The 255,477-nt window shown below is 51.8% G+C and overlaps 9 protein-coding genes and 1 non-coding gene across 23 annotated transcripts; 7 read left to right on the top strand and 3 right to left on the bottom strand.

Moving 5' to 3' along the window:
* Positions 1-12,904: 12,904 nt before the first annotated feature.
* On the top strand, positions 12,905-23,109 carry Sirt6 (sirtuin 6). 3 transcript variants are annotated; one of them, XM_004654718.2, is made up of 8 exons: positions 12,906-13,043; positions 15,310-15,437; positions 16,356-16,538; positions 18,910-18,969; positions 20,852-20,947; positions 21,026-21,106; positions 21,970-22,093; positions 22,165-23,109. In XM_004654718.2, exons 1-8 carry the CDS (start codon positions 12,978-12,980, stop codon positions 22,489-22,491), a joined length of 1,065 nt encoding a protein of 354 aa, XP_004654775.1. In that variant the 5' UTR covers positions 12,906-12,977; the 3' UTR covers positions 22,492-23,109. The 3 variants fall into 3 exon arrangements, with proteins under 3 accessions (XP_044991343.1, XP_004654775.1, XP_044991345.1); XM_045135410.1 differs by lacking the exon at positions 15,310-15,437 and having other exon boundaries at positions 12,915-13,043; XM_045135408.1 differs by lacking the exons at positions 20,852-20,947; positions 21,026-21,106 and having other exon boundaries at positions 12,905-13,043.
* A 16,459-nt stretch (positions 23,110-39,568) lies between these two features.
* Positions 39,569-53,867, top strand: Tle6 (TLE family member 6, subcortical maternal complex member). Of its 3 annotated transcripts, none has more exons than XM_045135176.1 (17): positions 39,569-39,681; positions 40,169-40,255; positions 41,447-41,529; positions 41,687-41,732; positions 42,317-42,358; positions 45,845-45,910; positions 46,006-46,261; positions 46,369-46,391; positions 47,175-47,244; positions 47,331-47,398; positions 47,479-47,516; positions 49,168-49,426; positions 49,510-49,760; positions 51,209-51,350; positions 52,013-52,166; positions 53,414-53,490; positions 53,642-53,867. In XM_045135176.1, exons 2-17 carry the CDS (start codon positions 40,205-40,207, stop codon positions 53,744-53,746), a joined length of 1,731 nt encoding a protein of 576 aa, XP_044991111.1. In that variant the 5' UTR covers positions 39,569-39,681; positions 40,169-40,204; the 3' UTR covers positions 53,747-53,867. The 3 variants fall into 3 exon arrangements, with proteins under 3 accessions (XP_044991111.1, XP_044991112.1, XP_044991113.1); XM_045135177.1 differs by lacking the exon at positions 39,569-39,681 and adding an exon at positions 39,763-39,887; XM_045135178.1 differs by lacking the exons at positions 39,569-39,681; positions 40,169-40,255; positions 41,447-41,529; positions 41,687-41,732 and adding an exon at positions 42,030-42,064.
* On the bottom strand, positions 50,440-50,541 carry LOC123455179. Its single transcript, XR_006633734.1, has one exon. It is a non-coding gene; the product is annotated as a U6 spliceosomal RNA (small nuclear RNA).
* A 4,571-nt stretch (positions 53,868-58,438) lies between the features above and the next one.
* Positions 58,439-77,308, bottom strand: Tle2 (TLE family member 2, transcriptional corepressor). Of its 5 annotated transcripts, none has more exons than XM_045134806.1 (20): positions 77,118-77,308; positions 76,899-76,996; positions 76,374-76,437; positions 75,934-75,978; positions 73,971-74,033; positions 71,383-71,457; positions 70,978-71,170; positions 70,692-70,711; positions 69,934-70,062; positions 69,149-69,193; positions 68,535-68,684; positions 64,038-64,164; positions 62,440-62,564; positions 62,101-62,174; positions 61,764-62,013; positions 60,826-61,073; positions 60,588-60,735; positions 59,809-59,959; positions 59,443-59,519; positions 58,439-58,728 (listed from the first exon to the last, which is right to left on the bottom strand). In XM_045134806.1, exons 1-20 carry the CDS (start codon positions 77,139-77,141, stop codon positions 58,621-58,623), a joined length of 2,214 nt encoding a protein of 737 aa, XP_044990741.1. In that variant the 5' UTR covers positions 77,142-77,308; the 3' UTR covers positions 58,439-58,620. The 5 variants fall into 5 exon arrangements, with proteins under 5 accessions (XP_044990741.1, XP_044990739.1, XP_044990740.1 ...); XM_045134804.1 differs by having other exon boundaries at positions 62,404-62,564; positions 77,118-77,306; XM_045134805.1 differs by having other exon boundaries at positions 62,404-62,564; positions 70,978-71,167; positions 77,118-77,306.
* Positions 77,309-90,510: 13,202 nt separating this feature from the next.
* Tle5 (TLE family member 5, transcriptional modulator) lies at positions 90,511-98,077 on the bottom strand. Its single transcript, XM_004654950.2, has 7 exons — positions 97,993-98,077; positions 97,131-97,228; positions 93,558-93,621; positions 92,780-92,824; positions 92,412-92,474; positions 91,442-91,516; positions 90,511-91,354 (listed from the first exon to the last, which is right to left on the bottom strand). Exons 1-7 carry the CDS (start codon positions 98,017-98,019, stop codon positions 91,133-91,135), a joined length of 594 nt encoding a protein of 197 aa, XP_004655007.1. The 5' UTR covers positions 98,020-98,077; the 3' UTR covers positions 90,511-91,132.
* An 18,956-nt stretch (positions 98,078-117,033) lies between these two features.
* On the top strand, positions 117,034-140,359 carry Gna11 (G protein subunit alpha 11). Its single transcript, XM_045135052.1, has 7 exons — positions 117,034-117,215; positions 134,567-134,751; positions 135,436-135,590; positions 136,563-136,691; positions 137,644-137,773; positions 137,861-138,014; positions 138,170-140,359. Exons 1-7 carry the CDS (start codon positions 117,080-117,082, stop codon positions 138,358-138,360), a joined length of 1,080 nt encoding a protein of 359 aa, XP_044990987.1. The 5' UTR covers positions 117,034-117,079; the 3' UTR covers positions 138,361-140,359.
* A 6,608-nt stretch (positions 140,360-146,967) lies between these two features.
* Gna15 (G protein subunit alpha 15) lies at positions 146,968-177,793 on the top strand. Its single transcript, XM_004654948.1, has 7 exons — positions 146,968-147,112; positions 164,387-164,571; positions 167,471-167,625; positions 168,294-168,422; positions 170,826-170,955; positions 172,137-172,290; positions 177,591-177,793. The coding sequence occupies exons 1-7, from the start codon at positions 146,968-146,970 to the stop codon at positions 177,791-177,793; spliced, it is 1,101 nt and encodes a 366-aa protein (XP_004655005.1).
* A 5,992-nt stretch (positions 177,794-183,785) lies between these two features.
* S1pr4 (sphingosine-1-phosphate receptor 4) lies at positions 183,786-184,974 on the top strand. The gene has a single exon (XM_004654947.3). The coding sequence runs from the start codon at positions 183,804-183,806 to the stop codon at positions 184,959-184,961; it is 1,158 nt and encodes a 385-aa protein (XP_004655004.1). The 5' UTR covers positions 183,786-183,803; the 3' UTR covers positions 184,962-184,974.
* A 4,189-nt stretch (positions 184,975-189,163) lies between these two features.
* On the top strand, positions 189,164-204,724 carry Ncln (nicalin). Of its 2 annotated transcripts, none has more exons than XM_045135162.1 (14): positions 189,164-189,438; positions 192,346-192,536; positions 192,750-192,894; positions 193,192-193,286; positions 193,989-194,069; positions 195,415-195,518; positions 197,690-197,778; positions 197,857-198,175; positions 200,968-201,055; positions 201,135-201,173; positions 201,264-201,424; positions 203,045-203,098; positions 203,191-203,269; positions 203,347-204,724. In XM_045135162.1, the coding sequence occupies exons 1-14, from the start codon at positions 189,255-189,257 to the stop codon at positions 203,404-203,406; spliced, it is 1,689 nt and encodes a 562-aa protein (XP_044991097.1). In that variant the 5' UTR covers positions 189,164-189,254; the 3' UTR covers positions 203,407-204,724. The 2 variants fall into 2 exon arrangements, with proteins under 2 accessions (XP_044991097.1, XP_004655003.1); XM_004654946.2 differs by having other exon boundaries at positions 201,261-201,424.
* Positions 204,725-215,907: 11,183 nt separating this feature from the next.
* Positions 215,908-252,063, top strand: Celf5 (CUGBP Elav-like family member 5). 5 transcript variants are annotated; one of them, XM_045134812.1, is made up of 12 exons: positions 215,908-216,095; positions 224,283-224,365; positions 235,835-235,883; positions 236,668-236,796; positions 237,783-237,862; positions 240,357-240,503; positions 242,661-242,802; positions 242,913-243,059; positions 244,523-244,585; positions 245,361-245,444; positions 249,803-249,905; positions 251,008-252,063. In XM_045134812.1, exons 1-12 carry the CDS (start codon positions 215,951-215,953, stop codon positions 251,021-251,023), a joined length of 1,188 nt encoding a protein of 395 aa, XP_044990747.1. In that variant the 5' UTR covers positions 215,908-215,950; the 3' UTR covers positions 251,024-252,063. The 5 variants fall into 5 exon arrangements, with proteins under 5 accessions (XP_044990747.1, XP_044990745.1, XP_044990746.1 ...); XM_045134810.1 differs by having other exon boundaries at positions 249,762-249,905; XM_045134811.1 differs by having other exon boundaries at positions 235,835-235,886.
* Positions 252,064-255,477: the final 3,414 nt, after the last annotated feature.

Genomic DNA, 255,477 nt, shown 5'->3' with positions numbered 1-255,477 from the left:
CCGGGGACCTAGACCCCTCACCCCCGCCCTCCATCCGCTCCCAGCAGGCCCTGGGCGGCAGGCGTGTCCAGGCTGGACCTGCCCAGTGTCCCTTGCCTGCGAACTCTTATTAAATCCTCATTCAGTCGTTCTCCCACCAGCCCCTGCACGCACTCAACTATGGTTCCTGAGCTAATTCATTCCCTCCATCCCTCCATCATTCATTCATTCACTCTTCCCTGATTGGTTCACCAACAGAGCCTCTGCACTCTCTCTGAAGTGAACTCTGTACTCCACCCTCACCCCAAGGTGACAGGCCCGTAATCACCTGTGCCATGCATTCCATCTGAACAGGTCCCACCGCAGAGCACTGTGGGACAAGCACTGTCCCAACCCACTGCAGGTCTCAGGTGAGAGTGGGGGGCGCGGGAGGACACAGGATAGAGAGGGCACAATTGGTTCTGTTAGACATACTGAGGTGTCCTTGCCTGTGGCCTTGCGCGTGCACTGGCATTTTAGAAGGCACCTCAGGGACAGGGGCACCAGGTAAAGAAAGGATGGAGTGGGGCAGGAGCTGAGGCAGAGAGAGGGACAGGACAGGAGTAGTTAAGATGTGGGGTACTCAAGAGAGGCAGAAGATGGAGTGATTCTGACACTCCACCCCCGCACCCCCTTCCCAGTGAACCTAGGGACTCGCTGGGGAATGGACGTTGCCCACAAGAGTTCCAGGTGCTGTTAGCACAAAGTTGCCCCCAGCCCTGACCTGCTTTGTGATCCTGTGTGACCTTCATGCCTTTACCACTCAGAGCTGCAGTTTTTCCTCTGTGAGTGTAAAATGGCATTGGAAATGATGGTCACTCTACTACAGGAGGTCCTCTGTCCCTTGGCTCTATTGACCCTGGGCTGGGTGACCTGGGCTCAATGGACCCTGGGCTGGGGGTCGTTGGCTCTATGGACATTGGGGTTGGTGTCCTTGGCTCTGTGGACACTGGGCTGGGGATCGTTGGCTCTATGGACACTGGATTGGGTGTATTTGGCTCTATGGACACTGGGCTGGGGGTCTTTGGCTCTATGGACACTGGGGTTGGTGTCCTTGGCTCTGTGGGCACTGGGCTGGGTGTATTTGGCTCTGTGGACACTTGGCTGGGGGTCATTGGCTCTATGAACATTGGGCTGGGTGTATTTGGCTCTATGGACACTGGGCTGTGGGGGGTCATTGGCTCTAAGGACACTGGGGTTGGTGTCCTTGGCTGTATGGACACTGGGTAGGGGTTGTAGGCTCTGTGGACAGTGGGATGGGTGGCATGGGCCCTCCAGGTTGCAGAGCACAACCTCTGGCTTCCATTCGCTCCATGCCTGGAGCTCACCCAGCATGACAGCCACACGCATTGGTGAGACCCCTGGTGTAGACTGTGCATGGTATTGTCTGCCATGATTCTCATACACCCCTAGGCAGGTTGGGAGTGGGTGGGGCAGGGAAGGTAAATGGTGTCTTTGTTGGTAAGTAAGGGCTTTCTTCTTGTGCCCACGGGAGACTGAAACAAGTTGTCCCTCATCCCATAACCCTAATCTATCTTATGCCAAACCTGCCTCTTAGAGCCTGTTGCAGGCTACCTCCATCAGTGAACATGTTCACGGGACCAGAGGTCCCTAGCATTGTTGAGACAGAAATGCAGTTTAAGGCCAACTATGGCTACAGTGACACCCTGTCTCAGAATAAATAAATAAAATTTAAAGTTGTTTTATGGGGATGCAATGAAGCCCATTCACTCATGGTGGTTGGTGATTGATCACCACTGTGGCAGAGAGGACCAAAGTCAAACATACCTACTTGGTGGCCAGGAGATGACGCAGTGGCTAAACAATTTACTTGTAAAGTCGTCCAGCACAGGTTCAATTCCCCAGCCACCCACATAGAGTCAGATGCACAGAGTGGTGTACATTTACAATGGCAAGTGACCTATCTATACTCTCACCACCACCACCACCCCCGCTAGCAAATAAATAAAAATATTTAAAAATTTAAAATCTACCTGGGTGTGGTGGTGCACACCTTTAATTCCACAAATCAGGAGGCAGAGGTAGGAGGATTACCATGAATTCGAGGCCAGACTGAGACTATATAGTGAATTCCAGGTCCACTGGGCTACAGTGAGACCCCATGGCAAAAAAAAACAAAGCAAGACAAGAAGAAAAAAAAAAAAAAAAGCCCAGCGTGGTGGCACACACCTTTAATCTCAGCATTCCAGAGGCAGAGGTAAGAAGATCGCCATGAGTTCGAGGCCAACCTGAGACTACATAATGAATTCTGGGTTAGCCTGGGCTAGGAAAAAAAATAAACCTACTACAACAAAAAATAAATGTATTTTTCTGGCACTTACACTGGCCTGTGATCTGAAAGGTACTCTGTCTCTGACCCCCTCAAACATTTTTTTTTTCCGAGTTACGGTCTCACTCTGGCCCAGGCTGACCTGGAATTCACTATGTAGTCTCAGGGTGGCCTCGAGCTCATGGCAATCCTCCTACCTCTGCTTCCCGAATGCTGGGATTAAAGGCGTGCACCACCATGCCTGGCTCCCTGCAACAATTTCAACAATGTTTCCCTTGCTGCCAAACACCCTGCCCCAGCCAGCTCCAGTAAGGTCCTCACACTGCTGTCCCAATGCCAGGACTTTCCCCTTACGATTCCATTCACTTGGAGCACCAGCCTGGAAATGCCCAGGACTGATCCTCTCTACAAGATATGTGTGGGGATTGACCTCCAGGGAGAGCAGCCAGGGGCCTGACCTAGAGAAAGAGCCCTCGCCTAGAACCTAAATGAGGTTCAGGGGCGTGGTCAGCGGTAGAGTGACAGCCTAGAACCCACAGTGAGGCTGGGGGTGTGGTCAGAGGTAGAGTGACAGCCTAGAACCCACAGTGAGGGCTGGGGGCGTGGTCAGAGGTAGAGTGACAGCCTGGAACCCACAGTGAGGCTGGGGGCGTGGTCAGAGGTAGAGTGACAGCCTGGAACCCACAGTGAGGGCTGGGGGCGTGGTCAGAGGTAGAGTGACAGCCTAGAACCCACAGTGAGGGCTGGGGGCGTGGCCAGAGGTAGAGTGACAGCCTAGAACTCACAGTGAGGGATGGGGGTGTGGTCAGTGGTAGAGTGACAGCCTGGAACCCACAGTGAGGGCTGGGGGCGTGGTCAGAGGTAGAGTGACAGCCTAGAACCCACAGTGAGGGCTGGGGGCGTGGTCAGAGGTACAGTGACAACCTGGAACCCACAGTGAGGGCTGGGGGCGTGGTCAGAGGTAGAGTGACAGCCTGGAACCCACAGTGAGGGATGGGGGCGTGGTCAGAGGTAGAGTGACAGCCTAGAACCCACAGTGAGGCCTAGGGGCGTGGTCAGAGGTAGAGTGACAGCCTAGAACACACAGTGAGGCTGGGGGCGTGGTCAGAGGTAGAGTGACAGCCTGGAACCCACAGTGAGGGCTGGGGGCGTGGTCAGAGGTAGAGTGACAGCCTGGAACCCACAGTGAGGGCTGGGGGCGTGGTCAGAGGTAGAGTGACAGCCTAGAACTCACAGTGAGGGATGGGGGCGTGGTCAGCGGTAGAGTGACAGCCTAGAACCCACAGTGAGGGCTGGGGGCGTGGTCAGAGGTAGAGTGACAGCCTAGAACCCACAGTGAGGCCTAGGGGCGTGGTCAGCGGTAGAGTGACAGCCTGGAACCCACAGTGAGGCCTAGGGGCGTGGTCAGAGGTAGAGTGACAGCCTGGAACCCACAGTGAGGGCTGGGGGCGTGGTCAGATGTAGAGTGACAGCCTGGAACCCACAGTGAGGGCTGGGGGCGTGGTCAGATGTAGAGTGACAGCCTGGAACCCACAGTGAGGCTGGGGGCGTGGTCAGAGGTAGAGTGACAGCCTGGAACCCACAGTGAGGGCTGGGGGCGTGGTCAGAGGTAGAGTGACAGCCTGGAACCCACAGTGAGGGCTGGGGGCGTGGTCAGATGTAGAGTGACAGCCTGGAACCCACAGTGAGGGCTGGGGGCGTGGTCAGAGGTAGAGTGACAGCCTGGAACCCACAGTGAGGGCTGGGGGCGTGGTCAGATGTAGAGTGACAGCCTGGAACCCACAGTGAGGGCTGGGGGCGTGGTCAGAGGTAGAGTGACAGCCTAGAACCCACAGTGAGGGCTGGGGGCGTGGTCAGAGGTAGAGTGACAGCCTGGAACCCACAGTGAGGGCTGGGGGCGTGGTCAGATGTAGAGTGACAGCCTGGAACCCACAGTGAGGGCTGGGGGCGTGGTCAGAGGTAGAGTGACAGCCTAGAACCCACAGTGAGGGCTGGGGGCGTGGTCAGAGGTAGAGTGACAGCCTGGAACCCACAGTGAGGGCTGGGGGCGTGGTCAGAGGTAGAGTGACAGCCTAGAACCCACAGTGAGGCTGGGGGCGTGGTCAGAGGTAGAGTGACAGCCTAGAACCCACAGTGAGGGCTGGGGGCGTGGTCAGATGTAGAGTGACAGCCTGGAACCCACAGTGAGGGCTGGGGGCGTGGTCAGAGGTAGAGTGACAGCCTGGAACCCACAGTGAGGGCTGGGGGCGTGGTCAGATGTAGAGTGACAGCCTGGAACCCACAGTGAGGGCTGGGGGCGTGGTCAGAGGTAGAGTGACAGCCTAGAACCCACAGTGAGGGCTGGGGGCGTGGTCAGCGGTAGAGTGACAGCCTAGAACCCACAGTGAGGCCTAGGGGCGTGGTCAGAGGTAGAGTGACAGCCTGGAACCCACAGTGAGGGCTGGGGGCGTGGTCAGAGGTAGAGTGACAGCCTGGAACCCACAGTGAGGCCTAGGGGCGTGGTCAGAGGTAGAGTGACAGCCTGGAACCCACAGTGAGGGCTGGGGGCGTGGTCAGAGGTAGAGTGACAGCCTGGAACCCACAGTGAGGCCTAGGGGCGTGGTCAGAGGTAGAGTGACAGCCTAGAACTCACAGTGAGGGCTGGGGGCGTGGTCAGAGGTAGAGTGACAGCCTGGAACCCACAGTGAGGCCTAGGGGCGTGGTCAGAGGTAGAGTGACAGCCTGGAACCCACAGTGAGGGTTGGGGGCGTGGTCAGAGGTAGAGTGACAGCCTGGAACCCACAGTGAGGCCTAGGGGCGTGGTCAGAGGTAGAGTGACAGCCTGGAACCCACAGTGAGGCCTAGGGGCGTGGTCAGAGGTAGAGTGACAGCCTGGAACCCACAGTGAGGGCTGGGGGCGTGGTCAGAGGTAGAGTGACAGCCTGGAACCCACAGTGAGGGTTGGGGGCGTGGTCAGAGGTAGAGTGACAGCCTGGAACTCACAGTGAGGCTGGGGGCGTGGTCAGCGGTAGAGTGACAGCCTGGAACCCACTGTGAGGGCCGGGGGTGTGGTCAGCGGTATTGTTTACCTAGCCTGCATGAGACCCTGAGTCTCATGCCCAGCGCCCTCAATTCTCTGTAAAGCCCAATTTTCCCACTGGTGGGATTTTCCTCAAAAAGTCCTGAGACAACGTCACAGGTCCCAGTATTTCTCCTGTCTGATGGACGGAAAAGGACGCTCAGAGCTGCTGCCCCACAGCGCCCCTGCCGGTGCCTCGCCGAGCAGCGCCCCTCCGCCCGCTGCGCCCCCTGCTGGGCGGGAGACACGCCGGCCAGGGCAGCACGGCTCGGGCTCGGGCTCGGGCTCGGCTCCGGGAGGGGCCCGGGACCAGAGGCCTGGGAAGCCTCCTGGCAGCCGCGGGTGTTCCCTTTCTTCCCTTGAGGCTGCAGAACAAAAGGTGAACTTGATTCTGGCTGCTGCGGGGAAATGGAGAAGGGCAGGGAGGGAGGGGTGGAGGCCGGCCGGGTACTGAGGACAGGGTCACCCGTCTGAAGCAGCGACATCTCCAACCGAGGATGGCCCAGCCCCAGCGCCCCGCGCCCTGTCTGTCACCCCCGCCCTCCCACCGTGACTGCTCCAGGCCCCTGTAAATACACACCTATGGCCCAAGCAGCCATTTATTTTGCCCTCCCCTCCCCTCTCTTCTCTCGTCTCAGTTTCTCTCAGGGTCTCATGCAGCCCATACTGGCCTCAAACTCACTATGTATCCAAAGATGGTTTGCAACAACTCATCCTCCTGCATCCACCTCCACCTACTGCGTGTGTGCTGGGATGACAGGAATGCACCACCGCTGCAGGTGCATGTGGTCCTGGGGAGGAACCCAGGACTCTGGGCTGCCAGGTGAATGCTATCTGCTGAGCCTCAACCAGCACCCCTCTGCTCTGCCTTTTTTGTTTGTTTGTTTGTTTGTTTTCTTGAGGTAGGGACTCACTTTAGCCCAGACTGACCTGGAATCCGCTCTGTAGTCTCAGTGATCCTCCCACCTCTGCCTCCCGAGTGCTGGGATTAAAGGTGTACGCCACCAGGCCCCTCCTTTCTTTTCGTTCTTTTTAAAAAATATTTTATTCATTTATTTATTTGCAAAAAGAAAAGGAAAGGGAGGGGAGAGAATGGGCACACCAGGGCTTCCTGCCACTGCAAGCGAACTCCAGATGCATACACCATTTTGTGCATCTGGTTTTTATGTAGGTACTGGGGAATCAAGCCTGGATGGCTGAGCATTGCAGGCAAATGCTTTAACCACTGAGCCATCTCCCCAGCCCCGATCTGTCTTTTTAATCAATGTGGCATCCTACCACCCCCCCCCACATACACACACCAAACAAGCAAAAAAAAAAAAAAAAAAAAGGCTAGTGAAATGGCTTAGTGGTTAAGGCATTTGCCTGTGAAGCCTAAGGACCCCAGTGTGATTCCCCAGGACCCAGCACAAGAGGGCACATATGTCTGGAGTTGGTTTGCAGTGGCTAAAGGCCCTGGCACACCCATTCTCTCTTCCTCTGTATCTGCCTCTGTGTCTCTCAAATAAATGAATAAATAAATATTAATAAAATTAAAAAAATAGAATATCTAAACTGTATATTGTGGTGCATGCCTTTAATCCCAGCACTTGGGAGGCAGAGGTAGGAGGATCACTGTGAGTTCAAGGCCACTCTAAGACTACATAGTGAATTCCAGGTCAACGTGGGCTAGAGTGAAACCTTACCTCGAAAAACCAAAAAAGAAAAAAAAAAAAAAAGACTATCTAAATTCAAAGAAATGGAAAGCTGGGCATGGTAGCTCATGGACTTTAATCCCAGCACTTGGGAAGCAGAAGTACCTGGTGTGCCATGAGTTCGAGGTCACCCTGAGACTACAGAGTGAATTCCAGGTCAGCCTGGGTTACAGCAAGACCCTACCTCAAAAAGAAAAAAAAAATAAAAGAAAGAAAGAAGGAAGGAAGGAAGGAAGGGAGGGAGGGAGGGAGGGAGGGAGGGAGGGAGGGAGGAAAATGAACAGCAGGGCGGCTAGGGGTGTAGGTCAGAGGTGGAGCACATGTCCAGCTTGTGTGAAGTCTTCAGATTCTACCCACAGTAATGAGAAGAGAAGCTGGGGCTGGAGAAATGGCTTAGTGGTTCAGGTGCTTGTCTGTAAAGCCTAAGGACCCATGTTCAACTCTCCATACCCCACACAAGCCAGATGCACAAAGGTGAGGCAAGTGCAAGGTCGCACTTGCCCACTAGGTGGTACAATCGTCTGGGATTAGATTTCAGTGGCTAAGGCCCTGGGGCACCAATTCTCTCCCCCCCCCACACACACACACCTCTCTCTTTCTCTCTCTAAAAATAATAAGAAAGCCAGTTGTGGTGGTGCATGCCTTTAATCCCAGCACTTGGGAGGCAGAGGTAGGAGGATCACTGTGAGTTCAAGGCCACCCTGAGACTACATAGTGAATTCCAGGTCAGCTTGGGCTACATAAGACCCTACCTCAAAAATCCAAAATAAATAAATAAGAGAAGTTGGCCTCAAACCAGCAATCCCGCTGCCTCAGCCTCCTGAGCAATGGGGTCACAGGCATGTCACCATGCCCAGCTCCTGAGGTCCCTGCCCTGTAAGCTTTGCACCAGCCTCCCCACCAATGCCCTGTGAGGCAGAAATTCCATGAGAACTGGAAATGTCAAAATAGAGACACCCATCACCAAAGGGTCACAGTCTACAATGACATGCAAAGGGAGCCAGCTCTATCCTACCCCAGGGCCTTTGCACAAGCAACACCCTCCAGGCAAAGTGCAGTTTCTGCAACAGACCTCTCCCACCTCCTGCAAGGACCCTCCTTAGCCAACTCTCCTGAAAATCACAGCTATCTCTCCTGTTCTGGAGACCCCCATTCCCTGCCTGGACGTGTTTGTCTCCATGCTGTAACACTGACACTGATGACGAGTTTGTCCTCACAGGAGGCCAGCCTCAGCCAGGGGAGTGTTTGTCAGCTCTACTCAGGGTGTGTGTGTGTGGGGAGGGGTGGACACAGGATTCAGTGAGTGTGGTTGCGGAGGGCGGCCAGGAGGGGCGGCAGAGAGCAAAGGGGAAATGGGTGGAGCCTGAAGTCAGTCTGGAACTTGTAGGTACCAGGGGAGCTGGGGAGCAGATTTGAGCAGAGGTCCCATTTCACCAAAGCTGCCAAAATGCGAATCTGATAAGGGGCAGGGCGAGGGGGAGACCATGGGCTTTCAGCCAAACCCTAGAGACCAGAACCTCCATAGTGGGGGTACCAGGTGACCCCAAAGTCTTTGATTCTCACCTCTGTCTTCTTAAACCGAGCCCGAAGAGTCTTCATGACCAGAGCCTGGTGCTTCCTGTCCCCCTGGACTACCTGGGGTTGGGGAGGGGAGGAGGAGCTTGAGGGACAAAGGTGCTCGTGGTTAGGAGGCTAGCTAACTCCTCCTCCTTACTCTTTCGTCCCAGCTTCCCTGGCAAGAAGAAGGTCTGGGGTCCACAGTCTAAGACAAGATACAGGTGTCCCATCCCAGGACCTCTCCACCAGCGGTTCCCTCCACCCTAAGTGCAGTTTCTGCAAATATACCCAGGACTTCCTAGATATACATTTCGTCTCTGCTGTGCCGCCTCCAGCAGGTCCCTTGCCATCTCTGGGTTTTACTGTCCTCGTCTATAAGTGAAGGGAGACAGTTCAGTAATGATCAAGTAAAGGGTGAGTTGTCAGTCCAGTCCGAAGAAGATCCTGGCAAACAGTAGGTGCTCAGTACATGCACTGCTGGCATGGTTACAGGCAGCGACATTGTCTGTAACCTCTCATCTGTGAGGTTGCTGCTGCCAAGAACACCTGTTTCTTTCTCTTGGAACTCCTCACCTCTTATATCCCAGCTACAAAATCCCTTGTTCAGATCAGCATTCCCGTGACCCCTACACAGAGCTCTAGTCCCACGGCTCCTGCCTCTGCCCTGCTTGAGCCTCAGGCTGTCTCTGTCTGTCTTCCTCCCTTCAACAACTGCCTGGGGACTGGGCCCAGGGCTAAGAGCCCTCTCTTCGACAGTCAGAGAGGATTCCCTTATAGTACAGCTTTGTCACAAAAGGCTAGTTTCTTGGTGAGCAAGAGTCAGTTACCCAGCCTGGATCCCACCATCCACCCACCCAGCCACCCATGCATCCATCGGCCCATTCATCCACACATCACTCCACTAACCCACCATCCATCCACCCATTCACCACGCACCTACCCACCCACTTATATGCACATCAACTCATCCATCCATTCACACATGCATCCACCATCTACCCATCCATTTATCCAACCATGAATCCACCCACAGACCCAGCCATATATCCACAGATCCATCAACCCATGCGTTCATCAACACATGCCTCCACACATCATCCATCCATCAATGCCTCCACCAACCCACCAATGCGTTCACCCATCCACCCACACACCCATTCATCCAGTCACACATCCACCCATCCATTAATCCATCTACCCACCCATCTACCTACCGTCCCACCCATCTATCCACTTATCTATCTATCCACCCATTCACCCTTTTATCTGCCCATCTCTCCACCCACCATTCACCCCCTCACACCCATCACTGCACCGGGGCTGGCTGAAGGCTCAGTCACACCTGAAGAACCTGGTGGGTAACAGGACACCCAGGAGAGGAGTCCACAGGTTGCCTGGCAGGAGGGAATTGTGGCGTGGGGGAGGGGAAGGCCCAGAACCTCTAGTAAGAGAGGCCTGGTGGCCCTGGTCACCTGCCACACAAGGGTACGGAGAGCAGGGTGCACACTGTGCCAGGACCAAGGCTGGCACTGAGCAGCGCGGGGAAAGCAGATGAGTATGTGGTGTGTGTCTGAGTGGCATGACCGGTACTTCCTCCACAGCCCAGCAGTCAGCCCCATCTCTCCTCTCCTCTCCAGGTCCCAGTGGGGCTTCCACCCCAGGTCCCTCAGCCTCCCCCTCCCTACCTTGTGAAGCTCTAGGCCCACTGGGCCCACAGTGGCCTCTCCAGCTGGACTGGAGCTCACAGCAGCAGTCCCCGGCGTCCTTCCGAGGTGACACCTGATCAGCTCTGGCCAGGCAGGTGGCAGGGCGGGCGCTGCAGGGGGCCGGGATGAGCTGAGGGAGGGGACAGGCTGGCAGCCTGACAGCTGTTGGCCATTGGGCCTGGGTGAGAATATGTGAGCACTCTGCACAGCCATCCTGGACCCATTTCAGCTTCTGTAAGGAGCTCTGCTCTGCCTGGCCTCACAGGACGGTCCCCTGTTCTACATAGCATCTCGCACAGCTCAAGTACACCTAGCACTGCTTCCTCCAGGAAGTCTTCCTCAGAGACTCCAGACTGAGTGTGGAGTCCCCTGAAATCCCACTCCTGCCTGCACTCTCTACATTCTGCACTGTACCTCAGTCACATCACACTATGTCACCAATGCCTGGTCATATGTGTCCACCACCAGACACAGAGCTCAAGATCATATATATATATATATATATATATATATATATATATATATATATACACACACACACACACACACACACACACACACATACATACATATGACTGGAGAGATGGTTTAGAGGTTAAGGTGCTTGCCTGCAAAGCCTAAGGATCCAAGTTTGTCCCAGTACCAGTGTAAGCCAGATGTACATGGTGGTGCATATGTCTGGAGTTCGTTTGCAGTGGCTGGAGGCCCTGGTGTACCCATTCTCTCTCTGCCTCTTTCTGTCTCTCTCTGAAATAAATAATAAATAAATGAAATAAAACCTACTTATTTGCAAGAAGAGAGGGAAGGTTAAAATATGACTAAGAAGGAGCACACCCCTGCCAGAGCCTCCTGCCACCACAAACGACCTCCCTACATTCACACTCATCCACACGTTGTGCATCTGGCTTTACATGGGGTCTAAGAATTGAACAGGGACCAGTAGGTTTGCAAGCAAGCCCTGTTTTCCTCATTAATATATCCATATATTAAGCTGGAGATGGCTTAGCAGTTGAGGCACTTGCTGGCAAAGCCAAAGGACCGAGGTTCTATTTCTCAGTGCCCATGTAAAATCAGATGCACAAAATGGCACATGTGTCTGGAGTTTGTTTGCAGTGGCTGGCGGCCCTGGTACACCCATTCTCTCCCTATCTGCTTCTTTCTCTCAAAATAAATAAGAAAAGAGAGAATGGGCACAACAAGGCCTTCAGCCACCATAAATGAATGCCAGACACATACACCACTTTGTCCATCTGGCTTTATGTGGGTCCTGGGGAATTCAGAATATTTTTGGCCAGAGGTGTGCCGGCCTGCAGCACAAGTCGAAACAGACCCCAAAGGAGGGAGTGGGAATGAATCTGAGAGAAGAACACAAGGAATGGAGCTAAGACAAGTTCTGATCAAGGGTCAGGTTTATTCAGGCAGACACAAGCTTATATACAGAGTAAAAAACTTTCTTGACGATGCCTACATGCCTAAAGGCAGCTTCACCAGGGCCATAGGGTAACTAATGTCTCTGTGTCTGTGTCTGTCGCCTGCTTATTCTAGGCCCTACGATAAGGCCTCCGTGCCTGGTGCCTAGCTCACGTTAATTGCCTCTGTGTCAAGAGGTCAAAGAGCAGCTGCAGCTCCCAACACAGAGAGGTGGTGCACATCTTTAATGCTAGCACTTGGGAGGCAGAGGTAGAAGGATTAGCTGGGAATTCGAGGCTAGCCTGGAATAGTGAATTCCAGGTCAGCCTGAGCTAGAGCGAGACCCTACCACAAGCCCCACCCCGCCTACAATTTTTTTTTTTTTTTTTTTTTTTTAACAAGAGACAGAGAGAATGAGGCTGCAGGGGTGTACCAGGACCTCTTGCTGCACTGCAGATGAACTCCAGATGCATGCACCTTGTTGCAGACAGCTTCAGGGTCGCTGAGATGCACTTCCAGACCAGGCACAGTTATGGAGGAAGGGATATTTATTGAAGTTTACAGATTGAGGGAAAGCTCCATAATGGCAGAAGCAGCTGGCCTGCCTTCACATGACCAAACACAGAAAGAAAAGCCTCAAGCCAAAAGCCACACAGCACAGCACACTTCAGGAACTCCAGCAAGGCACACTTTGCATATTTTTAGATTGGAGTCTCACACCCACCACCACCACCACCCCACCTTAGGGCTGGACCCTAAGATCCACCCAGTGACCCTGCCTCCAGCCAGGTGGATGCAGATACAAACCACAAACTAATAAAACACTGAATACATTGGGGGCCATCTATTCAAACTACCACACACCACTTCAAGGGGCTTTTATTTGGGTACTGGGGACTTGAACAAGGTCTGGCAGGTTTTGCAAGCATGCTCTTAACGACTGAGCCATCGCTCTGGCCCTGCTGCCTCCATTTTTGAGGTCAGAGGAACGTTCCCACCTAAGTGCCCACCCAGTTCCTGCGCAGGTCCCTGGACAGCCTCCTCTCTCTTCCCAGAAGGCCATACGTGCGCGCTGGAAGTTCCTTGACAGTACTTAAGATGGCGTCAGCGGCGTCACGATGGAACGCATGCGCCTCGGCACAGGCGGAGGAGCTTCCCAGGAACGAGTCTCGGGCCGCTCCGCTTCCGGCGGAAGCGGCTGCAACAAGGGAAACTTTATTGTTCCCTGCACGACGGCGGCAACGATGTCGGTCAATTATGCAGCAGGGCTATCGCCGTACGCGGATAAGGGCAAGTGTGGGCTCCCAGAGGTGAGCGCGGCCGGCTGGTGGTCCCGAGGCTTGTCCCAGACACCGGGCGGAGCCGGGGGCGGCAGCGGGGCATTGTGGGAATAGCAGGAGGAGAGAAGGCTAGACAATGGGAGGGACTTCCCTGGAAGGAGGGAGCGGGAAGTGACGCCCCCTGGAGCGTCTGGGGACCCGGACGCGCTAGGCTTTGGGGTGGCCAAGAGGGCCCGGGGGCGGGGTGCGTCGGGATGACCCCTTCAGACGGTGAGAGCTGTGTGCTCCACCCACAGGGCGGCCTGAGGTGGTGTCAGTGCTTCTGGGGGGCATCCCTGGGTGCACACCTGCGGTAAAGGCCACTCACCCTCAGCCATATGAAAGAAGTGATGGTTGTCCCATTAGCATACAGAGATCCCTACAGAACAGCTCGGGGGGGAGGGGCATATCTCAGGGGTGGCATCTCAGAAGTGACAGGTGAGAGCTGGAGAGATGGCACAGTGGTTATGGCGCTTGTATGCAAAGCCACGGGACCCAGATTCGATTCCCCAGTACCCACATAAATCAGATGTACAAGGTGGCACATATGTCTTTCTGCCTCTTTCTCTCTCAAATAAATAAAGATATTTTTTAAAAATAAATGACAGGTGAACTCATCACACATGTCAAGGAGGTATAGGAGCCAAGGCCATGTCTGGTGGGAAAGGGATTGCACTGGAGGAAGAGGGCCCAACCCGTGTCCCGGTCCTCAGACTGGACAGAGCCTGCTCTGGTGGAGGAGCAGCAAGCAGTGGTCAGGGCCCTGGAGATGTTGGAGCCCTGGAGGGCTGTGGACAGGAAGGTGTGGACTGTCTTTCTGGCAAGAAGCCACACCTGGGTGATGGAGTCAAGGCTGATGAGAACTTATGTGGTGGTGGACAGAACACTCTAACTCCCTAAAGAAGCTTCCAGACTCCTCAGTGGGGACAGTGTTGCAGCTCCAGAGACAATTTATCTTGGGCCATCTCACTCCCTTAATGGCTATTTATTGTCCACCTCCATGTATGACCTAACATCTTGTGACTGTTAGGTAAGTCCTTTAGGATGGACAGATCGCTAACTTCCACCAGCTCAAGGACTGAGAATGTCATCAGACAGCACTGAGGCCTGTCACAGAGATGTCCCCACTGTGCCGTAACCCTCCCAGCCTGATGTTTCCACCAGTAGATTTGAGAAGTGTTCTGACTTGTGATTGTCTTTTGTTCTGTTATTGTTAAAACTTCATGAAAGCAGGGCGTGGTGGCGCATGCTTTTAATTCCAGCACTTGGGACACAGAGGTAAGAGGATCCCTGTGAGTTTGAGACCAGCCTGAGACTGCAGTGAATTCCAGGTCTGCCTGGGCGAGAGCAAGATCCTACCTTGAAAAAACAAAACAAAACTTGATGAAACTGTTACCAAGATGAAACATGGTACTTGGAGCATGGGGGTCTGTGTTCCTGGACCCTGGTCCCTCACGTCTGGCTCTCTTAGGCTGGGCGTGGTGTTGCATGCCTTTAATCTCAGCATTTGGGAGGCAGAGGTAGGTGGACCACCTTGAATTCAAAGCCACCCTGAGACTATGTAATGAATTCCAGGTCAACCTGGGCTAGAGTGAGACCCTACCTCAAAAAAAAAAAAAAAAAAAAAGAATAAACTTATTACCTGTGAGATGAGATGAGAGTGGTATGTTTTTGGTTGACAGGGGTTTAGGATTTTCCAATCCATTTTCCTCCTCTGGACAAGAGGGCTGCACTCCTTGGGAGATTTTTTTTTTAAATAAACTGGCTTTTTGTTTTTGTTGTTGTTTTATTTTTATTTATTTATTTGAAAGTGACAGACAGAGAAAGAGAGAGAGAGAGAGAGACACGGAGAGAATGGGTGCGCCAGGGCCTCCAGCCACTGCAAACGAACTCCAGACGCATGCGCCCCCTTGTGCATCTGGCTGACATGGGTTTTGGGCAATCAAGCCTCGAACCGGGGTCCTTAGGCTTCACAGGCAAGTGCTTAATCGCTAAGCCATCTCTCCAGCCCAACTTTTTAAAAAAATTATTTATTTGCAAGCAGAAGTATACAGAGTGAGTGAGTATGGGCATACCAGGGCCTCTAGCTGCTGCAAAGTATCTCCAGCTGCATGCGCCACATTGTGTATCTTGTTACATGGATACTGGGGAATCGAACCCAGTTCATTAGGCTTTACAGGCAAGCGCCCTAATTGCCGAGCAATCTCTCCAGCCCTGGGGGACATATTTAGACTTCTCGTGCTTTCTGACCCCACAGATCTTCGACCCCCCAGAGGAACTGGAGCGGAAGGTGTGGGAGCTGGCAAGGCTGATGTGGCAGGCCTCCAATGTGGTGTTTCACACAGGCGCTGGCATCAGCACCGCCTCAGGCATCCCTGACTTCAGGTCTGTGAGCGAGGAGGGGAAACTGAGGCAAACTTCACCAAGATCACTACTGAGATAGAAGGGGACTTCTTTTTCCCATATGTCTCTAGAAGTTACAGTAAACACCCTATGCTCCCCATCAGTCAGTACTGGGTCACCTGATGTCCTAGCTGCAAGAGAAGCTGGGAAATGAAGTCTTTTGGCAAATAAGCCTGCACATTGGGTGTTAATTTATCTGCAAGGACAGAAAGAGAGAGAGAATGAATGGGTATGGGCACACCAGGGCCTCTTGCCACTGCAAACAAACTCCACATGTATGCACGATTTTTTGTGGCTGACTTTATGTGGATGGATACTGGGGAATTGAACCTGGGCCCTCAGATTTCACAAGCAAATGCTTTTAACCTCTGAACCATCTGTCCAGTCTGGGGTTCTGGTACTGTAGGAAAAGTCAGTATAAGCAATAAATCACATGCATTTCTATTTCTGAGATCTCTTGGGTCCCAGTTCCTGGGTAATGTTGAGATTCTAAGGTCTGACCTTCCCTCTGATCCAGTACCTGCAGCGACTCCCCACGCAGGAAAGCAGAGCCCTTCATGACTCTGCACTGAGTCCTCCCTCTACCTCGGCCGCTCACCCTTGTTGCACCCCCAGATAACTGGTATTTCTCCAGACGCAAAGGCTGTATTGAGCCCTTGTTTACCCTCTGCCTAAGCCCACACTTCCTTTCACTGTTAAAGAATCTCCATGGCCTCTTCCCTGAAGCCTTCACCTACCTGTCCACCTTTGTCCCCACAAGGTCCAGAACTGCAAGGAAAGGATGGGTGTCCCTTAGGGCCCCAGCATCACCCAGTAGGGGCAGAGCCTTATCTGTGTTCAGTAATGAAGGTTTGTCCTCCTGGGCCTCTTTCTCCTTGCCCACACTGCTCATAACCCCAGAGGCCCCCACGGCGTATGGACCATGGAAGAGCGTGGCCTGGAACCCAAGTTTGACACCACCTTCGAGAGTGCGCGACCATCCAAGACACACATGGCCCTGGTGCAGCTGGAGCGAGTGGGCTTCCTGCACTTCCTGGTCAGCCAGAACGTGGATGGGCTACACGTGCGCTCTGGCTTCCCCAGGTACCTCCTTCCTGGCCCTCTGGGAACAGCCTTGCCCTCTTCTTGGGTCCCATTCTTGACATGGTAGGCTTTTAATAGGGACTGGTTGAAGATGGATCTCAGGGTCTGGTGAGTGCTGAGACAGCCATCTATTCCCAACCCTCACTGTGGGTTCTAGACTGTCACTCTACTACCGACCATGCCCCCAGCCCTCATTGTGGGTTCTAGACTGTCACTTTACCACTGACCACGCCCACAGCCCTCACTGTGGGTTCTAGGCTTTTGATTTACTTAAGGTAGGATCTCACTTTAGCTCAGGCTGATCTGGAATTCATTATGTAGTCTCAGGGTGGCCTCTGGGATTAAAGGTGTGTGCCACTACACCTGGCTAAATATTTATTTTAATGGTGAGTAAAAATAAGAGGGCTATAGAGATGGCTTAGCAGTTAAGGCACTTGCCTGCAAAGCCAAAGGACACAGGTTCGATTCCCCAGGACCCATGCAAGCCAGATGTATAAGATGGCACGCATATGTCTGGAGTTCATTTAAAAGTAAATAAATAAATAATAATACAAAGAAAGTCAGGCATGGTGGTGCACGCCTTTAATCCCAACCCTCGGGAGGTAGAGGTAGGAGGATCACCATGAGTTTGAGGACACCCTGAGACTACATAGTGAATTCCAGGTCAGCGTGGACCAGAGTGAAACCCTACCTTGAAAAGGTAAGCAAAAACAAAAAAGAAAAGAAAAGAAAGAAAGAAAAAAGAAGAAGAAAAGCTCCCAAGCCAAGAGGAGTTCTTCCCCTCCTGCCAGGAGAGGAAAATCAGGAAATCTACCTTTAAAAATATATTTTTTTTATTCATTTATTTATTTATTTAATGGAGAAAGAGAATGGGCACACCAGGTCCTCCAGCCACTGCAAATGAACTCCAGATGTGTGTGCCCTCTTGTGCATCTGTCTAACATGGGTCCTGGGGAATTAAACCTTGGTTCTTTGGCTTTGCAGGCAAATGCCTTAACAGCTAAGATATTCCTCCACCTTTAAAAAAAATCCCCCTTTAAAAAAAATATTTGTCTGTTAAGGTACTTGCCTGCAAAGCCTAAGGACCCATATTTCACTCTCTGGGTCTGACATAAGCCAGACACACAAAGTTGAGGCAAGTACAAAGTCACACAAGCCCACTAGGTAGGGCAAATATTTGGCATTTGATTGCAGTGGCTGAAGCCCTGGCATACCAATTCTCTTAAAAAAAAATATGGGCTGGAGAAATGGCTTAGGGTTAAGGCATTTGCCTGCAAATCCAAAGGACCTTGGTTTGTTTCCCCAGGACCCACATAAGCCAGATATACAAGGTGCCACATGTGTCTGGAGTTTATTTGCAGTGACTGGAGGCTGTGGCACACCCATTATCTCTATCTGCCTCTTTCTCTCTCAAGTAAATATTTAAAAAATATATATCTATATCTATCTATCTATCTATCTATCTATCTATATATATATATACACACACACATATATTTATTTATCTGTTTGAGAGAGTCTGACAGAAAGGGGCAGACACAGAGAGAATGGGCATGCCAGGGCCTCCTGCCACAACAAACGAACTCCAGATACATGCACCACGTAGTGCCTCTGGCTCTATGTGGATACTGGGGAATTGAACCTGGGCCATTAGGCTTTGCAAGCATGCTCATTTAACCACTCAACCATCTCTCTATATCCTGAGAAATCACCTTTTTTTCAACCAAGTGAAACCTTTATTTACTTATTTATGTTTTTTTCTTTTTTTATTGACAACTTCCGTAATTGTAAACAATATCCCATGGTAATTCCCTCCCTCCCCCCACTTTCCCCTTTGAAACTCCACTCTCCATCATATCCCCTCCCCCCTCAGTCTCTTTTTTATTTTGATGTCATGATCTTTTCCTCCTATGTAGGTAGTGTCAGGCACTGTGAGGTCATCATTTCCAGGCCATTTTGTGTCTGGAGGAGCACATTGTAAGGAGTCCTACCTAAGTTGGTCTGTAACTCATGACAGTCCTCTGTCATTGGTCTCCTGAGCCCTGGGATTAAAGGCATGAGCCAGAATGCCCAGCTTTCTCTGTATTTTGAGACTGGGTCTAACTGAGTGCCCAACTGGCCTCAGTCTTCCAGGCACAGCTTCCCTAGTGCTGGGAGGCCAGGCTGGGACACCACATCCCAAAGTGTGGTAATACTATCTGGTTGCCTGGCTCAAGTGTCAGTCCCTGGGGAAGGAACTCTCCTGGTCTCTAGCATTTGGGGCCACAAGCCGGACAGGAGAAAGCTTCACAGGGGGCTTCCTGGTGGAGGAGGCGGGCAGAGCCCCAGATCCAAGAGCGACTCCACCACACGGCCCCTTCTCTTCCCTCAGGGACAAGCTGGCTGAACTGCACGGGAACATGTTTGTTGAAGAATGCGTGAAGTGTAAGACGTGAGTGTCTCCTGGGGCGAGGCTTGGCCAGGTGTCGCAGGTGGGGCCCCTCAGTTGTCCCCAAGGTGTCTTCACTGCCCTAGGCCAGCTCTGCAAAAGGGCCTGGTCAGTCCAAGCTGGGATCCCAAAGGCCAAAGGCAGCTCAGGCATGGCTTCCTGGGGGAGGTGCATGGAGGGTGTGCCTGCTTCCTCGGGTCAAGGTGACAGATCACAAAGAAGCCAGAGCCCGAAACCACAGTGAGCAGACAGCACCCCTAAGGAACCCACCTACCTCCTGAGCGGCCACATTCCTAGCTGTTTCTCTTGTCCCTGGGCAACTTCCCACATCTCTGTTTTCTGGTGCTAGGTCTTGAACTCAGACCTTTGCATACAATAGGCAGGTGCTCACCACTGAGCTACACCCAACCCTCATTTTACTTAAGAGAAAATTATTTATTCATGTGTGTTTATGTGTATGGATGTGCTAAAGTTTCTTTCCCCTGCATACGAATGCTCATCCAGCTTTTTGTGGGTGGCTGGGGAATTGAACCTGGGTTGCAACCATTGCAAGCAAGTGCTTTTAATGGCTGAGCCATCTCCCCAGCATCATGATTTTACTTTTTTATTGCTTTTTTTTTTTTTTTCCAAGATAGGGTCTCATTCTAGCTCAGGCTGAGTTGGAATTCACTCTGTAGTCTCAGAGTAGCCTCAAACTTATGGCCATCCTCCTACGTCTGCCTCCTGAGTGCTGGGATTAAAAGCGTGCACCACCACAGCCTGGCAGCAATTTTTTTTTGTTCATTTTTATTTATTTATTTGAGAGTGACACAGAGAGAGAAAGAGAGAGAGAGAGGAGAGAGAAGAGAGAGGGGCAGATATATATAGAGAGAGAATGGGCGCACCAGGGCCTCCAGCCACTGCAAACGAACTCCAGACGTGTACACCCCCTTGTGCATCTGGCTAACATGGGTCCTGGGGAATAGAGCCTCGAACTGAGGTCCTTAGGCTTCACAGGCAAGCGCTTAACCGCTAAGCCATCGCTCCAGCCCCCAGCAGCAATTTTACTTTTTTTTTTTTCAAAGATAGAGAGGGAGAGAAAGAATGGGTATGCCAGGGCCTCTAGCCATTGCAAATGAACTCCAGACTCATGCACCACAATGTGCAACTGGCTTATGTGGGATCTGGTGAATTGAACCTGTGTCCTGAGGCTTCACAGGCAAGCGCCATAACGGCTAAGCCATCTCTCCAGCCCAATTTTACTTTTTATTCTTAGACGGGTTCTAGCCAACTCGCCTGTGCTGGCCTGGAACTCTGTAGCCAGGCTGGCCCCAAGCATACCATCCTCCCGCCCAAGAGCCTCCCAAGTGCTGTAATCACTGGTATGTCCACCTCACCTGCTGGACTGTTGGTGTTGACCCAGGGTCTTGCTACGGGGTCCAGGTGTCAAGCTTGTGTTCTGGGTCTCTAGGCGTGTCATAGTTACTTAGTGTTACTTACATAGTGGCTTCCGCAGAACATCTTACCCAAACAGCCAATGGAGAAATGGGTTTCTTGTCACTTACAGTCTCAAGGGGCAGCTTGTAGAGCCGGGGCTGGACGTCACATCTGCCACAGCAGCTGGCAGGAACCAGCAAGTGTGAGCTGACCTCTGGCAAGGGGAAGCTGGTTACAAAACCCCCTAAACCTGCCCACAGCAACACTTCCTCCAGCAAGGCTTCAATTCTCACATTGCCGTGAGCCGGGGACCGAGCTCTCAGAACATGAGTTTATGGGGAAATACAGATCCAATCCACCACAAGGTGTTATCGCCCAAATTCATCAAAGGAACATGTCCTAAGAAAATTCTAAGACCCAAATGTGGGCCATCAGGGAGAGCTCTCAAACCCCTGTCCTCCCAACACAGGCAGTATGTCCGGGACACTGTCGTGGGCACCATGGGCCTTAAGGCCACTGGCCGACTCTGCACTGTGGCCAAGGCAAGAGGCCTTCGGGCTTGCAGGTGAGTCCTCTTCATGGGCCTCATTTTTAGCACCCAGGGGACGTGAAGTACACCTGACTCTTCTGGTCCCCTTCCCAGGGGGGAGCTGAGAGACACCATACTGGACTGGGAGGATTCCCTGCCTGACCGCGATTTGGCGCTCGCCGATGAAGCCAGCAGGTCTGAGCTCATGGGCCCTTTGAAGGGGATGGGCAGATCCCTCCGACACATTGGCTTTCTTACAAGGCTTAGACTGAGAGGGAGGGGCTCAGTCTGGAACAACACCATCCCTTGTGGTGGTGGTGGAGGAAGGCTGCAGAGACCAGAAGCTCACCAAGGGCAACTGGTGGTCTAGCAAAGTAATTCAGGGTATCTAGTTGACTGAAGTACTGGGACACAGGGACTTGGACAGGTGAGGTTGTCATCAGAGCCCTGTCCCGTCCCTTACTGTGGGTTCTAGGCTGTCACTCTACCACTGACCACGCCCCCCCCAGTCTCACTCTAGTCCAGGCTGACCTGGAATTTACTATGTAGTCTCAGGGTGACCTCAAACTCATAGCAGTCCTTCTACCTCAGCCTCCAGAGTGCTGGGATTAAAGATGTATGCCACTATGCCTGGCTCTTCTTTTTTTTTTTTTTTTGTTTGTTTTTTAAGATAGGGTCTCACTCTACCTCATGCTGACCTGGAATTCACTATGTAGTCTCAGGGTGGCCTCGAACTTACAGTGATCCTCCTACCTGTGCTTCCCAAGTGCTGGGATTAAAGGTGTGTACCACCACGCCTGGCTTTTTTTTTTTTTTTTTTTTTTAGTTAATTTATGTGTTTGCATGTATGTAGTGGGGAAATCTGTTGCTACAAAGGATGCCAGACACAACTACCTCTTTGCCTCTGGCTTTATGTGGTGCTGCAGAGTCAAACCCAGCAGGGTATGCAAGCAAGCATCTTTAACCTCTAGACACTAGAGCCCACTGCCTGGCAAGTGGGCAAGGAGGGCTGGGCAACAGGACGGGAGTAAGTCCTGGCTCCCTGCTCCTGTCTCCAGGAATGCTGATCTGTCCATCACCCTGGGCACCTCCCTGCAAATCCGCCCCAGTGGGAACCTGCCCCTCACCACCAAGCGCCGGGGAGGCCAGCTGGTCATCGTAAACCTACAGCCCACCAAACACGTGAGTGCCCCAGCCAGTTACCCGGCACTCCTTCACGTGCCTCTGGTCTGACATCCCTTTGTCCCTGGCAGGACCGTCATGCTGACCTGCGCATCCATGGCTACGTGGACGATGTCATGACGCAGCTCATGAAGCACCTGGGACTGGAGATTCCCCCGTGGGATGGACCCTGCGTGCTCGATAGGGCCTTGCCCCCCCTGCCGCGCCCACCTATGCCCAAAGATGAGCCCCTGGCCCAGCTCAATGGTTCCATGCATACAGACCCCAAGCTGGAGCCCTCTGAGGAGCCCCACATCCAGCAGAATGACTCTAAACCTGACATCCCCAAACGGGAAAACACTGATCACCCCATCCCCCAAAGGCCCAAAAAGATGAAGGTGGAAGTGGCCCCCAGCTGACCCTGGTGCTCAGAGGGCGGGACATCTGCAGAAATCACAGGTCTTATTTTGTGTGCAGGGGACTGGTCTCAGAGCCTGTGATGCTACAGCCTAGCCCTCTTATTTTCATTTACAGAAAGCCTCACTACATTGCCCAGGCTGGCCTGGAACTAGCCATTCTCCTGCCTCAAACTCCCCCACCCTACATGAGAGGCCAGGCCTTGCCACCCAGCGCAGCACAGTTCTGTCTTCTTACCCGTCAGTCTGTCTCTGGGTTTGTCTCTGGGTATCTGTGAGGCGGTCTCTAGGCCCTGGGTCTCATGTGACCTGTACCTGTGAGGGTCTCTTTGGGACTTGGAGAGGTACCTGGGCTCTGGAACCTCCCACCTTGCTGTGTTTCCGGCTGACTTAGGATGTTGGGGAAGGGGTGGCCAGATGCTCCCTGTCACCTCCCACTATGTCCCATGCACACCCCAGGCTCTCTTTGGGCCACTTTCTGCCTGTTCAAACATCTCCAGGGACATTCTGATTGCAGAACCCAACCTCTTAGATACCCCATAATGGGGCTAGAGGAGGTTTATGTGGCCTTCTTCAAGCTGTGGGAGTCATCAACACAATAAACACAGTTCCTGTGCTGTATTTGAGTGTGAATTCACAGTGTGTGATTTTTGTACTATGGCTCTAAAGTTGACCATGCCCCCAGCCCTCACTGTGGGTTCTAGGCTGTCAAGCTACTGCTGACCACGCCCCCAGCCCTCACTGTGGTTCTAGGCTGTTATTACTGCTGACCACACTCCCAGCACTTTTTTTTTTTCTAAGCCATCTCACCAGTCCTTACTTTTCATTTAAAGAGACAGGGTCTCTAAGTTGCCCAAGCTGGCTTGACACTGGCAATCCTCCTGCCTCAGCTTCTGGAGTAGCTGGGGGGATTGGCCCATCTCCTGCTGCCTTCTTGATAACTGCAGCAGGCAGTTCTTGACCCCAGGTTCAAGTCACTCACGTCCCTTCTGGGTTTGTTTCATGTCTGCCCGTTGCACCCAGGCTGGACGTCCCTTGAGAAGAGAAGCCCTGGTGCCTTGGGTCACTGGCACTGCCCACATGACCAATACCACCATCGTCTTTAGGTTTTGACCCTGTGCTGGTCCCTTCTGCCTCAGTTTCCTCATCCGTGCATGATACAGGCAACCAGCTCCATGTGCCCACTCAAGTGATCCTCAGATCCCCAAGACCCGGCTTCTCTGCCCACTGTCACCCTCTGAGGTGCTGAAATCACCCAGGGTGGGGACCCCATCCCAGGCTGCCTTGTCCCCAACTCCAAGAAGGTGGGGATCCCCAAGCTTTGCTGCGGTGTCTAGCACTATTCTGTACCCAGGCGTCTGTGTGTCTTGCCTACTGGTGTCCCTCCCTCTGCCAGGTGTCTGAGGAACAGCTTTGGCGTGGGCCTTCATCAGTCATCAGGTTGTCATTGTTGACCCTAGGGCTCCATGTCCCCTCCAATTCTGGGCCTGTCATCATCCACAGCAAAACCCCTAAATTGATCCTGGACAGAGGTACCCCGAGGCTCAATGGCCCCTAGAATTGCCACAGCTCTTCCTTCACCACTTCCAGCCCCACACATCCTGGGCTGAGCAGTGGCTCTGGGGCCACCCAGTCCAGCAGGGCGGCCTGACCCAGGTCCTTCGTGGAGTTGGCCAGATCCCCTGTTAAATTGCCTAGCATGGGTATTTCCAGAAAGTTCCCCAAGACTGCCTGGGAGAGACCCTTTGTGGGTGGGCCTATGTCATGCCAAGGTCCTGGGGCATCCCCATGTCACAAGCAAGAACACTGAGGCCCAGGTCAGTAAAGGATGGCAACTGAGCTGTGGCACAGGCTCTGTCCTTTTCTCTCTTGTTTTTTTTTTTTTTTTTTTTTTTTTTTTTTGCTGCAGGGTCTCAGGCTGACCTGGAATTCACTGTGTAGTCTCAAACTCATGATGATCATCCTACCTCTGCCTCCTGAGTGCTAGGATTCAAAGCATGCACCACCACACCCAGCCTGTTTTGGAATTTTTAGTCAGGGAATCACTCTAGCCCCAGTTGACCTTGAATTCGTGGCGATCCTCCTGCCTCAGCCTCCCAGATGTAATGATGTAACAGGCATCAGCATCAGCCAGCATGCCTGGCTCCTTTCCCGACATTTTTGCTGGGTATCTGAAAGTTTCCATCACTCTTATGGTGTTACCTCAATCCTGTAAACGCCTAGGCGGCCATCTAAATGAGCATCTTGGTGCAGCATCGCCATCTGGTGGCTATGCCGGGAAACAGCACTATTCCCTAGAGCTAGGTTGTTTAAACAGTATTCGTCATGAGGGAGGCTGATGTGGGAGGATGGCTGTGAGTTCAAAGCCACCCTGGGGCTACAGAATGAGTTCCAATTCAGCCGGGCTTGAATGAGACCCTGCATTGAAAAATACTTAAATAAATAAATAATAAATGGAACTCCTGAACCAGGCAGATGTGCCTATGCACACTTACAGCACCAGCACTTAGGATCAGGGGCCTGAGGCTTGTCTTGGGCAAATATAGGCTCATTTGTAAACTGGGCCTCTCCTGCTTTCCTCAAGGTCAGGAGAGACCATCTTTGCTCAGCGTGTTGGTCCATGCCTTTAATCCCAGCATTTGGGAGGCAGAGGTAGGAGGATCGCTGTGAGTACGAGGCCAGCCTGAGACTACCCAGTGAATTCTAGGTCATCCTGGGCTAGAGCTAGACCTTACCTTAAGGGGGAAAAAAAAAAGGTCATCTTCACTGCTTCTCTCATTGCTATGACAAAGTAACAGAAACATTCAATATAAGGAAGGAAGGGTTAATCTGGGCTCCCAGTTTGAAGGTCCAGTCCACCCATGGTAGAAAACATGATAGCAGGGTTATGAGGCAATTGGTTCCATCATACCTGCGCCAGGAAACCAAGATAAATGCTGAGGCTCAGCTCACTTTCTCACTTCGTTAGTTCATTCAGTCATTCATTCTTTCTTTTTTAAATTTATTGGGCTGGAGAGATGGCTTAGTGTTAAGGCTCTTGCCTGCAAAGCCAAAGGACCCAGGTTCGATTCCTTAGGACCTTCGTAAGCCAGATGCACAAGGTTGTGCACACATCTGGGATTTGTTTGCAACAGCTATAGAGGTCCTAGAACGCCCATTTGCTCTTTATCTGCCTCTTTCTCTCTCTTTCAAATAAATAAAAGGAAAAAAATTTATTTATGGGAGGGGAGGCAGATAGAGAATTAGTGCTCCAGGGCCTCCAGCCACTACAGACTTTAGATACATGTGCCACCTTGTGCATCTGGCGTGTTATGTGGGACCTGGGGAATCATATCTGGGTCCTTTGGTTTTGCAGGCACATGACTTAACCGCTAAGCCATCTCTCTAGCCCAGTTTTTTCTTTTTTATTCAGTCTGTAACAGCAGCTCATGTCAAGGTGCCACTGCACTCAGGAAGTTTATTTGATTCTCAATGGATCCTCTCTGGAAACACTCTCAGAGCCTCTTGGGGTGTGACTCAAAATCTAGGCAAGTTGACAATGACCATGAACTATCCCTCCTTGCATGAGTAGACACCTTTCATAGACTCTGTTTGGAACAGCCCACATCACGTCAGGTTGTATGTGCTCACACCATGCACACGTGTTCACATTGGCATGCACTAATTCTTTTTTAAAATCCCAACACTTGGGAGGCAGAGGTAGGAGGATCGCCATGAGTTCAAGGTCACCCTGAGATTACATAGTGAATTCCAGGTCAACCTGGGCTACAGTGAGACACTACCTCAAAAAACAAATAAAAAATTTATTTGTGGGGGCTGGCAGTTTGCTCAGTGGTTAAGGCACTAGCCAGCAAAAATAACTTGGGTTTGATTCCCCAGTACCTACATAAAGCCAGATACACAAAGTAGCATTTGTATCTGGAGTTCATTTGCAGTGGCTAGAAGCCCTGATATACCATTCTTTCTCTCTCTCCCCCTTTCTCTCTCTCTCATAAATAAATGAATACACTTTTCAATATTTTATTTATCTGAGAAAGAGAAAAAGCAAGCAAGGAAAGAAGGAAGGAGAAAAAGGCAGATAGAGAATGGGCATGCCAGGGCTTCTAGCCACTGCAAATACATTCCAGATGTATGTGCCACCTTGTGAATCTGGCTTACATGGGTACTGGGGAATCAAACCAGGGTCCTTTGGCTTTGCCAGCAAGTGCCTTAACTGCTAAGCCACCTCTCCAGTCCAACAAATATATTCTTAAAAATACTTATTTATAGCTGGGCATGGTGGCACACACCTTTAATCCCAGCACTCGGGAGGCAGAGGTAGGAGGATCACCGTGAGTTCAAGGCTGTCCTGAGACTACATAGTGAGTTCTGGGCTAGAGTGAGATCATACCTCAAAAAATTAAAAAACAGAACAAATAAAAACATTCATTTATAACCAGGCTGGATGTCAATTCTCCTGCCTCAGCCTCCAGTGCTGGGATAACAGCAAATTATTAAAGCTTTACTGGAGAATTGTTCTTTTTTTTTTTTTTTTCGAGTTAGGGTCTCACTCTAGTCTGACCTGGAATTCAGGAATTCACTCTGTATTCTCAGGGTGGCCTGGAACTCACGTTGATCCTCCTACCTCTGCCTCCCCAGTGCTGTGATTAAAGGCATGTGCTACCAAGCCTGGCTCTATTTTTTTTTTTTTCAAGGTAGGTTTTCACTGTAGCCCAGACTAACCTGGAATTCACTATGTAGTTTCAGGGTCGCCTCGAACTCACAGTGATCCTCCTACTTCTGCCTCCTGAGTGCTGGGATTAAAGGCCTACACCACCATGCCTGGTGTTGCAAACAGATTCGCATTGCTGGTAGAAATCACCCCACCACACCTTGTGGTGAAAAAGGTTTATTTTGTATTACAGACTCAAGGGGAAGCTCCATGATGTCAGGGAAAAACAATGGCATGAGCAGAGAGTGGACATCACCCCCTGGCCAACATCAGGTGGACAACAGCAACAGGAGAGTGTGCCAAACACTGGCATGGGGAAACTGGCTATAATACCCATAAGCCCACCCCCAACAATACACCGCCTTCAGGAGGTGTTAATTCCCAAATCTCCATCAGCTGGGAACCTAGCATTCAGAATACCTATGTTTGTGGGGGCACCTGAATCAAACCACCACGGGTCCCCAGAGCTCCTCCTGAGGACAGTGTGGGGTACCACCCCACCACGCCCTCTGGCACCCTACCCTGTCATCCTCTGCAGAAAGGAAGCCTTCTTATGCAAGTCTGCAGCTGCTTGACAGCCTCAAGGGCAGAATTTTCTGGAATCCTAGTCCTGCCACTCAGCCTTATTGCTACATTGTATTCACTTGTGTTGCAGAGACCTTGGTTGCTTGTGCCCACGCCCCATCACTCTGGTTTTTAGAAAGAAGGAAGATGGGGCTGGAGAGATGGCTTAGCGGTTAAGCGCTTGCCTGTGACGCCTAAAGAGCCTGGTTCGAGGCTCGGTTCCCCAGGTCCCACGTTAGCCAGATGCACAAGGGGGCGCACGCGTCTGGAGTTCGTTTGCAGAGACTGGAAGCCCTGGCGCGCCCATTCTCTCTCTCTCTCTCCCTCTATCTAGCTTTCTCTCTGTCTCTGTCGCTCTCAAATAAAAAAATTTAAGGAAGATGGACGTCAGAGCTTTTGCCTCTGTAAACCGACTCCAGATGCATGCATACTTTGTGCGTCTGGCTTTACGTAGGTACTAAGGAATTGAACCTGGGCTAGTAGGCTTTTTTTTCCCCCCGAGGTAGGGTCTCACTCTGGCCTAGGCTGACCTGGAATTCACTATGAACTCATGGCGATCCTCCTACATCTGACTCCCGAGTGCTGGGATTAAAGGCGGGCGTCACAACGCCCGGCTCACAAGCAAGGTTGTTTTTAACCTCTGAGACATCTTTCCAGGCCAGGTTTATTTATTTTTTATTTTTGAGTTTTGAGTTTTGCAATGTAGCCCAGGCTACCCATGGACGCGGGGCAATCCTCCCCCTCCTTTTCTGTGACGCTGCCACCATCCGCGTGTCACCCACCCTCAGTCACTGTCCTCTGCTTTCAGTATAGGACTCTGATGCAGGGACCCGGGAAACGCAATGTCCCGCCCCCAGCCCCTGATTGGGCAGTGCCTCTGCGAGCTCTGCTGTGATTGACAGTTCTCCTAGGATCCGCCCCCTGCAGCCTGTGCTGGCTTCAGGCTCACAGTGACAGAGGGGACTGACTCCTGCGGGCCGGCAGCCCTGCTTCTCAGTGTGCCAGCGTCAGAGTTATTCCGGTTCCACAGGGATAGGCAATCCGTGTGTGGGACCTCCTGACTGAGTTTACCTCGGGGACAGAATGGGAGCGGGGTGCTGCAAGGTCAGGGATTAGCGTTGGCCTCGAGGTCACTCCTGCTCTGAGACAGCCAACAGCTGAAACTGCCGGGTGCCGTTCCTGAGAGTGATAGAAAATCATTGCCCATCCCTTTATGGGTGTCCCCAGGGAAACTTGCAAAGGGAAAGGCTGGGCTGCGGTGAATGCGAATGCGCCCGCACCAGGGATTGCACCCTCCGTGGCTGAGATACCACGCTCGGGGGATGGAGGCAAAATAGGGCGCTGGATGGTGTCCTGAGCTGCACAGTGAGACCCCTCCGCACAGGCCGACCATACCAAGGGCTCTGCCCCCACTCCCGTCAAAATTGACGACGCATGTGATGACTGGGCATGGTGGTGCATCCTCATCCCAGTACTCTGGAAACTGAACTAGGAGGACCACGGTGAGTTTGAGACCAGCCTGGGCTACATGAGACCAATTGTCAAAACAACTAACCACTGGCTGGGAACATGGCTCAGCAGTTAAGGCATTTGACTTCAATGCCTCGGCCTGGGTCTGATTCTCCAGTACCCACATAAAGCCAGATGCACAAGGTGGTGCATGCATTTGTCCCTGTCTCTCTGCTTGCAAATAGATAAAGTTTAATAATATTTTATTCATTTGTTTATTTGCAAGCAGAGAGAGAAAGAGGAAGATGCACATCTATTTAGACTGGGTGTGCCAGGGCCTTCAGCCACTGCAAACGGACTCCAGATGCATGCAACACTTTGTGCATCTGGCTTACACAGGCACTGGAGAATCGAACTTGGATGCTTAGGCTTTGTAGGCAAGCACCTTAACTGCTAAGCTTTTCTCCAGCCCCCAATGCTTTTTTTTTTTTTTTTTTTTCCCCTGAAGGTAGGGTCTTGCTCTAGCCCAGGCTGACCTGGAGTTCACCAGCCTTGAACTCCTGGAGATCCTCCTAGCCCTGCCTCCCAAGTGCTTGGATTAAAGGAATGTACCACCACACACGGACAATTTTTTTTTTAAATATTCAACTTATTTATTTTTTAGAGAAAGAGGCAGATAAAGAAAGAATGGGTGTGCCAGGGTCTCTACCCTCTGCAAACTCCAGATGCATGTGCCACCTTGTACATGTAGTTTACATGGGTGCTGGGAATCGATTTTAGGTCCTTCACAGGCAAATGTCTCAACTGCTAGGCCATCTCTCCAGCCCAGAAAATATTTTTTAAAATTTGTTTTATTTTGAGGTAAGCCCAACAGACTGGCTTTTCTTTTTTATATGCAAGAGAAAGGAGAGCGAATTGGTGCACCAGGGCCTCCAGCCACTGTAACTGAACTCCAGACACAATGACCCACTTTGTGCATATATATGTAAACCTTGCATCACCTTGTGCAACTGCCTTACATAAGACCTGGAGAGTTGAACATGAGTCCTTAGGCTCTGCAGGCAAGTGCCTTAACAGCTAAGCCATCTCCCCAGCCCAGAAAACAAAACAAAAAAACAAATTAACCAACTAGGGGGCTCAAGAGATGGCTTAGCTGTTAAGGCACTTGCCTGTGAAGCCTAAGGACTCGGGTTCAATTCTCCAGGATCCACGTAAGCCAGATGCACAAGGTGGCACATGTGTCTGTAGTTCATTTGCAGTGGCTGGAGGTCCTGACATGCCCATTCTCTGTCTCTGTCAAATAAATAAATAAAAATAAAAACATTAAAAAAAAAGAAATTTGGAAGTCTTTAAAAATATTTTTTAATTGATCAACTAAAAATATCAAAGATTAACCAACTAAATAAAAGACCTAGGAGCTGGAGACATGGCTCAATGTTTAAAGCACTTGCTTGCAAACTCTGGTGACCCAGGTTCGATTCCTCAGTACTCACATAAAAGCCAGTTGCAGAACGTGGTGTATGCATCTGGAGTTTGCAATCCCAGGAGGCCATGGCAAACTGGTACGCAATCTCTCTGTCAATTTTTTTTTTTTAGATAGACCCAGTTGGAAACCGGTCTTCTTTCTTTCTTACACTTTTATTTATTTATAAGACAGAAACTAACTCCAGACACATGTGCAGACAAACACCTTAACCGCTAAGCCATCCCTCCAGCAAGAATAAAATATTTTTAAACAAGAAACGATCTAATAATAAATAAGTCACAACGTGCATGCGAGCTGGGAGTGCATCTTGAGGCGTAAGACTTCGCGTGGCCCCGCCAGGCTTGATTCTATCCAACATCTCAAAACAAAACACGTGTGTGCACCAACTGTCATTTTGCTTTGACTCAGGCATCCCTGGGGTCTGTGTAGGCACGGCCCCGGGACCTTTGCAGACCCATCTCCTATGCATACGGCCCTCCTTTGCCCAGCATGCGAGGGCCCGGCGCTACGGGGCTTAGAGGCGATGAGGGCGGGTCAGTCAGTACAGTGCGACACTCTTTTTTTAAAAAAAAGGCTTTTCTTTCCTTGAGGCAGCGCTCATGTAGTTCAGGCTGGCCTCGAACTCCTCATTCTACCTCCACCACATAGGGTTCAGAATTTCTTTGCGCAGATGCGGAAACAGGCGCTGACAAGGGGAGGTCCCGAGCCTTCCGCGCCCCATGAGGCGCAGGCGCGGAGCAGTGATGGGCGGGATCCGCCGGAAGCGCCGCTTTAGTTCCCACGGAAACGGTCCGCTGTGACCCGGATGGACTATGAACCTCAGTCAACCGCGCCGCGCTTCCCTTTCGCTCCACGTCCTCCGGCAGGACCCTCACAGGCCCCAAATTTGACACCCCTCGACTCCACTGGGACTCCACGTCCTGAGGCCTTCAGGCCGCCACTCCGGAACTCCGCCCTTCACACGAGTCCGCCCCTTGACCTTTGAACTGCGACCTCCGACCCTCCACGCGTGCGCCCGCCCTGACCGAGACGCGGGGACGAGCGCGGACACAGGAGGTACAGCGCACAGGGGAGGAGGGACACCGCTACGGACGGCTGAACGAAAGAACGCGATTTCCGGTTTCCGGGCAGGGCAGCTTCCGGCTCCGGGTTGCCTGAAAGCGGAGGTTGAGGTGTCCTGGTTCTGGGATTGGTGGAACAGCAGGGGGCGGGGCTTGCTTCACTGACGAATGGCTGAGCTCAGAAGTCGTAGCTCCCGCCTCACCTCGGAGACGATTGGGTGACGTCGCCCGATGCGCTTGTCAGAGGGTGTGGTCTAACTGTCATCTCCCCGGGGGCGTGGCCACAGTTAGAGTGACCACCGGCGAGCCTCCCGTGCCAACCCACGTCTGGAATTGCCCTGGACACCGAGCACGGGGTGCTGCGGGGACGCGCGGTCCTCCCTCCCCGCCACGCGTCTTCGAGATGCCGCGTTCCGCACAGCGACGCGTTTGGCCTTCCTGCTCTCTAACCCGATGCGTTTGCGAGCGCGTGCTGCCGTTCCCGCTGGGGCCACCAGATGGCGGCCGAGCTCACGTGTGCCCGTGGGAACCCCGCCCTGATCCGGGTCTCGGGCAGCCCTGACAGCCCCTCCGCGACCTGCCGGGACAGGACGCCGCCTCGAGAGCTTTCTCTCACGAGCACCCACTCGACCTTGGCTCTGGGCAGTGCTCCCCATGCTGGAGGACGCCGGCGTCAGTGGAGACCCACACTAGTGCTCTGGCGCGTTGGCTGACGTCCATGATGCCGGCACCGAGGAGGCTGAGGCAGGTGAATTGCCATGAGTTTGAGTTCAGCCGGGGCTACCTGAGACCCTGCCTCAAAATAAAATCCATGTACTGTGCATATTTCATTTTTCGAGGTAGTGTCTCACTCTAGCCCAGGCTTACCTGCAATTCACTCTGTAGCCTCAGGCTGGCCTCGAACTCATGGCGATCCTGCTGCGTCAGGCTCCCGAGTGCTGGGATTAAAGGCGTGCTTTAATAAGTCCAGTTCAAGTGCAGCATGTTAGGAAACAGCAGATATTAGAGTTAACATATACCCTAATGTGGGGCAACGAGCCAGGGGCTAGCAAATGGATGAAGAGAAAGACTGGCATTCCGTCCTTTCTGCGGCCTCCCAACCTATCCAGCTACTTGACTCCCTGTCATTGACCTGTTGCCCCACCCTCCACTTCTGGGAAGCCAGCTGCAGTTCTGGCACAAAAGTCCTGGTGTTCCTGGTCCAAGCGAAATGCAGCCATCACTCATGATTGCACTCTTTGAAGGTTTTAGGAGATGGGTATGGTGACCTGCACCTGTCACCGCGCACCAAAGGGCTTGAGGCAGGAGGACAACACATTTGTCAAATCAAACAAATAAAATAAAATGCCTGTGGCTGGAGAGAAGTCTGTGGTAGAGCGCTTCCTTAGCACACGCTATGCTTGACCTTGGCTTCCAATGCCACCACGGGGGAAAAAGTAAAATAAGATGAAATATGAAGAACAAACTGAACATTTAAAAAATTTTATTTATGCATTTGAGAGAGGAGGCACATGGCATGGGCATGTCAGGGCCTCTAGCCACAGCAAACAAAATCCAGACACATGTGCCACCTTGTGCATCTGGGTTACGTGGTTGGAGAATTTAGACTTGGGTCCTTTGGTTTTACAAGCAAGCTCCTTAACCACTAAGCCATATCTCCAGACCAAAATGACAGCTTTTTTTTAATAGGCCGGGTCTCGTTGTACCCAGGCTGACTTCTAACTAATTTAAGCTGTAGCCCGTGCTGGCCTCTCTAACTAATTGCAATTCTTCTGCTTCAGCCTCCTGAAAGCTGGGGGGAAAGACATGCACCAGTACGCCAGGCATCAAAAAGGACATCTTTCTTTCTTTCTTTCTTTCTTTCTTTCTTTCTTATTTTTATTTATTTGTTTTTTTATTTTTCAAGGTAGGATCTCACTTTAGTCCAGGCTGACGTGGAATTTACTATGCAGTCTCAGGGTGGCCTTGAACTCACAACGATCCACCTACCTCTGCCTCTGGAGTGCTGGGATTAAAGGCGTGCACCACCACGCCCAGCAAAAAGAACATTAAAAATTTTTTGTTGTTTATTTTATTTGAGAGCGACAGACAGAGAAAGAGGCAGATAGAGAGAGAGGGGGAGAGAATGAGCGCGCCAGGACTTCCAGCCCCTGCAAACGAACTCCAGACGCGTGCGCCCCCTTGTGCATCTGTCTAACGTGGGTCCTGGGGAATTGAGCCTCTAACCGGGGTCCTTAGGCTTCACAGGCAAGCGCTTAACCGCTAAGCCATCTCTCCAGCCCAAAAAGAACATTTTATGGTGACATAACAATAACATTTCCTAAACCGCGTTGTGGTTGGTGATGATCGATAGTTACTGAAAAATCCCTGAAGGCTGACCTTCAACACGTGACCTCGTTTTATGTAAATTAGTTACCTAAGTTGTAATGACAGATACCAGCCACCGAGGGCGCCCGAGACCACGAGTTGAGCTCAAGTGAGTGCCTGTTCGAGGGAGGACGGAGAGGGCACGGCGCGCGGAGGGGGGGAGGGGAGCAGGCCTAATGGATTTTTTTTTTCCCCCTCTTGGACGTTCTTCCTTCCAGAGAGTGAAGATGACCCCAGGGATGTACTCCATCCTTGACAGTCTCACTGATGATGCCCAGCAATCAGTAATCACCTGGGCTCAGAAAAGTGGCTCCGTGCTGGGTAGTGACCTGGCTGGGGCATTGGCCCAACCCTCCGTCCCCAGCGCTGCAAAGCAACAACGACAGAGCTGTACTGAGAAAGGAAACCCACTTAAGGAGGCGCTACTACCTGTCCTTGCTGAGAGAGACAGTGTGTATAGTCCAGACGTCCATGTCCAGTGTTTTTCTTCATCACTCTCCACCATTAAATCCCAGCACTCAGGAGGCTAAGGCAGGAGGATCACAGTGAGTTTGAGGCCAGCCTAAGACTACATGGTGAATTGCAGGTCAGCCTGGGTTACAGCAAGACCCTACCTCAAAAAATAAAAAAAAAGAGCCGGGTGTGGTGGCACACGCCTTTAATCCCAGCACTTGGGAGGCAGAGGTAGGAGGATCCCTGTGAGATGTGAGATCTAGGGCACCCTGAGACTCCATAGTGAATTCCAGGTCAGCCTGGGCTAGAGCGAGACCCTACCTCGAAAAAACAAACAAACAAAAAATAATAATAAATAAATAAGAAAAAACATATTTATTTGCAAACAGAGACAGATAGAGAGTAGGGGAGAGAGAGTATGAATGTGTGTGTAGAGGCACACCAGGGCTTCTTACTGTTGCAAACCAATTTCAGATGCATGCACCACTTTGTGCATCTGGCTTTATATGGGTACGGGGGAATCAAACCCAAAGCAGCAGGATTTGCAAGCAAGTGATTTAACCACTGAACCATCATCGCTATCCTTATGTTTTCTTTTTCTTTTTTACAATATTTATTTGCAAGCAGAGAGAGAAGGGAGAGAGAATGGGCATGCTAGGGCCTCCAGCTGCTGAAAATGAACTCCAGATGCATGCGCCCCTTTGTACATCTGGTTTTATTGGGGACTGGAAATTGAATTCAGATCTTTGGGCTTTGCAGGCAAGTGCCTTAACCACTATACCATCTCTCCATCCCCTATTCAATTTTTTTTTTGTTGTTGTTTCAAAGTAGGGTCTCACTCTAGCCAGGCTGACCTGGAATTCACTGTATAGGCATAGGGTAGCCTTGAACTCATGGCAGTCCTTCTATCTCTGTCTCCTAATTGCTGGGATTAAAGGCCCACGCCTGGTTTATTTTAATTTTTAATTTTATTTAAGAGGCAGGTAGAGAGAGAGAGAGAGAGAGGGAGAGAGAGAATGTGTGTGGCCAGGGCCTCCAGCCACTCTGAAAAGAACTCCAGATGCAAGTGCCACCTTATGCATTTGGCCTACGTGGGTCCTGGGCAATCAAACCTGGGTCCTTTGGCTTTGTAAGCAAGCACCTTAACCACTCAGCGAACTCTCCAGCCCCCCCCCCATTTCATTTTATTTATTTACTTTTGTTTGGACTTTTTATTTTATTATTAACAACTTCCATAATTATATACAATAAAACATGATACCTCCCTTCCCCCAAGTTTTATTCCAAATCACATACAAGCCCAAACATTCGTAGCTAGGATCTACATATGAGAGAGAATATGCAGTGCTTTTTATTTCTACTTTATTATTTATTTATTTTTGGTTTTTCAAGGTACGGTCTCACTCTAGCTCAGGCTGGCCTGGAAGTCACTATGGAGTCTCAGGGTGGCCTCGAACTCATGGTGATCCTCCTACCTCTGCCTCCCAAGTGCTGGGATTAAAAGTGTGTGCCACCACACCCAGCTATTCATTTATTTTTATTTTTATTTTTCTGAAGTAGGATCTTACTCTTCTAGCCCAGGCTGACCTGGAATTCACTATGTAGTCTCAGAGTGGCCTTGAACTCACAGTGATTCGCCTACCTCTGCCTCCTGAGTGCTTGGATTAAAAGTGTGTGCTACCACACCCGGCCTGGGTTTATATTTTAATTAATTAATTTGACAGAGTGAATAGGCATGCTAGGGCCTCTTGTCACTGCAAACAAACTGTACAGACATACACTGCTTTGTGCATTTGGCTTCATATGGGTCATGGGGAATTGAAACCCAGTTGTCAGGCTGTATAGGCAAGCACCTTTAACCACTGATCCATTTCTCTGCACCCCACTGTCCCCCCCCCCTTTTTATAAAGCACAGTCTCAAGCTGGGCATGGTGGTGCACGCCTTTAATCCCAGCACTAGGAGGGCAGAGGTAGGAGGATCCTGTGAGTTGGAGACCAGCCTGAGACTATGTAGTGAATTCCAGGTCAGCCTGGGCTAGAGTGAGACCTTACCTCGAAAAGAAATAAAATAGGGCTGGAGAGAGGACTTAGTGGTTAAGGCGCTTACCTGCAAAGCCAAAGGACCCAGGTTTTTTGTTTGTTTGTTTTTTGTTTTTCAGGACCTAAGTTTGATATCCCAGTACCCACATAAAGCCAGATGCACAATGTTGCAGTAGCTAGAGGCAGGCCCTGGTGTGCTCATTCTCTCTCTCACTCTTTCAAATAAAAAAGTATTTAAAGCATAAAAAATAAGCAGGTTGTCACTCTAGCTCAGACTCACGTGGAATTCATTGTAGGTCAGCCTCAGCCTCATGAGTGCTAGAATTCAAGGCAGAAGCTCGAGCTCACTGATTGGGCTCCAGGGATCTTCCTGTCTCAGCCCTCCCTGGCAGGCGCCTCCTCACCTGACATTCATGTGGGTGCTAGGGACCCAAACTCAGGTCCTTGTGTCTGTGTGGCAAACCCTTTACCCACTGAACTATTTCCCCAGTTGGATTTTTTTTTTTTTTTTGAGATAGGGTATCACTACATAGAGCTGCCTCGAAGCCACCTTAATCTTCCTGCCTTAGTGTAAGAACTAGTTAAATGACATGTATGTACCATATGGTGTCATTTTTATTTTCTTTCTTATTATTTATTTATTTTTTGTTTTTTAAAAAAATTATTTATTTATTTATTTGAGAGCGACAGACACAGAGAGAAAGACAGATAGAGGAAGAGAGAGAGAATGGGCGCGCCAGGGCTTCCAGCCTCTGCAAACGAACTCTAGACGCGTGTGCCCCCTTGTGCATCTGGCTAATGTGGGACCTGGGGAACCGAGCCTCGAACCGGGGTCCTTAGGCTTCACAGGCAAGCGCTTAACCACTAAGCCATTTCTCCAGCCCTATTTTTTGGTTTTTTGAGGTGGGGTCTCACTCTAGTCCAGGCTGACCTGGAACTCACTATGTAGTCTCAGGGTGGCCTCAACTCACGGCAATCCACCTACCTCTGCCTCCCGAGTGCTGGGACTAATGGCATGTGCCACTTTGCCTGGCTAGTTTTTTTTTTTTTTTTTTTTAATATATTTTATTTAGTTAGTTATTTGAGAGAGAGAGAGAATGGGCAAGCCAGGGCCTCAAGCCACTGCAAACGAACTCCAGATACATGCCCCCTTGTGTGTCTGGCTCATGTGGGAACTGGGGAATTGAACCTGTGTTCTTAGGCCTCGCAGGCCAATGCCTTAACTGCTAAGCCATCTCTCCAGCCCCCTAGAAATTTGTAGAGGTAATTAACATGAAATACCTGTGATCACTTGCTGCACCAGTGATGTCTGTCCTTTCTGGAACAATGGAATATGGACCCAGAGACCCGCAGGGAAGACTAGGTATTCCGAGGCTGAGGCAGGAAGATTGTGAACTTGAGTTCTAAACCAGTCTGTATGATGGAGTAGAGAGAGAAAGGAAGAGAGTAGAGGCCAGCCAGTGGTATGAAAGCCTGCTTGGAGGTGCTGGGAGAGGAAGGACAGACCTCTTGGAGCTTGTGAAAGCTCAGCAGTGGACACATCTAAATTCCAACCTCAGCCTTGAGCTGCGGCCATTCTATTTTAGCATTTAAGCCTCTGGATTGGGAGCAGCTGTCCCAGCAGCCTGGAACCCAACAGGAGTGTTGACAGAAAACACAGTCACACCCAGGAGCTGAAGAATTGAACATGTTCCTGGGTCCCTCCAGGTTCTCCTCACCTGTGACTTGGCTACTGTCACCATCCCCCATGGAAAGGCCCCTGGGGCAATCTGAGGAGGAATTAGTGTCTGCTGTTCCCAGAGAGGCCATGCCTTGTCTTTAGTTCCGCCAGAGGCCTCAGCTAGGACCTGCAGAACCCAGGGATCCGTCCCATTTCAACCCAGAAAGGAAAACAATTTCAAATTGGATATTTGGGGGCCGAGGAGTATGGAAGGATTTTGTTGTTTTGGTACAGGAATGACCCAGTACTTTATGATGCATTCTGGGCAAGAGTTTTACCGCTGACCACGCCCCCAGCCCTCACCTTGGGTTCTAGGTTGTCACTCTACCTTTGACCACACCCCCAGCCCTCACTGTGGAGTCTGGGTGGTCACTTTACCACTGACCATGACCCCAGCCTTCACTGTGGGTTCTAGGCTGTCACTCTGCTGCTGACCACACCTGCAGTTGTCCTTTTACTGTAGGAGATAGGATGTGGCTAAATTGCCCAGGATGGCCTTGAACTCGTTCTGTGTTCCATGTGAGCACTGCGCATTAATCCACTGAGCTTCTGAAACTCCTCACTGTATTTAAGCTCAGCCTCCAACTAGGGATCCTCCTGCCTCAGCGTCCCCTGATTCAGCCAGGCTTACAGGCCTGTGCCAGCATGCCTAAGCTTTCTGCAATCTTCCCAGGAATCAGTAGGATTGTCAGGATGTCTGGAGAAAAGGAGGCGTCAAGCTTCACCTGCACCTTATTGAAGGAGTGACCTAATGGAGCTGGAATGCCAAACTCTGGTCCCAGCTAGCGATTGGTAGCTGCTGGGCTAAGCAGAAAAATGACTATAGAGTTTTCACCAAATAATGCAATTAGAAGTAACCCAGCCCCCCTTGACCTTCACCCTCTGTTTCTCCAGCCCCCTCAAACCCTCCTAAACATCAAGACCCCAGCCGAACACACAAGAGGCTGCAGCTACGCGCAGGGCCCTCGGCGGTGCCTCAAGGGTTAAGCGACCGCCGACGGCCCCCCCCCTCCGCCACCCCAGCGCGCTTTGAATGACAGCCCAGGCGAGGGCTGGACAAGCTGACCAATCAGCAGCAGAGACCGAGACCCACGTGTGGATGCGGCCTTCTGATTGGCCGGTGCTCCCAGGCCAACTCGGCGAGCCCACGTGCATCTGCCACACAGCCAGAGGCCCCTTCATTGTGGGGCTTTGGGGGCGTGCAGGGGGCGGGGAGGGGCGGGGCCGACGCGGGAGGGGCGGGGCCAGCAGGTCAAATGGCCCAGTGTGCGGGAGGAGGCGCTTCCTCTGGACCTGAACTTGGCAAATCTTTGCAGTTTCTCTGGGCCTTGGCAACGTCGTGGTGCGTGGGCAGGCCTGCTTCATGCAAGGGGGAACTTGGGGAAGGGGCTCCCGGGTTAGGGAGGGGGCTGGAGAGTATTGAAGAAAGCTAACCTGAGGAAGGAGCGATGGGGGAGGACCAAGGTCTTCTTTCTCCTGGTTGACAAATCTTAATCGCCCCTGTCCTGCAAAGCCTTTTGCCATTGACTTTCTTCGGTGCTCTCCGCCGTATGTATCTCAAAATGAAGGTTCAGATGGGGCGACCTTCACTGGGCCTTCCACCCTTGATGTAGTTATGGGTACTGTCTTCCCCTCATCACCAAGGGGTGCTGGACTCAGTCTTTCCCCGAGGCCAGGTCCCTCTAATCAGTTCAAGATGGACACACTGATGCGTGGATGTGGGGCGTGTGGTGGGGTGCTGTGCTGTCACTCAGAGAGGGCCTTTGGAGGTCCAGGGCTGCATCCTGGAGATGGGGGTGGCTCAGCACAACCCTGCCTTCTCCACTCAGGACTTGCCATGTCCTTCTGACTGACTTGGCCTGAAGATGACTTCTCTAAACCCGCCCAGCCCCGGGGGCAGCCTCAATGGATCTTTGGTGAGGACACGGGGCGGGGAGGGAACGCAGGTACTCAAGCTGAATTCACCTGTTACTTTTTCTGTTGTCAAAGCGTTTAAAATATTTTGTTTTTATTTCTGAGAGAGAAAGATAGGGAAATAAGTAGGTACAGAGAGAATGGGCACACCAGGACCTCCAGCCACTGCAAGCAAACTCCAGATGCATGTGCCCTTGTGCATCTGGTTTACATGGGTCCTGGGGAGTTGAACCTGGGTCCTTTGGCTTTACAAACAAGCGCTTTAACAGCTAAGCCATCTCTCCAGTACTTTTCCTGTTTAGTTTGTTTCAAGGTAGGGTCTTGCTCTAGCTAAGGATGACCTGAAATTCACTATGGAGTCTCAGTGGCCTTGTATTCATGGCGATCCTCCTACCTTGGCCTCCCAAATTCTGGCATTAAAGGCCTGTGCCATCTCACCTGGCCTTTTTCTGGGTTTTTGAGACGATGTCTCACTCTGTAGCTTGAGCTGGCTCCCTCCAAATAGCAGCAGTCCTCCTGCCTCAGACTCAAGTCTTGTGACCACAGGTGTGAGCCAGCCTGGTGCCCCTTGTTGACCTTGATCACACCACAACCTCATGACCTGGGCTGCCTGGCTTTGCAGGTGGAAGCCATGGGCTTAAGTGCTTAGGAAGGACAGGTGCACACCTTTAAATCATGCTCAGTCAGCTGTCAAGGATATTCTCCCTTCACCTGCGGCCTCTCCCATTCAGCCCTAATTGGTAAAGAACCTCATGGTGACCATTTTAGACTTGGGGCCAAGCCCTCAGGAGGTTTCTATGCCACAGGCTTAGAATAAAATGTCATTTAGATAGTTGGGGCTGTGGCTCAGTGGGTGGAGGGCTTGTCTAGCACTGGCAAAGACCCCAGCATCTCATAAATCAGGCACCCCTGTCATCCCATCATCTAGGACGTGGAGGCAGGAGGATCAGGAGTTCAAGGCCAGCCTGAGCTGCATGAGACCCTGTCTCAAATGAGTGTAGGGAGTGTTTGAGGAACAGGTGTGTGTACTAATTGACCTCAGGGACTAGAAGCTTCCACTGCACCATCTGTAAGGTTGGGTATTTGCCCAAGAGCTGCAGGTTCTAGGTTGGTTGGGCTGCAGTGGGTACCTGGGGGGTTGGGCATCTTGGCCAGGGCTTGGGCTCCATGGATACAGTGTTCTGACCTTCCAGCCTCGTCCGGGGGCTGCTAACCACACCGACCCTCCAGTCCCACCACTGTGCCAACTGGACCAACTGCGGGACCAGTTCTTCAGGTGAGGATGAGGGTGGACCCATTGGGAGAAAGGTGGGAATGAAACCCCTCACCTTGAGAGCTGACCCAAAACATAAGACCAGCCACCACAGGGACTCTTAGGACCTGTGTTGGTCAGCTCCCTAGAAAGCTCTTCCAGAAGCTCTTTTCTTCTGCAGGGTTGTTCCTCATCTGAAGGATCAGTTGGATAATATCTTCTGTCTGGTAAGCCAGACCCTGGAGGCAGCCCCTGCTTGGAAGAGGGGGCAGCTATGACCAGCTGAATACAAGCTGGGGTGGAAGTGAGAGGTCCCTAAGCCCTCCTTATCCATGAGGCACAGTGCACAGCCTGTGCAAAGGCCCTGAAGTGGGTACAGAGCCTGTTGTGTTGGAGGAGCTACAAGGAGGCCTGTGTGTCTGGAGCTGGGAGGAAGGAACAGGTCAGAACAAGTTAAAGCAGTTTCTTTAGCCCTCGTGGGTTAAAGGAAAGAGCTGACTTAATCTCATGTTGAGAATTATACCCAGGAGCTCCCAGAGCAGCCCCCGTTGAGAGTATGGTAGGTTCTTATTTCCTTTAAGAGTAAAGGATCAGCCGGGCATGGTGGAGTGCTCCTTTAATCCCTGCATTCAGAGGCAAGAGATAGGAAGATCACTGAGTTCGAGGCCAGCCTGAGCTAGAGTGAGACCCTACCTCAAAAGACAGGATGGAGAGGTAAAGTGGCTGGCTCAGGGTCACAAAACCTTGGAGGGCAGCCGTCTCCTGCTCTGAACCATGCCCCAGAATAACTCTGGCCCTCTGCCATTTTCAGGTCGGCAGGATTCGGCACAATCTGCAAGAGCATCTCAAACAGGTGTGTGTGTGCCCACAACAGACACTTGGGGGACACAGCCTTCCCTAAGGAGGGGCTGCACTCTTCTGGGAGCCTTTCCCCTTTGCCTGGAAGGACCCTTGGCAGTTCCACTGCCTCACCAGCCACCAGGTTGTGGTGTGAGGTTGACTTGAACCCAGATCACGTGTAGGAGGGGCAGGTCTGGATGGAGTGCCAGGTTCTCACCACCAGCTCAGGGCACCTGCCCGAGTGCCAGTGCTTGCTGCTTCTGTCCCTGCTTGTGCCTCTGCCACCTGGCTCTTCTCTCCCCAGCACTGGCAGGAGATTCTGCCCAGAGCCAGATGTAGCTGGCGGGGAGCCAGGACTGGGGTTGGGGAAGGGGTGAGGGGCCAGGAAGCAGCAGGAACATGGGATCCACTCAACAGACATTTAACCACCTCCAGCTTTGCCAGGAAGAGAGCCAGCAAGGAGGACCAGTCTCCTGCCCTGGGGGCAAGGAACTACTGAGCAGGTGTAAGGGCCAGAGGTCAGAAAGGAGCAGCTGGAAGGGAAATGGGGAAGCAAGATGGCCCCATGCGTGGGCTGCAGTCCAGGGTGGGCAGGGAGGCCCAGGAGAAAAGCAAGACCTCTGAGCAAACGTGAAGGTAATGAGAGACAATGAGTCTGGTAGTGGGCATTGTGGTCTAGGTAAAAGGGACAGCCTGGGCTAAGACAGCCTGGGCAAACTCCCCTTAAGGAGGCAGGATGGAGCCCAGGTGGTGGAGGAGAGGGAGCAGGTAAGACCTGGTGGCTTGGGGAAGGACTTGGGCTCTGACCCTGGGGAGGGGGGAGCCATGGAGGGCTGTGGGCTGAGGGAGGAGAGCTTCCAAATACATGAAGAATCTGGATAGTCTCGGTGTGGAATACCAGTTTCTAAGGGATCTGATGTCATGGATGGTGTTTGGGCCAAGAGCTGACAAGAATACCTTAGTGGGAAACCAACCGCCACCCCCCCCCACACACACACCCAGGCCCTTGATCCCTGTGACCTCCCAGGTGGGCCAGCTCCCCGTAGCTCTCGGCTTTCCCAGCCTCCTGCTGTGCTTTGAAACCCTCCAGGAGCAGCAGCCCCTCCTCCCCTTGCACCAGCTCAGCTCTCCCAGGGGAGCCCCTGGCAGCAGTGGAAGGAGGGGGGGAGGGAGCGAGCGCTCAAGCGAGCACGTTACAGCCCCGGGAAATTGCACATTAACGAGGCAGGGGAATTGGAGAGGGCTCCCCCGGGCTTGCAGGCTGGTCTGGCTCAGCCAGGGGGTCCATCGCTGTCTTCTCACAGGGGAGGGACCTAGGGAGGGGGCACTGGCCTCAGGTGGAGGGCCTCGGGAGAGAGAGACACTCGCACACATTTATATTCTCTGTCTCACTGGAAGAGCTAGAATGGATTTCTTTCCTCCCGGATGGTGGAATGGTGCCTTTGAGCTTCTGGGCCTCAATTTCCTATCTGCAAAATGGCAATGTCAGGCATGCCTTCTATCTGTCAAATAGCACTGACTAAGGAGACAGGATGCCCAGGACTCACCCAGCAAGTGCTCTACCATTGAGCCATACACCAGCCTTGGGTGTGTGTGTTTAATTTTCAAGAGCTGGGTGTGGTGGTGCACGCCTTTAATCCCAGCACTTGGGAGGCAAAGGTAGCATGATCCCCATGAGTTTAAGACCATCCTGAGACTACATAGTTAATTCCAGGCAAGCCTGAGCCAGCGTGAGACCATTCCTTGAAAGAACTAAATACATAAAATTATTTGAGAGAAAGAGGCAGAGAGATGGGTACTCCAGGGCCTCCAGCCACTGCAAGCTCCAGATGCATGCACCACCTTGTTCATCTGGCTTACATGGGTCCTGGGGAATCAAACCTGGGTCTCCTTTGGCTTTGCAGGTGTGCACCTTAACCACTAAACCATCTCTCTGGCCCTGTTGTATTTTTTTTAAATGGTTTTTTTCCTGATATTTTATTTTAGAGAGAAAAAGTCGTAGAGAATGGGTGTGCCAGGGTCTCTAGCCACTGCAAACCTTGTGCATCTGGCTTACTTGGGTACTGGGGAATCAAACCTGGGTCCTTAGGCAAGTACCTTAATCACTCTACCATCTCTCCAGCCCTGTTGTATTTGTTTTTGAGGTAAGGTCTTGTTCTGGACCAGGCTGACCTTGAAATCACTCTGTAGTCTTAGGGTGCCCTCAAACTCACAGCAGTCCTCTCTGCCTCTGAGTACTTGGACTAAAGGTGTGGGCTATCACACTCAGCTGTATTTTGTTTTGGCTTTTTAAATGTATTTTATTCTCTCCCACCTATCCTCGTAGGGTCTTGCTCTGGCCCAGGCTCACCTGGAATTCATAATATAGTCTCAGGGTCTCCTTGAACTCAGTGATCCTCCTACCTCTGCCTTCTGAGTGCTGGTATTAAAGATGTGCTACCACGTCTGGCAAATATATTTTATTTGTAAGCAGGAAGAGAGGGAAACAGAATGGCATGCCAGGACCACTTTTTGCATTTGGCTTTACATGGGTACCAACAGAATTGAACCTGGGCTGGCACACTTTGCAAGCCAGCACCTTTTAACCACTGAGCCATCTCTCCAGCCCTTCTTTTGGCTTTCTGTGACAGAGTTTCATGTAGCCCAGGCTGGCCTTGAACTCCTGATCCTCCTGCCTCCACCTGACCCAGTTTTGCTTTTTATTTTTATTTTATTATTTTTGTGGGTTTTTAAGGTAGTCTTGCTTTAGACCAGGCTGACCTGGAATTCACTATGTAGTCTCAGGATGGCTTTGAACTCACAGAGATCCTCCTACTTTTGCCTCCTGAGTGTTGGAATTAAAAGCATGTGCCCACTATGCCTGGCTCAGTTTTCCTTTCTTTTAATTTTAATTTTTTTGAGGTAGGGTCTCACTCTAGTCCAGGCTAACCTGGAATTCACTGTGTAGTCTCAGGGTGGCCTTGAATTCACAGTAGTCCTTCTAACTCTGCCTCCCAAGTGTTGGGATTAAAGGTGTGTGCCAGTACACCTGACCAGTTTTGCTTCTTGAAGCTGCTTTCTGTATTTTTGTTGTTTCCTTATGAGACCTCAGGGGGAGGGGGATGGGCACACCAGAATCTCTAGATAAATAAACTTGACACATGTGCCATTTTGTGCATCTGGCTTATGTGGGACCTGGAGAATCAAACCTGGGTCCTTAGGCTTTGCAGGCAAGCGCCTTAACTGCTGAACCATCTCTCCAGACCCGGCCCTCTGTTATTGACACAAGGGCTTACTGTGTAGCGCAGGATAGCCTAGAACTGTCAATCCTCCTGCCTCAACTTCCCAAGGGCTGGGGATGAGAGAGTGGCGCTTACCTCTGTTCACCAAGAGCTCACCATGTACCCCCAGGCATGGCCTCACATGACCACTTCTTTCCCCTCCAGGCTTGATGACATGGGTTCATGTTGGCCCACCCCCACCATCACTGTAACAAGGTTTCACTCTTAACATTCTCCAGGTGGAAAGCTTCTTGCAGCTTGTCGAGGCCTGCAGTAAACACGCAGATGCCATAGAGTCTGCAAAGGTGGGAACAGGCTAGGGAAGGGATACAGGGCTGGTCTGCCTGTGGGGACAGGGGGTGAGCTTGCCCGTGTGTTTCATGTGGTCCCTTGTTTGCAGTCCCAGGCAAGCCAGGTGTCACCTGGGGAAGAAACCAGGCAGACCCCAAACGTAAAGCCCCTTGAGGACTCCAACTTGAAAGCCATTGTGGTGTCGTGGCTGTCTCAGCAGCCAGTGTTCACCGCTGAACCCTTAGAGTCGCTGGAGCCACGACCATCATGGGATAGAGCACCTGAGTTTTGGCAAGATCTTCTCGCTGACGACCTGTGGAAGGTCTTTGCAGATGTCCACAAGGAAAAACTGTCAACACAGGGAAGTGAGTGTCCCCAAGGAGGGGAGAGGGCAAGGGGACAGCGCCATGGCTGTCACTGTGGTGATGTGCCAACCTTGTCCTTCTCTCTCCATCCGTGTTGGTTGTCATAGTGACAGAGCAGACGCTGGAGCTGGTAAGTGGATGTTTTCGGGTCCCAGAAGTGCTGGGGTGTGGCTGGAATCTGCCCCTCACGTTTCCCCGATTACCTGTAGCCTGGCCTTGCATAGTGTCTGCATCCTGGGTTCTCTAGGACTTCATGTTTATTTACCTGCATGAAAAGACAGGGGCTGGGGATCAGATAAAGTGCTTATCTCTCAAGCACGAGGACCTGAGTTTGAATCCCTGGAACTCATGGAAAATGTGGGGCCTGGTGTTATGTGCCTGTCATTCCAGTGCTGGGTAGGCAGACACAGGAGGATCCCTAGTGCTCACTGGTCAGCCAGTCTAGCTTGTCTGGGGAGCCCCAGGTTTAATAAGAGACCATCAACAAACAAATGGGCTGGAGAGATGGCTTAGCAGTTAAGGCACTTGCCTGCAAAACCTAAGGACTCATGTTTGATTCTCCAGATCCCAAGTAAGCCAGACGCACAAGGTAACAAGCTCATAAAGTCGCACATGCACAAAAGGGGGCTCACGTGGCTGGAGTTCCATTGCAGTGGCTGGAGGTCCTAGCATGCCACTTCTCTGGCACACCCATATTCTGTCTGTCTCAAAAAAAAAAAAAAGAAAAAGAAAAAAAATCAAAGCGGTGGATGGTGGATAGAGCCTGAGGATGAGACCTGAGGTTGTCCTAGAGCTTCCACCTGTACCCACACAAATCAAAGCAGGACCCTGAACAGCATCGGGGTTCTTGGGCTTGTCCTATTCTCACACCTTGAGTGTCAACCACCCCACTTCTTGCACTTGCCCTGGGCAGGAGAGCAAGGACCCGGGACTGTGTGGCTCCAAAACAGATGGAGACTCTGAAGGCATCTTGAGCCATCCAGGTAGGAAAGAATAGCAGTGTGGAGGGACAAAGGGGGGGGGGGCTGCATGCTCTGGGGACACCCTCAGCCTCTGTTGTCCCCTCTAGCTCCCAACTTGGCCGAGCCTTTGTCCAGTTCCCGTGGGGCTCTCCAGGAAGAGACCAGCGCACCCCAGGTGAGCAACACCTTCCCACAGAGGCTGGGGTGCGGCGGGTGTGGGAGGATGTGGGTCAGCTGTGTCCTCCTCTTCCCCAGGAGCCCGCCAGGTATGACTGTCAGCTTCTGAAGCTCTTGTAAGTACCTGCTGCAGTGGCTGGGCTCTAGGGAATGGGGTTCAGGAGTTTCCCATGGGGTGGGATTGTGGAGAGGGGTCTGGATCTGATGCTCTAATCTGTGTGGGGGACAGAAGGCTTTTTGTTGTTTTTCAAGGTAGGGTCTCGCTCTGGCCCAGGCTGACCTGGAATTCACTATGTAATCTCAGGGTGGCCTTGAATTTGTGATCCACCTACCTCTGCCTCCCGAGTGCTGGGATTAAAAGCGTGCGCCACCATGCTGGGCTTTCTTTCTTAAAACATATCTATTAGCCAGGCGTGGTGGTGCACGCCTTTAATTCCAGCACTCGGGAGGCAGAGGTAGGTGGATCACTGTGGGTTTGAGGCCAGCCTGAGACTACAAAGTGAATTCCAGGTCAGCCTAGGCCAGAGCGAGACCCTACCTTGAAAAAACTAAAAATAAATAAATAAATAAAATATACTTATTTGCAAACAAAGGGGAGAAAGAGAATGTGTGTGTGTGTGTTGGGGGGGACGGGACATCATGGCCTAGTGCCACTGTCAATAAACTAGACTGTCCAGCCCCAGAAGGCTGCTTTTTTATGTGTCTTGGGCTTGCGTGTGTCCTGGCAGTTCAAACCGGGGTCCTTAGACTTCAGAGTCAAAGGCTCTAACTTCTAAGCCATTTCCCGCTTAAGGCTGCTTTAAAAAAAAAAATTAATTATTTGAGAGTGACAGACACAGAAAGGCAAGTACAGAGAGAATGAACATGCCAGGACCTCCAGCCATTGCACACAAACTCCAGACACGTAAGCCTCCTTGTGCATCTGGCTAATGTGGGTCCTGGGAAATCGAGCCTCAAACCAGGGTCCTTAGGCTTCACAGGCAAGCGCTTAACCACTAAGCCATCTCCCCAGCCCTGCCTTTTTTTTTTTTTTTTTTAAAGAGGTAAGGTTTCACTCTAGCCTGGGCTAACCTGGAATTCACTATGTAGTCTCAGGGTGGCTTCGAACTCACGGGGATCCTCCTATCTCTCTCTGCCTCCTGAGTGCTGGGATTAAAGGTGTGTACCACCATGCCTGGCACTTTTTTGTTTGTTTGCTTTTGTTTTTCAAGGTAGGGTCTCTAGCTCAGACTGACCTGGAATTCACTATGTAGTCTCAAGATGGCTTCAAACTCAGTGATCCTCTTACCTCTGCCTCCCGAGTGCTGGAATCAAAGGCATGTGCTACCAAACCCAGCCCAGAAGGCTTCTTTGAAGGAAGGGCATAGGAGTTAGGGCCCTAACGGGTAAAGAAGAGTTTGCTGTCATAGTGCAAAGTGTTTCAGGAGGTTTGATTTCCCCAGTACCTATGTAAAATGTAAAGCCAGATGCACAAGGTGACATTATCTAGAGATCTTTTGCAGTGGCAAGAGGCCCTGGTGTGCCCCCCCCCATGTGTATGTATGTGTGTGTGTGTATCTGTTTACAAATAAACATATTTAAAAAAAAGGGCTGAGAAGAGGCATAACTGAATTGCGGAGTGGGATATGGTGGGGCACACTGTTACCCCAATTCTTGGGAAATGGAAGCAGGAAGATCTGGAGTCGGAGGCCAGCCTGTGGTATGTTGGGCTGGACAAATACCTCCCACGGGGAACAGGCGAGTCACCTGGAGCATTTCCCTCCTGAGCTCCTGGGACCCCGAGGACTTGGAGGACAGCTGGAAGAGGCCGGGCGGGTCACTCTGGCCCTGGCAGAGGTCGGTGGTCCCCCATGCGCTGCAGAGCATGTGTGTGTTGAAGCAAGGAGAGCTGGTCCTGGATGCAGCAGTGAGCAGCTTCTCGCGCCACGCCTTCACCTGCAGCAGGGGCGGCATCAAGGTGTGGAGCCTCGTGGGCCAGGTGGCCAAGGACAGGTTCCCCGAGAGCCACTTGCAGCCCAGTGTACAGGTGATGCGCGCAGGGCCCTGGGGACAAGGGACAGCCGCCAGCTGGTGGTGGAGCCCCACTCAGTGACTGCCCTCCCTCCGCAGGCCCCCGGGGCCTACCTGCGCACCTGTCTGCTGTCCTCTGACAGCCGCTCGCTGTTAGCTGGTGGCCACAACCTGCCCAGCGTGAGCGTGTGGGACCTGGCGGCACCCTCGCTCTATGAGAAACAGCAGCTGCCCTGCGAGGGGCTGTCCTGCCAGGCTCTGGCCTCCAGCGTGGATGAGAGCCTGGCTTTTGCTGGCTTCAGCGACGGCACTGTCAGGGTGTGGGACATGAGGAGCCAGAAAGTGGTCAGGTGCGTGGATGCCCTCCTGCCCTCCACCTGAGCGAGAGCCATGTACTCATGTGCACTGGGAAGGAACTTGGGGTCTCCTGCATGGGAAGCAAGTGCTGACCACTGAACTATACTCCCAGACCTCACTGTGGTTTCTAAGCTGTCACACTACAACTGACCACACCCCCAACCCTCACTGTGGATTCTAGGCTGTCATTCTGCCGCTGGCCACGCCCCCAGCTAGGCAGGAGCTCCCCCAGACAGGGTGTCTCTAGCCCAGGCTGAACTGGAATTCACTCCCAACTCATAGTAATCCTCCTACTTCTGCCTCCTAGGTGCTGGGATTAAAGGTGTTTTTTAATTTAATTTTTTTTTTTTTTTTGAGATAGGGTTTCAATCCAGCTCAAGCTGACCTGGAATTCACTGTGTATTCTCAGGGTGGCCTCGAACTCACGGTGATCCTCCTATCTCTGCCTCCCATGTACTAGGATTAAAGGCATGCACCACCACGCCCTGCTCAAATTATTTTTTATTTATTTGAGAGAGAGTGGGAGCGCCAGGGTCTCCAGCCACTACAAACAAACTCCAGAAGCATACATGGCCCTGTGCATCTGGCTTACATGGATTCTGGAGAATGAAACCCAGGTCCTTAGGCTTTCCAGGGTAGCACCTTAACTGCTAAGACCTTTCCAGTCTCCCCATTTTTTCTTAATATTTTACAAATTTGTATGCCATCCTTGTGCATGGGCCATGCTAATCTGTATTGTTCCAATTTTAGTATATGTGCTACTGAAGCAAGCACTATTTTATTTGAACAGCGGAAGAGGCAGAGAGCATGCGCACATGCACTCAGGTGCTCCAGGGCCTCCTGCCACTGTAAGCGTACTCCAGACACATGTGCCACTCTGGGCATCTGGCTTTACTTGGGTACTGGGGAATCAAATCTGGCCTGTCAGCCTTTGCAAGCAAGCACCTTAATCACTGAACCATCTCTTTGGCCCCTCTTTTGCTTTTTGAGACCAGGCTTTGCTTAAACTTGCCCAGACTGGCCTTAAGCTCTCTCTCTAGCCCAGGCTGCTTTTGAACTGCAGACCCTCCTGTGTCAGCCAAGTACCTGAACATGAAGTGTGAACCACCATACTACCTCTAGGGCTAGTTGAGGTGTTTTTTGGTTTTTTTTTTTCCCAGTTATTTTTTTTTTTTTTTTCTACTTTGAAACCACATCTGATGATGGAGCCCATGTTGACCTGAAACTTGTGGTGGTCCTCCTGCCTCAGCTTCTCCAGTGCTGGGATTACAAGTGTCTACCACCACACCTACACTGTTTAACATATGGATGAATTTGGGGTGGTGACACTGTCCCTTTAGGGTTCACTGCAGGCACATGACCCAGAAGGCAGGTGGATGTGGGAGCCAGGCTGGGGATATCTTCCATAGGACATATCCTGCAGCCTCCTTTGTCTCTCTAGGGACCTATTCAGCCACATCAGTGGAGTCAAGAGCCTCGTGGTCAATGACCACAACTTGTGGACGGGGGGTCTGGACGCCTGTCTGCGGTGCTGGGACCTGCGGGTGGTGCAGGATCCCCTGGAGTACATGTTCGAGTCCCAGGTAGGCTGGGCTGCCTCAGGCCTCTGGGTTATGGGGTGAAGTGGGTTCTGGGATGGACAGTGGCTAGTCTGAGTCACCACAAATGACACCTCCAGCACATAGGAGTTCGCTCAACGTATTCTGTCATGCCAGGCATGGTGGCTCATATCACAGTCCCAGCTCTTAAGCTAAGGCGGGATGATTGCCAGGAGCTTGAGGTCAGCCTGGGATACAGAGGAAGCACTTGTCTCAAATTTTACCTTTTTGTTTGGTGTATATGATGTATGCACATCTGTGTGTGTGCAGAGTCTAGAGGAGAAGGTCCAGTGTCTGTCACTTTATACCCTATTTCCCTGAGGCAGTCTCTCCTCGAACCTGGAGCTGCTGTTTTCAGTCTGACTGGCTGACCAGGGAGCCCCAGTGATTCTCTTGTCTCCACTTTCCTCAGTGTTGGGTTGCAGACATGCACAGCCCAGGCCTGACTTATTTGGGTGCTAGAGATCAAATTCAGGTCCTCAGGTTCCTAATTTTGCTGTCAGTACCCGTGCCCATTCCCCAGATCAGCAAACAGAGGCCCAGCAATAGTGAATTCTGTAGACAAGAACCAGCCTTGCTTTGGACCTTGACTGTCTCCTGGGCCAAGCTGGAGTCTGATCACACCCCTCTCTGCTGTTTGTCTCCAGATCATGAGCCTGTCACACAGTCCCCAGGAAGACTATCTGCTGCTGGGCATGGCCAACGGTCAACACTGGCTCCATAGCATGGACACCCCAAAGCAGCGGCTCATGGTGGCCTCTAAGGACAAGACAGTACTCGGGGTCAAGTTCTCACCAGATGGTAAGACAAAGCTTTCCCGTTTGTCCCCAGCCTCCCCGAAGGTGCCACCCTGGGACCAGTACCTACTCGGCTCCCACTGACACCCCGGGCCACTCACTGGCATGACACGATAGTAGTGCCGGTCTTCTGTTTCTGTTTAAAATGTCTTACATGTAAACTGGGCATGGTGGTGCACACCTTTAATCCCAGCACTGGCAGGCAGAGGTAGGAGGAGCGCTGTGAGTTTGAGGCCACCCTAAGCCTACATAGTGAATTCCAGGTCAGCCTGGACTAAAGTGAAACCTCACCTTGAAAAAACAAAGAAAAAAAATTTTTAACAAGAGTGTTGTGTGTGCGCGCGTGTGGAGGCAAGGACACCTTAGTATATGAGATGGGGTGTCTCAGTGAGCCCAGAGCTATGGATTTGGCTTGGCTGGATGGCCAGGGCACCCCGGGGTCATCCTGTCTTCACTCACCCCATGCTGAGATGACAGACTCTTACAGATAATGCCTGATGTTTACATGGTTCTGGTGATTCAAACTCAGGTCTTCATGCTTGTTTGGCAAGTACTTTACCCACTGAGCTACCTGCTCAGATCCCCCCTTCTTCATATTTTTATTTGAGGGGGGGGAGATTGGTTGTGCCAGGGCCTCTAGCCACTGCAAATGAACTCCAGATGCATGTGCCACCTTGTGCATATGTTTTACGTGGGTCCTGGGGAATTGAACTTGGGTTCTTAGGCTTCACAGGCAAGTGCTTACCACTGAACAATCTCTCCAGCCCCTAACAATATTTTTATTTAAGACCAAACACTTTCTGCATCTAACTTTACATGGGTACTGAGGAATTGAAACTCAGCTTGCAGGCTTTGTAAGCTAGCAGTTTTAACTGCTAAGGCTTCCCTCCAGCACCCCTCTTTCTTATTTGGATTTTATTTTTTTGAGGTAGAGTCTTGCTCTATCCCAGGCTACCTGGAATTTATGTAGTCTCAGGGTAGCCTTGGACTCAGTGATTCTCCTACCTCTGTCTCCTAAGTGTGGGGATTAAAGGAGTGTGCCACCACACCTACCCTTACTTTTATTTTTGTTTTGAGGCAGGGTCTTACTCTGTAGTCACAGGCTGGCTTAGAACTCAAATCCTCCTGCCTCAGCCTCCCCAGTGCTGGGATGACAGCTGTCCCCTGCCAAGAGGGGCTACAAAGATATTCTAGCAGCAGGGGCTCAGAAGATGGTGGCTCCTGTGACCCTCAGCCCTTTGCTTCTTGCAGGCCAGTGGTTTGTCAGCGTGGGCATGGACGACCTTGTCTCCATCCACAGCATGCCCACGGGTGCCAAGGTCTTCCAGGTACTCTAATGGGACCAGGGCAGACCCTACAAGAGCTTAGTTGCAGCATGACCCTGGGTGTCCCCTAGTGTCCATCCCTGTAGACAATGGGGGTAGACATCCTGGGGTGCTCTGCATGTCCTGTGGGCTCACTGTGCCACTGCCTATCCAGGTCTGTGAGGCCACCTCCATCATGTGCTGCGATGTGTCCTCCAATGGCCGACTGATCATCACAGGGTCTGGGAACCATGCCTCAGTGTATCAGGTCACCTACTGAGGGTCATGACAGTGTTGGCCCAGCTCTGTCTCCTCATCACCTGTGTTCCTTTCTGTCCATGGTAGAGGGCTGCATTCTCTGGGTCCTTGTCACATATAATAAAGCAAGCGACAAAAGAAAAGCTGATGTGTTCTGTCTCCTGAGAGGTGCGGTCCTGTCCACCTGCATAAGGCAGCCTCACCAAGATGCTCTAGGGCAGGGGGGTTCAGGGCATCCCAGGTTCCTCACCCTTGGAAAAGTGCAGGGACCGTTGCGAGCCAGAGTATCTGGGGTCGAATCCTATTGTGCCAGGGACTCACTCGGGAGGATTGTGGCACATGCATTTAATCCCAGCACTTGGAAGCTGAAGCAGGAGAATCACTGTACAGACCAGCCTGGACTAGAGGGGAACCCTGCCTCAAAGTGGTTTGGGGGCTGGAGAGATGGCTTAGTGAAAAAACTAAAGGCCCAGGTTTTATTTCCCCAGGACCCACATAAGCCAGATGCACAAGGTGGCACATGCATCTGGAGTTCGTTTGCAATTGCTGGAAGTTCTGTCATGCCCATTCTCTCTGCTTATAAATAAAATACAGAAGAATGTTAAAAGTGGTTTGGGATGGAGAATGGAATTTCAAATGGGAAAGTGTGGGGGTGGGTGGGGAGGGAGGGAATTACCATGGGATATATTTTATAATCATGGAAAATGTTAATAAAAATTTAAAAAAAAAAAGTGGTTTGGGGGCTGGAGAAATGGCTTATTAGTTAAGGCACTTGCCTGCAAAGCCTAAAGACCCAGGTTCCATTCCCCAGTCCTCATGTAAAGCCAGATGTACATGTGTCTGGAGTTTCTTTGCAGCAGCTGGAGGCCCTGGTGTGCCCATTCTGTCTCTACTTGCAAATTTTATCTTGTATACTGCTTATTTTTATTTTTGTTTTTTCCAGGTAGGGTCTCACTCTAGTCCAGGCTGACCTGGAATTCACTATGTAGTCTCAAAGTGGCCTTGAACTCAGTGATTCTCCTACCTCTGCCTCCTGAGTACTGGGATAAAGGCATGCACCACCATGCCTGACTCTGGCTGCTTTTTTTTTTTTTTTTGAGAGAATTGGCATGCTAGGGCCGCAGTCACCACAAACTCCACACTTGTGCATATGCGTCAGCTGGGTGCATGCATCACCTTTTGCATCTGGCTTATATGGGACTTGTTCTGGGGAGTTGAACCTGGGTCTTTAGGCTTCACAGGCAAGCACCTTAACCATTAAGTCATCTCTCCAGCCCTACAAATAAAGTGATTTGGAACCAGACATGGTGGTAAACACCTTTAATTCTAGCACTCTGGAGGCAGAAGTAGGATTGCCATGAGTTTGAGGTCACCCTGAGACTACAGAGTGAATTCTAGGTCAGCCTGGGCTACAACAAGATCCTACCTTGAAAAACCAAAGGAACAAAATCTTCTGTGAAGGTTTATAGCTACAATCACTTCATACCCACAAGATAACTCTGTGGATATCCCTCGGACAATACTGTTGTCAACAAAGATGTTTTCAGAGACCCAACTCTGAAATGGGAGGCCAAGGTAAAGTTTGAGGAGCAATACAAAACTGGCTTCGGTTTTAGATGTGCTTTATTTCCTCATCATTAAAAATGAGCTGGGCATAGTGGCTCACACCTTTAATCTCAGCACTGGGGAGGCAGAAATAGGAGATTAGTGTGAGTTTAAGGATAGTCTAGGCTAGAGTGAGACCCTACCTTGAAAAAAGTGGTTTGGTAGCTGGAGAGATGGTTCAGCAGTTAAAGTGCTTGCCAGTGAAGCCTAAGGACCTAGGTTTTTTTTTTTAATATTTTTTTTTGTTCATTATTTATTTATTTGAGAGCGACAGACACAGGGAGAAAGACAGAGGGAGAGAGAGAGAATGGGCGCGCCAGGGCTTCCAGCCACTGCAAACGAACTCCAGACGCATGCGCCCCCCCTTGTGCATCTGGCTAACATGGGACCTGGGGAACCGAGCCTTCAACCAGGGTCCTTAGGCTTCACAGGCAAGCGCTTAACCACTAAGCCATCTCTCCAGCCCAGGACCTAGGTTTGATTCCCCATTATCCACGTAAGCCAGATGCACAAGGTGGCACATATGTCTGTAGTTCATTTGCATTGGCTAAAGGCCCTGGTGCACCGGTTCTCTCAAACTATTAAAATTATAAAATATTTTTAAAGTGGTTTAGGGATGGAAGGATGGTTTAGCGGTTAAAGCGTTTGCCTGTGAAGCCCAAGGACCCAGTTTCGGCTCCCTAGAACCAATGTAAGCCAGATGCACAAGGTGATGCCTGTGCATGAGGTCCCTCATGTGCACAAGATGGCAAACACATCTACAGTTTGATTGTAGTGGCTGAAGGCCCTGGCATGCCAATTCTCTCTTGCTCTCCCTCATAAATGTTTTGGGGGCTGGGGAAATGGTTCATCAGTTAAAGGCACTTGCTTGCAAAGTCTGCTGTTCGATTTCCCCAGTGCCCACCTAAAGCCGGATGCACAAAGTGGCAGATGGCTCTGGAGTTCATTTGCAGTAGCAAGGGACCCTGGCACACCCATTCTCCACCTCTTCCTTCTCTGTGGCAGGGTTCCCTAGAGGAATGGAACCAACGGAATGAATTGTATTAAAAGGGAATTTAGCCGGGTGTGGTAGCACACACCTTTAATCCCAGCACTCAGGAGGCAAAGGTAGGAGGATCACTTTGAGTTTGAGGGCACCTTGAAAGTACATAGTGAATTCCAGGTCATCCTGAGCTAGAGTGAAACCCTACCTGGGGGGGGGGGGAGGGGGAGGAATTTATAGAATTAGTTGTCGGCAGTCCAACAATAGCAGTTGGAGGCCCGAGAGTCCAGGAACGCTATAGCTGCACAGTCCATGAGGCTGGCTGCCTCAGCAGTCACAATCTGGCACTGAAGGCCTGGAGGCCTTCTGGAGAGCCACTGGTCTTCAGTCCACGCTGGAAGGCAGCAAGCAGCACCACAGCCAGGTGGGAGGAAGGGATTGTTTTCTCCCAGAGCTTCCTTAGGTAAAGCCCCCCTCTGAGCAGGGCCACTCACCCTGGGGGAAGGACTTCTTCCGTCAATTCCTTATAGAAGCATCCTCTCAGACCCACTGAAGAGTGTCTATGGATTCCTAAATAGATCAAGTTGACAACAGAACCTAACCATCACACACACACTGTCTTGCACACATATATATATATTTAAAGTGTTTCCCCCCCACCAAGAGGAAACAGCCATGTCTGTGGGCATGTGTGGCTGTCACAATGTGGTTGACCCCTGTCATGAAGAGGGTGGAGGAGGCTGGCATTGCTGAGCACCCTGCAGGGTTCGGGATGCCCCAGAGGCACCATGCCCAATGGCATCTGATACTCAGTTCCCTTTTTTTTCTTTTGGTAATTTTTTGGGGGCATGGGCAGGGGGTGCTTTCGAAGTAGGGTCTCTCTCTTACCCAGGCTGACCTGGAATTCATTATGTAATCTGAGGCTGGCCTTGAAGTCTCAGTGATCCTCTTACCTCTGCCTCCGGAGTAAGAGGCGTGCACCACCAAACCCAGAGGTGTTTTGTTTTTCTTTTTTTTTCTCCTAGGGGTAGGGTCTTGCTCTAGCCCAGAGCTGAGCTGTAATTCACTATGTTGTCTCAGGGTGGCCTCAAACTCATGACGATCCTCCTACCTCTGCCTCTGAAGTGCTGGGATTAGAGGCGTGCACCGCCATGCCCAGCTAATTTTTTTTTTTTCCATACAGGATTTCCTATAGCCCAGGGTAACCATAAAGTCACTATGTAACTGAAAATAACCCTAAACTTGATCCTCCTGCTTCCACTCCCTTAGTGCTGATGTGACAGGCCTGAGCCACTTCCGTGCCCAGCTCTGAACATGTTAGAAAGGATCTAGAACACCCCTAAGCCCCCAGGTGTTGGTGCTTGACTCCCCACCTGCAGGTGCTATTGGGAGATGGTGGGGTGGCATTAGGTCCTTGGGGGATTCCTGAATTGTTTCCACTCAAGCCTGGTGGCCCAAACCTGTTGTCCCCAGCACTGGGGAGACTAAGGCAGGAAGATTGCTGAGTTTGAGGCCCGTCTGGGTTCCAAAGTGAGATTCTATCTCAGAAGAAGGGGTCTGGGAAGATGGCTCAGTGGCACAAGCATGTGGACCTGAGCTCAAATCCCCAGAACCAACTTAAGAGGCAGATGTGGTGACAGGCACCTGTAATCCAATGTTGGGTGGTGGGAGACAGGATTCCTAGGGCTTGTTGGCCGGCCAGCCAGTCTAGCTGAATTGGTGAGCTCCAGGTTCAGAGACACCTTGACTCCAAGAAGTGTATGAAAGCCAGGCATGGGGGAAACCAAGGCAGGAGACATGAATTGAAGGCCAGCCTTGGCTACACAGTTCAGGACAGGTGAACTGAACTGAGCTGGGCATTGTGGCACACACCTCTAATCCCAGAACTCGGGAGGCAGAGGTAGCAGGATCACCATGAATTTGAGGCTAGCCTGGGCTACAGAGAGACCCTACTATGAAAAACAAAAAACAAAACCCCCAAGTTAAATAGAATAGGGTGGGGAGGAACTGAGAAGACAGCCACCCTGTTTTCTCCACATACATTCCCTCTCTCTCACAGACACACACATGAATATGCATATACACAGGCACATATGCAAAATATATACATGACAACGAAAAAGCAAGTGTGCTAAATACATTTATTTCCCCAACACCTTCTGTCCACTGTCCCCTCTGCAGCCGGGAAGAAGGCATTAGGCCAGGGGATGTACTGCTCTCAGACCTAGCAAGGAAGGAAGGGCCTGACAGCATCTCTATCCTGACGTCTGGATAGGAGTCGAGTTGGGGACACGCCCCCCCCCCCAGCTTCAGTAGACGACCTCGTACACGGTGGCCTTCTTGTCTCCTGAGCCCGTCACGATGTACTTGTTGTTCCTGGAGATGTCGCAGCTCAGGACGGAGGAGGACTCCTTTGACTGTGACAGGGACAGAAGACAGGGAGGTGAGGCCATGGCAGCCACACCGCCACCTTGAAGATGCACAGGAGAGGAATCAAGGGGGCTTCACGGCCAGTATGAGCCCTTGGGGACGGGTAGGTCAAGGCTGAGGCAGGGCTGGGATGCTGCTAGCTGGGGAAGGAGGAATGTTCAGCTTTCCACAGCAGCAAGATTCATGGTAGCCAAGGGGTGGAAAAACAGAGCAGTTGGACAGATGCCCTTAATCACAGCACTCCAGAGGGAGGCGAAGGACTGCTGTGAGTTCGAGGCTACCCTGAGACTACATAGTGAATTCCAGGTCAGCCTGGGCTAGAGTGACACCCTACCTCGAGAAAACAAAACAGACACACCAAGCATGCTCCAACTATATGCTGGAATGTTACTCCACCACAAACAAGAGTGAGGCTCTGACGCCACAGTGTGGAGCGACTGGATGACAGTGCTCAGTGAGAACCACACACATAGCCACATGGTGTGGCATGCCATGACTGAAAATGCCCAGAACAGGTGGTGTCAGACAGTGGTGGCTTCGTGAATGCTGGGGGGCAGGGAGATGATGGGACAGCAACTGCTGGGGCCAGTGCAGGTGTGGGATGGGTGACGGGCAGGCAACCCCTCTGCCTGAACCCAGCACACTACCCTGCTGCCCCAGGAACATGGCCCCTGGCAGGTCACGGGCTGGGGAAGGAGCACCTGGAAGATGCTGGCCCCATAGGGTGTCCTCCAGGCGTTCAGCAGGTTGTCCTTGCCTGTGCTCACGAACCAGCGCCCTGAGGGGGAAGGGCGTGAGGTGAGGAAGGTGCCCCCCCCCACAACACCCAGGGCAGGGACTGAGCCAACCTCACAATGTCTTTCCAGGATCCCTGGCTGTCATCATCTTGGGGCACCTGAAAGCCCTCCCAGCACAGAGACGGGATGTGCTCCGTGTTTGCCACACAGTTATGTGAACACGGGACCCCTTGGAAAGTGGTCAGACAAAAAATCCTGGACATCTGGCTATGTTAGGTCTCAGATGAGCCATAGACAGGGAGGGTGAGGCAGGAGGATTGCCACCAGTACCGCAGGATGCGAACTTGAGGGCCAGCACGCAGCTCTCGTGCAGGTGCAGCTGGTATTTCTCCGGCTTGCGAACGTGCAGGATCTCCACGTGGCTGCTCTCCATGCCCACGGCCAGCCAGTCCTGGCTGGGGCAATGTCCCAGGGAGAAGACCTAGGGGGTAGGGGGAGAGTAGATTTGGGGTCTCAGGCCCCTGGATGTGGGGGGACGCCCACTGAGTCCCACAGGGAGAAAGAGGCAGCTGGCAGGGGCCCTGGGTTGCGGCAGGTGACTTATGTAGCGTCATTAATATCAAAATCACACACGAACTTTGACTTTGGCTCCCTTGCCTAAGCTTTGCTTTAGCTTTGGTTTTTAGGGGCCCCACTTCCATGGCCTCACTGTGAGCCTCCCCCATTCCCTCCCAGACGACAGTATGATGATGGCCATGAATCCCTCACTAAGAAAGATGCCTGGAAGTCTTCAAATATGTGTTCGTGGCAACACAGCAATGTTCTCACATGAGCCAGGTGTGCTGCTGGCCCAGTCCAGCACTGGTGGGTCAGAGGCAGGAGGACCTTTGTGAGTTTGAGTCTAGCCTGGGCTACAAAGTGAGTCTCAGGCCTCAGTTACATAGGGCGACAGACCTTTTTCAAGAAAGATGAGGACGCAACAGAAAGGAGGTGGAGAGGGTGGCGTGGGCGTGGGGTGTCCTCCCAGCACTGGGGGGGGGCGGGGTGGAGGCTGGATAAGCACCGGAAGGTCCCAGTAGCCCTATGCCCAGGACGCCCGCGGGTGGTACCTGGGAGCTGAAGTCGTGTTGCTGCAGCTGGCGACCCTCTCGCAGGTCCCAGCAGCGCACCGTGTTGTCCAGGCCCCCTGTCCACAGCCGGGTCCCATAGTCCGAGATATCGATGCAGCTGGCCCCATCGGTGTGGCCCTGGAACTGCCTGCCAAGGGAGGGAGACAGGAGGGAGGAGGAAGGGAAGGGAAGAAGGGCGGTGTCCATCCCGCTCCTGTAGCCCCGTCCACACACGCACCTGACCATGGTCTGGTTCTGCAGGTCCCACACCACGATGTTCCCGTCGCTGCAGCAGGAGAAGCAGACTTTGGCGTCGGGGCTGACGGCCAGAGCATAGCAGGCCGGGGCCGAGGAGGTCAGCTCGGCCTTGATGCGCGGCGTGGGCGCCGCCAGGTCCCAGATGGACAGGGTGCTGGCCTCGCCGCCCACGATCAGACTCCGACCGTCCGGCAGCAGCTTACAAGAGCGGATGTAGTTGTCTCGGTTCTGGAGATAGGGAGCAGCCGGGTTGGGGTTGGCGCTGGCGAGGTAACCAGGACACCCACCACCCAGTCACCGCAGCCCCGCCCACTGCCCTGCAGGTCCCGCCCGAGGTCACTGCCCCAGTGTCATTAACAGCCCCATCGCAAAGCCACGGCAGGCCCCGCCCATCGATCTACAAGCCCCGCCCCGTGCTACCGTAGGCTCCGCCCACTGCCTACAAATTATGCCCCAGCTGTACTGTAAACCCCGCCCGTCTCCCTACAAGCTCCTCCCCAGTGCCACGTAATCCCCGCCCCTCATCTGACAAGTCACACTCATCATCCTACAAGACCCACCCAAGTTTACTGCGAGCCCCTCCCCTGCCTGCGGAGCCCCGCCCCGTCCCCCGCCCTTCCCCTCCAAGGCTTTGCACCATGCAGGAGCCCCGACCACACTGATAGGCCCTGCACACACCCACCCCACCTGGCCCCACTCACACTGACAGGTCCTCGCCAGCCCAACCCTCTGGGTCCCATCCTCACAGGCCCCGCCCCACCCTCACCCTTCACCTGGCCCCATGCATAGGCCCCGCCCCCAGGGGCCATGCCCCCCCTCACCAGCCCCTCTCACTCACAGGCCCCGCCCCATACCCACAGCTCCGCCCCAGGTCCCATCCTCAAGGCTCCGCCCACCCTCTCCAGGCCACGCCCTCACCAGGCAGTCCAGCTGGGCCACGGGCGTTTTGGCGCCGGGCTGGCCCACGTCCCACACCTTCACGCAGCCCTTGCCTCCCGTGTACACGTGCTGCGTGGAGCCACTGATGGTGACGGCGCACACCACCTCGCCGTGGGCCAGCGTGTGCAGCTGCCGCGCATGCCGGGGGATGCCCGCTCCCACCAGCGCGTCCGACGGGAAGGGCACCGGCTGCATCTGGCCGTCGGCCGCCACGTGGAAGGAGTAGGCCCTGGGGAGAGCCCATTGCACACGCGTGACGCCAGGCTTCTTCAAGGGACCCTGGGGAACCCCCGCCCTCTCCAACCCCGGTACTCACGGCTTCCCTCCGGGAATGCTGGGCAAGGAGGGAATGGAAGCGCCTCGGAGGTGGGGGTGGGACTCGAACGCCATCTGCAGGAGGCCAGAGAGGGTGTCCAGGCCACCCTCCCTCCCCGGGTCCCATCCCCACCTCTGCTCATCCACCAGTGGACAGGTCAACTCCAGACCGGACCACTGTCTGGTTGGTTCTGCAGGGAAATGACCTCTACTCCCCATGATATGGTGTCCTCACAGCTGACCCTGAGACAGCCCCCCCCCCCTCCTGCCCGCAGGCTTGCTGTGCCCGGACTCCAGGACTCACCAGGGGCGAGCGTCCGTACACCGCAGAGCTGCTGACCTGGGGGGACAAGTGCAGGCTGACGTAGGAACTAGGCATGGAGAGGTCTCCGTTGAGAGTGCCATGGGAACCCAGGCTGAAGGACGAGGTGAAAGGACTGGACAGGGTCAGCGGACTCCTCAGAGCTGCAGGAGAAGCACAGGACGAGTTCGGATACCCCGAACCACAATCCCTTTTAGGAGGGCTTCCGTGGTTTGGTCCCTCTGGACCTCTGTTTTTTTCCCTTCCTCAGGCTGACGACTCCCTACTTGTGCTTCAAACCCCAGACCCAGGTTGGACCGTGATGCACGTCTTTAATTCCAGCACTCAGGCCGCAGAGGTAGGAGAATCACTGTGAGTTCAAGGCCACCCCGAGACTACATAGTGAATTCCAGGTCAGCCTGGGCCAGAGTGAGACCCTACCTTGAAAAACACAACACAACAAAACAAACAAACAAAAAACCCTAAAAAGCCCAGACCTAATGCCCATGCACATCTCAGAAACCTCCCTAAGCCTCCTCAGCCCTAGCCTCCAGTCCTTAGTCATGTGGAGTCCCTTCTCCTACCACACCCCTGGACATTTCAGCGTCTGGGTTGGCACCCCATCACTTGGAAACTCCTAGAGGAAGAGCTCAAGACCAAGTTCTCCCAGAAGCTTCTAAAGACAGTGTCATCTGTCAGACTTGGTGGGTGCTTGGAGAGGTGGTGTCATCAGCACAGCCTAAACCCAGAACATGTCTGACTACAAAAATTTCTGCCCCACAGTGACCTTGGGACAACTCAGAAGGTATCATAGTGCTGGAAAGAAGTGACTGGAGTACTGAGTAACATCTCGATCACACCTTCCAAGGCTCAGGGTCTAATGCGGAAGAGGTGGCAGAAAGAATGTAAGAGCCAAAGGAAGGGTAGGACTCCTTACAACGTGCTCCTCCAGACACAAAATGGCCTGGATATCCATGACCTCACAGTGCCTGACACTACCTACACAAGACCATCATAATAGGAGAAAAAGATCATGACATCAAAATAAAAGAGATTGATTGAGATGGGGAGGGCCTATGATGGAGAATGGAATTTCAAAGGGGAAAAGGGGGGGAGGGAGGGTATTACCATGGGATATTTTTATTTATTTACTTATTTATTTATTTGAGAGCGACAGACACAGAGGGAAAGACAGACAGAGGGAGAGAGAATGGGCGCGCCAGGGCTTCCAGCCTCTGCAAACGAACTACAGACGCGTGCGCCCCCTTGTGCATCTGGCTAACATGGGACCTGGGGAACCGAGCCTCGAACCGGGGTCCTTAGGCTTCACAGGCAAGCGCTTAACCGCTAAGCCATCTCTCCAGCTGGATATTTTTTATAATCATGGAAAATGTTAATAAAAATTGAGAAAAGTAAAATAAAAAGACCCCCCAAAAATTTCTGCCCCAGTACACCAGACCTAGGAAGTCACTGGTATCTTGGTGCCTCAGTTTCCTCATGCATCAAGTGGGGACAACAAGAAAAAAGGGGCCCAAAGAGAGGCAGGCCTTGGTGGGGATCGAGAAAGGTCCGTGGGGTCCTAGTCTCCCGCCTCTTCAATTTTTGGGAGCCATCACCCCAGGAATAGAGGTGCTTACCAATGCTGTCTGTGGACGGTGTTGGCTTGGCCGCCAGCTGGCACAGGTGACTGGCTGAGCTGGGTCCTGGGGTGGATGCGTCCTGAGGTGGGGACGAGTCACAAGACTTGGAGGCAGGAGGATCGCTCTGTGGAAAGAGCAGGACTGAAGGCACCCTGCAGCCCAAGGAGGCACTCATGGTAGATTTGTGCCTGGGCACATGCGCGTGGGCACACAGTGCATGTACTCAAGGGAAGTGACACACACCTGTACTTCCAGAGCCTTGCGCACATGCAACATGTATGTATACACACACACACACACACACACACACACAATGGTGGGAACACAAAGGGACAATGAGGTGTCCAGAGTGACAGTTACAGGTAATCAGTGCCCACAAGGAATGACAACTGGACACTCTGGCAAGGATGGCTAGGCCACAGCAGGGTCCATGGTCCCCTGGGGGTGATGCCATTCACTTCTGTCCCTCCCTGTGGGCAGACTCGATGAAGGGGACCTCTAGCCTGACTTTCCCCTGGGAATAGACCTAGTCCCTGCATTTATCTCCCTGACCTTTCTTTTTCAAGCTATTTATTTATTTACTTACTTATTTATGAGAGAGAAGTATGGGCACGCTAGGACCTCCAGCCACTGCAAATGAACTCCAGACATGTGCATCACCTTGTACATATATGGCTTTATGTGGGCACTGGGGAATCAAACCTGGGTTGTTAGGTTTTGCAGGCAAGTGCCTTAACCACTGAGCCATCTCTCCAGCCCATCCCTAGCCTTTCTTTCTTGGGTTTGGGGGTAGGTGCCATTTATTTCACACAGGGTGTCAGGTAGTCCAGGCTGGCCTTGACTCACTATGTAGCTGAGGCTGACCTTGAACTCCTGATCCTCCTGCATCTACCTCCCAAATACTGGGAGTGACACCATGCCTGGTTCCCCTGGATTTATAAGTTCTTGGCATCAAGCCAGGTGTGGTGGTGTCCATCTATAATTTTAGTACTCAGGAGGCTGAGGCAGGAAAATCACCAGGCTTGGCTACAGAGTGAGTTCCAGGTATGCTTGGGCTAGAGTAAGACCCTGCCTCAAAAAAAGGAGGAGGGATGGAGAGATGGTTCAGCAATTAAGGTGGTTGTCTGCAAAGCCTAAAGACCCAGGTTTGATTCCCCAGCACCCCTGCAAAGCCAGATGCACAAGGTGGCACATGTGTCAGGAGTTTGTTTGCTGAAGCAGGAGGCCCTGGTGCATCCACTCTCATTCTCTGTTTCATAAATAAATAAATAAAATCTTTAAAAAGAAAAACAAAAAACCCCCAGGAGCCAGATAGGTGGTTCAACCATTAAAGGCTCTTGCTTATAAAGCCTGTTGGCTCAGTTTGATTCCCCAGTACTCATATAGAGCCAGATGCACAAAGTGGTATATGCATCTGGAGTTTGTTTGCAAGGCCAAAGGCCTGGTACACCCATATTCATTCTCTCTCTCTCTTATAAAGATATTTTTCAAAAAGCCAGGCATGGGCTGGAGGGATGGCTTAGTAGTTAAGGTGGTTGCCTGCAAAGCTAAAGGACCCAGGTTCGATTCCCCAGGACCCATGTTAGCCAGATGAACAAGGGGGCGCATGCATCTGGAGTTCCTCTGCAGTGGCTGGAGACTGGCTCACCCATTCTCTCTCTCCCTCTTTTTCTGTCAAAATAAAATAAAATGGGCTGGAGAGATGGCTTAGTGGTTAAGCACTTGCTTGTGAAGCCTAAGGATCCTGATTTGAGGCTTGAGGCTCAATTCCCCAGGACCCACGTTAGCCAGATGCACAAGGGGGCATACACATCTGGAGTTTGTTTTCAGTGGCTGGAGTCATTGGCGCACCTGTTCTCTCTCTCTCTCTCCCTCCCTCTTTCTCTCTCTGTCTGCCACTCTCAAATAAATAAGAATAAAACAAAAAAAAATTAAAAAAATACTTTTTAAAAAAGCCAGGGGCTGGAGAGATGGTTTAGCGGTTAAGCGTTTGCCTGTGAAGCCTAAGGACCCCGGTTCGAGGCTCGGTTCCCCAGGTCCCACGTTAGCCAGATGCACAAGGGGGCGCACGCGTCTGGAGTTCGTTTGCAGAGGCTGGAAGTCCTGGCGCGCCCATTCTCTCTCTCTCCCTCTCTCTGTCTTTCTCTCTGTGTTTGTCGCTCATAAATAAAAAAAATTAAAAAAAATTAAAAAAAAAAAGCCAGGCATGGGGGCTGGAGAGATGGTTTAGGGATTAAGGCACTTGCCTGCAAAGCCAAAGAACCGCAGTTCGATTCCCCAGGACCAATGTAAGCCAGATGCACAAGGTGGTACATGAGTCTGGAGTTTGTTTGCAGTGGCTGGAGGCCCTGGCATACCCATTGCCTCTCTTTCTCTTTTTTATCTCTCTCTGCCTCTTTCTGTCTCTCAAATAAATAAAATAAAATATATTTTTTAAGAAGCCAGGCATGTAGTGCACACCTTTAATCCCAGCACTTGGGAGTCAGAGGTAGGGGATCACTCTGAGTTTGAGGCCAGCTTAAGACCACATAGTGAATTCCAGGTCAACCTTGAAAAAAACCAAAACAAAACAAAAAGATAAAAACCCTCAAAAAAATTTTAAAAACTTTAAACGCTATCTTGGCATTTTGTGTCTGTCTTCCAACCTGGGGTGACAGCTGTATCTTGCAGAGGAGAGGGTGGCCATGACCCCAGCAGGGTAAGGGAGGCCCTGGTGCAGAGGTTCTACAGCAGAGGGGAGCTGCCTCACCCCCCCTCAAGGTCTCCTCAGACTGGGAGGGAATCCAAGGAGCAAGAGCCCCCCACCCACTTCTAGTAGTTACCACGGCAACCTGCTGGGAAAGGGAAGCCTAGAAACCGACAACCTCTCCCTGTAAGCACAGGGCAAGAGATCTGGGGAAGACTCTGTGGGAGGGGAGGGAAAGGAGGGGTGCAGGACTTCAGGGACATCTCAGCTTGGGCGGATAGACCTCTACAGGCCTGGGAAGAAAGTCCAAGGCCAGCCAGGACCAGTGAGTTTCCCTTGGTTTGAGCTGTTTATTTCCTTGGCCTTTCCTATGAATTGCAATACTGAATGTAGGCTGTGGTTGTCAGTTTCCTCTTTGTGTTTCCTCACTGTGCTCTTTGCTAATGATTCTTGGGGTTCAAATCCTTATAGGAGAAATGAGGGGCAGAAAGAATCACAAAAAAACCTGTCATCCCCAAACTGGGAGGCTGAGGCAAAAGGATGGAGACTTTAAGCCCATCCCAGGCTATATAGCCAAACCCTCTGTCAAAAAAAAAAAAAAAAAAAAAAAAAAGAGGGAGCGGTGGCACACACCTTTAATGCCAGCACTTGAGAGGCAGAAGTAGGAGGATCACTGTGAGTTCAAGGCCACCCTGAGACTATATACTGAACTCTAGGTCAGCCTGTGCTAGAGCAAGACTCTACCTTGAAAAACCAATAAATAAATAAAATAAAAAGGGACAGGAGAGATTGCTCAGTGGTTAAGTTTCCTTGCCTGTAAAGCCTAATGACCTGAATTCAGTTCCCCAATGCCTACATAAAGTCAGATGCACAAAGTGCTGAATGTGTCTGGAGTTCGTTTGCAATGGCTGGAGGCCCTGGTGCACCCATATTCTCATTCTCTCTCTCTGCCAGGCATGGTGGTGCACACCTTTAATCCCAGCACTCGGGAGGCAGAGGTAGAAGGATCACTGTGGGTTTAAGGCTAGCCTGGGACTACAAAGTGAATTCCAGGTCAGTCTGGGCTGGAGCAAGACCATACCTTGAAAACCCCTACAAGTAAACAAAACCCTAAAAGAAGGGCCAGGGCTGGGCTCAGTGGGCAGTGTTTTCTGTCTTCACCCCAGGACTGCATAACCCTATGTAGCGGCACATGCTTGTCATCCTAGCTCTGGGGAGCTAGAGGCAGGAGAATCAGGCATTCCAGGCCAGCCTGGGCTACATGACACCCTGTCTCAAAAACAGAACAAAAGAATCTTGAGGGCTGGAGAGATGGCTTAGCCATAAAGGAACTTGCTTGCAAAGCCAAAGGACCCAGGTTCAGTTCCTCAGGATCCATACAAGCCAGATGCACAAAGTGAAGCATGCATCTGGAGTTTCTTTGCTGTGGTCAGAGGCCCTGGCGCACCCATTCTCCCTCCCTCCCTTCTCCCCTCTTTCTCTCTCTTTCGCGTGCATGTGCTTTCCTTCTCTCTCAAATAAATAATAATAAAAAGAATCTTGAGAAAGCTGGGTATGGTGGCACACACCTGACATCCCAGCAAGCACCCAAGGGGCTGAGGCAGGAGGATGGTGAGTTCCAGGCCAGCCAGGGCTACAGAGTGAGACTCTTGTCTCCAAACTAAAAAGAAAACAAAAAACAAGGCCAAAGCAGAATAATGAAAAAATGTACTTGACATCAGTCTCACTGGTTTATTTGGTGAACTATATCTGTTTCCAGCCTCCTCCCAAAGTGAATAAAGTGAGTTTCAAGGCCCACTTTTCCTTACCAGGACGAGCTCCTTGTTTCTGGGGAGTGGTGAGCCCAAACTGGAGGCCAGGGAGGCTGGACTGTCCACAAGGTCCCTCCGGGCAGGGACACAGATGGGTGTTTTTCCACAGGGGGTAGTAGCTGGGCTGGGGGGCTCTGAGGGCTGGTCCTGAGTGCGAGGAGGTGACGTTGAGTTGGGGTAAAAGGGGAGCGGAAACAGGGTGTGTCTATATTCCTGACTCCCACATCCATTCACCTCTAGACTGGTGCCTACAACCCACATTGGCGCCTCACTTAACTGTCTGTGAAATGGGTCTGATGGTACAACCCACTCCACAAAAGACTCACAGCTGAGGAAGCCAACAGGCCAAGCTGAGGCCAGAGAAGTGGATGTCACATGGCCCACTTGGAGCCACTGCTGACGCTCACTTCCAAAACCCACTGGGACTCAGTTTCCCAGCCTGTGCTGTAAGAGGCATCCAGTGTTCCCATTCTTTCTGGATCTGTTTGTCACCATCCCAGGCACCCCAGAGATGGGAAAGAATTCCCACTTCCTTCCAACCTGGCCCCATCGCCATTCCCGGTAGTCACTTTTTCTGTACCCGAGTAGAAGGAAGGGGTGCCCAGGCTCACCTCGTCCACCACGAGATTGTAATCACTTTTGTCCTCGTCACTTTCCTGAGGGAACAGAGATCAGACAGCCTTGGTCATGCTCCTGCCTCCATATCTCCCTCCTAGCCTCAATTTATTCCTTCCACAAAGTCAATCTCTGGCAGATCTGTCTGTCTCACCACCAACTCATCCTTCAGCCCCAAACAGATCCCATCCCTTCCTTAGACCCCTGGTTTCCAGCTTTTGCCGCCTCCAGGAAGCTCTCCACGCTGTCCACACACAGGCCTTCCTAAGGCTAGTCTTCACCTCTGCCTATGGCTCCCCTGTGCTTCTGGTATAAAGACCAAGTTCCAGCCCCATTTGTGACATAGAAACAGCCTTTCCTGACAGAAACAGGGGTGGGTTACACATCCTCTTGCTGGGAAGTCCCAAGGGTGCCTCAAACCCGGAATTGAATACAATTGCTTCTCTCTCATTTCTGGCTCTGGAAGTTTCTTCCATCGGTGGTACTGGGGTTGAAACCCAGAGTCTCCCTCTGCTGCTGAGCCCTATTCCCAGCCAAGCTCACAGTTTGGGAGACAGACACACAGAGAGTCCGAAGGGCTGCTTGGCCCAGAAGACCCCAGACCTTAGCCGTTCAGACTGACAATACTGGCGCCTCTCATGTGACAGGCTGTGAACAGCAGTGAGCTACAGAGCGAGCCTGAGGGACAGAGATGGGCTCTGCCCTGTTCCCAAGGGTCAGGCTGGGGACAGAACAGGGCCATCTGTTCACATGACCCGCTAGTCTGCTGGTCTCCACTCACATAAGGTCCTGATGCCTCCTTGTCTTCCAGTCTCTGCTGCTCTCCACCATCACCTAGGCCGCTGGGCCTCTCCTCCTCCACCAGACTCTCTGGAGGAGAGGGGGACGCGCTCTGCAGAGAGACAGGGGCCTGGCAGGGAGGAGAGACTGACTCCCCGCTGCCTTCTGGTCCCAGCCTAGGCTGAGAGTTCCCTACACCCGCGCTGCAATCAGGGTGTGAGCCTCAAACTTCCCAGCTGCGACCTTGTAAGGGAAGACCTGTGCAAAATTCTTTTCAATTTCTTTGAGTCAGGGTCTCATGTAGCCTGGGCTGGCCTCGAACCCCCTATGTAGTTGAGAATGACCCTGAACTCCTGATCCTCCTGCTTTCACCTCTTGAGAATCGATCACTGACCACTGGGATGTGGTCGGGGCTCGGTGGGTAGTGCTGGCCTGGCACACACAAGGCCCTGGGTCCATCCCCAGCACCACATGAACCAGGATTGGCAGTGCATGTCTGTCATCCCAGCACTCGGTAGGCGGAGGCAGGAGGATCAGTTCAGGGTCATCCTTGGTTACATAACTGAGCTTGAAACCAGCCTGCGCTATAAGAGACCCTGTTGTAAAAAAAAAAAAAATACATACACTCTTGTCATAGGGCTGTGTGAGCCATACAGAGGCTCCCGGGGACACAGTTTGGTATCAGGTTGTGGGTATCATGCTGAGCCCCTCTGGGCTGGTGGCAACCAGCTTTGGACACATCAAGTTTCCTCAACTTACCCTGCTCGGGGCTCTCTCCGCTGGTGATTGGTAGGAGACAGAGGAGGAAAAGGAACATGACTTCAGGTTCATGGAGTGGGTGGTGTGGCCTTCCACCCAACATATCACCCCATTCCAGCTTCTCCTTCCAACATGCCCGTAAAGACCAGCTCTCTCTTCCCTCCCCATTCAGAGAGGATCCAGAGAGGGTAAAGTGGTATCCACAGCCTGCAGTCCCTCCCTTTGTTCCTCATGCTCACCCAGCTCCCACACTCCCTGCTGATGTCACCCTGGGTCGCCCCCTCACCTCTGCAGCCCTCCACCTCCACGCTGACGCGATCGCGATCTCGATCATCTTTCGTAGCCGCTGACAGCTGGGCCTGTGCAGCCAGTGCCCCAGACAGGGCAAGCAGCCCCGTGGCACTGCCGCCTACCAGCCCGGCTGGGCGAGGGGTGAGGGGCACAGGGGGGGTATGGTGGCTCAGTGGCTGGAGCTGCTGCTGAAGAGGGGAGAGGCTGGCAAGCGGGCAGGCAGGCCAGTCACATCAGGACCCCAGAGGCGGACAGTGGGGACAGGGATGAGGACAGTAGGTGGGGCTCCAGGATGGCCAGAGCCCAGATTGGATGCCCACCTAAGAGCCCCAGGGTACCACCTCGCGGGGCACCTGGAGTTAGGAGTGTCCCCTGTGCAGGCAGGGCCAGGGAGACTCACCCCAATGAGGCTGTTCAGCTCCCCCACTGTCACCTGCTTGGCCCGATCCACTGCCTGCAGCACCTGCTGCTGATGCTGCAGTGAGGACATGGGACAGATGGAGGGACAATCTTGGACCCAAATCTCAACCTTTCTCTGTCTCTCTCTCTCTCTCTTTTTTTTTTTTTTTTTTTTTTTTTTTTTGAGGTAGAGTCTCACTCTAGTCCAGACTGACCTGGAATTCACTATGTAGTACCAGGCTGGCCTCTAGCTCACAGTGATCCTCCTGCCTCTGTCTCCCAAGTGCTGGGATTAAAGGTGTGAGCTACCACATCTGGCTCTCTTTCTTTTTGAGACAGGGTTTCCTATAGCCCAGGTTAGGCTCGAACCACCTATATAGCTGAAGATGACCTTGAACTTCTAGTCCACTGCATTCGGCTTCTCCTTTATTGTTTGTTTATAAGCAAAACAAGACACACAGGGAGAGAGAAGGGGTGCACTAGGGCCTCCAGCCAAAACAAACTCCAGATGCATGTGCCACTTTATGCACCTGGCAATACATGGGTACTGGGGAATTGAACCTGGTCAGCAAGCTCTGTAAGTGAGTGATGTTTAACCGCTGAGCCTTCTTCTAATTTTTTAGGTAGGGTCTCACTCTAGTCCCACCTACAACAAGCACTTGCAAAGCTTGTTTCCAATGGGAAAACTGAGACCAATGAAACAGGAGGATGGTCATGAGTTCCCAGCTAGGCTGGGCTACACAGTGAGACCCCTATTTCAAAAACAAAAACAGGGGCTGGAGAGATGGCTTAACATTTAAAGCACTTGCCTGCAAAGCCAAAGGACGTACGTTCAATTCCCCAGGACCCACATAAGCCAGATGCACAAGGTAGCACATGCATATGAAGTTCATTTACAGTGGCTGGAGGCTCTAGCACACCCATTTTCACTCTCTCTTTGTCTATCTGCTTCTCTCTCTTTCAAATAAATAAAAATAAGATATTTAAAAAAGTTTGAGGCCAGCACAAGACTACATAGTGAATTCTAGGTCAGTCTGAGCTAGAGTGAGACCCTACTTTGAAAAAAAACAAAAATCATCGGAAGGCCAGGTGTGGTAGTGCATGCCTTTAATTTCAGCACTTGGGAGGCAGAGGTAGGAGGACTGCTGTGAGTTTGAGGCTACCCTGAGACTACATAGTGAATTCCAGGTCAGAAAAAAAAAAGAATCACCAGATATTCATAGCTTTGAAAGCCATAGTTATGGTTATTGGTTATATAATTATTGGTTATGACTACTCAACAGATATGGGTGTGATTGTGTGCCAATAAAACTTTATTCACAAAATCAGATGGAAGGCCAAGTTGAGCCTATCTTCTGCAGTTCGTTGATTACTGACCTAGGGAATGGAGTTTGAAGGAAGGGAGATATGTGTGCCTTTAGTCACTCTTTCCAAAAACCCTTTCACTTCCATTTTTTATAGTTCTTTCCCCCACTCACCCTGGACCACCTTATCCCCACCATCTATACCAGAAAAGACTTCCTCCCCGTGTCTACTTTCCAGAACCCTCTGATTTGGTGGATGGGTTCCAAGCCACTTTGAACATTTCCTATCTGTATGTGTGCCGCACTGTCAGGAGGGTTCTCCTCAGTGTGTCCACTCTGAGGGAGGACCTGTCCTTGAGTCTCTTAGAGACACAATGTTCCAACAGAAATGGATAGCCAGTGCCAGGGTCCTGCAGCCACAAGGAATGAAAGGCATTCCCACGAGAACTCGCTTTTGTAGGCTGCCTGGATAACGTGTTCCTACTGGTGACCATGACCGCAGGTGTGTGCTGGTTTTGTGGGTTTTTAAATTACTGCACTAATCTTACCTGACAAATTTTACTTTTATTTTATCTTATTTTTTATTTTGAGGTAGGAGCTCATCTAGCCCCAGGGTGACTTTGAATTCACTCTGTAGTCTCAGGCTGGCTCGTAGTGATCATTCTACCTCTGCCTGCTGAGTGCTGGAATTAAAGGCATGGGCCACCATGAAAATTGTACCATTTTAACTAGCTCAGCACCATGAAGTTTATTCCATGGCTGTGCAGCTGTTCCCACCATCCATCTCCAGAACTTTCCATCTCCCCACACTGAAGCTCTGTTCCCATCCAACACTAATTCCCATGCCCTCCCTAGACCCTGCCCCTACCATCTACTTCCTGTCCCTGAGGACACTGAGGACCTCTTGGGAAGGGGACCTTGTGGTGTGTGTCCTTCTGAGTCTGAATTGTGTCACTGAAGAATAAGAATAAGATTTATTTCTCTATTTTGATCACCTAAACTTGAAGGCACACTGACAGAAAGCCCAGAGAGGCATCTTGCCCAAAGCCACACAGCCAAAGGTTAGACTCAAGAGGTCCCGGTGACAGGTGGTGGGTTCCAGATCTATTCCTTGTTAGCCTTCTAGAACAAAATATTCCCAGTCCTCAGCCTCAGCCTATATCTCCACCCTCTCCCCACAGCCCCAGTCCCTTTGGGGTCACCTAGTGCTCAGCATGGTAGAACCAGTGATGCCCCAGACACCTAACCCAGCTAGTCTACTGAGTCTGTCGCAGAGGCCACTTACCTCCTGGGTGAGGAATGGAATGATCTGCGCGCAGATCCCGCTGAGCCGCTTCACGATCTCAGCCTGGCAGGAAGCAGCGAGAAGAGGTGGAGTTGGAGGGGGCAGAGACCCTCACCTGACTCCTAGGTACAACAAGAATTTGCAAAGCCTCGTGGACTTGGTGGCGCACATCTTAATTCCAGCACTCAGGAGGCAGAGATAGAGGATCGCAGTGAGTTCGAGGCCAGCCTGGGACTACATAGTGAATTCCAGGTTAGCCTGGGCTACAGTGAGACCCTACCTCAAAAAAAAAAAATTGCAAAACCTCCTGTTTCACAATGCAGGAGCAGAGGGAGTCTTTGCCTGGGATGTCCTGGAGCCCAGAAAACTAGGGCTGACATCCTATGAATTGGAGCAGTTGCAGACATGCAACATGGACCTACACAGTGGTTCAAAGTCACTGGGTTCACTATAGATAAGAGAGGGGTTCCAAGAATGTGCCCCACCTCACATCCTTCCTCTCTCAGAAGGGGGTCTATGCAATGGACCCATGGGGCCACACTACACTCCATGTAGACCAGCCCCATTCTTGTCCACACCAGCATGGGCAGGGCCCATACGTATGAAGGAAAGCACCGTTGCTCCACACTCCCAGCCCACCCTGCTTCCTCCCACCCACCATGAAGCACTGGCATAAGGCTGTGTGTGCCTGGGACTAATATCCTGCTGAGTAGAATCCAAGCCTCCATCCACCCTGCCAGGTTCTCAGAGCCTACAGAAGGCCTTGAGCCACTGCTCAGCCTTAGGATCTCATGGACGCCTGGAGTTCATCCCAGAACCTTTGGCTCTATCCCAGAGACTTGACTACACACTTAGAGGCCTCGAACAGCCTCGGAGTCTCATAATGCATCCCAGCTCACAGGAGACCATCTCCCAACCTTGAGGACTATCTCAGAACCCTGAAGGCTATCTCCGAACCCTGAGCGCCATTTCAGAACCTTGAGGGCTATCTTGGAAACTTCAGTCTCTGAACCTGGAGAGATATCTTGAAATCCGGAGGGCTATCTCAGAAACTCAAGGTCAATCTCAGAACCTTGAGGTCTACAGTCTACCTCATAGCCCGAAGGGCTATCTCCAAACCTTGAGACCTATCTCAGAACCCTCTGATCAGTTTCAGAACTTTGACATCAAAGTCAGAAGCTCGGGATGCCTCAATACTCACAGGCTACATCACACTATTGCAGTCCATCTTACAGCCTTGAGGGCAACCACAACCTTGTATGCTATCTCAGAAACTTGTGGTCTATCTCAGAAGCCTCAGAAGGCAGTGTCACAGACCTCACAGCCATGAGATCCATTTCAGAGCCCTGAAGACAGCCACAAAACCTTGCGATCTATCTGTCTGAGCCACAGCCCCACACATCAGATCCAGGGGCTAGAGTGAGACCCTACCTCAAAACAACAAGTATTATTTTTTACAGGCTGGAAAGGTGGCTCAAGGGTGAAAGGCACTTGCTTGCCTGAGTTCAGTTCCCCAGTACCCACATAAAGTTGGGTCTTGAGTACCACCTTGGGACCTTCTCATTGATGCCACCAAGAAAAACCTTTGAGCCTTCCAAATAGCAACAGAATCATGGGTCCACTGTAAAACTTGAGTCTCTAGGCTGAATGGGCCTCCAAGATGGGCTGTCTAGCCCTTCCTGGGACCATTCTGGCCCCATTGATGGGGAAACCCCACTTCTGCACACTGTCTGCTTCTCTGTTGGTGAGTTCCAGCCACAAGCCACCTTTCCCAGCAGTTGAAATTTTGGTTATGAGGCTGTGCCCCTGTTCCCAGGGTGGTCCTCAGAGTAGCTTCTAGAGATTTCAATGTAAGACCCCTACATCACAGAGCTGCTTGGTTCCAAATTGTCCACACTGGGTTCCTCTCCCAGTTTCTGGATCCCAACCCTCCACACAGATACCCTGGTCCCCAGCCCCTCACCTGCTTATGCATTTCAATGTTGAGTCCATATGACATCTCGTAGTACTGTAAAGAAAGCCATTGGGACATCGTGGCACATAGCCACCCTATGCTGTGTGACACAGGAGTCTCCCAAGAAACCCCAGGGTGGGGGACATCCAAGCCGGACACAGAAAACCCTCAGCCCCACAAGGTCCCAAGACGGGAGCCCAGGAGGACTCCAGGAGTCGGCCAGGGGTCTGCCAGGGGTGCTGTCCCCAGAGGATGGAACAGGTAGCAGGTGCCCAAGACCAGAGGACTGTAGAGCTGCCCCCAGGGAAGGGTTCCCCTAGAAAGTAAGTCTTCCAACCAGACAGTCCACTTTCCCAGTAAGAGAGTAAGGAGGAGGGAAGTAACCAGGACTCAGCAGTGACAGTCTCACAAGCCCCACTGCCCCTCCCCAGGGGACAGTGACCCCTCACCATGACGTAATGTCGCTGCATTTCAGTCTTCTCGCTGGCTAGCTTCTCACACTCCAGTTTGAGGCTGACCAGGAAGAAAGGACATGGAGGGGTTCCTCGCCCCACAGATTGAGAATGCTCCTGCCCGCATCTCTTGGTGACAGCCCTTCCCTCCTAGATCAAACCATGCATCCTCTCCACCAGACCCAGGCACCTCCACCTGGAAGCCCTCCTTTGGGAACTCCACCCCTTTCTCTGGAGCCCCTCTGCTACCCTCTCAGAGGAGGGTCCCTTTTCTGAGAAGGTTCCTCCCTAGAGCCCCTACCCCCTCACCCAGAAGGTCCCTTCCCCTTCAGGGGCTCCACCCCAAGTCTCTCCCTTTATCCGCAAGGCACCCCCCTTTCCCGGTGGCCACACCCCTCTCCCCACAAACCCCACCCACTCCAAAAAGCACCGCCCCTTTCCCTGGAGCCCCACCCCTTTTGCACAAGGGTCTCAGGAAGCCACGCCCCCTGGAAGGTGCCCCGCCCCCTGGGGGGTCCTCACCTGTGGTACTGAGCCTGCAAAAACTGGAATTCCTCCTTGATGCGGTCGCAGATCTCCAGGATGGAGAACTTGAAGGGCTGACCCGGCTGCAGCGGGGTCTGTGGAACCCGGGCAGGGTGATGGCGAAAAGGAAGGAGGACGGCAAGGTGTGAGGTCGGGTCCCAGGGCCAGGAGTCAGCGTCCTCCGCTCCCCCTCTGCAGGGAGTCCCCCTCACTCACCGGGTGCCTTCCCTGGGGGTACATCCTGCCGGCGCCCCGCGGTGTGGTGCGGGAGGGCGGGCCCGGAGCCGCCGGGGTGCGGGGCGCGGAACCCGAGGGGGCGGCACGTGGAGCCCCGGGATCTCGGTCCAGAAAAAGGGATGGGGGCGAGAGAGCGCGGGGCAGGGTCCTCGGAGCCCCCGACCCCCGCCGAGCCCCCGCCAGCCAGCCGGCGCAGGAGGTCGCGGGCCGCAGCCCGGCTTCGGCTCCGGTGCAGCGGGCGGGCGGGCGGCGCGGGGACCCGGGAGCCTTCCTCCCTCCCTCTCTCCCTCCCTCCGGCGGGGCTCGGCCGGGAGCCGCGGGCTCAGCCTCCTTAAGGTGGCGCCGCCGCCCCGCCCCCACCCGCCTGCGCAGCTTTTTGCCGCCGGGGAAACTGAGGCTCACCCGTTAACTCAGTGTTCCCTGCCCCCACACCCAAAAATAAAAAGAGAAAAATCAGCTGTCGGTCAAACACCTCCTGGTACCCTTCAGGAAGTCCTGGGAGGAGAGGGGACCCCTGCGGGGGGGTCACAAGTGGCTTTTCTGAGCCGGTGACATTGGGCCCGGATGGACAGATCAGAAAGATGCAGCCTTGCCAAGAGCAAGACAGGGCGACTGCCAGGGAAGGGATGGGGCTGGGGACAGAGCCAGGTTTGGTTTCCCAGCTGAGGCCAGCCCATTGCCCGCCCCACTCCGGGGAACTCGGTAGTGAATGGCAGGGGCGGGGCTGGGCTTCAGTGAGGCTCCAGACGTGGGGACCGCGACTGACACCTCCACTAGACTAGGCAGCTTCCGCTGTCAGACCGTAGGCTGCTACGAGGCAGGACCACCCTTCACTTAGCATCCAGAACCACAGCTCTGAGACCCAGGACCTCCTGCAGGCCAGGCAACCACTTGACCATCAAGTCTCGCCACTAACCTGCCTTTGGGGGATTCTAGGTGTCACTCTACTGCTGACCACGCCCCAGCCCTCACTGTGGGTTCTAGGCTGTCACTCTACCGATGACCACGCCCCCAGCCCTCACTGTGGGTTCTAGACTGTCAGTCTACTGATGACCACGCCCCCAGCCCTCACTGTGGGTTCTTTATTTATTTGCGAACAGAGAGAGAGAGAGGAGAGAGAGAGAGGGAAAGAGAATGTGAATGGATGCACCAGAACCTTTTGCTGCTGCAAATGAACTCCAGACGCGTGTGCCACTTTGTCCATTTGGCTTTACATGAGTACTGGGGAATTGAACCTAGGCCAGCAGGCTTTGTAAGCAAGCACCTTTAATGGCTGAGCCATCTCCTATCCCTTACTGTGGATTCTAGGCAGAGCCTTCCGCTCTGCTTCACCCTAAACTTTGAGTCGGATCTGATGGCAATAGTACACACACCCTCTTACGCTAACCCTGCATCTTTCTTTCTTGCCCTTCCCTGGGTCATTGCGGAGATTTGAATGTAGACTGCTCCGCAGCCTCATGGGTTTGTGAGGAAGCCTCAAGTGTTATCCTCAGCAGGTAGATCCTGGGGGAGATCCGCCTTTCGGGAGGAGGTGTGTCTCTGTGGGCTGCATCCAGCTTAGAATCTCTTCTCTCCCTGCTGTCCTGGAGATGTGAGGCCTGACTGTGTGCTCCTGCCATGCTTTCCCCGCCAGGATGGGATGTCCCTTCCAAACTGAAAGTGAGAATGAAACCTTTTCTTCTGCTCCTGGTCACTTGTTTTGTCCTAGCAATGAGAAGGTGACTTCCACAGGCACCCACTCTGTCCCTCAGGTTTTGTCTGGAAGCTAGTCTTCTCAGACTCTCTTCGGTACACCTCAGTGAGTTAAGGCGAAGTCTCACTCTAGCCCAGGCTGACCTCAAAGTCAGGATGATCTTCCTGCCTCAGCCTCCCGTGAGTTCTGGAATTGACATGAGCCACTTGCCTGCCTTTTTAAATTTATTTTTTACTTTTATTTATTTAGTTGTAAGGAGAGAGAGAGAGGGAGGGAGGGAGGGAGGGAGGGAGGGAGGGAGGGAGGGAGAAGGAGACAAGAGAAGAGAAGAGAGACAGAGAAGGGGCATACCAGGACCTCCTGCCACCACAAATGAACTCCAGATACATGCACCACTTTGTGCATCTGACTACATGGGTACTGGGGAATTGAATCCTGGTAGTTAGACTTTGCGGGCAAACACTTTAATCGCTGAGCCATCTCTCCAGCCCTTAAAATCTTTTTATGTGCACAGTCCTGAGATTACCAAGATGTTATCTGTGGTGTGTGGCTCTCGGGAGGCTGATCAGAGAAGGGTCGGGTAGACTGTCCCTTATCTATCCTGGTAGCTCTGACGTGTAGGACATACCCACCCACTGAGAAGTGTGGCTGCTCATGAAGGCCCCTGTCCCCTGTAATTGGCTTAGCTCACTTCAGAAGGGCAAGTGACATAGGACAGTTTCTTCTCTCTCTCTTTTCGAAGTAGGGTCTCTCTCTAGCCCATATTGACCTGGAACTCACTAAGTAGTCTCAGGCTGGCCTTGAACTCATGATACTCCTACCTCTGACCCCTGAGTGCTGGGATTAAAAGTGTTGCACCACCACGCCCAGCTCAGATTCTTCTCTTCTTTGGTCTCTTGGCTCCAAAAATGAGAACTTTTTGTGTTGCACAGTAGGCATATTTGGTGATTGACAACAATAGATTCAGGTGTCCCAAATGCAAAATGGGAACAAGTCTGTTGTTGCATAGGAGCTGAGGGCTGCTCACTGGGGTATGGGGGTGTGGAACCCTTGATGTGAGAGTTGCAAGAGAGACTTAAGTCTGATTCAGTGCTGGGCTGAGGCATAAGGATACCAAGTTTAAAGCCTGCCTGGACAACTTGGTGGGACCCTATCTCAAAAAATAGAAAGCATGGGCCCAGCATGGTGGTGCTTGCCTTTAATCCCCGCACTTGGGAGGCCTAGGTAGGAGGATTGCTATGAGTGTGAGGCCAACCTGAAGCTACATAGTGAATTACAGGTCAGCCTGGGCTAGACAGTGAGACCCTACCTCGGAAAAAAAAAAAAAAAAAAAAAAAGCAAGCAAGCAAGCAGGAGTGGCTTGGCAGTCAAGACCCTGCCTAGAATCCACAGTGAGGGCTGGGGGCGTGGCCAGCGGTAGAGTGGCAGCCTAGAATCCACAGTGAGGGCTGGGGGCGTGGTCAGAGGTAGAGTGACAGCCTAGAGCCTTAAAATCTACAGTGAGGGCTGGGGGCGTGGTCAGCAGTAGCCTAGAAACCTCAGTGAGGACTACAGGTGTGGCCAGGGGTAGAGGGACAGCCTAGACCCCACAATGAAGGCTGTGGGTATGGTCAGTGGTAGAGTGACAGCTTAGAAACCACAGAGAGGACTAGAGGCGTGGTCACTGGTTGAGTAACAGCCTAGAACCCACAGTGAAGGATGGGGGCATGGTTAGTGGTAGATCCCCTTCATAGCATACTTGATGCATTGAATTCCATTCCCCAGCCCAAAATAAATAAAATCTAAACTACAGTATTCTCTCTTCTCATTATTCTTTTTACAAACCCACACACCCAGTTATTCTTTCCAGGACCCCGCTCCCTAAACTTGCCCTCCCTCACTGCCTGCAGCACCCTGGTTTCACATACCCAGTCACAGAGCCCTAGGCCCCATCCTTGCAAGGTACTTACTGTCCTTTTCTTCCTATCATATTGTTTTCCCATCAAATGTCCCTCCTCAGAAGCACCCCACATGCCAGGCGGCTCATCTAAGCGGCTTTTGGGCTCTGGCTAGTCAGTGCCCATTTCTTATCAGAGGCTTTGGTCTAAAAGTACTGATTACATTGATTCTGAGGTTGTTCTGTTCTGTGTGTGCTACCCTTCCCAGGCCAGGCGGCACAGGGGCTGAGCCTGACCCCATGGGGCTTGGCACGAGCCAGTGACCAAAACATGAGCGGGCAACATGGTGAGGGAAAATACCGGGGCAGAAACCCTGGGCACACTCCCTGATCCCCAGAAACCTGTGAAACAGGGTGTTCCCCATGCCTTTCCACTACTAAGAGTCCCTGCTTCCAGACTCCTGTGGTCTGAGTGGATATGCTTCCATACCCTTTCCAGGAGGCCCCTGGAAATATCTCCTTTCCTTTCCCTGGTGCATACACCAACACCTTTATATGCCCTATTCATCCATAACTTCTCTGCAACTTTGTCCACTCTCCTCATCTTCCTAAGTTTGAGCACCGTCTTCTTATGAGATATGGTCTCACTATGTAGTCCAGGCTGTCGTGGAACGCTAGTCCTCCTGCCTCAACCTCCCCAGAGTTGGAGTCAGAGGTGTGTGCCTTCACCTCCTAGCTTGACCCGCAGCTGCAGGTGGAGCTCTGCCACCTCTCTGCCACCCCTACCCCAGCACCCTTCAGGGCTGTGAGCCTCCATTCCAGTTTGGCCCTCCCATTACGCCACAGACACCTTCCTAACTCCTCAAGCTGGCAGGAAACGGCCTTCAACTAACTGAGCCTGGGCAGATGACCTGTGTGAGTGTGTGCATGTGTGTGTGAGAGAGAAAGAGGGAAAGTTTTCTTGGGCTGTTATAAATTTCTGCAATTCTCACCGCCCCTCCCTCCCCCTCTCTTTTCTGCCTTCTTTTGCAAGGCCAGCCCAAAGCCACCTGTCCAGGACTCAGGGCAGGGAGCAGGGTGAAGCCTGAGGGCCTCTTAGAGCACAAGGGGCTTTGCCCAGGAAGGAGCCTGTGCTTCTTTTGCCTGGCACTGTCCCCAGAAGGTTAAAAAGGAAGCCCCAAGACCACACTCTTGGTCTGTGAGCTTGGTGTGTGAAGGCTACTGGAATGTGCATATTTATCTATTATTATTATTTCGCTCTGGGAAACACCATCCCAGGCCTTGGGAATCACAGATAGGGTATGGGGGAGCTCAATTTGAGATCCTAGGACTGTCCCCTTCCTGGAGCCTGAATCCCTCCTGAGTATCTGAGTATATGATCAGACGACAAAAACAGATACAGAACCCGCTGGAGTCAGGGAGGGGGAGTTCACAGTCTGGGCAGAATCTAGCACTGTCTAGAATACTACTCCAAGTCAATGTTGGTCCAGGTCTCAGTTTCCCCTTTTGCAAAACCAGCCACTGTACACAAAGGCTCAGTCCCTGGTTTCTGGCTGAGGTTGTGTGAAGTGCATGTGGTTTAAGAAAAAAGAAAGGAAGGAAGGAAAGGAAACGAAAAAGAAAGGAAAAAGCCTAGACACAGGGCTGGGACTCCGGATTGTTCAGACCACCTTAAATCAGCTCGGCCACCCCAGCTACTGTGGAAATTCCTTTCTCTGCGGTGGTTGGTTGGATGCGCCAGCCAATCATCTTGAGGTGCTCCCACATGGGTCCCTGACGTCACAGGGAGCGCTGACCAATGGAGACCAGGGAGGCAGCGACCAATAGTAGCGCACTGTGTGCTGGGCATGGACCAATAGGAAAGCTCCCAGCGAGCGCGGCTTTTTCCCCCCGCCCCTCCCCGCCCTGAGCGCCGCGGAGACCCTCGTGGACCCGCTGTACTGCCGACGTGTTGGGGACTTTGGCTGGGTCCTGGCGGGTCTCCCCGTGGAAACAAAAGTCCCCTAGTCGGGCCGATGCGGAGGCTTACGCCTGTCATCCCCGTGGAAGTAGAGGTGCGAGGCTGCCTTGAGTTCCGGGCCAGCCGGGGATAGAAGGAGACTCGGCCTCAAAGCAACAAAACGGAGATTCCTCAACGTCCCTGACCTTTCTCGCTATCCCGCCAAAGCCCAGTGAGCCCCCAGGGCAGACTTTTCGCCCTGTTTTGCAGATAGGTAAACTGAGGCAAAGAATATCTAAGTCACGTGGGGCGCCCAGGGGAATAGCTGAGACTTTTGTATCGTCGTCTCTATTAATTCAGAAAGGATCAGGTGTGTTGACATGGAAGAGGGAAGTGGAAGGGGGTGCCTCAGTTTCCCCCAGAGCGGCGAAGGCGCGAGCAAGAGATCTGCGAGAAAGAACTACATCCCCCAGCAGCGCCTGCGCGGCGGCAGCGGGCTGTCAATCAAAGTAACGTGGGTCCAGCAGCCCTGAGCTCCCGCTGCCAGCTCTGGGCCGCGCGGTGTAATTACAGCCCATTGATCCGACCCGGGCCGGGAAAGCGGCTCCCTCGGGGAGGCCGAGCCTTTGGCTTCCGACACCGCCGTCCGCAGCCGCCCGCGCCCCCCAGCTGAGTTGCCGGGCCACCAGCCAGGCCGGTCCCCCCCCTCTGCGGGTGACCTCGGAGCCTCGGAGCTTGGCACGGAGCACCCCCTGCAAAGAAAAACCACACACACATTGCTTTCTACCTAAGAACACTGGGAGCCCCGGGCCCCCTCCCTTTCGAACTGCACCTCCGTGCCTCAGTTTCCACGCTTGGATAAGGTCATGCAGCCAATTCGCTTGGCTGCTGTGCGTGTGATCACCTATGGCTAGTCTACACTGGGGCGACGGCGTCAAGGAGGGGACCCAAAGTTCTAAAAGAGTGGGAGACAGAATCCCAGCATCTCTGTGTAGTGGTGGATGTGTGTGGGAGGACCAAAGGGGACAGGGACAGGGCAAGCAGAGTCTGAGGGTCTCTGTGTGTCTTTTTAAATTTAAATTAAATTAAATTAAATTTTGTTTTTTTGAGGTAGGATCTCACTTTAGCCCAGGTTGACCTGGAATTCAGTATGTTTTCTCAGGGTGGCCTTGAACTCACGGTGATCCACCTACCTCTGTCTCCCAAGTGCTGGGATTAAAGGTGTGTGCTACCTTTAATTCTTTTATTTAAAAAAATTTATTAATTTATAATTTTATATATTATTTTTATTTTTATATATTATTATAATTTTATATATTAATTTATAATTTTATTTAAAAAAATTTCACATATTGGATCGCTGTAAGTTCGAGGCCAGCCTGAGACTACGTAATGAATTCCTGGTCAGCCTGGTCTAGAGGGAGACCTTACCTAGAAAGAAACCACAAAAATATTTCATTTATTTATATATTTGAGAGAGAGAAGCAGGTACAGAGAGAATGGGCACACCAGGGTCTTTAGCTACTGCAAAGAAAATCTAGACGCATGAGCCACCTTGTGTATCTAACTTACTTGGGTACTGGGGTATTGAACCTGGGTCATCAAGTGCTAAGGCCATTTCTCCAGGGCCCCCTACATAAGGGTCTTTAAGGTGGGGTGTTGCAGAGAGCACAGGAGTTGCATCATTAGGATGATCACCTTAAACCCAAAGTTGGCAGAGTAAAAATGAAGAGTTCTGACATCTGAATTTGATTGTGGGTCTCTGCGCATGCCCAGGGCCTGCTGGGAAACATTAAGGTCCTTCTGAGTGTCACAGCAGTGGCATTATCTTGCTGGGCAAAACAGTGCAGGGAGGTGGACAAAGAGGGTGGCTATTACCCTGGGACTCATGCCTTCTCTATTTCTCCTACATCTTTGCCCACAGACTAAAATGTGTTTCATATCAGCCCCTCCCCAGCTCAAGAACCGTCCATGGCGCCCCATTGCCTTCAAAAGGAAACCCAAGCTTTCTGAACCCTACGGAATATGACTGTTACCTCAGTCAGCAGCGCCTCAGGGCCTTAACACCTGTCAGGCCAGGCTTCTAGGGTCACCCATTGGGGGGTCAAGATTGCAAGTTCCCTGGCCTGTAAGAGTCCCCAGGGCCAGACCTCAGACCACCCTGGGCTGGGATGGTAACTCGGGGCTGAGGCTGAGTCCAAATCCTTCTTCTGCCACACTTGGGTGACTTACAGCAGAAATGGCAAACTTCCTTACCCACCTTGCTGGAATCCCGTCATCACGGCACTGCGGAGAGCGAGGCAGGAGAATCACAGGACTGAAGTTGAGGTAGCTACACCCTGTCTCTAAAAGTGAAAGCTATCTGAGGGCATGGTCAGCCGTAGCGTGAAGGCCTAGAACCCACAGTGAGCTCTGGGGCGTGGCTCATTCACCAAGCAGGAGCCTAGCGCTAGCAAGGCCCTGGTGTCCATCCTGGAAAGAGTCCAATGTGCACAAGGATCCCCACAGCAGCCTGGCTCACTGCACTATGCATCAGGCCCCATCCTGTCCTAGCTTTTGCCCTCTCAGCTCTTTCCTGTCTACCTTCCTGTGTCCATGGCCAGCTCCCCAGGGCCTTTTCACTGTCACTAGGTGTTAGCGAGGCTGTCCCCTCCTCATCTCCTGGCCATCCACTGCCACCTGTCCCTGCTGGGTTTTTTCTCGACCACTTGCCCCTGAAATCACCTCTCTTGCTTCTTGCTGTGTTAATTTACAGCCTCGCTTCCTTAGGGGCCCTGAGGGTGGAAAGGCAGTGGCACTGAACCCCAGCCTGGGCTATAAGAAACCTCCTAAGGAATAGTGAATTTAGCCAAGCAGGTGTGGTGGTGTGGCACATGCCTTTAAAACCAGCACTCAGGTGGCAGAGGTAGGAGGACTGTTGTGAGTTCGAGGCCAGCCTGGGAATACAGAGTAAATTCCACATCAGCCTGGGCTAGGGCAGGACCCTACCTCGAAAAAAAAACAAGAGAGAGAGAGAGAGATAGAGAGAGAGAGAGGGAGAAGATGAGAGAAGAGGAGAGGAGAGAAATATTGAGGCCAGTTGTGGTGATGCACACCTTTAATCCCAGCACTTGGGAGGCCAAGGTGGGAGGATTGCTGTGAGTTCCAGGGCACCTTGAGACCACATAGTGGATTCTAGGTCAGCCTGGGCTAGAGTGAGACCCTACTTTGAAAACTCTCCCACTAAAAAAGAAATAGTGAAATAGTGAACCCAATAAAGAAATGAAAAAGAATGTTCCTTTGCGTATGGTTTGTATGATTTGTAGGTTTTTTTTTTTTTTTTTTTCAAGGTAGGGTCTCACTCTGACCCAGACTGACCTGGAATTCACTATATAGTCTCAGGCTGGCCTTAAACTCAAAGCGATTCACCTAGCTCTACCTCCCAAGTGCTGGGATTAAAGGCATGTGCCACCACACCAAGTTTGGTTGGTTTGTTTTTGGGATGGATGTCGATAGAAGCCCTTTACTCCTGAGTCAGGCCCCAGCCCTCTCTTTTCTCTTTACTTGTTAAAATATTTTATTTATTTTTATTTATTTCACAGAGAAAGAGGGAGGGAGAGAGAGAGAGAATGAGAGAATGGGTGTGCCAGGGCTTGCAGCCACTGCAAATGAATTCCGGACACATGTGCCCCTTTGTGGATCTGGCTAACGTGGGTCCTGGGGAATCAAACCTGGGTCCTTTGGCTTGGCAGGCAAATGCCTTAACTGCTAAGTCATCCCTCCAGCCTTCTTTTCTCTTTATTTTTTGAGGTAGTGTCCTGCTCTAGCCTAGGCTGACCTGGAATTCACTATGTAGTCTGAGGCTGTCGTTGAACTCATGGCGATTTTCCTACCTCTGCCTCCTGGGTGCTAGGATTAAAGATGTGCACCACTGAACCTGGTCTATCTTCTCTTGTTCTCCGGAGACATGGTCTTACTCACTTGCCCACTCTGGGCTTGAATTTATCATCCTCCTATCTCAGACTCCAGAGCAGCTAGGCCATCTTGCTTGCTTTTTATTATTTATTTAGTGACAGTCTCATGTAGCCCAGGTGCTTTGACAAGGACCTGGAACCCTGATCCTCCTGTCTCAGTGCTGGGGCTACAGGCGTGCACTACCATGCCTAGTTTTATGTGGTGCTGGGGACAGAACCCAGGCCCTGTGGGTGCTACAGCCCCAGTCCCTGGAGGGAGCCCTTCCCTCCTTCCTCTGGTTCTAAGTGGTCCTACTTGAGGGCTGGGAGGTCCAGAGATGCCTAGGGATTGGCCTGGGGCTACACAGCAAGGATGTGGCTGTTATTCTGGCTCCTGGGGACCAGGAATCTCCATATCTCAGCTGCAATGTTCGCTTTCTCCAGGCCACAAATAGGAACCCATGCCATTAGCCACAAAGCAGGCCCAGGGTGTAACCCAACAGGCCCAGGCAGGCCCAGCAGGCTTGGAGGAGCAGGAAGGAGAAGTTGGTGGTGGAGGAGGAGAAAGAGGAGGAGGAGGAGGAATGAAGGGTACAGAGGGGAGGAGGAGGATAAGAGGAAGTCTGCCGGCTAGAGGAGCATCAAGGGCACATGGGGCCTGGCCCACATCCAGCAGCTGAGCCCAGGGGCTCTGGTGGGTGGGAGAGGTTTGTTGGAGGCCAAGGGGAGGAGGCTCAGAGCCTGGACTTCAGAAGAGGAGGAGAAAAGAGAGACAAACAGCCCACTGGAGCAGGGTCAGAGGGGGTGGAGAGAGAAGAAAGCCGACAAGGAAAGAGGGAAACACAGCAGCTGTGGGCACAGAGCCTGGGTGGAGACAGTGCCAAGGGGGAGGGGCAGGTCAGGCTCCTTGATAATAGAAGAAGGCTACCTCCCACCCAGGCCTCCTCTGAGGACCCACCTCAGTGTCCCTCTCTCTTCTCCCTTGGGTCCCCCACCATACTCCTCAAAGGACCTTGTGACCCTTACATCCCTGAGCGCCCCTCTCCTGCTCAAACTGCACTCACAATGCCCAGTCCCTCTATTACTCCTGAACTGACCAGAAACACCTTCTCTCACATCTGTGCCTCCTCTGCTCCAAACCTGTCTCTTTGTGGAGGACATTTTGGACACTTGGGAAGCAGCAGACCTCTAAGAGACAAAGTCATGTCACAGAGCTCCTATCACAAGTGTGGAAGGAGGGCTGGAGAGATAGCTTAGTGGTTAAGGCACTTGCCTGCAAAGTCAAAGGACCCAGGTTCCATTCTGCAGGCCCCACATATGCCAGATGCACAAGGTGGTGCATGCATCTGGAGTTCATTTGCCATGGTTGGAGGCCCTGGTGCGCCCATTCTCTCTGCCTCTTTCTTTGGCCCCCTCAAATAAATAAATAAATAACTTTTTTAAAAGAATGAGGTAGGGGGCTGGAGAGATTTCTTAGTGGTTAAGGCCCTTGCCTGTAAAGCCTAAGGACTTGGGTTCTATTACCCAGCACCCTCTCAAATAAATAAATAAATTACTTTTTTAAAAAGAGGGAGGAAGCTGGGCTGGAGAGATGGCTTAGCGGTTAAGCGCATGCCTGTGAAGCCTAAGGACCCCGGTTCGAGGCTCGGTTCCCCAGGTCCCACATTAGCCAGGTGCACAAGGGGGTGCATGCGTCTGGAGTTCGTTTGCAGAGGCTGGAAGCCCTGGCGCGCCCATTCCCTCTCTCTCCCTCTATCTGTCTTTCTCTCTGTGTCTGTCGCTCTCAAATAAATAAATAAATAAATTTAAAAAAAAAAAGAGGGAGGAAGCTGGGCATGGTAGCACATGTCTTTAATCCCAGCACTTGGGAGGCAGAGGTAGGAGGATCACCATGAGTTCAAGGCCACCCTGAGACTACATAGTGAATTCCAGGCTAGGCTGGGCTAGATCAAGACCCTACCTGGAAAAAAAAAACAAAAAAAGCAAGTGAGGAAGAGCCCCACCATATCCACACCCACCAACCCTGCTTTTCCTGTCTTTCTGAACCCTAGCTCTTGAATCCTTCCTCCCCCATCTCCCTCCCTTGACATCAAATGGTTAAAACATCAGGTTTTCCCTTGGCTAGGTGACTGAATTCCTTTGTGGATATTTGGAAGAAGTACAGCATTAGAGAGATGGATTAGAATTTTAGCACAAACTGAAGGAATCAGTGACACCCAGCAAGGCACAGCTGCTCAGTGTTGTTGTGGTTAGAGAGTTCATTTAGCCAGGCGTGGGGGACACACACCTTTCATCCCAGTACTTGGGAAGCTGAGGCAGTAGGGTCACTGGGAACTCCTGGGACTACAAAGTGAGTTCCAGGTCATCCAGGGTTCAGAGTGAAACCCTGCCTAAAAAAAATAAAATGAAAAGCTCACTTGTTCTTGATGGGGTCAACTCACAGACTGCTGAACTGGTGCCCCAGAGGGAACTCAGGCCTATTTAGTGACCTTGGGCAATTTTCTGCCCTTCCGTAGGCCATTAGTTTCCCAATCTACACAATGGGAAGGAAGGTCATTTCTGTCCCCAACTCTACATCAGTCCCATGACAGCTTTTAGAATGCAAGTTCCCAGACCCAGCAGAGAGGTAATGCTGAGTAGGGGTCATGCTAACCGCACACCCAGGGCTCCTGGAGCATTTGGTCCTGACTGGGATCCTCTAACCGTGATGGGCCTGACCCTGCAGCAGGTTATCTTAGGTCCCCAAGATGCAACAGATCTGAAAACCAGTGGGAAGATGGGGGCATAGCAGTAGAGAGGGGATGCCACACAGTCAAGGACTCTTGACCCCCCCCCCCCTTGAAGGATAGGAATGTTCCTGGGAAGGGCTGGGGCCTGAGGAAGGGAAGGGGTTACAGGTGAAGGGTGGGGCCTTGGAAAATGGGGCTTTCAGATGTGGTTAGGGCCTTGGTGAGAAGACAGGGCCTTGGAGAGGGGTGGGGTGGAGCCTACAGATAAGAGTGGGGTTCAACAATAAGTGTGGCCTGAAGGACTTGTATGAATGGGTAAGGCTTGGGAGGGGTACGGTCTCCATAAGCGGGTGGGGCCTCCTAGGTGGTCACAAGATGCTGGGCTCACTGGGTCCCCACTACTCTCTTTCCCTGCATCAGCTCCACAATGCAGGGGAACATTTGAGGCCTTATGATACAACCTCCCTGTGGGAACACTGGAGCAATAGTTAGCGTTTCTTCCGCTCCGGTGTTCCCACACTCCCTGGTCTCCCAGGATCAGAGGTGAGGATCTCATACCCCCGAGCCCAGTGACCCTTCACAGTATCCTGGAGAGCAGAGCCTGGAGCTGCAGGGTAGCTCCAGATCCAGTCGGAACCATCTTATGAGAGATGGGTGGGGTGAAGGCTTCCCCAACGGTGGTCTGGCTTGGAACTGCATGTGAGAGTCTTTTGCAGGAATGAGGGGCTTCGCTGGTAGTCTAGCCCTTGAAGATGTGGGACCCAGAACCAACCTGTCACTTGGCAGCTCAGTGACCTTCACCTCCTGGAGCTGTCACGGAAGCTTGAACCTGGAGCTTGGTGGGGAGTGCTACGTGACCTCACATTGCCAGCTTACCCTCTCTGGGCTAACCATCAAAAGCAGACGAATGACGCAGAAGTCTGACCTAGCTGTCTTGTCCTGGAACACAAGGTCCCCTGGGTTGGAAGCTTGTGTCCACCCCCTTCCCCCCAACGCAAGATAGAAGCAGGGAAACGGGACTGACCTTGTCACATTTTATTTGAAAGGCACAGGGAGAGCCCTCTCTCCTTACAGCGTTTTCCCAGATCAAAAGCTCACTCAATACAGACACAGGAGGGGTGCCCTGTTGTTTTTTTTTTAAACTCCCTTTCGTAGAAGACAAGCTAGTGTACTGGGAAAAATAAAATAAAAGCCAAGACAACATGAGAACCCTCAAGTTTATTGGGGAAGGGATAGAAGAGAAATTGTGGGGTGCCCATATCCCCCCATCTGCGGTCCCAGTCAAGCTTGCTGCTTTCCTCTCTCCGTCCCCCCTTCTTTCCAGGGGACAAGACCAGGTGGGCTGGGGGTGTCTGGAGTTAGCGGAGCAGGTGTGTAGGAGGGGAGGAGGAAGGAGCATCGAGGGATCCGGGGGACAGGTTTGGGGTGCCCAGGGTGGGAAGGGGCATTGTGTGCATTCTGGGCCAAGATGGGTGGCTGTGCAGTGACTGTCAAGTTATGGGCTATGCAGGTCGGGAGTGGCAGGGTATAGAATTTCTGGAAGCTTTGCTCCACGGTGCGGGGTCTCCCTTTGGACCTCGCTCACCTCACCTGGTCACCACCCAGGGTGGAAGCAAGCCGACTGGAGCCAGGGGTGGGGGGTCAAGCTAAGGGGGGTGGCTCGTGACAACAGGCTGTGGTGACCATAAATACAACTGGAGTTTAGCCAATCCTGAGCTATGCTGTGTGTGGCCCACTGAACGTAGCTCCCTCTCTGTGCCTTTATCTCCCCAGGTCCCTTCCCACCCTCCCCAAATCTCCCGGTGCCCCCACCACTGGAGGCCCGCTAATCTGACTTCTCGCCATCGTCCTCCTGGTGGGTGTCCCCGTCATGACCGTTCTTGTCCTCCTTAGAGAGGTGAGCCTGGGAGCCCAGCGCCGACAGTGACAGCAGACCGGAGCCCGCACTGACTGCAGGCAGCGATGGCGGCTGCAGCCCCACGGGCAGGGGCGTCAGGGGCAGGGCCAGCGCCTGCAGCTGCGACAACTGGTGAGCTTGGAGCTGCTGCTGCAGGAGGCAGGGGAGAGAGGCGGGTCGGCCTGGGCTGTGGTGGGTCCATGGCCACCTGTCCACCCAGGCCCTAAGCAGACTTACTCGGATGATGGAGTTCAGCTCAGGAGCGGTGACTTGCTTGGCCCTCTCGATGGCCCCCAAGACCTGCTGCTGGTGCTGGAAATGGGGTCGGGGGTAGTGTCAGGAGGACCCTGCCTGCCACATGGGGCCACTGGAGAAGCACAGGAAACTCAAAGGGTTTGGGGACAGATGACACTTAGGAAAAAGGCTCTGCTTGAATCTGCACCAGCCCTCGACCATGACCCAGTGCCTGTGCCAAAGCTTTGTGCAAATAAGTAACAGATGTGGGGTTCTGGGCAGTGTACAACGTGCTCAACAGTATACAAAAGTCCTGACCCTAGGAACTCAGTCTATGGGCCAGAGACATGGCTCGGGGGTTAAGGTGTTTGCCTGCAAAGTCTAAGGACCATGTTCGATTCCCCAGCACCCATTTAAAGCTAGATGCACAAGGTGGCACATATGTCTGGAGTTCGTTTGCAGTGGCTGGGGGTCCTGGTGCACCCATATGTTCTCACTCTCTCTCTCTATCTGGCTCTTTTTGTCCCTCTCAAATAAATAGTTAATTTAAAAAAAATACTAAAGGCCAGGCGTGGTGGTGCACGCCTTTAATCCCAGCACTTGGGAGGCAGAGGTAGGAGGATCGCCTTGAGTTCAAGGCCACCCTGAGACTACATAGTGAATTTCTGGTCAGCTTGAGCTCTACAGCAAAACCCTACCTCGAGGAAAAATAAAGAATAAAACAATACAAATTAAAAACAGCTCAAGTGACGGTTTCAAGGCACTGTTCTGCAGCCCCCTGCCTCTGCCTCCTCAGGGCTGGGATGGCAAGCGTGTGCCACTGCACCCTGGCTGACACAACCCACGGGACTCCTCTACCAGCGCTTTGCAAAGTCCCGAGAGAGCAAGCGTGTGCCCCGGGGCACCCAGTGATGGCTCTTAGCAGGGCCAACTATGATGGGGAGCCCCCCCACCCCTCAGGTGACCTACTCACCTCCTGGGACAGGTACGGCAGTACTTGCGCACAGATCCCATTCAGCCGCTTCACAATTTCCGCCTGAAACACACAGCTCGTCCCTCAACCCCAGTGGACATGGGCAGGGGCAGGTGGGACACAGGGACAAGTATTGTGGGTGAGGAAGGGGCTTTCTGGGGTTTCTCAGTCTGTGAGCGTGTCACCCTCCCCCACTTCTACCACACAGGGTCAAGGGACAGTACTGTCCCCTCACTGAGAAAGAAGGGGCAGGTGTCCAGCTTACGGGGTAAGAGAGGGACAAGGTGACCTCAGCACTCAGGTGGGGGTGGGGTCTTCTTGGTATTCAAGTGGGTGGGAAGTAGATGAGGGAGTAAACTGAGGCTCACCTGTTTATGCATCTCAATGTTCAAGCCATAGGACATCTCATAGTACTGTGGGGAGGAGAGAGAGATGGAGGAGGGAAGGGAGGGTCCAGGACAAATGAAAGGGTCAGAGAGGGATAGCAGGGAGCAGAGCCTGAAGCATCCTGCCTCTCCCCCACTCCAGTTCTCACCATCCTCAGGGAAAAACCCCAATACACAGGCCTGCACACCTGACTGCCATCTCCGACCCTATCCTCTCCTAGAGGGAGCCAAGTTCTTTCCTAAGACCTTGTCCACAGGCTCCTACGTTCTTCAAGACCCCAGCTACCATGCCCCATAATTCCTGCACTCTCCCTGGTTGGGAATCCAGCTCTACCCAAAGCCAGAAAGACTATCTCTGGAGGATCCTGGCCCTGTCTGGCTGAGGACCTAGGACAGACAGAGAGGTTTGACTGAAAAAAAAAAAAAAATCGCCACCTACTGGTGGTAGGGTGGACGAACCAAGGAGGAAAGGATGAAGTCACAGCTGAGAGCTGTCCCAGACCTCCAAGGGTTAAGTGAGAGGGAGGAGGAGCAGGGGGTGGGCGGAGGAGGAGGCAGTTCAAAGCTGCCACTTTAGTTCTGGGCGGCTGGCTAGGCCTTGAGGACAGCGGACCTAGCAGGGAGCTGGCAGGGCGGGCCCGTGGTTTGGCACCTCGGGCCCCCAGCTGGGCAGCGGCCTGGAGGCCCTGGCAGGTGCTGGCATCAGGGCTCGGGCATCCCCTCCCTCCCCAGTCCCACCCCAGGGCCCAGGGGACTTTACCATGACGTAATGACGCTGCATCTCGGACTTCTCGCTGGCCAGCTTGTCACATTCCAGCTTCAGGCTGAGGGCGCACAAGGGACACAGGGCTTAAGTCCCCCACCCCCTTACCCCGGTTAGAAGGCTTCCAGGGCCTGAGGTCCCATTCTCTGAAGGAGGGTTTGGTGTAGTTTTGTTTTGTGACAGGATCTCATGTGGCCCAGGCTGGTTTGGAGCTGGCTATGTAGCAGAGGATGGTCTCACACCCGAATCCTCCTGCCTCTGCCTCCAAGACTCAAACCCAGGGCCTAGCTCATGGGCAGTAAACAATCTACCCACTGAGCCATAGCCCCAGACCCCAAACTTGCAAGTGGCTGAATTCATTGGCACAGTTAGGCAGCAGGCGGGGTGGGGGAGACCCTCAGTTTCTCTAACTGTACAGGATTCTGAAAATAGTGTTCAATGGGGCGGAGGAAGAGCAGGAAAGGATAAAAAACACAGGAATCAGAGCCTGGGTCAGCAGCGCACTGGGCACCCAGAGAGGGCGCATGCATGGCTCAAGGTCACACAGCTGGGCAGTCACCCAAGAGCTCAGAGGCTGCAAAGAATTCTTCAGTCATGAATAGAAGCTGGAGAGAGAATGAGAGCTTGGGAGGGGGGAGGCGCCCCAAGGGAACTGGCTTCAGCTATGTAAATTCAGCCATGAAGAGGGTCTTTCAGGTCTGTAGCCTCTTCACTCAGACCATGGAAGACTGCTCAACCACAGGCCTGGGTTCAAGACTCTGCCCTGCTCTCTCCAGGCTGGATGACTCTGGTCTGGCCTTTCTACCTCCCTGGGTTTCCTCCCTCAGTTTCTTTCTCTTTGAAATAGCAACCTTCCCAATCTGCAGGTGAAGGCAGGGGATCAGGAGTTCAAGGTCACTCTCAGTTACATAGCAAGTCTGAGGCCAGCCTGGGCTACATAAGACTTTGTATCAAAAAGAAAAAAAAAGAATAAATGAGTAAATAAAAAATAATAAGCCGGGTGTGGTGGCGCATGCCTTTAATCCCAGCACTCGGGAGGCAGAGGTATGAGGATTGCCGTGAGTTTGAGGCCACCCTGAGACTACATAGTGAATTCCAGGTCAGCCTGGGTTAGAGTGAAACCCTACCTCAAAAAAACAATAATAAGTAGCTGGAGTCTGGGTGTGGTGGTGCACACCTTTGATCCCAGCACTTGGGAGGCAGAGGTAGGAGGATCACTGTGAGTTCAAGACCACCCTCAGACTACACAGTGAATTCCAGGTTAGCCTGGGCTAGAGCAAGACCCTTCCTGGAAAAAAACAAAAAGAAAATAATAATAATAATTAGCTGGGCACAGTGGTGCATGCCTTTAATCCCAGTACTTGGGAGGCAGAGGTAGGAGGATCACCTTGAATTCAAGGCCAGCCTGGGACTACAGAATGAATTCCAGGTCGGCCTGAGCTAGAGCAAGACCCTACCTCAAAAAAACAAGTAAATATCAAAATATTGGCTGGGGCTGGAGAGAAGGTACAGAGGTTAAGGCACTTGCCTGCAAAGCCTAAGGATCCATCCAGGTTCAATGCCCCAGTGCCTATATAAAGCCAGATGCACTCACTAGGTGACACATATGCCTGGAGTTTGTTTGCTGTGTCTACAGGCCCTAACATGCCCATTCTCTCTCTCTCTTACTCGAATAAAATATTAAAAAAAAAAATAGCTGTGTGTGGTGGCACATGCCTTTAATCCCATCATTTGGAAGGCAGAGGTAGCAGGGTCACTATGAGTTAGAAGGTCAGCCAGAGATTACATAGTGAATTCCAGGTCAGCCTGGGCTAGAGTGAGACCCTACCTTAGAAAACCAAAATAAATAAATAAATAAATAAAAAATAATACACACACACACACACACACACACATATTTGGGGAGGCTGGAGAGATGGCTTAGCAGTTAAGGCGCTTGCCTGCAAAACCAAAAGATCTCAGTTCAATTCTCCAGGACCCACATAAGCCAGATGCACAAGGGAGCGCATGCATCTGGATTTCATTTACAGTAGCTAGAGCTCCTGGCACGCCAATTCTCTCCCTTTCTCTCAAAAAAAAGAAAAAATATATATGTATGTAAAATGTAACCACTGAGGAGACAGCTCAGCAGGGGTAATTACCTGTACCAGGCCCTGAAAGAAACAAAGAACGAAAACGGGCAACTTAACCCTGAATCCTGGATTTCTGCTGCTTCTTGATGTTCTCAGTGACCTGATCCTGTCACCCTGACAGAACCAGTGTGTGATGAGACCTCCCCAAACAGCCAGGACTCTGCAGTACACAGTGAAGACCCAGGTCTGCAGGTGGGGACCCAACTCCAGAGCTCAGAGAGGCCATGGGGTGACTGGAAGCCACCCAGCACAGTATGTCCAGTCTGACCCAGGGCCAGTGAACCTGCTTAGCAAGCCTCACCTGGCCACAGCAGGGTCAAAAACCAAAGTCCTGGTGCCCATGATATCAAAGTCTTACTTTCTTCGTGTTTTTTTTTTTTCAAAGACAAGGTGTCATGTAGCCCAGGCTAGACTCAAACTCACTATATAGCTGAGGCTGACCTTGAACCCTTAGTCCTCCTGCCTCTACTTCCTGAGAGCTGGGATGAAAGGTGTGCTCAGCCAGCACCAAGACGAGTTTCCGTGGATTCTGGGGATCGAATTCAGAGCCTCCTGTCTGTTAGGCAAGTGCTCTATCCACTGGACCACAGCCCATTTTAAAAAAAATAAGATACTGGGGATAATGAAACAAGGACAGCACAGCAGGGAGAACTCAAAAAGACTAGAGTATTGGTAACAAATACTGGGGAGACCCTAATGGCCCAGGGTTTGAGTCCCCAGTACCCACATAAAGTCAGATGCACAATGTGGCGCACACATCTGGAATTTGTCAGCAGTGTCAAGAGGCTCTGGAGTGTCCATTCTCATTCTCTTTCTCCTTACAAATAAATTTTAAAAAACTAATTAAAATAAACTGACATTTCCTTTTATTCTTGGAGAAAACTTAGGGTCCTTTAAAGAATACTTTAATACTGTTATTAATTTTTGGCGTGTTTTATTTTGAGACAGGGTCTCATTCTGCAGCCCAGGCGGAACTGGAGCTCGCCATCCTCAGCCTCCCAAGTGTGCCATCCCCTCCTGGCTCACACAACACTTTGGGGTACACAATACCCTAGTTCAGGAAGGGCCAATCAAAGACTTGTCTTTCTCCTCCTTGCTGGGCAGCCCCCTGGGAAGCTGGTATGTCTGTGGGCAGGGGGACAATGACAGTTCTTCCCTCTGAGAAATGGGAGAGGCCTGCAGGATAGAGGCTGAGTGTTGAGTTGGGGGGGGGCACCAGAGACCCTTCCCGGAAGTCAGGTAGAGAGATGGGGTTCAGGCTGTGGACTTGCTCTTGGGGGTGTGTGTGGAAGTGGAGTTCTCGGGGACAGAAACAACCAGACCGGTTGCTTGCCTCAGTTTCCTCACCTGCATGGTGGGACTGTTTCCAAAGTCCTTATCCTTTATGAGTGTGCCGGGGGTAGGGGCTGGGGTGGTCAGGGGCATGCGCCCCCCTCACCTGTGGTACTGGGCCTGCAGCAGCTGGAACTCGTCCTTGATCCTGTCGCATGAGTCCGAAGTGGTGAACTTGAGCTGCTGGGGAAGGTGCGAGGAGCCCTGCGGGGCGCGGGGGTCAGGGGCACCCCGGCCTCAGCGCTTCCGGGAGGGGACCCCGCGGGCCGTCCCCAGCACCCCGAAGCTGCCCGAGCTAGGCTGGGGAGGCCAGGGTCGGGGCAGGCCGGAAGCTGGAGCGCGAGGCTCCCGGATCTGGGGGGAGGGGACACCCAGCCAGCACCGAGACCTGGGTGAGGGTGGGTGGCAGCTTGGGGGGGGCACATCCGGGCTCCCGGGGGACGCGGGGGGGGGGGGCGGCGCAGAGCCCGGATGGGGGGCAGGGCGAGCGGGCTGTGGGGGGCAGGGCGGGCGCGGGGTGCAAGGCCCGGATGAGGGCGAAAGACGCAGATGGGGGGTGCAGGGCCTTGGGACGGGCCGAGCTGGGTGGCGGGGAGCGCGGGACCCGGATGGGGGCGCAGGGCCCGGATGGGGGCGAGGAAGGCCGGATCCTGGCTGGGGGGGGGACGCAAATCCGGGTTCCCGGGCGTCTAGGGGACAGCCGAGATGGGGACTGGAAGGGTGCGGGGCGAGCTCCCGGGTTGCCAGGCCCAAGGTGGGGGTGCAGGGCCTGGGCTGGGGGAGTGAAGGACCCGGATGTGGGGTACAGGGCGAGCTCCCGGGGTGCAGAACCCGGATGGGGGGGTGCAAGGTGAGCTCCCCGGGTGCCAGGCCTAAGGCGGGCGCGGGGCCCGGATGGGGGCGCGGGCCGAGCTCCCGGGACGTGGGGCTACGATGGGGGCGCGGACCGAGCTCCCGGGGTCCCTTACCGAATGCCTGCTTTGTGGAAACATCATGTCAGGCGCGGCGGGGGGCGCGGGCTGCGCCCCGGTCGTGCGCCCCGGCTCGGGCGGCTCGGGGCGCCGGGCGGCCGCGCCTTTGTCCCCGCGGCGCCGATCGGCAGCTCCGGGGCCGCCGCGTCCCGCCCCGGCCTCGCCCCGGGCCGCCGCCGCCGCCGCTATTGTGACGCGCTCGGCTCCACCTGCTCGCGCGCCGCCGGGACAGCACGCGCGCGCCCGCCGCCGCCGCCCGCCCGCCGCGCCGCCGTGACCTTGGCCCGCAGCCCCGCCCCCCGCCGCGCCGCCGCCGCGGGCCTCAGTTTCCCCGCCTCCGTCCCAACCCCACCCCACCCCACACGCACGCGGATCCGCGGGGAGGCCGCTCGTCCACGTGCACTTATGCAGCGCCCACAGTCTGCAGGCTCCCGGACTGAGGCAGGAGGATTGCCAGGGGCCAGCCTGGGCTACAGGGTGAGGCCTCGCCTCAAATCAAGTGAAAGGACACTCAGCTGCAGCAGGAGGATTGCTGCTTTTTTTGGTGGGGAGGCTTGGGTTTTTTTCTGGGGGGGGTAGGGTCTTGCTCTAGCTCAGGCTGACCTGGTATTCACTATGTCGTCTCTGGGCTGCCAAGGCCTGCCCTCATACCTCTGCCTCCAGAGTGCTGGGATGAAACGCCCGGCCCGAAAAACAGTTTAAAGTATCAGATTGAGGAGAGGTGGGTGGATGGATTAACCCAAACTAAAGACCTTATGCAAAACCATATGGACACTTACTTCTTTCTAGCTAATTAAAAAAAAAAAAAAAATATATATATATATATATATATATATATATATATATATATGGCTGGGAGGTGGTTTAGCGCTTAAGACGCTTGCCTGAGAAGTCTAAGGACCTAAGTTTGACTCCCCCAAACCCACTGTAAACCAGATCGCATGATAGCGCATGCATCTGGAGTTTGTAGTGGCTAGAGACCCTGGCATGCATTCTGTAGCCCCCCCCCCCCCGAAAATAAATAAATAAAACGAAATCTTTAAAATAATAATAATTTAAAACCGGGCGTGATAGCACACGTCTTTTATCCCAGCACTGGGGAGGTAGAGGTAGGAGGATCACCGTGAGTTCAAGGCCACCCTAAGGCTACATAGTGAATTCCAGGTCAGCCTGGGCTAGAGTGAGACTCTACCTCAAAACAACAAGTATTATTTTTTACAGGCTGGAAAGGTGGCTCGGGGTGAAAGGCGCTTGCTTGCCTGAGTTCAGTTCCCCAGTACCCACATAAAGCTGGGTGCATACATCTGGAGTTATTTTGCAGCAACGGGACACATGTACACCACAAATAAATGAAATTAAAAAAAAAAAAAAACATAAGCAGGGTACATGTCTTTAGTCCCAGCACTTGGGAAGCTGAGGTAGGAGGATTGCTGTGAGTTCAAGACCAGCCTGAGCTACAGAGAGACCATACCTTGAAAAACCAAAAAGTGAACTAGACATGGTGGTGCACATCATTAATCCCAGCACTCAGGAGGTAGAGATAGGATTGCCATGAGTTTGAGGCCACCCTGAGACTACATTGTGAATTTCAGGTCAGCCTGAATTAGAGCAAGACCCTACCTCAAAAAACTAAAGAAGCCGGGCGTGGTGGCACAGGCCTTTAATCCTAGCACTCAGGAGGCAGAGGTAGGAGGGTCGCCATGAGTTCGAGGCCACCCTGAGACTACAGAGTTAATTCCAGGTCAGCCCGGACCAGAGTGAGACCCTACCTCAAAACAACAACAACAACAAAAAACTAAAATAAATAAATTGGGGGCTGGAGAGATGGTTCAGTGGTTAAGGCACTTGCTAGCAAAGCCTAACCAACTGGGTTCAGTTCCCCAGTACCCACATAAAGCCAGATGCACAAGGTGGTGCATGCGTCTGGAATTCATTTGCAGCAGCTGGAGGTTCTGACACACCCATTCTGTTTGTCTTCTCTTTGTCTCTGTTTGCATATAAATTAAAAAAAAATTAAATAGGGCTGGAGAGATGGCTCAACTCGTAAAGGCACTTGCTAAGAAACCCTGACAGCTCAGGTTCAACTCCCCAGTAACCACGTAAAGCCAGGTGCACAAAGTGGCACATGTATTTGGAGTTCACTTGCTGCATTAGGGGGTCCTGGTGTACCCGTAACCCCCCTTTCTCTCCTTGCAAATAAATAATAAAATATTTTAAAGTCTAAAAATTAAAAAAAAATATTTTAAAAAAGGCTCAGTGGAGCTGGGCATGATGGTGCACACCTTTAATACCAACACCTGGGAAGCAGAGGTAAGTGTATTGCCATGAGTTCAAGGCCACCCTGAGACTACATAGTGAATTCCAGGTCAGCCTGGGCTACAGTGAAACCCTACATTGAAAAGCCAAAAAAAAAAAAAAAAAAAGTGAAAAAGAGGCTCAGTCTGCAAAGACTGCTGATCTGAGTTCCATTGCCTAATACCCACGTAAAGCCAGATGCACAAAGTGGCAAAACACCTGGCATTTGTTTGCAATGGCAAGAGATCCTGTTATGTACACACACACACACACACACACGATTTTTTTGAGGTCTCTAGCCCAGGCTGACCTGGAATTCGCTCTGAAGTCTCAGGCTGGCTTTGAACTCTCAGTGATCCTTCTGCCTTAGCCTCCCAAGTGCTAGGACTAAAGGTATGTGCCACCACACTTGGCTAGATTTTTTTTTTTTTTTTTTTTGGTTTTTCGAGGTAGGGTCTCACTGTAGCCCAGGCTGACCTGGAATTCACTATGGAGTCTCAGGGTGGCCTCGAACTCACAATCCTCCCACCTCTGCCTCCTGAGTGCTGGGATTAAAGGCATGCACCATCACGCCCGGCAGGCTAGATTTTTAAAATATATGTATAATAATAAAAAGCATCAGGTGACCTAAACTAGTCATGCCAACATTCAGCAAGCTGAAGCAGGAGGATTTTTTTTTTTTTGTTTGTTTGTTTTTGTTTTTCGAGGTAGGGTTTCACTCTAGTCCAGGCTGACATGGAATTCACTATGTAGTCTCAGGGTGGCCTCCAGCTCACGGTGATCCTCCTACCTATGCCTCCAGTGCTGGGATTAAAGGCGTGCGCCACCATGCCTGGCCGGAGGATTTTTTTTTTTTTTTTAATTTGCAGCAGATGATTAGTGTGTGTGTGTGTGTGTGTGAGAGAGAGAGAGAGAGAGAGAGAGAGAGAGAGAGAGAGAGGGAGGGAGGGAGGGAGGGAGGGAGGGAGGGAGGGAGGGAGGGAGGGAATGGGCATGCCACGGCCTCTAATTGCTGCACATGAAATCTAGACACATGGGCACACAGGTCTTGGTCACAGTGTCCCAAAATGGTTGTGCCAACACTTGGCAGGCTGAGACAGGAGGACTGACATGAGTTAAGGGCCAGTTTGAGCTAGGGTAGGACCTGGTCTGAAATAAATGCATTAAAAGAAATAAAAATTAAAGTGCCCTGGCACGGCAGCCTAAGCTAATCATACCTACGCTCATCAAGCTGAGGCAGGAGAATTGCTGCAAGTTCAGGATGGGTATAGGCTGTTTACCAAGAACTACTGTCAAAAACAAATAAAGAAAAAAAAGACAAAACAACAACAAAAAGGTTGTCCTGAAGTCACTTTGTATCCCAGGCTGTCCTTGAACTTGAGGTCCTCCTGCTATTTTAGCCTCCCCAGTGCTGGGATCATAGGTATGTGTGTCCACCATGGTCCACTAGCCACAGGCTTTGGGACAATCTTCTGCCCTTTCTGGAACATTATGAATCCCTGTGGCTGGTGGTATGCGAGGCCCATATGGGAAAAGGCTACAAGGACATTTCAAGGCTCAGTATGAGGGAAACAGACCCCTTGCTCAGAAGAGACTCAGGCGAGTTCCCCAGGGAATAGGGGTGGCGGCACAGCACGTGGGCCACATTCCTCAGGTGCTCAGCATGCCCTGCTGCCCTCCAACCCCCACGGGCACCCTGTTTCCAAGAGCCCTCTGCCTCCACTGCACAGGGGTCACCGATACCATATTCAAAGCTGCACAGCCGTGGGGCGGCATGCACAGGACCCTCTTCCCCCCTCGTTGAGGAGTCAGGATATACCTGAGCATTTGAAGATGGTCACCGTACAAAAGTGCTAGGAACCTGGCTGCCGACAATACTCCTGGGCCGGGGACTTTGACCCGAGGGCACTGGGGAGCCCTAGGAGGTGCTAGAGCGAGGGTTCTCTCTCAGCTTCTGCCCCTAGACATTCCCTGTGGGTGACTCAGGCCCTACAGGGTGCTGGGCACATCCCTGGCCTCCCCACCCGTGACAATCACTTGTGATCCCAAACCCTGACACTTGTCTGGCTGAGCGCTAGGGCTCAGTGGGTGGAGCCTGGCATGCAAGCCCTGGTTCATCTCCTGCACCCAGTGAACCCCGTGTCATCAGGAGTTCAAAGGCATCCTCAGCTACAGAGAGAGTTCGAAGCCAACCTGGGCTACGTGAGACCCTGTCTCAATCTGTCTCCCCAGGGTTGATCCCTACCAAAGAAAACAGAATGGGAGCCAGGTGTGGTGGTGCACACCTGTAATCCCAGCACTTGGGAGGCAGATAGAGGAGGATCGTTGTGAGTTCAAGGCCAGCCTGAGACTACATAGTGAATTCCAGGTCAGCCTGGACTAGAACGAGACCCTACCTCAGGAAAAAAAAAAAAAAAAAAAAAAGAATGGGGACTTCACTGCTGTACCCACCTGGGAACAGTTTCAGTCACACCACTAGTTTGGAGAAAATTAGGGATTTATGACAAGAAGATTGCTTCATGAGATCTGTTGTGTCATTTTGAAACAAATGCATCAAAAGACTGACACATTCAGAATGTGTCTGTTACCACATTAAATACATTTTTTTTATGGCTCTTCAAGGTAGGGTCCTTCTGTAGCCAGGCTGACCTGGATTCACTCTGTAGTCTCAGGCTTTTTGAGCCCTAAAGTTGATATGTCAGGCTGGTCGTGGTGGTGCATGCCTTTAATCCCAGCACTCAGGAGGCAGAGAGAGGTAGGAGAATCGCCGTGAGTTCAAGGCCACCCTGAGACTACATAGTGAATCCCAGGTCAGCCTGAGCTAGTGAGACCCTACCTCAAAAACAAACAAACAAAAAAACTGATATGTCATAATGAGCCATTGCAATAATATTTTGAAGTCATTAAAAAGAAAAGGGATTTGGAATATCATCATCTAGGGTCCATTGTCCACCTATATCCTTACCCTGATCCCTCCTGTCCACCCCTCTGTTCTGGAGTTCTCAGGCACATGCTGAAGTGGGGACTTGCCTCTTGTGTCCAGTCTTTTGCAGCCAGATTACAGATGAACATTACACTGGGCCTCAGGGGCAGAGCCGAACAGGGCCATGATGGATGGGGCAATGGGGACATTAATCACTGGCCAGGGGCAAACAGGTGGCTTCTGAGCTGTGAGCAGTGGGGCCTCCCTCGGCGGGCTGGGATTTGAGGCTCTTGCCAGTGGGGTGACTGGGATGGGTGGGTGTACCCTCGGCATCTTGGGGCCTCATCCCTTTGCTGAGTAGCAGGCCTGGTTCTAAATGGGGGTTGACACCCTTAAACCTTGAGTCAGTACCCTCCTTCCTCCACCCACAGTCAACCACTGCTCCCATTTCCCTGGGGTCAGAGCCCAAGTTCTACAGCCACCAGGCCCTGCCCGGTCCTCCCTTCTCCCTCTCTGCCCCTGGCTCCCTCTGCTGCAGACACCTGGGGCCTCTTCACTGCTCCTCTGTCAGCCAGGCTCCGTCCTGCCTCAGGGCCTTTGCACCAGACCTGCCTTCATTCTCAAATGTTCTTCTCCATGTCTCAGCTCAGCCCACATTTTTTAAAATCATTCCATTCTTGGCTTGGACATCATGAAGTTGCTCCAATTCCTTGTCCTTCAAGGAAAGCCAGCACTAAGTGCTGTTTCTCCTTTTGTTTAAGACTTTGTATTTATGTGCTTAATTTTCCCCCATTTGTTTGAATTCTTATTTATTTGCACACAGAGAGAGACAGACCAAGGGGAGGGAATAGACATGCCAAGACCTTCAGTCACTGCAAATGAACTCCAGATGAATGTGCCACTTTGTACAGCTGGCTTACCTGGGCACTAGGGAATCAAACCTGGATAGTTAGGCTTTGCAGGCAAGTGTCTTAAGGGCTGAGCCATTTCTCCAGCCCCAGTTTTTTCCCCTTTTTGAGCTGGACTCCAGTCATCCCAGCATTATTGAGCTGTTCAAGGGCCTACTTGGCCTTAGAGTGAATTCCAAACCAGTCTGGGCAACATGAGACCCTGTCTCAAAACAAATAAAACACCCAGGACTAGGGAGGCAGCCCAGTGGTCAGCGATGACCTACAGATGCAAAGGTTCTGGGTTCCAGTCACAGCCAAAAAAAATGGCCCTCCCCCCAAAAATAACTGACTCCTGCTCCCACAATACATAAACCACACCCCCATGGGGAATACCTGCAACCCCATTGAGGAGGGTCCCCAACGGAATGGGGACAGGGACGAGGGAAAAGAGGGTATCAAACATGATGTATCCATACAAAATGTGCTTTATTTTTTTCAAGGTAGGGTTTCATTCTAGTCCAGGCTGACCTGTAATTCACTATGAAGTCTCAGGATGGCCTCAAACTCACAGCAATCCTCCTACCTCTGCCTCCCGAGTGCTGGGATTAAAGGTGTGAGACACCATGCCTGGCTCTGAAATATGTTGTTAATAATAACAACAATAACAATAATTTAAAAAAAAACATTTAAAAATGGGGCAGGCATGGTAGTGTATACCTTTAATCCCAGCATTCAGGGTCAGGGATGACCCATGGGTGTAAAGATCTTGGGTTCCAGTCATAACAAAAAAAGAAAAAATGGGGCAGGCATGGTGGTGCACACCCTTAATCCCAGCACTCAGGAGGCAGAGGTAGGAGGATTGCTGTGAGTTCGAGGCCAGCCTGGGACTACAGAGTAAGTTCCAGGCCAGCCTGGGCTAGAGTGAGACCCGACCTTGTAAAACCAAAAAAAAAGAAAAGAAAAGAAAAGAAAAAAAAGGCTGGAGAGATGGCTGAGCAATTAAGACATTTGCCTGAAAAGCTCAGGTTCCATTCTCCAGGACCCACATAAGCCAGATGCACAAGGTGGCACATGAGTCTGGATTTCACTTGCAATGGCTGGAGGCTCTGGCGCGCCCATTCTTTCTCTGCCTGCCTCTCTTATCCAACAAATAAATAAACTTAAAAAAATGCACACAAAAGCTTGGACACAGCTCTTACCCAGCACATCGCTGAGCGCCTGCCCCTCACCAGCACACTCTCTGGACCGCCCTCATCAGCTTGTGGGCATTTCATCTATGTATTTAATGTGTTCAGTGGAAACTCCAGGAGGAAGTGCTGAGTGTCATTGTCCCCAACACCCAGGGCAGGCAGCAGTCAATATGCAAGTGTAGTAGAAACCCTCAGTGGCTGGCTGTGAAGTGATGGTGAAGAAAGCTTCAAGTGAAATGGCTGAAATGAGTAGAGGGCTGGAGAGCTGGTTTAGTGGTTGGAGGTGTTTGCTTGGCAAACCTAACGGTGAGGAGTTCGATTCCGCAGTATCCACAGAAAGCCAGATGCACAAAGTGATACATGTGTCTGGAGTTCATTTGCAGTGGCAGGACCCTGGGCATGTCCATTCTTCCTCTCTTTCTCTCTCTTTAAGCCTGGTGGCCTGAGTGTAAAGCTCTGATTGGGTAGACTAGGGTCACATGACTTCTCTGACACCACTCCCGTGGGGAAGACGTGTCATTATTACCATCTTAATTTTTTTCTTCCTTCAGTTTTTGTTTCTCTTTTGAGATGACCTCATTCTGTAGCCTAGGCTGTCATGGTGCTCTTGCCTCAGCCTCTTGAGCGCTTGGGATCACGGTCCTGTCCACCAAGCTGAGTTTGTCACCCACTTTCAACCCAGGGACAGTGGAGGCTTAGAGTCTGTGGCCTTGCCAGGAGCCTGAAACTGGAGCTTCATTGCTTTGCCACCACGTTCCCAGGCCTCCTGACGACCAGTGTGTTTTGTTTTTGCAGCACCCTGGGGAACCCAGCAAGAAATCACCTGGGGGTGTTTAAAGGCCTTTAGCACCGCCCCACTGGGCTCAGCATTCCTGAGGCTGTGGCTTAATTATGAGGTTGGCTCCTGCTCTGGGGATTCCTGGGGTCATGTGGGGCACAGGGAGGTGTGGCTGCTCTCCATGAATGCTGCACAGGCCTCTCAGGATTTCCTGGTGATACCCAGCATCCACTAACCAGTCCTTCCTTCTTTGTGGTCATTGGTTGGGTGTTTCTGGACAGGTGCATGACCCTCTCTGGGCTCCTGCCCATCTGCCTAGTGCATGTGTGGGCCTGTATACCAGCTCCTACGGGACACGGTGCCTCTATCTTGACTCTGCTACCAAGCAGTACATCGGTGGCTCTCTCTCACAAAGGAACTGTCCCTTTTTCTGTATTTGCCTGGGAGGTACCAGGTATATTGTCCACGTGGGCACAGTGGTCACCGTGGTTTGAGAGCCAAGGTCCTGAGAACTGGGCAAATAGACCGGGAAGACACATAGCTGGAGAGAGGGAAGCTGGGCTTGGACTCTCGTGTGTTCCCAATGGCTGTTGTGGCGTGGACGTGTCCCCCAACAGCCATTTGCTTGTTGGAAAGTTAGCCCCCAAATGCTAGCTGGAAGGTGTTGGGAGGTGGGATCTTTGGGAGGGGATGAGGACTAGAGAGGGAGATAGCCAGTGTGAAAGCCCACGTTATCCCAGCACTTGGGAGGTGGAGACAGGAGGATCAGGAGTTTAAGACCGGCCTCCACTAGGTAGCAAGGGCCAGCCTGGGCTATGAGGTCCTGTTCCAACAAACAGCAATGCAAACAGGAACAACTCTCCAGGACAAGACGAAGACACAGAGGGGAGGTGGAGGTGACTTCTGCAAAGCCCAGAGAGGCGTCCAGCCCCTGCTCTGCCCACACTGTCGTCCTGGACATCCAAAACAGCCACAAGGCGAGTTATAGTTATTTAAGCCACACAGGCTTATTTTGTGATAGTAGCCCTGGCTGTCTAATGTGGTAAGTTCTGTACTTTTTCTTGGACTGGAGAGATGGCTCAGTCAGTAAAGTGCTGGCCTCGAAAGCATAAGGACCTGAGTTCAATCCCAGAACCCCCTCCCAATACACACACACACACACACACACACACACACACACACACACACCAGAGCTGTGCATTGCACACTTTAATCCCAGCACTCGGAGGCAGAGGTAGGAAGATTGCTGTGAGTTTGAAGTCACCCTGAGACTACAAAGTGAATTCTAGGTCAGCCTTGCCTCAAGTGAGACCCTACCTCAAAACAGACAAAAAATGCCAAGGCTGGTAGAGGGCATTTGGAATGCCAGTGCTGAGGCGGTAGAGGCAGTAGGATCAAGAGTTCAAAGTCATCCTCAGCTATGTAGTGAGTTTGAGGCTGGCCTTGGGCCACATGAGACCCTGTCTCAAAAATAACCAGAAAGCTGGGCGTGGTGGCTCACGCCTTTAATCCCAGCACTCAGGAGGCAGGGGGAGGAGGATCGCCATGAGGTCAAGGTTACCCTGAGACTACCTAATGAATTCCAGGTCAACCTGGGGTAGAGTGAGACCCTACCTCACGCCCCCCCCCCAAAAAAAAATCAGAAAAGGATTTGGCACTCGCAAGTACTGGAGATGAGCTAGGTGTCACCACAGGGCACTGTGCAGAGCCCAGGATGACCACCCCAAGAACAAGCCTGTCCCCCAGGTCTCAAGGGAAAACCTTGCAGTCATTATTTAGGAAAAAAATTGTGAGTAGGACATGGTGGCACACACCTCTAATCCCAGCACTTGGGAGGCAGAGGTAGGAGGATCGCTGTGAGCTCAAGGCCATCCTGAGACCACACAGTCCCCAGCTTCTGAAATGAACCTCCATTCTGACTCCACTCAGTGTGTGGGTCTCCCTGTGGGTAGTGTCCTCAGACCTCAGCAGGACAAGTGACCATGGGATATGGGATTTCTGGGGTCCTTTGGATCCTATCCTCCAGGGGTCTCAGCCAGGGTGACAGTGTCCCTGGGGACATATGTGGCTGTCAGCAACAATGACCTAAAGTCATAGTGACCAACAACCATGCATTTTTGTTTTTTGAGGCAGGGTCTCCCTCTAGCCCACACTGATCGCAAACTCACAGCGAGCCTTCTACCTCAGCCTCCTGAGTGCTGGAATTAAAAGTGTGAGCCACAAAACCAAAAATAAAATAAAATAAAATAAAGTGAGCCGGGCGTGGTGGCGCACGCCTTTAATCCCAGCACTCGGGAGGCAGAGGTAGGAGGATCGCCATGAGTTCAAGGCCACCCTGAGACTACAGAGTTAATTCCAGGCCAGCCTGGACCAGAGTGAGACCCTACCTCGAAAAACAAAAAATAAAATAAAATTAAAAAAGTGTGAGCCACCATGCCCAATATCAAAATTTAAAAAAAAAAAAAGAAAGAAAGATTTAGGGGCTGGAGAGATGGCTTAGTGGTTAAGACTCTTGCCTACCAAACCAAAGGACCCAGGTTCAAATTCCAGATGCAGGCGCCACTTTGTGTATCTGGCTTGTCATGGGTCCTGGGGAATTGAACTGGATCCTTTGGCTTTGCAGGCCAGCACCTCAACTGCTAAGCCATCTCTCCAGCCCCCACACAGAATTGTTTAAAAGTAAAATAGGCCAAGTGTGGTGGCACACGCCTTTAATCTCAGCACTTGGGAGGCAGAGGTAGGAGGATCACTGAGTTCGAGGCCAGTCTGAGACTACAGAGTGAATTCCAGGTCATCCTGAGCTGCAGCCCCTACCTGGAAACAGCAAAAGAAAAATAAAGTGATAGAAGTTGGCCTTTGCTCAGAGGTGCAGTTCCACTCACGTCCTCACGGGGGCAGCACCCACACACAACAGCATCTCCTGTACTGGGAGCTCAGGACTCCCAACCGTGCCAGGCTGAAAGAGCTGTCTGTCGGGGCCAGGGGGGCCCTATGGACATGGCCTCCTCTCATCCCATGCCAGGAGCTCCCCCAGGGGTGTGATGTGCTCACGTGGTTCCCTAATACAGCCCAGTGTCCATGGGGACAGGATCACCCCGGCTGGCATGCCGCAGACCCCATGATGCGCTGCAGGCTATGGTCACCTGTTGGAGGACGCTTCCACGTGGAGACTCACGCACCGAGTGCAGAAGAGGAGGAGGTCTGTCTCAGAAGCTGGAGTCCCCTGGGTGACGCCTGTGCTCTGTTGTGTGGGGTGTTGTCTTGGGTGTAGAGTGAGCCAGAAGAAAAAGCCTTTCTACATCCCAACCCAGAGTTAGTAAACAGCACTGCCCTTTGGGAAGGTGGAAAATTCTGGAAGACGGGTGGTGGGGATGGCTGCTGTGTGGCCTGCCACAGAACTGTGGACATGGTTACCCTCTGAGGTGGGGCTCAGTGGTGAGCTCTTGTCTAACATGTGCAAAGGCCCTGGGTTCATTCCCAGCTGTACAGAAAAGAAGGAGGGAGCCAGGCGTGGTGGCGCAGGCCTTTAATCCCAGCAATCAGGAGACAGAGGTAGGAGGATTGCTGTGAGTTCAAGGCCACCCTGGGGCTACAGAATGAAGTCCAGCTCAGTCTGGGCTAGAGTGGACACCCTACCTCGAAAATCCAAAGAAGTAAAAGAAGGAGGGAGAGGAGCAGGAGAAGGAGAGACATTTCAATAGAAGTTCTGAAGCCCAGCCAGGAGCTAAGCAAGCCCATTCACACAGCAGCCCTTGGTCTAGGAGGAAGGTTATGTGGGCAGAAGTAGGTGAGAGAAAGGGCTGTGTCTGAGGGAGCCAGATGGGTCACTGACCTGTCACCTGGCCCTGAGCTGGAAAGGGACAGGAAGATGACATAATGACTCACTGTCCTGTGGGAAGCCAGGAAGTGTTGGGTCTTGAAGAGGCCAAGAGGAAAATGGAGGCTGAGCTGGCTGTAGCCCCAGAAACCAGGAATTGGTGATGGTTGGTGGTGACTATTGAAGAATGGTGACAGGGAGCTGTGTCCCAGGCCTTGTTGGGGTACCTGGCCGGACATAAGTAGGTTTATGCAAATTCCCCATTCCATAGAGTCTCTGAGGGCTTGAGTCAGGAGTTTGATGTCACAGATCAAGGTGGCAAAATTGGAAGTGACCAAGGAGGAAGCTGAGATTTGAACTCCCCGTAGTCTGTCCTCCCCACCGCTGCCACCTGAGGGTTCCATGAACCTGAGTCCCACCTCCCCTAGTTCAGAGCCCAAGTCTTCCTGCAGCTATCCAGGCCCTGCCTCATCCTCCCTCCCTTCTCTCTGCCTCTGGCTGCCTGTCTGCATGGGCCTCCTCACTGCTCCTCCATCACCCAGGCTTGTCCTGCCCAGGTCCTTTGCATGGGCTGTGACCTTCCCCTGGGACATCCTTCTTGTAGACAAACCAATGTCTTGCTTCCTCAAAGTCATAGCAATCCTCCTGCTTCAGCCTCACCTGTGCTGGGATCACAGATGTGTGCCACGCCAGGCAGTTCCATTTCTTTGAAGTGTAGTTCTCACACCTTAACATTGGCAGTGACAGTGTCTATGTCTGGTGACAACCAGAACATTCCATCACCCCAAAAATATCCAATTCTCAGCCCCCAGCATCCACAAATCCACTTCCTGTCTGTGGAGTCGCCAGTTCTGGACATTTCCTGCCATGGGGTCCCATACCAGGTGGCCTTTTGTGTGTTTGTTTGTTTTTCAAGTAGGGTCTCACTCTGGCCCAGACTGATCTGGAATTCACTATGGAGTCTCAGGGTGGCCTTGAACTCACGGCGATCCTCCTACCTCTGCCTCCCAAGTGCTGGGATTAAAGGCGTGCACCACCACGCCCGGCTCAGGTGGCCTTTTGTGTCTGGTTCTCATTGAGTATCTGAATTTTGGAGAAATGAAGACTCAGAGGGACAGCAGCTGACTGAAAGTCACAGTCTGGAGCAGGGTGCTGTTTGACTCTTGGCTACTGATAGCATAGAATAAGGCCGGAAAGGACTGGAGAAGATGGCTTGGCAGTTAAGGTGCCTGTGCACAAAGCCAAAAGACCCAGGTTCGATTCCCAGTACCTACATAAAAGGAACAAGTTGGGGGCTGGAGAGATGGCTTAGCGGTTAAGCGCTTGCCTGTGAAGCCCAAGGACCCCGGTTTGAGGCTCGATTCCCCAGGACCCACGTTAGCCAGATGCACAAGAGGGTGCATGCATCTGGAGTTTGTTTGCAGTGGCTGGAAGTCCTGGCATGCCCATTCTCTCTCTCTCTGTCTCTCTCAAATAAATAAATAAATAAATAAATAAATAAATAAACAAATAAATATTTTAAAAAAGGAACAAGTTGGCACATGAGTCTGGAGTTCATTTGCAGTGGCTAGAGGTTCTGGTTTACCCATTTTCTCTCTCTCCTGCCTCTTTCTCTCTCAAATAAGTAAATAAAAAATTTAAATATATATATATATATATATATATATATATATATATATAGAGAGAGAGAGAGAGAGAGAGAGAGAGAGAGAGAGAGAGAGAGACAGACAGACAGAGAGAGAGAGGGAGGGAGAGATTTTTCGAGGTAGGGTCTCACTCTAGCTCAGGCTGACCTCTAGAATTCACTATGTAGTCTCAGGGTGGTCTTGAACTCACAGCGAGTCTCTTGTGTCTGTTTCCTGAGTGCTGGGATTAAAGGTATGCACTCTCACACCCGGCCAAAAAAATTATATTTAAAAAATTATTTTATTTTTATTTATTTATTTGACAGAGAAAGAGAGTGAGAGAGAGAGACAGAGAATGGGCATGCCAGGGCCTCCAGCCATTGCAAATGAACTCCAGACGCATGCACCCCTTGTGCATCTGGCTAATGTGGGTCCTGGGGAATCAAACTTGGCTCCTTTGGCTTTGCAGGCAAATGCCTTAACTGCTAAGCAATTTCTCCAGCCCAAAATGTATATATATATTTAATTTATTTGAGAGTGACAGACAGAGAGAGAAAGAGGCAGAGAGAGAATGGGTGCGCCAGGGCTTCCAGCCACTGCAAACAAACTCCAGACACGTGAACCCCTTGTGCATCTGGGTAACGTGGGTTCTGGGGAGTTGAGCCTTGAACTGGGGTCCTTAGGGTTCACAGGCAAGTGCTTAACCACTAAGCCATCTCTCCAGCCTCCTGAAATGTATTCTTTTTAAAAAATGAATAAGGCAGGGCTGGAGGGATGGCTTGGAGGTTAAGGCACTTGCCTGCAAAGCCAAAGGACCTAGGTTTGATTTCCTAGGACCCATGTAAGCCAGATGCACAAGGTGGTGCACATGCATTTTGGAGTTCATTTGTGGTGGCTGGAGGCCTTGGTCTGTCATTCCAGCACTGGGGAAATGGGTGCAGGAGGATCCCTGAGGCTCGCTGGCCAGCCAGTTAAGTCTAGTGGGTGTGCTCCAGGCCAGTGAGACCCTGTCTCAGAAAAGGTGGATGGTGTTCCTGAGGACAACATCTGAGGTTGTCTACTAGATACTGGAAACCACACGTGATGAGGCATATCTGTCATCTCAGCACCCAGGAAGCTGGAGCAGCCTGAATTACAGAGTGATATCCTTGTTCCAAAAATGAAAATAAAGAAATCCTCCTCCCTCCTTGTTCCAGCAGGGACACTGGGGAGGGATCCACTCTCTGGAAGCTCACAGGGTCACCAAGTTACAGGGGACTGTCACCCAAGTCCAAGCCTGAGGACAGGAGGAAGCAGGACGGTGCATGTTGGGATAGTCTGCCCTACACCTTCCTTGGAGCTGGGGTTCAGGGACAGGAGCTCCTTAGACCTTTCTGCCCCCAGCTTTATGGACGAGTCACTAATGTGTAGTTTATATGCAGTGATGGCTGTGTGCCTCAGTGGTGAGCACTTGCCTAGCATTGTGAAGGCCCTGAGTTCCATCCAATAAGACAAAACATAATAAAATAAAAGAGATAAAGAAGAAACCCTGTGTTGTTTGATGTGCTACTACTTGTGAGATTGGTGCCCTGTCACCACCCAAGAGTGACTGAGAGTTGCCAGCAGTCCCCCAAATTGCCTTTGCCCTGTGTGACCCCACCTACATACCACCCACTCACCTTTTTTTTTTAATTTTTTTAAAAATTTTTATTTATTTATTTATTTATTTGAGAGCCACAGACACAGAGAGAAAGACAGATAGAGGGAGAGAGAGAGAATGGGCGCGCCAGGGCTTCCAGCCTCTGCAAACGAACTCCAGACGCGTGCGCCCCCTTGTGCATCTGGCTAACGTGGGACCTGGGGAACCGAGCCTCGAACTGGGGTCCTTAGGTTTCACAGGCAAGTGCTTAACGGCTAAGCCATCTCTCCAGCCCCCGCCCACTCACCTTTGTCTGAGCGCATGGCTGTGTACCAGGGAATGGCCTTGTCCTCAGCCATGCACTTTCTCATGAAAGCCTTGCTCCTCAAGGTCTTCAGGAAGGAGAGAGGGAATGCGGGACCCAGTGGGAGTGGCCCTGCCAGCAAGGCGCAGAGGGCTGGACTTTGTCTCTGGGCCCTGAGGTGGGGAAGCCAGCATCAGCCAGCCACTACAAGATGGGCCCACAGCCAGGCTACGGCCTCATCTAGGGCCTCAGTTTCCCCCTCTTCTTTTCTAAAAGGTATTTTTCATTTATTTGCTTGTGTGTGTATGGGCACACCAGGGTGTCTTGTCACTGCAACTTTACTTCTGGCTTTACATGGGTGCTGGGGAATTGAACCAAGGCTTTGCTTTGCAAGCAAACATCTTTAACCACTTTGCCATCTCCCTAGCACCTCCCTACCTTTCCTTGGAGGGAGGAGAAATAGAACCCAGGACATCATGCATGTCACAAGAATATAAAACACAGAACCATATCCCCAGCCCTCACTGGATTCTTGGCTATCACTCTACTGCTGACCACACCCCCAGCCCTCACTGGATTCTAGGCTGTCACTCTACCACTGACCACACCCCAGCCCTCACTGTGGGTTCTAGTCTGTCACTCTACTGATGACAACACCCCAGCCTTAACTGTGGATTCTAGGCTGTCATTCTACTGCTGACCACTCACCAGCCCTTACTGTGAGTTCAAGGCTGTCACCCTACTGCTGACCACGCCCCCAGCCCTCACTGTGGGTTCTAGGCTGTCACTCTACCACTGACCACGCCCCCAGCCCTCACTGTGGATGGCTGTGAAGGACTTGCCCAGCATTTACAAGGCCCTGGCTTCCATCCCACAAAATAATGTGGAAAAAGATATCAAACTCCAAGGAATCACAGCTCGGATGTTCCCCTGCACCTTCCCTCCTGTGCTTATTGAGCAACTACTGTATGCAGGCCTCGAACATAGATGCCACAGGTTGAGTCAGGAACAGAGAAGTTTTGCATCCCTGCTGAAGAGGGAATCCCTGAGAAAAGATAACAAAAACAACAGCTCCACCTGTGGCATCCTTGGAGCACTGCGCAGGGTGGGGTGGTCAGAGGGGCTTTGGGAGGGGCAAGAGGAGGAGAGGTGTACATCTTCAGCAGGAAGGGCCCTCAGTCCTGAGTGTCCATGGCCGTGCTCAGCTGTAAGTTCCTACTGCACTGGGAACTCTGACCTCCTTGACTGGGGCCCGGGAGCTCCTTGCCCTGACTATGTTCCCCTGGTGTGGGGACAGAGTCCCCTGACGGGAGAGTTTCAGGGAGATAACTTCCCCACACCCTAAGTCAGCTAATAAATGGGGGACTCTGACCCCTTCACTCCCTGCTTATCTCAGATGGGGAGATCAGCATTCCAAGGGCAGCTCTGAGGATGCATTATGGTTGCTGGTGCTTGGGCCTGTGCAGGATAGGGACACTGACCAGGCTTGGTCACACAGTTATTGGGCAGTGCACCGGGCTCTCCTCCTCCACCAGTGGATTTCGAGTGCCAGAAGCAATAACCAAATCCCAAACCAAAGCAACAAGAAAAAAAAAACAAACAAACAAACATTGGGCTAGAGAGATGGCTTAGTGGCTAAGGCACTTGCCTGTGAAGCCTAAGGACCCAGGTTTGATTCCCCAGAACCCATGTAAGTGAGATGCACATGGTGGCACATGTGTCTGGAGTTCATTTCCAGTGGCTGGAGGTCCTGGTGTGCCAATTATCTCTCTCTAATAAACAAATAAATAGCTCAGCGTGGTGGTACATGCCTTTAACCCCAGAACTTGGGAGGCAGAGGTAGGAGGATTGCCATGAATTCGAGGCCACGCTGAGACTACATAGTGATTCCAGGTCAGCCCGGGCTAGAGCGAGACCCTATCTCAAAAAAATGTAAATAAATAAATAAAATATTTTTAAAAACATGTACACAAGGGCTGGGGAGATAGCTCAGTGGTTAAGGCTCTTGCTTGCAAAGCCTGTTGGCCCAGGTTCAGCTCCCAGTGCTTGCCTGTGAAGCCTCAAGACCCAGGTTTGAGTCCCCAGAACACACATAAGCCAGATACACAAGGTGGAACACGTGTCTGGAGGCCCAGGTGCACCCATTCTCTCTCTCTCTGCTTGCAAATAAAAGTAAAACTAAATAAACATGAGATTATAAAAGCCATGCACAAAAGGCTGTGAGGTAGTGCTTGGTATACAGCAGACACTCTGCTAGTGCTTTTTTCTAGGCCGGTATCCAGCAGGTGCTCACTTGGATGCCTTGTTTACCATACAAACCCCACAATGTGGTATGCAGAAGGCATTGCATCACTACTTGGTCCATCTGTGCTTAGTGCACAGTTGGTGCTGCATCAATGCTAGGCCAATACTTTGTATAAACCGTACTTTCTGTTCATCTTCCTGCCTTACCCGTTATATATGTCATAGGTCCTGCTGAGTGTCTGGTCTGTACTCGGCTTTAATTACTGTGCAGCTGGTCTGTGTCTGGTGTAATTGTAGGTGCTGCTTTACTACTTGGTCTGTGCTTTGATACACAGTAGGTGCCACATTAATGCTAAGCTAGTCAGTAGTTAGTATTAAGGGGTGCTACCTGGACAGCAACAGGTGCTCTATTAATGCTCGGCCCATGCCCAGTGTGTAACATGCATTCTGTTTATGCTTGTGTCCTGTCTGAAGCTTCATTAACGTCTGCTTGGTCTACGGCAGACGCTGCATGAATGTCTACAGTAGCCATGGCATCATTGCCTGGTTTAAATAGACATTCTGCGTATGCTTGTGTCCTGGCTGGTATACAGTCAACGCTGCATCAATAGATACTAGCTCAATGCCTTGCATACCGAAGGTGCTACATTAATGCCTAGTATACAGAAGGCACTCTGGTGCACAGCAAGGCTGCTGCATCAGTGCCCCCTACACGGCAGACGGTAGGCACTCTTCATGCAGTGCCCTGTCTGGTATACAGCAAGCGCTACATCAATGCCAGGACGACAGTAGGCGTGCTCCAGAACGGACCAGGCTGGTATGGAGGCCACTGCAGGCAATCGCTGACCAGGAGCGCGTCTCTCCCTGGTTCTCAGGGCTGAAGGGCCTCGAGCGGAGCCGGGCGGGGCGGGGCGGGGCCGAGCGGAGTCGAGCGGAGCCGAGGGGAGCCGATCCGAGCTCCACGACCGACCTCCGCGTTCCCAGAATCCCCGGCGGCCGCGCCCAGCCGGAGCCTGCGCAGCCTCTTCCCACGTCGGCGGACCCCCCCCCTCCGCTGCGCAGCTGCGCCCCGCCCCCGCCCCGCCCCCGGCACCTAGGCCCCGCCCCTCAGCGGACCTCTAGTCCCGCCCCCGCGGCGCGCGCGCAGCCCGCCGGCCCCACCCATTGGCCGCCGCGCCTGCCCGTCGCGGGCGTGCTTCGCTGGGTCGTCGGGCGCCGACGCTCGGTCCCGGCAGCTGCGGGTAGCGGCGGCGGCGGCGGCTGCGCGGCGCGGCGCGGCGCGGCGCGGGCGGGGCCGGGCGGCTGGGCTGAGGCGGCTCCGGCGGGGCCGGGCCGAGCCGTGGGGAAGACAGCGGCTGGGGGTGGGGAAGGGACGGCCGGCTACGGCCGGGGCCGCGACGATGACTCTGGAGTCCATGATGGCGTGTTGCCTGAGCGACGAGGTGAAGGAATCTAAACGCATCAACGCCGAGATCGAGAAGCAGCTGCGGCGGGACAAGCGCGACGCCCGGCGCGAGCTCAAGCTGCTGCTGCTCGGTGGGTGAGCGGGCACGGGCCGGGGTCCTTGTCTCACCGGAGCCACCACCCCTGACTCCCCCCCCCCCCCAGTCACCTGCCGGCCGTGCAAGGGGACCTGGGCCCAGGGTGCTTCGTGCTCAGTCTCAGGGTGCTCGGTGTTCTGTCCCTGCACCCGGATTACCAAGGCGGCCACCCCGTGTGTTCCCCCGATTATCACTTGCCAGCCGTGCAAGGAGACCTGGACCCGAGTGTTTGGTGCTCAATTCCAGGGTGATAGATGCTAGGTTCCTGCACTCGGTTTACCAAGGCGGCCACCTTGTGTTCCTCTAGTGTCATCTCCTGTGGCAGCCATGCATGGAGATCTGGGCCCAGGGTGCTCAGTGCTCGGTCCCTACACCCAGGTGACAAAGGCGGCCACCCTGCGTCCCCTGAGGATACCTGTTAGCTGTGTAAGGATGCAGTTCCTGGGTGCTCCGTGTTTGTTCCCTGCATCCGAGTAACTTAAGACAGTAACCCCAGGTCCCCCAAGGGTCATGTCTCATCTATGCAAAGGACACTTGAACCCATGGTGCTTGGTGCTCAGTTCCTGTACCCAGATGACCAGGGCAGCAACTCTGAGCTGATGGTGGCTGGGCCACCCAAGTCTCCCCCAAGTTGCCAGGGAGTATTGCCCTGAGTGATTAGCCTTTGTCCTAGGTCCCCAGAGAAAATTGGCAGCCTTCTTCAAATCTCTGCAGATCGCTAGTGATGCAGGTCCCCCAGTTGTCCACATCTGCCCGTAGTGGCCATTCTTTTGCATGGCGCTCAGCCCCTCCCATGCTGTCCAGGGTGGCCTGCCCTTTCCTGGACTCAGTCCTTGCCTGAATTACCCACTTAAGAGTCCCCTGGGGCCCTTTGTGGCTATAGTCTCTTATTTGGGCTGGATGAGGCCTCAACTTCATTTGGAGTTATCCCTGTTTCTCTGATGGTAGATCCCTCCTAATCAGCTGCCTTGTCCCTGATGGCCGCATTGACTCCCCAGGTCCCTTGGTAATCTGCCTCTGGCTCTCTTCTTGCCCAGAAGCCCCTCTGACCTGCTCAGCCCCATGGCCTCCCTGTCCCTGTCCCCTTTCCAGTAACCCCGATTGCCTGTGTAGTTTGTGTCTCCCACTTGCTGGGGCTCTGGCCCCCCAAGGCCCACCTGTTGCTGGGAGCCAGAGGGCCCAGGTCCAGCTGCTGTCATGCTGTCACCCCAAATAAGGGCCCCAGTGAGGACTGGGTGGCCCATGCTCTGCCTGCCTCTTGCAGCTCTTGGTTGAGCTGTGAGCTAGGCCAAAGTGCAATGTGCCGGAGCGGGGAGGGCCCTTGGAGGGTCAGAGTGGGAACCCTCAAGAGGTATGTTTACATGGTTCTGGGAGTTTAGTTTGGTGCAAGGGGCTGGTAACAGTGGTGCGAGAGTCATTCTCAGGGAGGTAGCCTGTGTGACCCTTGGGCCTCAAAGGAAGTACCTATTACTTTTTCTTCCAGTGCTCTCTGGTTCCCCAAAACCTCTGAACTGCCTTTTGGGTTAGGTAAGTGGACGGGAAAGGACCCTGCAGCCTATAGGGGTCTGCAGCTGTCCAGGGTGACCCTCTGGGATGGGACAGCATGATGCTGGACAGCTGCCTGCTGCAGAGGAGGGACAGAGATAGAATTTGTCCCTTAGGGTAGCATTACACGGCTGTGCCCTTTGCTGGGTGGCCCCTTAGGTCCTGTCTCCTCCCTGGCATGAAGCTTGAGGTCTCAGCTTCAAAGATGCCATCTGATTCCCGCTTTGCAGCTTAGCCGAACTGTCCTCTGAGTGACAGGTTTGGTGTGGGCCTAGATGAGGTGCTATGTGGCCATCCCAGCAGCCTTTGGCACCTGCTTTTGACCCAGCATGGAAGTCAAGGTTGAGGGCCTGACAAGACAGAGGCGGAAGCTTGAGAAAGAAAGATTCTTGTGTCTGGGGAGGACCCACATAAAAGTCATGCAGGGATGTCCTGGGAGGGCTTCCCAGAGGAAGTGACCATAGCTGGACCATGAGGTGCTGAGAGTCCTGTGGGCCCCCAGAGAACTAATAGTCCCAGTGCCTTTAGTCTTGGACATTGGATCCTGGCCAGAATGACTTGTGTGACCAGGGCAGGGGAGGCCACTCTCCACATAGCTCTACACCTGTGTGTGGGGACCCCTCTATCCTGCCCACCAGCTTCCCCATGTCCTGGCACTGAACAGAAGCTCATGAGCAACTGTCCCCCATTTCATAGCAAGCTGACAGTAGAGACCACATTGTCCCATTGCCCAGGGGGTCAGCCAGACCTGGTTTGGCTCCCTGTAACTCCGCCTTTCCCTGTCCTGTCCCTGCTGTCTACTGTGGCTCCCTGAGTGGAGGGAGGGTCACAGCACACTGTGGTATCCTAGGATGTGGGGAGGTCAAGGCCACCAGAGACCAGTCAGGGTATAGTCTGGGACACTGCCTTGTCCACGGCTATGTCCCATCATCGTTGCCCTGGGCTGCACGTGGCCTGCGCGTTTCCTCAGCCAGTGGACATTTTAATGCCTCTGCGGGGATACATCCCTGGTACTGTGGGCATCAGGTAGTTCTCTGGGGTGTCCCAGCTCCATTAGCTCGACTCTTGGCACTCCCCTGGTATGATAGCCACATGGGTACCTGGACGTCTCCCACATTCCCAGGGCCAGGGTGTCCCCTCTGGCCCCGCCTTGCTGGCCGAGCGGCTGTGGTCAGGGTGAGAGGCTTGTAGAGTGCTGTTGGAAGGAGCGAATGCACCCAAAGCCATGTGGGTGGGTTCAGGACTTGGACTATGTGCACATGTGTTTCTGGTTTGTGTGGAGACATGTTCCAGGCTTCTTCTGTGACATTCCTGGTGGCTGTGGCCATGGCCATTGATGCATGGGCTTAGAGAGGATGAGGCCTCTAGAGAGGGAGCGAGGCCTCTAGAGAGGGAATGTGACCTCTGGCCTGAGGTCCCTGTGTGTCCCCAACTCAGGAGCCCTGGTGCTGAGGCTTCAGGCCCAAATGCAGCTTTAGGTCTCCTGTCACTGCAAGTCTGCCGATGCAACCTGGGGGCGAGGGCCAGTGGCTCTGTGGGTTCTGTCTGTGGGAGCAAGCTACTCAGGACTGGGGGGGGGGGCTTTGGGTTTCTGTTGCAGGGAGCAGGCCATGCAAGACTGTGGGGGACTCCTGCAGAGTAATGGGCAGCATGGGGACTGGCTTGGAAATCCCTGTCTTAGGCTGGGTGGAGGGCAGGGCTGGGCAGTGGCTTCTAAATAAAGCAGGGCGGTGAGCTCCCGGCTTCCTGTCCTCCCAGAGCCACGGGCTGGGCGGCCAAAGGCCAAGGATCCGGCGGGGTTGGCCTCGGGGTGGGTGGACCTCCGGCTAGGGAGGAGATGCAGACAGGATCATGGCCTTGACCCCAGACCATCTATCCAGGATCTGGGGTTCCTGGCCTTCTTGTTCCTCATGCTCAAGTGTCAGCAGCACTAGACCTGCCTGGCCTCGGCTCTCAGCTTCCTTGACTGTCCCCCAAGGGCCAGGGACTACCGCCCCTCTCCTGTGGAGCATTCAGGACCAGGACATGGCAAAAGTCCCAGGAAAATTAGACAGGTTGTGGGGTTGTACTCAGTGGGTAGCTCTTGCTTAGCATACACCAGGCTCCAGGTTCCTCTCCAACACTGCATAAACCAGGCATGGTGGCACATGTCTGTCATCCTGCACTTAGGAAGCAGGAGGATCAGGAGTTCAGGGTTGTCCTTGGGTACATAGCAAGTTCGAGGTCAGCCTGGGCTACATTAGAATGTGTTTTGAAAAAACAAAGGATGCGGCTGGAGAGATGGCTTAGCAGTTAAGGTACTTGCCTACAAAGCCAAAGGATCCAGACTTGATTCCCCAGGACCCACGTAAGATGCACAAAATGGTGCATGTGTCTGGAGTTTATTTGCAGTGGCTAGGAACCCTGGTGCACTCATTCTCTGTCTCTATCTGTGCGCTCTCGCGCGCTCTCTCTCTCTCTCCCTCTCTCTCTCTCTCTCTCTCTCTCTCTCTCTCTCTCAAATAAATAAATATTTCAAAAGAGAGAAAAAACAAAGTACAGGTTGTATCTCTAAGGAGGTGGGGTCCCCCAGGCACAGTGGTGTCCTTTCTGTGTGGCCATCCTACACAGTACCTTCCCCTCATCTGAGGTGTTGCTGGTCCTCCTGAAATCAGGACCCTGCTGCCCCCAAAAGAGAGGCCATGAGATTCTGGACTGTGGGATATATATGTGCAGGCATTGGGAGGTGAGGTGTCAGGGCTTCCAGGTTACTTTTCTTTCCCAGTCATCTGCTGATTTCGGCAATTAGGGCCCCTGTAGGCTCCTGATATATGTAAGTTAGCCAGGGTGTATGATGGGTCCAGGCTGTTCCCATATGCCCCTTGTGTCCCATTGCTAGGTTCCATGGATACCATTGTCCTGTGCCTCTCCCTCATGTCTCCTCTGGTTGCCTCTGCGTCTGTCCCCTGACTTGAAACAGTTGGATCTGTACTCTCAACTCATTGCCAGGGTCTGGCCCTCCTCTACTCAGGAGCTTGTTGGCAGACCCTCCCCATCCCCTGCTCTCCTCTGGTGGCCTAGGGTCCAGCTGCTGAGGCTGGGGTGGGGCTCCACACTGTCCCCAGGGGTTCCCTGGGCCCCAACACAGTGATGGACACACTGTGGGCAGGCAGGTGGGGGCTGAGGTTCTTAGCCATTCAGGTCTCAGTCTCCACAGGACTGGGTGAGTTGAGATCTGGTAGGTAAGGGCACATGGGTACCATTGTTGGGACATTGGTGATGCTGGTACGCCAGAGGCCACCACAGGGACTGACTTTCCTTGGAAAATCACTGGGTCAGAGTTATGCTGTCTGGCCTGGGTGCTAGGGACAGAGGACGGGGTCCTTCTCTGTGGGCGTCCTGAGCCCTGCTGGGCTGTGAGCAGTCTCTGGCCTCTACATGCGCCATGCCAAGAGATCCCTCAGTGTGGCAGTTACACTGTCCCCAGATGTCACCCACAGTGCTGTGGGGTGGGGCCACCCTGAGTAAGGACTGACCTTCAGAGCCCCTTGCTTTCCAACCATGACGCCCCTCACATTTCATGTCCCTCTCCGCATGTGTCGCCTGGCTACACAGGCTCTCCTGCTCTTTGGCCTAGCCTTGTGGCGAATGTAGTAGCCACCAGGGTGTGCGAGACCATCTTCCGCTAGCCACGTGACTGCAGACAGGCTTGGGCCCCAGCGCCACCTGCCCTGCCTTCCACAGGATCCAAGGACTGGTGAGCCCCAGGCAGCCCTCCACGTACCCTGAGCTCTGTGCCAGTAGGAACGGGGCCATGCTCTGGTTGAGACAGAGGTGAAGACTAGGCCTTGGTTACTCATCTGTTGAGGGGGACAGTTCCCTGCTGACAATTGAGGGATTGTGTGAGGACGAAGCCTGTGAGGCCAGTGTGGGGCTTGGCTGAAGTGGGCACACAGTGATCGGGAGACCACCCTGTTCCACCCTTTCTTCCCCTGTGTGTTGCATGTCCTCAGTGACAGCATGGACAGCCTGCACAGCACTGTCCCCTCAGAACCGGCTGTTCAGGAAGTACTGAACTACCAAGCACGGGGCATCTGTCTCTGCTCTCTGCCCAGCTTTCCAATAGATACCGAACATACTAACTTCCAGGTCACATTGAGGTCTGAGGAGGGCCATGTGACAGGATGTGGTCACCCTGGGAAGCATGGCCCTGTCACATTGTGACCATCCTCTGAGGCTCCATGTAGTGAACACCAGGCCCTTGCCCATGCAGACACTTCCCAGGCCCGTTGTGTCTGGAATTGAGATGCTAAGCCTAGACTGGCATGGTGTATGTGCCCTGTGGGTGTGCCAGCAACCCAGTTGGCCCTCTTATGGCAATCAGCTTGTACCTTGTTGGTGATGGTTGATGACCTGGGCAGGCAGGGCTGTTCCGGCCCCCTCTGGCCCCTGTGCTGTGGTCTGCAGTGTCCCTCGAGGTCCTGTTCTTAGCTTGGCACTATCAGGAGGCAGGGGGAGGTGATTAAGTCACTGGTCACTGAGAATATCCCTTTAGCAGGGCCTGGGGGATCCCAAGCTCTCTATCACCCTCTTTTTTTTTTTTTTTTCCGAGGTAGGGTCTCACTCTGGTCCAGGCTGACCTGGAATTAACTCTGTAGTCTCAGGGTGGCCTTGAACTCACAGCGATCCTCCAAAAGGCGTGCGCCACCACGCCCGGCTCACTCACCCTTTTATATCCTGGCTATGAGGGAATATATATACATTTTGTTGTTGAGTCTATCCCATGTCACCCAGGCTGGCCTCAACTTAACTGTGTAGCAGAGGATGACCTTGAACTCCGGATCCTCCTGCCTGCACCTGGGAGGTGGTGGATGGATAACACCCAGTTTATTCAGTACTGGGCGTGGAACCCAGGGCTCCGTGCATGTTAGGCAAGGGATCTACCACTATGTGACATCCATGGGTTTGGCTTTTAATGTTGTTTTGTTTTTAATATTTTATTAATTTATTTGGGAGAGAGGCAGATGAGAGGATGAGGATGGGTGTACCAGGGCCTCCAGCCACTGCAAATGCACTCCAGATGCATGTACCACCTTGTGTATTTGGCTTACATGGGTCCTGGGGAATTGAACCTGGGTCCTTAGGCTTTGCAGGTAAACACCTTAATCACTAAGCCATCTCTCCTGCCCCGCCCCAATTTTTTTTTCCCCCCCGTTTTGTCTTGTTTTTCAAGGTAGGATTTCACTCTATCCCAGGCTAACCTGGAATTCACTATGTAGACTCAGGGTGGCCTTGAACACATGGTGATCTTCCTGCCTCTGCGTCCCGAGTGCTGGGATTAATGGCATGCGCCACCACTCCTGGCTTCCCTGCCCCCACATTTTAAAAAAATGTTTTATTTATTTATTTGAGAGAGAAAGTGGTAGGTAGAGAGAATGTGTGCACTAGGGCCTCTAGCCACTGCAAATAAACTCTAGGCATGCGCTACCATGTACATCTGGCTTACGTGGGTACTGGGGCATTGAACCTGAGTTGTTAGGCTTTGCAGACAAGTACTGTAACCATTAAGTCATCTCTCCAGCTTGGATTTTTTTCTTTTTTTTGAGACAGTCTCAAAATGTAGTCTAGAATGGCTTTGAACTCATGGTGGGGTGTGTTTCTGTGGTTTTGCTGTTTTATATGTTCCCACCAAATGCACAGAGTCACAAGGCACAGCTCAAGGACCGAAGGCTCTGAAGCCCCTGTGCAGACTGGGCTCAGAGGACACAGCCCAAGCATGAGGTCTGAGCCAGAGCCCAGAGTCCACAGAAGCAGGGCACCACGGCCCTGGCATCTGTCATGCCAGCGTGTCTGCACGAGAGGGGGCAGGGAATGAGAACCTGCATCAAACAAGGTGGGCAGTGAGGACCTCCGCCTGCAGTCACATACAAGATTTAAAAACCCACAGCTAAATAAACTGTGGCTCTTCATGAGTGGGCTGTCTTCCTGTGAGATTCAGGATCAGTGAGCTGGTGGCACAGGCTGGGGCAGCACGCTTGAGGAAGCATGAGGCAGGAGAAACCTATGCCAAGCTCTGGGGCCTTTGGGAGGGACTGATGAGGCCGCACATGGGAATGAGAGTGGCTGTCAGATGGGTGAGGCAGGTGCCTGCCCAGCTGGGTGTTGAGAGGTTACCTTGGGGAGTGGATCTGCACGGAGCCCTTGCTGGCACCCCCTGGTACTGGTGTGGCCTTCTGGGTCCATCAGTGCCACCCTCAGTCCTTTGCAGGATCTGCCCCTGGTGTGTAGATAACATGGTGTCAGCAAGGCCAGAGGCCAGCTGAATCGCTAGAGGGATTGACTTGAGGCAGTGGCTCCTCTTGGGAGGTCCCAGGGCTGTCTGGGCCCTCATCTGGCAAAGTTTTCTAAGTACCAGGGACAGGGACACTGTTGCCTAGGCTGGGGAGTCCCAGCCACAATGCCAAGATGCCTGATGTGTGCAGGCAATATGGCCTGGGGCTGCTGAACTACTTGTGTCCCTCAGTTTTCCCAAATGAGCTGCAGTAATAGTCATCTGTAGGAGGCCTGTAGATGGAGTTGGGCCTTGGTGTGGACAGTTTGTGAAACCGGTCTGTGGCTGTGGTCTAGCATTGCCCTCTGCAGGGCATGTCTGCTTACTCAGGCCCTGCACCAGCGTGGCAGCCTCTCCAGCCTTCCTTGACCAGTCCGTGTGGGAGCTTGTGTGCTGCTCCCTGTGAGGGAAGGTGACATATGCCTCGTGTGGTTTCAGATGTGTAGCCAGGTGTGCTGCAGCCTCATGCAGAGGGCCAGGTGGGGCACCACTGCCAGTGGAAAGGTTTCCAACTCCTGGCTTACGACAGCAAGACCCGTGTTTCACCCAAGATGTTGGCTCTGCCTCGAAGACATGGGGATCACAGTGTGTGTGTGTGTGTGTGTGTGTGTGTGTGTGTATCCATCATCCACTCACCCTTTCATCCACCCATGCACCTGTCCATGCCACCCCTTTTGCCCTTCACGGTGTCTCCGAGATCCATTGCTCTGCCCGTCACCACCTTGCCTTTATGTGGATTTTAACCCTTCTCTCCCCTTTCTGAGAGATTGTCTCTGTCTGTCCCCTCTTCCTGGTATCCTATGGTGTCCCCTTTGCCTATCTCCTTCTGGCCCCCTCCTCCATGTCGGTCTCAGTAGAGCCTGTTTCATGGGATAGTGGGCGTGCTGTGTGATCTCTGGGCTGCAGCCACCGTCCTGCTTGGCTAAGCCTGGGGGTGACGTGGCAAGTATCCCAGGGGCTGCACCTGCTGTAGGTGCCTTAGGACTTGCTGAGGTCCCAGGTGCCTTGGGCATTGAGACTCTCCAGGAGCTTGACTGGATGGGATGGAGTGCAGGCTATAGGTGTGGCTGGCCTTGTCTCCAAGTTGTTCAGGACATCCATGTTCAGGGGTTGGGGACACAGAAGGTAGGCATCAATGTCCAAGGACACCACCACACCCAGCGTCCTGGATGTCTTGAGTAAAAGGCTTATGATCCCTGTTGGCTTGCAGGGCAGGACCTTGGGTGGCCTGTGCCTACATGCAGGTGTCCTCTGATGCCATTTTAGCCAGAGTGTTGCCAACCCTAGGGCCCCTTCCTGTCATCCCTGCCTCTCACACTGGCCACTGCTGTCCTCTTTCTGAGATTCTGTCATCATGGTCTCAGCTAGAGGCTGAGCATGAGACAGCGTGTCCCAGCCTGCTTTCTGTGTCCTCATGGGTTGATGGGTGAGGTGGCCCTCTGAGGCTCTCTAGAAGGCCCTGTTTCCACTTGGAACACCTCCCTTCTGGCCCAACCCTGTCTCATAACATGGTGGCCTTGGGGCAAGGGTTTCAACACACAAGTCTGGACAGGTATTCAGGCCACAGGGTCATTGCAGCCCTTCCTCAGTGTCCACTGGCATCAGCCCATCCCTCCCTACTGGGTGCCCATCACCGGTTGTGAGCCATCCGAATTGGTGCTGCTCTTTGCCTGTTGAGAACAAAGCAGCTATGGCTACCCTGGGCCCATTTGCTGGGTTGTATAGTTACCATGGTGGGGACTAGAGATCCAGGATTCCAAGCAGGGCACTGTGGAAATGTGCAGAGGCTGTATCTTAGGATCTTGTACATTCTGTGCTTCTGGTGGTACTTTTGGAGCCAGGAGGAGTCAGACAGCTGAGATGGAACCTGGAGAGAATGGCTTAGAGGTGCTTGTTAGCAAAGTCTGAAGGTGTGGGTTCAATTCCCCAGTACACATATAAAGCCAGATGCACAAAGTAGTATATGTGTTTTGCATTTTGTTAGCAGTGGAAAGAGGCCCTGGTATGCCCATACTCTCTCCCTCACTCTCCTCTCTCAAACAAATAAATTAATATATAAATTGTAAAAAGAGAATTGAGGGCTGGAGAGATGGCTTAGCTGTTAAGGCACTTACCTGCAAAACCAAAGGACTAAGGTGCCATTCCCCAGGACCTACGTAAGCCAGAGGCACAGGGGTGGTGCATGTGTCTGGTGTATGTTTTCAGTGGCTAGAGGCTCAGGCCTGCCCATTTTCTCTCTCTCTCAGATATATTAAAAATTAAAAAAAAGGGGGCTGGAGAGATGGCTTAGCAGTTAAGCGCTTGCCTGTGAAGCCTAAGGACCCCGGTTTGAGGCTCGGTTCCCCAGGTCCCACGTTAGCCAGATGCACAAGGGGGCGCACGCGTCTGGAGTTCGTTTGCAGAGGCTGGAAGCCCTGGCGCGCCCATTCTCTCTCTGTCCTTCTCTCTGTGTCTGTCGCTCTCAAATAAAAAAAATAAAAAAAATAAAATTAAAAAAAAAAAACAAAACAATTTGAGCTGGCTGTGGTGGCGCACGCCTTTAACCCCAGCACTCAGGAGGCAGAGGTAGGAGGATCACTGTGAGCTCCAGGCCAGCCTGAGACTACTTAGTTAATTTCAGATCAGCCTGGGCTAGGCTAGAGTGAAACCCTACCTCAAAAAAATTTTCTTAAAGAAAGAAAACTTAAGGGGCTGGAGAATGGCTCAGTGGTTAAAGGCACTTGCTTGTAAAGCCTGACAGCCTGGGTTAAATTCCCCAGTACTTATTTAAAGTCAAATGCACAAGTGCACATGGATTTGGAATTCGTTTGCAGTGGTAAGAAGCCCTGATGTGTCCATTCTCAGAATCTCTCTGTATGTCTCTATTGCGCTTGTGTGTGCGCGCTCTCTCTCTCTCTCTCTCAAATAAATAAAAGTATTTTTTAAAAAAGAAAAAGAGTCTGGTATAGTGGCTCACACCTTTAATCCCAGCACTCAGGAGGCAGAGGTAGGAGGACCACCATGAGTTCAAGGCCAACCTGAGACTACATTGTGAATTCCAGATTAGTCTGGGCTAGAGTGAGAGCCTGCCCCAAAACCCCCTCCCCCTCCCTCCCCCAAAAAAAAGAGGAACTGAGAGGCTGGGCAGGGCAAGTCATGGAGTCATGGTACTCAGTTGGGACCAGGGGCCCCAGGTGAGACATTGGCATTTGGAGAAGTAAAGTCTCGTGTAGGAGCTCCCCAGGTTACAGGGCACACTACGGCATGTAGTACAGCCACACCTGCCTGAGTGGTCTGTCCAGATACTGTCCAGAGCCTGACCAAGTGCTCCAGGGTGACCTGAAGCCCTGGGCCAGCTGGGCCTGGCTTGGTATCCAGTGTCCTCTGCGTCTACTGGTCTCCTGCCTCCCACAGTGGCCTCAGTGGTCCCTCTCATTGCTGGATCCCTGACCACCTGTCTGGAGGAATGGCTGTCTTGGCTACACCCTGTTGGCCATGGTTTGAGCACTGGGTGAGCCCTTGCTCCAGGGAGACAGGCTGTGGGTCAGTCACTCTGCCCCAGGCACATTCCTGTCCTTTCCTCCGGCCACGGCCATTGGTGGCGTGCAGCCTTCTCAGCAACTCCTTGGCTGCGCGTTGCCTCCCTCAGGCGTGGGACATTGGGCCGCGTGCTCACAGGGTTGACTCTGGCCTGAGACATGCTCTGCCCAGCTCCCCACCCAAATGGACAGCGTGGATTTTTATGTTTGATCTGTCACGCCCAGCAGTCCTTGTAAGCTCATTGCCCCCCTTGGGCCTAATGGCACCTGTGGCCTGAACTGCTCCACTCCCCTCAAAGCTCTGCTACTGCAGGGATGCCACAGAGCCAGCTTTGTGTGTCTATGCACTGTCCCTTGCAGGATAGTTGTGGGGTGGGAAGCTGGGCCACCCTAACAATTGCTTTTGATCATTAAATTAACCACACACAGTAGTTAGTGGGTGTTCTGCGGGCAGGTGAGCCCCAACGTCCGTCACCTTTCCACAATCTCTGATCTCTGTCTATCTGGCATCCGGGTCTGAGGCTGGCCTTTCTGATGCATGCTAGAGGCCAGTGCAGCCTAGGAGAGCCCACTCTAGGGTGACTTCACTAAGGACCCACCAACCTCAGTTTCCACCAAACAAGCCATTTCAGGCTGTCACTCTACCTCTGACCCCGCCCCCAGCCCTCACTGTGGGTTCTAGGCTGTCACTCTACCTCTGACCACGCCCCCAGCCCTCACTATGAGTTCTAGGCTGTCACTCTACCTCTGACCACGCCCCCAGCCCTCACTGTGGAGTCTAGGCTGTCACTCTACCTCTGACCCCGCCCCCAGCCCTCACTGTGTGTTCTAGGCTGTCACTCTACCTCTGACCCCGCCCCCAGCCCTCACTGTGGGTTCTAGGCTGTCACTCTACCGCTGACCACGCCCCCAGCCCTCACTGTGGGTTCTAGGCTGTCACTCTACCTCTGACCACGCCCCAGACCCTCACTGTGGGTTCCAGGCTGTCACTCTACCTCTGACCACGCCCCCAGACCCTCACTGTGGGTTCCAGGCTGTCACTCTACCTCTGACCACGCCCCCAGCCCTCACTGTGGAGTCTAGGCTGTCACTCTACCTCTGACCACGCCCCCAGCCCTCACTGTGGAGTCTAGGCTGTCACTCTACCTCTGACCCCGCCCCCAGCCCTCACTGTGTGTTCTAGGCTGTCACTCTACCTCTGACCACGCCCCCAGCCCTCACTGTGGAGTCTAGGCTGTCACTCTACCTCTGACCACGCCCCAGACCCTCACTGTGGGTTCCAGGCTGTCACTGTACCTCTGACCACGCCCCCAGCCCTCACTGTGGGTTCTAGGCTGTCACTCTACCTCTGACCCCGCCCCCAGCCCTCACTGTGGAGTCTAGGCTGTCACTCTACCGCTGACCACGCCCCCAGCCCTCACTGTGGGTTCTAGGCTGTCACTCTACCTCTGACCACGCCCCCAGCCCTCACTGTGGGTTCCAGGCTGTCACTCTACCTCTGACCACGCCCCCAGCCCTCACTGTGGGTTCCAGGCTGTCACTCTACCTCTGACCACGCCCCCAGCCCTCACTGTGGGTTCTAGGCTGTCACTCTACCTCTGACCACGCCCCCAGCCCTCACTGTGGGTTCTAGGCCGTCACTCTACCTCTGACCACGCCCCCAGCCCTCACTGTGGGTTCCAGGCTGTCACTCTACCTCTGACCACGCCCCCAGCCCTCACTGTGGGTTCCAGGCTGTCACTCTACCTCTGACCACGCCCCCAGTCCTCACTGTGGGTTCTAGGCTGTCACTCTACCTCTGACCACGCCACCAGCCCTTACTGTGGAGTCTAGGCAGGAACTCTACCTCTGCCTGAGACACATGCCAGCCCTCTTTATTATTTATTTATCATGTTTTTAAAATTTATTTTTTATTTTATTTTTTTATTGACAACTTCCATAATTGTAAGCAATATCCCATGGTAATTCCCTCCCTCTCCCCACTTTCCCCTTTGAAACTCCATTCTCCATATTCCCTCCCCATCTCAATCAGTCTCTCTCTTATTTTGATGTCATGACCTTTTCCTCCTTTTATGATGGTCTTGTGGAGGTAGTCTCAGACACTATGAGGTCATGGATATCCAGGCCATTTAGTGTCTGGAGGAGCATTTGTAAGGAGTCTACCCTTCCATTGGCTCTTACATTCTTTCTGCCACCTCTTCCACAATGGCCCCTGAGCCATGGAAGGTGTGATTGAGATATTTCAGTGCTGAGCACTCCTCTGTCACTTCTCAGCACCATGTTTTTTTTTTAATACCTTTTAAAATTTATTTATTGCTGGGCATGGTGGCACACACCTTTAATCACTGTGAGTTCAAGGCCATCCTGAGACTACATAGTGAATTCCAGGTCAGCCTGGGCTAGAATGAGACTCTACTTTGAAAAACCAAAAATAAAATAAAATAATTATTAATTTGCAAGCAGAGAGAAATAGGCAAGCACCTTAACCACTGAGCAATCTGTCCACCCCCCCTTTTTTCCTCAATTTTTATTAACATTTTCCATGACTATAAAAAATATCCCATGGTAATACCCTCCCTCCCTCTGCTTTCCGCTTTGATATTCCATTCTTCATCATATCCCCTCCCCATCTCAATCAATCTCTCTTTTATTTGATGTCTTGATCTTTTCCTGCTCTTATGATGGTCTTATGTAGGTAGTGTCAGGCACTATGAGGTCATGGATATCCAGGCCATTTTGTGTCTGGGGGGAGCACGTTGTAAGGAGTCTTACCCTTCCTTTGGCTCTTACATTCTTTCTGCCACCTCTTCCACATTAGACCCTGAGCCTTGGAAGGTGTGATTGAGTTGTTACTCAGTACTCAGCACTATGATACTTTCTGAGTCGTCCCAAGGTCACTGCCATCTGAAAAGAGAAGATTCTCTACCCAAAGTGAGAGTAGTGTTAATATAAGGGTATAAATATTAAGAGAAGTGCTTACTGGGCAATTTGATAAGCATAGTATATACTTTTTTCCAGACATCAGCAGATGTTACACCCCTAGGGCTCATGACTACCCCTGTTTTAAGTTTTCAGTATCAGGGATGTATTCCCTCCCATGGAGCGGGCCTCCAGTCCAATTGGAGGGCAGTCGGTTTCCACCATGACAGATGTGCCACTATTGTATCCGTTGCCTTATTTGCCCTGGCTGGCCAAATATAAGGCTTGCAGTGTCCACTGTTGAGTATCTTCACTGGTGGTATCTTTCTCCCATTGAACTACATGTAGAATGGCTTCTTCCAGCTTTCTATCAGCTGGTCGACATGGAGGAGGTTATCAGCTTAATTCCAGCAGGATTTCTCAGTGGCCTTGCAACCCAAGTATATGGAGTCTTCAGCAATAGGGTCTTACCATCTTTTTTTTTTTTTTTTACTTTTTAAAAAACATTTAGATGGAGCTGAAGAGATGGCAGGCCTAAGGACCCAGGTTCGATTCCCCAGTACCCATGATGCACAAGATGACACATGTGTCTGGAGTAGTTTTTTTTTTTTTTTTTTTTGCAGTGGCTAGAGGACCTGGTGTACCCATTCTTACTCATTTTTCATCTCTCTCAAATATTTTAAAATAGGTGGGCATGGTGGCACATGCCTTTAATCCCAGCACTTGGAAGGCAGAGATAAGAGGGTCTCCTTGAGTTTGAGGCCACCCTGAGACTACATAATGAATTCCGGGTCTCCCTGGGCTAGAATGATACCCTACCTTAAAAAACAAAACAACAAAAAGATTTAGGGGTCAGGTATGATGGTACACGCCATTAATCCCAGCACTCAGGAGGCAGAGGTAAAAGGATTGCTGTGTGTTCCAGGCCAGTTTGGGATTACAAAGTGAGAGCCAGTTCAGCCTGGGCTAGAGTGAGACCTTACCTTGAAAAAAATATTTAGGGTTGGAGAGATGGCTTAGCAGTTGTGCTTGTCTGCAAAGCCTAAGGACCTAGGTTTAGTTCCTTAGCCAGATGCACATGGTGGCACATGTGTGTGGAGTTCATTTGCAGTGGTTAGAGCTCCTGGCATTCCCATTCTTTCTCTCACATAAATCAAATAAAAATAAATGTTATTTTTAAAAAGAAAATATTCCCAAGCCTTAGCTGCAGAGCTTCTCTCCAACCCATCTGTCTGTCTGTCTGTCTTCCTTCCTTTCTTTCTTTTTTTTTTTTATTTTGAAACAGGGTTTCCCTAGTTTTCCCACTGGCAGTCTGAAATATGTGATCTTCCTGCCTCATGTCCAGAGTAGCTAGGATGACAAGTCTGTCACTGTGTCCAGGTTGTGATAGCATTTTGTCAGTTACGAGTGAAAGGGCCATGTGGCTCCCAGCTGAGGAGTTCCCAGCTTGGAATGGGTGGATGCCCAGCATGCTGCTCAGGGCCCAGGACTGAGCAGCGGCCCATCTTTGTCCGCAGTGTTGTCCTGGAGCCAGCAGGGGTGCTGTCCTTGCTGGGTGCTGGGTGCTGCCTGTCCTTCCCCGTCAGCAGTGGTGTGGGGCTGTGGGGATCCTCGCGTCACTCACCTCCACCTGCACTTGGTATTTTCAGGCTGCTTGGCTTGTTTTTTTTTTTTAAAAATATTTTTTTTTATTTATTTGAGAGTGACAGAGAAAGAAAGAGGCAGAGAGAGAGAGAAAGAGAGAGAGAGAGAGAGAGAGAATGGGCACGCCAGGGCCTTCAGCCACTGCAGATGAACTCCAGTTGTGTGCACCCCCTTGTGCATCTGGCTAATGTGGGTCCTGGGGAGTTGAGCCTCAAACTGGGGTCCTTAGGCTTCTCAGGCAAGTATCTCAACCACTAAGCCATCTCTCCAGCCCTTGTTTGTTTTTATTTTAGAGAGAGAGAATTGGCTGGCTGGGCCTCAACCACTATAGTTGAACTCTAGACACTTGCCCCACCTAGTGGTCATGTGTGACCTTGCACTTGCCTCACCTTTTGTGCGTGTAGCTTGCTTGGGATATGGAGAGTTGAACATGGGTCCTTAGGCTTTGCAGGCTAGTACCGTAACCACCAAGCCATCTCTACAGCCTAATAAGCCCTTGGTTTTTAATTGTATTTATTTGTGCATCTGTGCATGTATGCATATGGACATGTGTATGGGCATGTTAGGCTCTTTTTCTTTTTAAATTTACTTTTTTTTTTTTTTGGTTTTTTGAGGTAGGGTCTCACTCTGGTCCAGGCTGACTAAATTTACTTTTTTTTTTATTAACAACTTCCATGATTGTAAACAATATCCCATGGCAATGCCCTCCCTCCCCCCACTTTCCCCTTTGAAATTCCACTCTCCATCATATCCCCTCCCCCTTTCAATCAGTCTCTTTTATTTTGATGTCATGGTCTTTTCCTCCTATTATGAGGGTCTTGTGTAGGTAGTGTCAGGCACTGTGAGGTCATGGATATCCAGGCCATTTTGTGTCTGAGGGGAGCACGTTGTAAGAAAAAAAAAGAAAGAAATTAGAATGGACTTTACCTGCATCAGCTCCCAAGGCTCTTAGAATTTTGCATTTGGGAGCTCATGATTCTCTTGAGGAAAGTCCATAGTTCCCAACCTCCACACAGCTGTGGTAACCAAGGTGCTCTAGCTCCCTGACCTGCAGGGGAGTGTGTTGGAGTGGTGGCTTCTTGATGACGTGCCATGGTGTTTTGTTACTGACTCCCATGGAAACCTGAGGAGGTGTGAGGTGCTCAGGACCTGGGTCTGTACTCATGGAGATTCTCCTGCCTCTGCCCAACCCCCCCCCCCCCCCCCGTTGTGCTGAGATTAAAGGCATGCGCCAACACACCTGGTCCCGGGGGATCTTTGTGCACTGTCCTGTTGACATTGGATGGGAGGGCCAGACTTGGGATGAGGTTTGAGGTTATCTCATGGGAACATGCTGGAGGTCATGGTGGTGACAGTGGTGCAGTGACTTGTTCTTGCGTGAGATAGAGTCGCTCTGGGGTTGCCCTGCAGGCACCGGTGAGAGCGGGAAGAGCACCTTCATCAAGCAGATGCGCATCATCCACGGCGCCGGCTACTCGGAGGAGGACAAGCGCGGCTTCACCAAGCTGGTCTACCAGAACATCTTCACTGCCATGCAGGCCATGATCCGTGCCATGGAGACGCTCAAGATCCTCTACAAGTACGAGCAGAACAAGGTGAGTGGGGTGGGGGTGCTGCATGCCTTGACACTGATTTGTCTATGTCTGTACTGTGGGTGGGCAACAGGTCAGGCAGGGGCTGTGGGGAGGCCCAGAGGCCTGCAGGGGGAGCTGTGACAGCTCAGCCACTCCTTATCCGGGTGTGACAAGGGTTGGGTGGCCTGATGCACATGGGACATGGGGGGTGATCTGTTGAGGCCACACTTTGTCCTCAGGCTGGGAGCTGTGCCTGTTCCTAGATGTGTGAGAGAGAGTCCATGTTGGGCAGAATGAATTGAGGTGGCTCAGTGACCGAGCTGGGGACATGGAGGGTTGGCATTCCAGAGCTTCTGAGAAAGCTGACGGCAATGTGGGGCAGTCAACACCATACACCGTGTGCCCTGCGCTGGCATCTTACGCAGCTGAGTTCCCTGACTGGGTTTCTCTTGGCTTTCGAAGGAGCAGGTTCAGGGCTGGGACTAGGCCTCAGTGGGTTGAGTGTTTGCCTATCCTGCATGAAGCCCTGGATTCCATCCTGAGCACCACATAAAGTAGATGTGGTGATGCACACTTGTCCTCCAAGCTTTTGGCAGGTAGAGGCAGGAGGAGGCAGAATCCAAGGTTGTGCTTGGATACATAAGGAGTTCCAGACTGGTATGGCTACCCCCCCCATAAAGTTGTGGCCTGCCCTTCTGCCCACAGGCCAATGCCCTCCTGATCCGGGAGGTGGACGTGGAGAAGGTGACGACATTTGAGCACCAGTATGTGAATGCCATCAAGACACTGTGGAATGATCCCGGCATTCAGGAGTGCTATGACCGCCGGCGCGAGTTCCAGCTGTCTGACTCGGCCAAGTAGTGAGTGTCACCATGGGACAGAGGCCCCAGGACAGGACACAAGGTCTTCCTGCACCTGGCCCTGCTGTCACCATCAAGCTCCCATCCTGGGGTTGGGAGTTGGCTACACCCTGGGTGTGGTCTGGTGGGCAGCCCCAGAAGGCTTGTGGCCTGAGGGTGAGCTACCCAGCCTGACCCTCATAAACCACAGGGCTACCTGTGGCAAGTTCCTGGTTGGCTGTGCCCTATGAAAATAAATGTCTGCCCTCCCACTGGGTCTGGAGGGAGACTGCAGGGCACAGGACCAGGCTGTTCCACCCTTGTACTTAGGCCTCAGAGAGACTGTGGAGGGGCTTGGACAAACCTGGACCCCATGACTGTCCCAGAAGGGCCACTTGTCCTATAGCCTTCCCCCTTGTCCCCATGCCTAATCTGGCTAGAAAGCCTGGCCCTGATCTGAGAAGCCCTCAGGCTTACACATGGCAGCCTGGGGATCTTGGCAGCATGTGACGGTGCAGGGTCCTGGGCTGTCAGGGCATTCAGAGAGAAGACTGTGTGAGGTATAGCATCCTTAATGGTCCTGTGTCCCTAGCTGTCCCTTCTGTATAAGCCTGTAGCTCATAGAAGTGGCTATTTGAATTCTCCAGAGCTGTCACTTGTACCCAGTGGACCTCTCTGATTCCTAGCACTGCCTTGCATGCTCCCTGCTTACACATGGCCCTCCTGGGTAATGGTGCCAGGTCCCTCAGGCCAGCCGCAGTTCCATCCTAGGGGACTTGTGTCTCCCAGTCCCTAGGAAGCAGCCTCCTCCCACTGCCCATGTCGGGTGGGGACTGTTCCATCCCCTTGGACTGTGTCCTGGTCCCTCCATCTCCCCTGCATGTGCTGCATGTCACTAGGTCCCTGTCTGTTGGTGGGTGGGTGCCTTATCCCATTGTGTCCTCACCTCTTCATCCCTGGCTGCTGTCTGAGCAGACACCCACTGTCTTGCAGTTACCTGACTGACGTGGACCGCATTGCCACAGTGGGCTACCTACCCACCCAGCAGGATGTTCTGAGGGTGCGTGTGCCTACCACAGGCATCATCGAATACCCCTTCGACCTGGAGAACATCATCTTCAGGTGCCAGGATGTTGGGCAGGGTGGGGTGGTCACGGAGGTCCCAGCTGGTGGGGAGGGTGCTGTGACCTAGGGGATGCCCTCCCAGCCCCAGGCCTCCTTGGGCTTTGGAGAGCATGGGGAACTCTCAGTGGACCCTAATAGGCCCTGTACACACAAGTTGGGCCCATGGCATCCACACCCCTCTCATGGCTTCAGCGACTCAGATCCTGAGGTGCTGAGCAAAGGCTCAGGAGGCCACAGGCAGTGGTGCAGCGCACTTCTAGCTTATCAGGGTGCTGGGAAGGAGACTCTAGAGCTCAGCTCTGTGTGGCCCTTACTATTTAGAGCTGGTCTATGGGTACTGTTCCTGTCCTCTTCCAGGCCCCTGCCCTCCCTCCAGGCTCCTGTACATCCTTTTCCAGGCCCTCATCAATGTCCTTCAGGCTCCATCCTCCTCCAAGCCCTCTCCTCCTCCAGGCCCCCGTCCTCTTCCTCCAGGGTCCTGTCCTCCTCCAGGTTCCCATCCTCCTCCTCCAGGCTGCCATCTTTTTCCTCCAGGGTCCTGTCCTCCTCCTCCAAACTGTCTTCTTCCTCCAAGCCCCATCCTTCTCCTTCAGGTTCTAGTCCTCCTCCTCCAGGCCCCCATTCTCCCACTACACCTTCACCCAATCACCAATAGTGTGTGGGGTGTTGCGTCTGTCCCTGACACTGCAGACATCATTGTCACTGCTCCCTAAGGGACACAGTGCATCCTCAGTCATCTTAAGATGGCTTTCAGTCTGCAGAAGTTCTAGGCAAGCACTGCGCCACATACGTGACGGACTTAAGCACTCTCCAGTTCTCTTATCTCCGGGTCCTTTCTGGGGCTGCCACCTGGGCTGGCATGGATGGTTCTCACAACTCCTGTGGTCGGATGGCCTGTGTGGCCTGGAGGCTGTTCTGAAGCTGAAAGTCTAGTGTTCTCTTTCTCCAGGATGGTGGACGTGGGCGGACAAAGGTCTGAGCGCCGGAAGTGGATCCATTGCTTTGAGAATGTGACGTCTATCATGTTCCTCGTGGCACTCAGTGAATACGACCAGGTCCTGGTGGAGTCAGACAATGAGGTGGGGCCAGGGCCAGGGTAGGGTGGGCAGGGGAAGGGGAGAGGGCACCTTGGGAGAGCAGCTGCTCATGCACCCCCTCCTCCGCAGAACCGTATGGAGGAGAGCAAGGCGCTCTTCCGGACCATTATCACCTATCCATGGTTCCAGAGCTCCTCAGTCATCCTCTTTCTCAACAAGAAAGACCTGCTGGAGGACAAGGTCCTGCACTCACACCTGGTGGACTACTTCCCAGAGTTTGATGGTGAGTGCATGCATGACGGTTGTCATCCAGGGCTGGCATGGAGAGATGGGTACAGGCCCAGTGGGTGTTCACAGGGATGGTGTTAGCACTGGGCGGGCTGGCACAGCACCACGTGTTAGGCCGGCTCTGACCACAGCCCTTGCCCACCACACCAGGCCCCCAGCGGGACGCACAGGCGGCTCGGGAATTCATTCTGAAGATGTTTGTGGACCTGAACCCCGACAGTGACAAGATCATCTACTCCCACTTCACATGTGCCACAGACACAGAGAACATCCGCTTTGTGTTTGCAGCCGTCAAAGACACCATTCTGCAGCTGAATCTGAAGGAATACAACTTGGTGTGAGCACCACCGCCTCCCTCACTTCCCTCCTTCTCACCTCTCCTCAAGGGCAAGGGCGGCCTCTTTCTGGCCTGGACTTGTGGCTTGAGTTTTTTTCTAGAAAAAGAAAAACCAAAAAAAAAAAACAAAAACAAAAAAAACCCCAAATAAACAAAACCCCAAGGCAGACACATGGACACCAGTGTGCCCCAGGCCCTATGGGAGCCCAGCCCTGTGGCCAGCACAGTGGGGGCTGTGGCACCCAAGGCCTTGCGGCAAGCCCAGTCTATCACTCCTTGGTGCCCTGCGTTCAAATCCTCCTCCATCAGGAAGGCCTGGAGGCTTGGGGCTGCCTACTTGCCATTTTCTAAGTTATTGATGTCCATACATCCATGTCCTCCTAGCCCACGCTGTCTGCTCCCTGGACACCAAGAAGTGGGAGTGGGCAGCACCCCGTGCCCACCCTGGGAAGTGCCTAACCACATATATATATATACACACACATATATATATTTTTTCTTTTTAAAGAGAAAAATAAGCTCTCCTGGTTCAGCAGACGGAGGTCCCTCTATGTCCGCTTGCCAGGGGCAGGCCAGGCTAGAGCTGGGGAGATCCTGAGGGGATCCCAGTATGCTGTCCCTGACCATCTGGCTTGGAAAGTCTGTGGGGACTGTGGGGAGTTGGGGCAGCTGGAGGGGATGGGCCCCATCCAGCTAGGTGTGGCCTTGTGGACAGGGCGGCAACTTTGGGATTACTTGAGTTCTTGTTTTCGGGTGGGGCGGGGACGTCTTCCCAGTGTACTCAGGTCTGTCCCCAGAAGCAGAAGTGGGGATGCTGCCGGTAGCTCTACCCATGACCCATCCCAAGCTCTTGTCCCTGCTCTGAGCCCTTAGGCGAGAGCCCCCACTGGGACTTCCCAAGGCAAGGAGACAGCGCGCGGAAGGTGGTGGCCGCTGGTCCTGAGGGGGCTGTCCCTCACGCACACTACAGTGTTCTGTTCTGTTCTGTCAGATTCTCTTTGTATTTGTATGTGGGTCCCAGGTCAGGATGGCAGGTAATGCCTTCCTCCCACCAGCTGTGCTAGGACCCTGGGCCTCAAACAAGTTCCAGGAGCATCCACTCATATGTGGGCCAGCCTGAGGACCAGCCACATTGTCCCCCTGCTCCCTGGAGAAAGAAATGGGGCGTGTGGCCATGGTGGCCCACAGGGTCAGGACAGGCAGTATGGTGGGACAGCTACATTCCTGACCACTGGCCTGTGTCGTCTCCCCTGGGTCCTCACACCAGGGTCTCATGTCTGTGCCACAGTGGGGCAAGGCCTACCATGTGCCAGTTATTGTATTGCCCACCCAACAGCTACGTGGCCATTACCTGCCCCAGGAGCCTGGGGCCCTGCAGGTGGCCCAGGCGGGGCCCCTCAGTCTAGACCAGGGGTCATGAGCCAGCCAAGTGTTAGCCCTGCTCAGGGCCGTGTACCAAGTATCCAGGCTGCCATGGCCATAGCCAAAGCCCTAGAGGACAGTGTTTGGTTTGCCTGAGTGGCTGGCAGAGGGGCCGGTTCAGGGGAACCAGACAGGGCCCTCATGTCTGTGCCAGTCGGTTTGGGACAGAGTCCCAGCCCTGCCATGTCCACTCTTGCCCTGCCACAGGTAGCCTGGCTATGGGGGTCCCTGCTCCGTGGAGTTCTCCATGTGTGTCATGAGTGCCAAGCACCCTCCATCATCATGGGGGTGACCTGACCACCCTTGTATATTACACAGCCCTGATTTCCGCCTATTTAAGAGAACACTATGTGCTGTTTTTAAAACCTCTGGCCTTTGCATGTATGTGTGGTGGAGGGGAGAGTGGGTCGGGCACACGGCCCCATGCCAACCTCCCACAGCCCAGGAGGGACAGGTGCCAGGGTCTGTGTGGCAGGTCACAGCCCTCACCCCCCAATCCAGAGATTGAATTGAAATTGACTTTTCATATCTTTCTTCTGAAATGAATTCTGTTTTAAATCAGAATAAATTTTGTTCCTAAATGCTGCAGCCCCTTCTGGTTTATTTTTCTTGGCCAGCTGAAAGGAAGAGGTAGCGCAGGCTTGTCCCCCAGGGTGCCTGGTATCCCTGGGCTCCACGCAGCCACACAGCACGGAACCTGCTGTGCCTCCCAGGAGCCATTCACAGGTCTGGCATTCAGCCGTCCTCATGGATTGCCTTAAAAAAGACTGAGGCCAGCCAGGTATGGTGGTGGTGCAGCACATACCTTTAATCCCAGCACTCAGGAGGCAGGGGTAGGAGGATCGCTGTGAGTTTGAGGCCACCCTGAGACTACATAGTGAATTCCAGGTCAGCCCGGGCTAGAGTGAGATTCTACCTAAAAAAAACGAAAAAAATAGGGCTGGAGAGATGGCTTAGTGGTTAAGGTACATGCCTGCGAAGCCTAAGGACACAGGTTCGGTTCTCCAGATGCAGATGCACATGGTAGCACATGCATCTGGAGTTCGTTGCAGGGGCTAGAGGCCCTGGTGTTCCCATTCTCACTCACTATTGCTCTCTGTCCCTCCCTCTGTTTCAAATAAATATAAATAAAGAAAAAAGAATGGTGGGAATTGCTCAGTGGTTAAAGGCAATTGCTTGTAAAGCCTGATGACCTAGATTTGAAGTTCCTTAGCCACCCATGTAAAGCTGGATGGGCATTCATTCGATCGCAGCAGCAAGAGACCCTGAAACATCCACACACAAACATACCCGTGCAAATGAATGAAAATGCTCTTGAGCAGCAGCAGGAAGCCCGTTTACATAGCTGTGCGGCCATCCCTCCCCTCCACGTCCAGAATTCCTCTCTGTCCCCGTACGGAAGTTGTGCCATTGAGCACCTCTTGCCGCCCTCCAGCATCCACTGTCCACTTCTGTCTCTGATCGAATGTCTCTAGGGACCTTGTGGGAGTGGGACCTTGCAGTGTGTCATGTGTAATAACACCAAGCATTGCATTCTTGAGACCCCCCAGTGTTGGAAAGGGTTAGAATGTTCTGCCGTCAGTGAGGTTGTCCTGTTCTCTGTCCCGGGGCTGGGTCACAGTGTTGTCTTTGTGACATTTGGATGCCTAGACCAGGCTCATACGAATGTGGGTGTGCTCATATGTCTTTGGGTTCATCTCCAGCAGTGGACATGTTGGGTGATGTGGTAACTGAATTGAGTGTTTTGAGGAGGCACGTGTGCTTTGACAAGCCAGGCCCAGGACCTAATAGGTCCCTCAAGGCTTCCATGGAAGGAAGATGGGTCAGTGGGAGCTGGGGGTGAGGTTGCTTTAGATGGGCCCCGGGGAGAGGCGTTTGGGAGAACCTGACATCTCAGGAGGATCCTGCGAGTGACAAGGGGCGGAGACACCACACTTGCCCAGGAAAAGGGTCTCGGCCAGTGTGAAGACCCGGAGAAGACCCCTGTGTCTGGAGCAGAGAGGGCAGAGTGCTTCGTTGCGGCCAGCAGGTGGCGCTAGGCCACCGCGCTGCTCCTGGCTGAGGGCAGCGGAAGCTGCTTTGGGTCAGCCAGCCCGCGAGGGACAGGACAGCGCCCTGCGAGGACCTTTTTGAAGGGAAACTACGGGACACAAGGCATAGGCCATCCCTCCCAGCGTTCTGGAGGCTGAGGCAGGAGGATCAGGAAACCAAGGCCAGCTCTGGGCTACATACAAGGAAGGGAAGAGATGGGAGGGAGATAACAGCTCCTGATTATAGGGGAGGATGGATGATGAATGGATAGATGGATGGGTGGGTGGATGAATTGATGGGTGGATGGATGAGTAGATGGGTGGGTGACTGCATGGATAGATGCGTGGATGAATGGGTAAGTGGGATGGATGTATGGATGTATAGGTGGATGTATGGACAGTTGGGTGTGTGGGTGAGTGAATGGATGGGTGGATGCCAAATAGACACAGACAGACAGAGCTCAGCCCTGAGAAGGGAAAACAGCAGCGTATTGAATAAGGACTGTGTGTGGGCCTTTCTCAAAAAAGAAAAAAGTCAGCTGGCGTAGTGGCACTCGCCTTTAGTGCCAGCATTCGGGAGACAGCGGTAGGAAGATCATTGTGAGTTCGAGGCCAGCCTGAGACTATGGAGTGAATTCCAGATCAGCCTGGGCTAGAGAGACCCTAATGTGAGCCCCCCAAAAAAGTCATTACTAAAGTATCCCTCCAAATGCAGAAATGAATTCCACAGAAATCCAAAATATTACCCTGGGAAGGGAGGAGTATGTTTTTTTTTTTTTGAGGCAGGGTCTCATTTTAGCCTAGGCTGACCCAGAACTCTCCCTGTAGCACAGGCTGTCCTCTTAACTGCTTGCTATCCTCTTGCCTTGTCCTCCCCAGTGCTGGGAATATAGGCATGAGCCAGTATACCTGGCCTGTGTTTTTTCTTTTTTGAGGTAGTCTCATTTTAGCCCAGGCTGACCTGGAATTCACTGTGTAGTCTCAGGGTGGCCTCAAACTCACGGTGATCCTCCTACCTCTGCCTCCAGAGTGCTGGGATTAAAGGCATGTGCCACCACGCCCAGCTCTTTCTTCCTTTCCCTCTTTCTTTCTTTCTTTTTAAGTAAAGCTGGGTATGGTGGCTCAAGTTTTTTTTTTTTAATATGTTGTATTTATTTATTTATTAGAGAGAGAGAGAAAGAGAGAATGGGCGCACCAAGGCCTCCAGCCACTACAAATGAACTCCAGATGCATGTGCCCCTTGTGTATCTGGCTTACGTGGGTCCTTGAGAATCAAACTGGGCTCCTTTGGCTTTGCAGGGAAAAGCCTTAACCACTAAGCCATCTCTCCAGCCCTGTTTTTTTATTTTTTTTCTTTTAATTGAATGTATGTGTAGCGTGTGTGTGTGCACGTACGTGTGCATGTGGAGACTAGAGGACACCCTTGGGTATCATCCTCTGGAAAGCCATTACCTCTTTGAGTCAGGATCTCTCTGTGATCCTGAGCTCACGATTGATTGAGATTGACTGGCCAGTGAGCCCCTCAGAGATCCTCCTGCCCGGTTTCCCTAGAGCTGGGATGACAGGTGTGTGTTACCATACCTCCCTTTTACAAGGGTTCTCGGATGGGTTGAACTCGGGACACTGGGCCATCTCCCCTGTGTTTCTTTTCTACACACAGTATGTTGCTCATTCATAGTCCCCTCTGATTCCCAGGTGAACTCCTGCTAGAAAATCAACAGCCAGCGCCCCACATGTGCAAAGGAAGTGGCCATGTTTTGGGGGGGGGGGAGAACTATAGGGACTTTTCATTTGAAACTTGCAGGCTATTTTGGGGGTCAAGGTAAGAGCAGAACCAGCTGTTTATTCTGAGGCTGGTGGAAGTCACAGCAGGTGCTACTGAGGGTCTCTGGCATCCTGATGATTCACACTGTGGCACTCCTAGGGCCCGAACATGGCCAGGCAGGGTGGCCTTTGTGTGCCCAGCCTGTACCTGGGCCAGTCCCCCAGCTGTTCGGCCTACTGCTGCCAGACCACAGCCTGTTTCTACTTTCTTCTCCTGCTTCAGACCAGGAAGAAGTGGGGCCTCCAAGCTGAGGGGCTCACAGCCCTCGCAGCCATTCTGTGGGTGGGCAGGACAGCTCCTACCAGCCCCTATCTCACCTCCCATCTGTCTCCTTATGAATCAGCAGGGAACCACCCATCAGCCAGCACTGGGCGGGCATGGGCCCGCCAACTGCCGGCCACAAATCTGGGGTGGGGGAGAGAGAGAGGGATGGTTTCTCTGAGGGCTGTGTGTCCCCTCAGAACCACAAACACCCTCTCTGAGCCTTACCTGCACCTCATCTGTGAGAGATCCAGAGGCTCCCATATGGTGTGAATCCCTGGGGAGCCTGGAGATATTTGAATCAGAACTTTCTAGAACTTCTCAAAGGAGGTTTGCATGCACATGATGAGATCTTGCCTATCTAGCTAAAAGGGTCTACAGACAACACAGTTGTCTTGGACTGGCAGGTCCAAGGACCTTGTGATGTAGTATAGGAAATACCCTTTGACCCATGTATTCAACTACAAGAATCCTTTTATGATGGTCTGACTTCGGGTTCTGAAAGTAACTGTCACTGTCTCTCTGACCCATCGAGCACTCCCTTAATATCTCTGCTTTGTTTTTTCTCTGTTGGATTTTATCTCTATCTGACGAACTCTAATCCTATTTATTTATTTAATTTTAAATTTAATCCTCATTGCTGGGATTTACATATATATATATGTATGTATATGTATGTGTATACGTATATATATAGTTTTTTAAAATTAATTAATTAATTTATTTGAGAGCGACAGACACAGAGAGAAAGACAGAGAGGGAGAGAGAGAGAATGGGCGCGCCAGGGCTTCCAGCCTCTGCAAACGAACTCCAGACGCATGCGCCCCCTTGTGCATCTGGCTAACGTGGGATCTGGGGAACCGAGCCTCGAACCGGGGTCCTTAGGCTTCACAGGCAAGCGCTTAACCGCTAAGCCATCTCTCCAGGCCATAGTTTTGTTTTTTGTGGTAGGATTTTGCTCAAGCCCAGGCTGACCTGGAACTCACTGTAGTCTCAGGTGATTCTCCTACCTCTGCCTCCTGGGATTAAAGGAATGCACCACCACACCTGGCTTTGGACTGATTTTTTTTCCGAGGTAGGGTTTCACTGTAGCTCAGGCTGACCTGGAATTCACTACGTAGTCTCAGGGTGGCCTTGAACTCATGGCAGTCCTCCTACCTCTGCCTCCCAAGTGCTGGGATTAAAGCTGTGTACCAGCATGCCTGGCTCTTGATTGATTTAAAAATATTTTTTAATATTAATTTAATTAATTAATTAATTAAATTTTGTTTTTTTGAGGTAGGGTCTCACTCTAGCTCAGGCTGGCCTGGAATTCACTATGTAGCCTCAGGGTGGACTTGAACGCACAGCGATCCTCCTACCTCTGCCTCCTGAGTGCTGGGATTAAAGGCGTGCACCACCATACCCGGCTTATTTTTATTTGAGACAGACAGAGAGGGAGAGAGAGAAAGATGAGGGGTAGAGAATAATAGGTGCACCAGAGCCTCTAGCCACTGCAAATGAACTCCAGATGCAAAAGAATTTTTTCCGCATGTCTGTGTGTATGCATGCATTTGTGTGCATGAGGAAGCCAGAGGTTGATGTATGTCTTCCTCAATCGCTTCTCCTCCTCCTCAGGATTTTTAAAAATTAATTTATTTATTTGACAGAGAAAGAAACAGGGAGAGAGTAATAATGGGCATGCCAGGGCATCCAGCCACTACAAATGAACTCCAGATCCATGCACCACCTTGTGCATCTGGCTTACTTGGGTTCTGGGAAGTCTAACCTGGGTCCTTTGGCTAAGCCATCCCTCCAGCCCCTCCTCCTTATGTTTGAGACAGGTTCTCTGAATCTAGATCTCTCCTTCCACCAGACTAGCTAGACAGCGAGCCAGGGATCCTCCCAGCACCAGCTGACAGGCACCCACCACCACTCTGCTTTTCCGTGGATGCTAGGGACCTAGTCTCATGACCTCAGGCTTGTGTAGCAAAAACTACCCACTGAGCCATCTTCCAGCCCTCTAAAATTTTCATTTTAAGGCTGGAGAGATGGCTTAGAGGTTAAGGCATTTGCCTGTGAAGCCTAAGGAACCAGGTTTAATTCTCTGATACCCACATAAGCCAAATGCACAAGGTGGCTCATGCGTCTGGAATTCATTTGCAGTGGCTAGAGGCCCTGGCGAGCCAATTCTCTCTCTTTCCCTTCCCCACCCCTCTCTCTGCCTCTTTCTCTTAAATAAATAATTTTTTTCCATTTTATCTTCTACCTCCCTTATTAGGACGTTGGGTAATTTCTGTCATTTACAAAAAAAATAAAATAAAATAAAATAATAGTGATGTCATTTTCTCCCTGGTGGAGCAAAATGAAACAGCTTGGTATACAGTAGGCACTCAATAAATGTTTGCAAACAGTTCCTCTCCAACTAACCCTTGTCTTGAGTATGTTTACACTCTAGGTGCCTGGGGGGGGGGGCGGTCACAGGTCGGCTCCTCACTCTGCCTCTCCCTTGCTTCATGACTCAGTTTCCTCATCAGGCAAACCCATGGGCGCTGCTACAAATGCAGAAGTACACCAGTGCTGCCAGCCTCAGCTGTTCTGAAAAAAGCCTCCAGTGAGCAAGAGAAACGTCTAGGGTTGGTTCCAGAGAAAGGGGCCAGCTGAGGATGGCGTCAGCATCCTGGGGTGGGGGGAGAAACGAGGCCACCCCTCTTGAGAATGAGGAAGGAGGCCCAGCCAGGCACCCCAGGGGGAGCCCAGGCTCTACAGGCTGCCACCCCGCCCTCCTATCTGCCTGAAACCCTTTAGCCACCAACCTGTCAGGCGGGCAGGGCTGGGTCTGGGCAGGTTGGAGGGGGCGGGATCCTTCTGCCTTCTTCGTTCCCGCCCTGGTCCCGGCACTTAGCTTCAAGCAGGCCTTGCCCCGGCTCCTGGGGGGTCCCAGGCAGGGACATCGGTGTCCCTGGGGGGTGATCCCCCCCCTCCACGCAAGAGGTAGCTCTCCCCGAAAAAGCCAGGTTGGGCTGGGCAGGCCCTGGCCCAGCAGCGGCAAGGGGACAGCCTGCCATGTGGCCAGCGGACTGGTGAGGCCCGGATGGCGCGTTCACTGGCCTGGAGCTGCTGCCCCTGGTGCCTGTCGGAGGAGGAGAAGACCGCGGCCCGCATCGATCAGGAGATCAGCAAGAAACTCTTGGAGCAGAAGAAGCAGGACCGTGGGGAGCTGAAACTTCTGCTCCTGGGTGAGTGAACCTCCCCATCTCCTCCACCCCCGGAAAACGCTGGGGGACAACAGATGTCCCTGGGCGACCCAAGGCAGGAAGCCACCAGGGACCCATTTTCCAGATGAGAAGAGAGAGTCTGGTTCAGGCCGACTTTCTCATCCGAGGTGTGAGCTGTGAGTTGTCCTCCGTGTGGGGACAAGGGACCAGGTAACAGGGAGGTGGCTCAGAACAGTGACTTGGCGGGTGGTGCCTAGCAGGCCCAGTGTTTGTGTCATGGGATGGGAATGAGGGTGAGCCGGCTGCCTGGCCACAGGGAGGGGCCCCAGCCTGTTCCTCCATCTGCAGAGCCAGGCTACCCCGGGTCCCTGTCAGACCACCTCAGCCAGGGAGGGCTCTTTCACTGTGTGCTGGGCTCGATGGTTGGTTGATTCATTCATTCATTCATTGATTCATTCGTTCATGGGTTAGGAACTCTTTGTTCACGGTGTGAGTGTGTGTGTTCTTGGTACGAGCGTGGTCATGTGTGTACCACACATGCATCTAAAGGTCAGAAGACGATCTTGGGTGCTGGTCCTCCCACTTTCTTTGAGACAGGGTTTCTTCCTTGTTCACCTGGTGGACCACAAGATTTCAGGTGGTTCTCCTGACTCCATCCCCCTTTTCACCCAAGATGCACTGGGTTTACAGATCCTACTACAACACCTGGCTTTACGTGGGTTCCAGCTCAGGTCCCCCTCTTCCATGGCATGCGGGAGGCTGAGAACTGAGTTCAAGGCCAGCCTGGGCCACATGAAACCTTGTCCCAGAAAAGCAGAGCAGATTGAAAAGGGGAGCCTGAGGCTGTGGCTCAGTGGGTACACAGTGCTTGTGGAGCATACAAAAATTCTGGGTCCATTCCCAGCACTGCATGAATCAGGTGTGGTGATGCACGCTGGTCACCCTATCACTGGGGAAATAGAGGCAAGGGGATCAGGAATTCAAGGACATCCTAGGCTGCAGAGTGAGTTTGAGGCCAGTCTGCGCTCTAGGAGACCCTCTTCCAAAAAAACGGTGGCAGTGGAATGATGGCTCAGCAGTTAAGGTGCTTGCCTGCAAAGCCTAATGACCTGGGTTTGATTCTCCAGTACTTAAATTATGTAACCCAGATGTACAAAGCGGGGTTGGAGGCCCTGGCTTTCTTTCTCTTTTTCTCTGTCTCTCTTTGCTTGTAAATAAATAAATAGGGAAAATATTAAATGAATGTTTTGAAAATATTAAATAATTTTTAAAAGGCTGAGGTGCTTGCCTGCAAAGCCTGCCAGTCCAGGTTCAATTCCCCATTACCCACATAAAGCCAGATGCAACTGGAGCTTATTTGCAGTAACAAGGGGTCCTGGTGCATTCATACTATTCTCTCTCTCAACCATCAATTAATTAAATATTAAAGCAAAGAAAGAAACCCATGCTCCCTCCTGTCCTCCTGTCTGTGGGTCTGTACTGATGTCTCCTCTTTCCTTCTTCATGTCCATCCAGTATTTCTGTCTTTGCTCCATTTTTCTTCTTCTTTTTTAAAATTTTGTTTGTTTTGTTTTTTGTTTTGAGAGAGAAAATGCGCACATCAGGGCCTTCAGCCACTGTGAATGAGCTCCAGACATGTGCGCCCCCTTGTGCACGTGCGGACATTGCATGCTTGCATCACTATGTGTCTGGCTTATGTGGGACCTGGAGATTCAAACATGAGTTCTTAGTCTTTGCAGGCAAGTGCCTTAACTACTAAGCCATCTCTCCAGCCCTGCTTTTGGTCTTTTGAGGTAGAGTTTTGCTGTAGCCCAGACTGATCTGGAACTCACTCTGTAGTCCCAGCAATCCTCCTACCTGAGTGCTGGGATTAAAGGTGTGTGCCGCTACACCTAGCTTTCCTCCTCTGTAAAAAAAAAAAAAAAAATTATTTATAGGACGCAGAAAGAGAGCAGATAGAGACAGAAAGAATGGGCACACCAGGGCCTCCAGCCACTGCAAACAAACTCCAAACACATGAGCCACCTTGTTCATCTGGCCTATGTGGGTACTGGGGAATTGAACCTGGGTCCTTAGGCTTCACAGGCAAGCACCTTAACAGCTAAGCCATCTCTCCAGCCCGTTTTTCCTCTTGATTGATCAAGCAAATGACATGTTCCTCTGGGGAATCTGTCCTTGAATATCTGAAGTGCATCAACCCCCACCGCAGGGCCTTTGCCCCTGACCCGGTGAAGAGCAGCCTCCTCACCCTCATCATGGGGTGGCTGGGCCTCTCACTCCATGCAAGCCTTGGCGGCCCATGCCACCCGTGAGCGGTCACCCCAGGTAGCCCTTCAGCCCCACTGTCCTTCCTCTGTTGAACGGCTCTTCAGTTCCTTGCTGGACTGGATGACACGCTTTAGATATGAGCGTGTCCCCTTGCCACATTGATGGTGTCTCTAGTTATAAACACGAGATGGGGGACCGCATCCACCTCTGTCACTCCTGTGTTCTCAGCCTATAGGACAAGATGTCTCACATACAGCTGACGCTCAATCCATGCTCACGAGTGAATGGATGAATTTGGGTTCAGGAGAAGTTTTCCCATTTCCGGCTGCTGGGAACATCTCAGCCCCACACTGAGAGGCACTGCAAAGCCCCAAGCCAGGGAGAGGAGACTGGGAGGTTGCTTGTCCCCTGAACTCATGTCTCAGTTCTGTGGATGCTTCCTCCCCTCCCCACTCCCTTTTTGAAAACAGGAATTTAATCCAAAAGTTATTCCACACCCCCTTGGAATTGACAGATCTTTTTTGAGGAAGCTGGCCGGGATGTGGCAAGGTGGCTGAGGATACTTGTCCCCACAGCATGAAGTAGTCACCATGTTGGGGAGAGGTAAGAGTAGCCACATGAGGGCTGGAGAGATGGCGTAGCGGTTAAGCGCTTGCCTGTGAAGCCTAAGGACCCAGGTTTGAGGCTCGGTTCCCCAGGTCCCAAGTTAGCCAGATGCACAAGGGGGCGCACGCGTCTGGAGTTCGTTTGCAGAGGCTGGAAGCCCTGGCGCGCCCATTCTCTCTCTCTCTCCCTCTATCTGTCTTTCTCTCTGTGTCTGTCACTCTCAAATAAATAAATAAAAATTTTTAAAAAAAGTTATTTGAAGAGTAGCCACATGAAAGGAGCCACATTAGGGCTGGAGAGATGGCTTCGCACTCAAGGCACTTTGCCTGCAAAGCCTAAGGACCCAGGTTTGGTTCTCTAGTGCTCATGTAAAGCCAGATGCACAAGGTGGCACATGTGTCTGGAATTTGTTTGCAGTGGCTAGAGGCCCTGGCATGTGCACATTCTTTGTCTCTCTCTGCTTGTAAATACATAAAAATAATTTTTAAAACAAAAGGAACTGGACAGATGGCTTAGTGGTTAAGGCATTTGCCTGCAAAGCCTAAGGACCCAGGTTTGATTCCCCAGTACCCACATAAGCCAGATGCACAAAGTGGCACATGTGTCTGGAGTTTGCTTACAGTGGCTACAGGCTCTATTGTGCCCATTCTCTCGCACTCTCTCAAATAAATAAATAACTGAATAGAAAGAAAGAAAGAAGCCAGGCATGGTGGTGCACACCTTTAATCCCAGCACTTGGGAGGCAGAGGTAGGAGAATCGCCATGAGTTCGAGGCCAACCTGAGAATACAGAGCGAATTCCAGATCAGCCTGGGCTACAGTGAGATCCTACCTCGAAAACCCAAACCAAAGAAAGGAAGGAAGGAAGGGAGAAAGGGAGAAAGAGAGAAAGGAAAGAAAGAAAGAAAGAAAAAGAGAAAGAAAGAGAAAGAAAGATGCCAGATTGGTTCTCAGCACCATGAGGGAGACTCAGCTAGTGACCCTAGTGAGGCCCAGAGGTAAAATTCTTTGTTTGAGGTCACACAGGTGGAATTCTAGTTTCCAATCCAGTGTTACTGAGCACCACTCTTCCTCCTACAGCAGGGAAAAGCCACAGAATGCTAAATGAGTCCTAGGGAAACTGAGACATAAGGAGGTGCCAGGATTCATCTGCGATCTGGCATACAAGAGCAGTTGCCCAGGCCTGGCTTCATGTTCCCCGAGAGCCCGGTGTCCTGGGGCCGGGACCTCATGACACCGGCCTTGGCATGCCTCCCTGAGTTCTTCCTGGCATCATCTTGGTTCCACTTCCTCCTTTGTCTCCAGAAGGAAGCAGCTACTTCCTGTCTGGGCTGGGTGGCCTGCCCAGGTGGGAAGAGTTCTTTCTACAGTCCCAGCCCCACCCCCTGGGTTTCCTAAAGCAGAGAGCTACCCCCACTTCTGCCCCAGAGTTATGGCCAGCCTCTGGTGCCAGTAGCTGAGAGATGAGACCCGAGGTGTGGGTGGCAACCAATATGATTATTGTTTTGTTTGGTTTGTCTTTTTCTGTGTGTGTGGATATACATGTGTGAACAATTAAAGGTATTTTTATTTGGGCTGGAGAGATGGCTTAGTGGTTAAGCGCTTGCCTGTGAAGCCTAAGGACCCCAATTCGAGGCTCGATTCTCCAGGACCTACATTAGCCAGATGCACAAGGGGGCACACGCGTCTGGAGTTCGTTTGCAGTGGCTGGAAGCCCTGGTGCACCCATTCTCTCTCTCTCTCTCTATCTGCCTCTTTCTCTCTCTCTCTGTCACTCTCAAATAAATAAAAATAAACAAAAAATATTTTAAATAAAAAAATACTTTTATAGCTGGGCGTGGTGGCGCATGCCTTTAATCCCAGCACTCGGGAAGCAGAGGTAGGAGGATCACCATGAGTTTGAGGCCACCCTGAGACTACATAGTTAATTCCAGGTCAGCCTGGCCCAGAGTGAGACCCTACTTCGAAAAACAAACAAAAAAAAATTATTTATGATTTTGCAAGCAGAGAGAGAGAGAATGGTCACATCAGGGCCTCTGGCCATTCCAAACAAACTCCAGACACATGTGACACTTTGTGCATCTTGCTTTACCGGGGTACTGGGGAATTGAACCAGTTCTAGTAGGCTTTGCAAGTAAGCGCCTTTAACCACTGACCCATCTCTTTGGCTCCTGTTTTGCTTTTAGAGACAAGGTCTGAGTGTAGCCTTGAATTTGTGATCCTCCACACCATACCTGACTTTATCTTTTATTTTTATTTGTTTGAGAAAGGGAAAGAGGGAGAGAGAGAATGGGCGTGCCAGGGCTTCCAGCCACTACAAACAAACTCCAGATGCATGTGCCACTTTGTGCATCTGGCATACATGGATACTGGGGAATCGAACTGAGGTCCTTTGACTCTGCAGGCAAGTTCCTTAACCACTAAGCCATCTCTCCAGGCCCCTGGCTTTATCTTTTTGTCCTTAGTCAAAGAGAGAGAGAGAGAGAGGAGATCAGTGACACAAAATAAAGTGGTTTCCTGGGCCCAGGACCTGAGAATTCAGAGGTAACCAGGATAAGGTCAAAATGTCCTGTCCCCTGCAATAGATGCCTAGCATTGCAATGTCCACAGAAACATGACAAATGATAGGTCGAGGATGCCTGGCACAGCCAGCCTTGCCAGCTTCCAGCTTACTAGTCAGCTTGCATGGGAACTGTGTTTGCTCCCGAGTCTTCCACTAACTGTGTGGCCCAAGGAAACCTCCTGACCTCTCTGATTCCTTCTGTATTTTTGCAAATTGGAAATAGAGTGGAACTCTGTGAGGATTAGCCAAGGATATGCCAAGGATATCTCAGCCTGGATAAGGAAGGTGCTCATAATGGACTCATCAAATTACTAGTATTATTCATTATTATAGAGGAGGAGTGAGGGGATTATCAGCGTATAGAGGGGGTGAGCCTAGGTCCCTGGGAGACTGAGATAGGAAGACTGTAAGTTCAAGCTAACATGGGTTACAGAGGGATTTCAAGGCCAGTTTGGAGAACTTGATGAGACACTGTCTTCAAATACAAAAGTAAAAAGACTGTCTGGGGGGATGGCTCAAGTGGTTAAGGCCTTGCCTGCAATGCTTAATGAATGGGGTTCAGTTCCACAGTATCGATGTAAAGCCAGATGCATAAAGTGGCCCATGCATCTGTGGGTCATTTGTAGCGGCTGGAGGCCCTGTTGTGCCCATTCTATCTATCTATACTTACAAGTAAATAAAAAACATTTTTAAATGTATAATTTTTTTATTGACAGCTTCTATACTTACAGACAATAAGCTATGATAATTCCCTCCCCTCCCCCACTTTCCCCTTTGCATCTCCACTATCCATCATATCCCCTCCCTCTCTGTACATTAGTCTCTCTTTCATTTTGATGTCATTGTCTTTTCCTCCTATTATGAGGGTCTTGTGAAGGCGTTGCTAGGCACTGTGAGGTCATGGATATCGAGGCCAATTTCTTTCTGGACAGTTGCATTGTAAGGAGTGGTACCCTTCCTTTGGCTCTTACATTCTCTCCACCACAAAGGACCCTGAGCCTTGGAGGGTGATATAGAGATGTTTCAGTGCTGAGCACTCCTTCATCACTTCTTGTTAACAGTATGTTGCCTTTTGGATCAGCACAGTGGTCATCACCATCTGAAAAGAGAAGCTTCTCTAACCAAAAGTGAGAGTAGCATTAATATATTATTATGAATATTAAGTGTAGTGCTTACAGGACAGTTTGGGGAGCATAATATATTCATTTAGCCAAACAAGAGCCGGCTTTATACCCCTAAGGTTCATGGCCTCCCTTGCCCTTGGCAAGTATCCAGTCCCATTAGAGAGCAGTTGGTTTCCCCCAGAGCAGACATGCCACTATTGCACCCATTCGGTCATTTGGTCTGGCTGGCAAAACTTGAGGCTTCCGGTATCCACTGTTTTCAACACTGATGACTTCTGTCTCCCATAGGGCTGTATGCAGTGAAGGTTTTTTCCAGCTTTCTGGTTTACAGGGAGAAAGTTTTCAGCTCAGCTCTAGCTTGATTTCTCAGTGACCTTGCCTCCCAGGCATGTGGAGTTTTCAGCAGAAGGGTCTTATGATGATGTTTCTGGTGGGAAACCAAGGACCTTGGCAATAGCCTGTAATGTTTTAAACATTTGTAGCTATGAACCACATATGAGACAGAACATTGATCTTTGGCTTTCTAGGCCTGGGTTACCTCACTTAATATAATCCTTTCCAGATCCATTCATTTCCCTACAAATTTCATAATTTCATTTTCCTTAACCATTGAATAGAACTCCATTGTGTAAATGTACCACATCTTTATTATCAATTCATCTGTGTAGAGATATCCAGGCTGGTTCCATTTCCTAGCTGTCGTGAATACAGCAGCAATAAACATGGTTGTGCAAGTATCTCTAAGGTAGTGAGAAGAGTCCTTAGGATATATGCCTAGGAGTGATATAGCTGGGTCATATGGTTAATCTATTTTTAGCTATTTCAAGAACCTCCACACTGATTTTCACAATGGCTATACCAGACTACATTCCCACCAACAGTGTACAAGTGTTCCCCTTTTTCCGCATCCTCGCCAACATTTATTGTCATTTGCTTTCTTGATAATGGCCATTTTGACAGGAGTGAGCTAGAATCTCAAAGTAGTTTTAATTTGCATTTTCTTGATGGCTAAGGATGTAGAATACTTTTTTAGATGTTTATATACCACCTATATTTTTTCTTTTGAGAACTATTTAGTCCCACTGCCCTTTCTTTTCTTTTCTTTATAATTTTTTGTTGTTTTTATTTTTATTTATTTGTTTGAGAGCGACAGACAGAGAGAGAAGGAGGCAGAGAGAGAGAGAGAGAGAATGGGCATGCCAGGGCCTCCAGCCACTGCAAACGAACTCCAGACGTGTGTTCCCCCTTGTGCATCTGGTTAATGTGGGTCCTGGGGAATTGAGCCTCGAACCGGGGTCCGTAGGCTTCACAGGCAAACGCTTAACTGCTAAGCCATCTCTCCAGTCCTCTTTTTTTGTTTGTTTGTTTGTTTGTTTTTCGAGGTAGGATTTCACTGTAGCCCAGGCTGACCTGGAATTCACTATGTAGTCTCAGGGAGGCCTCAAATTCATGGCGATCCTCCTACCTCTGCCTCCAGAGTGCTGGGATTAAAGTCGTGTGCTACCATGTCTGGCTTACCATATCCCATTTTTTTAATTGGGTTGTTTGATTTCTTATTGTTTTTTGAGTTCTTTGTATAGTCTGGATATTAATACTCTGTCAGATGTGTAGCTGGCAAAGATTTTCTCCCGTTCTATAGGTTGTCTCTTTGCTCTATTCACAGTGTCCTTTGCTATACAAAAGTTTTATAATTTCATGAGGTCCCATTGGTTGATTAGTGGTTTTATTTCCTGAGCAACTGGGATTATATTCAGAAAGTCATTGCCTATGCCAATATGTTGAAAGGTTTCCATTACCTTTTCCTCTAGCAGCTTCAGGTCTGATATTAAGGCCCCTGATCCATTTGGACTTGACTCTTGTGCATGGAGAAAGACAAGGATCTATTTTCATCCTTCTACATATAGATATCCAGTTTTCCCAGCACCACTTGTTGAAAAGGCTATCTTTTCTCCAATTTTTGGTATTTTTGTCAAAAATCAGATGGCTATAGCTGCCTGGATTAACATCCGGGTATTTTATTCTGTTCCATTGATCTATGTGCTGTCTTTGTGCCAGTACCATGCTGTTTTGTTACTATGGCTTTGTAATATAGCTTAAAATTGGATATGGTGATACCACCAGCCTTATTTTTGTTGCTCAAAATTGTTTTGGCTATTCAAGGTTTTTTGTGCTTCCAAATGAATTTTAGGATTGTTTTTTCTATTTCTGTGAAGAATGCCATTGGAATTAATTTTGATGGGGATTGCATTTAATGTGTAGATTGCTTTTGGTAAGATTGACACTTTCACAATATTTATTCTTCCAATCCAAGAACATGAGATATCTTTCCATCTCCTAGTGTCTTCTGCAATTTTTTGTTTAGTGTTTTAAAGTTCTCATTTTAGGGATCCTTCACTTCCTTTGTGAGGTTTATTCCAAGGTACTTTTTTTTTTTTTTTTTTTGGCAATTGTGAATGAGAGACATTCCTTGATTTCATCCTCTACATGTTTGTTGTTATTTTATAGGAAAGCTACTGATTTCTGTGTAAAAACATTTTTTTACAAAACTAAAAAAGTAGCTGGGCATGGTGGTGCATGCCCTTAATCCCAGCACTCAGGAGGCAAAGATAGGAGAATCGCTGAGAGTTTAAAGCCACCCTGAGACTACATAGTGAATTGGAGGTCAGCCTGGGCTAGAGTGAGACCCTATCTTGAAAATCCCCCCCAAAATAAAATTGCTGGAGAGATGGCTTAGCAGTTCAGTAGCTTGCCTGTGAAGCCCAAAGACTCATGTTTGACTTTCCAGGTCCCAAATAAGCCAGATACAAAGTGACACAAGCATGCAATGTCACACATACACACAAGGGGATGCATGCATCTGGAGTTCAATTGCAGTGGTTGGAGATCCTTGTGCGCCAATTCTCTCCCATTCTCTCTCTCTCCCATTAAAAAAAAAAAAAAAAATAGGCCAGTCAACTGGATGTGGTGGCACACGCCTTTAATCCCAGCACTCCGGAGGCAGAGGTAGGCCAGCCTAAGACTACATAGTGAATTCCAGGTCAGCCTGAGCTAGAGTGAGACCCTACCTCGAAAAACTGGAAAACAACAAAAGGACAGTCTATTGGGATTGCCATTAAAAAAAAAAAGTGAAGTACTGGGAATGAAGCTGACTGGTAGAGCTCCTGTTTAGAATCCACAGTGAGGGCTGGGGACGTGGTCAGTGGTAGAGTGACAGCCTAGAACCCCCAGTGAGGCTGGGGGCGTGGTCAGAAATACAATGACAGCCTAGAACCCACAGTGAAGGCTGGGTGTGTCATCAGCTGTAGAGGGACAGCCTAGAACACACATTGAGTACTGAGGGCGTGGTCAGTGGTACAGTGACAGCCTAGAGCCCACAGGGAGGGCTGGTGGCATGGTCAGTGGTTAAGCGACAGCTTAGAACCCACAGTGAGGCCTGTGGGTGTGGTCAGCGTAGAGCTCCTGAATAGCAGGAAGGAGGCCTTGGTTTGTCCTCAGCACCTCCATACACACTATAAGCACACACTATAAAGAAAGATATGAACTGTGCATGGTGGCGCACGCCTTTGATGTCAGCACTTGGGAGGCAGAGGTAGGAGGATCATCATGAGTTCAAGGCCACCCTGAGACTACATAGTGAATTCCAGGTCAGTCTGAGCTAGAGTGAGCCCCTACCTCAAAAAAAACAAACAAAAAAGAAAGAAAGAAAGAAAGAAAGAGAGAGAGAGAAAGAAAGAGAGAAAGAAAAATGATTTGTACACCCAGCACTCTGTCAGTTTCCTGATTTCTCTAACAGTGTCTCTATATCAAGACTTTTTCTTGGACCTAAGTCCAGTAGACTCAACCCCTGATGAATCTGAGGCTCAAAGCAGGAATGGCCACATGGGGCCTTCACACATGGCCTTTGTACACGCAGGGAGCCAGCTAGCAGGTGTCACTTAGGCACAGAACCTCAGATTGGGGTGATGGGGTCACTGCCCTCCTCCTCTTAGCCTCTCCTGTCCCTGTCCCTGAAGCCCATCTCCACAGGGGCACTCCTGTTCCGGCTCTGGAAACTGCACAGGCCTCCTCTTCCCTTTTCATGTCCTGTTCCTTTTTCTCTTTTTCTCCCTTATCAGCCCCCACCTTATCCTCCGGAGCTGCTCACAGGATCCACCCCACTTCCCTTCCCTGAAAAGGCCCCATGTCAATGTCACTAGGTGCCAGGTGGAGTGGCACACTGCTGGGCTGGCCTCCTGGCCCCTCCCAGTTGCCATACTAATCCTGAATGGCCAAGGGAAGATTCCAACATGAGCATTGGAGACCCTGGAAGCCAAGAATACGGTGGCCGGCTTTGCCCCACTCACAGGGGCACCTCGGAGCCCATCACCGGCCCTCCTGGATTAACACAGTGGCCTCCATCTGGTTTGGGCTCCTGGCATTGACTTCCACAGCAAGTGGAAGGCTCTGTGAGCCCTGAATGACCACCCTCCCTCCTCTGCCCACAGCCCACCAGGGGGTCAGAGCTCAAGTCCTTCCTGTAGCCACCAGACCCTGCTCTGTCCTACCTCCTCCCTCTCTGCCCCTCACTCCCTCTGCTCCAGAATCAAAGGCCTCCTCCAACATCCTGGCTGAAGCCTGCCCCAGGGCCTTTGCGTGGTCTGTGACCTCTGGCTGAACTCGATCTCTTCCTTCCATCTTGGCATGACAGACACTAACCTAGTCCCCACATCTCCATTCTGCAAAGGGCCTCTGCTGTGGTAGCGCCTGATTTCCTGAGCCGTTATAGGCACTTTCTCATTCCTCCCTGTCTGTTCTCTTTGTTCTTCCTTCCTTTTATTGTTTTAAATTAAAAAAGTATATTTGCTATATATGCAGAGAAAGATAGAGAGAAGAGGAACAGAGAGAAGGGGTACACTAGGGCTTCCAGCTACTGCTAACAAACTCCAGATGCATGCACACCTTTGTACATCTACTTTTATTTGGGTACTGGGGAATCAAACCCAGGTCTTTAGATTTTGCAGGCATGCGCCTTAACCCCTGAGTCATCTCTCCAGCCCTATTTTTTTTCTCAATTTTTATTAACATTTTCCATGATTATAAAAAATATCCCATGGTAATATCCTCCCTCCACCCCCCGCACTTTCCCCTTTGAAATTCCATTCTCCATCATATCCTCTCCCCATCTCAATCATTCTACCTACATATATACAATACCAACCTATTAAGGAGTACCCTATTTTTTAATTAATTAATTAATTTATTTATTTATTTATTTATTTTTGAGGTAGAGCCTTGCTCTAACCTCGACTGGCCTGGAATTCACTATGCAGTCTTAGGCTGGCCTTGAACTCACAGCAATCCTCCTACATCTGCCTCCCAAATGCTGGGATTAAAGGCATGTGCCACCATGCCCAGCTTTTTTATTTTTAAAATATTTAATTAATTTATTTATTATTTGCAAGCAGAGGGAGAGAGAATGAGCATTCCAGGGCCTCTATCCACTGCAAATGAACTCCAGGAGTGCATGTGGCTTTACATTGGTACTGGGGAATCAAACCCAAGCCAGCAGGCTTTCCAAGCAAGTGCCTTTAACCATTGAGCCATGTCCCCAGCTCTCTTTTTTTTCTTCTTCTATTTTTTTTTTCAAGGTAAGGTTTCACTGTAGCCCAGGCTGACCTGGAAATTGAACTCATAGCGATCCCTCTACCTCTGCCTCTCCAGTGCCCAGATTAAAGGGGTCGCCTGGTGTGTTTTGTTCTTTCATTTAAGTTTTCTCCCTCCAGAGGATGGTGGCACACACCTGTCATCCCAGCACTCAAGAGACTGAGGCAGTGGGATCACAAGTTCCAGAACAACCTGGGCCATACAGACAGACTCAATCAAAGGCCAAACGTGGCCAGGCGTGGTGGCACCTTTAATTCCAGCACTCGGGCTGGAGAGATGGCTTAGTGGTTAAACACTTGCCTGTGAAGCCTAAGGACCGCGGTTCGAGGCTCGGTTCCCCAGGACCCACATTAGCCAGATGCACAAGAGGGCGCACGCATCTGGAGTTCGTTTGCAGTGGGTAGAAGCCCTGGCGTGCCTGTTCTCAATCTCTCTCTCTTAGTCTCTTTCTCTCTCTCTGTCACTCTCAAATAAATAAATAAAAAATGAACAAAAAAATTAAAAAAAAATAAATCCAGCACTCTAGAAGCTGAGGTAGGAGGATCACCATGATTTCGAGGCCACCCTGCGACTACAGAGTGAATTCCAGGTCAGCCTGGGCTAGAGTAAGACCTTGAAAAAGGAAAAAAATAAAATAAAATTAAGCCGGGCATAGTTTGATTCCCCAGTGTCCATGTAAAGCCTCTAATTCTACCACTCAGGAGGCAGAGGTAGGAGGAGTGCTGAGAGATTGAGGCCACCCTGAGACTACAGAGTGAATTCCAGGTCAGCCTGAGCTAGAGTGAAACCTAACCTTGAAGAACCAAAAAGAAAGAAAGAAAGAAAGAAAGAAAGAAAGAAAGAAAGAAAGAAAGAAAGAAAGAAAGAAAGAAAGAAGGAAGGAAGGAAGGAAGGAAGGAAGGAAGGAAGGAAGGAAGGAAGGAAGGAAGGAAGGAAGAAGAATATCAAGTGGCTCTTCCTGAACTGCTCATAACAACATAATCTGGTCTGTCACATTCCCATGTTGCCTGCCCTATGGGCTAGCCTGAGCTTCTCTGCCAGCAGCCAGTATTTTTTTTTTTTTTTTTTGAGGTACGGTCTCGCTCTAGCTCAGGGCTCAAGCTATGTAGTCATAGGTTGGCCTCGAACTCTTGGTGATCCTCCTACCTCTGCCTCCCGAGTGCTGGGATTAAAGGCATGCACCACCACACCTGGCACGACTATTTTTTTAAAAAGACCCAGAGAGTGTGGCTGGAGAGATGGCTCACTGGTTAAGGCACTTGCCTACTAAGCTGACCTGGAATTCACTATGTTGTCTCAGGGAGGCTTTGAACTCACCATAATCCTCCTACCTCTGCCTTCCAAGTGCTGAGATTAAAGGTGTGTGTCACCATACCCGGCATATTTTTTTTAAATAAAATAGTTTATTTGTGTGTGTGAGAGAGAGAGGGGCGGGCAGATAGAGAGAGAATGGCCATGTCAGGGCCTCCAGCCATTGCAAATGAACTCCAGATGCATGTGCCACCTTGTGCATCTGGCATATGTGAGTACTGGAGAATTGAAGCTGGGTTTTTAGGCTTCAGAAGCAAGTGCCTTAATTGCAAAGCCATCTCTCTAGCCCATAAATTAAAAAAAAAAAAAAAAAAAAAAAAAAACAAGAGGCCTGGAGAGATGACTTAGTGGTTAAGGAGCTTGACTGTGAAGCCTAAGGACCGTGTTCACCTCTCCAGATGCACCAAGGTGAGGTAAGCACAAGGTTGCACATGCCCACTAGGTGGCACAAGCATCTGGTGTTGGATTTCAGTGGTTGAGGGTCTGGCACACCAATTCTCTCTCTCCTCTCTCTCTCTCTCTCTCTAAAATAAAATAAAATAAAAAATAGCAGAGCTAGAGAGTGAAATTTCCAGATGGTCTCCACATCTCACCTCTGTCCTTTTACCATGAAAGTGAAACTATGAATGTTTTGTAAACTGAGGGGAGGGCCATGTGCCAGTAAAACTTTATTCATAGCCAAGGATGTGATGCAGTGGTGGAGCACTTACTTACCTAGCATGGGCTATGGGTTCTACCTCCACACACAACAAAACAGAGTATTATGGACATAAACATGTTACACACATGATTTTCATGTGACCTGAACTATCATTTATATATTTAATTTTGCTTGAGTATGCATGTAATGTGTAGGCACGTACGTGCATGTGCCCCTGTGGCTCCCCATAGTTCATATTGTGGCTGAAGTGGAACCTCAGGTGTCCTGCTCCATTATTTTTCTGCCTGGTCTTGTTTTGAGCTGGAGTCACTTCACTTCTGGAGCAGGGCATAGTGTGTACACCATTAGTCCCAGCACTTGGGAGGCAGAGGTAGGAGGATTGCTGCGCCTTCAAGACCACCCTGAGATTACATAGTGAATTCCAGGCCAGCCTGGGCTAGAGCGAGACTCTTATCTTGAAAAAAAAAATTTTTTTTTTTTGGAGCTTGTGGGGCTCTGAAGATTCTCAGGTCTCTGCTCCCCGATGAAACTGGGGTTCCAGGTGTGTGTGGCCATTCCTGGCAGTTTATGTGGGATGTGGAGATTTGGACTCAGGCTCCCTAAAGCTATCATGTTCATGCAGGAAGTGCACCTAACCTCTGGGCCATCTCTCCAACCCTACATGGTTTTCTGTTTTGTTTTGTTTTTGAGACAGGGTCTCATGTAGTCTAGGCTAGCCTCAAACTCACCATGTGGCCAAGAAAGGGCTTGAACTTCTGACCCTTCTGCCTCCACTTCCTAAGTGCTGGGATGGTAGGAGTGCGCCAGCAAAACTGGTTTACTTGGCCCTGGAGATGGGATGGAACCCAGGACCTTATGCATTCAGGCATACGCTCTACCCACTGAGCCCCAACTACATTTTGGTTTATTTTGATATGTTTATGTATCTAAATATTTTTATTTGAGAGAGAATGGGTACACCAGGGCCTGTAGCCACTGCAAACAAACTCCAGATGCATGTGCCACTTTGTGCATCTGGTTTTACCTGGGTACTGAGGAATCGAACCCAGGCTGTTAGGCTTTGCAAGCAAGCACCTTTAACCACTGAGCCATCTCTCCAGCCCTTTATGTGGTGTTTTTGTTGTTGTTTGATTCAAATGTTTGTTTTCAGGGGCTGGAGAGATGGCTTAATGGTTAAGGGACTTGCCTGCAAAGTCAAAGGACCTTGATTTGATTCCCCAGGACCCAGGGAAGCCAAATGCACAAGGTGGCACATGCATCCGGAGTTCGTTTGCAGTGGCTGGAGACCCTGCTGTGCCCATTTTTTTTTCTCTCTCTCTCTACACACACACACACACACACACACACACACACACACGTGCACACCTCTTTCTCTTAAATAAATAAATTAAATAAAAATGTTTATTTTCAGATGCACAAGGAGGCACATGTGTCTGGAGTTCATTTGCAGTGGCTGGAGGCCCTGGCATGCCCATTCTCAGTCCCTCTCTCTCTCTATGCCTCTTTCTCTGTCTTAAATAAATAAATAAAATAAAAATATTTTAAGGGCTGGAGAGATGGCTTAGCGATTAAGGTGCTTGCCCACGAAGCCTAAGGATCCATGTTCGATCCTCCAGGTCCCACATAAGACAGATAAACATGGTGGCACATGCATCTGGAGTTTGTTTGCAGTGGCTAGAGGCCCTGACATGCCCATTCTCTGTCTCTCTCTCTCTAATAAATAAATAAAAATCTTTAAAATTTTTTTTTAAATGTTTGTTTTCAGATGCACAAGGTGGCACATGCATCTGGAGTTTGTTTGCAGCGGCTGGAGGCCCTGATGCAGAGAGAGAGAGTGAGTGAGTGAGAGAGAGAGAGAGAGAGAGAGAGAGAGAGAGGGAGAGAATGGGCACACTAGGGCCTCCAGCCACTGCAATCAGACTCCAATCACGTGCACCCTTGTGCGTGCCCGCATGTGTGACCTTGCATGCTGCGGCACTTTGTGAGCCTGGCTTACATGGGACCTGGAGAGTCAAACATGGGTCATTAGGCTTCACAGGCTAGCGCCTTAACAGCTAAGCCATCTCTCTAAAAAATTGTTTTTTTAAGGGCTAGAGAGATGGCTTAGTAGTTAAGGCATTTGCCTGCAAAGCCAAAGGATCCCAGTTCAATTCTCCAGGACCCATGTAAGCCAGATGCACAAGGGTGCGCATGTATCTGGAGTTTGTTTGCAGTGGCTGGAGGCCCTGGTGCACCCATTCGCCATTCTCTCCCTCTCTCTGTCTGCCTCTTTCTCTCTTAAATGAATAATGTTTTATTATTTTATTTTATTATTTTTTTGTTTTACTAGGTAGGGTCTCACTCCAGTCCAGGCTGACCTGGAATTAACTGTATAGTTTCAGGGTGGCATTGAACTCACAGTGATCTCCTACCTCTGCCTCCCGAGTGCTGGGGTTAAATAAAATATATTAAAAAAAATTTTTAATTGCACAAAAATACAAACATTTGCAACCAGGCTCATGGTTTGATGGCAGTCCAGTATGGAGGGAAAGGTGGCTGGTCACCACATGGCCAGAGCAGAGAGATAAACACTGGTGCTCAGCTTTCTCTCCCCCCATTTTTTTTTTTTTTTTTTTTTGAGGTAGGGTCTCACTCTACCCCAGGCTGACCTGGAATTCACTATGTAGTCTGAGGGTGGCCTTGAACTCATGGTGATCCTCCTACCTCTGCCTCCTGAGTGATGGGATTCACCATCTTGCCTGGCTCTCTCTCCTTTTTATTCAGCCCAGGACCCCAGCCCATGGGATAGCACCATCCACAGTAGGGCAGATTTCCCATTTCAATTTACCCCAATCTAGAACCTTCCTCACAGACATGCTCAGAAATGTGTCTTCTACATGATTCGGTAGCCAGTCAAGTTTCCTCCACCATATTGCCCTCCATATATCATAGGGTGGGGAAACTCACGCTCAGAGAGCCAAAGTCACTGGCCCACAGTCACACTGCATGGCCCTAGAGGGAACTGCACCGGAGGTTTGGCCACAGGTGGCATCTTGGTCCACAGTGGCCCATACATGTGGCAGGTCCCAGCACCCAGCGGGACCCTGCAGGCTGAGCAGCGGGTTCCATGGCTGTCCCCAGGGCCTGGCGAGAGTGGGAAGAGCACCTTCATCAAGCAAATGCGGATCATCCATGGCGCTGGCTTCTCCGAGGAGGACCGCAAGGGCTTCCGGCCACTGGTCTACCAGAACATCTTCGTCTCCATGCAGGCCTTGATTGACGCCATGGACCGGCTGCAGATCCCCTTCAGCAGGCCTGAGAGCAAGGTGAGCCCTGGTCCTGGATGCTGCTTGCCTGGATGGTGGGGGAGGGGCATGTCCTCAGACCCCAAGGTGGGGCTCCTGGGCCCCGCATTGTGTGACATTTTAAATTTTTATTTATTTGCAAGTAGAGAGAGACAGGAGAGAGAGGGAGAGAAAGAAAGAATGGATGCACCAGGGCCTCTAGCTTCTGCAAAAGAACTCCATATGTATGTACTACTTTGTGCATCTGACTTTATATGGGTACTAGGGAATCTGGACATAGGCTTTTTAGGCAAATGCCTTAACCACTGAGCAATCTCTCCAATCCTATTGTGTGACTTTTCAGGGTCATGTAAAGGTGACATCTGCTCCTAAGCCCTAAGAGTGACTCAATCAAGTTCATCCTAAATAAAATAAATTTACTGGACATGACATTAGGCAGTGGAGGACTAGGGACAGCCAAGTCTCCCATCCCTCCTCAGTGGGTAAAATGCTGGCTCTACAAGCATGAGATCCTGAGTTTAAATCCCCAGAATCCACGTAAATCTGAGTCCAATAGCATACATTTTTCTTTCTTTCCTTCTTTGTTTCTTTGTTTGTTTGTTTCTTTCTTTTTTAAACTTTTTTTCCCTTTGTTCTTTTCAAGGCAGGATGTCTCTCTAGCCCAGGCTGACCTGAAACTCACTCTGTAGTCCAGGCTGGCTTCAAATTTGTAGTGATCCTCCTGCCTCTGCCTCAGAGTGAGAGAACCAAAGGTGTGCACCTCTACACCAGGCTAGTGGACAGCTTTTTACATGAAGCCATTGCCCCAGCCCTTGCTTTGCTTGCTTGTTGAGACAGGGGCTCACTTCGAAGCCCAGAATGGCCTGGAAACTCACAGCTATCCTCCTGCCTCAGTTTCCAAAATGTTAGGATGCCAGACACCAGCATGCCAGGCTTGACTGTGTGGCTTACACAGCATGTGTCCCCATGGTCCTGAAGCTAGAAGTCTGATATGTCCCTACAGAGCTGACTCCTCTGGAGGCCTCCCTCCTTGGCCTGCAGACCCTGCCTCCCTCTGTCCAGTGCAGGCCCTGATGTCCTTCCTCTCTTTGTAAGAAACATGGAAGCCAGGTGTGGTGCCGCACACCTTTAATCCCAGCACTCAGGAGACAGAGGTAGGAGGATCTCTGTGAGTTAAAGGCCACCCTGAGATGACATAGTGAATTCCAGGTCAGCCTGGGCCAGAGTGAGACCCTATTTTGAAAAACCTAAAAAAGCAAGAAAGAAAATAATAATAAAAAAGAAAAGAAAGACACACTGTCCTTCTCTTACATTCCCATCCACGCTCAGGTCCTGGGGTGACAGTCTTACCAGATGAAGTCTGGGGTACCAAATCCATCCTAAAGCAAGCCTCTAGAAAGCTCCTTGCTCCTGTGCAAAGCCGTCCTCACACCTCCAGGCATTGCCCAATCCCACAGTCGCCCAACATCACCCACAAACTCCCAGCCTCCCCAGGCTGGCACAGAGAACATAGGAGGAGGCCTTGACTCCACATGCAAACATCTACATGTGGACACACACAATAGCATGCAAACACACACGCACCTGCCCAAACATGGCCCTGAGTTTCTGCACGTGCTCAGACACACACACACACACACACACACACACACACAAAGACGAACTCCTCCATGTCTGTCAGATGGGGACAATCGCAGGGTTCTTCTCACGGCAGGCCACAGACAACTCCTGAGGTTGTACAGACAGGACCAGAGCTCTGAGGAGTCCAGAGTGAGGCACCAGGGCTCAGGGACAGATCTTCCTGGAGGAAGGGCGTTGGGGTATTAAAGGATGAATTGGAGTCCACCAGTCCTGAGAGGCTACCTTCCCTCTGTAGGTGAGGGGATGCAGGGACTCTGGGCTAGTTGTGGCCATAGGGACAGTTGGAATGGCTCTGGCAAGATGTAGTCAGAAACAGTGTTTTAGGGACAGGGATGGGGGCCTTGCAGAGATGTCTGAGTGCCTCACAGCTCCCACAGGCTGCTGGAACTGCTCTCTTTTTCTGTAATTAAACATACACACACACACACACACACACACACACACACATATATATGGTATTTGCCAGGTATAGTGGCAGGAGGCAAAGGTAGGAGGATGGCCATAAGTTCAAGGTCACCCTGAGACTACATATTGAATCCCAGGTCCGCCAGGGCTAGAGACCCTACCTTGAAAAGAAAAAACAAAAAATTGTGTGTAGGCTGGAGAGATGGCTTAGTGGTTAAACGCTTGCCTGTGAAGCCTGAAGAAGTTTGGCTGGAGGCTCGATTCCCCAGGACCCACGTTAGCCAGATTCACAAGGGGTTGCACGCATCTGGAGTTCGTTTGCAGTGGCTGGAGGCCCTGGCACGCCCATTCTGTCTCTCTTTATCTGCCTCTCTCTCTGTTTGTTACTCTCAAATAAAAAAAAAACCACCTGTGTGTATGTATGTATGTGTTTATATATATGTATGCCCCCACACACATGCATATCTACTACACACATACGCACATACTATGTATTTTTTGCCAGGCATGGTGGTGCACCCCTTTAATTCCAGCACTAGGGAGGCTGAGGTAGGAAGGAGGTCCATCGTGAGTTTGAAGCCAGCCTGAGACTACATAGTGAATTCCAGGTTAGCCTGGGCTAGAATGAGACCCTACCTCCAGAAACAACAAAAATATATCGTATTTATTTGCAAGGAGTGAGGCAGAGAGAGAGAGAAGGAATGGGAGCGCCAGGGCCTCTGGCCACTGCAGACGAACTCCGGACGCATGTGCCACCTTGTGCAGTTGGCTTACGTGAGTCCTGAGGAATCGAACCCGGGTCATAAGCTTTCGCCGGCCAGCGCTGAGCCAGCTCTCCAGCTCTGCCTGAATCTCTCTACCGGTCCTTTCGCAGCACCACGCCGGCCTGGTTATGACCCAGGACCCCTATAAAGTGATGGTGTTCGGGAAGCCCCACGCGGCGGCCATGCAGTACCTGTGGCGGGACTCGGGCATCCGGGCCTGTTACGAGCGCCGGCGAGAATTTCACCTGCTGGACTCCGCCGTGTAGTGAGTGGGGGCGGGGCCCGGGGCGGGGCCAGACGGTGACGTCATAGACCGGGAGGAGCCAACTACGGGCGGCGCCGTGTCTGGAGGCGTGGCCAGGTCATGTTTGGTGGGGAGCGGGCGCAGGGTGCAGTCCAAAAGAGGGGTGGCGAGGAGTCAGCAGGGGAGGGGCAAGAGGGCAGGGAGAGGCGCGGTCATAAGTGGGAGGGTCCAGGGCGTAGAGCAAGACCGCAGAGGGGAGTGGCCAGGGACGGGGTGTGGCCATGAGGACGTGGGAAGGGGCCAGGTGTGAAGGCAGGGTCGCGTTGGGGGAGTCATGGAGTAGGATGGGGCCACCCCCAGGGAGTGAGGCGGGGCCAAGTCACCCTAGGGCTCCTGGCAGTGAGGCGGGCAGAGGGGACCCTGCAGGCCTTTCCGATGGAGGCACGTGGGTGGACCAGCATGGGATGCATCCTTTCTGACCGTATGTTCAGGGTGAGTCTGTGGCTGGGCGATAGTCATTCCCCTGCCCTGAATCTGCCCACCACTGACCCGGGGAAGCTGCATGTAGCATCTCCCCCCATCCATGGGGGCACACAGCTTCAAGGGGACCTTGGGGTCACCTGGAGACCCCAGCCCCTTCCAAGGGCCTCCCCTGGGCAAGGCTGGCCCACACGGTCCTGTTTCCACAGCTACCTGTCGCACCTGGACCGCATCACGGAGGAGGGCTATGTCCCCACGGCGCAGGACGTGCTGCGGAGTCGCATGCCCACCACGGGCATCAACGAGTACTGCTTCTCTGTACAGAAAACCAACCTGCGGTGAGCACTAAGCAAACTCCTGGCCTGGGGAGAGCTTATAGAGAAGGGGCAAAGGACCTGGGGCCTCCAAAGATGAGTAATAGTTTTGGGTCCCAGCTTTCAGGAAGCGTAGACACTTCTATTCCTCTGTTTGGTCAGGAGTAAGACCTAGAGAACCAGGGTGAGGGGCAGAACTCCAGGAGATGGCTGTTGGGGTCAGAGCAAGGATGGAGGTGTGGTTCTGGGGCTGGGTGATGTCACAGGGCCAGGCCTACAATGGTCAACATCAGGGGTCCAGTGGATGGAGGGGAGGGAGGGAGAGTGAAGTCTCAGGAAGGGGCACAAAGGGTTGGGAAGGAAGCTGAAGAGAAGTAGCTGGGGTGGTCAGTGGCCAGCCAACAGCAATGGCCAATGTCAGAGGTCAAGGAGATAAATACAGGCGGAGAGGACTGGGGTAAACAACAGAGGCATTGAGAGAGACCCACGTCCTGGGTTGATGGCAGAGAGCTGAGCAACTGCAGAGGGAGTTGCATGGTAGATAGCATGGTTGTGACCTTTGCCAGGTAGGTGTGAACGTGCTGTAAGAGGCTCCATTCGGCCTGGCCAGGGTGATCCCAGGGTGTGATTAGTCAGCACTAAGGCACAGAGAGCAACTCATGCTGGAGAGCGTGGCTGTATTGCTTTAATGACCAGCTGAGGTCACTGGGGAGTTGGTGCAGGTGGTGGAGGGTTGAAAGAGAGGGAAGAATGAGTGGATGGATGGGTGGATAGGTGAATGAGTGGGTGGGTGGATGGGTGGGTGGATGGTTGGATGGATAGATGGGTGGGTTGGGGGTGGACAGATGGACTGGTGGGTGGCTAGAGAGATGGGTGGATGAGTGGATGGATGAATGGATGGATGGATGAGTGGATGAGGGTGGATGGGTGGGTGGATGGATGAGTGCATAGATGAGTGGGTATATGTAGGTGGTAGATGGTTGTGTATGTAAGTTTGGAGGTGCAAGGCTGGCTGGGCCCCTGGGAAGCAGTTGTGAGAGGCGATCTTTCCTTGGAGAGACTGTGAACTCTGCAAGCCAAGGGCAGAAGCTCATGAACTCATCACATGCTCAGTTTATGCTTAGTGGGGCAGTAACACTCCATGACATCAGCAAGCACATCTCTGCCTGCAGAACCTGCTTTGCACTTTTCTTTCTTGCTTGCTATTTTTTTTTTTCGAGGTAGGGTATTGCCCTAGCCCAGGCTGACCTAGAATTCATTATGTAGGCTCAGGGTGGCCTTGAACTCAGCAATCCTCCTACCTCTTCCTTCCATGTGTTGGGATTAAAGGCTTGTGCCACCAACCCCAGCCTTCTTTTCTTTTTATTTTTTTTAAGGTAGGGTCTCACTCTAGCCCAGGCTGACCCAGAATTCACCATGTAGTATCAGGGTGGCCTTGAACTCATGACAGTCCTCCTGCCTCTGCCTCCCGAGTGCTAGGATTAAAGGCGTATACTACCATGCCTGGCCCCAGAACTCACTTTTGAGTGGCACCCCATTCTGCTCTGTAGTGAGAATTTGAGGGGCTCAGAGATGTGAGTGGTGGGTTTCCCATGCCAGTTGCCAGCATCGTTTTCTCCTCCTGTGCTCTGGGGCAGTCCCTTCTCCTGAGCATGATTCGAGTAACAGTTTCATGTGTGCAGATGACGTGGAGATGGCTATCAGTGACCCAGTTTCTGAGAAGAAATCACAGGAAGGGGTGGTGGCCCCAGGTTTAGATGTGGCTCAGGGGTGAGGCTGTATCTTTTCGCAGGCCGCAGAGGCAAAGGACACCTAGACATTCTCATGCCAGACACAACAGAGTGGCCCCAGGTTACTGATGAGGAAAGTGAGCCAGAGGAGTGGTGGCCATCCACTCCCATTTCACCCCATTGGCACTAGGGCCTCCACAGCTCTCTGCACGGATGAGGCACAAAGGAGAAGAGCCAAAGTCATGAAAACACAAGGGAGCCCCTCGGTCCCCCCATCTGTTTGTGGGTTTTGGTTTGTTTGTTTGTTTGGAGGTGGGGTCTTGCTTTAGCCCACAAGTCACTATGTATTCTTAGGCTGCTGGCCTTGAACTCACAGTGATCCTCCTACCGCTGCCTCCTGAGTGCTGGGATTATAGATTTGAGCTACCACGCCCTGCTCATGCTTGTGCTTTTTGAGAGTGTCTCAGTCTGTAGCCCAGGCTAGCCCCAAATTTACTCTGTGGGCCAGACTCAAGCTTATGGCAATCCTCCTGCCTCAAATTCCCAAATGCTGCCATTACAAACATGCACCTCACCATCTGGCTTTGCGATGCCCATTACTGATTTGGCATATCCCAGGTGTGTCTGGGTCTAGGTGCCATGCCGTGGAGTAGTGGTCACAGCAGAGCTCTCAGACGAGCTGTCCTGGTTTCCCTAGCATCGTGGATGTCGGTGGCCAGAAGTCCGAGCGTAAGAAGTGGATTCATTGCTTCGAGAATGTCATCGCCCTCATCTACCTGGCCTCGCTCAGCGAGTATGACCAGTGTTTGGAGGAGAACAACCAGGAGGTAGGGGCCACGTGTATTCCCTATGGGGCCTGGGGACCCTTGCCCTTGTGTGACCTCACCTGAGGCTTTAATCTTGACCTCCCATACTTTTGTGGGGAGACCCTTGCACCCTCCATAAGCATTTGTGTAGCCAAGTACCCGAACCCATACACAGGCACATGCGAGAATTCCTGTCTCCTGTGGGCTTCATCAAGGAACATCTGACATCACAACCATGTGGAGACAAATCCTTGGGCCAGTTAAAGCTAGGTACAGGGTTAACAACACTCCTTGTGCCAGTATAGCCCCCAAATTTGGCTGCTAGATGCCTCCTCCTGCAGCCCAGGATGAAGCTAGCTCCAGAAGGGGTAAAGATGGTGTGTTTTCCCCCTCCCCGTCTCTGGCTGGCCTTGAACTTTTAATCCTCCTACCTCAGCTTACCTAGGGCTGGCACTACAAGAGTACTTTGCCATGCCCACCTCTGTTCAGTTATTTTTTATTTTTTTAATATACTTATTTATTGTTTACTTATGAGAGAGAGAGAAAGAGGGGCAGATAGAGAGAGGAATGGGCACACCAGAGCCTCTAGCCAGTGCAAACGAACTCCAGATACATGTGTCACCTTGTGCATCTGGCTTATGTGGGTTCTGGAGAGTTGAACCTGGGTCCTTAGGCTTCACAGGCAAGCGACTTAACTACTAAGCCCTGTTCAGCTTTTCATTTGTCTGTTTTTGTGAGGTAGGATCTCACTCTAGCCCAGGCTGACCTGCAATTCACTATGTAGTCTCAGGGTGGCCTTGAAATCACTGAGATCCTCCTACCTCTGCCTCCTGAGTGCTGGGATTAAAGACGTACGCCATCACGCCCAGTAGCCCAGGATTCTTGCTCAAGGCTGGGAGTCAGAAGTTCAAGGTCAAGGTGTGGAAGAGGTGGGCTCTCTCTGAGACTTTGTTGTAATCTGTCACAGGTCCTTCCCAGGGGCTTTACCAGTGATGTCTCTATATATCTGTATCCAAATTTCTAAGTAATTTCACACCTTGGTTTTGGAAAGATGTTCTTTACTCAGGATAGCCACAAAATGATCCTGGGTACACACCACACTTAGGTCCAGCCTCACACACAGTTGGGCAGTCGGGGTGGGCCCAAGTCTTCCTGTGGAAATGGCTGGCGTCAGTCACTCATTGCTTCTGTTCCTAACACAGAACCGTATGAAGGAGAGCCTGGCATTGTTTGGCACCATTCTGGAATTGCCCTGGTTCAAGAATACCTCCGTCATCCTCTTCCTCAATAAGACAGATATCCTGGAAGAAAAAATCCCCACCTCACACCTGGCCACCTACTTCCCCAGCTTCCAAGGTGAGTCACCTAGAACATCCTAAAACCTTCACCTCATCCAAGTCACTCCCCACCGGCTCTTCCTTAGCCTGGAATCACTGGAAATTTCAAATAAAATAGAACCCCAAGTTGCCCCACTCGGCTAGTTCCCAAACCCATGGCTTCAGTTTCTCCCCCAGGTAAAATAGAGATCAAGTAGAATATCTCCCTGTGCAGATGCAAAAATTCTTTATTTTAAAATTTTTATTAGCATTTTCCATGATTATAAAAAAACATCCCATGGTAATTCCCTCCCCCCCCCCCACTTTTCCCTTTGAAATTCCCAGTTGCAAAAATTCTAAAAAGACCCAGGCATGGTGGCGCATGCCTTTAATCCCAGCACTCAGGAGGCAGAGGTAGGAGGATCACCATGAGTTCAAGGCCAGTCTGAGACTACATAGTAAATTCCAGGTCAGCCTGGGCTAAAGTGAGACCCTACCTTGAAAAACCAAAAAAAAAAAAAAAAAAAAGGAAAAAAGTAAACTATGACATTTATTTTTGCAGTGCTGGGGGCCATAGGGCCTTGGACGTGTTGGGATAACCTTCTACCTGCAGAGCCCCACCCTGACCCCATGGTGTCATCTTCCTTTTCTAGCACCTTCTCTAATGCGGCCGATAGGTTTAAGAATGATTTGTTCAATTGCATATTGATCGCAATGTGTCCAGCGTGTTTAAGCCAGTTTGGAAACTCACCTTTCACACACCAAGACAGTCAAATGGCCAAGGCCAGTCAGAGAGGAACATAGTTAATTTGAGGGGCCACACGCAGCATTTTATAGAAAGGAGGTAGGGTTCTGGTTAGTCACAGGATCTGGGTAGGGATGACAGAATCTTTTTGGCACTTTTCCCACAGCACCACCCAGAATAAAATGAGGATGCTGTGTATGGTGGTGCACAACTTTAATCCCAGCACTTGGGAGGCGGAGGCAGGAGCATTGCTGTGAGTTCAAGGACACCCTGAGACTACGTAGTAAATTCTAGGTCAATATGGGCTAGAGCAAGACCCAACCAAAAATAAATAAATAAAAAATAAAAATAATAAATAAATAAAGCCAGGCATGGTGGTGCACGCCTTTAATCCCAGCACTTGAGAGGCAGAGGTAGGAGCATCTCTGTGAGTTCAAGGACATCCTGAGACTACATAGTGCATTCTAGGTCAGCCTGGACTAGAGCAAGACCCTGCCTCAAAAAAACCAAAACAAAAACCAAAAGTAAATTAATTAAAAATTTTAGAAAAAAAGAATAAAATGAGGATGAGGTAGGAGAAGTATCCATCTCACCTATCCCTTGCTGAGGTGAAACCACTCCATACAGTTAAAAGGATCTGCTTTTCCTGGCTCCTTTGTCTGACCTGAGGGGCCTCTTGAGGGGCTGGAACTACAGACTTCCAAAATGGCACTTTGAGGCACCACCATCTTCTAATTCCCATCTGCTCCCCTCCCTCTGGCTCTCCTGTCTCCATCCCTTTTGGTGTCTCACAATTCAAGTCCTGTCGTGGCCTGGGCTTCCTTACATTGTGGCTAACTCAAGGCTGGCTTGGGCTCAGGTGAAGGATTTGTATCTTCACCAAGCCTCAGAAATTCTGAAAGGCACCAGACGTGGTGGCACACGCCTTTAATCCCAGCACTCAGGAGGGAGAAGTAGGAGGATCGCTGTGAGTTCGAGGCCACCCTGAGACTACACAGTGAATTCCAGGTCAGCCTGGGCTAGAGCGAGACCCTACCTCGAAAAACCAAAAAAAAAAAAAAAAAAAAGAAAGAAAGAAAGAAAGAAATTCTGAAAGGCCAGGATGTTACTTATGTCTTTCATAGTCATCTGGCCAAGGAAGTCACTCAAGTGGGGCCAGAATCAATGGGAGAAACTACCCAGTAAAAGAGAGTTGGTTGGAATGCTTGCACAGGAAGTAGGAAGTGATGCCTACCATCTTGGTGGAGGTTAGAATGAGCCAACCAGAAGTAGGAAGTGATGGCAGTCATCTTAGAGACAAGCTATTTCCTTCTCCAGGGCTCCTGTAACAAAGTATTAACAAAGTTACAAAGTAGTGTGAGTGCTTGAAAACCACAGAAATCAATTCCTGCATAGCCCAGGAGGAGGCCTGAAACCAAAGACAACAGTGGTAGGGTCAGGTCCAGAGGGAGACTATTCCAACTCTCTGTGGTGGTACCCAAGGCGTGTGCCACCATGCGCATTCTTAAACAAAAATAATAAATCTATCTTATTAAATATATAGGGCTGGGGCTGGAGAGATGGCTTAGCGGTTAAGTGCTTGCCTGTGAAGCCTAAGGACCCCGGTTCGAGGCTCGGTTCCCCAGGTCCCACGTTAGCCAGATGCACAAGGGGTGGCACGCGTCTGGAGTTCGTTTGCAGTGGCTGGAAGCCCTGGCGCGCCCATTTTCTCTCTCTCCCTCTATCTGTCTTTCTGTGTCTGTCGCTCTCAAATAAATAAATAAATAAATAAACATATAAACATATAAACATATAAATATATAAATATATATATAAATATATATATATATTTATATATATATATGGCTGGAGAGATGGCTTAACAGTTAAGCGCTTGCCTGTGAAGCCTAAGGACCCCAGTTTGAGGCTCAGTTCCTCAGGACCCACGTTAGCCAGATGCACAAGGGGGCGCACGTGTCTGGAGTTTGTTTGCAGTGCCCATTCTCTCTCTCTCTCTCTCTCTCTCTCTCTCTCTCTCTCTAACTACCTCTTTCTCTCTCTGTCACTCTCAAATAAATAAATAAAAATACACAAAAAATAAAATATTTTAAAAAATATATATAAGGTGGAGGATGCCAGGTGTAGTGGTGCACACCTTTTATCCTAGCACTTGGGAAGCAGAGGTAGGAGGATCTCAGTGAAGTTGAGGACACCCTGAAACTACATAGTGAATTCCAGGTCAGCCTGGGCTAGAGCAAGACCCTACGTAGAGAAACCAAAAAAAAAAAAAAGATAGATAGATAGATATAGATAGATAGATATAGATAGTGGAGGGCTGGAGTGATGGCTTAGCAGTTAAGGCATTTTCCTGCGAAGCCTAAGGACCCAGGTTCAATTCTCTAGTACCCATGTAAGTTTGCAGTAGCTAGAGGCCCTGGAGCACCCATTCATTGTATCTCTCTGTCTCAAATAAATAAAATATAAAAACTATAAGGTCGGGATAGAGAGATGATTTGGTGGGTAAGGTACTTGCCTACAAAATAGCACATGCATCTGGAGTTTGTTTGTGGCAGTAGAGGCCCTAGCATGCCCATTCTCTCTCTCTCTCTCTCTTTCTCTCTCTCTCTCTCTGCTTGCATATGTGCGTGTGCAGGCACAGTAACTGGGGAGATAACTCAGCAGATAGAACTTGTCATGCAAACATGAGTACCTTGGATCCTCAGCACCCACAAAAATGCCAGGCATGTTGTTGTGGCCGCCTGTAATCTCAATGCTTAGAGAAGTGGAGACAGGAGGATCCCTGGGGTAATCTGGCCAGCTATACTAGCCAAATGAGCGAGCTCTGGGTTCAAATGAAAGAGCCTGCCTCAGTTAGAAAGGTGGAGAGCAATCAAGACCACCTAGTATCAACTTCTGGACTCCACATGCACACGGATATATACACACCCACACATCCACTCAGTAGTATATACCTTTCTTACCATAACAGAGAGGGAGAAACTGAGGCACAGAGAGGGGCTGTTATTGACCAGCCCTCACACAGCCAATGAGTAGCAGAAACAGGGTTTGGACCCAGGCTGTCTGGAGCCCACCAAAAATATTTATTTATTTATTTGAATTTATTTGACAGAGAGAAGGAGAGAGAGAGAGAGATAGAGAGAGGGAGAGGGAGAGGGAGAAAGAATGGACATGCCAGGACCTCCAGCCACTGCAAAGGAACTCAAGACGCATGTGCCATTTTGTACATCTGGCTAACGTGGGTCCTGGGGAATCAAACCTGGGTCCTTTGGCTTTGCAGGCAAATGTCTTAACACTAAGCCATCCCTCCAGCCCTACAACTGTAGAATTTTTGTGCTACTCTAATCTCCAAGGGACAAAGGAGGGAACTGAGATGCACAGAGGTCATAGAGATTAACACACTACATAACCTAACCAGTCATAACAGATGTGGCTGTGAATCCCCAGAAACCCCTAACTCTCCCACAGTTCCTTTAGCCTGCTTCTCATCTTCAGATGTCTGCCTCTGCAGCTTCAGGCTCCACGCCTGGCCCAAACTAAGCTCTAGTTTCTGCTTTTACTCTTTTTTTTAAAAATTATTTATTTGAGAGAGGGGCTGGAGAGATGGCTTAATGGTTAAGGTACTTGCCTGTGAAGCCTAAGGATCCAGGTTCAATTCTCCAGGTCTCATGTAAGCCAGATGCACAAAGTACACATATGTCTGGAGTTCATTTGCAGTGGCTAGAGGCCCTGCCATGCCCATTGTTCACTTTTTGCACTGGCTTTATGTGGGTACTGGAGATTTGAACCTGGGCTGTTGGGCTTTGCAAGTAAGCACCTTTGAACCATCTCTTCAGCCTCTGTGTATGGCCTGGATCTCTTTTTGCTGAAAACAAATACTCATCTGGCTTTACATTGGGTGGGTTGGGAAGTGGATCCAGGCCCAAGAACCATGTCTCAATGTCTCCGTGTCTCAATGTCTCTGTATGTGTGTCTAAGTCATCTCCTCAGCCCCTTCCTTCCATCCTTTTCCTACTTTCCCTTCTCTCCCTTTTTACTTTCTTATTTTTATTTATTTACTCGAGAGAGATATAGAAAGAGATATTGGATGCGCTAGGTCTTTCAGGCGATGCAAACGACTCCAGACACATGCGCCACCTTGTGCATCTGGTTTACGTGGGTCCTGGGGAATCAAACCTGGATCCTTTGGCTTTGCAGGCAGACACCTTAACTGCTAAGCCCTCTCTCCAGCCTCCCTGATTCAGGTTTTCTTTCTTTTTTTTAATTGAGTCGGGTTTCAGGATGCCTGAAACACCGAATCCTCTTGCCTCTACCTCTTGGGTATGGGATGACAGGCGCGCACCTCCACCACCACCGCCACACCTGAATTAGCATCTTATATTCGGCCCTGAGTCCCATAGCTGAAACTCACTGGTCCACCTCGGGTCATGTGATCCTCTCAAGCCAACCCCTTCACGCTTCCCATTGGCTGGGATCCCGCAGTAAAGATGGCGCCCGCCCACAGTAAAAATGGCGGGAGCGTGCTGCGCCCTTTCTTGCCCTGGTTGTGGGTCCCGAGAAGGACGCCGCTGAAGCCCTTTCCTCTCTCCTGTCCCCAGGCCCCAAGCAGGACGCGGGGGCGGCCATGCGCTTCATCCTGGACATGTACACGCGCATGTACGCGGGCGGCCAGGGTGCGCGCTCCCGCCGCCTCTTCAGCCACTTCACGTGCGCCACGGACACGCAGAACATCCGCACGGTGTTCAAGGACGTGCGCGACTCGGTGCTGGCGCGCTACCTGGACGAGATCAACCTGCTGTGACGGGCCGCGCCCTGGCCCGCGCGGGACTGACAGCACTCGGGCGGGGGCCGGCGGCGCCGCGGGCGCGTCCGCTGCCGGGTGAACGGTGGCGCCGCCCGGTGGCCGCGGGCGGAACACGCCCCGGCAGCGCTGACGGACCGTGGACGGGCGGCAGGCGAATGCTGTCCCTTCCCTTGCCCATGCCCAGGCTCACGGTGGCCCGCCTCGGTTGGCAAGGAAGAGAAACTGAGGCCCACAGGCACCCTCCCTCCTCCCAGGCTGGGTCCCCCCCACCCCGCCTGCTGTATTTATTCCCTGCCCTCCCGTCAGAGTTCATTAAAGACACGACACTCCGGACACCAGGAGACGGTGCCACCGCCTCATGTGTCCCTCAACCCTATTTTCGGGATGTAGGGACGGAAAGGGGGGAAATGTCCTGCAGGTTGTCTAACCCATTTCCAGTACCCACGGCTTGGAGAAATCTGATTGCAGACCTCTGCACCCAAATTCCAGTGGTCAACACCGACCAGCTGAGACTGGGACGGTTGTCATGCTGGCACCATGTCCATCCTAGCAGAAGGAAACTGAGGCACGGAGACATTGAGTAACATGACCAGGTCACCAGCTAGGTGGTGTCAGGTTTAACATTTCTGTTTATTCATCCCGTTGCAAAGATGGCATCAGCCCATAGTACTGATGGCCAGGTGGTCTTGAGGAGGGTCAAGCCTCGGTTGTGGGGCAAGGGTCCCCCACACCTTCTCAGTGCAAATGTTATTTGCTTTGGCATCAAAAACCAAACAACAAAAGAACTGGGAGCTGGGCATGGTGGCACACGCCTTTAATCCCAGCACATGGGAAGCAGACGTAAGAGGATCACCGTGAGTTCAAGGCCACCCTGAGACTACATAGTGAATTCCAGGTCAGCCTGGGTTAGAATGAGACCCTATCTCGAAAAAAAAAGGGGGGGGTCCCTGGAAGGCTGGTTTATCGGTTAAGGCATGTGCCTACAAAGCCAAAGGACTGTGGTTCAATTCCCCAAGACCCACGTAAGCCAGATGCACAAAGGAGTGCATGCGTCTGGTGTTTGTTTGCAGTGGCTGGAGGCTCTGGCGCACCCATTCTCTGTATGTGTGTCTCTCACTCACTGTCAAACAAAACAAAACAAAACAAAACAAAAAACTATTGCTTTGTTTCTTTTTTATTTTATTTATTTTTCTCAATTTTTATTAACATTTTCCATGATTATATTGCTTTGTTTCTTTTTTTTTTAATTTTTATTAACATTTTCCATGATTATAAAATATATCCCATGGTAATTCCCTCCCTCCCCACCCCCATTGCTTTGTTTCTTGAAGTAGGGTCTCTGGTCCAGGCTGACCTGGAACTCACTATGTAGCCCCAGGCCATAAACTGACAGTGATGCTCACATCTCTGCCTCTGGGTGCTGGAATTAAAGTCATGAGCCACCATGCCTAGCCAACTTTGTATCCCCCGCCCCCCCCCCACCCCCCCCAGTAATGCCTCGCTGTAGCTCAGGCTGACCTGGAATTCACTATGTAGTCTCAGGGTGGCCTCAAACTCACAAGTGATCCTCCTACTTTGATATCCTGACTCTGGGATTAAAGGCATGTGCCACGCCTGACCAACTTTGTGTTTTAAATGCTTAGAAATATTGTGACTACAGGCTTGCCATCCCAGTATACTGAGACAGGAGGATTACAAGTTTCATTAAGGTCAAGCTGGGCGTGGTGACATATGCCTTTAATCCCAGCACTTGGAAGACAGAGGTAGGAAGATCTCCATGAGTTTGAGGCCACCCTGAGGTAGACTACTTTGAAAAACAAACAAACAAACAAAAGCCAGGCATGGTGGTGCATGCCTTTATTTCCAGCACTTGAGAGGCAGAGGTAGGAGGATTGCTGTGAGTTCCAGGCCAGCCTGAGACTCCATAGTGAATTCCAGGTCAGCCTGGGCTAGAGTAAAACCCTACCTGGAAAAACAAAAATAAATTTTAAAAATGAATATATAAAACCGGCTAGGGAGATGGCTCAGTGACTTAGTAAAGCGTTTATCTTGCAAGTAGGAGAACAGAGTTCGTATCCCCAGAACACGCATAAAAATGTCAGATGTGGCCACATGTGCCTGTGATCCCAGCACTGGGGAGGTGAGCACAGGAGGCCTCCTGAGGCTCCCTGGCCAGTGGTCTCGTCTAACTGGTGAGTTGCAGGCCAGTGAGACACCCTGTCTCAAAAGCCATGGGCGGGTTGGAGAGATAGCTTAGCGGTTAAGGCAGTTGCTTGTGAAGCCTTAGGACCTAAGTTCAAGTCCCCAGATCCGATATAAGCCAGGTTATACATGTGCACAATGTCTGGAGTTCGATTGCAGTTGCTGGAAGCCCTGGCACGCCAATTCTCCTCCCCCCCACCATAGAAAAAAAGAAAAGGAAAAAAAAAAACAGGCATGGTGGTGCATGCCTTTAATCCCAGCACGTGGAGGCATAGGTAGGAAGATTTCCATGAGTTCGAGTCCACCCTGAGACTACATAATGAGTTCCAGGTCAGCCTGAGCTAGAGTGAGACCCTACTGTGCAAAGGCCCTCTGGCCTCCACACACACATGAAAAAACTTATAAACAAAATAAATTCCAGAAAGCTCTAAAGCGTAATAGCTGAGTTAGTGGATCCCTAGTCTACATACATGCAGTGATGCGGGGACGGCCTCATCTCTGGAACCCTGGTCTAAGTGTTCCCAAGTGAGTGAACAGTGTGGGGTGGGTGGCAATAGCTCTGTTCTGAACAAGAGCTGATGTTTTTCTCATCATTGTCGCCTGGACACGACAGCCAGATGTGCATGGGGACGTCTGGGGACAGCTAGAGTTTGCAAGGGTGTGCAGGGTTCTAGGCAGCGCTGAGCCGTGTCTGCAGGGGGCCTGAGTACTCGAGGATTCTGGCATCTGTCCTGGGACTGTCCTAGGGATCCTAAGGGACAACCTTATGTTTTCTGTGGTCCTTCTTGCTACAATGGAGGACTTGGCTGTAAGAGTGAGGAAGAGGAGAGGCTAGAGCCCCAAGGTCCCTATCTCAGGTGGGCTTCATATGACCAATGGCCCCTCACTTGTCTGTCCCTCTTGAACGTTCCACCTCCTTCTAGCAGACAGGTGCACATGGACCTTGGGGGCCCTCCATACTCAAACCACGTTTTGGTTTATTTTTACTTTTTCTGGATTGTTGAGGTAGAATCTCTTTCTGGTCCAGGCTGACCTGGAATTCACTATGTAGTCTCAGGGTGGCCTTGAACTCATGGCAATCCTCCTAACTCTGCCTCCCAAGTGCTGGGATTGAAGGTGTGTGTCACCACGCCTGACATGGCATATTTTTTGAATTTAGAATACACACACACACACCATGTGAACATTTAGCTCGAGAGATAGCTCAACGGTTAAATGCACTTGCTTTCAAAATCTGATTAACTGGGTTTGATTCCCTAGTACTCACATAAAGACATATGCACAAAGTGGTGCATGTGTTTGGGGTTTCTTTGTGGTGTCTCTAGGCCCTGGCATGCCCATTCTCTCTCCTTCCCTCTCTATTTCTGCTTGCAAATAAATAAAATTAAATTTAAAAACAGGGCTGGAGAAATGGGTTAGTGGTTAGGGCACTTGCCTGCAAAGCCAAAGGACCCAGGTTTGATTTCCCAGTACCCATGTAAAAGCCAGATGTACAAAGTGGCACATGTGTCTGGAGTTCATTTTCAGTAGCTGGAGGCATGGCACACCCATTCTCCCCCGCCCCCCACCGGCCTCTTTCTCTCAAATAAATAAATAATGAAATTAAAATCTTAAAAGCACAAGCCAGGTGTGGTGGGGCACACCTTTAATCCTGGCACTGGGGACAGAAGTAGGAGGATTGAGGTGAGTTCCAGGCCAACCAGGACTGGGGTGATGGGATATGGCTCAGAATGGAATGTATTTTGGCTAAGCATCTGTGCGGTCCCCAGTCAAGCACAGATAGGAGCTTGGTGGCTGCTGGGTGGGTGGTGTTTGGGTGTGGGAGGGTCTTGCCCTCATCTCCCACTCCATCCTCACTGCTTTCCACCCTCCATGTCCTTCTTTTTGGTCAGCTCCAGCCCAGCCCTGCGGCCTCTTCCAGTTTCCTGTCCCTCTAGCAGTAAACAAGGAACTGAGGCTGCTCTCCTGGCACCGCCCTGAAGGTGGGGGCAATGCCGTCTAACCCACAAACACCGGCCCACAGGGCCACCGTCTCTTCCAGACCTCTGCCACCTCTCCAGTTGAGTCACCCGGACCTGGTGCATGGGGGGAGCAGGGGTGATATGCTCCCTCCTTTTCCTGTGCTGTACCCCCACAGCAAGTATTGCAGGGTTTAGCCCAGCTCCCACCAGGATGGGAGAAATGTGCACTATTCCATTAAGGGGGGCCTGGCCCCAAGACTGACCCCTGTCCTGTCCAAGATGCACTGTCCCCTGTGGAAGGATCTGTCTTAAGACTTGCAGTGTCACGGAGCTGCCTCCCTGGGCTTCAGTTTCCTCTTCAAATGCAAGTCAGGCCTAGCCGTCAACTGGGGCTTATAGATAGTCTTGAACATTTATTAAATATCTGCTACGGGGCTGGAAAGATAGCTCAGTGGTTAAGGCACTTGCTGGCAAAGCCAAAGGATCCAGCTAAAGCGAGATGCACAAGGTAGTGTATGCGTCTAGAGTTCTTTTGCACTGGCTAGAGGCCCTGGTGTGCCCATTCTCTCTCTCTCTCTGTGCCTCTCATTCTCTCTCAAATAAATAAATATTTAAAAAAATAGCTGCAGGGATGGCTTAGAGGTTAAGGCATTTGCCTGCAAAGCCAAAGGACCTAGGTTCGATTCCCCAGGACCCACTTTAGCCAGATGCGCAAAGTGACACACGTGTCTGGAGTTTGTTTGCAGTGGCTGGAGGCCCTGGCACACCCATTATCTCTCTTTCCCTCTTTCTCTGTCTAATGAATAAATAAAAATAAAATATTTTTTAAAAAAATGCTATGTTTGTGTGTGTGTGTGTAAACATTTATTAATTACCTGCTATGTGCAGGTGATACCTGCTGTTGTTGGTCAGCATTTATTAAACACTGTGTGACAAAACATTTAAGTACTTGATGCATTCAGGTGACATCTACTTGTTTTTTTCTTTTGGAAGGCAGGGTCTCATTGTAGCCCAGACTAACCTGGAACTCAACTCTGTAGCCCAGGCTACTCTCAAATTGCACTCCTCCTACCTCAGCCTTACAACTGCTGGGATTAAAGGCATGTGCCGCCACACCTGGGTCTTAGGTGACATCTATTAAGCACCTGTTGTGTAGAGGGCAGCTGACTGTTCACTGGTCACCTGCTGTGCACTCGTGACAAACATTTACTAAGCACCCGCTTGTAGAAGTAGCGCCTGGTTCATTTATTTGATGTTTATTAAGCACCTGCTGTGTACAGGCAATAAAATGAAGCATATGCTGTGGGCTTCAAACATTTATTATCCACCTGCTGTGTACAGGCAGAAAACATTCATTGAGGATCTGCTGTGTACAGGCAATAGACATTTATTGAATGCCTGCTGTATACAGGCAAGACACATTTATTAAGCATCTCTATGAAAGACAGCAAACATTTATTGAGCACCTGCTGTGAGGCTCGGCAGTGTGGGGGTTGGCTCTTAGGGACAGGATGGGTGGCGGGTGCCAGATGGCACCCATTTCCCAGCAGTGACAGACAGCTCTGTGTCACCTCCTCCTTCTGCTTTCAAGGACCAGAGAGACAACCCAAGCAGGGGTGGTTGAGACTGAGAGGAGGGTGTGTCTCCAACGTCCCCCCCTCAACCCACAGTGGCCAGCCGTTAGCCCTGGAACCCCCTCCCTGCCCGGGCCTCACCCGCACCCTGGGGCACCTTGAGCATAACAGGAAATTTCAAGTGACAGGAAGCCCAGATCAGGCCAGGCAGAGGGAGGGGAGGGAGGCCTCCTCCCTGCCTGGGGCCTCAGTCTGCCCCTGGGGGAGGCAATGAACGCCACAGGGTCCCAGCCGGTGGTGGTGGCCCCTGAGTCTTGCCAGGCTCTGGCAGCCGGTGGGCACAGCCACCTCCTCATCCTTCATTATAACCACTCAGGCCGGCTGGCCGGACGCGAAGGCCCTGAGGCCGGGCCGGGGGCCCTGCGGGGTCTGTCGGTGGCCGCCAGCTGCCTGGTGGTCCTGGAGAACGTGGTGGTGCTGGCGGCCATCGCCACGCACATGAGGTCGCGGCGCTGGGTGTACTTCTGCCTAGTCAACATCACCTTGAGTGACCTGCTCACGGGCCTGGCCTACCTGGCCAACGTCCTCCTGTCAGGGCCGCGCACCTTCCTGCTGTCACCCTGGCTGTGGTTCTTGCGAGAGGGGCTCCTGTTCATGGCCCTGGCCGCGTCCACCTTCAGCCTGCTCTTCACGGCTGGGGAGCGCTTCGCCACCATGGTGCGGATGGCTGAGCGAGGGGCCACCAAGACTGGCCGCGTGCTAGGCTCCATCGGCCTCTGCTGGCTACTGGCTGCCATCCTGGGGCTGCTGCCCCTGCTGGGCTGGAACTGTGTGTGTGACTTCCCGCGCTGCTCCAGCCTGCTGCCACTGTACGCCAAGGACTACGTGCTCTTCTGCGTGGTCCTCTTCGCCCTGGTCCTGGTCACCATCCTGGTCCTTTACGGGGCCATCTTCAGGGTGGTCCGTGCCAATGGACAGAAGGCACCTCGTCCCCTGGCCCGTCGCAAGGCCCAGCGGCTCCTGACCACGGTGCTCATGATCCTGGTGGCCTTCGTGGTGTGCTGGGGACCCCTCTTCGGCCTGCTGCTAGCTGACATCTTTGGATCCAACGTGTGGGCCCAGGAGTATCTCCGAGGCATGGACTGGATCCTGGCTCTGGCAGTGCTCAACTCCGCCATCAACCCCCTCATCTACTCTTTCCGCAGTCGGGAGGTGTGTCGCGCGGTGGTGGCCTTCCTCTGCTGCGGGTGTCTGCGGCTGGGCCTGCGAGGACCCGGGGATTGCCTGGCCAAGATCGCTGAGGTCCACTCTGGGGCATCTACCACTGACAGCTCGCTGAGGCCCAGAGAGAGCTTTCGGGGCTCCAGATCCCTCAGCTTTAGAATGCGAGAGCCATTGTCAAGTGTCTCCAGCGTGCGTAGTGTCTGATGGGGGGACAAGAACGGGCAGGTCTGGTAGCCCAGTGCAGGTACTGTGCATGCCATCCTGGGAGACAGGCAAGGCTGGGCATGAGAGCCTGGCCTGATAGTGAAGGGAAAACAAGGCAGGCCCAGTGACCCTCCACACAGCCTCCTCGCCCATCAGATGTACCGGGGATAAGAAGAGCCTCTCTGCCAGGCTGAACAGAGTGTCTCCAGTGGGACCAGGTGGGTCCCTGAGACCCTAGATGGGTTCACAAGGCTGGGCTCCTAGGTCATTCTGGGGGTGAACTGCCTCTCTTGAAGCCTCAGAGGAGTTTCTAGGCTGCAAGTGGTGGGCTGTGAGGTCAATACCCTGGCCAAATTCAAGTTCACTGACAGGGTACAATATTGTGATTTCTTTATTCATGCATGTCCATGTGATGCTCTTGGGGTCTGCTGACCACATGGGAAAGTCCTGTCACCTTGGTAGACATGGCCATGCACATGTGCTTCGGGGATGTCCGTAGTGATGGCGTTGCTGAATTGCGAGAGTGACAAGCAGGGTTCCCCAGGGCCCAGGACACCTGTGACCATCTTCACTTCCCCAGCGGGAAAGGCAGCTCCTCCCACATAGCCTCCTTCCCCTCTGTGTCTTTTGGGGTCTCCTTCTGGACAGGTCAACCCTCACATCAGGGGGTCACTGTTGGATAGCGCAACCCTGAGTCCCTTATATAACATTTATTAAAATTAATGACATATACAAATCCAGTTTCTCTGCCTTTTTAACTAAGTTCCACAGACAGGCAGCTTGAACTTGAACTACAGAGTGCCTGTCATTGGGCTCTGGAGGAGAAGTTCAAGGTCAAGGTGGGGGCAGGGTGAGTGCCTTCTGAGGCCAGGAGGGAGAATCTGGGCCAGTCCTGCCCTAGGGTATGAGGAAGCTGGTCATCCTCGGGGTTACTCTTGTCTTCATTGTCATGTGGCTTTTATCCAATGTGAATGTCTGTTTCTAAATTGCCCATTTTATAAGGACACCTGTCATTTGGTTGAGGCCATTCCTCCCCACTGTAACTTCACCCTAATTCCATCACTGGTAACCCCTCTTTTTTTTCCCTGAGGTAGGGTCTTACTCTAGCCCAGGCTGACCTGGAATTCACTATGTAGTCTCAGGGTGGCCTTGAACTCATGGTGATCCTCCTACCTCTGCCTCCCAAGTGCTGGGATTAAAGGCGTACGCCACCACACTGGGCTCTTTTCTTTATACACACACACACACATACACACACACACACACACATTATTTGAAAGAGAGAGAAACAGAGAATGGGCACACCAAGGCCTCTAGCCACTGCAAACGAACTCCAGATGCATGTGCCCCCTTGTGCATCTGGCTTATATGGGTACTGGTGAATGGAACCTGGGTCCTTTGATTTCACAGGCAAGTACCTTAAGTACTAAACCATCTCTCCAGCCCTTGGTAATCCCTTTTTTCTAATGCCATCCATCTGAGGTCCTTAGTTGGGTGGGGGGAGTTTGAGACTTATACAAATTGTGGAGGGGACACAATTTGACCAGGAACCCCTGTCACAGGAACTACGAGTGAGTGCTGCTGCAAATGATGGTGGGCCAGGAGAGTCCTAGTCCTGTTGGGTTGTGTCCCCAGTGCATAGCATACAGTCTGCTACACAGTTGGTCCCTAATCATTGCAGCCTTAGCCACTCTGGGGAACCGAGACCAGCAGCTGAGGCTTAGCAAATGTTTTCCTCCCCCAGAAAGTTCCAAGATTCAACAACAAATGCATTAGCCCTGGATTCTGCACAAGCTTGATGCAGTTTCACAAAACCAACATTTATTGAACACCCACTGTATACCTCATTTTTTTCTTTTTTTAAAAATATTTTTTGTTCATTTTTATTTATTTATTTGAGAGTGATATAGAGAGAGGGAGAGAGAGAGACAGATAGAGAGAGAATGGGCGTGCCAGGGCTTCCAACCACTGCAAACAAACTCCAGATGTGTGCGCCCCCTTGTGCATCTGGCTAACGTGGGTCCTGGGGAATCAAGCCTCGAACCGGGGTCCTTAGGCTTCACAGGCAAGTGCTTAACCACTAAGCCATCTCTCCAGCCCCCCCCCTTTTTTTTGTTATTCCGAGGTAGGGTCTCACTCTAGCCCAGGCTGACCTGGAATTCATTATGTAGTCTCAGGCTGGCCTCGAACTCACGGTGATCCTCCTACCTATGCCTCCCGAGTGTTGGGATTAAATGCATGCCCCAACATGCCCAGCTCAGCTCCTTTTAAAAAATATTTATGCATTTATTTAAGAGTGAGAGGGAGAGAAGGAGTGAGAGAATCTGATTGCCAGGGCCTCCAGTCGCTGCAAACAAACTCCAGACACATATATCACTTTGTGCATCTGGCTTTATGTGGGTACTGGGGAAATCAAACCTGGGTGGCCAGCAAGCACCTTTAAATGCCTAGCTATCTCACTAGCTTGTGTTTGTTTGTTTTAATGTAGGGACTCACTCTAGCCCAGGCTGACCTGGAACTCAGAGATCCCCCTACCTTAGCCCCTAGTGTTGGGATTACTGTCATGTGCCACCATGCCCTTTGCTACCTCACTCTAAGTCATTTCATTATCTCATTAGCTCATTGAATGCTTACCTGTTCCTGGGGGTGGGCAGGTGGTTGTGCTTGATTAATATACTATTTTTTTGACAGCTGTGGATGCTCGGAAAGGTGAAGAGACTTTTTCCAGGGCACACAGCAGGGAAGAGGAGGAGCTAGAATTTATCTCCAAGATGTAGCCCCCTTTATTTTAAAGAGAACAGAAGGGAGACCCTAAATCCTTATGCAATCTTACTGGAGCCAGAGATGGCAAATTGCTGGGGGCCAGAGCCCTTGACTTCTGCCTCAGTCTCTCCATCTGTCAAAGGGGTGTTAGTTCACACCTTAAGTGTTTCTGACCAGTGAGAGAATTCACTGTAGGTTAACAGTATGCCCCAGGCACTCAGAAATTAAACTTGAATTTATAATAGACTATGAATAAGGATAAATATAGGCTGGACATGGCGCCTCGACACGCCTTTAATCCTAGTACTCAAGAAGCAGAGGTAGGAGAATCGCGATGAATTCGAGGCCACCCTGAGACTACAATAGTGAAGACCCAACCTTAAAAAAAAAATACAGATAAACACCATCAAATCCGGCATCAACTTCAGGCTCCAGACTACAAACCCTATAACCAATTTCAACTTTCGCAATTGCCCATCCTTAATTTTTTTAAATTTTATTTATTTGAGAGCGGGGTCCTTAGGCTTCACAGGCAAGCGCTTAACCGCTAAGCCATCTCTCCAGCCCCCATCCTTAATTTTATTCATTGACTTTCACCATTTTAAAAAATTCATTTGCAAGAAGAGAGAATAAGAATAGGTGCGCTAGGGCCTCTAGCCAATGCAAAGAAATTCCAGATACATGCACCACTTTGCATCTGGCTTTACATGGGCACTGGGGAATCAAACCTGGGTCGTTAGGCACTGCAGGCAAGCACCGTAACTCTAGCCCTAACTTTTCCTCTTTTTCATTCATTAGCTCCCAAATTTTATAAACCATCCCCTGGGTGTCTGACCTTGTTCTCAGGGCTCTAGGGATTCGCTCACGCACAAATTAGACAAGGTTCTGAGACCTTTAGGGGTTTAACACCTGCATCCCCTGGCAATTTTAATGTTTTCTCCCTTCAGAAACCACAGGATGACTACAGTTCTCACAATCCACTGTGTTTGCCGAATGAGACTACAACTCCCAGAAGAACACGCCCGCCAGACAGACACTTCCTCTTTCCTCCCTTCCCTACTTCCTTCCAGGTCGCAAGGTCACGTTCCCACAACCCCCGCCCACTCCTTGTTCCTCCCTTTCACTCCCCCAGCACCAAAGACAGGATTTAAACAAGTTTGACTGGAAAACAGTTTTTTTTTCAAAGTATTTTTAAGAGCCTCGGTGTCTTCCAAAGTGAGTTTATGTGGCATTTCGATAGCACCGACGTTCCGCCACACTGTCCTTCCGGGAGCGCCGCAGCAGGCCTGCCGCTCCCAGCGGGCGCCGCGCGCTCCGCGAGGACTACAGTTCCCGAGAGGCAACGCGACTCGCGGGTCCGTCCGCAGCGATGCCCGAAGGACCCTCGAGGTGGACGCGGGCGGCCCGGCGCGGCGCCCGCAGGACCCCGGCGGCTGTCCATGCCGAGGTGAGTCCGCGGCAGTCGCGGCTGCTCTCTCTTTGCCGTCCGGTCCCTGCAGCAGCCCCGCGCGGGTCCCGCCGCCGGCCAGGATGCTGGAGGAAGCGGGCGAGGTGCTGGAGAACATGCTGAAGGCGTCGTGCCTGCCGCTTGGCTTCATCGTCTTTCTGCCCGCGGTGCTGCTGCTTGTGGCGCCGCCGCTGCCAGCCGCCGACGCCGCGCACGAGTTCACGGTGTACCGCATGCAGCAGTACGACCTGCAGGGCCAGCCGTACGGTGCGTGTCCGCGTGCGCGCCCGGACTGCCGTCACCCCGATCCCTGTAGACCCTGTCACCCGATTTCTCCAGACTGTCATTCTGTTTCTCCAGACCCTGTCACCCCATCCCTCTAGACCTTCTGTCACCTCATTTCTACAGACCCTCTGTCATCCCACCCTCCAGGCCCACTGTCACCCCACCCCTACAGGCTCTGTCACCCTATCCTCCAGGTCCTCTGTTACCCCATCACTCCAGGTCCCCGTCACCCCATCCCTCCAGGTCTCTGTTACGGCGATTTCCTCTAGGTTATTCTGTGATCCTACCCCATGAGGTAGGAAGGTGGGGTGGGGTGTCCTCCATAGCAAACTCACTGACTCTTATTCAGGCCCAGTCCCATCTTGTCAGCTGCCCTGTACCCACCTTTGATACATGCCCCAAGTGCCACTGCTGCTCTCCAGATGGGAGCTGTAGGAAGTGCTGTCTGTGATGTCCTGAGAAGGCCACATCCACCCAGCTGGTGCCTTCAAGGGAGACTTGAGGTCCCCTGCATCACCTCCAGACCTTCTGTGAGGACAGGTGTGGGAGGGAAGTGTGGCCTGGGCCCCAGATGGCACAGCTTTTCTCTTTGAGGGGAGGAAGGTGGCCTTCAGAGAATCTTGGGGACCATAGTTGTCCTCAGTCTTGTCCTGGCCCCATGAGGGCCTTGGAGGAAGAGCTGTCTCTGAGCCACTCCTGGGATGCCAAGGGCTCCTTCGGACAAGTTGGGGGAAGGACATCACTACAGCCCCAAGGACAGCCTCAAGGTCTTTCTTGTCTTTCCCTGCTGTATGTGCAGAGAACAGGAGGGAGCAGGGTGGCCACAGTGTTGGGCCCATGCTGGCTACTGAGACAGGTGTCTAGTAGGTCCTGCTTCCCGCCTGCTGCCCAGACTGCCTGTCCTAGAAAGCTGGCATGGGGACTTGGCTGTCCCCAGTCCCAAGTCTCCCTGTGGGCACAGGTGACAAGCTGAGCAGAGGAGGTGGCTATAGTAATGGTGTCTCCTCCTGCCCTGCCCTTTAGCTCTGCTGATGTTCCCAGCACTGCCTGCAGGACACTCAACCTGGAGGCCATCGTGCCCAGCATGGCCACTGCCCTGGGTTGCTGCTCTCTATGTTTTCTTTTCTTTCTTTTTTTTATGGGGGTGGGGCAGAGAATTGGCATGCCAAGGTGTCCAGCCACTGCAGTCAGACTCCAGGGCACTTGCATCACCTTGTGCGTGTAGCTTATGTAGGACCTGGAGAGTTGAACATGAGTCCTTAGGCTTCACAGACAAGTGCTCTAACTGCTAAGCCATCTCTCCAGCCTGTCCTGTCTTGGTTTTGGGTCACACATGAAACATCCCAGACCCATTACTTTCTTTTTTTTTTTTTCAAGGTAGGGTCTCACTCTAGCCTAGCCTGACCTGGAATTCACTATGGAGTCTCAGGGTGGCCTCAAACTCACAGCAATCCTCCTACCTCTGCCTCCCGAGTGCTGGGATTAAAGGCGTGTGCTGCCACGCCCGGCTCATTACTTGCTTTTGACACTTGATGCATCTAATGTGAGTTAGGATGTCCATGTCTCACTGTGGCCCTGTAAGCCACCTCTAGCCAGCTGCTAGGGGCCTCCTGGAGTCCTGTCACCTCCAGGGTCCTCTGGAACCCTGGTCTGTGTGCCCTAATCTGTATTTAGTTGCTCATCTGTTCCTCATAGTTTTGCACCTCTTAGGGACATTGCCTATACCCTGGTATGAGTTAACCATTTATGAGTTGCCTGCTCATACTTGTCCCTCATGAATGAAAGTGGGTCCCCAAGCTCAGAGATGGTGCACCTTGTGGGGAGCTGCCCTGGTGTGCCCTTGAGTCCTGCCACAGGGTGGAGTGCAAGTATGTTTCCCACTGTCTTCAGCCTGGTGAGCTTTAGCCTCCAAGAAGAGCCTGCAGGTCCCTGCTCTACTCTGAGCTGCCCCAGACTCAGCTGGACCTCTGATGGTCTCTCATTGTGGGTGTGTTTCTGTAAGAGCAGAGCAATGTGCAGGAGTGTCACTTCCAGACAAGCAAGGCCCTGTCCCTCTCTGTCCCCCCACTCCATTGTGGGCAGTGCATCAAGATGGGGACAGGTGGCCCTCAGGCATCCTATGTGGGTCCAATTCTTGTAGTCAGCACACATTCTCACAGCTGGGTGTTCTGTCTTGGGGCAGTCAGTGCCCACGTGCTATGTCTGATAGGAAGGCCCAGTTACAGCCTGTGGGGGTCGTGGTAGGGTCATGCTGGAAGTCTGGGGGGTAGCAAGACTTGAGTGTAAAACCTGGGGCTGTGGCACGCCTTTAATCCCAGCACTTGGGAGGTAGAGGTAGGAGAATCACCATGATTTTGAGGCCACCCTGAGACTACATTTTGAAGGACCCCCCCCCAAAAAAGAGAAAAGAAACTTGGGGCTCTTGCACCCTCAGATTCTTCATGTCTGAGCTTTCAGAGGAGAGGTAAGGGTGGTATTGGGGTGGCCCTGGGATCTTGGGAGGTGGTGTCTGGCGATGTGGGAGCGTTCCTGGTGTGTAATGGGTAGAGGTCAGGAGCACTGCACAACACTGTGGGGCATCTGACAGTCCACAGAGAAAGACCCCGGGGGTCTGTTATATCTTCAGAGCCTAGGAGTGACTTTTTGGGTCCGCATCTTTCTAGGGGACCCTTTGGAAGGGTGTGAGCTTTTGTCTTAACTGCCTGCCTGGGGATTGCGAGTCTACCAGTTTTCAGGTGGGGGTGTGGTAGCTGGCTATGACAGATATGGGCGGTGGGCTTGCGAGGACCTGGGAGGCCCCATCCGAGATCTCCAGTAGGCAGGAGTCCTGAGTCCTGAAGGGCAGGTGGGAGGAGGATGTGGGCCAGTGTGACCATGACTTCTCTGCAGGTACACGAAATGCAGTGCTCAACACAGAGGCGCGGACGATGGATGCCGATGTGCTCAGCCGCCGCTGTGTGCTCATGCGCCTGGTGGACTTCTCCTATGAGCAGTACCAGAAGGCCTTGCGGCAGTCAGCGGGCGCCGTGGTCATCATCCTGCCGCGGGCCATGGCTGCTGTGCCTCAGGACGTGGTCCGGGTGAGTCCACCCTTTCCCTTGGGCCAGTCACAAGGGGAGCTTCCTGGGGACCCTGAGCAATGGCATTTAGAAGCTTGTGGCATGGAGTGGATGGAGTGCAGCTCAGCTCCTTGAGGTGTCTGAGACACCCTACAGAAACTGACTGGACCAAGACCAACCCTCTGGGGCAGCTCTGGTGGCTGTTCCCTGAACATGCGTTCTCTGCTTTCGCAGCAATTCATGGAGATAGAGCCTGAGATGCTGGCCATGGAGACTGTGGTCCCTGTGTACTTTGCTGTGGAAGACGAGGCCCTGCTGTCCATCTACGAGCAGACCCAGGTCGCCTCTGCCTCCCAGGGCTCTGCCTCTGCTGCTGAAGGTGGGCTGTGGGCTGCAGGGATGGGAGGTACAGGCAGCTGTCCTGTCCATGGCTCTGAGGTCTCCAGTTCCCAGCCTGTGTCACAGTTGGGTCTGGCTGGGCCTGGCCTGGGGCTCTGCACTTGAGCGGTCTCCACTAGCCGCAGGTCCTGTGCATATGGATGCCCGGCACCATGGTCTCCTGGGACAGGAAGCCACATCTCTGTGCCCAACTCCTGGGGTCTCTGGCATTGTGGGTGAGGGTGCCGTCCTTGACCAGCTACCCCCAGCTCAGTGACCCATCCTCCCCTCTCCTTAGTGCTGTTGCACACAGCCACTGCCAACGGCTTCCAGATGGTTACCAGCGGGGCTCAGAGCAAGGCCGTGAGCGACTGGCTGATCACTAGTGTGGAGGTGAGGGAGGGTCCATGTCTCCAGATTTCCTGACAGTCCCTCCACCCGCTGACCACCAGAGGGAGCCCCTGACGGAAAGTGGCTTCAGTGTGGCCAGGACCCCCTACCCCCAGTGACAGGCCACACTGCCTCCTAGGCCCACCCCAGGGTCTTTGTACCAACTGTGTCCTGTTCCCCTCAATCACTGTTTAATTTCCTGCTGTATGTGGGAGGCTAGCCCCCTTCCCAACCTCACTCCCAGCTTGGTGGTCCAAGGGGGATGAATGGACGTGGCTCTGCCTGCAGGGGAACACTGGGGACGGGTCAGCATGGTGGGACATCAGGCCAGCTGGGGTGGAGTGGGTGGCTGCAGCATGTAAGCAGTGGGTGTGAACAGAAGGGAGGTATGGACATCGTCCTCCCAAGGTCTGGCCAAACTGCTGCTGTCAGGTGTAAGGTATGCCTCCTTTCCATGGGGGGTGGTGTATCTGACCAGCTGGCCTGGCTACCCCACTGTTTGGGTTCTAGAAGTTTCTGTGTTGCCCTGTTGCTTACCCACAGGTAGGTAGGTGTGGGAAGCTGCGGATTCCATGTTCTACCTCTTCCCCATACCCTTCTAGTGGCTGGAGTGCCCCAGGGTGGTCCTGGGGGCCCCTCTGTCCCCATTTGCCCCCATGTCAGCTTGTGGGCAATGGTGCTTACCATGTGGCTCTCTCTCCACAGGGGCGTTTGACAGGGCTGGGAGGTGAAGACCTCCCAACCATCGTCATTGTGGCTCACTACGATGCCTTTGGAGCTGCCCCGGTATGTAGCCTGGCACACAGGGTCCCTGGTATCTAGCCTGGCATACAGTGACTCCAGTATATAGCAGGCACATGGCAGTCCCGGTATGTAGCTTTGCACACAAGCCTAGGAAAGAAAGGGTGTCACCAACTCATGACTACTGGCTGCCACCTGCTGTGGTGGGTATCCATTGGGAGGGAAGGGGGAACCTTCTGAGGCCAACCCCTGCCCCAAAGACAGCAGCAGTCTAGCAGGATCACCAAAGTGTGACCTCTTCCATCACAGTCTCCCAAAAAGCCTTGGAGGACAGCTCTTGTCTCATCCACCCCTACAATGTTCTTTTTGCTTTGTTTGACTTATTTTATTTTATGTTTTTCTTTTTTTAAAATTATTGTTATTTTCTGTTTGGTTGATTTTAAGGCAGGATCTTACTGAACCCAGGCTGACCTTGAGCTCGCTCTGCAGTCCAGGCTGGCTTCCAGCTCGCGGTGATCATCCTGCCTCAGCCTACTGAGGGCTGGGATTAAAGACATGTACTACCATGTCCCAGACACTGATTTTTTTTCCTGTTTTTTTGAGGCAGGGGCTCACTCTAGCTCAGGCTGACCTGGAAGTCACTATGTAGTCTCAGGGTAGCCTCGAACTCATGGCAATCCTCCTACATCTGCCTCCCGAGTGCTGGGATTAAAAGTGTGCATCACCATGCCTGACTTGTTTTTTTATTTTAACTTTTGGTTTTTTGAGGTAGGGTCTCGCTCTAGCCCAGGCTGACCTAGAATTCACTATGTAGTCTCAGGGTAGCTTCGAACTCACAATGATCTTGCCTATGTCTCCCGAGTGCTAGGATCAAAGGTGTATGCCACCATGCCCAGCCTGAGGCAGGTTTTGTTGAGTAGTTGAGGCTGGCCTGGAATCACTGTCCTCCTGCCTCAATCTCCTGCATGTTGGGACATCAGGTATATATTGCTGCATCCAGCCCCCGTGAATTTTAATGTCACCCTTCTCCTTTATACATTATATCTCAGCCTGACTCAGTCCTCTAAGGGACCCTCTTGACTTGTTCTCTTAAGAACCATTGCTCCAGTTCCCATCTCCTCACAACGGATGACATTGCTTTAGGAGGGCAGAGTGGCCAGGCTGCACTTCTGTAGGAGGATAAGCGGGTTGACAGTTCCAGGGCTCTGCCTTACGTGGGGGGGGGGGAGGTGCAGCCTGTGGGGTCTGAGCAGGGGAAGGGAGCGAGCTGGCCCTGTGCTGGTGTGGCCAAGGTGTGTGAGTGGGAGGGGGAGTGGGGTCTTTGGGGTCAGAGGCCATGTGGGTGGGACTAGCTATCTGGGTGCAGCAGCTGATTCTCCTGTCCCCACAGTGGTTGTCGCTTGGCGCGGACTCGAATGGGAGTGGCGTCTCTGTGCTGCTGGAGCTGGCCCGCCTCTTCTCCCGGCTCTACACATACAAACGCACCCATGCCGCGTGAGTGCCCACCACAGGGAGGGTGGGTGGGCACTGGACCCCGTGTTCCCATTCAGTCGACCCCACTTCCCACCTCTAGGTGCGGCTGTAAGTCAGTCCCTGAGGGGCAGAGCCAACTGCAAGCTGGGCTGCTATGTGGGGCATCCCTGCCCTTTGCTGCATTCAGAAGTTCCCCAGTGTGACAGCTTCACATATCCCTAGATATCATCCAGAGTCCCCTATGGGTATGGTCTCCTCAGTGAGCCCCTGTGGTAAACAGACATGAGGCCCCCGGCACAGACAAGGTGGCCCCAAGCATGTGAGTCAGCAGTGCTTGGGCTCTTGTTGGAACCCACGTCTGAGATTTTTCTGCCTTCCTCATGGTCGCAAGGTGGCTGCAGAGTGCCAGTGGTCATGTCGAAGTTCAGTGAGTACAGGGGAGTGGGTAGCTGAGCCAGACATGGTGACTCACGCCTTTAGTCCCAGCGCCTGGGAGGGAGAGGTAGGAGGATTTTGAGTTTGAGACCAGCCTGGAACTACAGAGTGAATTCCAGGTCAGTCTAGGCTGGAGCAAGACCCTACCTAAAAAAAAAAAAGAAGAAGAAGAAAGAAACCAAACCAGACCCTTGGTCACAAGTCACCATGGTGCAGCCCCAGCTGTTTCCTGAATGTTCTGGGAGGCAGCCACTGCAGCTCAGTGAGTGTGTCCCAGTAGCTTTCAGGCTATAGTGAGCAGAGGCTTCCGAGGGCTCAGGCGCCTCCAAGTGGTGGGGCTCTGTCTCTGCCTCTGTGTGTCCTGCTATCACCTGGAGAGGCCCCACCAGCAGCAGGTCCCAGATTTGGGTATTGCTGAAGTTCAGGGTGGGTGTGAATTTCTTGTTTTGTGTGCTGCGTGTGTGTACATTTGTGGTGTACACGTGTGCATGCAGTTGTGTGTGCTCTGGGTGTGCATGGGCATGAAAAGTCCAAGTTGGACATTGGGTGTGCTCTTTTACCCCTCAGCTGTTGCCTTGACATGAGTCTCTCACTGTTCCCGGAGTTGCTGCTTTTCAGTCAGTCTTGCTGACTTGAGCCCCAGAGAGCCTCCTGTCTCCACACCCCTCAGCACTGGGCTTACAGGCATGTGTGGCCACACCCAGTCTTTACATGTGTGCTGGGGATTGAACTCAGGTCTTATGCTTGTGTGGCAAGCTCTCTTTCATGCTGACCCATCTTCTCAGCCCTGTTGTGGGTTTTCCAGGCAAGGTCTCACTCTTTGGCCCAGGTTGGTCTCAAACTATTGGTGATCCTTCTGCCTCAGCCTCTGGCTTGCGTGTGAATTTCATTTGCCTTACCTGAGGGAAAGTGTGACATCAGAGGCCAGGGGGTACAGTAGCTTTGAGGTGGGGCTGAGGAGCAGGCTAAGGCTCCCTCATGGCTGGCCTGTTCTGTGTCAGAGGGAACCTGTAAGCCAACCACTTTCTTGGTGCTGTTGTTTGGTTTGTTTGTTTTTCAAGGTATGGTCTCGCTCTAGCCCAGGCTGACCTGGAATTCACTGTGTAGTCTCAGGCTGGCCTTGAACTCACAGCAATCCTCCTACCTCTGCCTCCTGAGTGCTGGGACTAAAGGCGTGTACTACTGTGGCTGACACAACTGGCATTTATTTATGAGAGAGAGAGAATATGAATTGGCATGCCAAGGTCTCCAGCTACTGCAACTAAACTCCAGCTGCGTGTTCCACCTTGTGCACATGCATGACCTTGTGCGCATGTGTCACTTTGTGTATCTGGCTTACATGGGTTCTGGGGAATTGAATCTAGGTCCTTAGGCTTTGCGGGCAAGCAAACACCTTAACCGCTAAGCCATCTCCAGCCCACCACTGGCTGTTTAACAAGGATGCCTCCCTCATGCCTGAGGTCTGCATCACCACTGTGTAGCTCTTCTGTTTTTTATGTCACTAGGGCTGAGGCCTCACCTAGGGCTGCCCAACCCCAGGGGTATGTGGATAGTATCTGGGGACAGGACGCATGTGGTTCTCATGACTTTGGGAGCTTCTGGTCTAAGGTTGATGGAGACCAGCATGCCTCAGTGAGCTGGTGATCAGGGCATGTGTCGAGAGACTGAGAAGTCTGTCTGACCTGTACCGTGGCCTTGTCCCCTCCCCATCCCCCCTGCTTTCAAAGCTGATGCTTACCTTCCTTCCTCCACCCCAGGTACAACCTCCTGTTTTTTGCTTCGGGAGGGGGCAAGTTTAACTACCAGGGCACCAAGCGCTGGCTGGAGGATAGCCTGGACCACACAGGTGGGTGGGGCTGGGGTGTTGGGTGGAGACATGGAGGTGCAGACAGAGGTAGTCCTCCCTGATCCCAACTCCCTGCAGACTCCAGCCTGCTGCAGGATAATGTGGCCTTTGTGCTGTGTCTGGACACTGTGGGCCGTGGCAGCCACCTGCACCTGCACGTGTCCAAGCCGCCGCGGGAGGGGACACTGCAGCATGCCTTCCTGAGGGAGCTGGAGTCGGTGGCCACCCACCAGTTCCCCGAGGTGCGCTTTTCCATGGTGCACAAGAAGATCAACCTGGCCGACGATGTGCTGGCCTGGGAGCACGAGCGTTTTGCCATCCGCCGGCTGCCAGCCTTCACCCTGTCCCACCTCGAGAGCCACCGCGATGGCCGGCGCAGTAGCATCATGGACGTGAGGTGAGGGCCGTGACCTCTCCCACCTTGGAGGGGAGGGCCACCTTAGAACCTGCCATAGGGAAACACCTTTCAAAACCTGTAAGGGAAACAGCTGGTGCCACAGGCCTGTCATCCCAGCACTCAGGAGGTGGAGGCTGGAGGATCAGAACAAAGTCATTCTCTGAGTGTGTTCTAAGCCACCCTAGGATACATGAGACCCTGTCTCAAAAAATACTAAATAGGGGCTGGGGAGATGGCTTAGCGGTTAAGCACTTGCCTGTGAAGCCTAAGGACCGTGGTTCGAGGCTTGGTTCTCCAGGTCTCACGTTAGCCAGATGCACAAGGGGGCACACGTGTCTGGAGTTCGTTTGCAGAGGCTAGAAGCCCTGGCGCGCCCATTCTCTCTCTCTCCCTCTATCTGTCTTTCTCTCTGTGTCTGTCGCTCTCAAATAAAAAAAAAAAAAAAAACTAAATAGGGCTAGAGAGGTGGCTTAGTTTTGCACTTGTCTGCGAAGTGTCAGGATCCATGTAAGCCAGATGCACAAGGTGGAGCATGCGTCTGGAGTTTGAAGTGGCTAGAGGCTCTGGCATGCAACATTCTCTATCTCTCTCTCTCTCAAATAAATAAGTTTTTTTTTTTTAAGCCAGGCATGGTGGCTCATGCCTTTAATCCTTTAATCCCAGTTTTAGGGAGGTAAACGTAGGATCGCTGTGAGTTTAAGGCCAGCTTCGTTTTCAGAGTAAGTTCTAGGTCAGCCTGGGCTATAGTGTGGTCCTACCTGAATAAAACAAAAAACAAAACTAAAGTAAAATTGATGAGGAGTCACCATTTAGAACCTCCTGTACAGGAAGAGTACACTCTGGAACATTGTGAGTTACGTCTCATAGAACCTTCAGTGAGGGACACCTTCTAGACTCCTAGGCAGGACTATCTTCTGTGGGGAGAGGATACTGTGTAGAACCTTCTGTGAGGGGCTAGGTTATAGAACCTTCTGTGACCGGGTACCTGTTAAAACCTTAAGGGGGCCTTCTAGAGCCTTTGATGAAGGGGTCATTCCAGTATTTTCTCTGGACCCTAAACACTTTCCGTGTGGGAGATGCCTTCCAGCGCCTTTTTAAAAAAGTTTTTACATATTGATGGCTGCTAAGGCACCTTTATTTAAGAGACATGCTGTTTGTTTGTTTGTTTGTTTTGAGGTTAGGTTTCACTCTAGCTCATGTTGACCTGGAATCCACTGTGTACTCTTAGGGTGGCCTTGAAATCATGGTGATCCTACCTCTGCCTCCCCAGTGCTGTGATTAAAGGTGTGTGCCACCACACCCAGCTTCTAGCACCTTTTTGAAAGGGTGAGCCACCTCCTGTGACTTTACTGGGAGAGGCCATTATCACTAACTTGCCTTGGGGAAAACAAGCCACCATCTTTCTGGGAAGAGGTCTAGAACCTTCTAGGAGGAGGGTGATCCACTTGACTTCACAAGGGTATAAGCTGCTATCAATAGTTTCTGTGCAAGGAAGTCAGTCTACCAATGGTGATCTTTCCTTAGTGAGTGGTACCTCCTAGAACTTTCCGTGGGGGCATATCCTACAGCTTTCCTTGCCCTAGTAGGGAACAGAAAGTTGTTACTTCAGGGACCTCAAGGTCAGGAGCATGCAGTGGTAGAAGCTGGGGAGGGTCCCCTGCTATTACCAGCATGGCTGCCCTCTGGTCATCTGTTTAGTCATTTTCTGGGCCAGCTTATATACTGAGCCACACTGGCCCCTTCCCCTGTGTTGGGCCACCAGTGTTCTAGTCTCAGCTCTCCTGGGCAGTGACCATGGTTGGACCTGCTGTTGCTTCCTGGTCTGGCTGTGACCATGTGACTGTGTGACCCCAGATGTCCTGCTGTGTTGACACCTCCAGCAGTTCCCACTGTGGCAGCTGGGCCCAGTGCAGCCTGACCCTCTCCCCAGGCCATGGAGAGGATGGCCAGTCAGTGCCAGGGGCCTTTACCTGGGCCTCCAGTTGCCCCACGGAGTCCTGAGCTCTGAGAGTCTGCCTGCCTGCTCATAGTCCTGCCTTTTCACATGGCTTTTCCGCTCCTGGATGACCAGCTAGAACAGGGCCATTTTCAAAGTCATTAGCTATGCTGCAAATGACCCTCTTAACAGCCAACTGAGCCCAGACAGGTGCCAACCCTACCCAGGACTCTCCCTGGGGCCCCAGCAGTATGGGTGGGCATGGGGGCTGTCAACACTCAGGAGTCCTGGGTACTCTGTGGGTACAAGCCTGTGGCAGGAACGTGGGGTTGGCCTGGCCCTGTGGTCCATCCATCCCCTGGCCTGGGAGCTGTGGTCCCATCCTTGTAAAAGTTAGTGCCCTGGGCTGCCACTGGAGCACTCTGTAGCTGAGCACTCTGTAGCTCTTCCAGCTCTGCCTCCAGCACTGGGGGCTGTGGGTAGCCCTGGCTGTGTCTCTTCTCAGCAGATGCACATACTGAAGAGCCTGGATGACCACTGAGACCCATTCCACCTGCCAAGACCCTGTTCCTAGGGGATGTCCCAGCCAGAACATGCAGGGACATCACTTTTAGAGGATGCTGTTCATCCCTCTGCAGAGGAGGTGCTAGGAATCTGCCCTCAGCCATTGGGTCAGGGGCTGAGGTCTTTGTATTCAGACTTGGCAGACTCCCAGTGAGCTATCCCCACAATTCCAGCTGTTGCCTGGGACCCACCCACTGGCACTGAAAAGCCACCACTATTCAGATGAAGTACTAGATACTTCCTTGCTCTTTGAGCATCTTGATTCTACAGGTCCCTTTTTCTGTCCCTGCAGGTCACGTGTGGACTCTAAGACCCTGACACGCAACACAAGGATTGTTGCGGAGGCACTGACACGGGTCATCTATAACCTGACAGAGAAGGTGGGCCATGATTGTGCCCTGCCTGCGCCAGCATCCCAGACCTGTCTGCCAACCTCATGTCCGTCTGCTCTCTTCACAGGGGACACCTCCGGACATGCCAGTGTTCACAGAGCAGATGGTAAAATGTGGGGTGCTGGGCGAGGCTGTGGTGGCCCCAGCCTTAGTGATCCTGGCCATGACCTCAACCTCTGACTCCGTCTCCCAGCAGGTGCAGCAGGAGCAGCTGGACTCGGTGATGGACTGGCTCACCAACCAGCCCCGGGCTGCACAGCTGCTGGACAAGGATGGGACCTTCCTGAGCACCCTGGAGCATTTCCTGAGCCGCTACCTGAAGGACGTGCGCCAGCACCATGTGAAGGCTGACAAGCGGTGAGCGGGGTGGTACAGGGCCTGGCAGATGATGAGACATGTCCCAGTGGACACCAGACCTCTGTAGAAACAAGTTCCCAAGTGTGACCCTGCTGATCACCTTCTATTTTTTTATTTTCTTTCTTTCTCTCTCTTTTTTTTGAGGCAAGCACAGCAGACTGGTCTTGTCTTTTTTTTTTTTTTTTGTTTTTGTTTTTATTTTTTTAATGCAAGAGAAAGGAGAGAGAGAATTGGTGCTCCAGGGCCTCCAGCCACTGCAGTTGACCTCCATATGGGTGCACCCCCTTGTGCGCATGTGTGACATTACTTGCTTGAGTCATTGTGCTTCTGGCTTACATAGGACCTGCAGAGTTGAACATGGGTCCTTAGGCTTCACAGGCAAGTGCCTTAACCACTAAGCCATCTCTCTAGTCCTCTATTTTTTAAAATTGATTTATTTGACACACACATACAGAGAGAGAGAGAGAGAGAAGAAGAAGAAGGGGAGGGGGGAGAGAGAAGCAGTTAAAGAATGGGTATGCCAGAGTCTCTAGGTCTGCAAATGAACTCCAGACACATGTGCTACCTTGTACATCTGGTTTACATGGGTCCTGGAGAATTGAACCTGGGTCCTTTGGCTTTGCAGGTAAGTGACTTAACCACTAAGCCATCTCTCTTGTCCCTTTATTATTTTTTAAAAGATTTATTTTTATGTATTTATTTATTGGAGAGAGAGAGAGTTAGAGAGAGACAGAGAGAGAATGGGTGCGTCAGGGCCTCTAGCCACTGCAAACAAACTGCAGACGCATGTGACACCATGTGCATCTGGCTTGTGGGACCTGGAGAATTGAACCTGAGTCCTTGGGTTTTGCAGGCATGTGTCTTAAGCACTGATCCACCACTCCAGCCCTAGGCCCCTCTGTTTTTTAAAAAATATTTAATTTGGGCTGGAGAGATGGCTCCATACAAAAAAAAAAAAAAAAAAAATTAGGGCTGAAGGGATGGCTTAGCAGTTAAAGCATTTGTCTGCAAAGCCAAAGGACCCTGGTTTGATTCCCCAGGATCCACATTAGCCAGATGCACAAGGGGGCACATGTGTCTGGAGTTGTTTGCAGTGGCTGGAGGCCCTGGTGTATCCATTCTCTCTCTCTTTGTCTCTCCCTCTTTTTTTTGTCAAATAAACACAAATAAAATATTTTTTAAAAAAATATTTATTTATTGGAGAGAGAGAGAGGGACTCCAGCCGCTGCAGATGAACTTCAGATGCATGCACCACTTTGTGCATCTGGATTGTGTGGGTAATGGAGAATCAAACCTGGTTCCTTAGACTTCTCAGGCAAGCACTTAACCACTAAGCCCTTTTTTCTTTTTTTTTTTTTTTTTTTTTAGTATTTTTGAAATGGTCTCTCTGGAGCCCAGCTTGGTTTCCAGTTCATGGTCCTTCTACCTCAGCCTCCTGAGTGCTGGGGTGACATGTATGGGCCACTGCACTCTGCTCCTGTTCTGCTTATAGACAGTCTGTCTTAACATCCACAGTGTAATTTGATGTCCTGTGTCTGGGGAGGTGGGTGGTCCACAGGTGATATGAGGTTCTGAGGACAGGCTGTGAGGTGAATCACTGAACCCAGGTTGTCTCTCTAGGGACCCTGAGTTTGTTTTCTATGACCAGCTAAAGCAGGTGATGAACGCATACAGGTGAGTGCATGGTGGGGCATCGAGGGAGTGCAGCCTACTGGTGCCATGGTGCCCACCCCGTTGTCTCTGACCCCATGGTGCCATCCCTCCAGAGTCAAGCCGGCCATCTTCGACCTGCTGCTGGCTGTGTGCATCGGGGCCTACCTCGGCATGGCCTACACAGCGGTGCAGGTGAGATACAGGGCATGGCGGGTGGCCTGCACCGTGTTGGTGTCCTGTCCCCACACTCATGGCCCTCCTGCCCACAGCATTTCCACGTGCTCTACAAGACAGTCCAGCGGCTCCTGCTAAAGGCCAAGGCACAGTGACCACAGCACCCACCCCTTGTCCTGGGGCCACTGAAACTCTCAATTACAGAGGTTTGCGAGCTGCTCGCTAGGACGTGGGGGCGTCTCTTTGTCCTCCCCCCTCCCCGCGACTTCCTCAGAGGAACAGTTACCTGGGCCACATGGACTGCCTCCTGGGACACTCTGCACACAGGCTGTGGTGTCCTGTGGCCGGGCCCCACCCTGAGGACTTGGGTACCCATGTGTCTCCTCTTCCTGTGTCATCGGGATCTCTGGGTCCCACTGTCTTCTGGGGCTTTGTCCAAGTGATCTGCTCTGTGGATGCCACAGCCTGACCTGTTTCTCACTGGCCCCTAGGTGTGACAGTGGCCCTGTTGTAGGCCAGGAACTTCCCAAGCTAGGTAGCTAGGTGACCTCACACCATCCCACACACCATTTGAGGCTTCCTGCTGTCCCCAGCCTCTCAGCACAGTCATAGGAGCCACCCCTGGATGTCTGTTCTGCCTGTGGTCCTCGGCCATTGTCTTTGGCCACCTGACCCACCTGGTCCCCATGCTGAACCTGAGCCACCACATGACTACAGCTCACACACCCTTCATACCTCACCTGTCCCCCACCAGATGCTGGTGACATTGGAAGGCAGGTCTGGAACTCCCTTCCCAAATGCACCCATGACCTTGCCTCAGTTTCCTCACTCGTGAAGTGTTCTTGGGAAGCTAACCCACCATCCCGAGAGGGAGTCCAGGTTGGAGGTGAAGGACAGTGTTGCTAGCCAGACATAGCCCCTGTTCCAGGGGATCCCTAGGGATGTGGGGTCCTGGGGATGTTGGGCAGGGGCCCTCAGGGTGGGGGTTGCAGCTCTGGTAGCATTGATTTCAGGGAGACACCCGTGTACCAATTCGATAGCAATATGACCAGAGTAGGTGTAGGGTGGGTGGGGACAAGGGACCCCAGGGCGTCACCCACCTGCACCTGTTGAGGCCTGGCTCGCCTCAGGCCTAGCACTGCATCTGCACCCGCACAGCCACAGCTGTGGCCACTGCCCTGTGGACCTCTGTGTCCTAGGATGAGAGGGGACATGGCCATCCACATGTGCCCTGAGCTAGCTTTCTTTGGGCCAAGCACCTGGCACTCTTCTCTTCATAGATACGCAGTCTCCAGAGGCTGCATGTGGGCCAAGGCCAGTTCCACCCTGACATGGGAAAGAGCTCACAGGGTGCCAACTCCTGTCACATCTGAGCCTCCCTTTCCCTCCTGGGCAGGTCATGGGGACAGACGGGCCATCAGGGCTGCTGGTGGAATGTAATTGCGGGTCAGAAAATAAAGCCATATCGAATGATCTGCTGCTGCTTGCTTGTCTGGGGCTGTGGGGACCTGCCACACCTGGCTAGAGTACACAGAAACTTGTGCCACTACCATACCTGGGGTAGCATGCTGCCCTTCCTCAGGCCGGTTCCCATCCTGGGGGATAGTGTCCCTGTGTGCACATGGGAGGAAAGCCAGTTTGGAGGACATTGATTCCAGCAGACTGTGGCCCTGTCTATCTCCTGGGATATGTGTGTGTGTGTGTGTGTGTGTGTGTGTGTGTGTGTGTGTGTGTGTGTGTGTGATGTTTCTTGCAGCCTCTGAGACTCCAGCATCTAGGTCTCCTGGTTCTGTCTTCCTGGGCTGGGCGTCCATCCCATCTATGACATTCCCACCCTAAGCAGGGACACCTGTGAAGGTCCTGCTTCCAGGGCAATTCTCCAGCAGGGCCCTTGGGACAATGCTGTGTGAAGGCTACCCAAGGGTTCAGGATCCCCACACACAGATTCTGCCCACCACTCAAGGCCCTACCTGACTGGCTGATTGTCACAGGCATTCAACAAATCCCAGCTCCAGAGGGAGGTGTCCCTGGAACCTCCCTATGAGGCCTCAAAGGACCGACCTGGGAGAGCCCAGCCACCAGCAAGAACAGTTGGCTTCTTGAGTGGTGTGGTCCTCCGTCAGCCAAGTGTCCCCAGCATGGTGGCTTCAGGATTCCGTGTGGCTGCAGGAGCCTCACAAGGTGGATACTCTGACTTCTGAGAGCAGTATGGTAACTTGTCTCCTGCCTGCTGTAGTGACATAACTGTCCTGGCGGGGACTCGGAGCTCTTCAGGCCAGATGTTCTCCACAATGATTTCCCTCTGTTCTTTGTGTGTGTGTGAGGTGCACACCTGCGAGAGTGGGGGAGCATGGCGCACATCTGGTGGGGGTGTGGTGAACACGTGTGTAGGTGCACACCTATGAGTAGGGAGGTGTGCTGCACACCTGTTAATGTATGTCGTGCACACGTGTGTGTGGGGTGTGGTGCATACCTGTGAGTGTAGAGAGGCATGCTGTTATACCTGTGTGTGTTTGTGTGTGTGTGTGTGGTGCATACCTGTGAGTGTGGAGGTGTGGTGCACATCTGTGTGGGGGGGGTGTGCATGATTCTGAGTGTGGGGAGGAGTACACACCTTTGCATGTGGAGACCAGACAACTTCGGAGTCATCCTCAAAAACCATCCACCTCTTTTGAGACAGGGCCTTACTGGCCTGGAGCTCACCAGTTAGGCTAAACTGGCTGCCTACTGAGCCCTAGATGTCCTCCCCCCCCCCGCCCCCGTGCTGGGATTACAGGCACACACCTTCATACCTAGCGTTTTGTGTAGGTGCTGGGGACAGAACTTGGGTCCTGATGCTTATGAAACAGGCACTTTCTACCCATCTCCTCTTCTTGGCTCTGTTTCTTTTTCTTTTCTTTCTCTTTTTCCGAGGTCTTGCTCTAGCCCAGGCTGACCTGGAATTCACTATATAGTCTCAACCTCACAGTGATCCTCCTAGCACTGCCTCCTGAATTCTGGGATTAAAGGTGTGTGGCATCATGCCTGACTTGCCCTGTTTGTGTATTTTATTTTTATTAAGCTTTTCCTTGATAGCCACCATACATACACACAATGAACCCTGGTCATAGCCCCCTGCTTCTTTCCAACTACTCAGGATTGTATTTTGAGACTGAGTTTTCTGTAGCTTGGGCTGGCTTTGAACTGATCCTCCTGTCTCTACCACTTGAATGCTGGGATGCCAGGTGTTCCAGGTGAGCACATCCTACTGAGCGCCAGCCCCAGCCCATTTTCTTTTCTTTTTAAAATATTTTATTTATTTATTTGAGAGAAAGATGCAGATAGAGAGAAAGAGAGAATGGGCATGCTGGGATGTTTAGCATATGCCCTCTTGTGCATCTGGCTTACGTGGGTCCTGGGAATGGAACAGGGGTCCTTAGCTTCACAGGCAAATGCCTTAACCACAAGCCATTTCACCAGCACCCCCCCCCACACACACACCCATTTTCTTTCTTAAAAAATACTTTATTTGAGAGAAAAGGGGTAGACTAGGGGTACGGAGAGAATGGGCACACCAAGACCTTTAGCATTTGGCTTTTGTGGGTACTGGGGAATTGAATCTGGGTCCTTAGCCTTCCCAGGCAAGTACCTTAACCACTAAGCTATCTCTCTAGCCCTGCAGCCCACTTTCCTTGTTCTTTCTTTCTTTGTTTTTTGTTTTTTCAAGGTAGGGTCTTGCTCTAGCCCAGGCTGACCTGGAATTCACTATGTAGTCTCAGGCTGGCCTTGAACTCATGGTGATCCTCCTACCTCTGCCTTCTGAATGCTGGGATTAAAGGTGTGTGCCCGGCTTACTTAAAATCCTTTCTGGCCTCACCAGGAACCATCACTGCACTGTGTTGGAAGGTAGGGTTGGCAGTGGCTGGTGATGAAAAGAGGATGGAACACAGGGTTCTCAGTTCTGATGCAGTTTGATTCTGAAAATCTCCATTTAAATGTGTTGGTAAATGCAGGAACCATTTATGTGTCACCCTGTAATAGTCCCTCAGGTCCCTGAATCCCCAGGTATGCTCTGTTCTTGTCCTCTCTGTCACTAGAGGATAAGTATTGCAAGCACCCACTTAGTTCCAGGCTCAGAGAATGCCTCTCTGTGTAAGAGACCCATCCTCACATGCACAGGGCTGTGGGAGCAACAAGGGTGGCAAGGGACAAGGCATCAGATATTTCACATGGGAAGATGTCAAGGACAGCCTGTCCGAGTGTGTGGGAGAGTGTCAGGTGGAAAGCAGAGTCCTCAGAAAGGGAAACTGAGTGAAATCACAGGGAAAAGGATGAAGCCATGTGGAAGCAGAGGACTCAATATGCAGTGGATGCTACCTAGGGAAAGCCTTCCAGGAAGAATGAAGACCAGCTTGGAAGAGAAACAAACAAGGGGCAGAGGGAGTGAGGAAGACAGAGGGAGTGAGGAGGACGGAAGGAGTGAGGAGGACAGAGGGAGTGAGGAGGACAGGGAGTGAGGAGGACAGAGGGAGTGAGGGGGACAGAGGGAATGAGGGAGACGGAGTGAGGAGGACAGAGGGAGTGAGGAGGACAGAGGGAATGAGGGAGACGGAGTGAGGAGGACAGAGGGAGTGAGGGGGACAGAGGGAGTGAGGAGGACAGAGGGAGTGAGGAGGACAGAGGGAGTGAGGAGGACAGGAGGAATGAGGAGGACAGAAGGAGTGGGGAGGACAGAGGGAGTTAGGAAGACAGAGGGAGTGAGGAGGAGAGAGGGAGTGAGGAGGACAGTGAGAAAGGAGAACAGGAGTGAGGAGGACAGAGGGAGTGAGGAGGACAGAGGGAGTGAGGAGGACAGGGAGTGAGGAGGACAGAGGGAGTGAGGAGGACAGAGGGAGTGAGGGGGACAGAGGGAGTGAGGAGGACAGAGGGAGTGAGGGGGACAGAAGGAGTGAGGAGGACAGAGGGAGTGAGGGGGACAGAAAGAGTGAGGAGGACAGAGGGAATGAGGGAGACGGAGTGAGGAGGACAGAGGGAGTGAGGGGGACAGAGGGAATGAGGGAGACAGAAGGAGTGAGGAGGACAGAGGGAGTGAGGAGGACAGGAGGAATGAGGAGGACAGAAGGAGTGGGGAGGACAGAGGGAGTTAGGAAGACAGAGGGAGTGAGGAGGAGAGAGGGAGTGAGGAGGACAGTGAGAAAGGAGAACAGGAGTGAGGAGGACAGAAATAGTCAGGAGGACAGAGGGAGTGAGGAGGACAGAAGGAGTGTGGAGGACAGAAGGAGTGAGGAGGACAGAAGGAGTGAGGAGGACAGAAGGAATGAGGAGGACAGAAGGAATGAGGAGGACAGGAGGAGTGAGGAGGACAGAAGGAGTGAGGAGGACAGAAGGAGTGTGGAGGACAGAAGGAATGAGGAGGACAGAAGGAGTGTGGAGGACAGAAGGAGTGAGGAGGACAGAAGGAGTGTGGAGGACAGTGGGAGTGAGGAGGACAGAAGGAGTCAGGAGGACAGAAGGAGTGAGGAGGACAGAAGGAGTCAGGAGGACAGAAGGAGTGAGGAGGACAGGAGGAGTGAGGAGGACAAAAGGAGTGAGGAGGACAGAGGGAGTGAGGAGGATAGAAGGAGTGAGGAGGACAGAAGGAGTGAGGAGGACAGAGGGAGTGAGGAGGATAGAAGGAGTGAGGAGGACAGAAGGAGTGAGGAGGACAGAAGGAGTGAGGAGGACAGAAGGAGTGAGGAGGATAGAAGGAGTGAGGAGGACAGAAGGAGTGAGGAGGACAGAGGGAGTGAGGAGGATAGAAGGAGTGAGGAGGACAGCAGGAGTGAGGCGGACAGGAGTGTGGAGGACAGAAGGAGTGTGGAGGACAGAAGGAGTGAGGAGGACAGAGGGAGTGTGGAGGACAGAAGGAGTGAGGGGGCACAGGGAGTGAGGAGAACAGAAGGAGTGTGGAGGACAGAAGGAGTGTGGAGGACAGAAGGAGTGAGGTGTACAGAGGGAGTGTGGAGGACAGAGGGAGTGAGGCGGACAGAGGGAGTGAGGAGGTTGGAAGAGGTCAGTAGGACAGAGGGAGTGAGGAGGACCGAAGTAGTGGGGAGGACAGAAGGAGTTAGGAATAAAAAGGGAGTTCGGAGGACAGAAGGATTGAGGAGGACAGAGGGAAAGAGGAGTATAGAGGGAGTGAGGGAGACAGAAGGAGTGTGGAGGTCAGATGGAGTGAGGAGGACAGAAGGAGTGAAGAGGTCAGAACTGCTGAGGAGGACAGAGAGAATGAGTAAGAAAGAGGGAGTGAGAAGGGCAGGGAGTGAGGAAGAGAGGGGGTGTGGACGACAGTGGGAATGGGAGGACAGTGTTCGTTATGAGGACAGAACGAGTGAGGACGACAGAAGCAGTGAGGAGGATAGAGGAGTGAGGAGTAGAGTGAGGGTAATGGTGACAGAAGGCGTGATGGGGCCAGAGAGTTAGGAGTACTAGTGAGTCTTGAGGACCGAGGGTGTGTGGATGGCCGTGGGAGTTAGGAGAACTGAGGTATTTTGTGAGACAGAGGAATGAATGTAGAGAAGGTGTTGGGTCCAGTTCTAGGTGCTTTTTGGCTGCTATTGTGGGTGTAATGGGAACGATTTTAGGCAGTGCAGGGGTGCAGGGTGTCTCAGGACAAGCACAGGATACAGGTGCTTCCCTCCTTGGTGTCTCCAAAGGTCTTTGGATTCCTAAGTCAAAGGCACTGCAGGTCAGGACAGTGTGATAACTTCTTCTTTTTGCATTTGGTTTCCCCAAATGACTGGATCTCTGGTGTGGACAGTATCTTGTTCAAGGCAGTGTGTCTTTATCCATCCACACTCTTGGAGGATGGAGAAACCCAGGAGTTAAGGCAGGTTCTTCCTTATGACACCAGCTTACCTTTCGGTCACCATCCTGGAGGAGGACCTCCTGTGATTACACCATTGGTGATCAGAGATCCATGCCAATGCTTTACTGGTCTGCACTGAGGTTTCTGTGACAGGGCAGTGGATCTCAGGGAGGACAGCTGTGAACCAAAATGCAGGTTGTGGTTTTCGGGTTGGGGGTAGTCAGAGCTTAATCAGATCTCTCCCCTCAACCCACCCTTTCAGGTTGGAGAGTGGGAAAGAGAATGGAGGCAAATTGCCTCTTTAAAGCTGGGTGTGGTGGCACATGCAAGTCCTCCCAGCACTTGGGAGACTGAGGCAGGGGGTTGGTTAGTTGAGGCCAGTGTGGCTTTCACACTGAGATTCTGTTTTAAAAACAACAGCAAAATATCTTTTTCTCATGGGAAGGTGGGTGGCTTACCCCGCCACACACACCTTTTTTTTTTTTTTTAAATTCGTTTTAACGATTCTCCCAGTACAGAGGCCCACAGGGCTCTGAGCATCCTGCTTGGGTCTCCATGGAAACAGCTTGTCTCAGGACCAGCCCAGGCATCTCCAGCATCTCTCTGGCCCAATCCTGCCTTGTCTGAGTGTGAGCACTAGGCATGATGTTTGTGGGTGGCCCCAAACCCCTGACCCCAGCCCTCTTCACCCAGCCTTGGCCCCAGTCCCCGCCTGGGGTTATTGAGGTGTCTGGTGAAGACGAGGGCAGTAGCCATTTACGGCATATAGAGGATGAAACCCACATGGAATCAAACCTCTCCTCTCTCCAGTCTCCCTTGGCAAACAGGGAAACTAAGGCCAAGCTGCCTGAGGCATGGAGAAACAGCCATGGGATCATGGGATGTTGTGGAGTTCAGGGTTGGTCTGCTGGCATTCAATTCCAACACTCACTCTGTGTGACTTTACAGGAGTGACCTCTCTGGGTCTGGCTTTTGCACTGTAAACAAGAATGGGACCAAGGTCTTTAATCCCAGTGTTCAGGAGGCTGAGGTAGGAGGACTGACCTGAGTTCAAGACCAGCCTGGGGTACAGAGTGAGTTCCAGGTCAGCCTGGGCTAGAGTAGGACCTTATCCCCACACCCCCCAAAAAAATACCCTCCAAAACACAAAAGGGAACAAGAGTCACCTGTTCAGTTTGCAGTGTGGGATGGTAGGGACCATGGTAGATCCTCTATGGGAGGGACAGGCTAAGGCCCTCTCAAAACTTGTCATCAAGAGAAAGAATATTCTAGCACAATAATTAAATTTAAATGAATGCAGAAAATCTGTGATGTGCACAATATTCCAATTTTAAATAAAGATTTCATCAGCATGAGTGGCAGAACCTTTTGGCACAGTTGCCCATCATATTATAAGTTTAAATTGAAAATAAAAATAAGAGCTAAGTGTGATGGTGCACTCCTGTGATCCTAGCACTTAGGAGGCTGAGGCAGGAGGAACGTGAGTTTTAGGCCAGCCTAGACAACAGAGTGAGGCTGGAGATATTGCTCAGTGGTTAAAGCACTTGCCCATAAGGCCTAAGGACCCAGGTTTGATTCCCCAGTATCCACGTAAAACCAGATGCACAAAGTGGCACATGTATCTGGAGTTAGTCTGCAGTGGCTGGAGGCCCTGTCATGCCCATTCTCTCTCTCTGCCTGGCATGGTGGAGCACGCCTTTAATCTCAGCACTCAGGAGGCAGAGGTAGGAGGACTGCTGTGAGTTCAAGTCCAGCCTGAGACTACAGAGTGAGTTCCAGGTCAGCCTAGGCTAGAGTGAGACCCTACCTTGAAAACAAACACACACAATAAATAAATAAATAATAAAATATAATAAAAAGTGAAAAGTGCACAGACGGGTAAACACTAAGGGGGAGAAAGTCTATACAAGGAGGTGGTTGTAGCTGCCCACTTCTAAACAAGTTGGGCAGAGAAGTGACAGGAGCTTGAAGGATGCATACATGGAGAGTGTATCACGCAAAGGCCAGGGGCAGATGTGCAATGGCCCCTGTTTATCCTGCTTGTCTATTTTGTCACCATCTGTCCCTTTGTCCTTAGCTTGTCTGAGTCCTTTTGTCCTCCCTGAAGTACTGCCACTTGTGTTGCTCACCTTTTATTTTTTACTACTATTAATGTTATTTTGGTCTTTCGAGGTAAGGTCTCTAGCCCAGGCTGACCTGGCACACTCTCTGTAGTCCCAGGCAGGCCTTGAACTCATGGCGATCCTCCCACCTCAGCCTCCTGAGTTCTGGAACTAAAGATGTACTTCACCACACACGCAGCTTGCTCATCTTTTTTTTTTTTTTTTTTTTAAGGTAGGGTCTCACTCTAGCCCAGGCTGACCTGGAATTTACTATGTAGTCTCAGGGTAGCCTCGAACTCACAGTGATCTTCCTACCTCTGCCTCCCAAGTGCTGGGATTAAAGGCATGCACCACCACACTTGGCTTTTTGTTGTTGTTGTTGTTGCTTGTTTTGACAGTGTCTTCTCTGTGGCTTGGGCTGACATGGAATTTGCCATCCTCCTGCCTCAGCATCCCAAGTGCCAGGATGACAGATGACAGCTCCTGCTCACCACCAACCCCCCCTGGGGCCTGATCTTGAACCTCCCAGCTCCTCTTTCTTCCAACCAGGTTCTGACTGTAGTCTCCACTCTGCCCTAGACCCTCTGGAACTGTTTCCCCCACGGGTCTCCATTTCCTCTTTTCTTTTCTCTTTTCTTTTCTTTTCTTTTCTTTTCTTTTCTTTTCTTTTCTTTTCTTTTCTTTTCCTTTCTTTTCCTTTCCTTTCCTTTCCTTTCCTTTCCTTTCCTTTCCTTTCCTTTCCTTTCCTTTCCTTTCCTTTCCTTTCCTTTCTTTTCTTTTCCTCCCTCCCTCCCTCCCTCCCTCCCTCCCTCCCTCCCTCCCTCCCTCCCTTCTTTCTTTCCTTCTTTCTTTCTTTCTTTCTTTCTTTCTTTCTTTCTTTCTTTCTTTCTTTCTTTCTTTCTTTCCTTCTTTCCTTCTTTCCTTCTTTCCTTCTTTCCTTCTTTCCTTCTTTCCTTCTTTCTTTCTTTCTTTCTTTCTTTCTTTCTTTCTTTCTTTCTTTCCTTTCTTTCTTTCTTTCTTTCTTTCTGGCTGTTCCAGGTAGGGTTTCACTCTAGCTCAGGCTGACCTGGAATTCTCTATGTAGTCTCAGGGTGGCCTTGAACTAGTGGTGATCCTCCTACCTCGGGATTAAAGGCATGCACCACCATACCCAGCTGGGTCTCCATTTATGCCTGTGCCTAAAGGCCTCAGATTCTATAGGTCTCAGTCTCCAACCCTGGCCTCCTGGATGCATCACTGACTACTCCACCCAGAACTCAGTTTCCCCCATAGACTTATCCTCCTGCACCTCACATCAGTTTCCCCAGGCTCCGGCCTCAGTTTGTCCTCTACCTCAGCCCCCTTACTTCCATCACCCAACCTCAGTTCCACCCTCCTCACTTCAGTTCCCCCACTCTGTCTGCTTCAGTCCCCTCTCCTCACTTCAGTCTCCTCTCCTCACTTTAGTCCCTCTCCTCACTTCAGTCCCTCTCCTCACCTCAGACTCCTCTCCTCACCTCAGTCCCTCTCCTCACCTCAGTCCCCTCTCCTCACCTCAGTCCCTCTCCTCACTTCAGTCCCCTCTCCTCACCTCAGTCCCTCTCCTCACTTCAGTCCCCTCTCCTCACCTCAGTCCCCTCTCCTCACCTCAGTCCCTCTCCTCACTTCAGTCCCCTCTCCTCACCTCAGTCCCTCTCCTCACTTCAGTCCCCTCTCCTCACCTCAGTCCCCTCTCCTCACCTCAGTCCCTCTCCTCACCTCAGTCCCCTCTCCTCACCTCAGTCCCTCTCCTCACTTCAGTCCCCTCTCCTCACCTCAGTCCCCTCTCCTCACCTCAGTCCCTCTCCTCACTTCAGTCCCCTCTCCTCACTTCAGTCCCCTCTCCTCACCTCAGTCCCTCTCCTCACTTCAGTCCCCTCTCCTCACCTCAGTCCCTCTCCTCACTTCAGTCCCCTCTCCTCACCTCAGTCTCCTCTCCTCACCTCAGTCCCCTCTCCTCACCTCAGTCCCCTCTCCTCACTTCAGTCTCCTCTCCTCACCTCAGTCCCCACTCTTCACTTCAGTCCCCTCTCCTCACCTCAGTCCCCTCTCCTCACTTCAGTCCCCTCTCCTCACCTCAGTCCCTCTCCTCACTTCAGTCCCCTCTCCTCACCTCAGTCCCCTCTCCTCACCTCAGTCCCCTCTCCTCACTTTGGTCCCCTCTCCTCACCTCAGTCCCCTCTCCTCACCTCAGTCCCCTCTCCTCACTTTGGTCCCCTCTCCTCACCTCAGTCCCTCTCCTCACCTCAGTCCCTCTCCTCACCTCAGTCCCTCTCCTCACTTCAGTCCCTCTCCTCACCTCAGTCCCCTCTCCTCACCTCAGTCCCTCTCCTCACCTCAGTCCCCTCTCCTCACTTCAGTCCCCTCTCCTCACCTCAGTCCCTCTCCTCACCTCAGTCCCCTCTCCTCACTTCAGTCCCCTCTCCTCACCTCAGTCCCCTCTCCTCACCTCAGTCCCCTCTCCTCACCTCAGTCCCTCTCCTCACCTCAGTCCCCTCTCCTCACCTCAGTCCCCTCTCCTCACTTCAGTCCCCTCTCCTCACCTCAGTCCCCTCTCCTCACTTCAGTCCCCTCTCCTCACCTCAGTCCCTCTCCTCACCTCAGTCCCCTCTCCTCACCTCAGTCCCCTCTCCTCACTTCAGTCCCCTCTCCTCACCTCAGTCCCCTCTCCTCACCTCAGTCCCCTCTCCTCACCTCAGTCCCCTCTCCTCACCTCAGTCCCTCTCCTCACCTCAGTCCCCTCTCCTCACCTCAGTCCCTCTCCTCACTTCAGTCCCCTCTCCTCACCTCAGTCCCCTCTCCTCACCTCAGTCCCCTCTCCTCACCTCAGTCCCTCTCCTCACCTCAGTCCCCTCTCCTCACCTCAGTCCCCTCTCCTCACTTCAGTCCCCTCTCCTCACCTCAGTCCCCTCTCCTCACTTCAGTCCCCTCTCCTCACCTCAGTCCCTCTCCTCACCTCAGTCCCCTCTCCTCACTTCAGTCCCCTCTCCTCACCTCAGTCCCCTCTCCTCACCTCAGTCCCCTCTCCTCACCTCAGTCCCTCTCCTCACCTCAGTCCCCTCTCCTCACCTCAGTCCCCTCTCCTCACCTCAGTCCCTCTCCTCACCTCAGTCCCCTCTCCTCACCTCAGTCCCTCTCCTCACCTCAGTCCCCTCTCCTCAATTCAGTCCCCTCTCCTCACCTCAGTCCCTCTCCTCACTTCAGTCCCCTCTCCTCACCTCAGTCCCTCTCCTCACTTCAGTCCCCTCTCCTCACCTCAGTCCCTCTCCTCACCTCAGTCCCCTCTCCTCACTTCGGTCCCTCTCCTCACCTCAGTCCCCTCTCCTCACCTCAGTTCCTCTCCTCACCTCAGTCCCCTCTCCTCACCTCAGTCCCCTCTCCTCACCTCAGTCCCCTCTCCTCACTTCAGTCTCCTCTCCTCACTTCGGTCCCCCCTCTTTATTTCAGTCACCCCTCTTTATTTCAGTCACCCCTCTTTATTTCAGTCCCCTCTCTTCACTGCAGTCCCCCTCTCTTCACTTCAATTCCCCCCCTCGTGCCTCAGTTCCTCCTCCCTTCTCATTCCTCCCCCACCCCCGTCCGTCAGCCTCCCTCCCTCCCGGCCGGCTGCAGTGAGCGCGCTGGCCGCCGGGGGCGCTGTGCGGCGGGCGGGCGGGCGCGGGCCGGGCGCGGACGGGCAGAGCGGCCGCAGCGGCTCGTCGGCCTCGCGGGTGGGCGGCCGGGCCCGAGCGCCCCGGGGCGCGGCCCGACGGCATGAAGGACCTGGACGCCATCAAGCTGTTCGTGGGCCAGATCCCGCGCAACCTGGACGAGCAGGACCTGAAGCCGCTCTTCGAGCAGTTCGGACGCATCTACGAGCTCACGGTGCTAAAGGACCCGCACACCGGCGTGCACAAAGGTGGGCAGCCGCCCCGGTCCGTCCGCGCTGCGCCCTCTGGGCCACCGGAGCCCGCGTCCCTCTCGCTGTTCCCCGAGCCCCGCGCACCCTCCCCTGCATCCCGAATCCCACGCACCTCAAAACCCACGCAACCCTCCCTTGCACCTCAAAACCCACGCATTCTTCCCTGCACCCCGGAATCCCATACACCCTCCCCTGCACCTTCGAATCCCACACACCTCTCCCTTGCACCGGGAAACCTCTCCTGCCCTTGCACCCCTGAACCCATGATCCTCTCCTCTTGCACCCAAGAACACCTTCTCCTGCACCCTGGAACTTATACTCCCACCCCTGCACCCAAGAACATCTGCACCCCTCTTCTTAATCCCATAGTCCCCACACTCTTTCTGCACCCTAGGACCTTGGATCTTCTGCCTTGTATCCTAGAACTCATGGACCTCTCCCCAGACCCCCAAACCTTGGAACCCCTTATTCTGAACCCTGGAATTCATGCACCCTACCTACACCCCAAAACCCCACGCCTCTCCCCTGCACCCTGAAACCTTCCATGCACCCTGTAACCCCATAAATCTCCCCTCCTATATCCATGCACCCCTCCTCCTGCACAACTGGTCCAGGAACCCCAGAACCAGAAACCCTTCCCTTGTACCCCAGAATCCTGAACCACTCCTCCTCTATCCAGGAACTCTGGAACCCTTCTTGAATCTGAGACCCCCTAAATCTCTCCCTTTTCACCCCTTGAACCTCTTCTTCTGCACCCCCGAACCACTGAACCCTCTGACCCGCTCACTCTTCTCCCAGGAACCCCACAGGCACTGAACCTACCCTGCATCCCCTGACCCCCATCACCCCTGCTTGCTCCCCACCAGCCCCATCATTTTCTGCCCCTCTTCCTCCTTCCTCCATCACCTCCTTCTTTCCTTCTCCATCACTTCCCTTCCCCCACATCTCCCTCTCTCCTCTCCCTCCCATTCCCAGACCCCTGTACCCTGTGCCAAGAGTCCCAGGCCCCCCACCCTCCCTGTCCTCCACCCCACCCTTCTTCTGTGGTCCTTTCATCCTTCTACCAGGGCCCAGCTGGGAACGTTCCTTCTCCAGACCTGGGACCTAGGGTCCCCTTGCCTCTGCTTTTCAAAGCCAGCAGGGCCGGTGGGGACAGGGACACTGATGTCCAGGACCTCGGGCTGAGCGGTAACTACAAAGAAGCCAGGGTGTGGGGACAGAGATGGGTGATGGGCGGGTGTGGGGGACTCCTGGCTGTCATTGCCTGGCTATGTGCTCCTTGCGCCTAGCATGGACTCCAAGTTCATTCCTGCTAAGCCTGGTCAAGGGGGCTAGCTGAGCCCAGGCAGAGACAATGAGCAGGGTCCAGTGGGCAGAGCTTGGAACCTGGAGGCCAGGGACAAGAGAGGGAGGAAGAGGAGAAGGAGGAGAAGGAAGATGAAGAGGAGGAGGGAGGGGGAGAAAGATGTGGGTGGCCTGCCCTGGCAGGTGGCTCTGGAGGCTACCTCCCTGCCAGTCCTCCATCCATGGTCGCTGGAGGGATAGGGTGGGCCAGCTCTGCTCAGCCGTGATCCAGCCCACAGTGTCTGAATTTGAATGGCGTTGACAAGCTCTCTTGGCAAGTGTTGGGGACCAAGACTCTCTGCTGGTCATACCTGGGCCTTCATCTTCAGAGAGACCTAGGAGGCTAGAGCCTGAGACAGAGACTTGGGGCAGGGTTCCATGGTGTATAGAGGGGGAAAGAATTCTGTCCAGTGAGTGAGTGGATGGATAGATGGGTGTATGGATGGGTGGGTGGTTGGGTGGGTGTATGTATGGATGGATAAATGAATGGGTGGGTGGGTGGATGAATGGGTGGGTGGGTATATGAATGAATGGATGGATGAATGAATGAATGAATGAATCAGCCGATGAACTCATGGCTGGTCCAGGCTGGCCCCAGATGGGACCTTGAGCCTGTCGCTTGACAGCCGGCACCTGGTAGAGCAGGAATGCTCCCCACCCATGGCTTTTCTAGACTAACTATAAAACTACAAAAAGAGGCACTGGAAAGTGTAGTTTCTGTGTGGGCTTAGACTCGTGGAAAGCCCTTGTCAGGTCAGGTTCTGTGCCTGTCATGTGTCTAAGGCTCCCGTTTCTAGACAGAGGTGGCCAGGCGTGGTGGTGCACGCCTTTAATCCCAGCACTTGAGTGGCAGAAGTAAAAGGATGTGTATGAGTTCGAGGTCAGCCTGGTACTACCTTGAAAAGAACAATAAAAAGTCCTTTATGGATAGAATTGATGGGAGCCAGCAGCAGTCCAAATGGTGCCCCAAATGTGGCTCTAGGGGCTGGAAAGATGGCTCAGTGGTTAAAGGAGCTTGCTGCCAAACGTGGCTTTCAATATCAATGGGTGAGGTATGGAGTCAGGGGGTGAGACATGGGGTGCCGGGGTGGACACACCCCTCTTGGACTCATAAAAGCCTCTGGAATTACAAGCCAAGGACAGGTGAGGGATGAGCTGAGGGAAGACTCAGTTTTCTGCTGTCTGGGCATCAAGATCCCCTAAAACAGTTATTTTCTTTGTGGAGAATACTTTGGTCCAGGGTCCCCTGGAGTCTTTGGTATTCTTTCTTGGGTTATAGTAACAGGGCAGCAGAGGTCCATGGGCCCCCCTTCTGTTTTGGAGGGGTTTGGGTCATGGGTCAGTTCCTGCTACCTGTGGGGCCTCAGTGGACATCACCTCAGTGTGATGAGGGGCCAAGGAGCAGGCAGGCCTGGGGACATCTGTGAGGTCAGGATCTGTGATCAAGCCGGGCATGGTAGCCCATGCCTGTCATTTTGAACTCAGTGGACTGAGTCAAAAGGATTGACATGAGTTTGGGATCAGCCAGGGCTACATAGCTAGACCCTATTTTAAAAAAAGGCAGGAAGCGAAGGAAGAAGGAAGAAATCTATGTTTGTCTCTGTGCTGTGTGACTTCTGGCCCATGGCTGCCCTTCTCTGGATCTTGGCCAAGCAGAGACAGAATGATGACCTGTCTTGTACCGTTTATTGGTTTCGTTTCTGGGATGCATCATGAGGTGGCCCAGAGTGGCAGGGGTGGGTCCCCAGACAGCAGACACTGAGAACCCCTGAGTCCTCAGGAAGCTACAGGAGTGACAGGGACACCATCACCCCTAGCAGTAACACCAGTTAAGGGGGACAGAGCTGGAGCAGAGGCAAGAGGAGAGGAGAGAGAAGAAGGGGAGGGGAGACAGAGCTACCCATGGACCCTCTGGGCTCCAGACCATAGACCATTAAGAGAGTGAAGGGTCTCCCTGGAACCCACACTCCCACCAGGACCTGAGCCAGGTACTAGGCTTCCTTCTGCACCCCCTCTCCCCAGGAGGACAAATCAACCCTGGAGACCTTTCCTCCAAGCCCCCACTTCCCGGGAAAGGACCTGGGTCCTGTAGGCCACTGCTGGCCCCCCATGTATGGTAATCTCTTATGCATTTGCATATTAATGCAATATTTGTCTTAGAGTGGTGGCACGTGGGGACGATGTGGAGGCTGGCGGGGGCCAGGCCTGGCCTGTGGTTTCCATGGGAGCACCAGCTGCCGCAGGCAGGAGGAGGGGGAGGCTGGAGCTCCAGGAATGAGATTCCAAGTGTGACACATGGGAGGGGGACCAGAGGGAGCAGTTGACTTGGGCCAGCAATGGTGGTGGCATCGGAGGGCAGTGGCAGGGGCCCAGAGGGAGAGGCTTCCATAAAAGGGACGCTTGCTCGAGAAGCTATGGAGCTTTCAAGTCAGGCGATTTCCCCTCCATCCCACTCTCTCTGTGCCTTGACTTCCCCCAGCTGTCTTGGGACTTCCCACCTCAGAGGAAGACATCCAAGGGCCTAGCTGCTGGAAGCTGGATGGAGTCTTGTGGAGCGATGGTGTTCACTGGACAGAGAGGCCCAGAGGCACACTGCCTTGGGAAATCTCAGCACAAGGAAGGATGACGTTCTGGCCCTTGTAGTGCAGTAGTCAGGGTTGAGGCAGAGAGAGGGACAGAGTTGGGGGTCCTGATAAAGAAGGTGTGCACTGCTTGGGGGTTCTGACTGCATGGAAGAGTGGCATTAGAAGTGGGGGTCTGAAGGATAGGTACGAGTTTTCCAGGTGAAGAGAACATTTTGGTGATTGTTTCACAGAAATACCCATTGTAGTCAGGGCACTCTGAAGGGAGGAGAGTCATGAGGCAAATCAGGAGGTCTGTGCCCAGGCCTGCCTGGAGGTATTAAGAGTCACCCCTGAGGTAGTGGAGGGAAGAGGAGAGGTGGGAGGCCAGCTGGGGCATAAACACGCATGCTGACCTCATAGATGCTGGCTGGGAATGTAATCTTTACTGAGGGCTGCTGGGAGCCATGTCAGAGTGTAGAGCAGGGGAGAGACACAGCCCTGTGTGGAAGGTATCTTCATGTTCTAGTAACATGGCTGCCACCAGTCTCCTTGTTCAACACCAGTCCTGCCGCTACACATGGGAGAATTGCCATGAGTTTGAGACCAACCTGGGCTACACATGAGGTTCCAGCCATGCTCAGGGCCAGTGTTTTTTTTTTTTTTTTTTAACATTTGATTTATTTAAGAGAGAGAGAGGGAGGGAGGGAGATTGGGCATGTCGGAGCCTCTACCCACTGCAAATGAACTCCAGATGCATTCATCTGACCTTATGTATCTGGCTTATGTGGGTACTGGGGAATCGAACCCAGGTCCTTTGGCTTTGCCAACAAGTGCCTTAACCACTAAGCAATCTCGCCAGCCCTAGGCTCAGTATTTTTTAAAGGCTCTGATTCCATTCATACATAGGGACCAGATGAGAAGATTAGAAGTCCAGAGAGGGCAGCACCTAGCCCAACCCACACAGCCTTCATGCCCCCAGCCTGGGTAGTCACTTGCTGTAGTGAGGAGAGATGGAGGGTTGCTGGGGAGATAGAAGCTCAGGGTAAAAGCCATTTAGGATGGTGCCTTGTCCTTGGACCTGAGCTCACCTACCAGGGCCAGAGACAGGGCAAAATGTGTGGAAAACACTGACTTAGAGATAACCCAGTAGGTTGAGTGTCATGGGCACCATTGCTGGCATGGGGGTCAGGCTGGGATGGATGCCGACAGCAGCGAGTAGATGGAGGGATGGAGAGTGGGTGGGTGGGTAGGTGGATGGATGGATGGGTGAGTGGATGGAGGGGTGGATGGGTGTGTGTGTAGATGGATGGAAGGATGGGTGGGTGGATGGAGGGGTAGAGAAATATATGGATAGTGGATGGATATGTGGACTGTTGAATGGGTGCATGGAAGGATGGGTGGTAGGAGGGTTGCAACTTTTAGGAAATGTCAAGTTCAAAGGTCAGTGCATATGTGGGATGTGACTAGAATCAGGGACCACCAGGGACATGGCTAACACCCTTCTGTGGTCTGACCCCAGGTCTACAAAGCTCTCAACAAAGTGACAAAAGTCTCAGACTAAACAAGGCATGTTTTTGCATCCCTGTCTTCCCAGCCCTCAAGAGGCTGAGGCAGGAGGATGTTGAATTCGAGGTCAGCCTAGATTTCAGAGTGAGATCCTGTCTCAAAGATAAATAAATAAAGCAAACAAAAAACAAAACCAGAAAACCCCTCAATTTAAGTTGCTGCAAACATCCAGGAAATTTCTGAAGCTAGACAGGGTGGAGAGAATTTATCAATAGGGTCATATCTTAGGGTCTTGGGGAACTCAAATTTAAGGTTCTTGTTGTCCATAAATGGCAAATGTCACACGTTTTTACTCACTGGACTCAACCAGAAGTCAGAAGAAATGCCAGTGAGGGCGTTGGATGAGCTTCAGCACCAGGGACAGCAACCTCGTTGCTGTGACTTTAGGTCCCTTTCCTTCTGACTTTAACAGTTCCCTGGTAGCCTTTTCCTCCCTCCCTGTTTGTTTGTTTGTTTGTGGTTTCTTGAGGTAGGGTCTTGAGGTAGGGTCTTGCTCTAGCCCAGGCTGACCTGGAATTCACTATGTAGTCTCGGGGTAGCCTCAAACTCACTGTGATCCTCCTACCTCTGCCTCCTGAGCTCCACCCCACCTGACTTGTTTCATTTTCCTTTTTAAATTTTTGTTTTGATACAGGGTCTTATGTAGCTCAGGCTGGCCTTTGGCTTGTTAGGTAGTCACGGATGACCTTAACTTACTGTTCTACCTGTCTCCACCTTTCAAGTTTTGGAATGTCTGCTCTGTGCCATCATACCTGGCTAATTTTTATTTTGGTAAAACATATAGAATTTCAAATTGGCCATCTTGGGTGTGGTATGGCGATGCATGCCTTTAATCCCAACATTTAGGAGGATGAGGCCAGAGATTGTCATGAGTTCAGGTTCAGGCTAGGCTAGAATGAAACCCTACCTCAAAAAAAAAAAAAAAAAAAAAAAAAACAACTGAGCCAGGCGTGGTGGCACACGCCTTTAATCCCAGCACTTGGGAGACAGAGGTGGGTGGATTGCTGTGAGTTCGAGGCCACTCTGAGATTACATAGTGAATTCCAGGTCAGCCTGGACTAGAGTGAGACCCTACCTCAAAAAAAAAAAAAAAACACAAAAAACTGGCTATTGGGCTGGAGAGATGGCTTAATGGGTAAGCACTTGCCTGTGAAGGCTAAGGACCCTGGTTCAAGACTCAATTGCCCAGGTCCCACGTGAGCCAGATGCACAGGGGGCGCATGCATCTGGAGTTCATTTGCAGTGGCTGGGGGCCCTGGAGCACCCATTCTCTATCTATCTGCCTCTTTCTCTGTCTGTTGTTCTCAAATAAATAAATAAAAATAGAGCTGGGCGTGGTGGCGCACGCTTTTAATCCCAGCACTTGGGAGGCAGAGGTAGGAGGATCGTTGTGAGTTCGAGGCCACACTGAGATTACATAGTTAATTCCAGGACAGCCTGAGCCAGAGTGAGACCCTACCTCGAAAAAACAAATAAAATAAAATAAAATAAATAAAAATAGACAACAACAGCAACTAAAAAAAACCTGGCTATCACTGGGCATGGTGGCACACGCCTTTAATTCCAGCACTTGGGAGGCAGGGGTAGGAGGATCTCTGTGAGTATGAGGCCACCCTGAGACTACATAATGAATTCCAGGTTAGCCTGGGCTCGAGTGACACCCTACCTTGAAAAACCAAGAAAAAAAAAAAAAAGGAAAAAGAAAGAAAACAACAACAACAACAAAAACCTGGCTATTGGGCTGGAGAGATTGCTTAGTGGTTAAGGTACTTGCCTGAAAAGCCAAAGAACCCAGATTCGATTCCCCAGTTCCCACATAAAGGCAGATGCACAAAAATGTGCAGGCATATGGAGTTCATTTGTAGTGGCTAGAGGCCCTGATGCACCCATTTTTACTGTCTCTTTTCTCTCTGTCTCTGCTTCTAAATTAATTAATTAATTAAAAACAACTGGCTATCTTCACTACTTTCTGTTTCTGGAGATGGGTCCCAGGGCCAGTCCTGTGTTAGGCAAGCGCATTGCGACCTAATGACATCCTTCCCCCCGGGCCTTCACCATGCTTCTGCCCATACTGGCTATGCACCACTCATCCCTAGAACTTTCTACTGAATCTGTGTCCTTCATAAACACCAACTCTCTGTACCCTGCCCACACCTCGAAGCTAAGAGTCCACTTCCTGTCTCTAGATTGGCCTGTGCTGGACACTTCCTGTCATGGAATCCCACCCTGTGTGGCCTTTAAAAAATATTTTATTTATGTATTTACTTATGAAAGAGAGAGAGAGAATATGGTTGGGCCAGGGCCTCCAGGCACTGCAAATGAACTCTGGAAACATATGCCACCTTGTGTATGTGGCTTACATGGGTACTGGGGAATAAAACCTGGGTCCTTAGGCTTTCTAGACAAGCGCCTTTAACCACTAAGCCATCTCCCCAGCTACGCTGTGTGGACTTTTGTGTCTTATTCTCACTGAGCACAGTGTCCCCAGTGTCTTCCCATGATGCAGTGTGTCAGGGTCTTGATCATGTTCCTGGCTGAGTGGCATTCCAGCATATGGCTACACTGGGTCATGATTAATATTCCGGGATATGTCACTCACCCCTCTGTGGACATGGAGGTCATCCTCATCCACCTTTGGGCTCTTGTGAATCCTCATTACAGCACACAGCACCCCAGCTTCCTCCTCTCTTATGTCCTGTTTCTTCCCCAGGCTGTGCCTTCCTCACCTACTGTGCCAGGGATTCTGCCATCAAAGCTCAGACTGCCCTGCACGAACAGAAGACCTTGCCGGGGGTGAGTCTTGCATGGTGTCTGGGGAGGAAGGGATGAGGTCACTCAGCCTCTGATGGCCCAGGCTGTGAAGTCCATGTTCCTTGTTCTGACAGATAAGAGAAACAAGGAGGCAGAGACTATCATCTGTGTAAGCATTTGTTGGGTGGGTGCCTACTGTGTGCAGCGGCTGTGGAGTTGACCCGGTTGTAGACTACACAAGGGGCCTAGCAGAGCCCTAAGGAAGACAGAGCTTTAGCAGGCTGAGGGCACAGCCTGTGCAAAGGTCCTGAGGCATGATGGGGCCTTGTGTGTTGGAGGAGTGTCAGGAGGCATGTGTGTGGCTGAGGGATAGAGGAAGTAGAAGAGAAAGTAGGGGGAAGGTTGGGCAGGGCCTAAGGACCCTGAGGGGGAGACAAGAGCCATTCTGATTCTCCCACCTAAGAGAAAATAGAGCCTTGTGCCCTGATGGGGTACACAGATCACCCTTGGCTGAAGGGGGTTGGCAGGCAGTATTTCTGTCTGCAGGGGAGGTCACTTGGGCACTGCCCCTGATGAGTCCTTGGCAGAGTGACATGATTGCCTGTGCTCTAGTGATCACATCAACAGCTTCCACACTCTGCCACCACCTGTCCTTGCTATGTGATGGGGAACTGGTGACCCTCAGATCATTGGCACCAAAAGAATGTGACAGGTTGGGGCTGGGGAGGAAGCTGTGGAGAAGGTAGTCATGGAAGTTGTCATGACATTTCAACAAGGACCTGAAACATGATATATTGGTCTGGATATTTTTTGTTGTTGTTGCGGGGAGTTACTAAAACTTTTTGGTTTTCCAAGGTAAGGTCTCACTCTAACCCAGGCTGACCTGGAAATCACTACGTAGCTCAGGCTGGTCTTGAACTCACAATGATCCTTCTACTCTGCCTCCCAAGTGCTGGGATTAAAGGTGTGTACCATCACACCGGGGGAGAGAGAGAGAGAGAGAGAGAGGGAGGGAGGGAGAGAGAGAGGAGAGGGAGAGACAGGACAGACAGGCATAGATAGAGAGAGAGAGATGGGTGCACAAGGGCCTCTATCTAGCCTTTGCAAATGAACTCCAGATGCATGTGCCACTTTGTTCATCTGGCTTTACATAGGTATTTGGAAATCAAACTCAGGTGGTCAGGCTTTGTAGGCAAGCACTTTAACCTCTGAGGCTGGGGACTTTTATAAAGCAAAGATTCTTGAGCTCCTAGCTCTGCTTATTGAAGGGCATGGTACTAGCCATTTTTGGCTCCTGAGGTGCTCAGGGTGATGGTGTCACAGTATCTGCAGCATACACAAGGCCAAGACCATGTGGTGAGACAAGGCAAGGGTTCATATCCTCTTTTCATAACACCTCAGAGGTCCACAGGACACACCCCAAATGACCAAACTGCTTCCCTCCACATCCCGCCTCTTAAAAGCCCCAGCATCTCCCAACATCACAACACTGAAGATAAGGTTTCTATACATGAACCATAGGGGACATGCCACATCTTACCTAACAAATGCCAACAGGAGTTTGATAGTGGCGGGCCAAGTGCGGGCTCTGTGTTATGAGTGTGGCAGGAGGACCACATTTTTTGTCATCAGCATGCCCTTATAACATGGTGTTGTCCAGGGACACTGGGTCGGTGAGGGGTAGGCCTAACTCCCCTCAGGATTAGTGTCACCTCTGCCAAGGTTGGAAGCCAGAAGCCAGGGGCTCAGAGCAGAGTGGGAAGAGTGGGGAGAGGTGGGGGGAAAAAGCAGTGCAATTCAGATGTGTCCATCCATCCATCCATCCATCCATCCATCCATCCATCCATCCCCTCACCACACACCCATCCACCCATCCACCCATCCATCCATCCGCCCCCACACACCCATCTATCCATCCACCATCCCTTCATCCATCCACCCACCCACCCACACATCTATCCAGTCACCCATCCAGCCATTAGAAGGTCACAAGTGGGTTTTCATCAGGGGTGACTCTTCCCCAGAAAACCCTAGGCCACGTCTGGGGACATGGGTGGTTGTTTCACTGGGGGAGCTCCTGGAGTGCAATGGATGGAGGCTGGGATGCTGCCTACTACCTATGGGGCCTGGGACATCCACAGAGAACAACTAGCCTGGGATCCACAGTGCCCAGAAACAGACCATGCTCAAGACAAGAATGAGCAGAGAATGTTCCAGAACAGTGACACCTGATAGAAGTATAAGGCAAGCCACATAAATTATTTAGATTTTTCCAGGAACAACCTTAAAAAATAAAAAATTAAAAAGGTGAAATTCATTTTAATAATGTATTTCATTTTTATCCGTGGATCCCAGATCTTACCATTTTCCATAGAAAAGTCATGGGGGTGGGGGGAATAGCCAGGCATGGTGGTGCACACCTTTAGTCCCAGCACTCTGGGAGGCAGAGGTAGGAGGATTGCTGTGAGTTCGAGGCCATCCTGAGACTACATAGTGAATTCCAGGTCAGCCTGAGCTAGAGTGAGACCCTATCTTGAAAAACTAAAAAATAAAAAAGAGAAAGAAAAGAAAAGAAAAATCATGAGAGAGACAGAGAAAGAGGGATCCATATTTAGTGCTTAAAATCTCTTGTCTTCTTACAGATTTGGTTACAAAATCCCCCCCAACTTTTTTTTTTGAGGTAGGGTCTTGCTGTAGGCCAGGCTGATCCAGAATTCACTGTGTAGCCTCAGGATGGCTTTAAACTCAAGACCTTCCTACCTCTGCCTCCCAAGTGCTGGGATTAAAGGTATGAACCACCATGCCTGGTTCAACAGCAACCCCTTTTTTGGAGGCAGGGTCTCACTGTAGCCCAGGCTGACCTGGAATTCACTCACTCTGTAGCCCAGGCTGGCTTCGGGCTTAAGGCACATCCTCCTGCCTCAGCTGCCTGATGCTGGGAAGACACGTGTGACTAAGATAGGTCAGCATTTTTGCATGTGTGTTCATACATGTGTGAGTGTGCATGTGGAGGCCAGAGGTTGATGTCAGGTGTCTTCCCCAGTTTCTTGCCACCTTATTTATTATTTTGGTTTTTTGAGGTAGGGTTTCACTCTAGCCCAGGCTGACCCGGAATTCACTATGTAGTCTCAGGGTGGTCCGAAACACTGCAATCTTTCTACCTTGGCCTCCCAAGTGATTCATGCCTGGATCTACCTTATTTTTTTTTATTTTGGGGTTTTAAAAATATTTTTGCTTATTTTTATTTATTTATTTGAGAGTGACAGAGAAAGAAAGAAGCAAAGAGAGAGAGAATGGGCGCACCAGGGCAAATGAACTCCAGATGCATGCACCACCTTGTACATCTGGCTTATGTGGGTACTGGGGAATCGAGCCTCAAACTGGGGTCCTTAGGCTTCACAGGCAAATGCTTAACTGCTAAGCCATCTCTCCAGCCCATTATTTTGGTTTTTTGAAGTAGGGTCCCACTCTAGCCCAGGCTGACCTGGAATTCACTATGTAGTCTTAGGATGGCCTCAAACTCAGAGTGATCCTACCTCTGCCTCTCAAGTGCTGAGATTAAAGGTGTGCACCACCATGCCCAGCTTTATTTATTTATTTGAGAGAGAGAGAGAGAGGGAGAGGGAGAGGGGCAGATAGAGAGAATGGGTGCACTGGGGCCTCCAGCCACTGCAAATGAACTCCAGATGTTTGGGTCCTGGGGACTCAAACCTGGGTCCTTTGGCTTTGCAGGCAAGCGTCTTAACCACTAAGCCATCTCTCCCACCCCTTCACCTTACTTTTTAAGGCAGGATCTTTCACTGAATCTGGGGCTCACTGATCCAGCTAGGATGTGTGGCCAGTGAGCTCCAGGAATCCTCCTGTCTCCACCTCCCCAGTGCTGGGATCACAGGTGTGTGCTGCCATGGGTACTGGGGATCATGCTTGTGTTGCAAAGGCTTTGCCACCGAGCCATCTTCCCACCCCATGTGATAGCGCTGTGCACACAGATACAGGATAGAATCCTTTCCCGTACTGTTCTAAGCATAAAGATCTCCCCATATACATACACAAAGAATAGCAAAGAAAAAAGCCAGGTGTGTGGCTCACACCTTTAATCTCAGGACTCAGGAGGCTGAGGCAGGAGAATTACTGTAAATTTGGAGCCTGCCTGGGCTATAGAGTGAATTCCAGGTCAGCCTGGGTTAGAGTGAGACCCTGCCTCAAAAAAAAAAAAAAATAAGATAATAATAGCAGTAAAGATTTTCCCGAATGAAATCAGGTGTTAAATTTCAGCTTTTTTGGGCTAGGCATATTGGCACACGCCTTTGGGAAGCAGAGGTAGGAGAATCACCATGAGTTCAAGGCCATCCTGAGACTACATAGTAAATTTCAGGTTAGCCTGGGTTACAGCAAGACCCTACCTCTAAAATACAAAGTTTCAGCTTTTTTAAAAGATGTTTTTATTATTTATTTAATGGGGGGGGGTAACGGGTGCACTATGGCTGCTAGCCACTGCAAACAAAGTTCAGACACATATGCCACCTTGTGCATCTGGCTTTACATGGGTACTGGAAAATAGAACCTAGGTCCTTATGCTTCACAGACAAGCACCTTAACCACTAAGCCCAACTTTCAGCTTTTAAATTTATATTTATATCCATTATAACAAAACAAAAGTTAAAATTCCTGTGCCCTACATGTCACATTATAAATGTAGAATGGCCCCTGTGGCAGTGGCTACCACACTGGAAAGTGCCATTCTAGAATGTTCCCAGAGAAGCTGAAAGAGTAAATATTCTTGGCTTTTTCAAACCCTAAGAGCCTTGTGGTGGCAGTTGCTCAAATTATAAAAAACAAAAACAAAAACAAAAAAAAACCCAACTAAACAGACAATGTCAAAATGAATGACTATATCTATTTACCATTAAAGTTTTATTTACAAAGATAAGCTGGGGGCCAGAACACGATGGTGGGCTGTGTTCTGTAGAGGAGGGCTGCCCCTCTGAGCATACTGGGCAGATGTGACCTGGAAGGTGGCATCCAGCAATGGCTCTGGGCCTCAGTTTCCCCAGCATTGCTGGGCCATGTTCCCCAACTTCCCTGTCAACTGGGAGGCTCGGGACTACTGTAACTTGTTGGACAGAGGGGAAAATAGGGCTCAGAGAGGGGAAGTGACCTGCCCAAGGTGGCCCAGCAAAGAGGCGACAAAGCAAGCTCAGCACTGTCCCACTGGACTCCACTCCCCTGAGGCAAGATTGGGCTGCTTAGAGTTGCATCCAATGGACCAGGGACCTGAGCATTTTTCCCACACCAAACCTGGGCAGCATTCTTTAAGAATGGAGTCAGGCTTTTAAAATTACATCAAAAATTTTGGCTGGAGAGATGATGGCTTGATGGTTAAGGCACTAGACTGCAAAGCCTAGGGACTTGGATTTGATTTCCCAGTATCCATGCAAAGTCACATGCACAAGGTGGTGTATACATCTGGAGTTCGCTTCTAGTGGCTAGAGGCTCTGGCACACCCACTCTCTCTTTCTTTTTATCTGCCCCCCTCTCTCTCTCAAATAAGTCAATATATATATTTTTTAAGTTAGCCATGCTGGGCAAGGTGGTGCACGCCTTTAATCCCAGCACTTGGGAGGCAGAGGTAGGAGGGTCACCAAGAATTTGAGGCCACCCTGAGACTACATAGTGAATTCCAGGCCAGCCTGGGCTAGAGTGAGACCCTAACTCGAAAAACAAACAAACAAACAAAAAAAGCTAGGCATGGTGGCATGGTGGTGAAGTAGAGGTAGGAAGAGATGAAGGTCACCCTGAGAATATCGAGTGAATTCCAGGTCAGCCTGGCCCAGAGTGAGACCCTACCTCAAAAAAAACAAACAAAAATTTACATGAGAAATTTGAATGTGGATTAGAGAGATAACTGAGTGGTTAAAGGTGTTTGCTTACAAAGCCTAAAGGTCTGGTTTCGATTCCCCATTACCCACTTAAAGCCAGATGCACAAAATGGTGTATGTGTCTGGAGTTTGTTTACAGTGGCAGGAGGCCCTGGTGTGCCTATCCCACCCCCCAATTAATTAGAAAGAAATATTGGGGCTGGAGAAATGGCTTAGCAGTTGAGGCACTTGCCTGCAAAACTAAAAGACCTTGGTTCGATTTCCCAGGACCCACATAAGCCAGATGCACAAGATGGTGCATGCAGCTGGAATTTCTTTGCAGTAACTGGTGCACCCATTATCTTCCTCTCTCTCTCTGCTTCCTTCTCTCTGTCTCAAATTAAAAAAGAAAGAAAGAGAGAGAGAGAGACAGAGAGAGAGAGGGAGAGAGAGAGAAAGAGACATATTGCACTCTTACAAAAAAGAGTTTGGGGTTGGAGAGATGGATTAGTGGTTAAGGCGCTTCCCTGTGAAACCTAAGGACCCAGATTTGATTCCCCAGGATCCACATAAGCTAGGTGCATAAGGTGGTGCATGTGTCTGGAGTTTGTTTGCAGTGATTGGGACCTTGGCACACCCGTATCCCCAAGCCCCAGCCTCGAATCCACCTCCTGGTTTTATAGTTGTAGGCCCTGGCTTATCTTCCTTCATAACTTCACCAGCACTCAATCCGTCCCAGGAGCAGTGCATGGCCCTTGCTTGGTTTTCTTTCCTCCTATTCCAAGTAGAAGAATATCACACGTAGTCTTTTCTGCCTGTGCGTGTGTGTGCGCGTACACGTGTGCCACAGTGTGTGCAAGGAGGGCAGAATACAATCAGGGGGTGGTCGTCCCCTTCCACCTTGTTTGAGGCAGGGGTTCTCTTGTCTGCCCAAAGCTTTGAGGTTCTCTTCACTGGGATCACAGATGCATAGGTTCTTCTTTTTTTTTTTTTTTTTTTCGTGTGGTTTCTGGAGATCTGGCCTCTGGTCACCAGGCAGCAAACACTTGTAACCACTGAGCCATCTCCATGGCTCCACCTTTGAAAAATACTATTTATTTGAGAGTGACAGGGAGAAAGAGGATGATGGGGGCAGGGATGGAATGGGGATACCAGGGCCTCCTGCCACTGCAAGTGAACTCCAGATGCACACACCACTTTGTGCATCTGGCTTTGGGTGGGTACTGAGGAATCAAACTCAGGCTGTCAGGCTATGTAAGCAAGGGCCTTTAACCACTGAACAACCTCTCCAGCCCCAGTTTTGTTTTACTCAGGACTCAGTGTGGGGTACCACATGATTCCTCTATATAGACTGCAGTGGAGGGGTGTCTGGTTTGTTTCCAGTATTTTCTGAGAATAGAGATACTGGGGTGCTGTTTGTGTTTTGGGGGATGCTATCCTGTTTCTGCCTCAGGGTGGCTATCCGATTAGCAGAGGGCGAGTCATCCTCCCCAGGGAGCTTTCAGAAAGTGTGCAGCAGCTTTTCAGAGAGGACGAGTCGGGCTGCTAGGGCAGAGGACCCTCTTCCTTTGCCAACTTCTCCCCTTGCTGGGAACCCATGCCTGCCACCACTAGTGTCCCAGCAGGCACAGCTGAGTGCAGGATACCCTTCTGGATCCACTTCAGGCCCCTCCCATGGTCATAAGCAAGCATGACCCCCAGTTTCCAGCTTCTGCCCCAAGTGTGATGGCTCCATCTCTGGGGGACACAGTTTAATCAAACCTCAGCGTGCTGGAAGAAGATACTCAATTTAATAATTGAATAAGAAAGTCCGGGGACAGAAGCTGGAGTAGACCAGGGACCTCAGAACTGTGGCTGAGTAAATGCTGGGGATTCCAGCAGAGATGCGGCCTCACACCCCAAAGCCCAGGGGGGCTCCCACAGCTGATTAGGGCTGGCTCTGTTGTCTGTCCTGACCTCAGTTTCTGTGCTGTGTGAGTCTGGCTTTCCATGGGCCCTGTGTTGGGCTGTCCATGGAAAACCTTGAACCCAGGGCTTGAGGGGGCCATGGCTGAATTCAGAACAGTAGATGAGATTTGGTCCTGTCACAGTGTCTGACAGAGGGAGAGAATAGACTTGTGGTCATGGTACCCCACATAGGAGTCACCCTACCTTACCTTCCACAGTCCCTGGAAACAGTCCAGCTGGTGTTCCCCCCATGGCCTGGAACGTCTCAAGATAGAATTTGGCAAATCCTAGAGAATTCTGAGTTGGCCAAGCCTGACCCGCAGAGGTTCATCCCACAGTCCCACCCTTCAGGGGCCACAGTTTCCCCATCAGTAACACACACCAGGAAGGCATAACAGACCCTGTTTTCCCAGTGGTGGATGACTTGGTCAACCAGAAAGTTGGGAGGAGAGCAGAGACTGGGGTCCCTGCCACCTAATGCAGGGCAACCTCACCCCACCCCACAGATCCAAGGCACTCCCCATCTCCAGACCATAGGACCTCAAAGTTATTACAGAAAGAAATTTTGCCCAATCTTTTCTTTTTTAGGGGGAGGGGCAGTTGGGGTGGGTTTGAGTTAGAGTCTTGCTCTGGTCCAGGCTGACCTGGAATTCACTCTGTAATCTCAGGGTGGCCTTGAACTCACAGTGATCTTCCTACCTCTGCCTCTTGAGCACAAGGGCTAAAGGCGTGCACCACCACGCTGGACCTCTTTCTTTCTTTTCCCACCTGTAAAAAACGGGAAGGAATCTTTCCCTCTCATAATATAGCTTGGACATGAAATGGGTCCGCGGATATAGACCTTGTTCCAACAGGAGAAACTGTTTCCAACTCCCCCACCAAACTCCATCTCCCGCTTCAAACCCTGCCTCAGCTTCTCCATTCTCATAACAGTCTCAGGATAAGTTCAGATTCTGGGTCCCATGCGAATTCCCTCCTGGGTCAGGCTAGTGAGGGTCCTTCCTGGGATGCCCCAAATGACTCAGCATGAATGACTCAGCACGAAGCCCACCTGAAATGTTGGATAAACGGCAGGAGGAACGAGATGGGGGGGAGCCCCGAAGGTGGAGGAGGAAGGGAAGGCACGGGGTGGGACAGATGGAGAGAGGGAGCTGGAAGGAGGTGGGCAGAGCCACATGGGCAGGCCGGGGCGACAGGAGGGGTGGGGTGTGGGGAGCCCCAGCTCCCCGCCTGGCGTGCGGCGGGGCGCGCGTGGATTGGAGCGTGTGCGCGCCCGTGAGCCCAGGGTGGGCGGCTGGCATGTGGATGCCAGCCAGGCTCCGGTGGGTAAGCCCGGCTCTGGGGCCTTGGAGGGTGGGAATGGGAATGTGGCTGTGACATGGGGTTGGAGAGGAGGGGGGAGGCGTGCTGGTCGCTGGCTTCTCTGGGCTACCCCAGGGACTCCCCATCCCTGTCACCAAGTTAACCCAGGAGGGGGAAGGAAGCACGAGGTCCCAGGTTGAGCGGTGGACAGGCGGTGGTGGGGGGGAGCAGGGTACCCCAGGCCTTCTGAATAGGGCATGGGGGGAAGGCTTGGTTGGGGTGATGGGTTCAGAGTCCCTCCCTCCTCTCCTCGCCTCATCCATCTCTAAAAGATTATATTTAAATATCTCTTTTGTGCGAGGCAGGATCTAGGCTCGCCCCTAAGAGGCGGTTTCCATGGCGACAACAATTGCCTGCTTCCGCGGGGTGAATCAGCGTCGCCATGGCAACCCCATCTTCATCTGCCCAAGGTGCTGGGAGGGGGGAGGAGGTGAGGGCCGCGGAGGCGGGGTGGGAGGGGCCGTGAGGGGGGAGCGGGAGGCTAGAGCTTAGGGGGACCCCCTCCTCATGTCCCCACACCTCTGGACACCCCGACCCCAGAAGCCCGGCCCATCTGCTTAAGCTTAACCACTGCTCTCGCCCCTGCTCCTCCAGCCTGCGGGGTGTGGTACCCAGGTGCAGAGGGCGGTGTGTGGGTGGGTGGGAGGATAAGTGGGGGGACCGGGTGGGGGAAGGGAGGCGAGAGCTGGGCTTGTGACAGGTAGTCAAGGCCCCTGGGGGGGTGGTCTTACAGGGAGGAGCTGGGAATGGGGGAAGGGACTCCGGAAGGGGAGGGACTCCAAGGAAGGAAAGGGGTGGGGTGGGGGAAGGGGACAGGATGGGGGGAACTGCAAGCATGATGGGGGTGTAAGAGCCCTAGACAAGGGCAGATCACAGGCTCGTGGAGGTTGGGAAGGGGCTGAGGGCGTGAGAGTGGGAGTGGGCGGGTGGAGCTAAGACACAAGGCAGGCTTCAGCTCCTGGAACTTGGGTTCTCACTTCCTTCTGGGTCTTAATTTTGGCGACCCTCCAACAGATGCCCACCTTACCTGTCCCAGGGCCTCCGACTGGAGAAGCTCATGTTTGGTTGGTACTCTGGGGGCGTGGGACGTTAGCGATGTAGAAAGAACACCCCGAAGGCCACAGGGTTGTGTGGGTGCCAATACCTCCGAAGTTACTCTGGCCAGGTCCGGCTGGAAGTAGCGCTTACTCCAGCCCCAGGGGGACCTTTCTTCCCAGAAGGACTTTCTTCTGACCCAGTTGGTTCTACCAGCTCCTTTTCCCACATGCCCTGTCCTGTCATGTGTAGGGTGATGCTGTAGTCCCCAGTGTGGAGGGAGACAGAAAAATGTAGACACTTTCAGCTCTGAGAAGGAGGGAGCTTACTCCTGGGGGGCTAGCCTGCCTGGGGACTTTTTGATCTGTTTTTAAAAATAGTTATTTACTTGAGAGAGCGATTAAGAGGCGGGGGGTGGGGGAGAGGGAGAGAATGGATGCTCCAGAATCTCTAACCACTGCAAACGAATTCCATCTTACACATCTGGCTTTATGTGGGTATTGGGGTAATCGAACTTGGGTCCTTTGGCATTGTAGGCAAGCACCTTAACTCCTAAGCCATTTCACCAGTCCTTGATCTGGGTTTTAAAGGATGAGTAGGAGTTCACTCAAGCAAGGTACCAAGTTGTAAAAAAAAGACTTCTGGGACTAGTAAGCAAATAAATCAATAAATACCTCCTCTACATCCACATCCCCTCAGAATGTTCTTAAATATCCACATTAGCTTACTGCTTAGGGCTGTGTATGATGTGGAGGTGGAGGAGTGCCCCCAAGTGAATGTAATGTTTCAGTGCCTGGGGTGAGAAATGGAAGAATGTAGAGTATAGTCATGGGTCCAAAGAGTACGCTGGGTCTACTCACATATGACACATCTGTCTGAAAGTTAGCTACCTGGGGTGTATCAGTCATTTTCTGTTGAGTAACAAGACATCCCTGTAACTCTATCTGTTCATCACTCTGGAAGTTACAAAATGCATTCGGGGGTCAGGAGGGCATCCGTTCTCTCAGGAGCCATGCAGTAGCTTGCCCAAGCCTGTCTACCTGGCACTCAGCATTCCAAGAGGGTGACAGGAGAACATGACTTTCACCACATTCTATCTGCACACAGGGCACTTGGAGGGATGGGTCCAGCCCTGCCAGTAATGTCACATTCGATGGAGAATGGTCATTGGGTCTTGAAGGGCAGCTAAGGGTTTGTCAGACAGGCTCCTTGCTGCATTGGGTTTGACTGCAATGTTCCTGGGGTGCTGAGACAGGAAGAGGCCAGCCAGGGGGCCCATCTTGAGTCGCTGTCCCTCCCTCCTCCACAGATGGCTCGGCCGATCCAGGTGAAGCCGGCGGACAGCGAGAGCCGCGGAGGTAGTTGACATCTTTCCATGGCCACCAGGCCCGGGGTCTGCGGAGGGGTCAGAAGGGTTGGAGGGTCAGTGGTCACAGGTCGCAGGACCTGGGCACCCTGTGCCTGTCACGTTGTGATCACGGGGGTCTCCAAGCACAGAGATCCTCAGCGGGACCCCGAGGGCCACACACTGTTCTTTGGGATGCGCAGGGGCAGCCCACGTGTGTGCCCTTCGCGGGTGTGCATGGGGCCGTTCATGGCAGAGTTTCTGACTTGCTCTAGTTTTGAGCAGAGGAGATCAGACTTGGGGGTAGGGGACGTGTGGGCGGGGCTGTTAGGACCCCTGAGCATGTGGTAAAGCCCACCAGGGCTGGGAGCCCTTTCACTCTCCATCTAGGCTGTCAGAATGGGACAGGAAGTAGAGGTGGCTCCCTCCCTTTCTCTCCCTCATTCCTTTTCTCTCTCTCCCCCTCCCTTCCTTCTTCCCCCTCTTTCCTTCCCTGTCCCACACTTCGTTTTCCCTCATCCTGTCCGGGTTCCCTACTGTCTCCACGTCTCCCTGGTCTTTTATCTCCCTGACACCGGGGTCTTTGCTTCCCTCTACCCCCCCACCCCCGTGAGTGACAGGCGCTAGAGAACGGTTTCCATAGCAACCCGCTCCAAGGCCACGCCCTCTGTTCCTCCCTTGTCCGGGGTTCCGGTGGGCCGGGTCTGGCCGGCAGGGGGCGCCCAAGAGCCCAGGCCCCGGGCAGCGCCGGGATCGGCATGCCCGGGACGCGGCTGAGGGGGCATGTCCGCCCACAGGGGACCGGAAGCTGTTTGTGGGGATGCTGAACAAACAGCAGTCGGAAGAGGACGTGCTGCGGCTCTTTCAGCCCTTCGGGGTCATCGACGAGTGCACGGTGCTCCGCGGCCCCGACGGCAGCAGCAAAGGTCGGGGTGGGCGGGGCCATACGGAGGGGCGGGGCCTGTGGGAGGAGTCTGGTGGGCGGGGATATCTGGAAGAGCGGCTCCGTGGGCGAGAGGTGGTTGGAGAAGTGTTGGCGGGGTAGACTTGCGTGAAGGATACTGCCTTGTGTGGGTGGGGCCAGCGAGAAGGGTCAGAGCAGGGTGGTGGGCAAGACTTTGAAGGAGAGGCGATCTAGGGGTGATAGGGTCCTGTGGAGGGGCGGGGCTAGGGGGCTTGGGACCTGGCCAGCAGCGGGCCTGCTGGGCAGGTGGCGCCTGTAAAGAGGTGGGACAAGGATCCATCTGGCCGGGGAGGGTGATGGGAGCATTCTATGCGGGCTGGCGGGGCTGCCTGTCAGTATCTCCCTAGGTGGCCTATGAACTCTGTCTGGGGATTCGTGTGTCTGGTGGTCTCTGTCTGTCCATCTGGGCTGTCAGGCTGGGTCCACTCTTGTCAGTGGCTTAAGAGTGGTTTAAGATGCTGGCTATGGGGTGCATCTACTTGGGTCAGCGTGGGTCCAGCTGGTTCACCCAGGGAACTGTGTTCGCTGGGCCCTGCCTGATGGTTGTTGGGAGATGCATGTCTGGTGCCTAGTCTGTGGACCTCAGTGTCAGGACTCCATGTAAGAGTGGATGAGACTCTGCCCTAATGACAACCTGCCCTTCAGTATGTGTGTGAAAAGACAATTGTCTAAACCATTCCCGGAGTGCTTGGCCGAGTACCTGATTGGCTGAGTGCATGGGTGGACGAGTGAGTGGATGGATGGGTGGTGTGTGGATGGATGGGTGGGTGGATGGCTGATTTTCCCCATTGGCTGAGTGTATAGATTACCTCATCTAACTTTACCTCCCTGTCTGAACTGAGACTGTCTTTCTTGATGACCATTACTGGCCACCGAGGGTTCTTGGACCCCTCCTGTGACCCATACCCACTTGTCCTTTGGTCACCTCCTCTCCTTCTCTTGGGGCAGGCTGTGCCTTTGTGAAGTTCTCCTCCCACACAGAGGCCCAAGCTGCCATCCACGCCCTTCATGGCAGCCAGACCATGCCGGTGAGTAAGAGCTGTGGGCATGGGGAAGCATGAGGGTGGTGGGGACCAAAGCGGCACTGTCCTTGTCACAGTAGCGGCTTGCGGCTCCTGATTCTTCTTCTTGGAGCTCTGCAACTGCAGCTCAGTGTGTGGCTGGGCGTGGTGTTTCCTCATGTGTACATGGGGTGTGCGAGTGTGTCGGTGTTTTACACGAGTGCCACGTCCACAGGTTTATTGGTTTATACCACTGTGTGCATGCTTGTGTATGTGTTTGAGTGTTCACAAAGTGTGCAAATCTGCATGTTTTGTGTGTGCATGTGGTTGCATGAATAGAGGTCACTGTGCATGTGAGAACATGTGTGTGTCAGGTACACAGTTTACAGGCACATGACAGCCTAGGCTGGTCTGTGAGTGTACAAGGTGAGTGTGTATATGTGTGTGTAAGAGTGTGTCTCATTGGGGGTGAGATGTGCACTAACTGAGATGGAAGGGGAAGCAGTAGCTGGAGCCCCTGGATTCTCTCACAGGACAATGGGGAACCCACAAGGGATCAGTGCAAGTGGGGAACTGGCCAGGACAGTGGCAAGAGTTCCCCAAGTCAAAGCAGAGTTCCCTGAGTCAAAGCAGGGTGTAGGTTGTAGGTGTGTGTTGTAATTACATTACATTGCTGGGAGAAAGCACCTGACCGAAACAGCTGATGGGAGGAAAGGGTTTATTTTGGCTAACAGTCTCAAGGGGACAGTATGCATGGCATGAGCAGAGGCTGGACATCACCTCTGCCACAGCAGGTAGAAACAGCAGCAGGAGCGTGAACAAAGCTCTGGCCAGGGGGAGTTGCTGTGTGACACACCTGAGCCCGCCCCCAACAACACACCTCCTCCATCTCCCAAATTGCCACCAGCTGGGGACCCAGCATTCAGAACACCTGAGGTTTTGGGGGACACCTGATTCAAGCCACCACAGTATGGGACAGACAGGAGGTCTGGAGGCCTGAGCCTGGGTCTGATAGGGAGAATGTGGCCTGAGCTGGGCCTAGAGGACAGGGAGGAGAGCTGGTGTGCAGACTGTGGGGAAATAAGGAGTGACTAGTGGAGGAGGGCCACATGGGCATTGCAATGGTCCTCCCTGGGGAGGGGAGCCAGCCTCACTTATTCTCTGGATTTGGAGGGAGGACTCAGCTCAGACACTCAGTGGTGTCCCTGAATGGAGCTGGAAGGGAAGTGTGGAGAGGGAGGGGGCATGTCAGCAGCCAGGCTGGGGAGCGTTTAGGGCAGGATCACCAGAAGGGCCTGGCTGAGCCCTGATAGCAGGCTGAGCTCCAATTCCCGACTGAGCCCTCATCCAAACTGACTCTAGACTCTTCAGTTTTCTGTTCTTGGGTTTTTTGAGGTAGGGTCTCACTGTGGTCCAGGCTGACCTGGAATTAAGTATGTAGTCTCAGGGTGTCCTCGAACTCATGGCGATAGTCCTACCAGTGCCTCCCGAGTGCTGGGATTAAAGGCGTGCACCACTACGCCTGGCTACCTTTTCAAATTTTTTTGAGGCAGGGTCACACTCTATAGCCCAGGCTGATCTGGAACTCATTCTGTAGCCCAGGCTGGCCTCAAACACACAGGGATCCTCCTACCTCTGCCTCCCAGTGCTGGGACTAAAGGCTTGCGCCACCATGCCAGACAACCACGGATTCTTGATTGAACCCTAATCACAGTAAGCTGTCATCCCCTCTACACCCTAATCATACTGAGCCCTCACCCCACCTATACCTTAATCATAGATGAGCCCTAATTCCTGACTGAACCCTAACTGTACACTGAGTTCTTTCCTAAACTGAACCCCAATCTCTAGGCTAAACCCCTATTCCTAACTGAACTCTAATCATAGACTGGACCCTGATCCCAGACTAAGCTCCAGTTGTAGGCTGAGCTCTAATTATAAACTGATTCTTTTTTTTTTTTTTTCCAGGTAAGGTCTCACTCTAATACAGGCTGATCTGGAATTAACTATGTAGTCTCAGGGTGGCCTCGAACTCATGGTGATCCTCCTACCTCTGCCTCCCGAGTGCTGGGATTAAAGGCGTACACCACCGCACCTTACTTGAACTTCAATTCTCGACTGATTCCTGATCCCCAAGTGAACCTTAATCATAAATTGGCCCTTGATCCCAAACTAAGCCTCAGTTCCAGTCTGTACTCTTGGGTATGGGCAATAGGTGAAGGGCTAACCATTGCTCCCCCTCCTCCATGATGGGCTTCTCAGCTGGTATCAGGTGTGGGCTGACTGGTATGTGGGCCCTCTCTTTCTTAAACCCATTGTCCTTCTCTAGTTGCTGGCCACTCCTCTTAATTTTGAGGACAGGTGAGCCCTGGGGAGCTGAGTTCCACACCATTCTCATTGTGGACTCTGGATGCAGTTGACAGCTAGCCCAGGGGCCTGAGCTGGCAGGTTTCTGGGGACCCCAGAGTCCCAGCTACCTTGTACCCTTATCCCCCACGTCTGTGTGCTGTCGCCCCTGCAGGGAGCTTCCTCTAGCCTGGTGGTCAAGTTTGCCGACACGGACAAGGAGCGGACATTGCGGCGTATGCAGCAGATGGTGGGCCAGCTGGGCATCTTGACGCCGTCCCTCACCCTGCCCTTCAGCCCCTACAGTGCCTACGCCCAGGCTGTGAGTGACCGCAGCTGAAGGGCATTCATGGGGTCTGTGGCACTACACAGGCAATGCTGGATCCAGGCTCAATTTCCCTCCCTGATCTCTGGCATGGCTCTGTGCCCTCTTACCACCTCCCGTTCCATCTTGGACTCAGGCTTCTGTCCTTGCTGGAGCTGGCACTCAAATCAGGCTGATTCTGGAGCCTCAGTCCCAACACAGCCTCCCTCATCACCTGAACCCCAAGCCCAGGCAGAAACCCCAGCTCTGGACAGATGCAGTCCCAGCCACCAACCCTAATCTGAGGCCAAGCTCAGACTGAGCCTCTAATTGAGGCTGCATCCTTACCTTGGGTTGAACCCTAATCTCAAATTAAGACCAAAACCTTGAGCTGAGCCTAGATCCTGGCTGTCCTTTAATCTAGATTACATTCAGTCCTGGCTCACCTCCCCACATGAGAGTGACTTCAAGCTGAGATCTGACCTGGCTGAGTCTTAAATCCTGGTCAAACTGTAATTCCTGACTGAGCTGTAATAGGCTGATCCCTGATCCCAGAATGAGCCTGGTTCTTAGACAGATCCCAAGCTGGGCCTAGGCTAACTGATCGATGATCATAGGCTAAGTTCTGAACCGAGACTGAGCCTTGATTCTGTGCTGAGCCCACATTTCTTTTTTTTTTTTTTTAATCTTATTTTATTTTTTCTCAATTTTTAAAAATATTTTCTATGATTATAAAAATATCCCATGGTAATACCCTCCCTCCCCCCACTTTCCCCCTTGAAATTACATTCTCCATCATATCCACTCCCCATCTCAATAAGTCTCTCCTTTATTTTGATGTCATGATCTTTCTCTCCTCTTATGATGGTCTTGTGTAGGTAGTGTCAGGCACTATGAGGTCATGGATATCGAGGCCATTTTGTGTCTGGAGAGAGCACGTTGTAAGGAGTCCTACCCTTCCTTTGGCTCTTACATTCTTTCCACCACCTCTTCCACATTAGACCCTGAGCCTTGGAAGGACTGATTGAGATGTTACTCAGTCCTCTAGTCACTTCTTTCCAGCACCATGATTCCTTTTCAGTCGTCCCAAGGTCACTGCCATCTGAAAAGAGAAGATTCTCTACCCAAAGTGAGAGTAGCATTAATATAAGGGTATGAATATTAAGAGAAGTGCTTACTGTGAGCCCACATTTCTAACTATGCCTCATCCCAGGCTGATCCTCAGTTTCTAAATGAGCCCCAATCCCAGGCTGAGCCTCAGTTTCTGAGCCCTAAAACTAAACTGAATCCTGACACCAGCTGAGCCCTGATCCCAAAATGATCTCAATTTTTAGATGAGTTCTGATCCTAGACTGCATCCTGATCTCAGGCTGAGCCCCAGTCCAAGACTGAACTTTGATCCCTGGTCATGCCTCAATTTCCAATTGAGCACTGAACCTGTACTGAGCCTTAATCCTATGCTGAGCCCCAGTTCCTGATGGAGCCATGATAAATAGCTGAGCCTTGAATCCAGGCTAAATCCTGATCCAAGGCTAAACCTTGATATAAGACTAAGCCTTAGTTTCCTCCCATCTTTCTTCCTTCCTTCCATCTTTTCCCTCCTTTCTTTCTTTTAAAGCAGGGTCTTACTCTGGCCCCAGCTGACCTGAAATTCAGCCTTGAACTCATGGATAACTGACCTCTGCTTCTTGAGTGCTGAGATTAAAGCCCTGAGCCATCATTCTTGGCCTGAGCCTCAGTTTATATCTATCTGTTTGTCTGTCTGTCATCTATCTTCTGTCTGTGTATCTATCTGTCTGTCTGTCTGTCTATCATCTATCTATCTGAGAGAGAAAGAAAGAGGCAGATAGAGCGAATGGGCACACCAGAGCCTCTAGCCACTGAAAATGAATTCCAGATGCATGTACCTTGTGCATCTGGCTTACATGGGTCCTGGGGAATTGGACCTGGGTCCTTTGGTTTTGTAGGCAAATGCCTTTATCACTAAGTCATTGCTCCAGCCTGAGTGTCAGTTTTTAACTGATCTGGATCAAAGGCTAAGCCTTGATTCCAAGCTGAGCCCTCATTTCTGGCTGAGTCCGGATCCCAACCCAGTTCCTGAGGACTGGGCCTTCCTCTGTGAGCCATGATCTCAGACCACATTGATTCAACTGACCCCTTTTTACCCTCGTTCAGCTCATGCAGCAGCAGACGACAGTCCTGTCCACCTCCGGCAGCTACCTGAGCCCCGGCGTGGCCTTCTCACCCTGTCATATCCAGCAGTTTGGCGCTGTCAGCCTTAATGGACTGCCTGCCACGCCCATTGCCCCTGCCTCTGGTGAGAGCCACAGTGTATGTGTGTGTGGGGGGGTTGTTGACATGACCTCAGGACACATGGACAGGACCCCCCAGCGCCCACAGCTCCTCTGATCCTGCTGTGCTCCACAGGGCTGCACTCACCCCCACTGCTCAGCACTGCCGCCGTTCCTGGCCTCGTGGCACCCATCACCAACGGCTTTGCTGGGGTTCTGCCATTCCCTGGTGGCCATCCTGCCCTAGAGACTGTGTATGCCAATGGCCTTGTGCCCTACCCAGGTAACTTGGGGTGGTCCCTGATGGCATTGACCATGAAGCCAGTGCTGGGCTTGCGGACATCCCAGAACACAGAAGGATACCATGGACAGTGTTGTTTGTAGGGGCTGGGAGACACCTCAGTGGTAAAGTGCTAGACTTGCAAGCCTGAGGACCTGAGTTCACTCCTCAGGACCCACATAAAAAATCTGGGCTTGGCAGGGCATGGTGATGCATGCCTTTAATCTCAACACTCTGGAGGTTGAGGTAGAAGGAGCCCTGTGAGTTTGAGGCCACCCTGAAACTACATAGTGAGTTCCTGAGCTAGAGTGAGACTCTATCTTGAAAAACAAAACAAAACAAAACAAAATCCAGGCCTGGTAGCAAGGATCTGTAATCTCACGGCTACACGGTAGAGGCAGGAGGATGCCCAGGACTTTCCAGCCAGCCAGTCTGGTCTAATTGGTGAGCTCCGGACCATTTCTCAAAAATTGTGGACAGCACTCCTGAGGATGACATCCAAGGTTGTGTTCTCCACGCTGTGTGTGCACACACGTGCACCCCTCTACACAAAATATGCACACACACACATATATGCATAAAATATATATTTTTTTTGTTTTTTGAAGTAGGGTTTCACTCTAGTCCAGGCTGACCTGGAATTTACTATGTAGTCTCAGAGTGGCTTCAAACTCAAGATGATCCTCCTACCTCTGCCTGCCGAGTGCTGGGGCGTGCGCCACCATGCCGGCTAAATCTTACTGTTTGAGAGAGTCTCTGTAGCACAGGCTGGCCTTGAACTTGTAGCCAGCCTCCTGCTTCAGATATCCAAGTGCTAGGGTGATAGCTCTATGAGGTACCATGCTTGGCTTAATACTTTTTATTTATTTGAGAGAATGGGCATGCCAGGGCCTCCTGCAAACAAACTCCAGATGCATGCACCACTTTGTACCTCGGGCTTTTACATGGGTACTGGGGAATCAAACCTAGGGCTGTCAGGCTATGCAAGCAAGTACCTTTAACCATGAGCTATCTCTTTGGCCCTTAATATTTTATTTGGAAGCAATTGTCCAGTCCACTCCAAACTTGATTTGGAGATTCGCCCACCCCTGGCCACTAGAGGGCAACTTTCCCTCTGTCTTCCCCAGGCCCACCAGTGTGGGTGACCCTCACACACCCTCTTCTCTCCTGCAGCCACCAGAGGTCCCAGATGGGGCTCAGGACGTCGGGAAAGGGAATTGTAGTTTGGGGTTGGCTGAGGAGATTGCAGCGGGTCCCCTGGGGGGACTGTGAGATGGGGTGACTCTAGTTTGGCTTCTGTCACTTCCTATGTGAGTGTCCTCTGAGCCAAAGACCGCCCTGTTCATAAGAGGGTTGGCACAGAAGGGAAGCTGGGACACTCGTGGGTGTCATCATGGTTCTTGAGCATGGGGTGGATGGAGGACTTTGGTTCCACCTGCCCCACTCAGTCCACGTCTGTCCCGTAGCTCAGAGCCCCACGGTGGCCGAGACGCTGCACCCTGCCTTTTCCGGAGTCCAGCAGTACACAGGTAGGGAGCAGCAGCCACACCAAGTCCACACACTTTCAGGCCTCATCCTGTCTTTGGCCTTGTACCCAGCCACTCCCCAGCCTCTAGCCACTCCTCCTTTAAAGCCCTACCTACCCCTTTCTCTGGCCCTTGTAAAAGTGGCCTAGGCTCCACACCCATTTGTAATCTCATTCTTCAGGCCTGTCAGCTTGTGCACTCACCCCTCCCTGATGCCCCTCATATTCACCTTGGCCCCTCAGGGTCCTGACCCCTGTAGCTCCAACCCTCAGACATGACCACCTAGTCTATGGTATTTATCCACCTCTTCTGTGGTTCTGCCTGCATAGCCCTGCTCCTCCAGTCACAGCCCAACCTAACCTCATCCCTTCAGTCTTGTCTCTATCCCCTGGCCTGACCTTCCCCATGGTTCTTTTTCTTTTCTTTTTTTTCGAGGTAGGGTCTCACTCTAGTCCAGGCTGACCTGGAATTCACTATGTAATCTTAGGGTGGACTCGAACTCGTGGCGATCCACCTACTTCTGCCTCCCAAATTCTGCGATTAAAGGTGTGCACCACCATGCCTGGCCCCCATGGTTCTTCATAAGATCCTGTCCTCACCCCTGACATGACCCTCCATGACTCTACATAAGATCCCGTCCTCACCCTGACATGACCCTCTAGGACTTTACATAAGATATTGTGCCTGCCCCATGTCATGGCTTGGCCTGCCCATTGCCCTTCCCTTCCCTGCCCCATCTAACCTCATGTGCCCCTCTCCCCTGCTCTGTTCTCTACAGCCATGTACCCCACCACAGCGATCACTCCCATCGCACACAGCGTCCCCCAGCCGCCGCCCCTCCTGCAGCAGCAGCAGCGAGAAGGTGAGGTGGCCGGGACCCTCCCTGCCTCAGTTTCCTTCTCAGCAGCGAGTCCCACTTCGTTTGGTTGCATTTGCCAGTTCTCTGCAATTTGGAAGAGGAACCCATTTTTAAGGTTGGGGCATGGCATGATTTTGCCTGAGGTGGCATCTGGGGTCAACTGGGGCCTTCCTAGGAGAACCAAGGCCAATGATGGAATGAGGGAACAAGGATGGGGAGGAAAAAATTCTGGAATCCAGCAATCCACGTTCAGATTCACCTGCTTCTGACTTATGACATCACAAGAAGGCATTTAACAGCATGTGCCTCAGCTTCCCCATCTGCAACACGAGCCAGGAAGTGTTTCAGTGAAGTGACAAGCAATTGTTCTTGACATACAGTGTGCACTCAGGTCCTCCTGGAAAGTCTCTCTCTGTGGAGGAGTTGGGGTCCTGGGGAACATGTGAAGACAGCAGATGCCCAGGCCTTCCCTTGGCAAGCATGGCTATCAGAGTAGATCAGCCAGGGGACTGACTTCTCCCCTGGCTTCGCCTACTTTTCTCTGCCCTCGGCCTGTGAATGAGGTCATGCTGCCAGGGCCAGCTTGCAGGGGCCAGGCTTTGGAGGAGAGCCCTGGGCTCTGTGGTATCCCTGTCCTGTGCCCACTTTGTGGTAGAGAGTGTGGTTTCTAGATAGTTACTGGCAACCACATGTATTTCCAGAAAGATGGACAGCCATCAGCTCCAGACATGGGACCTTTCTCAGGACCCCCACAGATTCTCGGGGACCCCTCACCACAGGGTGCTATCAGGGCAGGCTCAGCCATGTAGGGTCCCTGCCCTTTTCATTTTATGCTGATGTATGAGCACAGAGGCCAGAGGATGACCTCAGGTATCCTTGTCACCAGTTAAGCTAGACTGGCTTCACTGACTGGTGGACACCCTCCAGTCTTCACCTCCCCAGCACTGGGGTTACAGACACACACCACCACACCTGACTTTTTTTTTTTTTTTTGTGGGTTCTGGGCCTGCTCATGTGGCAAGTGTTTACTGACTGAGCCAGCCCCAACCTCCTGTTCTTTTTCTTTCTTTTTTTATTTTTTGGGTAGGGTCTCACTCTAGCTCAGGCTGACCTAGAATTCACTATGTAGTCTCAGGGTGGCCTCAAACTCATGGTAATCCTCCTACCTCTGCCTCCCAAGTGCTGGGATTAAAGGCATGCATCACCATGCCTGGCCCAACCTCCTTTTTTTTTTTTTTTTTTTTTGTCTTTTTTTGGGTGAGTGGCCTGAAGGTCTCCTTTGCCCTTTTCCAACTCTAGCCTCCTAGGCCAGCTGAGTCCACCCCTCACCTCCATGGACTCACCACCCGTGAATCAAGCAACGTTTCACAGAAAATATCCCAAGAAGAGTAACTGTACTGAACAAATTCTTTTCTTTTCTTTTCTTTTTCTTTTTCTTTTTTTGGTTTTTTTGAGGTAGGGTCTTACTCTAGCTCAGGCTGACCTGAAATTCACTGGTGGCCTCAAACTCATGGTAATCTTCCTATCCCAAGTGCTGGGATTAAGGGCATGCACCATGCCTGGCTCTCTAATTATTTTCTTGTCATTAATCCCCGAACACTTCACTGTCACCATCATTTACCAGACCTGTACCTTGTTTCTGATGTTGTGAGGTAAAGTCCATGGGAAGATGTGTTCAGGTTGTATGCAATGGCTGAGCCATTATGCAGAAGGGACTGGAGCATCTGTGGCATCCGGCATCCACAAGGACCTGGGACATTGTCCCCCAATAATGCAGGAGTGTGGCCTGCTATCAAGGCTGCTGTGATGCTGTGTGTCACTATGAACCAAATGCCACCATTTGCGAAAGAAGAATGATGAGGGCTGGAGAGATGGCTCTATGGTTAAGGCTCTTACCTGCAAAGCCTAACTACTTGGGTTTGATTCCCCAGGACCCCTGTAAAGCCCAGATGTACAAAATGGCACATGAGTTCGTTTGCAGCGTCTGGAGGCCCTGACGTGCCCATTCTCTTTCTGTCTCTCTGGTTCAAAACAGAAAGAAAGAAAGAAAGAAAGAAAGAAAGAAAGAAAGAAAGAAAGAAAGAAAGAAAGAAAGAAAGAAAGCGGGGGGGGGGAGAGGAAGGAAGGGAGGGAAGGAGGGAGGGAGGGAGGGAGGAAGGAAGAAAGGAAGGAGAGGAGAGGAGAGGAATGATGAGCTTCTGGGGAGAGGAGAGTTGGGGGCTTATTACTCCAACCCCATATTAAAGGTACATGAAGCCAGGCATGGTGATGCTGTGAGTTTGAGGCCATCCTGGGATTACAGAGTGAGTTCCAGGTCAGCCTGGAGATTACAACACTTAGGAGGCAGAAGTAGAAGGATCACCGTGAGTTCAAGGCTACCCTGATACTACATAGTGAATTCCAGGTCAGCCTGGGTTAGGGTGAGACCGTACCTAAAAAAAAAAAAAAGGAAAAAAACCAAATAACTCACACAAATGAAATTTAAATTTAAAAGGTAAAAGAAAGATGGGGACTTCATTAAAAGAATGGCATTGCTGTGTACGTGATTCAGGAATGTACTGGGGGCTGCTGGGGAGAGAGCTCAGTGGGTAAAGTGATTGCCTCTCAAGCATGAAGACTTGAGCTGGAATTCCAAGCACCTATATAAAAGCGGGGTGTGGTGCTGTATGTCCATAATCTCAGCACTGGGGAGGTGGAGACAGGAGGATCCCAGGGGCTCAGTGGTCAGCCAGTCTAGCCTAGTGATGAGCTCCAGGCCAGTGAGAGACCATGTCTTAAAGGAAATGCATGACACCCCCGGTAGGTGTGGCTCACAGCACTTGCAGGAGGATGCTTGCACCTGCATATGTGTTTTCACCCTTTGTGTGTGTGTGTGTGTGTGTGTGTCTGTAGCAGGGTCTCTTGCCACTGGAAACAAATGCCTATCCAGCTTTACGTGGGTACTGGGGTATTGAATTTGGGTCGGCAGGCTTTGCAGGCAAGCACCTTGAACTACTGAGTCATTTCCCCAGTTCCATCTGTTTTCTTTTTCTTTTTTAAAAAATTATTTATTTATTTATTATTTGAGAGAGAGAAATAGGTAGGTAGGTAGAGAGAGAATGGGTGTGCCAGGGCCTCCAGCCACTGGAATTGAACTCCAGATGCATGTGCTGCCTTGTGCATATGGCTTATGTAGGTCCTGGGGAATTGAATCTGGGTCCTTTGACTTTGCAGGCAAGTGCCTTAACCGCTAAGCCATCTCTCCAGCCCCTGTTTTCTTTTTCTATTTTTTCTGTTCTGTTTATTTATTTATTTTTATTTACATGAGTGAGAGAGAATGGCTGTGCCAGGGCCTTCAGCCTCTGCAGGCAAACTCAAGATGCATGCACCGCCTTGTGCATCTGGCTTTACATGGGTCCTGGAGAATTGAACCTGGGTCCTTAGGCTTCATGGGCATGTGCCTTAACTGCTAAGCCATCTCCCCAACCCTCTTTTTATTTATTGATTTTTAAATATTTTTATTTATTTAGTTGCAAGGAGAGAGAGAGAGAGGAAGGACATACCAGGGTTTCTAGTCACTGCAGATGAACTCCAGATGCATGTGCCACCTCATGCATCTGGCTTATGTGAGTCCTTTGGCTTTGCCAGCAAGCACCTTAACCACTAAGCCATATCTCCAGCCCTCTTTTTATTTTTTTGAGACAGTCTCATTCTGTAGCCCAAGCTATCCTCAGACTCTAGATTCTCCTGTCTCCACTCCCAAGTGCTGGGATGACGGGCATGTGCCACCACATGTGGTCTGTGCAGTGCAGGGGATGGAACCCAAGACCCTGTGCATATGCCAGGCGAGTGCTCCACCTAGCCCTGGTCCTGAACTTGCCCTCCTCCTTCCTCAGCGTCCTGAGTGCTGGGATGACAGACATATGGTAGCACACCTGGTTTCCAGAATTGTCTTAAATGCTGATTTCTTTGAGCATAGTGTAAGACAGATAATACCAGATTCCATATGCCTCCCTCTGGGTTGTGGAACTTCTGTAAAGTGCCAGGAGATTGTGGCTGATGGATAGGCAACTGGGACTTGGAGTCATTTGGGGATTGGGCTGAAGGATTTAGCTGGCTTGAGGACTGGGGGAGAAGAAACGCCTGACTTGATGGATGGGTCAGATGTGGAAGGACTCTGGGATCCCGCTAAGCCTTCACTCCCTGCCCTTCCCTTGACTTCTCAAGAAGTGTTCATCCATCCATAGCTGGAAACCAGGTCCTGGGCTTGGGCTGCACCCCACCCCGGGGGTTCTGCCTCCTCTCCTTGGGGGCTTTATGTCTTTCTCTCCCCACCTGCAGGTCCCGAAGGCTGTAACCTGTTTATCTACCACCTCCCCCAGGAGTTTGGAGACTCGGAGCTGACGCAGATGTTCCTGCCCTTCGGCAATATCATCTCCTCCAAGGTGTTTATGGACCGGGCCACCAACCAGAGCAAGTGTTTCGGTGAGTGGCAGAACATGGGACTGGAATCTACCAGGGACTGAGGTCATGGTCACTGGTAGAGTGATAGCCTAGAATCCAGTGAGGGCTGGGGTCATGGTCAGTAGAGTGACAGCCTAGAAGCCACAGTGATGGTTGGGGGCGTGGTCAGCGGTAGAGTGACAGCCTAGAACCCACAGTGAGGGCTGGGGGTGTGGTCAGCAGTAGAGTGACAGCCTAGAACCCACAGTGATAGTTGGGGGCGTGGTCAGCAGTAGAGTGACAGCCTACAACCCACACTGATGGTTGGGGGTGTGATCATCAGTAGAGTGACAGCCTAGAACCCACAGTGATAGATGGGGGCGTGGTCAGCAGTAGAGTCACAGTCTAGAACCCACAGTGATGGTTGGGGGCGTGGTCAGTGGGTAGAGTGACAGCCTGGAATCCACAGTGAGGGCTGGGGGCGTGGTCAGTGGTAGGGTGACAGCCTGGACCCCACAGTGAGGGCTGGGGGTGTGGTCAGCAGTAGAGTGACTGCCTAGAACCCACAGGAGGATCAGGAGCTCAAGGTCATCTTCATGTATATAGCAAGTTAAAGGCCAGCCTGGGCCTCATTAGACCCTGTGGAGACAGAGATGAAGAAGCACATTCATCAGAGACACACTTCAGATGTACCCACTATATGTCAGGGAATGTCATGTGACATTTCCAAGGCTTCAGATCATTCAACACAAATATCCTGTGTTTTGTGAGGGGCTACACTGTGTACATAGTCCTGAACAAGGGCAAAGTCCCCTCATCCAGGGAGCTCACAGCCAGTAGAGGTGTCTGGTGAGGGAGCCCTCCCATGTTGACACTGAGCTGGGGACCCACCAGCACGCATGGGGAGGCACAGAGTTTTCATCCAGGGCTTAGAAAGACAGGTAGGGAATCTCATGACTACCTCATTCCTTTATCAAGTGGAAATTTCTGCAGATTAGGTGTTCAGGTTCAGAAATAGCCACACAAAACCAGAGGGGCTGCCCTATGTCCAGGCTGCCCCTGTGAGCACACATGAGCCCCTAGCACCCTCCTGGTAGCCGACAGCCCCAACATCCATGGCCATAATCCACTCTGGTCCCCTCAGGATTCGTGAGCTTTGACAATCCCGCCAGCGCACAGACCGCCATCCAGGCCATGAACGGCTTTCAGATTGGTATGAAGAGACTCAAGGTTCAGCTGAAGAGGCCCAAAGACCCAGGACACCCGTACTGACCATGCCCACAGCCACCCCGAACCGTGGGTACGGCCCAGGTGAGCCGCCAGGCGGCCCCATGCCCTGTCCCATCCCGGGTTTCACCTAACCCCCTCCCAGCCCACACTCACTCCCTAATTCCTTGGGGGCCGGAGCAGTGCTCCAAGAGGCTGCCTGGGGATAAAGATCCTTCCCCTGTAACCTTGGCTGGGTGGAGTAGAGGGTGGCATTGGGGTGGGAGGTGAGGAGAAGCCAGGAGCTCTCACCAAAAGGGCTTCCAGGAGAAGGCTTTGAAGGATGACTAGAAGTTCACAGGAGAGGAGGGAATGTGGGTCTGTGGTGTAGGATGTGTTGGGTGGGGTTTCTATTCCATCCAGTGAATATATTCTCCTGGCTGAGAAGCCTGAAACCAGAGAAAAGATATTCAATGCACCCCAGACCCTAAGGCTGGATCCCAGATGCCTAACCCAGCTTGGAACAGAACTGAAGTGGAGGAGGTAGGGACAGTGCCATCCTGTCCCCCCATCTCCATCCTCACCAGCTGCAGTCAACCCTCAGCTTGCTTCTGTCTTCTAATTCATGACCAACTGGTTAAGATCATGGTGGGAGGGAACCCAAACATCCAAACAACAAAATACCCCAAAGGTTGTTTTCCTCATCAAAGCCAAACAACTCTATCAGCAAATTTAACAACTGAATCATCAATGAGAGCCACTCTGAGAGTTCATGCCAAACTCTAGGGTCATCTGTGAAATGGGCTCATGGGGCAGTGACAGACCAGAGCCACTCATGATTGTCCAAGTTTCCTCAGCACAGAACCTGCCCCTACAGAGCTCTGATGAACTCATCCTGATTTGTTCTTTTTAAAAATCACAATCCTGCCAACCCTGCAAGAAATGTGCTGGTGACCAAGGCCAGCACTGGTGGACACAGCAGGGATGGGACAAAACATGGGGTGGGGGAGGGGTGGGAAACGGGGAGGGGACCTGTTACCTCCCTAGATTGTTTGCTGTGGCAAGGATCAGGGCACAAAAAGAATATTCTATACTTGTACCCCATCGCCAGATGAAGGTAGCAGATTTGGGTGACAAGCTGGACCCACTGGCTTCTGAAGTTTAGGGAGATATGGGGGATGCTTGGATGTCTAGACCCAGAACCTGGCCATGATCCCAGGGAATTAGGACATGGTGTCTTCCACCCAGGTCCCATCCCTTCTCCCCAGGGCAAGGTTCTTCTATCCCACGAGGACTTCCGAATGACCCAGGACTTTCCCATAAATTACAGCCCTTTTTGGACACCAGCCCCCCTCTCCAGTGTCCCCTTCTCCTGCCTGCCACCCCAAAATGTGAAACTGCCCCAGAGCCGCAGGGAGTGGGACATATAGGCATGGTGGTCTGTCTCATGGTGTGTCATGAGTGCAGAATCCCAGAGCTTCACTGAACACTGCCACCCCACCCCTGTCCCCGGCCTGGGGGTGTCCTTGCACCCTGCCCCTTCCCTACACTGAATTGGAATTTCCTATAAATACACATAGATAGAGTTATAGACAGTTCATATATTTTTTGGAGTATAGACCATGGGACTAAACATTTGTGTGGTCCCTCTATCCAAGAGAGGGTGACTGTGAGGTGGCCACCCAGAGAGACATGAAGGACAGGCTGAGGCTGGCTGGCTGGAAGGCCACTTCCTGCTGGAATATCACACAAGGAACCCTCCAGCACCATATACCTCTAGAACTTTGGGTCCCTGCTGTCACCGCCACCATTGATGCTCAGCCTGCCTGGTGCCCCTGGTCCCAGGTCCCCGTTTCCCAGATGTTGGCACAAAGACCCCAGAACCTTTTCTATCCCCATGTCCCTCAGTCACAGCCTTACTCCTATGTCCTTAGCTTTCCTTCAGGGACACACAGGGCTTGGGTATTCCCCTGTCTCTTGCTGTCCCCCCACCCCCAAGGGCAGGCAGCCATAGCCCGCTGCCCCTCGATCACCAGCTTCAAATTTTAAGGTCTTGTACCCAAGATCACCCAGCGTGTCGGACGTGTCACAGCAAACCAGCCAACTGCCCCTCTGTGGGACTCTGCAGGCTTCGTAGAAATCTTTGGACCTCAATGGGTGTTGTTCTTCCTTCTTTCCTGATTTTTTTTTTTTTTTTTTTTTTTGGTCTTTTTGAGCAGGTGCAAAACAGACAAAAAAAAAAAAAAAAAGTGGGAGGGAAAAAATGAAGGGATAATTTTTGTTTCCTAGCTGGGGGTGAGGGTGGGGACAGACACCCCTGTACAGCTGCCCGGCCTGCCTGCCATTCCCGGAACGTAGCCAGACTCAAGTTAATCTGGATGTCCGGCGGAGGGGGGTGAGGGAGGTCTCAGTCCTAACTAAAGTCAAAGTAAAACAAACAAGAAAATGTAAAAAGAAAAAAAAATACAAAAAAAAAAACCCTACAGCATTTCCCTTTGTTTCTACCAAAATACGTTGACTGACAACAACAACAAAAAGACAAAAAACAAAAAGCAAAAAAAAGAAAAAAATAAGGAAAAGAACAAAAAAAAAAATCTGATGACTTGTTTCGCTATTCCAGTTTGATAATCGTTCTGACACATTCCTACGCGTGACTGCGTCTGTCTGTATGTGTGCAAACTCCAAGTGTGTGTCCTGGGGCCTCACGGGGTACATCGGTGTCCCCCACGGGTAGCCTCACGAGTGCGTGCTGGCGCGTGGCATCGTGCGTTTCCTTCTAGTACAAGTTTACGAGCTGTAAATACCATTTTTATACTCCACGGAAGACTCGCGTGGTTTGTATGATACCCTTTATTTCTGCTACTAGTTGTTTCCTGAACTTTCCACTTGCTAAATAAATTTTGGACAACACACACACACACACTCTTACACTCTTTCTCTCTCTCTCTTTTTCACAAGGAAGTAAGGAAAGGAAGGACAGGGAGGGAATTTTGGGTTTGATTTAGTTTGAATTTCATGTCACAGCAGATACCCCGTGCCTGGACGGGCCCCCTGTCCCTGCTGCGTTCAGGTGGGAGGTGTCAAGTATTGTCTTAAACTTCAAATCACCTCTCTTTGGTCTGGGAAAAAAAACCTTAAAATTTATTTAATAAAAGTTCTACTTGCTACAAGCATGGCTCGCACCTTCTTTTCTTTCTTTCTTTCTTTCTTTTTTTTTTTTTTTTGCCCAGGCTGACCTGGAATTCACTATGGAGTCTCAGGGTGGCCTTGAACTCATAGTAATCCTACCTCTGCCTCTCGAGTGCTGGGATTAAGGGCGTGCACCACCATGCCCAGCTTCACACCTTCTTTTCTTTCCTGCATTGACATCCATGGTCCCCAAAGGAAGCCTTGTCCCTATGAAGTATCACCATGTCCCTAGCCCCTGATACCCACAAGTCGACTATGAACTACCTATCTGTGAGTCCACCTGTTCTGGACACTTCCTGTCATGGAGTCCCACACAAAGTCTTTTTTTTTCCATTTTATTTTATTTTATTTTTTGGTATTTTGAGGTAGGGTCTCACTCTAGCCCAGGCTGACCTGGAATTCACTATGGAGTTTCAGGGTGGCTTGAACTCATGGCAATCCTCCTACTTCTGCCTCCTGAGTGCTGGAATTAAAGGAGTGTGCCACCACACCCAGCTTTATTTTTATTTTTTTTTATTGACAACTTCCATAATTGTAGACAGTATCCCATGGTAATTCCCTCCCCCCACTTTCCCCTTTGAAACTGCACCCTCCATCATATCCCCACCCCGTCTCAATCAGTCTTTTATATTGCTATTGTCTTTTCCTCTTGTTATGATGGTCTTGTGTATGTAATGTCAGGCACTGTGAGGTCATGGATATCCAGGCCATTTTTGTGTCTGGAGGAGCACATTGTAAGGAGTCCTACCCTTCCTTTGGCTCTTACATTCTTTCTGCCACCTCTTCTGCAATGGACCCTGAGCCTTGGAGGGTGTGGTAGAGATATTGCAGTGCTGAGCACTCCTCTGTCACTTTTCATGGTAACTTCCGAGTCATCCCAAGGTCACATCTGGAAAGAGAAGCTTCTCTAACCAAAAAAGAAAATAGAATTAATATATGTGTGAACATGAAAAGAAGTGCTAATGGGCAGTTTGGTGAGCATAAGACAGGAGCAGACATTACACCCTTAGGGCTCATGACTACCTCTGTTGTAGGTTTTCAGTATTAGACATGTATTCCCTCCCATGGAGCGGGCCTCCAGTCCAATTAGAGCAATTGGTTTCCCCCATAACAGACATGCCATTATTGCACCCATTGGCTCATTTGGCCTGGCTGGCCAGATATAAGGCTTGCAGTGTCCACTGCTGGGTATCTTCACTGGTGATTTTTCTCTCCCATG

This window comes from Jaculus jaculus, chromosome 15, assembly GCF_020740685.1.
Source record: "Jaculus jaculus isolate mJacJac1 chromosome 15, mJacJac1.mat.Y.cur, whole genome shotgun sequence".
NCBI classification, from domain to species: Eukaryota; Metazoa; Chordata; class Mammalia; order Rodentia; family Dipodidae; genus Jaculus; species Jaculus jaculus.
This window is presented reverse-complemented; position numbering and strand designations above follow the sequence as displayed.

What these genes read in the sequence shown, in the direction of transcription:
- Sirt6 (XM_004654718.2), top strand. Translation starts at nt 12,978, where the DNA reads ATGTCGGTCAATTATGCAGCAGGGCTATCGCCGTACGCGGATAAGGGC. An exon ending in GAATGCGTGAAGTGTAAGAC is followed by an intron (nt 18,970 to 20,851) that starts GTGAGTGTCTCC and finishes CTCCCAACACAG; the next exon opens with GCAGTATGTCCGGGACACTG. An exon ending in CTCGCCGATGAAGCCAGCAG is followed by an intron (nt 21,107 to 21,969) that starts GTCTGAGCTCAT and finishes TCCTGTCTCCAG; the next exon opens with GAATGCTGATCTGTCCATCA.
- Tle6 (XM_045135176.1), top strand. Translation starts at nt 40,205, where the DNA reads ATGACTTCTCTAAACCCGCCCAGCCCCGGGGGCAGCCTCAATGGATCT. An exon ending in TGGATAATATCTTCTGTCTG is followed by an intron (nt 41,733 to 42,316) that starts GTAAGCCAGACC and finishes TGCCATTTTCAG; the next exon opens with GTCGGCAGGATTCGGCACAA. An exon ending in CAGAGCAGACGCTGGAGCTG is followed by an intron (nt 46,392 to 47,174) that starts GTAAGTGGATGT and finishes TGCCCTGGGCAG; the next exon opens with GAGAGCAAGGACCCGGGACT.
- Tle2 (XM_045134804.1), bottom strand. Translation starts at nt 77,141, where the DNA reads ATGTACCCCCAGGGAAGGCACCCG. An exon ending in TTGCAGGCTCAGTACCACAG is followed by an intron (nt 76,438 to 76,898) that starts GTGAGGACCCCC and finishes CTTCCTGGTCAG; the next exon opens with CCTCAAACTGGAGTGTGAGA. An exon ending in CCTCAAGTTCGCATCCTGCG is followed by an intron (nt 59,520 to 59,808) that starts GTACTGGTGGCA and finishes CTTCCCCCTCAG; the next exon opens with GGCGCTGGTTCGTGAGCACA.
- Tle5 (XM_004654950.2), bottom strand. Translation starts at nt 98,019, where the DNA reads ATGATGTTTCCACAAAGCAGGCATTCG. An exon ending in CTGCAGGCCCAGTACCACAG is followed by an intron (nt 93,622 to 97,130) that starts GTGAGGGGGGCG and finishes GTGCGCCCTCAG; the next exon opens with CCTGAAGCTGGAATGTGACA. An exon ending in TGCCGTACCTGTCCCAGGAG is followed by an intron (nt 91,517 to 92,411) that starts GTGAGTAGGTCA and finishes CCCCATTTCCAG; the next exon opens with CACCAGCAGCAGGTCTTGGG.
- Gna11 (XM_045135052.1), top strand. Translation starts at nt 117,080, where the DNA reads ATGACTCTGGAGTCCATGATGGCGTGTTGCCTGAGCGACGAGGTGAAG. An exon ending in ACAAGTACGAGCAGAACAAG is followed by an intron (nt 134,752 to 135,435) that starts GTGAGTGGGGTG and finishes TTCTGCCCACAG; the next exon opens with GCCAATGCCCTCCTGATCCG. An exon ending in CTGGAGAACATCATCTTCAG is followed by an intron (nt 136,692 to 137,643) that starts GTGCCAGGATGT and finishes CTCTTTCTCCAG; the next exon opens with GATGGTGGACGTGGGCGGAC.
- Gna15 (XM_004654948.1), top strand. Translation starts at nt 146,968, where the DNA reads ATGGCGCGTTCACTGGCCTGGAGCTGCTGCCCCTGGTGCCTGTCGGAG. An exon ending in GCTGAAACTTCTGCTCCTGG is followed by an intron (nt 147,113 to 164,386) that starts GTGAGTGAACCT and finishes GGCTGTCCCCAG; the next exon opens with GGCCTGGCGAGAGTGGGAAG. An exon ending in CTACTTCCCCAGCTTCCAAG is followed by an intron (nt 172,291 to 177,590) that starts GTGAGTCACCTA and finishes TCCTGTCCCCAG; the next exon opens with GCCCCAAGCAGGACGCGGGG.
- S1pr4 (XM_004654947.3), top strand. Translation starts at nt 183,804, where the DNA reads ATGAACGCCACAGGGTCCCAGCCGGTGGTGGTGGCCCCTGAGTCTTGC.
- Ncln (XM_004654946.2), top strand. Translation starts at nt 189,255, where the DNA reads ATGCTGGAGGAAGCGGGCGAGGTGCTGGAGAACATGCTGAAGGCGTCG. An exon ending in CCTGCAGGGCCAGCCGTACG is followed by an intron (nt 189,439 to 192,345) that starts GTGCGTGTCCGC and finishes ACTTCTCTGCAG; the next exon opens with GTACACGAAATGCAGTGCTC. An exon ending in CAGTGTTCACAGAGCAGATG is followed by an intron (nt 201,174 to 201,260) that starts GTAAAATGTGGG and finishes TCCGTCTCCCAG; the next exon opens with CAGGTGCAGCAGGAGCAGCT.
- Celf5 (XM_045134809.1), top strand. Translation starts at nt 215,951, where the DNA reads ATGAAGGACCTGGACGCCATCAAGCTGTTCGTGGGCCAGATCCCGCGC. An exon ending in GCACACCGGCGTGCACAAAG is followed by an intron (nt 216,096 to 224,282) that starts GTGGGCAGCCGC and finishes TTTCTTCCCCAG; the next exon opens with GCTGTGCCTTCCTCACCTAC. An exon ending in ACAGTGCCTACGCCCAGGCT is followed by an intron (nt 240,504 to 242,660) that starts GTGAGTGACCGC and finishes ACCCTCGTTCAG; the next exon opens with CTCATGCAGCAGCAGACGAC.